The sequence below is a fragment of the Lactuca virosa genome, chromosome 2 (assembly GCF_052849685.1).
Source record: "Lactuca virosa cultivar CGN04683 chromosome 2, Lactuca_virosa_CGN04683_v6, whole genome shotgun sequence".
Classification (NCBI taxonomy): Eukaryota; Viridiplantae; Streptophyta; class Magnoliopsida; order Asterales; family Asteraceae; genus Lactuca; species Lactuca virosa.
The window spans coordinates 181,118,160-181,406,517 of NC_136427.1; positions in this window are offsets into that span (position 1 = coordinate 181,118,160).

The window sequence follows — 288,358 nt, forward strand, 5'->3', positions numbered from 1 at the left end:
GATTCTTAATATCTTACCATCTTTTATCTTTTAACTTATATAGAAAAGATGCCTCCTCGTAGAAATCCAAGACATGACAATGAAGCACCGATGCCACCACCACCACCTCCTCAATTCGACCCCACTATGTTCCAAGCGGCGGTCACGGTGGCTGTAGCGGCTGCCATGTCTCATATCAATGCTCCTGGTGCTAGTGGGTCGGGAGCTGGTGCACGTCCTTCTAACCATGGCGAGGGTCATGAGCACTCGCGAGAGTGCACTTATAAAGACTTCTCGAATGCCAAACCCAGGACCTTTAATGGGACTGGAGGTGTGATGGTTTTAAGGCAATGGATTGAAAAGACAGAAGCAATCTTTGAAATTTTCTCCTGTTCGGAAAGTAGCAAAGTTAAATTTGCTGCTTGTACTTTCTTAGATAGGGCCCTTAACATGGTGGAACGGCCATGTTAAGTCACTAACTTTAGTAGTGACTAATTCGATGAACTGGGAGAACTTAAAAGCCATGCTGATGCGGGAATACTGTCCGCGCGGCGAAATTCAAAAACTAAAGTAGGAGTTCTGGGGTCTTATCATGGCCGGTGTAGACATAACAACTTACACGAATCGGTTTTGTGACTTGGAGATTCTGTGTCCTGAAATGGTTGCTCTGGAGAGAAAAAAGATCGAAAGGTATATTTGGGGACTGTCGCCCCAGATACAGGCAAGTGTCATTGCCTCTAGACCTATTACCTTTGACAGTGCCAAGAAATTGGCATAGTCACTTATTGACCACGGAAATCGTCAAAATTATGTGGTTACTGCTCCAAAACAACCTAAGGAGAACAACAACAACAACAAGAAGAATGTTTGGAACAAGAGGAAGGGCAAATCTCCTCTGGAACCTTCAAAGAAGCAACAAGTAGTGGCAGTCCATGCTACTACTATACCTGCTACCATACCTACTACCGTACCTGCCGCTGTCCCTAATAACCTTGCACCAACTAAGCCATATGTTGGTACCCTCCCTAAATGCAACAAGTGCAATTTTCACCACAACGGAAATTGCCAAGAAATGCAGTGTCGTAACTGCAACAGGAAAGGGCATACTGCCCGATTCTGTAGAATACCACCCCAACCACTTAACCAAGTACTTGCCGCTGGAGTAGGCCGAGCATGCTACCAATGCGGTGATGTGGGGCATTTCAAGAAAGATTGTCCAAAAGCTGGAAATGCCAGTGGAGTTGGGAGAATTTTAGCACTGGGTCATGAAGAAGCGGTGGCAGACCCTGCAGTGGTCACGAGTACGTTCCTTCTCAACAATACTTATGCATGCATTTTATTTGATTGTGGTGCTGAGAGGATCTTCGTGAGCCATAATTTTAAACATCTACTAAATCAAAACTCCCAACCCCTAAATGAAACGTTCACAGTAGAAATGGCTAACAGGAAGTCCGAATCCACCAACGATATATACATAGGATGTACCCTTACCTTGAATGACTTGTCTTTTCCAATAGACCTTATGCCGGTCTCTATCAAAAGTTTTGACATCATAATAAGTATGGATTGGTTGTGCCCCAACCATGCCGACATCCTATGTTATGAAAGAGCTATTCGTTTGAACTTGCCAACTAATGAAACTCTTGTTATCTATGGCGACAAACCCGGAACGAACCTTCAGATCATTTCTTGCATCAAAGCACATAAATACCTTCGCAAGGAGTACTGTGCTTTCTTAGCCCACTTGGCAGACAAAAAGCAAGAAGTGGAAGATATCGCGAGCATTCCAGAGGTCTGCAACTTTCCTGAGATTTTTCCTGATGATCTTCCAGGAGTACCTCCCGAACGACAAGTCGAATTCCGAATCGACTTAATCCCTGGAGCTACCCCTGTAGCCAAATCCCCCTATCGTCTTGCACCTTCTGAAATGCAAGAATTGTCCAGCCAGCTTAACGAACTCCTTAACAAAGGTTTCATAAGACCAGGCTTCTCACCTTGGGGAGCACCGGTTTTGTTCGTAAAGAAGAAGGATGGATCATTCCGCATGTGCATAGACTACCGCGAGCTGAATAAACTTACCATCAAGAATCGATATCCTCTGCCTCGCATTGACGATTTTTTCGACCAACTTCAAGGTGCGAACTACTTCTCGAAGATAGACTTAAGATCCGGGTATCACATGTTACGAATTTTGGAGGAAGACATTCCCAAGACCGCGTTTAGAACTGGTTATGGTTATTACGAGTTTATAGTGATGTCATTCGGATTGACGAATGCACCTGCTGTGTTCATGGACCAAATGAACAGAGTGTGTCGTCCATTCCTGGACAAATTCGTCATAGTCTTCATTGATGACATCCTTATCTATTCAAGAAGCAAAGAGGAACATGGCCAACATCTTCTTCAAGTATTACAAACCCTTAGGACAGAAAAACGCTATGCGAAATTTTCAAAGTGCGAGTTTTGGATTAGGAAGGTTGAATTCCTAGGTCACGTGGTCAGTTCAGAAGAAATACACGTGGACCCTTCCAAAATCAAAGCAATTGAAAACTGGCCAGCACCCACAACACATACAGCAATCCGACAATTCTTAGGTCTTGCTGGCTACTATCGCAGATTCATCCAAAATTTCTCCCGAATAGCTAAGCCTCTTATCACCCTGACGCAAAAGGGTGTAACCTTTAACTGGGGAGAGAAGCAAGAAACATCATTCCAAACGCTTAAACAAGCCTTGTGCAGTGCACCGATCTTGTCTCTACCCTAAGGTACAGAGGACTTTGTAGTGTACTGTGATGCGTCAAATCAAGGGCTTGGGTGTGTACTTATGCAAAGTGGAAAGGTTATCTCCTACGCCTCCATACAACTTAAGACGCATGAAGTCAACTATACAACACACGACCTTGAGCTAGGAGCGGTGGTGTTTGCTCTGAAGATCTGGAGACACTACTTATATGGCACGAAATACACAATATTCACGGACCATAAAAGTCTCCAACATATCGTCGATCAAAAAGAGTTGAACATGAGACAACGACGATGGGTGGAGCTACTGAACGACTACGAATGTGAAATTCTTTATCACCCTAAAGCAAACGTAGTAGCTGATGCCCTTAGCAGAAAAGAATACTCGGGACGCCAAGTAAAGTCGTTGACCATGACAATCCATTCACATCTGTCCACACAAATCAAAGAAGCTCAACTTGAAGCCTTAAAACCCGAAAACGTGGCAGGTGAAACCCTGAGAGGCATGGATAAAAACTTCGAAGTCAGGGATGATGGAGTCTATTATTTCATGAAGCGGATCTGGACGCCAAAGTTCGGTGGTTACAGAGACGTGGTTATGAATGAAGCGCACAAAACCCGATACTCCATTCATCTAGGTTCAGACAAAATGTATCTGGACCTTAAGAAACTATATTGGTGGCCTAACATGAAGGCCGAAATCGCTACCTTTGTGGGCAAGTGCCTTACTAGTGCCAAAGTCAAGGTAGAGTACCAAAAACCTTCAGGTTTATTACAACAACCTGAAATTCCTAAATGGAAGTGGGAGCGGATTACAATGGATTTCATAACCAAATTACCCAAGACTTCGGGTGGTTATGATACTATTTGGGTAATCGTCGACAGATTAACCAAATCCGCACACTTCTTGCCGATAAAAGAAGCCGACAAGATGGAGAAACTAACCAGAACTTACCTCAGGGATATTGTTAGACTGCATGGTGTACCAATATCTATTATTTCGGACCGAGAAAGTAGATTCACCTCTCGTTTCTGGCAGTCTTTACAAAACACTTTGGGAACTAGGCTGGACATGAGTACAGCCTACCATCCACAAACCGACGGACAAAGTGAGAGGACGATTCAAACATTGGAATACATGTTGCGAGCTTGCGTGATAGACTTTGGAAAGGCATGGGATATTCATTTACCCCTTGTTGAATTCTCTTATAACAATAGTTATCACACTAGCATAAAGGTTGCTCCATTCGAAGCCCTCTATGGCCGCAAGTGCAGATCCCCTCTGTGTTGGGCTGAAGTGGGTGACACGCAGCTAGCTAGAGGTCAAACTCCTGACAGTGCTCTCACTGGTCCGAAAATTATTTGAATAACCACCGAGAAAATCGCACAAATTCGGGAGCGACTTAAAGCTTCCAGAGATAGACAGAAAAGCTACGCTGACAAAAGGAGAAAACCCTTGGAATTCCAGGTTGGTGACCGCGTCTTGTTAAAGGTCTCACCCTGGAAGGGCATGATATGCTTTGGAAAGCGTGACAAATTAAATCCAAGGTACATAGGACCATTCGAAATTCTTGCTAGAATTGGTCCGGTACCTTACAAACTTCGACTACCCCAAGAACTAAATAACATTCATCCTACCTTCCACGTTTCGAACTTGAAAAAGTGTCTATCCGACGAGAATCTTGTGATCCCACTCGAGGAAATCGAGTTAAATAAGAGCCTCAACTTTATGGAATAACCCGTAGAGATTCAAGACAGGGAAGTTAAGAAAACCAAACAAAGCCGTATCCCGATAGTGAAGGTTCGCTGGAATGCAAAACGAGGACCTAAACTCACTTGGGAGCGGGAGCATCAAATGCAACAGAAATATCCACATCTTTTTCCCTAGTCTATCTGTAATGCAAATTTCAGGATGAAATTCTCTATAACGGGGGGATAATGTAACAAACCGTTATTTCAAACCTATGTAATAATGTAGGTCAATTTGTAGTTCTTTTTAAAATAATAAAGAGAAATTTTAGCACACTGTGTATATTTACATAATTGAACCTCAAAAATAAATTATTAAACAATCTCGATTGGGTTGAACCAAGTGATAGAGATTGTAACAAGGTTTCTAAAAACATAAAGAACACTAAAATCTGAGTTATAACGAAGAAGTTATGACCAATCGAAGATCCGCGACAAAACCGGCAAAACACTGTTCAGTGTAAAAACTGAATTTTTAATAAAAGGCTTTTTAGCCTTAACAATCTAAATGAAAGTTGTAGTTTATGTTAAACTGAGAACTTTCATAAAAATAACGGAAAAATCTGACTTCATATGAGGAAGTTATGATTTTTCTAAGTTTCAGTATAGTAGTGTACAACTAAAAAATCGAAATAAAGATCGAGTGATTTTTAGCCGACACAACCTAAACCTAAAGATCGAGTGATTTTTACCTACGCGTGCATATAAAGAACGTCAAAAACGGAGCTCGTATGCGAATGTTATGATTTTCGCAAGTGTTTTTGGCACAAAAATCAAGAAAAATGGAAAATCGGGCAATTTCGCATGCATGACCTTCGGACACGTCATCCTTGCATGCGATCCTCCACATGTCACCCTCTGATTGGACCACAGTTCACCGTGTCGCATCCAGATTGGACTGCAACCGAGGTCCACTAAGCCGTCGACACCCTCGCATCGGACACCCCTCGGACGCCCCTCGGACCTTCGTGGCGCCGTCCCATTGGATCGAAGTTGGGTCCAGTCCGAAGCTACCACCTGCGAGCGACCTGTCCGAAGCAGCCCCTCCCTTCGCCACCTGTCCGACCACGTGTCAGTCTTGCATAGCCTCGGATCCGAGGCTTCGGTGTATATAAGAGGTGCGAGACCCTCCAGATTTTTCACATTTTTACACCAATTTTCACACACTTTCACCCCTTTCACTTCCATAAGCTCACATACAACCCCTAAAGCCCCGATATCTTATTTCAAACCCTAAGCAAGCCTCGAAGTCCCGAGATTCCCGAGAAGTTAACCTCTCTCCAGTCGAAACTCTGCCCAATTTCATCCGGTTTCTCATCAAACAAACTCCTTTCTGGGAAACGAAACGCTGTCCAAATCACCACTTATCAAGTGAGTTCATACCCCCGTATTTTCATAATTTCTACTGTTTTAAGGGGGGGGGGGGGGAATACAAGCATAACACAAGAACTTTGTGTTATAAAATCATGATTTCAAATCATGATAAAACAACATTAAATCATAAAAAATACTCAAAACATTAAACTCTTTTATAATCTTATATTTTTCCCCAAAATTCATATATATATATATATATATATATATATATATATATATATATATATATATATATATATATATATATAAGATTTAAAAGGCTTAGGACTGATAACTCATTCTGGGTCATTTTCCTTGTTTGGATGCGGGCTTATAGTACCAGTTATTTGTCCGAATGTCGTTTAAATTTTACTTATATATAAAATTCTGTATGTATATAAATATAAAATTTATTTCATCAGTTCAAATACCTTTGTAACATGTTGAGCAAGGGATTACATGTTAAAAACAGTTAAATACAGATTCAGAAAGTACATATAAATTTTAATAGGTATAATTTATGATACATAGAACAATAATTCATGATTCAAGCATACTAGAATACACTGTTTTACAAGAAACAATGGTTTTGATTCAGAACAAATCAAGGGTTTACACTTGTCAAATACATGTTCAGAATACTAATTCAAGAACATATTATCAATCATTTATTTCAGAATGATTGGGTTTTCATGAATAATATAAATGTAACGTTTATATGCTTTTTATGAGACATTCAATTCAGGTTGTTTAATTCATTTTAGACAACCAAGGTAAAGTCCTGACATTATAACCAGAATCTCCAGCCCGGGGATCGAAACAAGTTGTGTGTAGATCTATATCGGGATTGACAACCCCGCACTCAGGCTGCTAGCTACAGTCAGACATACACGCCAATGAGTGGCAATTGTTATCAACAGTTTAAATGCCCACAAAGCGTTTGTTTCAGGCCATCCTGTCATAGTATGGTTATAATAACTCATTAAAAAGATATTAACAATACGTTAATTTATAAACAACTAAACGAAAGTACACTTCAAAGTACTAGTTTACAGAATACAAAGTACAATGGTTCAATACAGTTTTCAATAACAGCTGGTGGAGCCAAGCACACTCTCAGTTACAAGTTTTTCATAAAGGAATACAAATACAAAACATTGATACAAAGAGAACGGTTTTATGGGAAGAAAACTACTTTTCATATACAACAGAAAATATAGGATTTTTGGAACAGTTTACATATACAAGATACAGAGACATCCTTTTAGACATAAACACTTATGCACTCACTCAACTTTATGTTGATACTCTCTTTTCAAATTACTTGTATTCTCAGGGAAATAATACATAAGTACTCCCCGAGGTTTTTGAGAAGATGGAGCTATATTGAGTAATATCTTCTTTTGTATAACTATATTTTGGTTCAATATACAATGATTGAGCACATGTAAATACTTATACTTTCTAAATACAATGGTTGTTTGTACTTTGATTACTATGATGCATGTGTTGTGATACTACAATTAAAGTCCTCCACCCCCGGACGTTTCCGCCATCTGGTTTGGGGGTGTGACAATTGTTTATTGTGAACTAAGTATATCAAACCACACAAGATATACAACTATAAATACAATGGAGCTGAAAGGCTCTGACTAAAATTATTATTTTAAATTACAAGTACTTTTACAAAAGTATACGAACATGCATACATACTAGAAATAGTATCACAGTAAGAACCATATAAAAGCTTTTAGATAAGTTGGATACTATGGTTAAGCCTAGATAGTTATGTAATCATATCAACTATATTTACTTGAGATACGACCAACATGTATCTAGAAATGATCGTGTTGCTGCAACAAGTCTAAAACTTTCCAACTCTATATACAAGAGGAACTCAAGAACCAAACACGAATTTAAAATACTATAAGGGTGTTTTATGGCAGTATAACACTAGAACAACAACATTTAGGACTCAATATTATATAAACTAATAGTCGGGAAAGGCCTTCATACCAAAATCAATCATGTGAAAAGAAAGGACCATTTCTGTTAGATCTATAATTGATAAGTGTATACGTTATGGTTATATATAATTAAGATTTTATAGACTTAGAATTTGTGATTTCGCTTTACTTCCTATTTCTTGTTTAGTTGTCGACTTAGAGTAGGATCACTTATTCGAAGGTCTTTTTGATCTTGGTTATATATAATTTGTATACACCAGGTGATTATAGGGGGACCCGGTATGAGTCACACTATACAAATTCATTAGAAGTGTTGCTATAAATTTCGTAAATTGCGATTGTTTACTTATATTAGTAGACTTTTATTGTAAATCGCTTTATAGAACACTATAAAAGTCATGTAGTGATGCATTTAGAATTAAGCTATATCGTGTTCAATATCACCTGACTCATGACCACTATAGAGGACTTATCATCACTTGCTCTTTAAACATTATAGAGAAAGATGCCACCAAAGAAGACAAATAGGAACAAAAAACAACGCACCACAAACACCACCACCACCAACTCCATAGTATAACATGCTATTTTTCAAGTAGTAGTAACAGCCGTCATGACTCAAATCAACGCAAGTGGTGCTAGTGGGGCGGGTAGTGTTGCCAACAACTTCAATCACGGAGAAAGCCATGGACACCCAAGAGAGTGTTCCTATAAGGACTTCACGAATACCAAACCCAAATCCCTTGATGGCACTAGAGGTTTCATTTCTCTAACAGACTGGTTCGAGATGACAAAATTGGTGTTTGGAATCTGTGTGTGCCCTGAAGCTAGCAAAGTCAAATTTGCAGCATGCACTTTCATGGACAGAGCCCTCTCTTAGTGGAACGGCTATATCAAATTAGTGACTCTCCCTACAGCCAACTCCATGGGCTGGGAAGATTTAAAAATTCTGATGTTAGCAGAATACTGCCCGAGGGGCGAAGTGCAAAAGTTAGAGCAAGAAATCTGGGGTCTGACAATGAAGGACTCTGACATTTCAGCTTACACTACCATATTTAGTGACCTGGCTATTCTATGTCCCGGGATGGTCACCATAGAAAGTAAGAAAGTGGAAAGGTACATCTGGGGACTATCTCCTCAGATCCAAGGAAACGTGATAACTACAAACGCACTTAGTTTCAATAGTCCCAAGCGTCTGGCACAAACACTCGTGGATCATGGAGTTCACCAAGGCTTCATGACAGCCATCCCTGAGCAACCCAAAGAAGGTGGTAACAAAAAGAAATTTTGGAACAAAAGAAAGGGCCAATCGTGACAAGAGTCCTCAAATAAGCAACAAATTGTGGCAGTCTACGCTGCTACTGTTCCTGTTGTTGTTCTTGCTACTCCAGCACCCCTAATCGAAATGCTGGAAACCTTCCAAAGTGTAACAAGTGCAACTTCCATCACACGGGAGTTTGTCGGGAAATGCAATGCAAAAACTACAACAGGAAGGGGTACACCGCCCGTTTCTATAGGACACCTGTAAGGTCCTTGAATTGTAGGATCTATACCAATGATCAATCAAGCTTAAGAAAACAAAGAAGAAATGGAGTAGAAGTGGAATAAAACTGAGCTTGCATACAATTCACACTTGGAAATGTCGGATACAACTCAGGAGACCGAAAACTCTAAGATCGACTGTGGATCAGCAACTTTCAACAACCCTGACAAATGACCTAACAAGAGCTATATATACTAACTGGACCGAAAACAGGTTTCGGTCAGGCTGACCGAAAGCCTGTTTTCGGTCACTCTCAACCGAGAACAATGCCTAGACCGAAAACGACAAACACACACAAAAGACTCCAAATTACATTGTCAAATGCCCTAACTCATCTATACATTGTTGCCTAGCCCAAACCATATATATTGGCCCTGCAGTCTCCCCCTTGGTTTGCGGCTAGCATGATTTAGTCTTTATCAACCAGCATCACATTGGTCCCCTCCATCGATCCACTCCACATTCCCTTTTGGATAATTTCTCCCACCATCGAAGGGAACTCCTTTGCAGCAGGCTCGTAGATATCCTCAGCAACTCTAATTTGAAACATAGACAAGTGATGGATATCCCACTTTCCAAACTGAAGCAGGTCATTTTTGTCATAGAGACGAAGACTGTCATTTGGAAGTTTGATGATAGCGGTAGCTGTTGTTTCATCATAAATCCAGTAGAGCATGTTTTCAAGTGACCTGTCTCCGAAGTTTTGTAGCATAGGAACTAGCCTCACTTGGTTAGTGGGAGGCCACATCACAGTTCTGAAAGGTTTGTCTGTCTTTGGATCGATAACTTTTGGTATAGCTTGGTGATAGAATTGGCAGTCTTCATAGTAGGAAATCCCTTCTTTGTCTTATTTTCCAAAAATAACCTAAATTGAGTTGCTTGAGGATTGCCTGACGGATTCGCAAACGGAGCATTAACAAGTTCAGTGAGACCAACTCTTGTCCAAGATTCGAAATCATGAACATTCTTGTAGTTTTCAACATTATTGCTCTTCCGTCTCACTACCGACATGTTCAAACGGTCGTGGAATCCCCATGATCTAATCCCAGATCGGTCACCATAAGTATGAACGAATTTCTTCTTTTCAAGATCAGTACGAGTGATTTTTGGTTGACCTGGAGGCGCGTTGTCATCTGAACTTCTCTTGAACATGATTTGACGTTTCTTGGAGGATTCATTCAACTTTGCTTTCTTGATGGCTATTATATGAGGAGCTTGGACAGGTTGTGTGGGAAATTTATCATAGATCATAGTTTTCATGGATGAGGAGGAGTAACCAGGATGGGTTCCAGATGGAGGGTCAACTCGAAGGATTTCCACTGAGGACTTGAATTTGTCACCAAGTTCCTCTGTCAGTTTTTGTTTCATGTTAAAGTAGCATGCTGACAGAGCACCAAGGTGAGTCTCAAGAGTTGTAAGTTTCTCAGTCTTCAGTGCCTTGTCTGCTTCGAGATCATCGATACGAATGATGAGCTGAGCATTGGTGGCCTCAAGATCAGCAATACGAGACTCGTGCTGACTGATCATGAGGTCTTTCTCAATGAGTTTCTGGTTCAGCACACCATTCTCCTTTCTCAGCTCAGGCACTGAGGCATCATCATCTCCAGATATACCTTCCTTAAAGGATATTCCTTTTCCGTGTGAGGAGTGAGTTGGACTTAATTTCTGGGCCAAATGTATGGCTAGTCTCTCAGAGACAGCATCATGATAAGGCCTTGGAGGAGACGATCTCAGGCCAGCAGGCGAACCACCAGCTTCATGGATAGAGCTGGGACTCTCTGGAATGGGCACAGATAAGGAAGAAGCAAATGTTGTAGTTGGAGGAGTCTCTGTGGTTTGAGTTTGATCAGGAAAAATTACTCCCACCCTTTGGATCAATTATGCGTCTCTTTACCGGGGGTTGGGTGGTCAGGACTGTCTGGGAATCACTTGTAACTGGCTCGGATGTAGGAACCACATTATCAAGGGGAGGAATCCCTGATGATGTGTCCATTTCAGTTAAAGAATCAGCCACTTGAACGGTAACCGGAGGCTCAACTTCTCGATCGTCAGCTTTCTCCCTTATCTCCGGTGTTGAATTGGCACCGTCATCGATATCTTTGAGGAAGTCATCGAGGTCTTCATTTGACAATGGGTGCTCAGGTCCAGTAAAATGCACCGAAACATAATCTCTGTCGAAACCGGACAGATCAAGATTCTTATACTCATCCTCTTATTCTCCTTCGGTCTCAGTAAATTCTTATGTAGTTCCCTCACTAAAGTCACTCTGAACCGCCACGTTTGTGAGATCATGCTCTTTAGCAACAATGGCAGTTGGAGCAACATTTTCAATCTCATGGTCTGAAACGGTGATGACATCATCATTTACATTTGCATGATCTGATGATGCTTGATCTGTAGACTCTTGTTCCGGGGACCCATGAGATTCTGATGAGTCGGCCAGTTCCACAAACTTTCCAAATTTCACGAGAGGATACTTCCCTTGGAACATGATTTTCCCTTTACGGTTCTATTTGATTAGGCTCACAGTGTTTGGTCCGAAGGCTTTCATGTCAAGAATCTCTCTTGTCTTGACCAAATCGGGAAATAGGTTGTTGATGAAGATCTGTATAAATCTTGGATAGAGTAGGAATTGATCCTTTGACTTCTTTTTGAGATTTGTAACCATTTCCTCCAAGATGAACTTAGAAAAATTGAAGTCAATCCCTGTAGCCAATGCGACTATTGCCTGAGTATTCTCGAGGATATTTCGTCCGAACCACCCTTTCGTCCAGATATGCAGTTCACGAACACGTGAGCTAGAAACCTCCAGTAAGGAGGTAACAGCTTCTTTAGGGTTGGTGGAAAGACTCCTTCGTATCCCATCTTCTCGAGATACTCATCAACAATTCTCAGATCGATGTCAGTCGGGTAAGCAGCTTTGTCATCAATCTTCAAGATATCTCTGATGAATTGCTCAGAGATAACAATTTTGCATCCCCTGACAGAAGCTTCAATTGTCATTGATCCATTGTCTCCATTCTTGACACTTGCAGATCTCCAGAATTCGTTGATCAGGTTCAGATAAACAATGGGGCTCCAGGTAATTGCGGTTGAAATGCAACATTCCCTTAGCCTGTACATCATCGATTTGAACTCGTTATGTGCTACTGGAGGATCGTCAAGAAGGATGGACACATTATGACTGTCTCCAATTTTTAGACTTGCCATTTTACCTGCACAAAACTGGCCAGGTGAGAAAACATTTGATAATAACAAATTAAAGATTATTTTCTCAATTAATTCCATTTATTTTGGCCATTTAAAATAACTTTCATTTGTCAAAAATTTGGTTCTCGGTCAAGACAGTTAGACCGAAAACTCATGGACCGAACACTAATGTTGACCGAAAGCCTTTAGAACCGAAAAGGCTTAAATATTATCCGGTTAAGCTTATGAGCCGGGTGATCGAATACGGCTCGACCGAAAGGCGGTTAGCCGGTGAACCGAAAACGGCTCGACTCGACCGAAAGCTCCGACAGTCCCCTTTTTCACGAATTAGCCTCGATTTCTTGGTCGATTCATGGCAATAAACACATAGGCATGGTCGGAATCTTCATACCTGTAAGATTTGAGTATTAATTTCAAGAAATCACACAAAAAGTTTTTCGAGAGAAGAGAGAGATTCTGGGAGTTTTCGGTCAGAATGAGGAAAATGAGGGGAGGAACAGATTTCGGTGATGTCATTTCCCTTATATACCCGATCCATATCCGGATCCATAACCGGTGGGCTGCATCCCTTTTTAAAATTATGAGGCCCAATACCCAATTTTTTTTTTAAACTCTTTGAGGATTAATTACAAATAAAAATAAAAATAAGAAATAAAATAAAATAAAACATTTTCTAAAAATTTATCAAACCTAAAAATGAAAATGAAATAAAAAAAATAAAAAATACTAAAATTTTAATTCAAACTAAATTTAATCCTCAAATCTGCTTGTGTATCAATCAGATCCGTTTGATGGTGCGGAATCCCAATCAAACGGATGATTTCAGATCTAATAGAATAGAAGGAGAAGAAGAAGATGAATCTATGATGTATTCAAGATTGGAATGATGAACAATACACAAGATTCACACACACTTTCTTCTCTCTCTATATTCTCTCACACCTTAGAATACACACACTTAAGCTCCTTGGCTCTTACCCTCACATGTGTTGGATTAGTGTCTAAGTCCATAACTATAATTGGTATGTACTTGACCCGACTCGGCATGGTCCATTTGGGTTGCATGGCATCGGAACATTTGGATAGACCGTTTATGAGGAAAAGACATTTTATGACATATTAATATATTTTAAGTTCTAATATATTAATATGAAATCATGTTATTTAATTAGTATTGATCAAGAATTAATTTGGACTTAATTTAGTGATCAAAAAGAGACTAATTAAATATATGAGGATTGATTATGTAAATCATTCATTCTTATATATGTGGGCTTATGATCCAAGATTCCTTATGTTGGGTTTAACCCATGTGGTGATCCATGGATACTCCATGGAGGTTAAAACCCATGGAGCATAAGGAATGGGTAAAGTCATGAGTTACATGGTGTAACCCTAATAGCCACACTATATAAGAACCCCTTTAGTTCATGAAATTGGCACTAGTGATATATTTGTGAGGGCTAGTCAATTTGATCTTGGAGTGTCTTCTTCTCATGGTTATTCCAAGTGTTCATGATGTTGTGTGAACCATTTGAGGTGTCACACTTGGGGCACTAGGCTCTCAAGCTACATGGAGTCAAGCAACAACAACAAGGTATGTATTTTATCTATTTTATTATCTTAGTATCGGTGTTTTGGTATGCTAGTTAGGATAATACCTTGGATATTCATATTTGCATGTATAATAGAGAAAACATAGATCCAAGGTATTTAGGGTTGCATGTACACTTAGGAGTGTTAGAATGCTCAAAACCCAACAGTGGTATCAGAGCCTAGGCTTGTTTTCAATTATACTTGATGCAAATTGTTGAAAAATGCTGAAAAAGTCGAATTTTGGGCATTCTGGGTACTGGACTCGCCGAGTCCACTGATGAACTCGCCGAGTCCATGAAGAAAATCATCCTACTCGTTGAGTAGGTTCATACACTCGACGAGTAGGAGCCCCTGACAACATATCTTCGAGTTTTTTGGCTAGAAATGGACTAGGAACATTACCATAAGCTGTTTTTGAACCTATAAACCTGTTTTTGATGTGGTAATGTTCATTCTAATCCAATTTCAAAGATAATTGTCAATAGATTCATGTTTTGTATTAGTTTAATGGTTAGTCTAATTACATAAAAAAGTTTGATTAAATTATCTTGTTCTTATGAGTTGCTTAGATTAATAGAAAAATTATTAGAAATTGTTGTTTTCAATCTATTTTAATCTAAGAGATGATTCTAAAATGTGTTTGTGTAACTTGTCCTCAAGTTACATGAAAAGTCACATTAAAGTTTCTTAAAACTCATAAAAGTTGGCAAAGGTTACAAAATGAAGAGTCTTGTCTTCATTGAATGGTTTTATGACTCCATAACTTGTCCTCAAGTTATGGAGGTTCAAGAGTCACTTCATTAAGTAATAAAATGTGTAACCTTAATTAGTTCCATAAGTTATAAAAATAAAGAAAAGTTACATTCTTTCATTAGTTTAAAGTCTTTCATAACTTGTCCTCAAGTTATGGAACTTGAAGAGTTTTTTAATTAAAACTACTTTAAACACATAAGTTATGGAATTAATTAGTTTTGAATAGTTTCAAAACTTGCCCTCAAGTTTTGGAATTTGAAAATTTTTCTCTTATGAATACTTTAATTCCAAGTTAATCCCTTAGAATTTTAAAAGTTAAAATTCAACCCTTATATTTTATAATATTATAAGTTAATAATATATATATATATATATGTATAAGAGCAAGTCAGTCTTACCGTTAGTAGGCCTCATTCACGAAGCCGGTCTATAAGGGGGGTATAAGGTTACTGCCTATAAAATGGCAGTTTAATGGGTGTCCACTCTCACCCACCGCTTCCTTGACTGGTGGAGGGTCGTTAGCCGAACGGGTAGGACAAAGACTATAAGTTCTCCCTTCATTAAAAGTATTAATGATAAATACTAAGTTACTAAACCTTTTATATATTCCCAATCTTAGTTACTTAAAATGTGAATAAGGTGTTAATCCATGAAATTACACTTTGCACCTTGTTTAAGTCATTGGTGGAGCGTGTGTGGTTTACCGGCACACTAACTTGGACCTAACAAGGTAGGCAAATGGTTTCTTAAAGTTTATCATAGGCCGGTGGAGCGTGTGTGGTTTACCGGCACATCGGTTGGGTGATAAACATTTAAGAGTATCAAGTAATTTGCATGGTTACTTCACACCTTGTTTTGTGATCTTCGGCATCCCAGTCACAAAACATGAAGGGCACACTCGAGATTGAAACATGCCATTAAAAAGTTCAATGAATCTCAAAAGAATCTAGGAGTTTCAAAACCAATTATAACCTAATAATACATTTCGTTTATCTTGGTGGAAATTGGTGAATCGTCATTCACCTACCTTCAAATATTTTATAGCTTGGATTACGGCATCCCTCTTCTAAGTTATAAAAGTATTGTGTTTTGTCCTAGCCTTAATATTTCATATTGGGTGTTATATTAAGGACTTTAAATCAACTATCTTGAATATCTCCCAAAAGATGTCTGGTTTAGACATTTATGATCTTCCCAAATCTCTTGAAACAAGCTTTTCTAAATGAAGATGATGTCCCATGGAAATCATACTTCTTTCACCTCCTCCAATTATTCTCCCTAACCCACAAGTTCTTGAAAAATTTAAGGTCACTCAAGCCCTATTGGCAAGCAAAGGTCTATGTGTGATCACATCTTGGAGATGTAGTCACATCTTGACCAGCCGGGAGAGTTGGGTGTGAAAGTCTTGAGAAAGTTGGTGGCTCAACTACTTTCTAAGTCACATAATGAGTTCCTTTGGGACTCCTATGAAACAGACTATGACAAGACCCTTAATGATCTTATATATTTGCTAAGATCAACTTCCTAAAACTTTATGGACATTGACAATGATGACATTGAATATCCAGTAAAGCTCTCTCTTCCCAACGGAAATGGATTGGCCATAGTCAACTCGGTTGATCAAATGGTAAAGAGAGAGGTTAAGTCTGAGATAGTCCTATTATCAAGAGCCCATAGGTATCTATTGCCAAAGGAAGGGGCATTGGTTGCAAAGCTGTCAAATTTACCTAAGGATGTTAAAGTCAATAAGTTTGACTCTACTTCAGGTAAAGTCCATTGTCTAACTCTGTTAAGCTCCTATTTGGAGATTCTATTACATAATGTGACTGGGTCACATGGTGATGTTATAAGAATCAAAGAAAAGAGAGAAAGCTTAAAGGAAGTATATGCTGCTTCTGATCGCGAAGATGGATTTCGATCGCATCAGAATTTTGAAGCTGTTACTTAGGAGTTATGACACATTGCTTAGGAATAGATAACAACAAGGTTTTCATATGGATGGTAAGGATAAGTTTTTCCGCAAAGTTTTAAAATAAAAGGAAATTTTTGATTTTATTTATTTTAAGTATCCTTACAATGGCATTTGTGAACATTGTTGTTTGTATGATTCCATTGCTAGCAAAATTGGAAAGTGAATTTGATTCTTTCATTTGTGGTAATGTCTAAATTTACCAAATAAGGAAAGATTCTCATCACCCAAGTTTCAGTTGGATAGAAACTTGGAATCATGCAACTTGTATAGCATGATGAATGAGAACTTTCAAGCATTGGAAAAATTAAGACTAACTACTAGTTCTCATGGATGTGTGAGTCAAGTAAAGGACTAAGGGATCGAGTACACATTCTTGTGCACTAGTTAAGTCCACCACAAAAGATCGATAAGACTATTCGTCATAATTTACTATAGCTCAGTAAATATGGTTATACTTACAAGCTTAAGTGTAATTCTGAGACATTGGAAAAGGTTCCAATGTATGGCAGAGCGAATAAGAAGAATCAACTTAGGCAGAAAGATAAAAGTTTCTCAAATCTGAAAAGATGGGAGAGTACTTTAGTATCATGTTTTAAGACCATCTTAATGATTTTGAGACCTTATCACAATTCATCCTCTAAGTGCATTCTGATAGTTAAGAAGAGGAGTTATGAATTGTTGAAGTGGTTAAATCAAGAAGATGATTCATACTTCGTTCCAAAAACAATTCTTAGAGTTATACTCTAAGATTGTTACTTGAGTGACATGTCTTAAAGAAGGTTTAAAACACTTGTCAAATGTAAGAGTAAAAGTTTTCTACTCTTGTACATTTGAAATTGGTAAGTTGTGATGTTTTGGACAAAACAAAGACCAACTAAGGCCAATTGTGTGAAATATTTGTCTTGATAAAGAATCCGCACTATATCTTGAATATTTGACAAGATAGTCTTATATGTCAAGAGGAAAATGGGAGTCTTAAAGATCCTGAAAAGAATTTCAAGATCTAATCAAGAATAAAAACCTGTAGTTTAACACTAGCACACGACGTGAGGTTTATAACCTATCGTATTGACATACTTTATTTCTGTGCCCATTCCAGTTAAAGTTGTCTTCGCATATGAGTTCTTAGAGTTCTCAATTGGTTGCATAAGAACTTGGAAGCAATGGTAGGCCCTTGAGTTGCCAGATGGCAAGAAATTAAGATTGAGTTCAGTCCATATGAGTTTGGATTTGTCATTATCTTTGTCTTGTGACTATGTCTTTGACAATTCACATGGATAAGAACACATACACCATAAAATCTAAGGGTCATAAGGTTTCTCTCCGATTCATGAAAATGATGGTGAGGAAACACTTCCACCAAGTAGATTTGAAGCAGTGTCAAAGGTCTAAACAATCGAGACTATGATTACGGCATCCCTTTTCATAGTTCTTAAAATTGTTTAGAAATACCGGTGAGCTATCTAAGATAAGGTGTATGATATTGATAAAGTTTTATCAAAGCAATGTAGTATCAGAAATCTGAACTTTGGTAAGAAAGTTAATAAAGTATTGTTTTTCTAGAAGTTTAGCTGATTTCTGAGTACATGTCAAAGCTAGTGGGAGCATAAGTGTTATGCTAATAATCATCATGTTAGTGGGAGCATGATAATTATGATAAAGGTTGCAAGTTAGCAATGTTAATTATAGAAAAACAAAGTTTCAATTGGGAAAAAGTTGTTTTGCTATAATTAAGGGAGAGGAAAATATACTTAATTTCAGTTCTAAAAGCTTAGATTGAGGTTTTAATCATATTTAGTCAAAGATATATATATATATATATATATATATATATATATATATATATATATATATATATATATATAAATTTCATGTTTGAATGGCTCAACATAAGGAAATTCTATATATGCATCTATTATTTGCGTTCTAAAATTCGATTATGATTACGGCATCCCTTTTCATAATCTGAATTATGAGAACTTGGCAAATTGAAATAGAGATATTATAGCAAAAGACTGGTTTATTCTTTATGTGAGACATCATGAATCGTGTCCCATATGCTTCGGATATAGGATCGATTGCATGTGCTATAATATACATCCTTTCTAAATTTTCCAAATGCCCAGAGGCATTAAGAAGGGAAAAGGTCTAGAATTGGACATGACTAAGTAATTGTCGAGAACAATCTGAGGATTACCAAAGATTGGTTGCTCGGGGACAGTTGGAAGTATAGTGTTAAATTTTTGGAAGGACCATATTGACATATTTTGAAAAGAGGCAACTCTTGTTCAGAAATGATAGTCAAAATGGGAACATGGAAATGCTTCCATAGGTGGAAGTTATTCAATTTGTGTAAAGATAGAAAAACTTAATACAAGAAGGATGTTTCCTTGGAGTTGATCTCCATTGGAATACTCTGTAATGTATGTTGACAAGTCTTTGTGACTGTGTGCATAAACATTACAAGAGGATCATGCATATAAGTTTAAAAATCTATTAGATTTCGGTAAATGATAGGAATTTGGAATTCTTACATTTTCGATAAGGATTTGGGAGTGTGAAAAGAGAATCATTGAAATTATGTTCAATCGATCTAGGTCACAAAGTAAAGATCATAGACAAACTTAGTATGCATACTTGATGTATGGCATGACTAGTGTTTAGAAAAACATAGTGTACATGCTTGGAGCATGGGACAACTAGTGTTTTAGTTCAAGTATAAAGTTGATAAAAACCGAAACAATGAATAATGAGTAATCAATATGGTGATAAATAAAAAGTGTTCTATTGATATTCATAGGTTTTGATACCATACTAGATTCAATTATTCTTGTGTTTCATTTTGCATGTTTTGACTTCCAGAATAAACTAGGTCATTTTTCCGAATGACTAAGTTATTCAAACCATCCACATTCGGTCGTATGTTGGAAGTAGATATGAATCAAGACTTTGATGAGTTGGCTTGTAGAGGTCTAAGGTGTTGGACAAAGCGGTGCTACAAACACTCATGAGTGCTCATAAGTTCTGAGTATTGGATTCAACCCGCGCTCATTTGAATCACTTCATGGATTTTATCACGAGTGATCATGAGACGATAATATCTTATTTTCTTCAAACCTAGAGATATGAGTTGTTACTATAAGTTGGTTGTACATTGATTGCGCGAAAACGCATTGGTAACTCGATGTTATAAAACGTGCTTTTGTGTACGATTCAACAAGTACTAGAACAAGCCATATGAGTCAAAGTTTATCCATTCCTTTTACCTTCAGGATAACATCGATATCTGTGGGCCCCTCGATGATTTGGTGATGACAAATGTAAGTGCTCGGCCGGGCCCTGGACTGATTTGATTTGTTCAATTAGTCAGTCGTCATAAATCAAAAATCGGGAAACAACAAATGGACAGAGAGAATGATTTATAATCCATGTCTCAATCCATATGATATCTAGAATGGAGGAATATATTATCCCTTATCTAATGGACAAGTCATTGACAAAGGTCAGAGTTCATCTACAAGGTCAGAGTTCGACAGCGGCTTTTGAGAGCTACGATTGCCAGTTGGTTCCTGAAGTCATACGCAATAATAGTTTTAGACTTATCCAAGTGGGAGACTGTTGGATTAGTGTCTAAGTCCATAACTATAATTGGTATGTACTTGACGCGACTCGGCATGGTCCATTTGGGTTGCATGGCATCGGAACATTTGGATAGACCGTTTATGAGGAAAAGACATTTTGTGACATATTAATATATTATAAGTTCTAATATATTAATATGAAATCATGTTATTTAATTAGTATTGATCAAGAATTAATTTGGACTTAATTTAGTGATCAAAAAGAGACTAATTAAATATATGGGGATTGATTGTGTAAATCATTCATTCTTATATATGTGGGCTTATGATCCAAGATTCCTTATGTTGGGTTTAACCCATGTGGTGATCCATGGATACTCCATGGAGGTTAAAACCCATGGAGCATAAGGAATGGGTAAAGTCATGAGTTACATGGTGTAACCCTAATAGCCACACTATATAAGAACGCCTTTAGTTCATGAAATTGGCACTAGTGATACATATGTGAGGGCTAGTCAATTTGAGCTTGGAGTGTCTTCTTTTCATGGTTATTCCAAGTGTTCATGATGTTGTGTGAACCATTTGAGGTGTCACACTTGGGGCACTAGGCTCTCGAGCTACATGGAGTCAAGCAACAACAACAAGGTATGTATTCTATCTATTTTATTATCCTAGTATCGGTGTTTTGGGATGCTAGTTAGGATAATACCTTGGATATTCATATTTGCATGTATAATAGAGAAAACGTAGATCCAAGTATTTAGGTTTGCATGTACACTTAGGAGTGTTAGAATGCTCAAAACCCAACAACATGCACTCCTCACCCTATATATATATGGACCTAAGGGCAAGCCCAAAATACAAATAATCCAATGCTAGACCGAAAACACATGGGTTTTCGGTCCAAGCTACAATTAATCCTATACTATTTTCGGCCCAAATAATAAAAACAATAAATGCTTAGAAAAGCAAAGTATAAACCATATTTTTGACCCAAACACAACCAATCAGCCAAGTCCCCAGTGTGGGAGTAAGCCAGACTTATTACGGGTGTGGTGTAACAAGACACTTCAAGAGAGATTGTCCTAAGGAAAAGAATGTTGGCGGTGTAGGAAGAATTTTGGCAATAGGTCACGAAGAACCAGTAGTAGATCCTACCTTGGTTACCGGTACGTTTCTCCTTAACAATTCACACGCATTCATTCTTTTCGATGGTTTGTGCGGAGAAAAGTTTCGTGCGCCATAAATTTAAGCCCCCATTTAAACAAACTCCCCTATCACTAAAAGACACATTCACCGGAGAAATGGCAAACGGAAAGACCGAGAGCACTAATGACAAATACATAGGATGTACCATCACTCTAAACAACTATCTTTCCAAATCGACCATATGCTGGTCTCAATAAAAAGCTTCGACGTTATCATCGGCATGGATTAGTTAAGTCCTCATCGTGTTGATATCCTATGTTACGAAAAATCCATTCTTCTTAATCCGCCAAGTAACGAAACCTTCGTTATTTATGGCGACAAAACCGGCATGAAACTTCGAATCATTTTGTGCGTCAAGGCCCAGAAGTGTCTTCGCAAAGAATACTGCGCCTTATTAGATCACATGGTAGATAAAAAACAAAAAGTAAAAGATATCAAAGATGTCCCCGAAGTTTGTAACTTCCCCGACGTATTCCCCAAAGATCTCCCAGGAGTTCCTCCTGAACACTAAGTCGAGTTCTGAATCGACTTGATTCCCGGAGCTACCTCCGTAGCCAAATCCCCGTACCGTTTAGCAACGACAGAAATACAAGAACTATCCAGTCAACTAAACAAATTTCTAAGCAAAGGATTCATAAGACCGAGCTTCTCGCCTTGGGGTGAGAATTCTACTCTCAAAGCAAGGAAGAACACAACCAACACTTACGACAAGTCTTGGAAACATTAAGGGCAGAGAAATTGTATGTGAAGTTCTCAAAGTGCGAATTCTAGATTCGAAAGGTGGACTTCCTAGGTCACATGGTCAGCAAGGAAGGGATACATGTATATCCCTCCAAAATCAAAGCTATCGAAAACTCCACGACCCCTAGAACCCCAACAGATATTCATCAGTTTCAAGGCCTCGCTAGCTACTACAGAAGGTTCATTCAAAACTTCTCAAAGATCGTGAAGCCACTTACCACCTTGACTCAGAAGAGTGTAACCTTTAGCTGGGAGGAGAAACAAGAAACTACTTTCTAGACACTAAAGCGAGCCCTATGCAGCGCCCCGATCTTGTCCCTCCCAGAAGGGACAAAATATCTTGTAATTTGCGGTGATGCGTCGAAGCAAGGGCTAGGTTGCGTTCTTATGCTGCGAGGAAAGGTCATATCCTATGCCTCGAGGCAACTTAAAAACCACGAGGTCAATTATACCATGCACGACCTCGAACTGGGAGCAATGGTTTATGATCTGAAAATCTGGAGGCGTTACCTTTATGGTACGAAGTGCACAGTCTTCACAGAGCACAAAAGCCTCCAACACATCTTCGATAAAAAAGCACTGAACATGAGGCAACGACGATGGGTAGAACTACTCAATGATTACGAAAATGAGATTCGTTATCATCCTGAGAAAGCCAATGTAGTAGCTAGGGACGGTCGAATGAGTTTTAATGGCCAGGGCGAGATACCAAAATAATTCCCTTTTGGCTTAGTTATATATATATATATATATATATATATATATATATATATATATATATATATATATATATAATTTTAAGGGCATCATTAACAAAACATTAGTCATGTTTTTAACACTACAATTGATATAAAAATGATGGATTTTCCCTTATTTTATTAATCTTTCATCACATTCCACTCTGTTAAAAAAATCAAACCTTAGAATAAAACATATAACCAATCAAAACCCAATTTAAATTTTAAATAGTCCAAATCAAACTCAATCAAATAAACAAATCACTGCCACCATCGACCTTCTTCATGCTAAGAATCCCAATCCACCTCCCTATTCCTGATAAACCATCAGGTGCACCAGTTTTTTCAAGAAAATATTAAAAATTTGGTATCATTTTCTTCTTTTAATTAAGAAAAAACAAGACTTCATGGCTCCACACCTTCAATTATTTAACAAACACAAAAGGCATGGGTGTTAGAAATGGGAGTTGCTATAGGTTTTTTTTTACTCATTTCAAGTTACAGATGTTCAAATTCTTCATTAACTTTGAGCTTTTAAAAGAAACATATTGCCTTTTAAGCATAATTAAAGCAGATGCTAATAGACAAATGTTTTATTTTTTAAAATAGTCATTCTATAACTAATGAGCAAATATGTAAAGTAACTAAAAGATAACATTTTCAAAATTGGAAATAAAACGAATGTATACTCAGATAGAAAGAAACTATATCTCAAACAAAATCTTCGTTGTTGCAATAAAATGTTCAAATACCATGTATGCTGCTGTGGGTTGATTCCGACCACCAGATTCTTCAGCATTGCACAATCTCCTTCTGCAAATGAAAAAATGAAATCTATTAGTCATTTGAAAACTCAAAGGGGCATCGTGAAAAAAGAAGAATCACTGCAATTGATGGGTTTGAGCCATAAGAACTTTCCTATGTGCACATGCAAACCCTAATTGCTTGGATATAGGTTTCTCTAATTGAACATGCATTGAATCCAAGACTTGCAATACTAGATCTAATGTAATATATTGAATCTAATCATATGAAATCAGATCTGAAAGAATACCTTGAATTACTTGCTTCATACTTCTTCTTCTTGGAGCTTAGAGTCACAATTGTCACTCATCTAATGGCTTACAAACACCAACTAGCAAGAAGATGATCTTGAGAGAGAGGGAGGAGGGATAGAAATCGGCCCTAGGGTTCCTTGGCTTGCAAGAGTGCCGATTTCTCCACCCCAAGGGTTCTATTTATACTATGAGCTATTAGGGTTTCTCCTTTAACCCTAATTGAATGACTTAGGCCCTAAGCAATCCAAGATCCTTCTAGATACAAGGCTTGGACGAATTTAAGGTTCCCAAACCCTAAATTTCGTCCACCCCAATATCCATAAGGATACATAGCCCAAAAAATACAACTATCATACATTTGATAGTTTATGCCCTTTATTCAATTAACCTCTTTAAGTCACCAAATTAATTCTCAATTAATATATGACTTATATTAATCAAATGATATTATTATTCCTTAAATATATTATTCTCATAATATATTAATAATATCTCTTCTCTCTTAACAAATCATCCTGTCAAGTTGCTATGGTGAAGGCAACCCAAACGGACCAGGCATAACCGGGTCAAGTACTTACCAAATATAGTTACAGCCTTAGACAGTAATCCAACAGTCTCCCACTTGGATAAGTCTAGTAACTATACATGCAAACACAATCCGATTAGCAATCGTAGCTCTCAAAGACGCTGTCAACTCTGATCTTATCAGTATCCTGTCCTTTAGATAAGGGATCGTATAATCCTCTGTTCTAGATATCGTGCGGACAATTACATGGAACATGGTCATACTTATTGTCCTGCAATTTGTTTCTCGATCTCAGATTCATTTGACATAGAACTTTAATCGAACACATCAATTTAGTTCTGACCGGGCCCGACACATAAGTCAAATCAAATCATCGAGGGGCCCTGATATCGCTTTTACCCTCTTAGGATAAAAGGAACAGATAAACTTCGACTTATATGCATTTACTATCCACTAATCAAATTACACACAAAAATACGTTTTATAACATCAAGTTACTGATGCGTTTGCGCATTATCAATGCATAACCAATTAACAAACAATAAACCATATATCTAGGTTTTAAGACTATATGATATTACCATCTTGTGATCACTCGTGATAAATTCCATGAAGTGATTCCAACAAGTGCGGGTTTATTCCAATGCTCAAATCAAGTTCATAAGCACTCATGAACGTTGTAGCAAACCTTTGCTATGTCTAATACACTTTAGACAATCTACACACCAACTCATGACAGTCTTCATTCATACCTACTTCCAACATACGAACGACTGTGGACTATTCGAATAATTCGATTATTATCAAATAATTAATTACTCAGGAAGTCAAAACATGCAAAATGAAACAATAGTTAAACAATTAACATAAGACAGTAGCTTTACTTATAAATAATACTCCTTTATTTAATCATCAAATGTCAATTACATTTATCTATTACACGTTTCCAAACTATCTAATCTAAACTAATATCGTCCTTTAGCCCAATGCTCCTAGCGTGCTGCAAATGCATAACCCTGCTAAGTCCTTTCGTAAGCGGATCTGCTGGGTTATCCTCTGACGATACCCTCTTTACCACGAGGTGTCCTTCTTCTACTCGATGTCTAATAAAATGATATTTTCTGTCGATATGTCGAGATCTACCATGATCCCTCGGTTCCTTGGTCAAGGCAACCGCTCCTTCATTATCACAGAAAATTTCCATAGGCTCCTTTATGGTAGGCACAACTCCAAGATCACCAATGAAGTTCTTCAACCACATAGCCTCCTTTGATGCTTCGCTCGCTGCAATGTACTCTGATTCGCACGTTGAATCAGCTACTGTTTCTTGCTTGGAACTTTTCCAAGTCACCGCTCCCCCATTAAGGGTAAAGACCCAGCCCGACTGCGAACGGTGGTTGTCCCTGTCGGTCTGAAAGCTGGCGTCACTATACCCTCGTACCTTTAAGTCATCACTCCCTCCGAGGACTAAAAACCATTCCTTGGTCCTCCGAAGGTACTTAAGTATATTCTTGACTGCAATCCAATGAGCTCTACCGGGGTTCCCCTGATATCTACTGACCATGCTCAAAACAAAGGCCACATCAGGGCGAGTACAAGTCATAGCGTACATGATTGAGCCAACTGCGGAAGCATAGGGTATTCGGCTCATCTCAGCTATCTCGGCTTCTGTACTCGGGCTTTGAGTCTTACTCAATTTGGCATTACTCTGTATCGGTAGTTCTCCCTTTTTCGAGTTTTCCATACTAAAACGTTTTAGTACCTTATCCAAGTAAGTATTCTGACTAAGTCCTATTAGTCTCTTACTTCGTTCTCTCACTATCCTTATTCCTAAAATATAGGAAGCCTCTACGACGTCCTTCATAGCGAAACACTTCCCGAGCCAGGACTTAACCTCCTGCAGAGTCGGGACGTTGTTTCCTATGAGCAGTATGTCATCGACATACAAAACGAGAAAGCTAACTATACTCCCACTGGCCTTGACATATACACATGATTCATCTTCACTTCGTACAAATCCAAAATCTTTGACTTTCTCATCGAAACAAAGATTCCATCTGCGAGACGCTTGCTTAAGCCCATAAATGGACTTCTGAAGCTTACACACTCTATTGGGATGCTTTGGATCGACAAAACCCTCTGGCTGAGCCATGTAAACATCCTCAGCCAACTTCCCATTAAGGAAAGCGGTTTTTACATCCATTTGCCATATTTCATTTCATGAAATGCAGCAATGGCTAGCATCACCCTAATAGACTTTATCTTCGCAACTGGTGAGAAGGTTTCGTCGTAGTCAACTCCAGGAGTCTGAGTGAAACCCTTCGCAACCAATCGCGCCTTATAAGTGTGCACGTTCCCATCCACGTCGGTCTTCTTCTTGAAGATCCACTTGCACCCGACCGTCTTACGACCTGGTACATTGTCAACCAAATTCCAAACTTGGTTGTCATACATGGACTGAATCTCGCTGTCCATCGCCTCTTTCCATTTTACAGACTCTGGGCCTGCCATGGCTTCCTTATAGCTATTAGGTTCATCTAGATTTATTAGTGTACCATCACTAATATACGTGTCCCCTTCGGTAGTAATATGAAAACCATAAAACTGGGGATGAACTCTAACTCTTTCGGAACGTCTAAGAGGTAAGGACTCGTCAATTGGTTCAACCGGAGTTTCTTCCTCGGGTTGAGTGCCAGTGTTAGAGGTTCCTTCATCGCTAGATTCTTGAATCTCTTCAAGATCGACTTGCCTCCCACTGTCTCCTTGGCTTATGAGTTCTCGCTCTCGGAAAACCCTTCTCCTCGGAACGAAGACAACATTGTCACTCGGCCTATAGAAGAGATATCCAAAGGATTTCTTTGGGTAGCCGATGAATATACATCGCTCACTACGAGGTTCGAGCTTGTCGTGAGTTTCTTGTCTTACGAAAACTTCACAGCCCCAAACCTTGATATGTGCCAACGAGGGAGCTTTCCCTGTCCACATCTCGTGAGGTGTTTTGGCAACCTTCTTTGTGGGTACTAAATTAAGGATATGGGCGGCAGTCTCTAAGGCATACCCCCATAATGAGATAGGTAGTGAAGCACGACTCATCATGGAACGAACCCTGTCTAGCAAGGTTCGATTACGCCTCTCAGCTACACCATTCAATTGTGGTGTCCTAGGTGGCGTCAATTGTGAAACTATTCCACATTCCTTGAGGTAGTCGTGGAATTCAAGACTTAGGTACTCTCCACCTCGATCAGATCGAAGCATCTTGATTTTCCTGCCCAATTGATTCTCCACTTCTTGTTTAAACTCTTTGAACTTTTCAAAGGTTTCTAACTTGTGCTTGATTAAGTAGATATATCCATATCTGCTATAATCATCTGTGAAAGTCACATAGAAGCGATTTGCATCCCTTGTGGTGGATCTAAAGGGTCCACATACATCTGTATGTATGAGATCCAATAAACCCTCACCCCTCGCACAAGTGCCAGTGAAGGGTGACTTGGTCATCTTTCCAAGTAAACAAGATTCGCACGTGTCATCTTCCCTAAGGTCGAACGACTCCAACACTCCATCCTTTTTGAGTTGGGCTATGCGCTTCTTGTTGACATGTCCAAGACGACAATGTCACAAGGATGCTTTATCCATACCATTGGAAGAATCCATACACCTAGGTTATCTATAACCATAACAGTTTCATAAATTCCATTACAAGGCATTGCTTCAAAATATAAAACACCATTTAGATAAGCATAAATCGAACCATTCTCATTATTAAAAGAATATCTAAATCCTTGTCTAAATAAACCATGAAAAGAAATGATGTTTCTTGCCATATCTGGCGAGTAGCAACAATTATTTAATTCTAAATTCAAACCATTCCTAAGCTCTAAAGAATACACTCCAATCTTGGTGACAGGCGACGTTCTTCTGTTTCCCATGATCAGATTTATTCTTCCAAGCTCCACATCCCTATTTCTTCCTACTCCCTGTAAATCAGAACAAATGTGGTAACCACACCCTGTATCAAGAACCCAAGAAATAGCATGAGATGAATCATTAGATTTAATTGTGTAAATACGTGCGAAAGATGGCTTGATCTTCCCATCCTTGATGGCTTGCAGATATTCCGGGCAGCTTCTCTTCCAATGCTCTATTTTGTGGCAATGGTGGCACTCTGCCTCCTTTGGGTTTGGGTTGGGCTTAGAAGGATCAACCTTGGTCCCACTAGAAGAGGAACCATTTTGGGACTTTCCTTTGTGGTGGTTCTTTGAAAAAGCCTTCCTCTTCTTGCCCCTTCCCTGTCCAATAGCCAAAACAGGAGCAACAGGTGGATTGGGAGTTGGTGCAACAGACTTGTCCTTGAGGTTGCTCTCAGCAGTCCTCAGAAGCCCTTGGAGTTTGCTTAGGGTGACCTCTTCCTTGTTCATGTGGTAGGTCATCCTAAATTGGTTGTAGCATGAGGGCAAGGAGTGAAGAACAATGTCGATAGCCAAATCTTCCCCAAAGTTGACATTCAACTTGCGAAGACGATCAACATACCTTTGCATCTTTTGCAAGTGCACAGTAAGAGACTCTCCACTTCCCATTTTGGCAGTAATCATATTCGTTATGATTTCATAGCGCTTTTGCCTCGCGCTTTGGTGATACCTCTCCATCAAGTCCAGATGCATCTCATAAGGATAGATGTACTCATAGGACTTTTGGAATTCTGAGTTCATTGTGGCTATCATGATGCAATGGACCTTCGTTGCATCACGCTCATGGTTCTCAAAGACAGCCATTTCTTCAGGAGTAGCAGTTTCTGGATTGATCTTTTCGAGCTTCTCATCGATAACATACTCTTTGTCCTCGTAACGCGCGATTGTGCAAATGTATCTTATCCATTCGCTAAAGTTCGTTCCATCGAATGTCACTTTTTGACAAAGGCTCATCAGAGGAAATGAGCTAGCAGTTGTGTTGTTTGCGTTAGACATCTACAAATAGAAAGAACAAAGTTTGATCAGATTAAGTCCCTAATTAACACCCAAAAAGAAAATTAGGGCTAGGACCCAACAATATTATTTACACATTAGAAAAGGGATGCCGTAATCCAACATGCAAATAATTTGGAGGTAAGTGAATGACGATTCACTAATTCTTCACCATGAAAAACATAAGCTTTAAGTTTTAAATGTATTGAGAATTCCTAGATTTCATTGAGATTCATTGAACCTTTCAATGACATGTTTAAATCTCGATATGCCCCTCTCGTTTGTGACTGGGATGCCGAGGATCACAAAGTGGGTGTGAATAACCATGCAAATGTACAAGGTGCCCCCACTGTTACAGTTACCTATTCAATGTGCTGGTTAACCACACACGCTCCATTGAACTATAACAAACAATGAGTCACCCTTTGCCACCTTTGCTTAGAACCCAATTAATGTGCCGGTTAACCACACGCGCTCCATTAATGTCTTAGTGAGGGTACAAAGTGTAATTTCATGGGATTGCATCAATTCACTTTTCCTAAAGTAACTAAGATTGGGAATTTTATAAAACATGTTTAGTTACTTTATATAGATTCATTATACTTATTAATGAGAGGAGGTTTGCCCTATCCTACCCGTTCGGCTAACGACCCTCCACCAGTCAAGCAAGCGGTGGGTGTGAATGTACACCCATTAAGCGCCATTTTATAGGCAGCAACCTTATACCCACCTTATAGACCGGCTTCGTGAATGAGGCCTACTAACGGTAAGACTAGCATTGTAAATCATATATATATATATATATATATATATATATATATATATATATATATATATATATATATATATATATATATATATTAAGCTTGTAATAATATAATAGTATAGGGTTGAATTTTAAACTTGTAAAATTGTAGGGATTTGAAATTTAAAATTATCCAAATTAAACTTTTAATCACAAAATTTAAAATTTCAAAGCTTGAGGACAAGTCTTGAACCTTTTCAAAGCATAAGGATCAAATAGCAAATAATATAAATCATCTAATTAGATTATCTCAATTTGATCTTATTTAATGTTACTTGCAAAACAATTTACCAATTTAATTCAAATAATCAACAATTATCACATAAGGAAATTATTATTCAACTAATTGGTAATTATCTTTTGTTAGGTCAAGAATATACTCGTATATATGATTAAAATCGGATTTTAATGACCCAAAACAGTTAAGGCAAGTATCATCAAGTAAAACAGCAAGAAATCCCGAAACTTCCTCCTTCTGACGCTCGAACTCGCCGAGTACCTCTATGGACTCGCCGAGTTGGAGCTACTCGTCGAGTCCACAGTGGAAGTCGCCGAGTACAGCAGTCAGAATCACAAAATCGAATTTTTTTCAAGCAACAAGCAATCAACCAATGCATCAATTCAATAGAAATCAATCAAAGCTCTGATACCACTGATGGGTTTGAGCCATAAGAACTTTCCTATGTGCACATGCAAACCCTAATTGCTTGGATCTAGGGTTCTCTAATTGAACATGCATTGAATCCAAGACTTGCAATACTAGATCTAATGTAATATATTGAATCTAATCATATGAAATCAGATCTGAAAGAATACCTTGAATTACTTGCTTGATACTTCTTCTTCTTGGAGCTTAGAGTCACAATTGTCACTCCTCTAATGGCTTACAAACACCAACTAGCAAGAAGATGATCTTGAGAGAGAGGGAGGAGGGATAGAAATCGGCCCTAGGGTTCCTTGGCTTGCAAGAGTGCCGATTTCTCCACCCCAAGGGTTCTATTTATACTATGAGCTATTAGGGTTTCTCCTTTAACCCTAATTGAATGACTTAGGCCCTAAGCAATCCAAGATCCTTCTAGATACAAGGCTTGGACGAATTTAAGGTTCCCAAACCCTAAATTTCGTCCACCCCAATATCCATAAGGATACATAGCCCAAAAAATACAACTATCATACATTTGACAGTTTATGCCCTTTATTCAATTAACCTCTTTAAGTCACCAAATTAATTCTCAATTAATATATGACTTATATTAATCAAATAATATTATTATTCCTTAAATATATTATTCTCATAATATATTAATAATATCTCTTCTCTCTTAACAAATCATCCTGTCAAGTTGCTATGGTAAAGGCAACCCAAAAAGACCATGCATAACCGGGTCAAGTACTTACCAAATATAGTTACAGCCTTAGACACTAATCCAACAGCAATATCATAAAAGCTTCAGAAAATTTGAATCTACTGAAATAAAAAATCAGAAGAATCAGAAACTGAGAAAAGATTAAGAATTTAATTCTATTGAAATCAAAAATCCAATTATCAAAAATCAAGCAACTCAGTTCTCCAAATGAAATCAGAATTGCAGTTTAGGGTTTAAGCGATTAACATCTCCAATGGAAATAAGATATCAGAAATCAATTACCATTGTTATATTCGTGTATTGTTGATATACCGCCCTTGTCTCCTCATTTTCTCCAGTTTTTCCCGACTCTCGAAAACCCTACTAGGCGTGCCATGACAGTTGCCAAGTCAAATAAAAGGCAGTCTTTTTTTTTTTCAGCCGCTGGAAATGAATCTCCGCTTCTTGGCTTATATCACCTGCTGGACTCGAGTGGTGGACATGTCATCTGGACCCATTATTGGGCCCTAATTAAAATATACCCATGAGAACTGTACATATTATGATGCCCCCTGCCACATTGCTGCCCTGGGCTTTAGCCCAGCTCCCCCTGCCCTTGGGCCGGGCCTGGTAGTAGCAGATGCCCTTAGTCGAAAAGAGTACTCGGACCGCCGAGTAAAGTCTTTAACTATGACCATCCATTCACACCTGTCCACGCAGATTAAATAGACTCATCTCGAAGCTTTGAAACCTGAGAATGTGACAAGTGAAGGCTTAAGGGGAATGGATAAAAACTTAGAAGTTAAGGGTGGCAGAGTTCGTTATCTCATGAACCGAATCTAGACACCAAAGTTCGGTGGGTATAGAGATGTTTTCGTGAGCGAAGCACACAAGAATCAATACTCTGTTCATCCCCGTTCAGATAAGATGTATCTGGATCTCAAGAAACTTTATTGGTGGTCAAACATGAAAGCTGAAATTGCTACCTATGTGGGCAAGTGCTTGACTTGCACCAAAGTCAAGGTAAAATACCAGAAGCCTTCGGGTTTATTACAAAAATCACAAATACCCGAATGCAAGTGGGAACGGATAATGATGGATTTCATATCCAAGTTACCCAAGACGAAGGGTGGTAATGACACCATTTGGGTAAGCGTAGATAGACTAACCAAATCTGCTCACTTCCTGCCAGTAAAAGAAACCGACAAGAAGGAGAAGTTAACCAGAACATACATTAAAGAGATAGTATGACTGCATGGTATGCCAATATCCATTATCTTTTAACTGAGATAGTAGATTTACCTCGTGGTTTTGGAAATCACTGCAAAAGTCCTTGGGAACCAAGCTCGACATGAGTACAACGTACCATCCCCAGACTGATGGGCAAAGCGAGAGAACCATTCAGACGCTGGAAGACATGTTGAGAGATTGGGTGATAGATTTTGGTAAAGCTTGGGATGCCCATTTACCACTCATCGAATTCTCGTACAATAACAGCTATCATACTAGCATCAAAGTTGCTCCATTTGAAGCCCTATATGGCCGTAAGTGTAGATCCCCTCTGTGCTAGGCTGAAGTGGGTGATACACAACTAGCCAAGAATCAAGTACCCAACAGCACTCTCACCGGTCCTGAGATCATTCGAGAAACAACTGAAAAGATCGTCTAAATCTGAGAACGAATGAAAGCTTCTAGATACATACAAAAGAGTTATGCGGACAAACGACAAAAACCCTTGGAGTTCCAGGTTGGTGACCGCGTCCTGTTAAAGGTCTCACCCTAGAAGGGAATGATACATCTCGGCAAACATGGAACTAAATCCAAGGTACATTGGACCATTTGAGATTCTTGGTAGAATCGGTTCGGTACCTTACAAACTCAAACTATCACATGAACTCAATAACATACATCCCACTTTTCACGTATCTAATCTAAAGAAGTGTCTGTTTGACGAAACTCTTGTAATCCCACTCGATGAAATCGAGAAAAATGAAAGTCTACACTTCATAGAAGAATCGGTGGAAATCATAGATAGTGAAATAAAGAGAACATAAGAAAGTCGTATACCAATACTGAAGGTTCGCTGGAATGCCAAGTGGGGACCTGAATTGACTTGGGAACGGGTAGAGGAAACGAAACAAAAGTACCCACATCTTTTCCCTAGTTCATGAGTACCACTTTAGAAACAATTTTGGGATGAAATTCCCTCTAATTGGGGGATAATGTAACAACTAGTTATTTCAAGTCAATGAAAGTCAATAAATATCAAACAAATTAAACGAAAGTCAAAAGCAAGTCAATTATATCTAATATAAGTCAAATAATTCAATAGCTAAGAAATTTATTCAATAAAAAATGAGTTTATACCACACCATAGGAGTATTCTGTTTTCGGAAATCAAAATTTCTCGCCACCGAGCACCCTCCCCACCGAGTGCACTCCTCGGCCGAGAACCCATGAAATCGAGAACTTGCGAAGACCGAAGACCTTGAGTTCTCGGTTGCTTTTTTGGAACGAAATCATACTTCTCGGTTGAATGGATCATCCGAAAACTCCATTTTCAAGCGGTGACACACATTCCAGTTAGATAATTACACTTCCTAATGCACCTATCAAATCAATTCGATTTATATATATATATATATATATATATATATATATATATATATATATATATATATATATATATATACAGAGAGAGAGAGAGAGAGAGAGAGCTAGGTTCAAACGTTTCCTACAAGTATTGTATGGATGTATGACCAATGTAAATTTAGCAATAATTTAATAATTAAATAAATTAACAAGGGTAAATTAGTAAATCATGACTCTAGATTTATGGTAATTGAGATAAATGGGGGATTGATTTAAAATCACCAAAATAAATATGTTGACCTAATAATCAAACCTTCAGATTTCTTCCAATTCATTCGTCCTTCAGAAACATTCTTCCCCCTGATTAACCCTCCAACGATCAAAGAAGAGAGGAGGGTTGGACCTTTTCCATAACCCTCCTGTGATTGAAAAAGAGAGGACGTCGTAGTTGGAATTCTTTGTCGGCAGTCGATTCTTTTCCCATCATAGGTTGCATCACCATCGATCAATACCATTACCGCCTCCACATTTTCTCTTGTCGCTGATTATGAAAATATTGTTACTGGTCGGTTGAAGATGATGATTTGCATTCCGTTCTTGCCTACCATTCTTGATTTCCAAGTCTCGGCTTTTTGGAGATATTTCACTCACGTAAGTATTTTTTTTCCAAGTCTTAGTGTTGAAAAACTTAAACTTTGATGTTCTCTAAAGAATTTATGTTTTTTTTTATTTTGCTTCCGATCACACTAAGCCTTTCACAGAATTTTGGCTTATTTGATGATAATGCCTAACAAGTGTTTGTTGAAATGCCTGAAAGAGAATCTACAGAATTTAACCTTGTGGTATGCATTATGTAAGTCCTTTATACCTCTCTCTCCTTTTGAAATTTTGATTCTTATGATTGGATAATCACTGCAAATTTTTGGTTATGGGTGTATCCTTTATACCTCTCTCTCCTTTTGCAATTTTGATTGGATAATTTTGATTGAAGAATGTTAAATTTCGGATGTATATTAAGAATAAAATCATAGACCCAAGTTGGATGTATATGAATAATATATGTAACACCAGTCAAATTTAGGTGAAAAATAAATTGTTCAAAAAAATTAATTGGGATAAATAAAGTGGTAGAGATTGTCAGTAGGTTTCCGTACATATAAGGAACGCCGAAATCCGAGTTATAACGAAGAAGTTATGACCAATCGAAGATTCACGACAGAACCGACACATAAAAAGTGAGTTTACAATCGAATGCTTTTTACCCTTAACAATCAAAATGAAAGTCGTAGAATACGTTAAACCGAGAGTTTACATAAAAAGAACGTCGAAATCTGACTTCATATGAGGAAGTTGTGATTTTTCTAAGAATCAGCATAGCAGTACACAGCCTGAAACTCGAAATAATGATCGAGTGATTTTTAGCCGAAACAGGCTAAACGAGAATCGAAGATCTTGTCATTTGTAGTTCAACGGTAAAAAGACAAACGAAAACGGATGTCAGATGAAGAAGCTTTGAATTTTTAACAGACTTTTCCTGTCCCGGCCTGTTAAAAATATAACAATAAAAATAAAGTCAAAATTTGCCAACAGAGTCTAAACGAAAGTTGTAGAGCATAATCTCACCTACGTATGGATATAAAGAATGTCAAAACGAAGGTCGTGGGAGAAAGTTATGAATTTTTGAAGTTTGAAAAACCATTCTCGAAGGAGTACGCCCCGTGTACTCGGTTACACCCAGCGTACTCGGAAGCTAGGCCTCGGATGGTCCACGTCGCCCCTCCGTTGCATGCATCCACGTATCAGACACGTATGAAGATCGAATTACGAACATAGGCCACGTCTCTTACTATGCGCCGCGTACGAACGTACGCCCAGCGTACCGAGGTACACCCAGCGTACCGAGGTACGCCCAGCATAGTGCGAGGTCTCCAGGTTTGGTTTACATTTTTGGATTCTCCTTTCATTATAAACACCTTTCCATCCACTCTAAACCACCCCGAAGCCCTGGTAACACCCCTATCACCTGAAACAAGCCCCGACGCCCCGAAGTCATCGAGAAAATAATCTTTTCCCGTCGAAACTCTGCCCACGTGAAACCCAGTTTTTCATCAGAAACTCGCGGTTATGTCAAGAAAGCTCATTCCTAGAAGCGAAACGCTGCCTGACTCACCACTTATCAAGTGAGTTCATACACCTATAACCTACCTTTTTTATGGTTTTAAATGTTTTTTAGGGGGGAGGGATACAAGTTGAACACATACTAATTGTGTTAATAATTACATGTGATATCAATCACATAAATGATTTCATTATTCTTTTAATTAATGTTTTTACAATAAAAGATTACCAAATGCTTCCATGATGACTTAAAGTCATGTATACTCTTTTCAAAATCACATAGACTCTTTTTTAAAATACCGATAAACTCTTTTAAATGTGTTTATAACTCTTTAAACTTATAATTGTCAAAAGCATGTTCATATATCTATAACTATATAAATAAGACTTAAAAGGCTTAGGACTAATGAGTTGCCTTATTTCCTTTTCCTTGTTTGGATGTGGGCTTAAGGTGGGGCTATTTGTCCGAAAGCCATTTCTTTCTTAAATTATATTTATTATGCACATTGTAATATAAAAGGTTACTTCAATCGGTATCATTACCTTTGTAGCACGTTGAGGAAATGGGTACACTAATGAGAAATCATGCTAATCAGATAGAACATATAAATTATAATAGGTATAATTTATGAAACCAACGAGAAATCTATTTTCTAGATAAGTATACGAGATATAAATTACTTTGTCAAGAAAAGGGTATAATTCAATCTTTACTCAAACTAAAATGTGATGGCACGTCTTCAGGACATAGCAATACTTGCTATGTTACATCTTTGTAACCAGAGTCTCCACAAGGGAGAGCGAGAATTGTGTGTATAGATCTATACGGGACTGACAATCCCACATCCCGACTACTAGCTACAGTCTGGCAGACCAGCCATGGGGTGACAAATGTCACATATTCAGTTTCGACGTCAGTAGGTCGTCTTGTTCATTCTAGTCCAGCATGGTTACAACTTTATCACATTATAACCCTAATTAACCAGGTTAATACTAGAGTAGTTATTCACAAGTAGTTTATTCTTTTTAAGAATTACTACTGTAGTAATCACTTTCCATAATCAAAACGGAATAGTTTTTATCAAGATTTAAAACTACGTATCAGCACGGTTTTATGGGGATTTAAAACTACTTATCAGAACCGTTTTATGGGGATTTAAAAGTACTTGTCAGTTGTAAAGCAGAAAATACAGGATTTTCTGGAATGTAGTCATTCACTTTCTTTGAACTTGTATAACATAAAGGACCTTTAGTGGTAAATTCTATAATTCCTTACTTTATACATCAGAGTTATATATAAATAATATCTGATAGGCAGCGGAATGTGTAACTTCCGCCTTACTTCCTGTTCCTTGTTTGGTTGTAGGCTTAGGGCATATTCACACATTTAACTGTCCATTCGATATTAGGTTATATATAACAAGTATAAACTAAGCAATTGCAGAAAGAACTATTGTGGTCATCATATTATCACATCAGAAAATATAGGATTTTCTGGAGGAACCGGTGAACTTTTCCATGAACTTAGAGTATACTTTATATAACTAAAATACTTATGAACTCACCAGCTTAAATGCTGATCCTCTCTTTGAAAATAACTTGTTTTCTAAGGAATCCAGTAGACAGGTAGACTCCCGAAGCTTTTGAGAAGACTGCGTAGTACTATGTTGCGTCTTTTGTCTTTTACCACATCTACTTTGATGTTTGAATATGTAATGTTTAAACACGTATGTAAAACTTATACCTATTAATGCAATGGTTGTTTGTACTTTGATTACTATGATGCATGTGTTGTGATACTTACATTACGTCCTCCGCCCCTAAACGTTTCCGCCGTTCTGGTTTGGGGGTGTGACAGATTGGTATCAGAGCATTGTTTATAGTGAAATCGGTATATCAGTCATAAAAGATATACAACTATAAACACATTGGGATAAAAACATCTGACCAAGAATTATAGTTTAAGATATAACAATATTTTATATAAGTATAAGTACATGCAAAATATATATACTAGAACGAGTATCACAAAAAGAACAAAACAAAAGTATTTGGATGTTGGACATTGCAGTTAAACCTGGACAGTTATGTAATCATATATGGGATCAATATGGCCTGATTAACTATATTTATTTGAGATATGACCAACATGTGTCTGGGAGTGATTCTAGTGTTGCAAAAAGTCTAAAACTTACCTATTTACCAGAAGAATTGTAGAACCAAACTTAAAGGTTAAAATACTATAGGATTATTTTAGGATGTTATAACAGCGAAACTGGAAACTTATCAACTGCTTATGTCTAGAAGTCCAAGAATCAAATATATACTTAAAATACTATAGGAGTATTTTAGATACCATAACTAACTATTAAGAAATGTTAAAAAAGACCTTTTGTGGTAGGTCTATAATTACTAAGTGTATACTTTAAGATCATATATAGTTGAGATTTTATAGACTTAGAATAGGTGATTTTTACTCTACTTCCTGTTTCTTCTTTGGTTGTCGTTTTAGAGTAGAATCACTTATTCGAGGGTCTATTTGATCTAAATTATATATAATCTGTACACACTTTGTGATTATAGAAAGACCAGAAAGGATCATCTTCATAAAAATTTAATTTTTATTAATCTCATAGATTGTTTAGACATTCCCATTCTCGTGTTAAACACTTAGATAGATGTAACCACCTCACCACAATAACCAATAGAGGAATCAACGAGGATCCAGCAGAGTTTCATTAGGAGAATTCCGGGAAAGAAACAGATGGGGAGTAAAGAAACTATAGAAACCACCAAATGCCTTTACCTTATTAAGGGCACCGATGAGAGGTTCGCATGAACTTCCGGGATTCGAACTCTCCATTATGAAGTAATGGGGATCAGTGTTAGAATCGGAAGAAAGACGGCATAGAAATTCAATATTCCTACGGAGGAGAAGGACAACATATAGATACCAGGAGAGAACAAATCATTACCGCCTAGAATATAGTTGAGAACAGAAGAAAACCATGTGTGTTACATGCGAAGTGTTTGAGTGTCTTTTCATGACAGTAATAACTAATAAATTTATGCAACCTAGTGAGTTAGTGATTACATTACTCACATTAGGTTTCAAGATTATCGTCTTTTCATTTCACGGCTAATAACAATAAATCGGATCACAAAATCTCAATCGAGAGTGATTACTTCTCAAATTCATAAGCCTATTTTATTTAGACTTTATTATGAATTACTTTCAAATCTTTTAGAGAGTTGGAACATGATATACACCAACTAAAGATAACTTAATTCAGATGACACTCGTCTTATAATCATTCTAGAAATTTACTTCTACTCTTTACCAGGACTGCATCATAGGGATGTAGGTCGAATCATTGAGAACAGTATAACAAAACAAAAAGTTTAGATGTAGATATAAATGATTAGAATACATCTAGAGCCAACCATTTTTGCTCACGAGCTTGTTTTCCGATCTTATAATAGAATCATGCCTACGAAGAAATGTAACCAATCCTCCGATAAAACACCAATCCTTCAGATAGATGCGGCTACGTTTCAAGCTGCAGTCACAGCAGCCGTAGCAGCTGTCATGGCTCACCTTAATGCTAACAACACAAATGTTAGTGGAAATGTAATAGGCAATCTCGATCGTGGTGATAACCAAATTAAGAAACAAGTGCCTACTTGTAAAGACACTCCAGACCTCAAATAAAATAACCTGAAACGAAAGTTCGAGAACGCGAAAGGGAGTTGTTCAAATCAAGGACCTACTAAAGGGCAACAATGTTGGGCAGTCAATACCCCTATCAGCCCTGCTATCCCAACACCGACCACACCGTACTTAGGAAACCTCCCACACTACAACAAGTGCAAGTACCATCACCATGGAGTCTGTCGAGTGCTGTATTGCAATTGATGCAACATGAAGCGGCACATCGCCCGCTTCTGTAGGACTCCGGTCGAGTTCATCACATCAACTACCAATGTTGGAACCAGTCCAATATGTCATCTTTGTGGTGAAATAGGACATTACTAGAGGGACTGCCCAACAGAGAAGACTGACGGGGGAGTAGGAGGAGTTTGACCCCAGAGAATGGGGAAGTATCAAAGAACCCTGCTATAATTTTGGTACGCTTCCAAACCCCAATAATTTATTTATAATTATAATTACTCTCTCGTTCGAACCGAATCACAACACTCATATAAAACTCGGAACCCTAACAGGTAAGCTATGATAGCTTAGTATATGCATTAGGGTCATTTATAATTAAGATTTGTAGATTTAGAGTGAGTGATCCCGCCTCATTTAATGTTCCTTGTTTGGTTGTGGATTTAGGGCAGGGTTGCTGAGACAATCTGAAATTTTCAAGCTTGTTTAGTCAATTAAACATATCAGTGTTAGACTCATTTTGCTTCCAGTTTTCATTGTCTGGAACCTGTTTTGAGTATCCTAACCCTAGTACATCAAAGGAATAGGAGGTTGGAAATAGCAGCTTAAGTTCTTAACTGCCTGCAACCGTACACCTCCTCAAAAAGGGAGTTTACGGTCAAGACCAATGAGTTTACGGTCATGGTGACCATAAACCCATCCCTATATATATGGCACTTAGCCATTTTTCAATCACTTTTCACCATTTCAAGCCTAGAAATCGGATTCTCTCTCAAGGATCATAAACTTTTGCCTCCAAATCTTCAAGAACGAGTAAGTGATTCCTTCTTTGGGTGTTAGATCCTTCCTAAATCCATGTTTCACTCTTTATTCATCCAAGGATTTCATATTTTGTCTAGATCATCAAAGATCCTCAAGAACACGGTTGTGTTTTGGACCGAAAACACCTTTTTTGCCTTCAAAAACGTAAGTATCATCTTCCTTTTCATGAATCTAGTTACGATCCTTCATTTTGGACTTAAGATCATCACTCTTTTCTTAACAAAAGAGTTTACGGTCTATGAATCTTCATAGACCGTAAACCCCAATAAAGGGTGTTCTTATAGCCTTTACCCTTCCTAAGGCTATGTATGGTCCCTAGAACCCTACGCCTTTGATTGAAGCCCTTGAAAACCATCATTTGTGAAAGATTGGTGAATTTGCAGTTGAATCTCCTTAGATCGTGAACTCCATGACCGTAAGGTCATTAGACCGTAAGGTCATAAGACCGTAAACACATGGGACAGTAAACCCATTTGAACCGTGAACACTTGGACTGTAAACTCTATAGGGTGGCCATACACCCTTGGTATGCAATTACATGTGATTGTAGCACTTTAATCTAAGTGTATCCCATGTCCTAGGGTGTTTCCTTTCATGATTAGTTGTATAAACACTACTTATATACTTATATGTATCATTATATGATAAATAGGATCCGTGTGTGTGCTCAAGTCTTCACTTGGCACTTAACATCCTATACCACTCGTTCATCCAAACCACTCACTACAGGTGAGTTCATACCCCTTAATCAACCTTTGAAATGATTTTAAATGCTTTTATGGGGGGGGGGGGAATAACTAGAACGTGATTAATAAATAGAACAAACAGAAAGATTTTCTATTACTTTCAAATTGTTATCAAACTTATGGATTTCAAATACTTCAAAACATTTTATTAAACTCTTTTAAATGCTAAATACTTTATCAAACTCTTTTTAAACTGATATTATTGTCAAACTCATGTCTATACAGATATATTTATATAAGTAAGATTTGAAGGACTTAGGACTGATAGCTCACTTTATTTCCTGTTCCTTGTTTGGTTGTGGACCTATAGTACCCTGTTATTTGTCTGAATATCGTTGAAATCTTAGTTATATATCATATATATGTGTTTAGACATAAAAAGCTTTTACTTCAGTTCAATACCTTTGGGTAGCAAAGGCATACAAACAACATTACTAGTAAACTATAATAGGTATAGTTTAAGAGATTACTACTCTATACGATTAGTACAATGAAACCTACAAGAGTCAGTCCATTGATGAGTCGATACAAACCTACTATTATGAGAAACAATACACACTATACATGAGAACGGACTATACACCATACAAGAGAATATACTATACAGTAGTACAGAGAGAAAATCACTACGCTATGACTTACTATACAAACATTAGAATACGATAACTAAAATGTGACATACTATTTCCGGATACAACAAGACATTGTTGTATCATATTGTAATCAGAGTCTCCTGGAGGGAGAGCGGGCATCGTGTGTATAGATCTATACGGGACAGACACTCCTACACCCCGACTGCTAGCTACAGTCCCAGCCGATAAGGCCAAGGGGTGACAAAATGTCACCTCACTACATATGACACCGGAGGGTCATCAGTTATTCAGTCGTCGATCAGCATGGTTACAAACGAGTTCACATTTAAACCTTTAATTAACCGACTAAGGATTAAAGGCAAAAAGACTCCCCGAGGGGTATTGTACATTTAATACTACCCGGAGTCTGTATTTTATCACTTTATAGCCAGCAGTGTCACTGCTGAGATAAAACATTATTTTCCCTATTACATTTACTTGGTGATCATCTCACTATATTTTTATAATGATGGTTTCACTTTGGAGAAACTCTTACATTTACAAAAGAACAAACATACAAATAGTCAGGTCTTGGTAGAAGACTACATTTCAGTAGAAAATACAGGATTTTCTAAGAAGTAAAAACATTTACAAACATTTACAAACATTTACAAACAATTACGAACACTCACTCTACACTGTTAAAAACATTTTCATACAAACAATGACACTAAATACTTATGAACTCACTAAGTTTAATGCTCATAAACTCTTTCAAAATAACTTTTATTCTCAGGTCATCAGTAGACAGGTACCGAGGCCAACTTTTGAGAAGATGGAGCACATTCAAGACTCATCTTTTATTTTGATTGTACATTTTTTGTGTCATTTAAACCCTATAAAAGAACACACATGTATTTAACTATTCTATTAATGCAATGGATGTTGTTGCTTGTTTATACTATTATGCATTGTTATGATACTATAGATGAAGTCCTCCGCCCCAGAACGTTTCCGCTGTTCCGTTTTTGGGGTGCGACAGATTTGTATCAGAGCATTGTTTATAGTGAATCGAGTATATCAGCCCATAAAAGATATACGAACTATAAACACAACGGGATTAAAATACTCTGACCAAGAGTGTATACTTTTAAATAATAAAATATTTAACTAAGTATACATACCTCCATTCATACTAAAATCAGTGTCACTAGGACAGAACAAAAGTATTACGATCGTTGAACAATACAATTAGGCTTAGAGACATATAGTCAAATCTGGAGGGATATAGCCTGATCAACTATATTTTCCGAGGAGTGACTAGCATGTGCCTAAGAATGGTTGTGAGGTTGCAACAAGTCTAAAAACTTACCAACACTACTACAATGAGAGCATTAGAAGAGAACATGAAACTAAAATACTATAGGAGTATTCTGTGCTACTATAATTACTTATTTGAGAACTAAAGAGGTCTTTACTAGTAGGTCAATAGTTGCTGAGTGGATACGCTAAGGTTCCATGTGACTAGGGTGTTATAGACTCAGAATCTGTGACCTTTGCTTTACTTCCTGTTCCTTGTTTGGTTGTGGGCTTAGAGTTAGGGTCACTTATTCGAAGGTCTATCATGTCTTTGTTACATATGACTGGTATGCACTACGCAAATGTTGGAGTAACTAGTAAAGATCATCCTATAATTATCTTAATTAGTATGTCTATTATTATAAGATTCTTATACCCCTTTTCTCGCGTAGATATCATGGCTGGATTCCATCCTCCTGGCGAACCGTACTTCCCAAACGAAGGAAATGTTGGATGGCTTGAAGAGGAGCCAGAAGATGATCATCCAATCCCTTTGGATGATCACCATGCTGCAGGCTTTTCTTATAGTTCTGACTCCGAGCCAAAAGTCAACAACCTACCCCAAGGGGGTCAAGTACCAAATCACAACCCCCAACCAACATTTCAAGGTCCCACACCCTTGTGGGCAACAAACTTGAACCGTTGGAGTGACGAACAGGGTCAGCCTTTACCCTTCAACGGAGACCGAAGCTTTTACAACCTAAGCGAGGGAGGCTCCGCTAACCGAGTCCTACCCATTATGGTCCGCAGGATTGCTCGTAATGTGGAGCAAGGTCGAGAAGCTATCGATCGAATCATGGAAATTGACGCCAACTCTGGCGTTAACACGGTCCGCATTCGCCAACTTGAAGAAGCTATGGAAAGGACTAGGAGGACCAATGAGGCTCTGCAACAACAACTAGCTACATCCCGAGCTGAAGTCATGGAACTCCGAGTGCGTCAAAGGGTGCATGAGCAACATCTTCAAGATGTTGTACGTCAACTGGCAGAGATGAGGGTTCGCCCGAGGGTTACCCGTCGCCGGTAGAAGATATCGACTCATCTTTTCTTTTGGGATAAGGAATAGCCTTTCTTTTTTTGTGCACTATGAAGCACTTGTCTGTAAAATATTCCTATTTTTCAAGTACTTTAACAGGATTTCTAAGCTGTCAACATTTTCCCTTATGCTTTGATGTAAGACCTACTGTTAGGTCATTTTTCCCGAACTCATTTACATCATTAATACCAGTAATATTGGCAGTTATCTAATCTATTGGAAGTCTTTACTCTGGTGCTTCCCTACTCTATTGTTATGTCTCTATCTGATGGTTGGACTATGACAATTTAGTCCATGAATCACTCTCATCATACTTACAATTGATTCTTACTATTATCAACAACTTTATAAACTTTCAGTAAAAGATGCCGCCTCGCAAGCATCCGACCAGAGGCACGCCTGTAAATCGAACTCCACCACCCCCTCCGCAGTTCGATGCGGTGATGTTTCAGGCTGCTGTGACCGCAGCCATGACTCAAGTAAATTCTGGTGGTACCAGTGGAGCTGGAACAGGCACCAACTCTAACCATGGTGAAAGCCAATCCCGTACACGGGAGTGTACCTATAAAGACTTCATCAGCTGCAAACCGGTGTACTTCAACGGAACCGGAGGCATCATTGCGCTTTCCCAAAGGATCGAAAGAACAGAAGCAATCTTTGAGATGTGCTCTTGTCCTGAAGGAAGCAAGATAAAATTTGCTACCTGCACCATCACTGAAAGGGCCCTGACATGGTGGAATGGCCATGTCAAATCACTATCACTGGTTGCAGCTAACGCTATGGGCTTGGAGACGCTAAAGGACCTAATGGAAAAGGAGTACTGCCCGAGGGGCGAAGTTCAGAAACTCGAGGAAGAACTGTGGAACCTTAAAATGAAGGGTTCTGACATAGTGGCTTATACAGCTAGATTCAGTGACCTAGTGACTCTATGTCCCAACATGGTCCCCACCGAAAGCAAGAAAATCGAGAGATACATCTGCGGTTTAGTACCCCCGTGTCGAGGAAACATTCTAGCATCGAACCCTGCAACCTTTGATAGTGCCAAGCAATTGGCCCAAAGGCTTATCGATCACGAGGTTCCTTCTCCTCCAACAACAATTGCAACTGCTATCTCACCACCAACCAAAGCGGCCGACAACAAGAGAAAGCGTTGGTACCGAAAGAAGGGCAAATCAGCTCATCCCTCTTCCAAGAACCAACAGGTTGTGGCTGTTCGTACTGCCACAACTCCTGTTGCCCATGTACCAGCAAAGCCATATGCAGGAAGCCTACCCAAGTGCTCTAAGTGCAATTTCCATCACAATGGCCCCTGCCGAGAAATGCACTGCACCAACTGCGACCGGAAGGGCCATACTGTCCGGTTTTGCAAAGCACCACCAAAACGCATCAACCAGGTCCCTGGTACAGGAGTAAGCCAGGCCTGCTACGGGTGTGGCGAGACAGGGCACTTCAAAAGAAACTGTCCTAAAGCTGGGAATACGGGAGGAGCAGGGAGACTAATTGCTATCGGCCACAATGAAGCTGTGGCAGACCCCACAGTAGTGATGGGTACGTTCCTCCTCTATAACTCATATGCATGTATCCTATTTGATAGTAGGGCAGAGAGGAGCTTCGTGAACCAAAAATTTAAACACTTACTTAATCAAGCACCACATGCACTAAAAGAAACCTTCGTCGTAGAAATGGCTAATGGAAAGACAGAGAGTTCTAACGAGATTTACATAGGTTGTACCCTCAAACTAGATAATTATTCATTCCCAATCGACCTCATACCAGTAGAAATAAAGAGTTTCGATGTCATTGTGGGCATAGACTGGTTAAGTCTCCATCGTACCGATATTCTGTGCTTCGAGAAGGTAGTCCGTCTAAACCTACCGAATAACGAGATCTTGATGATCTATGGAGACAAACCTAGTACGGGCCTTAGTATCATCTCAAGTATTCAAGCCCAAAAGTACTTGCGTAAGGAATATCGTGCATTCCTTGAACATGTTGTCGATACAAGCCAAGAAACAAAAGACCTAAAAGACCTCCCCATAGTACGCGACTTCCCCGATGTTTTTCCCGAATAACTACCGGGTTTACCTCCCCAACGTCAAGTCGAATTCAGGATTGACTTAGTTCCAGGGGCTACCCCCGTAGCCAAATCGCCCTATCGTCTAGCACCTGCAGAGATGCAAGAACTATCCGATCAACTTAACGAAATGTTCAACAAGGGCTTTATAAGACCAAGCTTCTCACCCTGGGGAGCACCGGTCTTATTCGTGAAGAAGAAAGACGGATCGTTCCGTATGTGCATTGACTATAGGGAACTCAACAGGCTTACGGTAAAAAATCGTTACCCTCTTCCTCGCATAGGCGATTTATTCGACCAGTTGCAAGGGGCGAGCTACTTTTCTATGATTGATCTGAGATCCGGGTATCACCAGTTACGAGTGCTTGAGGAGGATGTTCCGAAGACGGCCTTCCGAACTCGATATGGACACTACGAGTTTGTAGTGATGCCATTCGGATTGACTAATGCGCCCGCAGTATTCATGGACTTAATGAATAGGGTATGACGTCCTTACTTGGATCAGTTCGCCCGAAGTAAGGAGGAACATAGAAATCATCTTCGACAAGTCCTAGGAACCTTACGATCGGAGAAGCTCTATGCGAAGTTCTCTAAATGTGAATTTTGGATCCGCAGAGTCGAATTCTTAGGTCACATGGTTAGCGAAGAAGTAATCCACATGGACCCTTCCAAAATTAAAGCCATCGAGAACTGGTCAGCACCGAAGACGCCTACAGAAATTCGTCAATTTCTAGGCCTCGCTGGCTACTACCGCAGGTTCATACAGAACTTCTCGCGAATTTCGAAACCTCTTACAACATTGATCCAGAAAGGCATGGCCTTTGACTGGTAAGAGAAACAAGAGAAGGTGTTTCAAACGCTGAAGCGAGCCTTATGCACCGCACCGATACTATCCCTCCCAGAAGGAATAGAAGACTTCGTGGTCTATTGTGATGCATCCAACCAAGGACTCGGCTGTGTCCTCATGCAACGAGGTAAGGTCATCGCCTATGCCTCAAGGCAGATGAAAACGCACGAGGTCAACTACACCACACACGATCTCGAATTAGGAGAAGTTGTGTTTGCTCTGAAGATGTGGAGACACTACCTGTATGGTACGAAAAGCACTATCTTTACAGACCACAAAAGCCTACAACACATATTCAACCAGAAGGAGCTCAGTATGAGACAATGACGGTGGGTCGAACTACTCAATGACTACGAATGCGAAATTTGTTATCATCCGGGTAAAGCCAACGTAGTAGCAGACGCCCTAAGTCGGAAAGGATATTCTGGTCGGAGAGTCAAATCATTGACTATGACTATCCATTCGCATCTGTCCACACAAATTAAGGAGGCTCAGCTTGAAGCTTTGAAACCTAAAAATGTGGCGGATGAATCCCTACGAGGAATGGATAAGAACTTGGAAGTCAAGGGTGGCGGAGCCTTATATCTGTCACACCCCAAAACCGGAACGGCGGAAACGTTCGGGGGTGGAGGACGTTATGTTCAGTATCACAACAATCCAAAGTAGTAAACAAGCAACAACATCATCCATTGCATTAATAATATAATTTCATACAAATGTGTTCTGTCAAGTTATATAGACACCAAAAATATACATCAAAATAAAAGATGAGTCTGGAACGAGCTCCATCTTCTCAAAAACCTGGCACCGGTACCTGTCTACTGGTGACCTGAGAATACAGGTTATTTTGAAAGAGTTTATCAGCTTTAAAGCTGGTGAGATCTTAAGTATATTAGTGTTTGTATTTATTATGAAAGTGTTTGTAAGTCTTGTAATGTATAAGTTTTGTAAAAGTTTGTAATTGTTTGAACTCTCCTAGAAAAACCTATGTTTCCTACTAAAAGCAGCCTTCTACCAAGGCATCTAGTATCTGTGTGTGTGTCTCTTGTAAGAGTGTGTATTTTCCCAAATCTGACTATCATTAACCAAAAATATAGTTTTTACATTATTGTTTATTGTGTGAATGTCACAAAGTAAATGTAAAGGGAAAATGAAATAGTACTGTAGTGTTGAATTAAGTAACTACTGCTGTACTAATTACTTTAAACTATTTGTTATTTAAAGTACCATGTGATCGGCCTGTATCCTGCTACCGACTCTATAGTAAAACGACGATGTAAGACGTCGTAAGAAATGACGTTTGGCACCCGTAGACTTGCAAGTCCCACTGTAGCGAGCAGCAAGGTGTAGGATAGTCAATCCAGTATAGATCTATACACAAACTCATACGCTCCCCACTTAAGGAGATTCTGGATACAAAACGGGTCATGACAGGTAGTGCCATGCCCCCGTTAAGTGGCTCACATAACTGTAAGTAATGTATATGTATATGTATATGTATGTGCTAGGTGTATTGTGTGTTCTTTCTCTGTCTAGCCTGAATGTTTTGTTTCTCATCACTGTGTATTATGTTTGTTTCTCATCACTATGTATTATGTTTGTTTCTCATCACTATGTATTATGTTTGTTTCTCATCACTATGTATTATGTTTGTTTCTCATCACTATGTATTATGTTTGTTTCTCATCACTACATATTATGTTTGTTTCTCATCACTATGTATTACTCATGAATGGACAGACTCATTGTATGTTTCATTGTTCAAGTAATAGTATCTTCCTAAACTATACTTATTATAGCTTACTAGTAATGTTGTTTGTGTATATGAACATGTTTGTATACCTTTGCTACCCAAAGGCATTAAACTGAATGAAAGAAGTAACCTTTTATATCTATACACATATACATGATATATAACTAGGATTCAAACGACCTTCGGACAAATAACCCGAATACCCTAAGTCCACAACCAAACAAGGAACAGGAAGTAAGGTGAGCTATCAGTCCTAAGTCCTTTCAATCCTACTTATATAACTATATCCATATAGATACACAAAATATAAGTTAAAAGAGTTTAATTAAAAGTATTTAACATGTAAAAGAGTTTGATAAAAGCATTTGGTATGTAAAAGAGTTTGTAAGACAGTTTGAAGTAAAACAGTTTGGTAACACAGTTTGAAAAGTAAGAAATCCACTTGTTTGGTAGTTATTAATCACATGTGATTGATACAATAACTATAATTGTTCAACTTGTATTCCCCCCCATAAAAGCATTTAAAAACATTTAAAAGGTTGATTAAGGGGTATGAACTCACCTGTAGTGAGTGGTTTGGATGAACGGAATGTATAGGATGCTAGGTGTCAAGTGAAGACTTGTACAGACACAATGATCCTAGTTAACATATAATAACACATATATGTATCCAATTAGTCTTTAAACAACTAATTAACAAAGTTACGACATCCTAGGACATGTATAACACCTTAATTAAGTGCTATAAGTCCCAAGGATTGAATCTAAGTGTTGTAGGACATTGCTATTGAGTTTAGGGTTCAAGGGGACCCTTTATTGGAGTTTACGATTTTGTGACCATAACTCATTGAGTTTATGGCCGTAAACTCATGTTTCTTGACCATCTTGTGTTTTGAAGCCTTAAAGATCACAAGAAACATTCCTACTTCATGTTTAAGCCTTAGGAAGAGATTAGGGCACCATTTCACTCCTTTTAGGAGTTTACGGTCCTTGGACCATTTCCCTTTGGTTTTACGGCCGTAAACCTAAATGGTTTATGGTTTTATGATGTTTACAAGTACTAAGCACATCAAGGAAGGGATCTAGGCTAGTTTCCAAGGCTTAGAAGGGACTAGGGCACACTTTGGCACCCTTTTTAGTGTTTATGGTCCAAGAACATCTTGGACCCTAAACACCTTTGATCCTTGGTTTCTTGGGTGTTTTCTTGATGTTTAGAAGTGTAACAAGCTCTATAATACTCTAGGATAGAGGTACTTACTAGGTAGAAGCTTGAAAAGGTGCTAAAAGTCCAAGAACACTAGTGTGTGTTCTTGGTGAAACTTGAAGATCTACACTTTTGGAATGATTTCACGGATGAAATCATGTTAGATCACTAGATTAAGTAAGATATCAACTTTTTAGGGCTAGAAACACTTACATAGTTGAAGATCAAGAAGAAAAGTCGATGATACTTGAGAGAGAATTGAGATTTGGATCTTGAAATTGTGAAAAGTGATAAATAATAACTAAGTGTCATATTTATACCCTCTTTTAGGGTTTACGGCCGTAAACACCTTTGTTTAGGCCGTAAACTCCAAACTCTTGGAGTTTTGGAATAATATTGTTGCATAATAAACCCTAGGGCATCCTCTCTCCTGATATCTCCTGAAGTACTAATCTTAAAATACTCAAACTTATTCCAAAAAGCTTGAAAATTAGCAGAAACAGTTTTGACTCCTATTGAAGTGAATGGTTGTACAGAATAGAACTTTCGGGTTGTCACATCATCCCCCCGTTAGAAGGAATTTCATCCCGAAATTAGAGTTTAAGCAAATAAGTAGTTACAAATAACTAAGTAAAAAGAAGAGGATATTTCAGTTTCATCTGATCCTCTCATTCCCAAGTGAATTCAGGTCCTCGCTTGGCGTTCCAGCGAACCTTCACTATCGGGATACGGCTTTGTTTCGTTTGCTTGACCTCCCGGTCCATGATCTCTACTGGTTCTTCGACGAAGTTGAGGCTCACGTTGATCTCGATCTCGTCGAGTGGGATTACAAGAGTCTCATCGTACAGACACTTTTTCAAGTTCGAGACGTGGAAAGTAGAATGTACGTTACTGAGTTCGCGCGGTAAGTTAAGTTTGTAAGCTACAGGGTCGATTCTTACGAGAATCTCGAAAGGCCCTATGTACCTTGGATTTAGCTTTCCACGCTTTCCGAAGCGTATCAAGCCCTTCCAGGGTGAGACCTTCAATAGAACACGGTCTCCCACCTAGAATTCCAACGGTTTCCTTCGTTTATCAGCGTAGCTTTTCTGTCGGTCTCTAGAGGCTTTCAATCGTTCATGAATATGAACGATCTTCTCTGTCGTTTCCCGTATGATCTTCGGGCCCGTGAGAGTGCTTTCAGGAACTCGTCCTTTAGCTAACTGGGTATCACCCACCTCAGCCCAACACAGAGGGTATCTGCACTTCCGGCCATAGAGGGCCTCGAATGGAGCAGCCTTTATGCTCGTGTGATAACTGTTGTTATAGGAAAATTAGACAAGGGGTAAATGAGTATCCCATGCTTTCCCAAAGTCCATCACACAGGCTCGCAACATATCTTCCAAGGTTTGGATAGTCCTCTCACTTTGCCCGTCTATCTGTGGATGGTAGGCTGTACTCATGTCCAGCCTAGTTCCTAGGGAACTTTGTAACGACTGCCAGAACCTCGAAGTGAATCTACTATCTCTGTCTGAAATAATGGATATGGGAACACCGTGCAGTCGAACAATCTCCCTAATGTAAGTTCTTATAAACTTCTCCATCTTGTCTGTTTCCTTGGTAGGCAGGAAGTGTGCATACTTGGTCAATCTGTCAACGATGACCCATATGGTATCAAGTCCACCCGTTGTCTTGGGCAACTTGGTTATGAAATCCATAGTGATCCACTCCCACTTCCATTCCGATATCTCTAGCTGTTGTAGTAGACCGGAGGGTTTCTGGTATTCGACCTTGACCTTGGCACAAGTAAGTCATTTACTCACGAAGGTAGCAATCTCTGTTTTCATGTTAGGCCACCAGTATAGCTTTTTAAGATCCAGATACATCTTATCTAAACCTGGGTGGACGGAATAATGAGTGTTGTACGCCTCGTTCATGACCAAGTCTCTGAAACCACTAAGTTTTGGGGTCCAGATCCGATCCATGAAATAATAAGCTCTGCCACCCTTAACCTCCAAGTTCTTATCCATCCCTCTCAAGGATTCACCCGTCACATTTTCAGGTTTCAAAGCGTCGAGCTGAGCCTCCTTAATTTGTGTGGACAAGTGTGAATGGATAGTCAGAGTCAATGATTTGACTCTACGACTAGAATATTCTTTCCGACTTAGGACGTCAGCTACTACGTTGGCTTTACCAGGATCATAACGAATTTCGCATTCGTAATCACTGAGTAGCTCGACCCACCGTCGTTGTCTCATGTTGAGCTCTTTCTGGTCGAATATATGTTGTAGGCTCTTGTGGTCTGTAAAGATTGTTCTCTTTGTACCGTACAGGTAGTGTCTCCAGATCTTCAGAGCAAACACAATTGCTCCTAGTTCAAGATCGTTTGTGGTGTAGTTGACCTCGTGTGTCTTCAGCTGTCGCGAGGCATAGGAGATGACCTTACCTCGCTGCATCAGAACACATCCGAGTCCTTGATTCGACGCATCGCAATAGACAACGAAGTCTTCTCTCCTTTCGGGAAGGGATAGTATTGGTGCGGTGCACAAGGCTCTTTTGAGCGTTTGGAACGCTCTCTCCTGCTTCTCTTCCCAGTCAAAGGCCACGCCCTTCTGGGTTACTGTTGTAAGAGGTTTCGCAATGCGGGAGAAGTTCTGAATGAACCTGCGATAGTAGCCAGCGAGGCCTAGAAATTGACGAATTTCTGTATGCATCTTCGGTGCTGACCAGCTCTCAATGGCTTTGATTTTGGAAGGGTCCACGTGTATTCCCTCTTCGCTAACCACGTGCCCTAAGAATTCGACTCTTCGAATCCAAAATTCGCATTTCGAGAACTTCGCATAAAGCTTCTCCACACACAGGGTTTCTAAGACTAGTCGCAGATGTTGACTATGTTCTTCCTTACTACGAGAGTAGATAAGTATGTCATCGATGAAGATGATGACGAACTGATCCATGTAAGGACCACATACCCTATTCATTAAGTCCATGAATACTGCGGGCGCGTTGTCAATCCGAACGGCATCACTACGAATTCGTAGTGCCCATAACGAGTTCGGAAGGCTGTCTTCAGAACATCCTCCCCTAGCACTCGTAGTTGGTGATATCCGGATCTTAAGTCGATTTTTGAAACAAAGTTCGCCCCTTGAAGTTGATCGAATAAATCGTCAATCTGAGGCAAACGATAACGATTTTTTATGGTCAGTTTGTTGAGCTCCCTGTAGTCGATGCACATACGAAACGATCCGTCTTTCTTCTTGACGAACAAGACTGGAGCTCCCCAGGGTGAGAAGCTTGGTCTTATAAAGCCCTTGCTGAGCAGTTCGTTAAGTTGACAGGACAGTTCTTGCATCTCTGCAGGTGCTAGACGATAGGGCGATTTGGCTACGGGGGTAGTCCCTGGGACTAAGTCGATTCTGAACTCAACTTGACGTTGCGGAGGTAATCCTGGGAGTTCTTCTGGAAAGATGTCGGGAAAGTCGCGTACTACTGGAATGTTCTGAATGTCTTTGGTTTCTTGGCTCACATCGACCACATGAGCAAGGAATGCACGACATTCCCTTCGCAAGAATTTCTGAGCTTGAATGCTCGAGATAATACGAAGGTTCGTGCCGGGTTTGTGGCCATATACTACTAGAGTTTCGCCAAACGACAGATTAAGGCGTACAGCCTTCTCGTAACACATGATGTCGGCACGATGAAGACTCAACCAATCCATGCCGATAATGACGTCGAAACTTTTAATTAAGACCTGCATGTGATCGATTGAAAAAGAATGGCCATCTAAAGTTAGGGTGCACCCTATGTATATACTGCTAGTGCTCCCTGTCTCTCCATTAGCCATTTCTACAGTGAACGGTTCTTTAAGTGCTCGTGATTTTTGCTTAAGTAAATGAGCAAATTATTGGTTCACGAAGCTCCTCTCCGCTCCACTATCAAATAGAATGCATGCATAAGAGTTATCGAGGAGAAACGTACCAGTGACCACTGTGGGGTCGGCAACCGCTTCCTCGTGACCTATGGCCAGATTTCTTCCCACTCCACCGACATTCCCTGCCTTCGGGCAGTTCCTTTTGTAGTGGCCCACCTCGCCACAACCATAACAAGTTTGGCTCACACCAGCGTCGGGGACTTGGGTGATTGGCCTCGCCGGAGCTTTGCAGAAACGAGCAGTGTGCCCCTTCCTGTTGCAGTTCAAACACTGCATTTCTCGGCAGGCTCCTACGTGGTGGAAGTTGCACTTGTTGAACTTGGGCAAACTTCCAGCGTACTACTTTACCGGAGCAGCGGCAGCAGGTGCTATCGCAGCATGAACTGCCACGACCTGCTGCTTTTTGGCAGCCTTCGTCTTTCTCTTGTCATCCCAAAACTTCCGCTTGGAATCAGCCATTCTGGCGGGTTCTGAGATGGCCAGGGTTGTTGTTGCGGCCAGGGTACGAATCCCGTGGTCTATAAGCTGTTGTGCCAATCGTTTGGCACTACCGAATGTAGTGGGGTTTGAAGCCAAAACATTGCCCTGGTATGGAGGCACCAGCCCCCATTTGTACCTTTCGATCTTCTTTCCCTCTGTGTGAACCATGTTGGGACAGAGGGCCACCAGTTCGCAGAACCTGGCGGTGTAGGAGACTATGTTGGAGCCCTTCATGGTTAGGCTCCACAGTTCTTCCTCTAGCTTTTGGATTTCGCCCCTCGGGCAGTACTCCTCAACCATTAGCTCTCTCAGAGCTTCCCAGCCCATAGCATTTGCCACTATAAGAGATAGTGACTTGACATGGCTATTCCACCATGTCAGGGCTTTTGACTCGAAGGTGCAAGCAGCAAACTTGACCTTGCTTCCCTCCGGGCATGAGCAGATCTCAAAGACCGACTCTGTCTTTTCGAACCATTGCGAGAGGGAAATGACTCCACCAGTCCCCTTAAAGGACAATGGCTTGCTATTTGTGAAGTCCTTGTAGGAGCACTCTCTCAAGCGCACATGAACTTCACCTTGAATAGACTGAACCGGAGTTCCTCCTCCAGTGGAACCAGAAGAATGATATTGTGCCATGGCTGTAGCCACAGCCGCAGCTACAACAGCATTCAGGGCTGCCGTGTCGAATTGAGGAGCAGGTGGTGTTGGTGCGGGAGGATCGCGTCTTGTTGATTTACGAGGAGGCATTTTTCAACTATAAGATTAGAAACATGAAGGTATTGATAAGAATTTAAAAGGAAATAGATAAGAATGACTCATGGACTAACTCTCCATAGTCCAAAATCACAAATGAATAACACGATTGATTGTAAACGAAAGCATTTAGATATAAATTCCATGAGATTAGATATCTGTCAATAATACTGGGATTACAGATGTAACGAGTTCGGGAAAATGACCTAGAAGTAGGTCTTACATCAACCAAGATGGAAAATTTTGACAGACAACTACCTAATCAAGACCTAATGGGTCTAAGATTTACAAGAATAGGAAATTAGACTAGAGTTTTTTTTACATAACTAGGTTATATCCAAAAGAGAAGTCGATGAGACTCTATCAGCGACGAGAACTACTAGAGTGAGTTCTTGAATCCGACAGTAGACGTTCTATGTCCCTCATACGCCTTTCAGACCTTGCCTCCTGAGCTCGAAGTTCCCTGACTTCAGCTTGGGTTTCAGCAAGTTCCCTCTGTAGAACTGCATTGCGGACCTGAGTCCTTTCATGAGCAGACTCTAGTTGGCGAATGCGGACAATGTTAATACCAGAGTTGGCGTCAATCTCCACTACTCGTTTAATAGCTGCTCGACCTTACTCGGTGTTCCGAGCAATCCTACGAACCATGACGGGTAGGACCCTGTCAGCTGAACCTCCCTCGGTGAGGTTGTAGAAGCTTCTGTATCCATTGTAGGTAATGGGTTGACCCTGTTCCTGACTCCATCTATTCAAGTTTGTGGCCCACAGAGGAGTGGGTCCTTGAAATGTTGGACGAGGGTTCAGGTTTGGGTCCTGCGCAGCTGGGGGTAGGTTGTCGACTTCAGGCTCTGAGTCAGAACCATCAGAAAAGCCTTCAACTTCGTGATCATCCAATGGGATTGGGTGATCATCTTCTGGCTCTTCTCCCAGCCATCCTGCATTGCCGTTGTTGGGGTAGTACGGGTCTCCAGGGATATGGAATCCAACCATGATATCTATGCGAGAAAAGGGATAAAGAAATAACTAAATAGACGCACTAATTAGATAATTATAAGATGATCTTTATTAGTTACTTCAACATTTGCATAGTGCATACCAGTCATATGTAACCAAGACAGGATAGACCTTCGAATAAGTGACCCTAACTCTAAGCCCACAACCAAACAAGGAACAGGAAGTAAAGCAAAGATCACAGATTCTAAGTCTATGTATCCTAGACACATATAACCTTAGCGTATCCACTAATCAACTATTGATATACTAATAAAGACCTTTAGTTCTCAGATAAATAATTAAAGTAACACAAAATACTCCTATAGTATTTTAAGTTTATGTTCTGTTCTACTATTCTCATTGTAGTAGTGTTGGTAAGTTTTTAGACTTGTTGCAACCTCACAACCATACTTACGCACATGCTAATCACTCCTCGGATAATGTAGTTGATCAGGCTACATCTTCGCAGGGTTGACCATATGTCTCTAAGTCTACTTGTGTTGTCCAACAATCGTAATACTTTTGTTCTGTCCTAGTGACACTGATTTTAGTATGAATGTAGGTATGTATACTTAGTTAAATATTTTATTATTTAAAAGTATAAACTCTTTATCAGAGTATTTTAATCCCGCTGTGTTTATAGTTCGTATATCTTTTATGGGTTGATACACTCGATTCACTATAAACAATGCTCTGATACCAATCTGTCACACCCCAAAACCGGAACGGCAGAAACGTTCGGGGGTGGAGGACGTCATGTTCAGTATCACAACAATGTAAAGTAGTAAACAAGCAACAACATCATTCATTGCATTAATAATATAATTTCATACAAATGTGTTCTATCAAGTTATATAGACACCAAAAATATACATCACAATAAAAGATGAGTCTTGAACGAGCTCCATCTTCTCAAAAACCTGGCACCGGTACCTGTCTACTGGTGACCTGAGAATACAAGTTATTTTGAAAGAGTTTATCAGCTTTAAAGCTGGTGAGATCATAAGTATATTAGTTTTTGTATTTGTTATGAAAGTGTTTGTAAGTCTTGTAATGTATAAGTTTTGTAAAAGTTTGTAATTGTTTGAACTCTCCTAGAAAACCCTATGTTTCCTACTAAAAATAGCCTTCTACCCAGGCATCTAGTATCTGTGTGTATGTCTCTTGTAAGAGTGTGTATTTTCCCAAATCTGACTATCATTAACTAAAAATATAGTTTTTACATTATTGTTTATTGTGTGAATGTCACAAAGTAAATGTAAAGGGAAAATAAAATAGTACTGTAGTGTTGTATTAAGTAACTACTGCTGTACTAATTACTTTAAACTATTTGTTATTTAAAGTACCATGTGATCGGCCTGTATCCTGCTACCGACTCTATAGTAAAACGACGATGTAAGACGTCGTAAGAAATAACGTTCGGCACCCGTAGACTTGCAAGTCCCACTGTAGCGAGCAGCAAGGTGTAGGATAGTCAATCCAGTATAGATCTATAGACAAACTCATACGCTCCCCACTTAAGGAGATTCTGGATACAAAACGGGTCATGACAGGTAGTGCCATGCCCCTGTTAAGTGGCTCACATAACTGTAAGTAATGTATATGTATATGTATATGTATGTGCTAGCTGTATTGTGTGTTCTTTCTCTGTCTAGCCTGTATGTTTTGTTTCTCATCACTGTGTATTATGTTGTTTCTCATCACTATGTATTATGTTGGTTTCTCATCACTATGTATTATGTTTGTTTCTCATCACTATGTATTATCTTTGTTTCTCATCATTATGTATTACTCATGAATGAACTGACTCATTGTATGTTTCATTGTTCTAGTAATAGTATCTTCCTAAACTATACCTATTATAGCTTACTAGTAATGTTGTTTGTGTATATTCACATGTTTGTATACCTTTGCTACCCAAAGGCATTGAACTGAATGAAAGAAGTAACCTTTTATATCTATACACATATACATGATATATAACTAGGATTCAAATGACCTTCAGACAAATAACCCGAATACCCTAAGTCCACAACCAAACAAGGAACATGAAGTAAGGTGAGCTATCAGTCCTAAGTCCTTTCAATCCTACTTATATAACTATATCCATATAGATACACAGAATATAAGTTAAAATAGTTTAAGTAAAAGTATTTAACATGTAAAAGAGTTTGATAAAAGCATTTTGTATGTAAAAGAGTTTGTAAGACAGTTTGAAGTAAAACAGTTTGGTAACACAGTTTGAAAAGTAAGAAATCCACTTGTTTGGTAGTTATTAATCACATGTGATTGATATAATAACTATAATTGTTCAACTTGTATTCCCCCCCATAAAAGCATTTAAAAACATTTAAAAGGTTAATTAAGGGGTATGAACTCACCTGTAGTGAGTGGTTTGGATGAACGGAATGTATAGGATGCTAGGTGTCAAGTGAAGACTTGTACACACACAATGATCCTAGTTAACATATAATAACACATATATGTATCCAATTAGTCTTTAAACAACTAATTAACAAAGCTACGACATCCTAGGACATGTATAACACCTTAATTAAGTGCTATAAGTCCCAAGGATTGAATCCAAGTGTTGTAGGACATTGCAATTGAGTTTAGGGTTCAAGGGGACCCTTTATTGGAGTTTACAGTTTTGTGACCATAACTCATTGAGTTTACGGTCGTAAACCCATGAGTTTACAACCGTAAACTCATGTTTCTTGACCATCTTGTGTTTTGAAGCCTTAAAGATCACAAGAAACATTCCTACTTCATGTTTAAGCCTTAGAAAGAGATTAGGGCACCATTTCACTCCTTTTAGGAGTTTACGGTCCTTGGACCATTTCCCTTTGGGTTTACGGCCGTAAACCCAAATGGTTTATGGTTTTATGATGTTTTCAAGTACTAAGCACATCAATGAAGGGATCTAATCTAGTTTCCAAGGCTTAGAAGGGACTAGGGCACACTTTGGCACCCTTTTTAGGGTTTACGGTCCAAGAACATCTTGGACCGTAAACACCTTTGATAATTGGTTTCTTGGGTGTTTTCTTGATGTTTAGAAGTGTAACAAGCTCTATAATACTCTAGGATAGAAGTACTTACTAGGTAGAAGCTTGAAAAGGTGCTAAAAGTCCAAGAACACTAGTGTGTGTTCTTGGTGTTCTTGGTGAAACTAGAAGATCTACACTTTTGGAATGATTTCACGGATGGAATCATGTTAGATCACTAGATTAAGTAAGATATCAACTTTTTAGGGCTAGAAACACTTACATAGTTGAAGATCAAGAAGAAAAGTCGATGATACTTGAGAGAGAATTGAGATTTGGATCTTGAAATTGTGAAAAGTGATAAATAATGACTAAGTGTCATATTTATACCCTCTTTTAGGGTTTACGGCCGTAAATAGTTTTGTTTAGGCCGTAAACTCCAAACTCTTGGAGTTTTGGAATAATATTGTTGCACAATAAACCCTAGGGCATCCTCTCTCCTGATATCTCCTGAAGTACTAATCTTAAAATACTCAAACTTATTCCAAAAAGCTTGAAAATTAGCAGAAACAGTTTTGACTCCTATTGAAGTGAATGGTTGTACAAAATGGAAATTTCTGGTTGTCACAATATCTCATGGACCGAATCTGTACACCAAAACTCGGTGGCTTCAGAGACTTAGTTATGACCGAAGCGCACAACACTCGATATTCCGTCCACCCAGGTTCAGATAAGATGTATCTGGATCTTAAAAAGTTATACTGGTGGCCTAACATGAAAGCAGAGATTGCTACCTTCGTAAGTAAATGCCTTACTTGCGCCAAGGTTAAGGTCGAATACCAGAAACCATCAGGTCTACTTCAACAACAGGAGATACCGGAATGGAAGTGGGAGCGGATCACAATGGACTTCATAACCAAGTTGCCCAAGACAACGAGTGGACTTGATACTATTTGGGTCATCGTCGACAAATTGACCAAGTCCGCACACTTCCTACCCATCAGAGAGACCGACAAGATGAAAAAGCTCACAAGAACATACATTCGGGAGATTGTACGACTGCATGGTGTCCCTGTATCCATTATCTCTGATAGAGATAATAGATTCACTTCAAGGTTCTGGCAGTCGCTACAAAGTTCCCTTGGAACGAGGCTGGACATGAGTACAGCCTACCATCCACAGACCGACGGACAAAGTGAGAGAACTATCCAAAGCTTGGAGGATATGTTGCGAGCTTGTGTGATCGACTTTGGGAAGGAATGGGATACTCATTTGCCCCTTGTCGAGTTTTCCTACAACAATAGTTATCACACAAGCATAAAAAGGGTGCTCCATCCGAAGCCTTCTATGGCCGGAAGTGCAGATCCCATCTGTGCTGGGGTGAGGTGGGTGACACCCAGTTAGCTAAAGGACGAGTTACTGACAGCACTCTCATAGGTCCGGATATCATTCGGGAAACGACAGAGAAGATTGTTCAGATTCGTGAACGATTGAAAGCCTCTAGAGACCGACAGAAAAGCTACGCTAACAAGAGAAGGAAAGCTTTGGAATTCCAGGTGGGAGACCACGTTCTTTTGAAAGTCTCACCCCGGAAGGGCTTGATACGCTTCAGAAAGCGTGGGAAGCTCAATCCAAGATACATAGGGCCTTTCGAGATTCTCGCTAGAATCGGTCATGTAGCTTATAAATGTTGGATTAATGTCTAAGTCCATAACTATATTTGGTATGTACTTGACCCAACCCGGCATGGTCCATTTGGGTTGCACTTCACCGGCACAATTTATATGGATAGTCTTTTGAGAATAGTATATTTATGATTTATATTAATATATTATAAGCTCTAATATATTAATATGGAATCATATTATTTAATTAGTATTGATCAAGAATTAATTTAGAATTAATTAAGTGATCAAAAAGAACTAATTAAATATGGAATCTTATATATATGGAATGGGCCAAGTTCATTTAGGTTGGGCTAAGCTTTCATGGATGGTCCATGGAGCTTTTAACCCATGGATCCTATGTAAATGAAAGGTCATGGGTATTAGGGTTTACATGGATGTAAACCTAATCCTCCATAATATATAAAGGGGTCCTTGGCTCACAAAATTGGCACAAGTGTGTGAAAATAAGAGTGAGCCGATTTTAGTGTGCATACATATTCTCTCAAGTTCTTCCAATGTGTTTTGGTGATTTTTGATTCCATTTGAGGCTTCCACACTATTGGGGCTAAGCTCTTAAAGCTTGAAGACATCAAGCTACATCAAAAGGTATGTCATCTAACTAGAACTTTGTAGTATAGGTGCTTCATAATATGCTAGTTAGGATGAAACCTTGGAATAGTTAATATTTGCATGTATAATAGAGAAAACATAGATCCAAGGTTTATAGGGTTACATGTACACCATAGGAGTGTTAGAATGCTCAAAACCCAACAGTGGTATCAGAGCCATGGGTTGTTTTCTGTTATATTGATGCTAATGTTTTATTTTCAAGTTGAAAAAAAAAGGAAAAAAAACATGACGTTTGTCAAATTTTAAGATAATTACTTGTTTTGTGAAAAACGAATTATTTGTAAAATTTGAATAATTTGTTATATGAGTTGAATTATGTCAAATTTAGTAAAAGATAAAATGATATGATTATTTTATTAGTTTTAAAAGTTTGATCTAAATGTTTTAAGGAGTTACATATTTTGTCATAAAATTTTGGAGCTCAAAAGTTTTTTTAAAGTTGTGATCTTAAGGGTTTTTGAAACTTCCATAAGTTATGGATATTAAAGTTTTTTTTTTAAAAAAAAAATTTGATTCAAAGTTTTTATGGAGTTACAAAATTTGGTATTAATGTTTTAAAGAATTCAATAACTTGTTCTTAAGTTATGGAACATGGAAAGTTTCATCATAAAACACCATTAATTCCATAAGTTATGGAATCCAAAGGTTTTCAAGAATTACAAAACTTGCCCTCAAGTTTTGGATTTTTTGAGAAAAGTTTTTTATGAAAAAAAAGAATTGAATTCTAAAACTCTTGGGTTCAGAACTTAAACAATTAATTAAATGGTTTTAATTTTGAGTTTAATAATTGGAATTATGATGTTTTGTTGAATAGTTCAAATTAATTATTATGGACTTTATTAATAGTTAATTAAAGTTTTTAATTAAAAGAGTATTATTAAATCCATAAATATATGGTTTGAGTTTAATTAAATTAAAAGTCTAGTTTAATTAATAGATTAAACCACCAAGTATTTTACATGTCTAAAATACACCCTTATACTATTATAATATTAAAAGTTTAATATATTATATGTATAAGAGCAAGTCGTCTTACCATTAGTAGGCCTCATTCACGAAGCCGGTCTATAAGGGGGGTATAAGGTTACTGCCTATAAAATGGCAGTTTAATGGGTGTCCACTCTCACTCACCGCTTCCTTGACCGGTGGAGGGTCGTTAGCCGAACAGGTAGGACAAGGACTATAATTCTCCCTTCATTATAAGTAGAATGATAAATACTAAGTAACTAAACACTTATAAATTCCCAATCTTAGTTACTTAGGAAAATGGAATAAGGTGCTAATCCATGAAATTACACTTTGCACTTTGTTTAAGCTGTTAGTGGAGCGTGTGTGGTTAACCGGCACACTAACCTGGACTTAACAAGGTAGGCAAAGGGTAACTTAATGTTTATCATACTATCGTTGGAGCGTGTGTGGTTAACCGGCACATCGATTGAGGGGTAAATAATAAGGGTACCAAGTATATTTGCATGGTTACTTTACACCTTGTTTTGTGATCCTCGGCATCCCAGTCACAAAACCTGAAGGGCACACTTGAGATTGAAACATGCCATTGAAAATTTCAATAAATCTCAAAAGAATCTAGGAGTTTCAAAAAGCAAGTAAAACCTAATAATACATTTCGTTTATCTTGGTGGAAATTGGTGAATCGTCATTCACCTACCTTCAAATATTTTATAGCTTGGATTACGGCATCCCTTTTCCAAGTTGTAAAATAGTTTGTTGGGTCCTAGCCTTAATATATCATATTGGGTGTTATATTAAGGACTTAAATCAACTTTACGTGAATTTCTCCCATTGTTGATGTCTGGTTTAGACAACAATGATCTTCCTAAACCAAGCTTTCCTAATGAATATGACTTCTCGAGTTTGGCTCATGGAAGTCATACTTCTCTTCCTCCACCTCCTCCAATTATTCTCCCTAACCCACAGGTTCAAGGTCACTCAAGCCCTAATGGCAAGCAAGGTCTATGTGTGATCACATCTTAGAGATGAAGTCACATATTGACAAGCCGGGAGAGTTGGGTGTCAAAGTCTTGAGAAAGTTGAATGTTCAATCACTTTCTAAGTCACATAGTGAGTTCCTTTGGGACTACTATGAAACAGCTTATGACATGAACCTTAATGATCATATTTATTTGTTTGGTGCTGCTGAATCAACAATGATTTGGAACGATAGTAAAGCAAATTTGATTAGAAGATCAACTTCCCAAAAACTTTATGGATAGTGACAATGGTGACACTGGAAATCCAGAAAAAGCATTCTCTTCCCAATGGAAACGGATTGTCCATAGTCAACCTGGTTGACCAAATGGTAAAGAGAAAGGCTAAGTCTGAGATAGTCCCATTACCAAAGGGTCCATATGTTTATTTTGCCAAAGGAAGGGGCGTTGATTGCAAAGCTGCCAAATTTACCTAAGGATGTTAAAGTCAATAAGTTTGACTCTACATCAGGTAGAGCCCATTATCTAACTTTGTTAAGTTCTATTCTGAGATCCTCATTACATGATGTGACTGGGTCACATGTTGATGTTTTAAGAATCAAAGAATAGAGAGAAATCTTAAAGGAAGTATATGCTGATTCTGATCGCGAAGGTGGATTTCGATCGCATCAGAATTTTGAGCAGTTGCTTAAGAAGTTATGATATATTGCTAAGGAATAGATAACAACAATTTTCCATGTGGATTGTAAGGATAAGTTTTTCCGCAAAGTTTTAAAATAAAAGAAAATTGTTTAATTTTATTTATTTGAAGTATCCTTACAATGGCATGTGTGGAAAATTGTTGCTTATATGATTCCACTGAGGGCAATATTGGAAAATGGATTTGATTCTTTCATTTGTGGTAGTGTCTAAATTTACCAAATCAGGAAAGTTCCTCATCGCCCAAGTTTCAATTGGACCGAAACTTGGAATCATGCAAGTTGAATAGTATGATGAATGAGAACTTTCAAGCATTGGGAAATCAAGACTAATTACTTGTTTACATGGATGTGTGAGTCAAGTGAAGGACTAAAGGGATCGAGTACACATTCGTGTGCACTGGTCATGTCCACCACAAAGCTCGTTAAGACTATTTGATTTACTAAAGTTTAGTAAATATGGTTATACTTACAAGTTTAAGTATAATTCTGAAACATTGGAAAAGTCTCAATGTATGGCAGAACGAATGGGACGAATCAAATTAGGCAGAAAGATAAAAGTTTCTCAAATCTGAAAAGATGGGAGAGTACTTTAGTATCATGTTTGTGATCATCTTAATGATTTAGAAATCATATCACAATTAGTCCTCTAAAGGTCATCTTAGTGCATTCTTATGACTAAGAAGAGGAGTCATGAATTGTCGAAATGGTTAGATCAGGAAGATGAGTCATACTTCGTTCCAAATCAATTTTTAGAGTCATACTCCAAGATTGTAACTTGAGTGACATATCTTAAAGAAAGGTTTAAAACACTTGTAAAATGTAAGAGTAAAAGTTTCCTACTCTTGTACATTTGAAATTGGTAAGTTGTGATGTTTTGGATAAAACAAAGACCAACTAAGGCCAATTGTGTGAAGTGTTTGTCTTGATAAAGAATCCGCACTATCTCTTGAATATTTGGCAAGATAGTCTTATATGTCAAGAGGATAGTGGGAGTCTTAAAGATCCTAAAAAGAATTTCAAGAACTAATCAAGAATAAAACCTGAGGTTCTTCACTAGCACACGACTTGAGGTTTATATTCTATCGTGTTGACATATTATGTGCCCATTCCAGTTAAAGTTGGCTTTGCATAGGAGTTCTGAAAGTTCTCAATTGGTTGCATAGCAACTTGGAAGCAATGGCAGGCCCTGTACTGCCAGGTGGCAAGAAGTTAAGATTGCATAAGTTCAGTCCATATGAGTTTGGATTTGTCATTATCCTTGTCTTGTGACTATGGTTTTGACGATTCACGTGGATAAGAACACATACACCATAAAACCTAAGGGTCATAAGGTTTCTCTCCGATTCATGAAAATGATGGTGAGGAAACACTTCCACCAAGTAGATTTGAAGCAGATGGAAAAAGGTATAAACAATTGAGACTATGATTACGGCATCCCTTTTCATAGTTCTGAAATTGTTTAGACACATGCATGCTATCTAAGGAAAGGTGTATGATTTTGATAAAGTTTTATCAAAGCATCGCGTATCAGAAATCTGAACTTTGGTAAGAAAGTCAATAAAGTATTGATTTCTAGAAGTCCAGCTGATTTCTGAGTACATGTCAAAGCTAGTGGGAGCATAAGTGTTATGCTAATAATCATCATGTTAGTGGGAGCATGATAATTATTGTTAGTGTTGCAAGTTAGCAATGTTAATTATAGAAAACAAAAGTTTCAATTCGTAAGGCTGCAGGGATTGAAAAAGTTGTTTTGCTATAATTAAGGGAGAGGATATACTTCATTTCAGTTCTAAAGGCTTAGATTGAGACCTTAATCGTCTTTAGTCAAGAATATATATATGAATTTCATGTTGGATTGGTTCAACTTAAGGAAATTCTATATATTGTGTTCTCAAAATTCTATTATGATTACGGCATCCCTCTTCATAGTCAAATTTTGAAAACATGGCAAATAAAAATATTGTAGCAAAAGACTGGTCTAGAATCATGTCTTTATGTGAAACATCATGAATCGTGTACCATTTGCTTTGGGTACAGGATCGATTGCATGTGCTATAATATTTGTCATTTCTAAATTTTTCCAAATGCCCAGAGGCATTATGAAGGGAAAAGGTCTAGAATTGGATATGACTAAAATGATTAAGCAATTGTCGAGGACAATCTGAGGTTTACCAAAGATTGGTTGCTCATGGACAATTGGAAGTATAGTGCTAATTTTGGAAGGACCATATTGACATATTCTGAAAAGAGTCATCTCTTATTCAGAAGTAATAGTCAAAATGAGAATATGGAGTTGTCTCCATAGGTGGAAGTTAACTGTGTAAGATTAGAAAACTTAATGCAAGAACCATGTCCAAAGCAATGTACTTTGAATATGAGACTTAGTTTCCATGGAGTTGATCTCCATTGGAATACCTTATAATGACTGTTGACAAGTCTTTGTGACTTTGTACATATTCATTACAGGAGTGTCAGTGCATATAAGTTTAAAATCTAAACAGATTTCGATAAATGATAGGAATTTGAAATTCTCACATTTTTCGATAAGGATTTGTGAGTGTGAAATTAGAATCATTGAAATTATGTTCAATTGGTTTATTTCACAAAGTAAGGATCATAGACAAACATAGAGTGCATACTTGGTGTATGGCAAAGCTATTGTTTAAGAAAAACATAGTGTACATGCTTGGAGCATGGGAAAACTAGTGTGTTTAATTCAAGTATAAAGTTGATAAAACCGAAACAATGAATAATGAGTAATCAGTATGGTGATAAATAAAAGTGTTTATTTATATTCATAGGGTTTGATACCATATTTGATTCATTTATTCTTGTGTTTCACTTTGCATGTTTTGACTTCCAGAATAACTAAGTCACTCTTCATGAATGATTAAGTTATTCAAACCATCCACAGTCGGTCATATGTTGGAAGTAGATATGAATCAAGACTGTCATAGGTTGGTTTGTAGAGGTCCAAGTTGGTGGACAAAGTGGTGCTAGAACACTCATGAGTGCTCATAAGTTCTGAGTATTGGATTCAACCCGCGCTCATTTGAATCACTTCATGGATTTTATCACGAGTGATCATGAGACGATAATATCTTATATTCTTCAAACCTAGAGATATGAGTTGTTACTATGAGTTGGTTATACATTGATTGCACGAAAACGCATTTGGTAACTCAATGTTATAAAACGTGCCTTTGTGTATGATTCAACAAGTAGTAGAACAAGCCATATGAGTCGAAGTTTATCCATTCCTTTTACCTTCGGGATAAAAGCGATATCTATGGGCCCCTCGATGATTTAGCGATGACACATGTGAGTGCTTGGCCAAGCCAGGACTGATTTGATTTGTTCAATCAGTCAGTCATCATGAATCGAAAATCAGGAAACAACAAATGGACAGAGAGAATGATTATAATCCATGTCTCAGTCCATATGATATCTAGAATGGAGGAATATATGATCCCTTATCTAATAGACAAGTCATTGACAAGGTCAGAGTTCGATAGCTGCTTTAAGAGCTACGATTGCCAGTTAGGTTTTGAAGTCATACTCAATAATAGTTTTAGACTTATCCAAGTGGGAGACTGTTGGATTAATGTGTAAGTCCATAACTATATTTGGTATGTACTTGACCCGACCCGGCATGGTCCATTTGGGTTGCACTTCACCGGCACAATTTATATGGATAGTCTTTTGAGAATAGTATATTTATGATTTATATTAATATATTATAAGTTCTAATATATTAATATGGAATCATATTATTTAATTAGTATTGATCAAGAATTAATTTAGAATTAATTAAGTGATCAAAAAGAACTAATTAAATATGGACTCTTATATATATGGAATTGGCCAAGTTCATTTAGGTTGGGCTAAGCTTTCATGGATGGTCCATGGAGCTTTTAACCCATGGATCCTATGTAAATGAAAGGTCATGGGTATTAGGGTTTACATGGATGTAACCCTAATCCACCATAATATATAAAGGGGTCCTTGGCTCACAAAATTGGCACAAGTGTGTGAAAATAAGAGTAGGCCGAGTTTAGTGTGCATACATATTCTCTCAAGTTCTTCCAAGGTGCTTTGGTGATTTGTGATTCCATTTGAGGCTTCCACACTATTGGGGCTAAGCTCTTAAAGCTTGAAGACATCAAGTGTCACACCCCCAAACGAGGATGGCGGAAACATTCGGGGGTGGGTGACTTCACGTAGTATCATAACAGTTGAATATTGTAAAGAAAGTAAACACAACCATCATAAATATAATAAAAACTTACATTGTTGCGTGTATTACATGTTTCAAAAGAATATTACAAATATGATGATTTAAAATTTTTTGAAAAGTGATTCCCTGAGAAATACAAGTAGTTTTGAAAAGTGTCAACAATTAAGTTGGTAAGTTCATAAGCGTTTTTGTACTGAAATTTGTATGTCGTTTAGTAAAAATAATTGAACGTGTTTTCCAGAAAATCCAATATTTTCTACATATAGTTTGAAAAAGTTCCAAGGACTAGAGTACAATAGTGTCTTTCGTGCTCAAAATAATGAAAGTGTATTTATACTCAAATAATGTATTTACTGAATGCATTCAAAAGTCTCGTAAATCAAACTTATTTTAATACTTCCGTGTGAGTTTTATAACCGTGCTCTTGACCTAGACTGCCAGTAACAACGTTCTTCAGGCGTTGTAGTGTTATGACGTTTGTCACCCCAGACCTGCCGGTCTAACTGTAGCTAACAGTTTAGGTGCGAGATTGTCAATCCCGTATAGATCTATACACAAGTATCACGCTCTCCCTCCAAGAGATTACGGTTTATAATACAGGACTTGAAATGCGTACTTGTAAGTACGTTGAAGTTGAATGCCTCACAACACTTAGTATTAATAGATTTACGAAAAGAAAGTCTATAATTCATGTAGATGACAGTATTTCATTTTCACAATGTTTACGTAAAGATGTTATGAATAACCCGCAAACTATACCCATTATAGTTTTTCCAAAAGTGTGTTCCGTTCGGTGATAGAAACTCGATGTAATACTAACTTTGCATGTAAAGTATAACGTTGATATAAAAGTTGTTTTAACATTTATAAAATGTAGGTGGTGTATTTGAATCCGTATAAAATGATAAGTTTTTCCCGTATTGCACTTGTATTTCCCCCCTTAAAATGTGAAAAGACGTAAAAAGTAGGGGTATGAACTCACCTGATAGATTGAAGAAAGTGAGACGAAAACCGGGCAGAACTTTGACAGGAGAAAGCGGATTTCTCGGGATTCTCGAAAATCTCGGGGGCGTAAAACTTCCTTCGGGGCTTGGGTATGAAAACCGGGGCTTCGGGATATTTCTTGCACGCAAAACGGAGTGAAAACGCAAGACAAGGAGAGAAATTAAGCACAAATGCCCGGAACCCTCGCATCCGTTTTATAGTGGCTGGAGGCCCTCGGTACGCTGGGCGTACGAGGGTACGCAGGGCGTACTCGTGCGTCATGCATGACCGCGTCTTCGACTGAAGGACTTCGGACGGGACGGCGTAGAGGCGTAGGGGGGCGACGTGGACGATCCAGAGCCTAGCATCCGAGTACGCTGGGCGTACGAGGGTACGCTGGGCGTAAATCGTCTCGTTTTGTGCACCTCGAACTTGTAAAATCCGTAACTTTCGCATACGAGCTCCGATTTTGACATTCTTTATATCCACTCGAAGGTGAGAAAATACTCTACAACTTTCATTTAGACTTCGTTGGCAAATTTTGATTTTATTTTTAGTTATATTTTATTTAATAGGCCGGGACACGATAATTCCGTTAAAAATCCATAACTTCTTTATCAGGTGTCTGTTTTCGTCTGTCTTTTTGCCATTGTACTACTATTGTAGAGACCTTGAACTCTCGTTTAGGTTGCGTCGGCTAAAAATCGCTCGATCTATATTTCGAGTTTTTAGCTGTCTACCGCTGTTCCGAAATTTAGAAAAATCATAACTTCCTCATACGAAGTCAGATTTGGGCGTTCTTTTTTTGTATGTTCACGGTTTAATGTAATCTACGATTTTTGTTTAGATACCTAAGGCTGAAAAACATTTTATTGAAGTTTCACTTTTTACGTTTAGCAGTGTTTTACCGGGTGTGTCGTGGATTTTTGATTGGTCATAATTCCTTCGTTATAACTCGGATTTGAGTGTTCTTTATGTTTTTGGAAACCTTGGCACGATATCTAACACTTTATGCATCCCAATTAAGATTTTTGAACACTTCATTTTTGACGCTAATTTCGCTGGTTCCAAATAGTTCATTATATTTGACTATTTGAATGTTACATTGATTTGAAAAATATCGGGTTGTTACATCATCCCCCTGTTAGAGGGAATTTCGTCCCGAAATTTAATCTAAGACAAAGTTTATGGATTAGGAAAAAGATGTGGGTACTTTTATTTCATCTGATCCTCGCGTTCCCAGGTGTATTCAGGTCCTCGCTTGGCGTTCCAACGGACCTTCACAATGGGTATGCGGCTTTGTTTAGTTCTTTTAATTTCCCGATCCATGATCTCTACTGGCTCTTCCATGAATTGGAGACTCTCTTTGATTTCAATTTCGTCCAGAGGGATAACGAGGGTCTCATCGGACAATCACTTCTTTAAGTTTGATACGTGAAAGGTAGGGTGTACGTTATTGAGTTCTTGCGGTAATCGAATTTTGTACGCCACTGGGCCGATCCTGGCAAGGATCTCGAATGGTCCGATATACCTTGGGTTTAGTTTCCCACGCTTTCCAAAACGTATTAATCCTTTCCAGGGTGAGACTTTTAGTAGAACTCAGTCTCCAACCTAGAATTCCAAGGGTTTCCGTCTTTTATCCGCATAACTCTTTTGTCTGTCTCATGAAGCTTTCAGTCGTTCTCGGATTTGAACAATCTTCTCTGTAGTTTCCCTTATGATCTCCGGTCCAATGAGAGTGTTGTCGGGTATCTGACCTCTTGCTAGTTGCGTGTCATCCACTTCAGCCCAACACAGAGGTGATCTGCACTTACGGCCGTAGAGGGCTTCGAATGGGGCAACCTTGATGCTAGTGTGATAGCTATTGTTGTACGAGAACTCGACCAATGGTAAATGGGTGTCCCATGCTTTACCAAAGTCGATCACACAAGCTCTTAGCATATCTTCCAAGGTTTGAATGGTTCTCTCACTCTGGCCGTCGGTCTGTGGGTGGTAAGTGGTACTCATGTCTAGTCTCGTTCCTAGAGATTTCTGTAGTGACTTCCAGAACCTCGAGGTGAATCTACTATCTCGGTCCGAGATAATGGATATTGGCACACCATGCAGTCGTACAATCTCCCTGATGTATGTTCTGGTTAGTTTCTCTAGCTTATCCGTTTCTTTGATTGGTAGGAAGTGCGCGGATTTGGTTAACCTGTCGACGATCAACCAGATGGTGTCGAGTCTGTTTTCCGTCTTGGGTAACTTGATTATGAAGTCCATGGTTATCCGCTCCCACTTCCACTCGGGTATTTTCGGTTGTTGTAACAATCCCGAGGGCTTTTGGTATTCCACCTTGACCTTGGCGCAAGTCAAACATTTTCCTACATAGGTAGCTATTTCGGCCTTCATGTTCGGCCACCAATACAACTTCTTGAGGTCTAAGTACATCTTGTCTGAGCCGGGATGTACGGAGTAACGAGTTTTATGAGCTTCGTTCATGACAACATCCCTGAATCCACCAAATTTTGGTGTCCAGATCCGGTTCATGAGACAACGAACTCCGTCATCCCTGACTTCAAGGTTTTTGTCCATTCCTCTCAATGCTTCACCTGTCACGTTCTCTGGCCTCAAGGCTTCTTCCTGTGCTTCTTTGATTTGTGCGGACAAGTGTGAGTGGATGGTTATTGTTAAGGATTTCACTCGGCGGCCCGAGTATTCCTTCCGGTTGAGTGCATCGGCCACTACATTAGCTTTCCCGGGATGATAACGAATTTCGCATTCGTAATCGTTTAATAGTTCTACCCACCGTCTTTGTCTCATGTTGAGTTCCTTTTGACTGAGGATGTGTTGAAGGATTTTATGATCGGTGAAGATTGTACATTTCGTGCCGTAGAGGTAGTGCCTCCAGATCTTTAGGGCGAAAACGACGGCTCCTAGTTCGAGATCGTGTGTGGTGTAGTTTACCTCATGCGTCTTCAGTTGTCTTGAGGCGTATGTGATGACCTTCCCTCGTTGCATCAGGACACATCCAAGTCCCTGGTTTGACGCGTCACAGTAGACCACGAAGTCTTCTGTTCCTTCTGGCAAGGATAATATAAGTGCACTACATAGGGCTCGCTTTAATGTTTGGAATGCAACGTCTTGTTTCTCTCCCTAGCTGAAGGTTACACCCTTCTGAGTCAGGGTGGTAAGTGGCTTAGCAATCTTTGAGAAGTTTTGTATGAACCTTCGGTAATACCCGACGAGGCCCAAGAATTGCCGGATTTCCGTTGGAGTCCTTGGAGTTGTCCAGTTCTCGATTGCCTTGATTTTGGAAGGGTCCACGTGTATCCCCTCCTCGCTGACTACGTGACCTAGGAAATCTACCTTCCGAATCCAAAACTCGCACTTTGAGAATTTTGCGTAAAGCTTCTCCGTCCTTAACGTTTCTAAGACTTGTCGGAGATGTTGGCTATGTTCATCCTTGCTCCTTGAATAGATGAGTATATCGTCTATGAACACGATTAAAGTTTTTTCCAGGAACGGACGACATACTCGGTTCATCAAATCCATGAACACCGTCGGTACATTTGTTAAGGCAAAGGGCATCACCACAAACTCGTAGTGACCATAGCGAGTTCGGAATGCTGTTTTGGGAATGTCTCCTTCCAGGACTCGCAGCTGGTGATACCCAGACCGTAAATCGATCTTTGAGAAGTAGCTCGCTCCTTCTAGTTGGTTGAATAGATCGTCTATGCGTGGTAAGGGATATCAGTTCTTGATCGTGAGTTTGTTCAGCTCTCGGTAATCAATGCACATGCGGAAGGATCCGTCCTTCTTTTTTACGAACAGGACCGGTGCTCCCCATGGTGAGAAGCTCGGTCTAATGAATCCTTTGCTTAGAAGTTCGTTTAGTTGGCTAGATAACTCCTGCATTTCAGCCGGTGCTAGACGGTATGGCGCTTTTGCTACTGGGGTAGCTCCGGGAATCAAATCGATCCTGAACTCGACTTGACGTTCTGGGGGGATTCTTGGAAGGTCTTCAGGGAAAATGTCGGGGAAATTGCAGACTTCCGGAATTTCTTTAATGTCCTTCACTTCTCGTTTCTTGTCTACTATGTGGGCTAGAAAGGCATGATATTCCTTGCGAAGGTATTTTTGGGCTTTGACGAATGAGATGATTTTTAAATTTGCACTGGGCTTGTCACCATAGATGACAAGAGTTTTGCCGCTTGGCAGATTGAGGCGAACGACCCTTTCGTGACAAAGTATATCGGCATGGTGAAGGCTTAACCAGTCCATACCGATGATGACATCAAAACTTCTTATAATAATCGGCATAAGATCGATTTGGAACGAGTGTTCATTTAAATTTAACGTACAGCCTATGTACATATCGTTTGTGTTTTCCATTTTTCCGTTTGCCATTTCTACCGTGAATATTTTACCGAGTGTTTGGGGTTTTTGATTAAGTAAGTGTTTGAATTTATGACTCACGAAACTTCTCTCCGCACCACAGTCAAAGAGTATGCATGCATAAATGTCGTTGAGGAGAAACGTACCCGTAACCACCGTGGGATCGACTATTGCTTCATTTTGTCCTATTGCCAACACTCTTCCTACACCGCCAGCATTCCTTGCCTTAGGGCAATCCCTCTTGAAGTGCCCAGTTTCCCCACACCCATAACATGCCTGGCTTACTCCAGTACCAGGAACTTGGGTGATTGGTCGCGCTGGTGCCTTACAGAAACGGGCAGTGTGCCCTTTTCTGTCGCAGTTTTTATAGTGCATCTCCCGGCAATTACCGTGGTGATGGTAATTGCATTTGTTGCACTTTGGCAGATTCCCCGCATATTGTTTTGTCGGCGCGGGGGTAGCGGGAACAGCGGTGGGGGTAGTAGCGGCATGGACCGCCACTATTTGTTTCTTTGATGGTTCTTGCGAAGTTTGACCTTTCCTCTTGTTCCAAAACTTCTTCTTGTTGTTGTTGTTGGCATTGCTGTCATTGTTGTTGCTTCCTTTGGTTGGTTCCGGGACGACGGTCGTGATACCTTGGTAGACCCCATGATCAACGAGAGATTGTGCCAGTTCCTTGGCGCTGTCGAATGTCGTGGGTTTGGAAGCTAGCACACTTCCTCGAAGTTGGGGCGACAGCCCCCAGATATACCTTTCCACCTTTTGGCTTTCCAGAGTCATCATTCCTGGGCAAAGTATCATCAAATCACTGAACCTATTTATATAGCTTGTGATGTCCGAGCCTACCATCGTAAGACCCCAAAGCTCCTGCTCGAGCTTCTAAATCTCGCCCCTTGGGCAGTACTCTCGTAGTAGCATCCGTTTCAGGTTCTCCCAACCCATTGAGTTTGCCACCACCAGAGTTAGTGACTTGACGTGGCCATTCAACCACGTTAGGGCTCGCTCGAAGAAAGTACAGGCAGCAAATTTTAATTTGCTTTCTTCGGGGCATGAGCATATATCGAACACAGCTTCCGTTTTCTCTATCCATTGGGATAGAGCCATCACTCCCCCAGTTCCATTAAATGGGATGGGTTTGCCGTTGGAGAAGTCTTTGTAAGTACATTCCCCGGAGCGACCTTCGTTTTGGCCATTAGTAGAGCTATTTATTCCTCCTCCTGATCCATTGTTACTCACTTGGGCCATTGTTGCGGTTACGGCAACTGTTACAGCAGCCTGAAAGGTAGCAACATCCATTGATGGAGGGGGTGGTGGAGGTGGTGATGGTGCTCCGTTTGTATTGAAACGTCGGGGATTTCTCCTTAGTGGCATGATTCTGCCACAAGTTAAGAGACGAATTCTTGATAAGTCATTAGAAATGATTATGGAAGGTTTTAGTATTATCAGTTTTAGTTCTGAACATTTCTGGTTTTTGCATGTAAATGGAAACTTTCAAAAATAAGTGTATGCTTCTTTTAAGAATTTTAATGGAATACTCAAGGAAATAATAAACGTGTGTCAATTTCATTGATATTAGTATATGATACAACGATCAGGAAAATTTGACCTTATATAGGTCTAGGGTACACCAGTGAAAATGGGAAAATTTGACCGCATTCCGACCCCCGAACTGCGTTCTCACAATTCGTCGGGCTTACATTCTTAAAGAAAAGAGTAGCACCAACACTTATTTAATAGGTATATACATAGCGCCGGAAGTACGCGCTCTACTCTGAGCGGGTGGCACGCTGCGGACCATGGTATGTGGTTGTGGAAGCCTTAGCTCGGGCTACTTGACGTTCTGCCTCGATGACGCGCCTCTCCATTGCGACTTGGCTCCTATGGAGCTCCCTCACGTCGTTTCTTGTAGCAGTAATGTCCCTCTGCAGGGAAAAGGTGTGCTCTATTGTTCGCTCATGTTCTTCGTCCAGACGAAGAAGACGTACCGCGGTGACAGCAGCGGTGGCCCCAATGTCCAAAAGTTGGTTGGCATTTGCTCTTGCTTGCTCGCCTTGGTTGGCAATGCGTTGGACCATGACAGGGAGTGCCCTGTCAGCCGAACCCCCGTCGCGGAGGTTATAAAAGCCTCGCGCCATGCCGTAGGGTGGGCGTTGCCCTTGTTCCCTGCTCCATTGCTTCAGATCCACAGCCCAACGGGGCGCCGGGCCCTGAAAGTTCCTTGGGGGATTTGCTGCTCCTCGGGGAGGATTGTAGATCTCGGGCTCCGAGTCTGTGCTCCCAACATCTCCTTCCTCTTCTGTATCTTCGTCTGGGTCTTCCTCAGGATCCTCTTCGGATTCTTCTTCGGGTTCTTCTTTGGGAATTTCCTCTTCAGAATCCTCTTCGGATTCTTCTTCGGGGTCGTCCTCAATCCAGCCTCCACTACCCTGGATAGGGTAGTAGCGATCCTCGGGAATGTGAAAACCTGCCATTTCGTCTGATCGAGAATAGGAGCAAGAGAATAATATATAAAACTCGGGAGTAGGAAGGAAAATTTTCGATAAGGATAATTTTTATTCGACGATTTCTATTTATTTATTTATTTATTTTAGATACCGAGGCTCGTCTGATTATAACAGTTCTTTTAGTTTTTACAAAATACTCCTATAGTATTTCAAATTCGTGAGTTTGATTCTAGTATTTAATTTGGTAAGTTTTCGACTTGTTGCTTACTACGACCATTCCTCGATATACGTCGGTCACATCCAGGATAAATGTAGTTGATCAGGCTATATTTATTCTCGATTTGATTACATACCCCGAGGCCTAGTCGTAGTGTCGCAACTTGTCTTAATACTTCTTTATAAAACTTTGCTATGATACGAGACTGATGCATGCGTGTACTTATACTTTTTTAAAAAAAATTGTATAGCACTTTAATTTATTAAAAGTATTGTTTATGAAAAACGTTTTGTCAGAGGGTTTTTGGTCCCTTTGCATTTATAGTTTGTACATCTTATGTGGTTCGATATACTTAGTTCACTATAAACAATGCTCTGATACCAATCTGTCACACCCCCAAACAGGACGGTGGAAATATTCGGGGGTGGGTGACTTCACGTAGTATCATAACAGTTGAATATTGTAAAGAAAGTAAACACAACCATTATAAATATAATAAAAACTTACATTGTTGCGTGTATTACATGTTTCAAAAGAATATTACAAATATGATGATTTAAAATGTTTTGATAATAGACGCCTTAGCGTTTCTTCTCCAAAAGCTGATGGTTACCTGTATTACTGATTCCCTGAGAAATACAAGTAGTTTTGAAAAGTGTCAACAATTAAGTTGGTGAGTTCATAAACGTTTTTGTACTGAAATTTGTATGTCCTTTAGTAAAAATAACTAAACGTGTTTTCCAGAAAATCCAATATTTTCTACATATATTTTGAAAAAGTTCCAAGGACTAGAGTACAATAGTGTCTTTCGTGCTCAAAATAATGAAAGTGTATTTATACTCAAATAATGTATTTACTGAATGCATTCAAAAGTCTCGTAAATCAAACTTATTTTAATACTTCCGTGTGAGTTTTATAACCGTGCTATTGACCTAGACTGCCTGTAACAACGTTCTTCAGACGTTGTAGTGTTATGACGTTTGTCACCCCAGACCTGCCGGTCTAACTGTAGCTAACAGTTTAGGTGCGGGATTGTCAATCCCGTATAGATCTATACACAAGTATCACGCTCTCCCTCCAAGAGATTATGGTTTATAATACAGGACTTGAAATGCGTACTTGTGAGTACGTTGAAGTTGAATGCCTCACAACACTTAGTATTAATAGATTTACGAATAGAAAGTCTATAATTCATGTAGATGACAGTATTTCATTTTCACAATGTTTACGTAAAGATGTAATGAATAACCCGCAAACTATACCCATTATAGTTTTTCCAAAAGTGTGTTCCGTTTGGTGCTAGAAACTCGATGTAATACTAACTTTGCATGTAAAGTATAACGTTGATATAAAAGTTGTTTTAACATTTATAAAATGTAGGTGGTGTATTTGAATCCGTATAAAATGATAAGTTTTTCCCGTATTGCACTTGTATTTCCCCCCTTAAAATGTGAAAAGACGTAAAAAGTAGGGGTATGAACTCACCTGATAGATTGAAGAAAGTGAGACGAAAACTGGGCAGAACTTTGACAGGAGAAAGCGGATTTCCCGGGATTCTCGAAAATCTCGGGGGTGTAAAACTTCCTTCGGCGCTTGGGTATGAAAACCGTGGCTTCGGGATATTTCTTGCACGCAAAACGGAGTGAAAACGCAAGACAACGAGAGAAATTGAGCACAAATGCCCGAAACCCTCGCATCCTTTTTATAGTGGCTGGAGGCCCTCGGTACGCTGGGCGTACGAGGGTACGCGGGGCGTACTCGTGCGTCATGCATGACCGCGTCTTCGACTGTCGGACTTCGGACGGGACGGCGTAGAGGCGTAGGGGGGCGACGTGGACGATCCGGAGCCGAGCATCCGAGTACGTTGGGCGTACGAGGGTACGCTGGGCGTAAATCGTCTCGTTTTGTGCAGCTCGAACTTGTAAAATCCGTAACTTTCGCATACGAGCTCCGATTTTGATGTTCTTTATATCCACGCGAAGGTGAGAAAATACTCTACAACGTTTATTTAGACTTCGTCGGCTAATTTTGATTTATTTTTAGTTATATTTTATTTAATAGGCCGGGACATGATAATTCCGTTAAAAATCCATAACTTCTTTATCCGGTGTCTGTTTTCGTCTATCTTTTTGCCATTGTACTACTATTGTAGAGACCTTGAACTCTCGTTTAGGTTGCGTCGGCTAAAAATCGCTCGATCTATATTTCGAGTTTTTAGCTGTCTACCGCTGTTCCGAAATTTAGAAAAATCATAACTTCCTCATACGAAGTCAGATTTGGGCGTTCTTTTTATGTATGTTCACGGTTTAATGTAATCTACGATTTTCGTTTAGATACCTAAGGCTGAAAAACATTTTATTGAAGTTTCACTTTTTACGTTTAGCAGTGTTTTACCGGGTGTGTCATGGATTTTCGATTGGTCATAACTCCTTCGTTATAACTCGGATTTGAGTGTTCTTTATGTTTTTGGAAACCTTGGCACGATATCTAACACTTTATGCATCCCAATTAAGATTTTAGAACACTTCATTTTTGACGCTAATTTCGCTGGTTCCAAATAGTTCATTATATTTGACTTTTTGAATGTTACATTGATTTGAAAAATATCGGGTTGTTACATCAAGCTACATCAAAAGGTATGTCATCTAACTAGAACTTTGTAGTATAGGTGCTTCATAATATGCTAGTTAGGATGAAACCTTGGAATAGTTAATATTTGCATGTATAATAGAGAAAACATAGATACAAGGTTTATAGGGTTGCATGTACACCATAGGAGTGTTAGAATGCTCAAAACCCAACAATAAACTCAACCTACCTCGTGAACTTAGTAACGTACATTCTACTTTCCACGTCTCGAACTTGAAAAAGTGCCTATCCGAAGAGACTCTTGTAATCCCACTCGACGAGATCGAGATCAACGAGAGCCTCAACTTCGTGGTAGAACCTGCAGAGATCATGGACCGAGAGGTCAAACGAACCAAGCAAAGTCGTATCCCGATAGTGAAGGTTCGCTGGAATGCCAAGCGAGGACCTGAATTCACTTGGGAGCGCGAGGATCAAATGAAACTTAAATATCCTCATCTTTTTACTTAGCTATTTATAATAACTTATTTTCTTAAACTCTAATTTCGGGACGAAATTCCCTCTAACGGGGGGATGATGAGACAACCTAAAATTTTCAAGCTTGTTTAGTTAATTAAACCTATCAGTGCTAGACTCATTTTGCTTCCAGTTTTCACTGTTTGGAACCTGTTTTGAGTATCCTAACCCTAGTACATCAAAGGAATAGGAGGTTGAAAATAGCAGCTTAAGTTCTTCACTGCCTGCAACCGTAAACCTCCTCAAAAAGGGAGTTTACGGTCAAGACCAATGAGTTTACGGTCATGGTGACCGTAAACCCATCCCTATATATATGACACTTAGCCATTTCAATCACTTTTCACCATTTCAAGCCTAGAAATCGGATTTTCTCTTAAGGATCATAAACTTTTGCCTCCAAATCTTCAAGAACGAGTAAGTGATTCCTTATTTTGGTGTTAGATCCTTCCTAAATCCATGTTTCACTCTTGATTCATCCAAGTATTTCATCTTTTATCTAGATCATCAAAGATCCTCAAGAACACGGTTGTGTTTTGGACCGAAAACACCTTTTCTGCCTTCAAAACCGTAAGTATCATCTTCCCTTTCATGAATCTAGTTACGATCCTTCATTTTGGACTTAATATCATCACTCTTTTCTTGAACAAAAGAGTTTACAGTCTATGAATCTTCACAGACCGTAAACTGTTGGATTAATGTCTAAGTCCATAACTATAATTGGTAAGACTTGACCCGACCCGGCATGGTCCATTTGGGTTGCATGGCATCATGCATTTGGATAGACTATAATGAGAGAAATAACACTTAAGGTTTGTTAATATATTATAAGTTATAATATATTAATAAGATTATTTAATTAGTATTGATCAAGAATTAATCTAGAATTAATTAAGTGATCAAAAGAAGACTAATTAAATATATGGGTTGATTGTGTAAAACACCCATACTTGTATAGTGGGCTAATGCTCCATGGATTGTCAAGTTGGGCTAAAACCCATAAGATACTCCATGGATGCTCCATGGTGTATTTGTACCCATGGATCATGGAAATGAAAAGCCATGACAATTAGGGTTTACCCTAATTGTCACTAACTATATAATGATCTTATTCTTGGAGAAAATCGGCCATTATGTGTGATAGAAAGGGCTAGCCGATTTTTCATGAAGTGTGTATGTTCTCTCAAGTTAGTCCAAGTGTATTTGGTGTTGTGTGAACCATTTGAGGTGTCACACTTGGGGCACTAGGCACTCAAGCTTCATGAAGTCATTCTACATGAAAGAGGTATGTAATTCTAACTTGATATATTCATATGAATCAATGTTATTATGCTAGTTAGGATGAATACCTTGGAAAGTTCACATTTGCATGTATAATAGAGAAAACATAGATCCAAGGTATTTAGGGTTGCATGTACACTTAGGAGTGTTAGAATGCTCAAAACCCAACAGTGGTATCAGAGCCTAGGCTTGTTTTCTTGTTATACTTGCAAAATCTGCTTAAAAAATCAAAGTTGTTTGCTGTCTGAACAGCAGACTCACCGAGTCCATAAAGGGACTCGACGAGTCCATGCCTTAAAAGTGTTCAAAACGATCCAACTCGTCGAGTCGGTTCATGCACTCGACGAGTTGGACCCCCTGACAGCATATCTTCGAGTTTTTTGGCTAGAAATGGACTAGGAACATTACCATAAGCTGTTTTTGAACTTATAAACTTATTTTTGATGTGGTAATGTTCATACTAATCCAATTTCAAAGATAATTGTCAATAGATTCATGTTTTGTATTAGTTTAAGTGTTATGCTAATTACATGAAAAAGTTTGATTCCAATTATCTTGTTCATATGAGTTGCTTAGATTAGTAGAAAAGGTTGATTGATTATGTGTCTTTGATCTATTTTAATCTAAGAGTGGATTCTAAAATGTGTTTGTGTAACTTGTCCTCAAGTTACATGAAAAGTCACATTAAAGTTTCTTAAAACTCATAAAAGTTGGCAATGGTTACAAAATGAAGAGTCTTGTCCTCATTAAATGGTTTTATGACTCCATAACTTGTCCTCAAGTTATGCAGGTTCAAGAGTCACTTCATTAAATAATAAAAATGTGTAACCTTAATTAGTTCCATAAGTTACAAAAGAAGAAGAGTTACATTCTTTAATAGTTTAAAGTCTTCCATAACTTGTCCTCAAGTTATGGAACTTGAAGAGTTTTAATTAAAACTACTTTAAACTCATAAGTTATGGAATTAATTAGTTTTGAATATTTTCAAAACTTGCCCTCAAGTTTTGGAATTTGTAAAGTTTCCCTCAATAATACTTTAATTCCAAGTTAAGCCCTTAGAATTTTAAAAGATAAAATTCAAACCTTATACTTTATAATATTATAAGTTAATAATATATATATATATATATATATATATATATATATATATATATGTATAAGAGCAAGTCAGTCTTACCGTTAGTAGGCCTCATTCACGAAGCCAGTCTATAAGGGGGGTATAAGGTTGTTGCCTATAAAATGGCAGCTTAATGGGTGTCCACTCTCACCCACTGCTTCCTTGACTGGTGGAGGGTCGTTAGCCGAACGGCTAGGACAAGGACTATAATTCTCCCTTCATTAAAAGTATTAATGATAAATACTAAGTAACTAAACACTTATAAATTCCCAATCTTAGTTACTTAGGAAATGTGAATTAGGTGCTAGCCCATGAAATTACACTTTGCACTTTGCTTAAGTCAGTTAGTGGAGCGCGTGTGGTTTACCGGCACACTAGCTTGATTTAACAAGGTAGGCAAAGGGTTTCTTAAAGTTTATCATAGGCCGGTGGAGCGTGTGTGGTTTACCGGCACATCGGTTGGGTGATAAACGTTTAAGAGTACCAAGTAATTTGCATGGTTACTTCACACCTTGTTTTGTGATCCTCGGCATCCCAGTCACAAAACCTGAAGGGCACACTCGAGATTGAAACATGCCATTGAAAAGTTCAATGAATCTCAAAAGATCTATGAGTTTCAAATCCAATTAAAACTTAATAAATTATTTCGTTTTTTCATGGTGGAAATTGGTGAATCGTCATTCACCTACCTTCAAATATTTTATAGCTTGGATTACGGCATCCCTCTTCCAAGTTATGAAATAGTTTTTTGGGTCCTAGCCTTTATATTTCATATTGGGTGCTATATTAAGGACTTTGAATCAACTTTCTTGAATATCTCCCAAAGAGATGTCTAGCTCAGACATCTATGATCTTCCCAAATCTCTTGGAACTTTACTTCCTCCACCTCCTCCAATTATTCTCCCTAACCCACAAGTTCAAGGTCACTCAAGCCCTATTGGCAAGGCAAGGTCTTGGTGTGATCACATCTTGGAGATGAAGTCACATATTGACAAGCCGGGAGAGTTGGGTGTCAAAGTCTTGAGAAAGTTGGTGGTTCAATCACTTTCTAAGTCACATAGTGAGTTCCTTTGGGACTCCTATGAAACAGACTATGACAAGACCCTTAATGATCTTATCTATTTGCTTGGTACTGCTGAATCAGCAATGATTTGGAAGGCTAGTAAAGCAAATTTGATTAGAAGATCGAATTCCCAAAACTTTATGGACATTTACAATGATGACACTGGAAATCCAGAAAAAGCATTCTCTTCCCAATGGAAAGGGATCGGCCATAGTCAACTCGGTTGACCAAATGGTAAAGAGAAAAGCTAAGTCTGTGATAGTCCCATGTACCATTACCAAAGGGTCCATTTGTTAAAATTGCCAAAGGAAGGGGCACTGTTTGCGAAGCTGCCAAATTTACCTAAGGATGTTAAAGTCAAGAAGATTGACTCTAGTACAGGTAAAGTCCACTATCTAACTCTGTTAAGTTTCTATTTTGAGATTCTTGTTACATGATGTGACTGGGTCACATGTTGATGTTTTAAGAATCAAAGAAATGTGAAGAAACTTAAAGGAAGTATATGTTGATTCTGATCGCGAAGATAGATTTCAATCGCATGGTTCGACGATCAGAATTTTTGAGCTACTGCTTAAGAGTTGTGATAGATTGCTTAGGAATAGATAACAACATAGTTTTCATATGCATTGTAAGGATTAGTTTTTCCGCAAGTTTTAAGTAAAATAAAATTTTGTTTTATTTATTTATATATAACCTTACAGTGGCATTTGTGGAAAATTGTTGTTTATATGATTCCATTGATAGCAACATCGGAATATGAAATTGATTCTTTCATTTGTGGTACTGTCTAAATTTACCAAATCAAGAAAGTTCCTCATCGCCCAAGTTTCAATTGGACCGAAACTTGGAATCATGCAAGTTGAATAGTATGATGAATGAGAACTTTCAAGCATTGGAAAATAGAGACTAATTACTTGTTCACATGGATGTGCGAGTCAAGTGAAGGACTAAAGGGATTGAGTACACATTCTTGTGCACTGGTCATGTCCACCACAAAGCTCGTTAAGACTATTTGATTTACTAAAGTTTAGTAAATATGGTTATACTTACAAGTTTAAGTATAATTCTGAAACATTGGAAAAGTCTCAATGTATGGCAGAACGAATGGGAAGAATCAAATTAGGCAGAAAGAAAAAAGTTTCTCAAATCTGAAAAGATGGGAGAGTACTTTAGTATCACGTTTGTGATCATCTTAATAATTTAGAAATCATATCACAATTAGTCCTCTAAATGTCATCTTAGTGCATTCTTATGACTAAGAAGAGGAGTCATGAATTGTTGAAATGGTTAGATCAGGAAGATGAGTCATACTTCGTTCCAAAACAATTCGTAGAGTCATAGTCCAAGATTGTAACTTGAGTGACATATCTTAAAGAAAGGTTTAAAACACTTGTCAAATGTATGAGTAAACGTGTCCTACTCTTGTACATTTGAAATTGGTAAGTTGTGATGTTTTGGATAAAACAAAGACCAACTAAGGCCAATTGTGTGAAGTGTTTGTCTTGATAAAGAATCTGCACTATCTCTTGAATATTTGGCAAGATAGTCTTATATGTCAAGAGGACAGTGGGAGTCTTAAAGATCCTAAAAAGAATTTCAAGAACTAATCAAGAGTAAAACCTAAGGTTCTTCACTAGCACACGACTTGAGGTTTATAACCTATCGTGTTGACATATTTCTATTTCTGTGCCCATTCCAGTTAAAGTTGGTTTTGCGTATGAGTTCTTAGAGTTCTCAAATGGTTGCATAACAACTTGGAAGAAATGGCAGGCCCCTGTACTGCCAGGTAGCACGAAGTTAAGATTGCATAAGTTCAGTCCATATGAGTTTGGATTTGTCATTATCCTTGTCTTGTGACTATGGTTTTGACGATTCACATGGATAAGAACATAAAATCTAAGGGTCATAAGGTTTCTCTCCGATTCATGAAAATGATGGTGATGAAAAACTTCCACCAAGTAGATTTGAAGCAGATGGCAAAAGGTCTAAACAATTGAGACTATGATTACGACATCCCTTTTCATAGTTCTGAAATTGTTTAGACACACATGCATGCTATCTAAGGAAAGGTGTATGATTTTGATAAAGTTTTATCAAAGCATCTCGTATCAGAAATCTGAACTTTGGTAAGAAAGTCAATAAAGTATTGATTTCTAGAAGTCCAGCTGATTTCTGAGTACATGTCAAAGCTAGTGGGAGCATAAGTGTTATGCTAATAATCATCATGTTAGTGGGAGCATGATAATTATTTTTAGTGTTGCAAGTTAGCAATGTTAATTCTAGAAAACAAAAGTTTCAATTCGTGAGGCTGCAGGGATTGAAAAAGTTGTTTTGCTATAATTAAGGAGAGGATATACTTCATTTCATTCTAAAGAGCTTATATTGAGATTTTAATCACCTTTAGTCAAGAATTTATATATGAATTTCATGTTGGATTGGTTCAACTTAAGAAAATTCTATATATTGCGTTCTCAAAATTCGATTATGATTACGGCATCCCTTTTCATAGTCAAATTTTGAGAATATAGCAAACAAAAAATTATTATGGCAAAAGACTCGTCTAGAACCATGTCTTTATGTGAAACATCATGAATCATGTCACATTTACTTTGGGTACAAGATCGATTACATGTGCTATAATATTTATTCTTTCTGAATTTTCCAAATGCCTTGGGGCATTAAGGTGGAAAATGTATAGAATTGGATATGACTAAAGTGATTAAGCAATTGTCGAGGACAGTCTAAGGTTTACCAAAGATTGGTTGCTCAAGGACAGTTGGAAGTATACTGTTAATATTGGAAGGACCATATTGACATAGTCTGAATAGAGGCAACTCTTGTTCAGAAGTGGTAGTCAAAATGGGAATATAGAGTTGTCTTCATAGGTGGAAGCAATCTGTGTAAGGTTAAAGAAACTTAACGCAAGAAGCACGTTCAAAGCAATGTGCTTTGAATTTGAGACATCGTTTCCATGGAATTGCTCTCTATTGGAATACTCTGTAATGACTGTTGCCAAGTCTTTGTGGCTTTGTGCATAATCATTACAAGAGGAACAGTGCATATAAGTTTAAAATCTAAATAGATTTCAATAAATGATAGGAATTTGGAATGCTTACATTTAAGACAAGGATTTGGGAGTGTGAAAAGAGAATCATTGAAATTATCGTCAATTGATCTATTTCACAAAGAAAAGGATCATAGACAAACATAGAGTGCATACTTGGTGTATGGCAAAGCTATTGTTTAGAAAAACATAGTGTACATGCTTGGAGCATGGGACAACTAGTGTTTTTAATTCAGGTATAAAGTTGATAAAATCGAAACAATGAAATAATGAGTAATCGGTATGGTGATAAATAAAAGTGGTCTATTTATATTCATAGGGTTTGATACCATATTTGATTCATTTATTCTTGTGTTTCATTTTGCATGTTTTGACTTCCAGAATAAACTACGTCATTCTTCCTGAATGACTAAGTTATTCAAACTATCCACAGTCGGTCATATGTTGGAAGTAGATATAAATCAAGACTGTCATGCGTTGGATTGTAGAGGTCTAAGATATTTTACAAAGTGGTGCTACAACACTCATGAGTGCTCGTAAGTTCTGAGTATTGGATTCAACCCACGCTCATTTGAATCACTTCATGGATTTTATCACGAGTGATCATGAGACAATAATATCTTATATTCTTAAAACCTAGAGATATGAGTTGTTACTATAAGTTGGTTATACATTGATTGCACGAAAACACATTGGTAACTCGATGTTATAAAACGTGCCTTTGTGTATGATTCAACAAGTAGTAGAACAAGCCATATGAGTCGAAGTTTATCCATTCCTTTTACATTCGGGATAAAAGCGATATCTGTGGGCCCCTCGATGATTTAGCGATGACACATGTGAGTGCTTGGCCAAGCCAGGACTGATTTGATCTGTTCAATCAGCCAGTCATCATAAATCGGAAATCGGGAAACAACATATAGACAGAGAGAATGATTTATAATCCATGTCTCGGTCCATATGATATCTAGAATGGAGGAATATATGATCACTTATCTAATGGACAAGTCATTGACAAAGGTCAGAGATCATCGCCAAGTTCAGAGTTCGACGGAAGCTTTTGAGAGCTACGATTGCCAGTCGGTTCTTGAAGTCATACGCAATAATAGTTTTAGACTTACCCAAGTGGGAGACTATTGGATTAATGTCTAAGTCCATAACTATAATTGGTAAGACTTGACCCGACCCGGCATGGTCCATTTGGGTTGCATGGCATCATGCATTTGGATAGACTATAATGAGAGAAATAACACTTAAGGTTTGTTAATATATTATAAGTTATAATATATTAATAAGATTATTTAATTAGTATTGATCAAGAATTAATCTAGAATTAATTAAGTGATCAATAGAAGACTAATTAAATATATGGGTTGATTGTGTAAATCACCCATACTTGTATAGTGGGCTAATGCTCCATGGATTGTCAAGTTGGGCTAAAACCCTAAGATACTCCATGGATGCTCCATGGTGTATTTGTACCCATGGATCATGGAAATGAAAAGCCATGACAATTAGGGTTTACCCTAATTGTCACTAACTATATAATGATCTTATTCTTGGAGAAAATCGGCCATTATGTGTGATAGAAAGGGCTAGCCGATTTTTCATGAAGTGTGTATGTTCTCTCAAGTTATTCCAAGTGTATTTGGTGTTGTGTGAACCATTTGAGGTGTCACACTTGGGGCACTAGGCACTCAAGCTTCATGAAGTCATTCTACATCAAAGAGGTATGTAATTCTAACTTGATATATTCATATGAATCAATGTTATTATGCTAGTTAGGATGAATACCTTGGAAAGTTCACATTTGCATGTATAATAGAGAAAACATAGATCCAAGGTATTTAGGGTTGCATGTACACTTAGGAGTGTTAGAATGCTCAAAACCCAACATAAACCCCTATAAATTGTGTTCTTATAGCCTTTACCCTTTCTAAGGCTATGTATGGTCCCTAGAACCCTACGCCTTTGATTGAAGCCCTTGAAAACCATCATTTGTGAAAGATTGGTTAATTTGCGGTTGAATCTCCTTAGACCGTGAACCCCATGACCGTAAGGTCATTAGACCGTAAACCTTATGACCGTAAGGTCATAAGACCGTAAACACATGGGACCGTAAACCCATTTGAACCGTGAACACTTGGACTGTGAACTCTATAGGGTGGACATACACCCTTGGTATGCAATCACATGTGATTGTAGCACTTAAATCTGAGTGTATCGCATGTCCTAGGGTGTTTCCTTTCATGATTAGTTGTATAAACGCTAATTATACACTTATATGTATCATTATATGATAAATAGGATTCGTGTGTGTGCTCAAGTCTTCACTTGGCACTTAGCATCCTATACCACTCGTTCATCCAAACCACTCACTATAGGTGAGTTCATACCCCTTAATCAACCTTTGAAATGATTTTAAATGCTTTTATGGGGGCGAATACAAGTTGAAACATTCTAGTTATTATGTTAATCGCACGTGATTTTTAACTAGAACAAACATAAAGACTTTCTATTACTTTCAAATTGTTATCAAACTTATGGATTTCAAATACTTCAAAACATTTTATTAAACTGTTTTTAAATGCTAAATCCTTTATCAAACTCTTTTTAAACTAATATTATTGTCAAACTCATGTCTATACAGATATATTTATATAAGTAAGATTTGAAGGACTTAGGACTGATAGCTCACTTTATTTCCTGTTCCTTGTTTGGTTGTGGACCTAGAGTACCCTGTTATTTGTCCGAATGTCGTTGAAATCTTAGTTATATATCATATATATGTGTTTAGATATAAAAAGCTTTTACTGCAGTTCAATACCTTTGGGTAGCAAAGGCATACAAACAACATTACTAGTAAACTATAATAGGTATAGTTTAAGAGATTACTACTCTCTATGATTAGTACAATGAAACATACAAGAGTCAGTCCATTGATGAGTCGATACTAACCTACTATTATGAGAAACAATACACACTATACATGAGAACGGGCTATACACCATACAAGAGAATATACTATACACTAGTACAGAGAGAACATCACTATGCTATGACTTACTATACAAACATTAGAATATGATAACTAAAATGTGACATACTATTTTCGGATACAGCAAGACATTGTTGTAACATATTGTAACCAGAGTATGCTGGAGGGAGAGCGGACATCGTGTGTATAGATCTATACGGGACAGACACTCCCACACCATGACTGCTAGCTACAGTCCCAGCCGATAAGGCCAAGGGGTGACAAAATGTCACCTCACTACATATGACACCGTAGGGTCATCAGTTATTCATTCGTCGATCAGCATAGTTACAAACAAGTTCAGATTTAAACCTTTAATTAACCGACTAAGGATTAAAGGCAAAAAGACTCCCCAAGGGATTGTACATTTAATACTACCTGGAGTCTGTATTTTATCACTTTATAGCCAACAGTGTCACTGCTGAGATAAAACATTATTTACCCTATTACATTTACTTGGTGATCATCTCACTATATTTTTATAATGATGGTTTCACTTGGTAAAACTCTTACATTTACAAAAGAACAAACATACAAATAGTCAGGTCTTGGTTGAAGACTACATTTCAGTAGAAAATACAGGATTTTCTAGGAAGTACAAACATTTACAAACATTTACAAACATTTACAAACATTTGCAAACAATTACGAACACTCACTCTATACTATTACAAACATTTTCATACAAACAATGACACTAAATACTTATGAACTCACCAGCTTTAATGCTGATAAACTCTTTCAAAATAACTTGTATTCTCAGGTCATCAATAGACAGGTACCGAGGCCAACTTTTGTGAAGATGGAGCACATTCAAGACTCATCTTTTATTTTGATTGTACATTTTTGTTGTCATTTGAACCCTACAAAAGAACACACATCTATTTAACTATTCTATTAATGCAATGGATGTTGTTGCTTGTTTCTACTATTATGCATTGTTATGATACTATACATGAAGTCCTCCGCCCCAGAACGTTTCCGCCGTTCCGGTTTTGGGGTGCGACGGTTGCTCAGTCAACGGTCTTACCAATCTTAATTATACATGACTTGTGTACACCAAACAATGATAGAGAGACCTAGTAGGTATCCTTCCATAAAAATTCATAATTTCAAATTATTAGAACCCTTGCATTGTTAGTACCCTCCAATTTCGAATCAAAAAGGGGTTCATAATGATAATAACAGCATAGAACCGAAAGCACTGAAAACTTATGTACGTAGGATTGTTCATCATCCTAGTAATCATTTATTCAAGATCGACTTAATATCCATTTCGTCGAGGATTTCTGAAATCCTCATCCGACATGGTTTGGCCTGGTCCTTACCATGCAAAATTCTTATGCTGTATAAAAAGAACTTTTTCCTTAATCAGCGGTAAGATGAAATTCTTCTAATCCATAACGCAAACCTTTATATCATCTCTCACTTCAAGACCTCAGAAGTACCCATACGAGGGGTACCACACCTTCTAGCCTGCTCAGTAGATAGAAAACTTGAAACGAAAAGCACCAAAGAAGTCTCAGAAGTCAGTAACCACCCGTAGTATACACAATAGATCTCAGAGAAAGACCACTTGTACCGCAAGACAAGTTCAAAATTAGAGTATAAGAACTCATTAGGTTAATCTATCGCTGCTAACTGTTTCCGCGAGAGTGACATATAATTTAGACTCAATAAGATTTAGGATGTGTGATTCGGCCCTATTTCCCGTTCCTTGTCTGGTTGTGGACTTGGGGCAGAGCCACCTAATCGAACGTTTTGTCAATCTGAAATATATACGACTCGTATACACGAGGTTATGCTAGATGAGACAAGTATGAGTCTTATCATGAACTTCAGAGCAAAATCCTGCAGGCTTACTACAATAATCGGAGATACCTTAGTGGAAATAGTAGCGGATTACAATGGGCTTCATAATCAAGTTACACAAGGCAACATGTAGACTTGATACCATTTTGGGTGATCGTCGACAGATTAGCCAAGTCCTCGCACTTCCTACAATTTAAAAGAAACAGACAAATAGAGAAGATAACTAGAACGTGTGTTAGAGATAGTTAGACTGCATGGTGTTCCAATATCTGTTATCTCTGTTTGAGATAATAGAATCATCTTCCTGTTCAGGAAATCACTTTAGAAATCTCTGGGAACTAGGCTAGTCATGGGCATAGCCTACCATCCTTAATCCATCAGACAAAATGAGAGAACAATTCAATCATTAGAAGTCGTACTGAAAGCAAATGTGATCGACTTTGGTAAAGCATTGGATACCATTGGATACCCATTTACCAACTAGTTGAGTCCTTTACCATACTAGCATTATATGTTGCTCCATTCGAAACCTCTTATGGTCGCAAGTGCAGACCCTTTTTGCATTGGACTAAAGTAGGTGCCACGCAACTAGCTAAAGGTCCAATTTCCAGACAGCACCTTCGCTGGACCGGAAATCGTCTGAGAGACTACTAAGAAGAGAGTACAAATCCAGGAGTGACGTGAAGCTCCCAGAGTCAGAAAAAAAAGCTACGCCTTTAATAAGAGAAAACCCTTGGAATTCTAGGTTGTTGATCACGCCATGTGAAGGTCTCACCCGGAAGGGCAAGATACGCTTCTGAAAGCGTGGAATACTAAATCCAAAGTAAATAACACCATTCGAGATTCTTACTAGATTTGATTCAGTAACGTATAGACCCCGACTACCTCGAGAATTCAATAACATACACCCTACCTTCCACGTCGTTATCTTTCAACCTGTTTTCCCGACGAGACTCTTGTTATCCCACTCGATTAGATCGAGGTAAACGAGAACGTCAACTTTCTAGAAGAATCTGTGGAAATCCTAGACAGCAATGTCATTAGGACAAATTAGATCCTTACCCCCATTGGTGAAGGTCCACTAAGATGCATAGCGAGGTCCTGAATTCACTTGGGAGCGTGAGGATCATCAGAAACATAAGTATCTACCTCTTTTCCCTTCGTCCGTGAGTATGCCTTAGACTTAATTTCAGAACGAAATTCCCTCTAACGGGGGGATAATGTAACACCAGTCAAATTTAGGTCAAAAATAAATTGTTCAAAAATCTTAATTCGGATAAATAAAGTGATAGAGATCGGAACTAGGTTTTCGTACATATAAAGAACGCCGAAATCTGAGTTATAACGAAGAAGTTATGACTAGTTGAAGATTTGCGACAGACCCGGCACAACGCTGTGTGACGTAAAAAGTGAGTTTACAATCGAATGCTTTTTAGCCTTAACAATCAAATTGAAAGTCGTAGAATACGTTAAACCGAGAGTTTACATAAAAAGAACTTCTAAATCTGACTTCGTATGAAGAAGTTATGATTTTTCTAAGAATCGGCATAGCAGTACACAACCCGAAACTCGAAATAAAGATCGAATGATTTTTAGCCGAAACAACCTAAACGAGAATAGAAGATCTTGTAATTTGTAGTTCAACCGTAAAAAGACAGCCGAAAACAGATTTTAGATGAAGAAGCTATGAATTTTTAACGGACTTTTCCTGTCCCGGCCTGTTAAAAATATAACAATAAAAATAAAGTCAAAATTTTCCAACAGATTCTAAACGAAAGTTGTAGAGCATAATCTCAAATACGCGTGGATATAAAGAACGTCAAAAACGGAGGTCGTGCGCGAAAGTTATGAATTTCTGAAGTTTGAAAAATCATTCTCGAAGGAGTACGCCTCGCGTACTCGGTTACGCCCAGCATACTCGGAAGTTAGGCCTTGCATGGTCCACGTCGCCCCTTCATCGCATCAATACACGTATCGGACACGTACGAAGCTCAAATTACAAACACATGCCACGTCTCTTACTACGCACAACGTACGAAGGTACGCCCAGCGTACCGAGGTACGCCCAGTGTACCGAGGGTTCAGCCAAGTATAAAAGGAGTTCGAGGTCTCCGGGTTTGGTTTACATTCTTGGATTCTCCTTTCATTCTAAACACCTTTCTAGCCACTCTAAACCACCTCGAAGCCCCGATAACACCCCTATCACCTGAAGCAAGTCCCGACGCCCCGAAGTCATCGAGAAAATAATCTTTTCCAGTCGAAACTTGTCACACCCCCAAACCAAGGATGGCGGAAACGTCCGGGGGTGGAGGACTTCATGTATAGTATTACAACAACGAATATAATAGTGCTCAAAGTAAATACAACCATCATAAATATAATTGAAAAGGTTACACCATGGAATAAGTTTAAATGTTCAAAATCAATTACATTATGATGACAAAATGAAACGTTTGACGATTTAACGTCCCATCCTCAAAATGTTGTTGTTTTCCTGTTTCACCGATTTCCTGAGAATACAAGTAGTTTTGAAAAGTGTCAACAATTAAGTTGGTGAGTTCATAAGAGTTTTGTTGGAGAAAGAAACCGTTTTCCTTGAAAAAGCGACAAAGTATGTTTCCAGAAAATCCAATATTTTCTTTATTAAGTGAAATGAATGCTTCTAAGTTATGCGATAATGAACCCTAGAGGGACCCATAGATTCCTTCTATAATCGCCCAGAGTATATAAGTTATATAAGATTTAAGTTAAATAAACCGTTGAATATAATGGGTCTGCCCTAGGTCCACAACCAAACAAGGAACATGAGATGAGGCGGGCCCACCAATTCTAAGTCGACTGTGACTAGATTCTTATATAACTCTAGTATATACACTTAGCAATTTTAGCTGGAGCCTAACAATTCTAAACGTAATGTAGTTTTAATAGAGATATATTTCCAAAGAAAATCCGATATTTTCCTTAAAGAGTGAATCGTAAGTTTCTATATTTAATAAATAGTGCATCCTAGAATTTCCTATTGCTTCCTTCTATAATCTCTAAGTGTATATAAGTTATATACAATTTAAGTTAAATAAACCGTTGAATATAATGGGTCTGCCCTAGGTCCACAACCAAACAAGGAACAAGAGATGAGGCGGGCCCACCAATTCTAAGTCGATCATGACTAAATTCTATACAACTTTAGCATATACCCTTAGTAATTATGGTTGAAAACTAACAATGCTAGATAGAGTGTAGTGGTAGTGGACATAAACTATACATATCATAATTCACCAAATAGTGGTAGTGATAGTGCTCATGAATTATACATATTATAGTTTATCATCTAGTGGTAGTGGTAGTGAACCTAAACTATACCTATTATAGTTCTAGCGTGTTTGTTTGTGATGTATAAGGACCCTTTTATATGTAAGTCGAACGTATAGCAAAAGATAACTATGTGTTATCATGCCTTATTTTGGTACTAATGGTAATAACGGAGGATTCTTACAATTTAGTGAGTATTTGCTGTTATATAAATATACCACAACAAGAAACACATGTAAAATATGAAATCCTCAAAGATTAACACTTTGCTCAACAAGTTACAAAGTGTGATGAAAGTTATAAACTGTTATCTAGATTTTTACCTTCCTATACCGTTTACAAAATCATAGAAAAATCATACGAAATCGAAAACTAAATCTGTAAATTCTGAGAGTTTACAAAATGTGTCTGGTTTATTCATAATTTTTGTTATGATTTTTGGAAGTCTTTAACTTGTGTTAAAATGTTCATATTCACAGACTGGTCCGGATTTGTTTCTGAAATGATAGACAGTTTTGTAAAAATCACCATAAATCGTAGAAATATCGTATGGTGATGTGCAAGTAGTCATTTTAAAGGTATGAACCTAAACCATTTGCACCTAATACAGTTTTGAAAACTAAAATGTTTAAGTTTACCAAAACAGTCCGTGAATGGAGTTGAACTTTTCTGATGAAGGCTGTTAAATGAGTTTAGTTTTGTTCTTGGTGTTTTAACTTGTATTCCCCCCCCCCCCCTTAAAACTTAAGAAAAACATGAAAAAATAGGGGTATAAACTCACCTTGAGTGATTTCAGTAGATGGATGATGGAGAAAGGTAGTGTTCAACTCAAGAACACTTGGAAGATGCTTGAAGATTCGAAGATCAAAAGTAGAAGGAAAGTCTTGGAAAATGCCTTGGAAATCTCGAAATTGAGAGAGAAGAGTTGAGATAAAAGTGTTTGATCTTTTGGTGGAAATGAGAGAAAATGAGTGAAGTGAGGAGAGAGGGTGGATGTTCCAGCTCTAAGAACGTGGGAAATGGCTGGAAAATGATGGAAAAGTACATTGACATGACTTAGGTATGGTGGAAGGAGTGTGGTTGGTCATGGAGTGGGTATGGGTGGTTGCTTGTGTCATAAACCTAAGAAAAGTCAACACTCCACCTCTTGTACTTCACCCACTCTTCTTGGATAAGATTTATCCCCAAAAACGTGATTAATTAATAAATATGACTTGGCCAAAAATTGACGGTTGTCACATCATCCCCCCGTTAGAAAGAATTTCGTCCCGAAATTAGTGTTTCGACTGGGACTTCAAGAATTTGGAGGAAAAGATGGGGGAACTTTTCGTAGTATAAGACATTGATTATGGTGAGGAACAACCCGCTTGATGTTAAATGACGACCTTTGAATTTATATTGTAACTTGAGTTGAGTCGATTTAAAAGGAGTTATTGTTTTGGAATGATAGTGTATTCAATGTGTGCCTTTATGCTCTCCGCTCTATCCTTGGTATTACTACTTCGAATATTTTATAATGAAGTTAGTGAGTTCTAGCATTACGAATGTTTCAACAAATTGTGATGAAACTTGCATTATAAGTCTTACCAGTTCTTTTATAATCGCTTGATGTAAACTAGTCGTATATCATTAAGATTACAAGGGCATTCGGATGGGTGACCCCGCCTTAAGCCCACAACCAAACAAGGAACAGGGAATGAGGCGGAATCACACATCCTAAGTCCATAGTATCTTAATGAGACATGACCATAATGTTTACACTAGCCATCATAGATTCACTAGTAAAAACCCTGTGTTTTTAAATATAAGATAAGGCTTATTCGGGTTTTGTCGTGTTCTCGAGGTGTTTTCAGCCTTTCTCGAACTTGCACTAAGCCATAAATGATAATTTCTCCTCGGAGCGCTGCATAGGGTATGCTTTAGTGTTTCTCATTTGATTAGATCGGTAGGGAACATATGGGTTCGGTTTACACGACTAGGATTATTCGGATGATAGGGCGTTCACTTGCACTCCTGGGTACCTGGTCCCGAAGTTAATGGTAGGACTCGTACCTGGTCCATCTATCATCAACTTGCGCATATAGGTCGTATGTAATTAAGGTTGGTGAGACAGTTGGATGGGTGACTCTGCCCCAAGTCCACAACCAGACAAGGAACAGGAAATAGGGCGGAAGCACACATCCAATGTCCGTAGAATCTTAATTATACATTATCCTCGCGTATACACGTAGTAGTGGTAGACTAACCGTACTCGTCCCAAGCTTCTGTGCTTGAACCTTATCTGCTGCATGCGTGACATTCCCTAAGGGTCTTCTTGTAAATACCGGTGGTAAGGTTTCAGAAGGTATAATACTCCTCTGGTGAGTGTTTTTGGGGTTTCGCAGCGAGAGATGGCCCGGAGGTCCGTGTTGGATTTGTGTTTATGAAAGACGAAGGTTTTTCGAGATTAGGTGAAAGGTCTTTTCGCAGCCGTTTAGTCAGGAAGGTGAGGACTATATCAATTGAAATCGAATGACGACAACAATATCTTTTTAGTGTGTCCCGTTTTACAGCATCGGTAGCACATTCGGCCCACCTTGGTGTTGGTGATTGAAGGGAGGTGTTGGGTTGGGTTCCTGCAGAAATGGACAGTATGTCCGTTCTTGTTGCAGTTTTTATAGTGCATCACCCGGCAAACCCCATTGTGATGGAAGTTACACTTTTTACACTTTGGGAGTGTTCCCATATATGGTCTGACCGGTGCTGGGGTGACAGGCCCTGTGGCTAGTGTCGAGGCATGTGTCGTGACTGGTGTTGTAATGGCAGGGGTGGCCATGGGCTGCTGTCTTCTAGCAAATTTTTGAGGTAGGTTACACTCCTTTTCGTTCCAAAACTCTCGTTTCTTGTTCGTAGGTTTGTGGCCTGAGGCGCCTTCATTAGCATACACCTGCCGGTGTTCCTGATTGTTACAACAATTTGTATTGTCGGTACCGCTTCCATCTCTGCCGGCGTTGTTAGCATTGAGTTGCGCCATGACGGCTGTCACGGCTGCCGTGACTGCAGCTTGAAAGGTAGCAGGATCTATCTGCAGGGTTGCTGCCTTGCTTGTCGGCTGGTTACCTTCTTGTGAAGACATAATCCTGTTTCACGATGAAAAAACGACTTCGTGAGTGGGGGTAATTATCTCAAGTGCATTCTTACAATTTATATTCACATATATAAATTTTTGCACATTGCTGTACTATTCTTAGTGTTTCTACTAAGTTCCTGAGACGGAGTTATGATAGTGGGTAGAAGTAGGTTTCGTACAGGCGTTAAGCTTTACTCAACTTAGGATCATGTTTGTCCAAACACACTTAGCTGGGGAGCTTTGATGGGATCCGGTGTATTAGTGCTGGTATGATCGCACCCTATAGGTCTACAAAGAAGGCACCTTTCAACCAAAATGTTTAAAGGTGAGACGAAAATGAGTCTTTAGAAGGGCTATACGTCGCGAGAATAGGAGTGGAAGAGATAATTAATAGGCGTCTAACCCTATAATTAATTACTTATAGGGGGTGATCCTTATCAGTCACATCTATAATCACATAGTGCATACCAGTTATACATAATCTGAGATAGAATAGACCTTCGAATAAATGACTCTACTCTAAGTCCACAACCAATCAAGGAACAGAAAATAGAGCAATAGTCATAGATTCTGAGTCTATAATATCTTTAATTATGTATAACCTTAGCGTATGCACTCAGGCATTATAGACCTACTAATAGGGGTCTTTAGTTTGCACATAAGTTAGTTATAATATCACAAAATACTCCTATAGTATTTTAATATTATGTTTGGTTCTTAACGATTTTCTTGTATGGGCGTTGGTAAGTTGATAGACTTGTTGTCCACCATGACTATCCCCTGGCACATGTTAGTCATTTCTGGGACGAATATAATTGATCAGGCTATATCCCTCCCAGACTTGATTGCATATCCCAGGGCATATTCACATTGCACAACTTCTCTATTTTTAACTTTTGTGTTTTCCATAGACATGACACTAAATCGGTATGCATGTATGTACTTTTAACAAGAAATTATTTATTTCTAAAAGTATAGTTATTTGAAAATGTTACATCAGAGACCTTAGTCCCAATGCATTTATAGTTTGTATATCTTATGTGGTTCGATATACTTAGTTCACTATAAACAATGCTCTGATAACAATCTGTCACACCCCCAAACCAAGGATGGCGGAAACGACCGGGGGTGGAGGACTTCATGTATAGTATCACAACAACGAATATAATAGTGCTCAAACTAATACAGCCATCATAAATATAATTAAAAAGGTTACACCATGGAATAAGTTTACATGTTTCAAAATCAATTACATTATGATGACAAAATGAAACGTTTGACGATTTAACGTCCCATCCTCAAAATGCTGCTGTTTTCCGGTTTCACTGATTTCCTGAGAATACAAGTAGTTTTGAAAAGTGTCAACAATTAAGTTGGTGAGTTCATAAGAGTTTTGTTGGAGAAAGAAATCGTTTTCCTTGAAAAAACGACAAAGTATGTTTCCATAAAACCCAATATTCTCTTTATTAAGTGAAATGAATGCTTCTAAGTTATGCGATAATGAACCCTAGAGGGACCCATAGATTCCTTCAATAATCGTCCGGAGTATATAAGTTATACAAGATTTAAGTTAAATAAACCGTTAAATATAATGGGTCTGCCCTAGGTCTACAACCAAACAAGGAAAAGGAGATGAGGCGGGCCCACCAATTCTAAGTCGACTGTGACTAGATTCTTATATAACTATAGTATATACACTTAGCAATTTTAGCTGGAGCCTAACAGTTCTAGACGTAATGTAGTTTTAATAGAGATATATTTCCAAAGAAAATCCGATATTTTCCTTAAAGAGTGAATCGTAAGTTTCTATATTTAATAAATAGTGCATCCTAGAATTTCCTATTGTTTCCTTCTATAATCTCTAAGTGTATATAAGTTATATACAATTTAAGTTAAATAAACCGTTGAATAGAATGGGTCTGCCTTAGGTCCACAACCAAACAAGGAACAGGAGATGAGGTGGGCCCACCAATTCTAAGTCGATCATGACTAAATTCTATACAACTTTAGCATATACCCTTAGTAATTATGGTTCAAAACTAACAATGCTAGATAGAGTGTAGTGGTAGTGGACATAAACTATACATATCATAATTCACCAAATAGTGGTAGTGATAGTGCTCATGAATTATACATATTATAGTTTATCAACTAGTGGTAGTGGTAGTGAACCTAAACTATACCTATTATAGTTCTAGCGTGTTTGTTTGTGATGTATAAGGACCCTTTTCTATGTAAGTCGAACGTATAGCAAAAGATAACTATGTGTTATCATGCCTTATTTTGGTACTAATGGTAATAATGGAGGATTCTTACAATTTAGTGAGTATTTGCTGTTATATAAATATACCACAATAAGAAACACATGTAAAATATGAAATCCTCAAAGATTTACACTTTGCTCAACAAGTTACAAAGTGTGATGAAAGTTATAAACTATTATCTAGATTTTTACCTTCCTATACCGTTTAGAAAAATCATAGAAAAATCATACGAAATCGAAAACTAAATCCGTAAATTCTGAGAGTTTACAAAATGTGTCTAGTTTATTCATAATTTTTGTTATGATTTTTGGAAGTCTTTAACTTGTGTTAAAATGTTCATATTCACAGACTGGTCCGGATTTGTTTCTGAAATGATAGACAGTTTTGTAAAAATCACCATAAATCGTAGAAAAATCGTATGGTGATGTGCAAGTAGTCATTTTAAAGGTATGAACCTAAATCATTTGCACCTAATACAGTTTTGAAAACTAAAATGTTTAAGTTTACCAAAACAGTCCGTGAATGGAGTTGAACTTTTCTGATGAAGGCTGTTAAATGAGTTTAGTTGTATTCTTGGTGTTTTAACTTGTATTCCCCCCCCCCCTTAAAACTTAAGAAAAACATGAAAAACTAGGGGTATAAACTCACCTTGAGTGATTTCAGTAGATGGATGATGGAGAAAGGTAGTGTTCAACTCAAGAACACTTGGAAGATGCTTGAATATTCGAAGATCAAAAGTACAAGGAAAGCCTTGGAAAATGCCTTGGAAATCTCGAAATTGAGAGAAAAGAGTTGAGAGAAAAGTGTTTGATCTTTTGGTGGAATTGAGAGAAAATGAGTGAAGTGAGGAGAGAGGGTGGATGTTCTAGCTCTAAGAACGTGGGAAATGGCTGGAAAATGATGGAAAAGTACATTGACATGACTTAGGTATGGTGGAAGGAGTATGGCTGGTCATGGAGTGGGTATGGGTGGTTGCGTGTGTCATAAACCTAAGAAAAGTCAACACTCCACCTCTTGTACTTCACCCACTCTTCTTGGATAAGATTTATCCCCAAAAACGTGATTAATTAATAAATATGGGGCCTTATATGTTAAAATAAAGTTTTGGGTGAAAATCCCGCGTTAAAATAATTAAAAACGGGCCTAAAATGCAAAACTAGTCGAAAACCAGGAAGAAATGGCCTACCTGCGAGACCTCTCGGTTCTGGGCCGAGGTTCGGTTGCTGGAGAGGAATCCGAGAGAAGGGGGAAGAGGAACCGAGAGTGCGAGGAGAAGGGACAGAAGGCGAGGCTCGGTCTCGGCTGTGCAGGGTCGCCTCTCGGACCGAAGTGTAGTCCTCTCGGACCGAACATGGAGTCTCCTCGGACCGAAGGTGAGAAGGAGAGCCGAAAGTCAGTTTCGGTTCAGCAAGGTCAGGTCTCGGTTCAGCATGATCAGTGAACCGAAATAGACAGAGCACTCGGTCTATTTCGGTTGAGAGGGTCTCGGCTCCTAAGAGGGTTTCGGTTCCTGAGAGGGTTTCGGTTCCTTGAGAGGGTTTCGGTTCCTTGAGAGGGGTTTCGGTTCCTAAGAGGAGCTTCGGCTCCTTAAGTCCGTTTTTCGCGTAGACTTCCGTTTTTGGGATGTTTTCGCCAAATTCGAGGGTCGGGATGCCCCGAGTGATTATAAAAAGTTGAGAGAGATTTTGAGAGAGGGTCTCGGCTCCTAAGAGGGTTTCGGTTCCTGAGAGGGTTTCGGTTCCTGAGAGGGTTTCGGTTCCTTGAGAGGGTTTCCGTTCCTTGAGAGGGGTTTCGGTTCCTAAGAGGAGTTTCGGCTCCTTAAGTCCGTTTTTCGCGTAGACTTCCGTTTTTGGGCTGTTTTCGCCAAATTCGAGGGTCGGGATGCCCCCAGTGATTATAAAAAGTTGAGAGAGATTTTGAGAGAGATTTGGGAGAGATTTGTCATACTTAGAGAGATTTGGGAGAGATTTGACATACTTGGAGAGATTTGGCATTCGGAGAGATATTTGGGAGTGATTTCACATACTTGGAGAGATTTCTCATTCAGAGAGATATTTGGGAGAGATTTCACATACCTGGAGAGATTTCTCATTCAGAGAGATATTTGGGAGAGATTTGACATTCTTGGAGAGATTTCTCATACAGAGAGAGATTTGGGAGAGATTTGACATTCTTGGAGGGATTTCACATACTTAGAGAGTTTTGGGAGAGTTAGAGTCAAAGAGATTGGGAGAGACTTCTTTTGTGACCTTTTTGAGTGTTTGGCTTCGCAACGCAAGGTTCTTACACTCTGTTAAGCCTTGTTATGAATGTTATACGCTCTCGAGGGGTATGGAATAACGTTTTATCAAGTATATTCATCACTTACCCTAATTAGGGTTTAGAATTTCCGAACACGTGAAAACTCTAAGTGATACTTTATTTTAAGATTGCGAGTAGTACAATAAGGATCATGATGGAAACCCTAATATACAATGGTTAGATGAGTTGACCGGTTTGACTTGCTGACTTTGGTTGACTTTGACTTGGCCAAAAATTGACGGTTGTCACAAAACTCTGCCCACGTGAAGCCCGGTTTCTCATCAGAAACTCATGGTTACGTCAAGAAAGCTCATTCCCAGAAACGAAACGCTGCCTAACTCACCACTTATCAAGTGAGTTCATATCCCTATAATTTACCTTTTAAATGGTTATAAATGCTTTTTAGAGGGGGATACAAGTTGAACACAAACTAATTGTGTTAATAATTGCATGTGATATCAATCACATAAATGATTTCCTTATGCTTTTAATTATTGTTTTTACAATAAAATATTACTAAATGCTTCCATGATGACGTAAAGTCATGTATACTCGTTTCAAAATCACATAGACTCTTTTCAAAATACCGATAAACTCTTTTAAATGTGTTTATAACTCTTTAAATTTATCATTGTCAAAGGCATGTTCATATATCTATAACTATATAAATAAGACTTAAAAGGCTTAGGACTAATGAGTTTCCTTATTTCCTTTTCCTTGTTTGGATGTGGGCTTAAGGTGGGGTTTTTTGTCCGAAAGTCGTTTCTTTCTTAAATTATATATATTATACATATGGGAATACAAAAGGTTACTTCAATCGGTATCATTACCTTTATATCACGTTGAAGAAAGGGGTACACTCATGAGAAATCATGCTAATCAGATAGAACGTATAAATTATAATAGGTATAATTTATGAAACCAACAAGAAATCAATTTTCTAGATAAGTATACGAGGTCTAAGTTAATTTGTCAAGAAAAGCGTATAATTCAATCTTTACTGAAACTAAAATGTGATGGTACATCTTCAGGACATAGCAATATTTGCTATGTTACATCTTTGTAACCAGAGTCTCCTGGAGGGAGAGCGGGTATTCTGTGTATAGATCTATACGGGAGTGACAATCCCACATCCCGACTACTAGCTACAGTCCGGTAGACCAGCCATGGGGTGACAAATATCACATATTCAATTTCGACGCCAGTAGGTTGTTGTGTTCATTCTAGTCCAGCATGGTTACAACTTTATCACATTATAACCCTAATTAACCAGGTTAATACTAGGGTAGTTATTCACCAGTGGTGTATTCTTTTTAAGAATTACTACTGTAGTAATCACTTTCCATAATCAAAACGGAATAGTTTTTATGGAGATTTAAAACTACTTATCAGAACGGTTTTATGGGGATTTAAAACTACTTATCATAATGGTTTTATGGGGATTTAAAACTACTTATAAGTTGTAAAGCAGAAAATACAGGATTTTCTGGAACGTAGTCATTCACTTTCTTTAAACTAGTATAACATAAAGGACCTTTAGTGGTAAATTCTATAATTCCTTAGTTTATACATCAGAGTTATATATAAATAATATCTGATAGGCAGTGGAATGTGTGATTTCCACCTTACTTCCTATTCCTTGTTTGGTTGTGGGCTTAGGGCAGATTCACACATTTAACTGACCGTTCGATATTAGGTTATATATAACAAGTATAAACTAAGTAATTGCAGAAAGAACTATTGTGGTCATCATATTATCACATCAGAAAATGTAGGATTTTTTGGAGGAACCGATGAACTTTTCCAAGAACTTAGAGTATACTTTATATAACTAAAACACTTATGAACTCACCAGCTTAAATGTTGATCCTCTCTTTCAAAATAACTTGTATTCTCAGGAATCCAGTAGACAGGTACACTCCCGAAGCTTTTGAGAACACTGCCTAGTACTGAGCTGCGTCTTTTGTCTTCTACCACATCGATTTTGATGTTTGAATATGTAATGTTTAAACACTTATGTAAAACTTATACTTATTAATGCAATGGTTGTTTGTACTTTGATTACTATAATGCATGTAGTGTGATACTTACATGACATCCTCCACCCCCAAACATTTCCGCCATTCTGGTTTAGGATGTGACAATATATCAGGTCAATTATCAAATATTAATGCATTGGAAATGTATTCTGCAATAATAAAATTGAAAATATTCTGTCATTCTCAGTATAAAATCAGATTTTTAAATTTGAGTTAATTTAAAATATTCAGATTAAAAAAAATAAAGGAATTAATTATCCCTTAAAATCCGGAAATTTTCTTTTTTAATATAGGTAAATTGACCAAAATACCCTTATGCTGAAAATTATGTGATTATATGGTGCATGTTACCCTATTGTAATATCATAGACTCTCAGATCATGACCTCTGATTTTATTCCATCCGGTGGTCCAGATCTGTGCATTCTGACACACAATAGTTACTAAAAACAAAATAACCTAACCATATATATATATATATATATATATATATATATATATATATATATATATATATATATATACAAACCGAAATCCTCTCCTCATTCTCACATTTTCACTACGAAAACTCCCCACTTTTCTCTCAAAACTCATAGGCAAATCTTCATATCTTCAAGCAGTTTCCCAGATTATCATGAATTCTTCATATTTCATTCAAGAACACTTCAAACATTCATCCAATTTCCCAGGAAGAACCAACCTATTAATTAATTCTTAGGAATTAATTTGGTAAGTTTTCTTACAAAACTAGTCTTATTTAACACTTAAAATTTAAATTACTAGATATCTAATTTGCATCTATATTACGTATGCAAAACAAATTAGGATTTCGACCAGATTCGCGTGTTCTAACCCGAGAATCATCGCCACCACGCCGTAACCAACCAAGAGCACACACTCAAGGTGAGTTCATACCCCTACGTTTTCACGTTTTTTTCATTGTTTTAGGGGGGGGGGGGATGTCACACCCCCAAACCAGACGGCGGAAACATTCGGGGGTGGAGCACTTCATTTGTAATATCACAACACATGCATTATAGTAATCAAAGTACAAACAAGCATTGTATTTAGAAAGTATAAATATTTACATGTGTTTCAACATTGTATACTGAAACTAAATAGTTGTTCAAAAGAAGAAGACAAGACATAAATAGCTCCATCTTCTCAAAAGCTCGGGGTGTACCTGTCTACTGGTTCCATGAGAATACAAGTAATTTGAAAAGAGAGTATCAACATAAAGTTGAATGAGTGCATAAGTATTTATGTTTGAAAGAATGTTTTCTGTTTCTTGGATATGTAAACTGTTTCCAGAAAATCCTGTATTTTCTGTTGTATATGAAATGTATTTTTAGTTGCATAAAACTGTTCTATTTGTAAATCAGTATTCTATATTTGTAATCCTTTTGTAAACTTGTATCTGAGAGTATGTCTGAATTTATCAACTATTATTGTAAACTTTAATGTAATCCTGTAAATTGTATCTTGTAAACTAGTACTTTGAAATAGTACATAAGTTTAGTTAATTATACACTAACGTATTGATAATATCTTTTAATGAGTTATTATAACCATACTTACTAGATGGCCTGACCCAACGCTATGAATACGCTGAAAGCTGTTGATAACAATTGTCACTCACAGGCGTGTATGCCTGACTGTAGCTAGGAGTCCGAGTGTAGGGTTGTCAATCCCAATATAGATTAATACACACATTGTTTCGATCCCCGGTTGGAGATTCTGGTTATAATGTCAGGACTTTAACTGTGTTGTTTAAAATGAATTAAAAAACCTGTACTACTTGACTCATAAAAGCATATAAACGTTACTTGTATAATAATTATGAAAACCCAATCATTCTGAAATAAATGACTGACTGAATGTTCTTGAAATAGTATTATTAACATGTATCTGAAAGAATGTATACCCTTGAATAGTTTTGAATCAAACTTTTGTTTTTTTAAAACAATGTACTCTAGTATACTTGAATTGTGAATTAATGTTCTGTGAATCTTAAATTATACCTATTATAATTTATATGTACTTTTTGATTTGATAACGAGTATTCTTGAATGTAACCCTTTGCTCAACATGTTACAAAGGGTAATTGAACTTAATGAACTAACTTTTATACTTGTATACATATACAAATATATATAAGTAACATTTAAATGATATTCGGACAAATAACTGATACTTGTAATCCCACATCCAAACAAGGAAAAGGAAGCAAAGTGGGTTATCAGTCCTAAGCCTTTCAAATCTTATTTATATAAGTATATATATATATATATATATATATATATATATATATATATATATATATATATATATATATATATATATACTAGTATGATTTTTTGGGGAAAATATAAGTTTGTAAAAACATTTAAAAGAAGTTTAATATTTTGAAATCCATTTTTGGTGACTTGATGTCATTTTGAATCTATCATTTTAAACCAATTGATTTGATAATATCTGAAATCCACTTTTATAAGATATTTGAAAATCACTTGTTTATAACACAAAAACTTTGTGTTAGACTTGTATCCCCCCCCCCCCCCTTAAAACAGTAAAAGCTATGAAAATACGGGGTTATGAACTCACATGTTGTAAGTTATTCAAATGTAAGATCGATGTAGGATGCTAAGTCTCAAGTGAAGTCTTGAACACAACGGATCCTATTGAGCATATAATGATACATATATGAATATAGTTAGTGTACATAACAACTAATTTTATAGGAAACCACTTTAGGGACTAGGAAACACTTGAATTTAAGTGTTACAATCACATGTGATTGTTCTAAAGGAGTTTACGGCCATACAATGTGTTCACGGCCATAGAGTTTACGACCAATGGTGTTTACGGCCTAAGGAGATCTTGAGTTTACGTTCAAGTGAGATGCTCATGGCCGTAAACTCTTATGTTCTTGGGAAATGGTTGTTTTCAAAGGTGTATGTTATGAGATTCTATAGAATAACTAGTATACGGAAGGATACTTACGTTTTGAAGCTTGAATGAGGTGTTCACGGTTTAAAGAACTAGTGTGTGGTCTTGGTGTTCTTCAAGATCTAAGCAAAAGAGATGATTTCATGGATGAAATCATAGGGTTTCACTACATTAAGCAAGGTATCAACAAATGAATGGAAGAAACACTTACTTATTTGAAGATCAAGGTATAAATCTTGATGATAGTAGAGAGAAAATTCGAGTTTCTTAGGTTGAAAGTGTGATAAATGGTGAAAAATGAAGGAATTCTACATATAGGTTAGAGGATTTACGGCCGAGGAGTTTGCGCCCTAAAGTCGGTTTGACGTTTTCTGCCGAAGCCTTGTGTATGGCATGCGAGGGGTTTACGGTCCGAAGAGTGTATGGCCGTAAACTCTTTGCAGCCCGAAATGTTTGCGGTCTGAGGAGTGAATAGTATGCGAAGTTTCTCGGTTTTCAAACATTTTCCTTCAAAATTCACTATAGATATTATAAGGATTTTAAGAAATAAAGGTTATTATCATAACCTAAATAAAAACCCAAACAATAAAAAGAACTTTAGTTGACCTTTGTTTGACTTTGGTTGACTAGAGTTGACTTTCACTAACAGAAAATCATGGGATGTTAAATTATCCCCTCGTTAGAGAGAATTTCGTCCCGAAATTAGAGTTTAAGCAATTAAGCAAATACAATTAAGTAAGCAAAAAGATGAGGATATTTTAGTTTCATTTGATCCTCGCGCTCCTAAGTGAATTCAGGTCCCCACTTGGCATTCCAGCGAACCTTCACTATAGGAATACGACTTTGCTTTGTTTTCTTGACTTCTCGGTCATTGATTTCTACCGGTTCTTCCACGAAGTTGAGGCTCTCGTCGATCTCGATTTCGTCGAGTGGAATAGCAAGAGTCTCGTCGGACAGACACTTTTTCAAGTTCGAGACGTGGAAAACAGGATGTATGTTACTTAGACCGATCCTAGAAAGAATATCGAATGGTCCTATATACCTTGGATTCAACTTGTCACGCTTTCCAAAGCGTATCATGCCCTTCCAGGGTGAGACCTTCAACATGACGCGGTCACCAACCTGGAACTCCAAAGGTTTTCTTCTTTTGTCAGCGTAGCTTTTCTGTCTATCTCTGGAAGCTTTAAGTCGCTCCCGGATTTGTACGATTTTCTCAGTGGTTTCACGAATGATTTCCGGACCAGTGAGAGTACTGTCAGGAACTTGACTTCTAGCTAGCTGCGTGTCACCTACTTCAGCCCATTGCAGAGGTGATCTGCACTTGCGGCCATCGAGAGTTTCGAAAGGAGCAGCCTTTATCCCAGTGTGATAACTACTGTTGTAAGAGAATTCGGCAAGGGGTAAATGAGTATCCCATACCTTACCAAAGTCTATCACGCAAGCTTGCAACATGTCTTCTAAAGTTTGAATCGTTCTCTCACTTTGTCCGTCAGTTTGTGGATGGTAGGCTGTACTCATGTCCAGCCTAGTTCCAAAAGATTTTTGTAAAGACTGCCAGAAACGAGAAGTAAATCCACTATCTCGGTCAGAAATAATAGATATTGGTACACCATGCAGCCTACTACTTTCCTTGAGGTAAGTTCCTGTTAACTTCTCCATCTTGTCGGTCTCTTTGATTGATAAGAAGTGTGCGGATTTGGTTAATCTATCGACGATTACCCAAATAGTACCATAACCACTCGATGTCTTGGGTAACTTGGTTATGAAATCAATTGTAATCCGCTCCCACTTCCATTCAAGGATTTCATGTTGTTGTAGTAAACCTGAAGGTTTCTGGTATTCTACGTTGACTTTGGCACAAGTAAGGCACTTGCCCACAAAGGTAGCAATTTCGGCTTTCATGTTTGGCCACCAGTATATTTTCTTGAGGTCCAGGTACATCTTGTCTGAACCTGGATGAATGGAGTATCGGGTTTTGTGTGCTTCATTCATGACTACGTCTGTGTAATCATTGAACTTTGGTGTCCAGATCCGGTTCATGAAACAATAGACCCCATCATCCCTGACTTTGAAGTTTTTATCCATTCCACTTAAGGCTTCACCTGCCACGTTTTCAGGTTTTAAGGCCTCAAGTTGAGCCTCTCTGATTTGTGTGGACAGATGTGAATGGATTGTCATGGTCAACGACATTACTTGGCGTCCCGAGTATTCTTTTCTGCTAAGAGCGTCAGCTACTACGTTAGCTTTACCAGAGTAATAAAGTATTTCACAATCGTAGTCGTTCAGTAGCTCCACCCATCGTCGTTGTCTCATGTTTAGCTCTTTCTGATTGAAGATATGTTGGAGAATTTTCTGACAACCCGGAAAATTTTTTATTTTAAAGCCCAGTCAATCAACTCAAATGAGTGTGAAACTCATTAGTAATGAGTTCTAGCCTTGTTAAAGGGCTTTCTGAGGAGTTTTAGCCTAGTACACTTAAGGAATAAGTGTTGGAATTTATCTGCTAAAGGCCACAGTACAAGAATCAAGCCCTAAACTCCATCTTGTGGAGTTTACGACCGTAAACATGGAGTTTATGGCCGTAAACTCCTCCACATAAGTTCATTTCCTTCACTTTTCTTCATTCTTTCACTTTCTCCTCAAGAACACATGAGTTTTCTCTCAAGTATCATCCCGATCATCATACTTGATCTTCAAAAATCGTAAGTGTTCTTTCTCTAGTTTGTTGATAATCCTTCTTAACTAGCTTAACCCTCATGATTCATCCATGGAAATCATGTTTTCTTAGATCTTCAAGTTTCACCAAGAACACATACTAGTGTTCTTGGACTTTTAGCACCCTTACAAGCTACTATACAGTAAGTACTCTTACCTTGGCTTGTTATAAAGCTTGTTATACTTCTTAATCATCTAGAAAACACAAAGAAACACAAGATCAAAGGTGTTTACGGTCCAAACATGTTCTTGGACCGTAAACCCTAATGCAAGGGCCATTGGGTGCCCTAGTCCCTTACCAATTCTTGGATACTAGTCTAGATCCCATCCTTGAAGTGCTTAGGACCTTAAACATCAAAAATACCATGAACCATTAGAGTTTACGGCTGTAAACACATGGAGAAATGGTCCATGGCCGTAAACTCCATAAAGGGGGGAAATGATGCCACAATCACTTCCTAAGGTTTAGACTTGAAGTAGGATGCTTCTTTATGGCTTAAGAAACTTCAAAACACAAAATGGTAGAAGTATCATGGGTTTACGGTCGTAAATTCATTGGTTTACGACCGTAAACTCCATGAGAGTTGGTCCCTAAACCGTAAACTCATGTTAGTGCCATTTCACTTTCCTTTGTTGAATCACATGTGATTCCAACACTTGACCAAGGTGTTTCCTAGTCCCGGAAGGTGTTTCCTTTCATATAGTTGTCTATAAACACTATATTCATGTCAATATGTGTCCTTATATGTCATTTAGGACTTATTGTGTCTCGGGACTTCATTCGTGGAACTTCTCATCCTTACACACATACCTGTTGAATCACCCACATCAGGTGAGTTCATACCCCATAATGAATCTTCTAACTGTTTTAACTGTTTTAAGGGGGGGAATAGAAGTTGAACACAATGATAATTGTGTAAATGTTTATTATAAACATCTTTCAAAATGTTACTTATGTCATTTATAAGTCGTGAAAACATTTCAAAACTCTTTTAAAGTTATGTTACTTTCTAGTTATACAAAACTTTGTTTTTAAAGTACAAACATAACTTAGTAGATAAACGAGTCTTTCCAGTAACAGTCCAAGTAGAACATTAGTAAGCTATAATAGGTATAGTTTAGGAGAATGCTATTCATTACTTCTAGTACAATGAAGCACAGAAACAAACAATACCATACATAACAGATAGTGAAGAGAATCAAAGAATACCATACAGAGAGACAAACAGAACGTACAAGATACAGTACAAAACAAACAAGTTAGGTTGCTATAGCATGAGAACACACATACAGGATCTAATTATACCAATGAATCACTAACTCATTGTTTTAAACAAAAGGTGATAGTTATATTGGGTATACATGATCATATACTTTAATGTGAATTACATGGCTTGCAAGAATTTGCAGAGGTCGTGTTTAGTTCCCCTAATCTCCTGACAGGGAGAGCGTATAGTAAGGGTTCTAGCCTTCACATTATAACCGTAATAAAAAAAAATATGTTTTTAGGTTATTAGTACATCCGCATGTCATTATAAACGACAACTGTGTACTTACTTTTCCCATTTCTTTCATAAAGTGACGGTACCACTTGAAAGTCCAATTCAAACTATTTTCGAGTCAAGATAGTTATAAACTAGGGAAAACATACATTCTTACAAACGACAAATGGAACAGTCGAGTCTAGCACATAACAGAAGATGCCTTGGTAGAAGGATACGATTAAAAGATAGGGCCATAATGCTAGCCTTATGATTTCTTAATGTATACACCACAGGATATATATATACTAATAGGGTCCGACAGGTAATAGGATGTGTGCTCTCCACTTCATTTCCTGTTCCTTGTTTGCTTGTGGGCTTGGAACGAATTCACCCAATCTATTTGTTAGATTAGGTGTCTAAGCCCATAACTATTATTGGTATGTATTCGACCCGAGAGTAGCATGGTCCATTTAGGTTGCATATCATCAGGACAATTTGTTAGGATGGACTTTTGAGAGAAGAGGTTATATATGATTTATTAATATATTATAAGTTCTAATATATTAATATGAAATCATATGTTTTAATTAGTATTGATCAAGAATTAATTTGGAATTAATTTAGTGATCAAAAGAGACTAATTAAAAATATGGGGACTGATTATGGTAATTAGTTATATTTATATGTGTTGGGCTTATGATCCATGTTGGACCAAGTTTATGTATGGATACATAAAGAGTTGGGCCACATGAACCATGGATCATAAAATCCATGGATATGGGTTTGGGTTATACCCATGACTCTTAGAATTCAACACATATAAATACATATGTTATGACCTAAAACCGCCCAACCTAGTCACCCTAGAGAGTGTGTGCATGTTCTTGGAGTTCATGAAGGTTTTAGAGTGCATGGAGATTCTTTCTCAAGTCCTACCTTTGTCTTTGATGTGTTGTGACTTCATTTGAGGCTTCCACACTATTGGGGCTAAGTTCTTAAGTCTAAATACATCAAGACTTCCAGCCACACAAAAAGGTATGTTACAATATCTAGTATTTTATGTAGTTTGTATGACAATTGCATGCTAGCTATAGGTTCAATACCTTGGAAACCATTTGCATGTATAATTAGTGAAAACATAGATCCAAGGTATTTACGGTTGTATGTGCACCATAGGATGTTGTATTATACCAAAACCCAACAGTGGTATCAGAGCCAAGGCTTGTTTTCATGTTGTACTTGCTGAAATGGCTGAAAAATCAAAAATTTTGGCTGTCTGGGCACTGGACTCACCGAGTCCACTGATGAACTCGCCGAGTCCATGAATAAATTCATCCAACTCGTCGAGTTGGTTCATGCACTCGACGAGTAGGACCCCCTGACAGCATATTTTCGACTTTTAAGGCTAGAATTGGACTAGAAACATTACCCTAAGCTGTTTTTGGTCTTGTAAACCTGTTTTTGATGTGGTAATGTTCATGCTAAACCAATTTCATAGATAGTTGTCAATAGATTCATGTTTTGTATTAGTTTAATGGTTAGGCTAATTTCATGAAAAAGTTTGATTTGAATTGTCTTGTTCTTATGAGTTAGTCTAGATTAATAGAAAAGTTATGTGATAATTTGTTTTCAATCCATATTAATCTTAAAGTTGCTCATAAAATGTGTTTTGTAACTTGTCCTCAAGTTATATGAAAAGTCACATTTATGATTCTTTAAAACTCATAATATTTCCATAAGTTAGGAAAAATGAAGAGTCTTATTTTCTTGAATGATTTTAAAGTCTTCCATAACTTGTCCTCAAGTTATGGAACTTGAAGAGTTTATTCATTAAACTACTTTAAACTCATAGGTTATGAAAATGAAGAGTTTATTTTTCCTTAAATGTTTCTTAAAGTCTTCCATAACTTGTCCTCAAGTTATGGAACTTGAAGAGTTTTCATTAAAACTACTTTAAATTCATAAGGTATGGAATTGAAAAAGGTTTTTGAATTGTTCAAAACTTGCCCTCAAGTTTTGGAATTTGTAAAGTTTCCCCCCATGAATACTTTAGTTCCAAGTTAAACCCTTAGAATTTTAATAGTTTAAAATTCAACCCTTATACTATTATAATATTATAGGTTTAATATTTATATATATGTATAAGAGTAAAAGTCAGTCTTACCGTTAGTAGGCCTCATTCACGAAGTCGGTCTATAAGGGGGGTATAAGGTTACTACCTATAAAATGGCAGTTTAATGGGTGTCCACTCTCACCACCCGCTTCATTGACTGGTGGAGGGTCATTAGCCGAACGGGTTTGACAGGACTATAATTCTCCCTTCATTAAAAGTATTAATGATAAATACTAAGTAACTAAACACTTTTAAATTCCCAATCTTAGTTACTTAGGAAAATGTGAATTTGGTGCTAACCCATTAAATTTACACTTTGTACCTTACCAAGTCGTTAGTGGAGCGTATGTGGTTAGCCGGCACACTAACATGGACTAGTAAGAGTGGCGAAGGGTAACTTAATGTTTATCATAGATCGGTGGAGCGTGTGTGGTTAACCGACACATAGATTAGGTGATAATATTAAGGGTACCAAGTGAATTTGCATGGTTATTCACACCTTGTTTTGTGATCCTCGGCATCCCATTCACAAAATCTGAGAGGGCACAATCGAGATTGAAACATGCCATTGAAAAGTTCAATGAATCTCAAAAGATCTAGGAGTTTCAAAACCAATTAAAACCTAATAAATTATTTCGTTTTACGTGGTGGAAATTGGTGAATCGTCATTCGCCTACCTTCAAATATTTTATAGCTTGGATTACAGCATCCCTCTTCCAAGTTGTAAAATATTGTGTTGGGTCCTAGCCTTAATATTTCATATTGGGTGTTATATTAAGGACGTAAAAATCAACTAACTTGAAGATCTCCCATTGTAGATGTCTAGTTTATACAACTATGATCTTCCCAAATCTGTTTCCCCACCTCCTCCAATTATTCTCCCTAACCCACAAGTTCAAGGTCACTCAAGCCCTATTGGCAAGCAAGGTCTATGTGTGATCATATCTTGGAGATGAAGTCACGTATTGACAACCCGGGAGAGTTGGGTGTCAAGGTCTTGAGGAAGTTGATTGTTAACTTGTTTCTTCAATCACTTTCTAAGTCACATAGTGAGTTCCTTTGGGACTACTATGTGACAGACCATGACTTGACCCTTAATGATCTTACCTATTTGCTTGGTGCTGCTGAGTCAGCAATGATTTTGAGCACTGGTAAAAGCAAATTTGATTAGAAGATCGATTTCCCAAACCTTCTATTGCCAAAGGAAGGGGCATTGGTTGCGAAGCAGGCCAAAATTACCTGATAGTCTGTAAGGACGGTAAAGTCAAAAGTTTTGACTCTACTTCAGGTAAAGTCCATTATCTAACTCTATTAAGTTCCTATTTGGAGATTCTTATTACATGTTGTGACTAGATCACATTTTGATGTTTTAAGAATCAAAGTGAAGAGGAAGCTTAAAGGAAGAATTTTGAGTTGTTACTTAAAGAGTTGTGATAGATTGCTTAGGAATACATAACAACATAGTTTTTCACATGCATTTGCATTGTAAGGATAAGTATTTCCGCAAAGTTCTAAAATAAAAGAAATTTTTTTATTTTAAAATATCCTTACAGTGGCATTTGTGAGAAATTGTTGTCTATATGTTTCCATTGATAGCAATATTGGAAATGGATTTGATTCTTTTGACTGTGGTAGTGTCATAATTTACCAAATAAGGAAAGATCCTCATCACCCAAGTTTCAGTTGGGTAGAAACTTGGAATCATGCAAGTTGTATGATGAATGAGAATATTCATCTTTGGGAAATTAAGACTAATTCATTGTTCACATGTATATGTGAGTCAAGTGAAAGGATCAGGGGATCGGGTACACTTGAGTGTGCACTGGTCAGGTCCACCACAAAGAATGATAAGACTATTCGTCATGATTTACTAAAGCTTAGTAAATATGGTTATACTTACATGTTTAAGTATAATTCTGAAACATTGGAAAAGTATCAATGTTAGGCCGAACGAATAAGAAGAATCAAATAAGGCAGGAAGATAAAAGTTTCTCCAATCTGAAAAGATGGGAGAGTACTTGAGTATCTTGTTTTATGAATATCTTAGTGATTATGAAACCATATCACAATTGATTCTCTAAGGACATCTTAGTGCATTTGTTTGGCTAAGAAGAGAAATCGTGGATTGTTGAAATGGTTAAAATAAAAAAGATGAATCATACTTCGTTCCAAAACAAGTCTTAGAGTCATACTCCAAGATTGTAACTTGAGTGACACATCTTAAAGAAGGTTTATTAACACTAGTCAAATGTAAGAGTAAAAGGTGTCCTACTCTTGTACATTTGAAATTGGTAAGTTGTGATGTTTTGGATAAAACAAACACCAACTAAGGCCAATTGTGTGAAGTGTTAGTCTTGATAAGAATCTGCACTGACCCTTGACAAGAAATGGTTCTTGACAAGAGAGTCTTATATGTCAAGAGGACAGTGGAAGTCTTAAAGCTCTTGAAAGTTCCAAGAACTAATCAAGAATAAAAAAACCTGAAGTTCTTCACTAGCACACGACATGAGGTTTATAACCTATCGTGTTGACATTTCTGTGCCTATTCTAGTTAAAGTTGGCTTTGCATAGGAGTTCTGAGAGTTCTCAATTGGTTGCATAACAACTTGGAAGCAATGGCAGGCCCTTGTGCTGCCAGTTGGCAAGAAGTTAAGATTGCACAAGTTCAATCCATATGAGGTTGGATTTGTCACTAACCTTGTCTTGTGATTATGGTTTTGACAAATTCACATGGATAGGAACTCATTCACCATAAAATATAAGTGCCATAAGGTTTCTCTCCGATTCATGAAAATGATGGTGAGGAAACGCTTTCACTAAGTAGATTTTAAGTAGATAGCAATTGTGTTATTTGCATTCTCAAAGTCGTTAGTGGAGCGTATGTGGTTAACCGGCACACTACCATGGACTTGTGAGAAGTGGCAAAGGTCTAAACAATTGAGACTATGATTACGGCATCCCTTTTCATAGTTCTAAAATTGTTTAGACACACATATGAGCTATCTAAGGAAAGGTGTATGAATTTGATAAATTCTTATCAAAGCATCTTGTATCAGAAAACTGAACTTTGTTAAGAAAGTCAATAAAGTATTGATTTCTAGAAGTCCAGCTGATTTCTGAGTACATGTCAAAGCTAGTGGGAGCATAAGTGTTGTGCTGATAATTATCATGTTAGTGGGAGCATGATTATTATGTTCAGTATTTCAAGCTAGCAATGTTAATTATAGAAAACAAAAGTTTCAATTCGTGAAGTTCCAGGGGTTGAAAAGTTTTTTTGCTATAATTAAGGGAGAGGAAATTATACTTCATTTCAATTATAAAAGCTTAGATTGAGATTTTGATCATCTTTAGTCAAGGATATATATATGAATTTTATGTTGGAATGGCCAAACATAAGGAAACTCTATATATATTGCGTTCTCAAACTTCGATTATGATTACGGCATCCCTCTTCATAGTCAAATTTTGAAAACATGGCAAATAAAAAATATTGTAGCAAAAGACTGGTCTATGATCACGTCTTTATGTGAGACATCATGAATCGTGTCCCATATGCTTCAGATATAGGATCGATTGCATGTGCTGTAATATTTACACTTTCTAAATTTTCCGAATGCCTAAGGCATTAAGAGGAGAGAAGATCTAGACTTGGATATGACTAAAATGATTAAGCAATTGTCGAGGACAATCTAAGGTTTACCAAAGATTGGTTGCTCACGGACAATTGGAAGTATATTGTTAATTCTGGTAGGACCATATTAACATATTCTGAAAAGAGGTAACTTTTGTTCAGAAGTGATAGTCAAAATGGGAATCTGGAAAGGTTTCCATAGGTGGAAGTTGTTCTTCAAATCTTTGTAAGATTAGAAAACTTAATGCAAGAAGGATGTTCAAAGGAATGTACTTTGAATGTGAGACTTCGTTTCCATGGAATTGATCTCCATTGGAATACTCTGTAATGTCTGTTGACAAGTCTTTGTGACTTTGTGCATAGTCATTACAAGAGGATCAATGCATGTAAGTTTAGAATCTGACAGATTTCGTTAAATGGTAGGAATTTGCCATTATTACATTTACGATAAAGATTTGGGATAGTGAAATGAACATCATTGGAATCATGTTCAATTGATCTATTTCACAAAGTAAAGATCATAGATAAACATAGTGTGCATACTTGGTGTATGGCATGACTAGTGTTTAGAAAACATAGTTTACATGCTTGGAGCATTGGACAACTATTGTTTTAATTCAAGTATAAAGTTGATTATTTGAAACATTATACAATTAATAATGAGTAATCAATATGGTGTTTAAATAAAAGGTGTTTTATTTACTCTCAAAGGTGCTTGGGACCATAGAGTGATTAGTATTATTCTTGTGTTTCACTTTGCATGTTTTGACTTCCAGAATTGCTAAGTTATTCTTTCCGAATGACTAAGTTATTTAAACCATCCACAGTCGATAATACGTTGGAAGTAGGTATTAAGGCAAGACTGTCATGAATCGGGTTTGTAGATGTCCAAGGTAGTGGACATAGTAAGAGTTACTACAACATTCATGAGTACTCCTGGAATAAGGATTCGAGTATTGGATTAAACCCACGCTCATTTGACTCACTTCATGGATTTTATCACGAGTGATCATGAGACGATAATATATTATATTCTTCAAACCTAGAGATATGACTTGATGCCTATGAGTTGGTCATACATTGATTGCACGTAAACGCATTTGGTAACTCGATGTTATAAAACATGCCTTTGTGTATGATTCAACAAGTAGTAGAACAAGCATATGAGTCAAAGTTTATCCATTCCTTTTACCCTTGGAGGGATAAAAGCGATATCTATGGGCCCCTCGATGATTTGGTGATGACAAACGTAAGTGCTCGGCCGGGCCTGGACTGATTTGATTTGTTCAATTAGTCAGTCGTCATAAATCAGATATCGGGAAACAGCAAATGGACAGTGAGAATGATTATAATCCATGTCTCAGTCCATATGATATCTAGAATGGAGGAATATATGATCCCTTATCTAATGGACGTGTCATTGATTTGTTCAGAGTTCGACAGCGGCTTTAAGAGCTACGATTGCTAGTCGGGTCTTGGAGTCATACGCAATAATAGTTTTAGACTTATCCAAGTGGGAGACTGTTGGATTAGGTTTCTAAGCCCATAACTATTATTGGTATATATTCGACCCGAGAGTAGCATGGTCCATTTGGGTTGCATATCATCAGGACAATTTGGTAGGATGGACTTTTGAGAGAAGAGGTTATATATGATTTATTAATATATTATAAGTTCTAATATATTAATATGAAATCATATGTTTTAATTAGTATTGATCAAGAATTAATTTGGAATTAATTTAGTGATCAAAAGAGACTAATTAAAAATATGGGGACTGATTATGGTAATTAGTTATATTTATATGTGTTGGGCTTATGATCCATGTTGGACCAAGTTTATGTATGGATACATAAAGAGTTGGGCCACATGAACCATGGATCATAAAATCCATGGATATGGGTTTGGGTTATACCCATGACTCTTAGAATTCATCACATATAAATACATATGTTATGTCCTAAAACCGCCCACCCTAGTCACCCTAGGAGTGTGTGCATGTTCTTGTAGTTCATGAAGGTTTTAGAGTGCATGGAGATTCTCTCTCAAGTCCTACCTTTGTCCTTGATGTGTTGTGACTTCATTTGAGGCTTCCACACTATTGGGGCTAAGTTCTTAAGGCCAAATACATCAAGACTTCCAGCCACACAAAAAGGTATGTTACAATATCTAGTATTTTATGTAGTTTGTATGACAATTGCATGCTAGCTATAGGCTCAATACCTTGGAAACCATTTGCATGTATAATTAGTGAAAACATAGATCCAAGGTATTTACGGTTGTATGTGCACCATAGGATGTTGTATTATACCAAAACCCAACACTATTCTCTACCCGATTATATATATATATATATATATATATATATATATATATATATATATATATATATATATATATATATATATATATATATATATATGTATGCTTAGTATACATCAAGTCATCATAAGGGTACCAGGTATGGGTCAGGTTATAGGACACAGAGTCAAAGCACAGTTTTTCTAGTATAAAACATACTTTCAGTACTTTTGGTATACAAAACTAGAAACTTCCCGGTAAAGGGTTTAATCCATTTTATTAAAACCAGTACAATTTAAAAGACCTTAGGTGAGTAACTCTATAATACCTTAGTTTATAGATCATGTTTATATATAAAACTAATACCCAGTAGGTAGTTGGATGTGTGCTTTCCGCCTTACTTCCTGTTCCTTGTTTGGTTGTGGGCTTAGGGCAGATTCACTCAATTAACTTTCTATCCGATATTAGGTTATGTATTTCAGTATAAACTAAGCCATTATAAAAGTAGTCACTGTGGTCACCATTTTATTATTAGAAATAAGGGTTTTCTTAAAGAACTTTTCATTAGATACAAAGGAACCATCACAACTAACTCCATGAGTAACAAGTGAATACACCAGGGTTATATATGACGACGATCTAACAAACAATGGGATGTGTGCTATCCGCCTTAATTTCTGTTCCTCGTTTGGTTTTGAGCTTGAGGCAGATGCGCACAATCGATTGTTTGTTTACTCTGAGTTTTATATACCTTGTACCCACTTAGTACCCATAGAATGGGTTGTAGTGTCATTTTACTTAAACTTCCGTCAAAGTAGGAAATATATGATTTTCTAGAGGAACAGGCGAACTTTTCAAAACAGAACTTACAACCTACACCATTTTTACATATACATTTTCAACAACACTTTACAACTTACTCACATCACTAAAATCTTATGAACTCACCAGCTTAATTGCTGATCATCTCTTTCAAATAACTTGTATTCTCAGGAGACTATTAGACAGGTGCTCGTTCTGGGGATTCAGAAGATGAAGCATTATAGCTTCAAGTCTTGTTTTGTTATTTGTTTATGAATTCTATGTTTTGTGAACACACGCATTGTAAACACTTTCTTTCGAAATGAAATGGTTGTTCATTACTTGCTTACCATATACATATCTCGTGATACTAAACATGATGTCCTCCACACCCGAACGATTCCGCCGTTCCGGTTTTGGGGTGTGACAGATTGGTATCAGAGCATTGTTTATAGTGAACTAATTATATCAACCGATAAAAGATATACAACTATAAATACAGTGGGGCTTAAGTGCTCTGGATAATGATATATTTTTAAAATATAACTATAAGTTATAAAAATATACCTACTTGCTCATACATGTACATAATAGAACTAGTGTCACGAGGAGAACAGAACTAAAAGTATTTAAAGGTTGGGCACTGTTGTCAACCTGAACAGTTATGTAATCATAGCTAGGATCAATATAGCCTGATAAACTATATTCATTCGAGATGTGACCGACATGTGTTTGGGAATGATGTGGTGTTGCAACAGTGTTAAAACTTACCTGAACACCAGAACAAGTACATCCAGAGTTAGAATACTATAGGAGTATTTTAGTCCATATAAATAACTTAAGTGATAACCTAAAAAGACCCTCACGGGTAAGTCTATAATCTTGCAAGGCATATTCCTAAAGTTTTATATATAATCAAGATCTTATAGACTTAGAATCTGTGGTCTACGTCTTGATATCCATTCCTCTTAAGGGTGTAGCGATGGAGTGGGATCACTTATTCGAAGGTCTATTTAATCTTCAATTATATACAAACTTGTGTACCTTGTACAATTATAGGAGGACTCCGTACAGATCACCCCATACAGTTACCTTAAAACTCATAGATTCTTTAGTCCCTTTCATTCTCGCACGACAAGCCCAGATAGATGTAACCACTTCCTCATAGTAGACAACAGAAGAGTCCAGGAGGAACAAGAACAAGTTCATGAGAAGTTTGCAAACAGGGATCAGCCGAAGTAACCAAAACGTCTTACACGTCACACTAATAAATTATAATCTGGTTAATTAAATGAGCGAGTGGAAACACTGCTCACATTATTTGTTAAGATTAGTTTCTTACATGCAGCTGGTAACAGTTATTCAGGAAACATATATTCATTCGAGGATAGTTATTTCAAATTCATAGAGTTTATTAGGTATAGACTCTTTTATGAATTGTTTCTAGAACCCTGTGGAAGTCAGGACCCGATACATCCAGAACTAGGATAACCTTGTCTTTTCAGCTTTCGGCTTGTGTCCATTGCTTTAGACTTATTCCGTCTCATCTTTGTATTCTTTTAGCAAAGATGCATCCTCGCATATCTAAAAGATGCACTACTCCGATAACTCCAATACCGCCTCCTTCGCAAATCGATATGGCAGCTATAAACGCTGTAGTGGCCGCGGCTGTGGCAACAGCCATGGCTCACTATCATTCCATCAGTACCAGCGGGGGTGGAACACCTACTGATTCTACTCGAGGTGAGGTCCTCATGCGCTCAAGAGAGTTCTCCTACAAGGACTTCACCAAATGCCAACCATTGTCCTTTAATGGGACCGAAGGAGGCATTGCCCTCATGCAATGGTTCGAGAAGACAGAGTCGATCTTCGAAATCTGTTTATGCCCAGAAGGAAGCAAAGTGAAGTTTGCTGCCTACACCTTCTCTGGCAAGGCCCTAACATGGTGGAACAACCATGTTAAGTCACTGACCCTATCATTGGCTAACTCAATAGGTTGGGAAAACCTAAAAGAGTTAGTGCGGGAGGAATACTGCCCGTTAGGCGAAATTCAAAAGCTGGAACAAGAGCTGTGGGATCTCACTATGGTCGGCTCAGACATAGTGACCTACACTGACCGGTTCAGCGAACTAGCAGCTCTATGCCCCGGGATGATTACCTCGGAGAGCAAGAAGATAGAAAGATACAATTGGGGTCTGACTCCTCCGACCCAAGGAAATATGTTGTCTTCTAACCCAGCCACGTTCGATAGTGCTAAACGCCTGGCTTAGCGACTCATCGACCATGGAGTCCGCCATAGTGTAAAAGTCCCTATTCCCGAGCCATCGAGGGAAGAGGACTGTAATCAGAAGTCGGGGAACAAGAGAAAGAAGAAGCGAACAACAAAAGACACCCCGCAAGAGCAACGAGCGAGTACTATGTACGCCGCTACGACGCCTACTGTTTCAGTTGATATGCTGGAAACCTTCCGAAGTGTGAGAAGTGCAACTTTAACCACACCGGAGTATGCCGGGAAATGCAGTGTCTGAACTGCCACAGAAAGGGACACACAGTCCGTTTCTGCAAGGCACCGGCTCAACCGATCTCCCAAGTCCTCGGAGCTAAAGAAAACCAAGCCTGTTATGGTTGTGGTGAGGCTGGACATTTTCAGAGGGACTGCCCGATAAAAAGGAACTCAGGCGCGGATGGACGCATTCTGATGATCACCGCAGGAGAATCTACCCTGGAGTCGTCGACGAGTAGCGGTACGTTTTCAAAATAGTAATTACTTTTAAAATTTATTTTATATTCATATAAGATTAAAATTTGGGGATAACACTTAAAAGTAACTATAACAACTCACATGTTGAAATAGGTCACAGTATTCAAGAGAACTAAAGGATCCCTTAGAGAAGCTATTATGGCTTACCATATACATCAGGGTTGTGTACAACTAAGATGTTGCAGACTTAGAGTGAGTGACTCCGCATAGGTTCCTATTCCTTGATTGGTTGAGGATTTGAGGCAGAGTTACTCAGACGACTGCCTGGTTCATCTTAAATATTCATAACTTGTATATGGCAGGCGATTGTAGTGGTACCAAGGAGAATTATGATATAAAGTATCCCCACCAGTTAGTAGAGTGCTTTTGTTTGTATGTATTCGCACATAGCGGTACGATACGTAGGAGTGTTAACTTCAAGAAGAAAACAGGAAACACGGGAACATTTACAAGAGTACATTGTCGAACATACTAGGAGTACAGTATCGAGCATACAAGGAATACATCGTCGTATATTAGACGTTTCTTTCATTTGACCAAAACTTTGTTCAGTAAGGAGTCCGTTGTTTTCATTCGTCATGAGTTGGCGTGGTCCTCACCATACTGAGTTCATATGTTTCTATCGCCTCGATCGGCAAGTTGTCGAAACTTTCGTCATTCGTATCGAAGGTCCGACCTAAACCTAAATTTTATCTTTCATATTCTAAACCCCTGAAGTACTCGTGCGAAGAGTACTTTTCCCTCTGAAGCCTTATCGTTAGATATCCGCAGACCGTCACGAAATACCGCTCGTCCAACAGACCAAGTTCAAGCACAGAGCCTATGGACGAATACAGCCCACCTATTACTATTATGTGTATACGCGAGGGTGGTATATGATTATGATTACACAGATTTAGTATGTGTGTTTCCGCCCTATCTCCTGTTCCTTGTTTGGTTGTGGACCTGGGGCAGAGTCGCACATCCGACCGTCTTACTAATCCTAATTATATACGACTTGTATACACGAGGTAATGATAGATGGACAAAGTACAAATCCTATCATGAACAGAAGGGCAAAGTTGCCAAGTCTACGAGTGGGTATTCTGCCAATCAGAGGAGCGCAACCCCAGTAGTAATGCTAAGAAAGCTAATTTCGGGACGAAATTCTATCTAACGGGGGGATGATGTGACAACCCGGAAAATTTTTTATTTTAAATCTCGTTCAATCAACTCAAATGAGTGTCAAACTCATTAGTAATGAGTTCTAGCCTTGTTAAAGGGCTTTTTGAGGGGTTTTAGCCTAGTACACTTAAGGAATAAGTGTTGGAATTTATCTGCTAAAGGCCACAGTACACGAATCAAGCCCTAAACTCCATCTTGTGGAGTTTACAACCGTAAACATGGAGTTTACGGCTGTAAACTCATGTGGGCCGTAAACTCCTCCACATAAGTTTATTTCCTTCACTTTTCTTCATTCTTTCACTTTCTCCTCAAGAACACATGAGTTTTCTCTCAAGTATCATCCCAATCTTCATACTTGATCTTCAAAAACCGTAAGTGTTCTTTCTCTAGTTTATTGATAATCCTTCTTAACTAGCTTAACCCTCATGATTCATCCATGGAAATCATGTTTTCTTAGATCTTCAAGTTTCACGAAGAACACCAAGAACACATACTAGTGTTCTTGGACTTTTAACACCCTTACAAGCTTCTATATAGTAAGTACTCTTACCTTGGCTTGTTATAAGGCTTGTTACACTTCTTAATCATCTAGAAAACACAAAGAAACACAAGATCAAAGGTGTTTACAGTCCAAACATGTTCTTGGACCGTAAACCCTAATGCAAGGGCCATTGGGTGCCCTAGTCCCTTACCAAGCCTTGGATACTAGTCTAGATCCCATCCTTGAAATGCTTAAGACCTTAAACATCAAAAAGACCATGAACCATTAGAGTTTACGGCCGTAAACACATGGAGAAATGGTCCATGGGCCATAAACTCCATAAAGGGGTGAAATGATGCCACAATCACTTCCTAAGGCTTAGACTTGAAATAGGATGCTTCTTTATGGCTTAAGAAACTTCAAAACACAAAATGGTAGAAGTACCACGGGTTTACGGCCGTAAACTCATGGGTTTACGACCATAAACTCCATGAGAGTTTGTCCCTAAACCGTAAACTCATGTTAGTGCCATTTCATTTTCCTTTGTTGAATCACATGTGATTCCAACACTTGACCAAGGTGTTTCCTAGTCCCGGAAGGTCTTTCCTTTCATATAGTTGTCTATAAACACTATATTAATGTCAATATGTGTCCTTATATATCATTTAGGACTTATTGTGTCTCGGGACTTCATTCGTGGAACTTCTCATCCTTACACACATACCCGTTTGAATCACCCACATCAGGTGAGTTCATACCCCGTAATGAATCTTCTAACTGTTTTAAGGGGGGGGGGGGGGGGAATACAAGTTGAACACAATGATAATTGTGTAAATGTTTGTTATAAACATCTTTCAAAATGTTACTTATGTCATTTATAAGTCGTGAAAACATTTCAAAACTCTTTTAAAGTTATGTTACTTTCTAGTTATACAAAACTTTGTTTTTAAAGTAAAAACATAACTTAGTAGATAAACGAGTCTTTCCAGTAACAGTCCAAGTAGAACATTAGTAAGCTATAATAGGTATAGTTTAGGAGAATGCTATTCATTACTTCTAGTACAATGAAGCACAGAAACAAACAATACCATACAGAACAGATAGTGAAGAGAACCAAACAATACCATATAGAGAGACAAACAGAACGTACAAGATACAGTACAAAACAAACAAGTTAGGTTGCTATAGCATGAGAACACACATACAGGATCTAATTATACCAATGAATCACTAACTCATTGTTTTAAACAAAAGGTGATAGTTATATTGGGTATACATGATCATATACTTTAATGTGAATTACATGGCTTGCAAGAATTTGCAGAGGTCGTGTTTAGTTTCCCTAATCTCCTGACAGGGAGAGCGTATAGTAAGGGTTCTAGCCTTCACATTATAACCGTAATAAAACAAATATGTTTTTAGGTTATTAGTACATCCGCATGTCATTATAAACGACAATTGTGTACTTACTTTTCCCATTTCTTTCATAAAGTGACGGTACCACTTGAAAGTCCAATTCAAACTATTTTCGAGTCAAGATAGTTATAAACTAGGGAAAACATACATTCTTACAAACGACAAATGGAACAGTCGAGTCTAGCATATAACAGAAGATGCCTTGGTAGAAGGATACGATTAAAAGATAGGACCATAATGCTAGCCTTATGATTCCTTAATGTATACACCACAGGATATATATATATATATATATATATATATATATATATATATATATATACTAATAGGGTCTGATAGGTAATAGGATGTGTGCTCTCCGCGTCATTTCCTGTTCCTTGTTTGGTTGTGGGCTTGGAACGAATTCACCCAATCTATTCTCTACCCAATTCTATATATATGTATGCTTAGTATACATCAAGTCATCATAAGGGTACCAGGTATGGGTCAGGTTATAGGACACATAATCAAAGCACAGTTTTTCTAGTACAAAACATACTTTCAGTACTTTTGGTATACAAAACTAGAAACTTCCCGGTAAAGGGTTTAATCCATTTTATTAAACCAGTACAATTTAAAAGACCTTAGGTGAGTAAATCTATAATATCTTAGTTTATACATCATGTTTATATATAAAACTAATACCCAGTAGGTAGTTGGATGTGTGCTTTCCGCCTTACTTCCTGTTCCTTGTTTGGTTGTGGGCTTAGGGCAGATTCACTCAATTAACTTTCTATCCGATATTAGGTTATGTATATCAGTATAAACTAAGCTATTATAAAAGTAGTCACTGTGGTCACCATTTTATTATAAGAAATAAGGGTTTTCTTAAAGAACTTTTCATTAGATACAAAGGAACCATCACAACTAACTCCATGAGTAACAAGTGAATACACCAGGGTTATATATGACGACGATCTAACAAACAATGGGATGTGTGCTATCCGCCTTAATTTTTGTTCCTCGTTTGGTTTTGAGCTTGAGGCAGATGCGCACAATCGATTGTTTGTTTACTCTGAGTTTTATATAGCTTGTACCCACTTAATACCCATAGAATGGGTTGTAGTGTCATTTTACTTAAACTTCCATCAAAGTAGGAAATATATTATTTTCTAGAGGAACAGGCGAACTTTTCAAAACAGAACTTACAACCTACACCATTTTTACATATACATTTTCAACAACACTTTAAAACTTACTCACATCACTAAAATCTTATGAACTCACCAGCTTAATTGCTGATCAACTCTTTCAAATAACTTGTATTCTCAGGAGACTATTAGACAGGTGCTCGTGCTGGGGATTCAGAAGATGAAGCATTATAGCTTCAAGTCTTGTTTTGTTATTTGCTTATGAATTCTATGTTTTGTGAACACACGCATTGTAAACACTTTCTTTCGAAATGAAATGGTTGTTCATTACTTGCTTACCATATACATATCTCATGATACTAAACATGATGTCCTCCACCCCCGAACGATTCCGCCGTTCCGGTTTTGGGGTGTGACAAATGTTATGGTCCGTGAATACTGTGCATTTCGTGCCATATAAGTAACGTCTCCAGATCTTCAGAGCAAATATCACTGCTCCTAGTTCAAGGTCTTTAGCTGTCTTGAGGCATAAGATATAACATTTCCTCTTTGCATAAGAACACATCCAAGCCCTTGATTAGAAGCATCACAGTACACTATGAAATCCTATGTCCATTCAGGAAGAGACAGGATTGGTGCACTACACAAGACTCGTTTCAGCGTTTGAAACGTTGTTTTTGTTTTTCTCCCCAGCTAATAGTTACACCCTTTTGTGTCAGGGTGGTAATAAGTTTAGCTATTCCAGAGAAATTCTGGATGAACCTGCGATAATAGCCAGCAAGACCTAAGAATTGACGAATTTCTGTAGGTGTGTTGGGTGCTGACAAGTTTTCAATTGCCTTAATTTTAGAAGGGTCAACGTGTATTCCTTCAGAACTAACCACTTGACCTAGGAATTCAACCTTCCTGATCCAAAATTCACACTTTGAAAACTTCGCATAGAGTTTCTCTGTTCTAAGAGTTTGCAATACTTGACGAAGATGTTGGTCATGTTCCTCTTCACTTCTTGAGTAGATAAGGATGTCGTCGATAAAGACTATGACGAATTTATCTAGAAATGGACGACACACTCTGTTCATTAGATCCATGAATACAGTAGGTGCATTCGTCAATCTGAATAGAATCACTACGAACTCATAATGACCATAACTAGTTCTGAACGCGGTTTTGGGAATGTCATCCTCCAAAATCCATAACTGGTGATACCCGGATCTTAAGTCTATTATGGAGAAGTAGCTCGCACCTTGAAGTTGACCGAACAGATCGTCAATGCGAGGCATAGGGTATCGATTCTTAGTGGTAAGTTTATTCAGCTCGCGGTAATCTATGCACATACGAAATGATCCATCCTTCTTCTTCACAAACAAGACAGGTGCTCCCCAGGGTGAGAAGCTTGGTCTTATGAAACCTTTTTTAAGGAGTTCGTTAAGCTGGCTGCATAATTCATGTATTTCAGAAGGTGCAAGACGATAGGGAGATTTGGCTACAGGGGTATCCCCTGGAATCAAGTCAATTCTGAACTCGACTTGTCGTTCAGGAGGCACTCTTGGAAGATCATTAGGAAAAATGTCAGGAAAGTTGTAGACCTCAGGAATGCTCCATATGTCTTTCACTTCTTGCTTTTTGTCTACCACGTGAGCTAAGAAAGCACAGTACTCTTTGCGAAGGTACTTATGTGCCTTGATACAAGAAATGATCTGGAGGTTCGTTCCAGGTTGGTCGCCATAAATAACAAGAGTTTTATTAGTTGGCAAGTTCAGACGAATGGCTCTTTCATAGCATAGGATGTCAACATTGTTAGAACACAACCAATCCATACCTATGATGACGTCAAAACTTTTGATAGAGACCGGCATAAGGTCTATTGGGAACGAAAAGTTATTCAAGGTAAGAGTACATCCTATGTATATATCGTTGGTGGATTCGGATTTTCCATTAGCCATTTCAACTGTGAATGTTTCTTTTAATGGTTGGGAGTTTTGATTTAGCAAGTGTTTGAAATTATGGCTCACAAAGCTCTTCTCAGCACCACAGTCAAATAGAATGCATGCATAAGTGTTATTGAAAAGGAACGTACCCGTGACTACAACTGGGTTTTCCACTGCTTCTTCATGACCCATGACTAAAATTCTCCCAACTCCACCAGCATTTCCATCTTTAGTACAATCTTTCTTGATATGCCCCACTTCACCACAATTGTAGCACACTTGACCTACTCCAGCAGTAGGTACTTGGTTAAGTCGTTGAGGTGGTGTTCTACAGAATCGAGCGATATGCCCTTTTCTGTTGCAGTTATTACAACGCATTTCTCTGCAATTTCCATTATGGTGAAAATTGCGCTTGTTGCACTTCGGGAGATTACCAGCATAAGGCTTAGCTGGTGCAGGGTTAACAGGAACAGCAGCAGGTACAGTAGCAGCATTAACCGTAAGTAGTTGTTGCTTCTTTGAGGAATCATGTGGGAACTTGCCCTTCCTCTTGTTCCTAGTCTTCTTCTTGCTGTTGTTGTTGTCATTGTTGTTGTTGTTGTTTCCCTTTTGTTGTTCTGGTGCAACAACCACAGTGTTTTTACGAGCTCCATCGTCGATAAGAGATTGTTCCAGTTCCTTGGTACTGTCAAAACTAACAGGCCTCGAAGCTAAGACACTTGACTGAATCTGGGGTGACAGTCCCCAAATATATCTCTCAATCTTCTTGCTCTCCAGAGCAACCATATACGGGCAAAGAACTTCCAGATCACAGAATCTACTAGTATAGGTTGATATATCAGAACCAACAATTGCAAAACCCCAGAGTTCCTGCTCGAGTTTCTGAACTTCTCCTTGCGGACAATATTCCCGCATTAGCATGGCTTTAAAGTTCTCCCAACTTATCGAATTAGCCACTACCAGATTAAGTGACTTAGCATGGCCATTCCACCATGTTAAAGCTCTATCTGAAAAAGTACAAGCAGCGAACTTGACCTTGCTGCCCTCAGGACAGGAGCAGATTTCGAAAATTGCTTCTGTCTTTTCTATCCACTGTCTTAATGCCATAACTCCTCCAGTTCCATTAATGGTCTTGGTTTTGGCATTGGAAAAATCTTTATAAGTGCACTCTCGCGAGTGCCCATGACTCTCGCCACGGTTAGAAGGATGTGTACCAGCTCCCGACCCACTAGCACCAGGAGTATTGATATGAGACATGGCAGCAGCTACAGCCGCCATGACCACCGCTTGGAACATAGCGGGGTCGAACTGAGGAGGTGGTGGCGGAGGTGGTACCGGCGTTTCATTAACATTGTAACGTCTTGGATTTCTACGAGGAGGCACCTTTTTCTATAAAAGTCAAAATATACAAGGATGGTAAGATATCAAGAATGAATATGAATTTTGATATCTCTGAACTAAAACATATGGTTCAACATGAATCTTGTAATGAATTGGAAATAGAAGTCTACGACAAGTACAACTTGTAAAAGAATGGTATGAAATTGAATGGTTATTTTTCAAAGACTATGAAATGCATGTCGATTAAATTGGTGTACTCAATACACCAGATTCTAGGAAAATATCGACATCATACAGACCTACCGAAAATAAGTTTTTCATGGTCTTACTGAAAAACATGAAAAATAACGCTAAAACCTATCCGTAGACTTAATTATAACCAAAAGAGTGAATAGGAAACGAGTAGAACATTTTCTACAAGCGACGCGTATCTCTTCGATGAAACCTCAACTGAGCCAGTTGATACTCCACAGCAAGCAGATGTCTTTCATACACTGTTAGACGTGTTGGGAGTTCTATGACTTCAGCTCGAGTTGCAGCTAGCTCTCGCTGCAGAGTTTCATTGTCTCTCATAGTTGTCCCATGAGAAACTTCGAGATTGCGAATGCGGTTTGTGTTGGCATCCGAGTCTGCCTCAAGCTCCACAGTTCGCTGAATGGCCGCCACGTTTAGTTCAATATTGCGGACCACTCGGCGGACTATGATTGGAAGAGCTCTATCTGCGGAGCCTCCCTCGTTCACATTGTAGAAACGGCGTTCCCCATTATACAGACGGGTTGGCCTTGTTCATGACTCCACCTATCCAGGCTTCCGACCCACATAGGCGTTGGGCCTTCGAATACAAGATGGAGGTTGGGATTTGGTATCGGGGCCACTTGAGGTAGGTTCTCGACTTCAGGTTCTGAGTCGGAATCATTTTCTTCAGGAAAATTTTCTGCAAAATCATAATCTAAGGGAATTTCGTGATTTTCTTTTGGCTCTGCATCTTTTTCTTGACCGGGGAAGTAAGGGTCTCCGGGTAAGTGAAATCCAACCATTGTTATCTAAGTGAGAATAGGGATAAGAGATATAGAAGTTAGTAACGATTGATTAAGAATACAAGTTTCTACGAGAGAGATCTATAATTAACAAGTAATATATTATGTATACTTTTTCTAGGTATCACCATAACTATAAAGTGTATACTAATTATATATAACTTGGATATAATCGACCTTTGATTAAATGACCTGGCTCTAAATCCACAACCAAACAAGGAGCAGGAAATGAAGCTAGATCACCTATTCAAAGTCTATATAACTTTAATTATATATAATTGTAATATACCCTTAATATTTACAGTTCTACCCTTAATTGCTCTATTGTTTTCATATGTTTGTTATTAGTATATAGTGCCTCAAATACCCTTATAGTATTTTAATCTTTATGTTTTGTTCTAGAGTTCTTCTGAATAGGTATGGTAAGTTTTAGACATGTCACAACACCACTATCACTCCCAAACACATGTTGGTCATATCTCAAATCAATATAGTTGATCAAGCTATATTAATCCTAAATATGATTATATAAGTACCCAGGTTTGACTGTAATGTTCAACATCCAAATACTTTTAAGTTCTTATGATTGTGATACTGTACTTGTAAGTATGAGTGTTAGTATACTTTTTATAAAAATACTTAAATTTTTAAAAGTATACTTGTAGTCAGAGTTCTAGCCCCAAATGTATTTATAGTTTGTATATCTTTTATGGATTGATATACTTAGTTCACTATAAACAACACTCTGATACCAATCTGTCACACCCCCAAACCAGACGGCGGAAACGTCCGGGGGTGGACGACTTCATTTTTAGTATCACAACACATGCATTATAGTAATCAAAGTACAAACAACCATTGTATTTAGAAAGTATAAATATTTACATGTGTTTTAACATTGTATACTGAAACTAAATAGTTGTTCAAAAGAAGAAGACAAGACATAAATAGCTCCATCTTCTCAAAAGCTCGGGGTGTACCTGTCTACTGGTTTCCTGAGAATACAAGTAATTTGAAAAGAGAGTATCAACATAAAGTTGAGTGAGTGCATAAGTATTTATGTTTGAAAGACTGTTTTCTGTTTCTTGAATATGTAAATTATTTCCAGAAAATCCTGTATTTTCTGTTGTATATGAAATGTAGTTTTAGTTGCTTAAAACTGTTCTATTTGTAAATCAGTATTTTGTATTTTGTAATCCTTTTGTAAACTTGTATCTGAGAGTATGTCTGAATTCACCAACTGTTATTGTAAACTTTAATGTAATCCTGTAAACTGTATATTGTAAACTAGTACTTTGAAATAGTACATAAGTTTAGTTAATTATACACTAACGTATTGATAATATCTTTTAATGAGTTATTATAACCATAGTGACTAGATGGCCTAACCCAACGCTATGAATACGCTGAAAGCTGTTGATAACAATTGTCACTCACAGGCGTGTATGTCTGACCGTAGCTAGCAATCCGAGTGCGGGGTTGTCAATCCTAATATAGATCTATACACACATTGTTTCGATCCCCGGATGGAGATTCTGGTTATAATGTCAGGATTTTAACTGTGTTGTTTAAAATGAATTAAACAACCTGTACTACTTGACTCATAAAAGCATATAAACGTTACTTGTATAATAATTATGAAAACTCAATCATTCTGAAATAAATGACTGACTATATGTTCTTGAAATAGTATTCTTAACATGTATCTGAAAGAATGTATACCCTTGAATAGTTTTGAATCAAACCTTTGTTTTTGCAAAACAATGTACTCTAGTATACTTGAATTGTGAATTAATGTTCTGTGAATCATAAATTATACCTATTATAATTTATATGTACTTTTTGATTTGATAATGAGTATTCTTGAATGTAACCCTTTGCTCAACATGTTACAAAGGGTAATTGAACTTAATGAACTAACTTTTATACTTGTATACATATACAAATATATATAAGTAACATTAAATGATATTCGGACAAATAACCAATACTTGTAATCCCACATCCAAACAAGGAAAAGGAACCAAAGTGGGTTATCAGTCCTAAACCTTTCAAATCTTATTTATATAAGTATATATATACTAGTATGATTTTTGGGGAAAAATATATGTTTGTAAAAACATTTAAAAGAAGTTTAATATTTTGAAATCCATTTTTGGTGACTTGATGTCATTTTGAAACTATCATTTTAAACCAATTGATTTGATAATATCTGAAATCCACTTTGATAAGATATTTGAAAATCACTTGTTTATAACACAAAAACTTTGTGTTAGACTTGTATTCCCCCCTTAAAACAGTAAAAACTATTAAAATACGGCGGTATGAACTCACCTGTTGTAAGTTATTCAAATGTAAGATCGATGTAGGATGCTAAGTGTCAAGTGAAGTCTTGAACACAACGGATCCTATTAAGCATATAATGATAGATATATGAATATAACTAGTGTATATAACAACTAATTTTATAGGAAACCACTTTAGGGACTAGGAAACATTTGAATTTAAGTGTTATAATCACATGTGATTGTTTTAAAGGAGTTTACGGCCATACAATGTGTTCACGACCATAGAGTTTACGGCCAATGGTGTTTACGGCCTAAGGAGATCTTGAGTTTACGGCCAAGGGAAATTCTCATGGCCGTAAACTCTTATGTTCTTGGGAAATGGTTGTTTTCAAAGGTGTATGTTATGAGCTTCTATAGAATAACTAGTATACGGAAGGATACTTACGTTTCGAAGGTTGAATGAGGTGCTCACGGTTTAAAGAACTACTGTGTGTTCTTGGTGTTCTTGAAGATCTAAGCAAAAGAGATGATTTCATGGATGAAATCATAGGGTTTCACTAGATTAAGCGAGGTATCGACAAATGAATGGAAGAAACACTTACTTATTTGAAGATCAAGGTATAAATCTTGATGATAGTTGAGAGAAAATTCGAGTTTCTTAGGTTGAAAGTGTGATAAATGGTGAAAAATGAAGGAATTCTATATATAGGTGCGAGGGGTTACGACCGAGGAGTTTGCGGTCCGAAGTCGGTTTGACGTTTACGGCCGAAGCCTCGTTTACGGCATGCGAGGGGTTTACGATCCGAAGAGTGTACGACCGTAAACTCTTTGCGGCCCGAAATGTTTGCGGTCTAAGGAGTGAATAGTATGCGAAGTTTCTCGGTTTTCAAACATTTTCCTTCAAAATTCAATATAGATATTATAAGGATTTTAACAAATAAAGGTTATTATCATAACCTAAATAAAAACCCAAACAATAAAAAGAACTTTAGTTGACCTTTGTTTGACTTTGGTTGACTAGAGTTGACTTTCACTAACAGAAAATGACGGGATGTTACAGGGGATACAAGTAAAACACAAGAAATCTTATGTTAATATCTAAACTATTTCAAATTTATTTCAACTGTTGTTTTTACCAATATATATATATATATATATATATATATATATATATATATATATATATATATATATATATATAGCCAGGTTCAAATGTTTGCTACAAGTATTGTATATATGTATGGACCAATGAGAATTTAGCAATAATTTAATAATTAAATAAATTAATAAGGGTAAATGAGTAAATCGTGACTCTAATTTTATGGTAATTGAGATAAATGGGGGATTTGATTTAAATCACCAAAATAAATATGTTGACCTAATATTCAAACCTTCATATTTCTTCCAATTCGTTCGTCCTTCAGAAACCTTCTCCCCCCTGATTAACCCTCCGACGATCGAAGAAGAGAGGAGGGTCAGACCTTATCCATAACCCTACTGCGATTGAAAAAAAGAGGACGTTGGAGTTGGAATTCTTTTTTGGCTGTCGATTCTTTTCCCATTATAGGTTGCATCACCATCGATCAATACCATTACCGCCTCTACATATTCTCTTGTCGCTGATTATCAAAATATTGTTGTTAGTCGGTTGAAGATGATGATTTATATTCCGTTCTTTCCTAGCATTCTCAATTTCCTAGTCTCGGCTTTTTGGACATATTTCATTCACATAAGTATTTTTTTTCCAAGTCTCAGTATTGAAAAACTTAAACTTTAATGTTCTCTATAGAATTTATGTTTTTTTTTGCTTCCGATCACACTAAGCCTTTCACAGAATTTTGGCTTGTTTGATGATAATGCCTAACAAGTGTTTGTTGAAATGCCTGAAAGAGAATCTAAAGAATTTAACCTTGTGCTATGCATTATGTAAGTCCTTTATACCTCTCTCTCCTTTTGCAATTTTTATTCTTATAATTGGATAATTACCACAAAAGTTTTACTATGGGTGTATCCTTTATACCTCTCTCTACTTTAGCAATTTTTGATTGGATACTTTTTATTGAAGAGTGTTAAATTTCAGATGTATATTAAGAATAAAATCATAGACCCAAGTTGGATGTATATGAATAATATATCACGTCAATTATCAAATATTAATGCATTGGAAATGTATTCTGCAATAATAAAATCGAAAATATTCTGTCATTCTGACAGAATAAAATCGGATTTTTAAATTTGAATTAATTTAAAATATTCAGATTTTTAAAAATAAAGTAATTAATTATCCCTTAAAATCCGGAAATTTCCTTTTTTAATATAGGTAAATTGACCAAAATACCCTTATGCTGAAAATTATGTGATTATATGGTCTACGTTACCCTATTGTAATATCATAGACTCTCAGATCATGACCTTTGATTCTATTCCATCCGGTGGTCCAGATCATGTGTTCATTCTGACACACAATAGTTAGTAAAAACAAAATAACCTAACCTTATATATATATATATATATATATATATATATATATATATATATATATATATATATATATATATATATATATATATATATATATATGTACAAACCGAAATCCTCTCCTCATTCTCACATTTTCACTACGAAAACTCCCCACTTTTCTCTCAAAACTCATAGGCAAATCTTCATATCTTCAAGCAATTTCCCACATTATCTTGAAATCTTCTTATTTCATTCAAGAACACTTCAAACATTCATCAAATTTCCTAGGAAGAACCAACCTATTAATTAATTCTTAGGAATTAATTTGGTAAGTTTTCTTACAAAAACTAGTGTTATTTAACACTTAAAATTTAAATTACTAGATATCTAATTTGCACCTATATTACATATGTAAAACAAATTAGGATTTCGACCATATTCACGTGTTCTAACCGAGGATCATCGCAACCACGTCGTAACTAACCAAGAACACACACTCGAGGTGAGTTGATACCCCTAAGTTTTCATGTTTTTTCATTGTTTTAGGGGGGGGGGGGGGAATACAAGTAAAACACAAGAAATCTTATGTTAATATCTAAACTATTTCAAATTTATTTCAACTGTTGTTTTTACCTATACATACATATATATATATATATATATATATATATATATATATATATATATATATATATATATATATATATATATATATATATATATATATATATATATAATTAAGATTCTATAGGCTTAGAATTGGTGATTTCATCTTATTTCATGTTCGTTGTTTGGTTGTTGGCTTAGGGTAGAATCATTTATTCGACTGTCTTTTTAATCTAATTTATACATGCCTTATATATAAGTATAAAAATTATTTCAACATGTTAAACAAAAAGAATATTTCCGCAACTTATTCTATTACCATTTGTACAAAAACGTCTAAATTTTATGGATTTACGTTATCACGGATTTACGATTGTAAGGGTTAAAAATGTAAAGGTTTTCATTTCAACAGAACATACAAGTTAAAGTATAATAGGTATAATTTATGAAACATACGTACAATTTCACTAAGTTCGAGATTTAATACGGAAACAAACATATAAACTATAATAGGTATAGTTTATGAGACATACATACAATTATTCACTTCAAAAGGGCTTTCATTATTCTACATGTAACCGTTAATATAGCTTTGTGAGACACACTTCAAGTACTTATCTAAGTACCAACGAAAGACCTGAATCTATAACCAGAGTCTCCTGGAGGGAGAGTGTGACGCTTGTGTATAGATCTATACGGGAGTGACAATCCCACACCTAAATTGTTAGCTACAGTTAGGTCGGCAGGCATGGGGTAACAAATGTAGTACAAATTCTGACGCATGAAGAAAGTCGTATTCAGGTCATCTTAGGTTATCAAACATGGTTATAATAACTCACAATTTGGTATTAACAATAAGATTAGTGTACGAATACATAAACAACTTCATATAGTTTTATTTAATAATAAAACTACAATACAATATCTTATAGTATAGCTGGTGGATCCAGGCATACACATTTACAGAGTTTCATACAAGTACAACTACAGTATACTATTATTTTCCAATACAAGATAAACTTACATTTCTGGAAACGTTCATTTTATGGTTTTATGTGAATTAAAAATACATCATATTATTTCAGAGTACAACAACATTTACATGTTTTTGTCTTAGTGTATTAAGACCATAATTCATATACGATAGAAAATATAGGACTTTCTGGAAGAACACACTAACGTTTTTAAGGAACAAATCACAGAGTTCTAATACCAACATGCATATGAATTCACCAACTTAATTGTTGACACTCTTTTTAAAACCACTTGTATTCTTAGGAAATTAGTAAACAGGTATCTGTACAGGTTTTTAGAAGACGGAACTTCATACAGTCACATCTTTAGTTTTTGTTATACATTTTGGTGTCAAGTATACATTGATTTGAACGTAGATGTAAAAACTATACATTATCAATATCTTGGTTTTTGTACTTTGATTCCTATTATACAATTGTTTTGATATTGTACATGACGTCATCCACCCCCGGACGTTTCCGCCGTTCCGGTTTGGGGGTGTGACAAAATAAAACATGTACATCATTAAAAGGAACCCTTGAGTAATTTCTCATTGGACAATCTCCATGGCAACTTTAAGCCTTGTACCCTCACCACTTGAAGAATCATCAACCAGTGTCAACTCTTTTTCTACATGTTAGATGAACTTGTAGATATAAAATGAGTTATGTAGTTAAAAAAAATAATTTTTTTTCAAGTCAAATCAATTAAGTATGCTACTATTTCTTGCTATTTCCTGCATATGCCCAATGTGATAGGAATTGGCCCTGAAATGATATTTTATATGTTTATTATAATTATAAATCAGTAGATTAAATAATAATAGCGTTTTAAAGATGCATAGGGTCCAACTCAATCTGACAAGAATTGGCCCTGAAATCAATAAATTAAATAATAATAGCATTTTTACTTTTGTTTTTGTTAAATTTGTTCATATTTTCTTATATGCACAAATTTATGGGGAGAATTAACAAAAACCAAAAACAAACAAAAAACAAAAAACAAAAAATTTATAAAATCAAAAAATTCCAAAAATAATTTTTTCTTCTTATGTATTGTTGGGAAATGATATGAGATTTAGTGATAAAGGGCAAATTAAATTGCTTGACAAGTTTTATCCCAAAAGTTTTTGTATTTTTACTTTTGTTTTTCTTAAATTTGTTCATAGTTTTCCTCTATGCACAAATTTAGCGGGAGAATTAAAAAAAAAATCAAACAAAAATAAAAAAAAATTCAAAATTCAAAATTAGTGTTATTTCTATTTTATTTTTTCAAAAAATATGAAAATTCCAAAAATATTGTGTGCTAAGTTTTCTTTTACTTTGTTTTTATCTCAAAATTTTCTTTGTCTTGAAAAGTGAATTCAGATGTAGATGAGACTCAAGGAGACTGTATCGAGATTTTCTGAGCCAAAAGCTTCATCCGTAATTGTCGAAGAATATTCATTCGAAGGAACAAGAAATGAAGATTATTCTTTCGACATTCAATCTTTCAACCCTAGAAGCAAGGTGAAGCTGCACTTGAAGTGATCCAGAAGATTTGTTCTCTCTGTTATTCTTTATGAAGATTGCCAAGCTGAAAGTGCTATTTTTCAAGAATCTTTTCAAGAAGCCTCCACACCCAACGTGCATTCAAAGTCAAATTTTGAAGAAAAGCCCAACTGTTCAAGATGAAGTCATTCACATAGAAGATAAACACTAAAGCCAAGCTCTTATTGAAGATTGACAAGAAAAGTAAGCTACAAACCTAGGGGAGTTTGTTAGGTCAAAAGAAAATAAAGCTATAAACCAATGGGGAGATTTTTCTTCTTGTTCTTCATAAAAATGAGCTTTTGATCGAGTTATGGAGCTAAAAAGGTGAAAAATCGTGTTTTGGTCGTAATCAGCGAGTTCCGGCGGCCATTTTCAAACAGCAGGTTGCGTGTCCGAGGTGTTTTCGGGCGGAAATGATTTGAGGTTAGCGGTGTTTTCGGTTCGAAGTTCGTTTACAGCCGAAATCCAAGTTTGCGGTGGAGCGTCCGAGTTTGCGGTCAAGCGGGGTCCAAAGTGTTTTCGGTGGAGTGTGGCCTCGTTATTTTCGGTCCTCAGACTCGCGTGTTCGGTTCTCGCACGTGTTCGGTTCGCAGGTGTTCGTCTCGCACGTGATTTGCCTCAAAAGGTTTTCAGTGCGCAGGAGTTTGCGATCAACAGTGCTTTTGGTCAGCAGGTGTGAGTTCTCGGTCAGCGAGTATATAAAAATCTTTGGGTGGAGCAAGGATCGAACTCAGGTCTCCCACACACACAACCCACCGTCTTACCAATCCGTCTAGTATACCACATTGTTAACATCCTTCCGGTTTAGTTCAAGTAGTCTCGAAATTTCGACCCTATTTTCGGATTTTTGATAATTTTAGCCCAAAAATCAATTTTTCGAATTTTGAAATTCTATTTTCTACCCAAAACTTTGACTTTTGATTTTTGACTTCCTAAAATGAATTTTGACCCTAAAAATTGACTTTGACTTTCAAGTTTGGCATTTGGCTTTAAACTTTTACTTTCTTGTTTAACTTTCAAATTTTCAAGTTTAGCCTTCCGGTTTGACTTTTAAGTTTGATTTTTTAAACTTCATTTTTAAGGTTGACTTTCTTGGTTTAAAGTCAAAGGGCATTTTTGGTAAACAATGAGTTCCTCAACAATCCCAGTCAATGAAGTTTCATGCTCTCAATCTTGTGAAGCTACGATCAAGTTTTTACGTGAACAAATTGATTTATTGCGTAGAGAAAATAAGGACCTTAAGTACAAAGGCTATACCCTTAGGAAAGGTCAGAAACCCCTAAAAGAACAATTAGAGGCCAAAACCAAGGACTTTAGGAAACATTAGGAAGAATACAGTAATAAATGTGTGAATTATGATTATGTTAAGGAACAACTTGCCAGTTTGAATGCTGAACTTGACACATTGAAAAACAAATTCGAAAATGCAAATTTTAATTTCGAAAAATTTGATGTCTCAAGTAAGAAAGTTGAGTCCATGATTGCAAATAGTTTGAAATTAACAGATAATCAAAACATGTGTTTAAGGTATCACAGTGTACCACCTCCTTTTAATGACAACTATAACCCACCCCTTGAGACCAATGAGGAAGAAATGTCTACTGAGTATGGCCAAACCCATGTACCAGCTTCAGTTAAGACTAATCAATCTGGGCCAACTGAGGTTATTGAGGTGAACTTTTCTGATGCTTCTACTTCGAGCGCAGGTAAAGTAGCGGAAGATGAGAACAAGAAGAACACTACTGAACAAACAAATGACTTCTTGAACTCTGAATCTTTTGCTTCTAACTAAGTTACTTCTAAACCTACTGTTGGTAAATACAGACCACCAAAACAAGCTAAACAGAGTGCCTACTGTAGATGCGCTTGTGGGAACAATCAGAGACAATGTAAGGGCACGCCACCAGGGGCAGGAAGAAACAACTCCTACATCAAGAAAAAGACATGTTTTCACTGTGGAACACCTGGACACATTGCCAGAAATTGTCCAAATCGCGCATATGTTCCCTACTATGCACAAGATTGGTAGAATGCGCCAAGAGGGAGATATTTCAAAAGAAATCCTTCGAGGCCACGTTCAAATAATGATAACTGGAATGCCAAGAAGGACAAGAATCAAACTCCTAAGGGCAAGAAGGGATTGTCGGCCAAGAAGCCAAGCTCAAGAGATGCTCCAGTGAAACCAAGATCGGTTAGGTCAAAGTCATCTCAGCGGCCGACTTCAAGTTCAAAAGCAAGTACTGAGGTACCCATCCGATCCTACAAGAAATGTGTTAAACCTAACTACAGATGGGTTCCGAAGGTTCACTCTCCTAAATCTTTTAATAGTTCCAATATTTCTTCATCTTCTGTTTGTGATAAGCAGGATATGTCATTGGAGAGAGTATCGTGTGTTGATGACAAAGGTCAACCCAGTTTCAAAATGGACTGGGTTCCAAAGACCAACTGATCCTGCTCTGTGTCGGAGCAGCTATGGAGGCATATCATCGGACTTCAGTTTGTTGATAGTGGTTGTTCCAAGCACATGATAGGAGGCATCTCTCAACTGTAAAACACTCAGAACTTTGTTGGAGTGTATGCGTCTGTTGTGGGAATGAAAGGAAGAAAGGAGAGGATCACAAATAGGGTTTGTCCTTAACGATGTGAAGATTTTTCGGATCTGTTCCGAGATTGAAACACAGCTAAGGCTGAATTCGTTGCTGCTTGCGTATTCAATTGCTGACATTCGGTTTGAATTCTTTCGATGCTCCTAAGATTTCTTAAAAAGATTCGTTTCAAAGACAAATTTCCTTTTTGATTTTGTGCATTTATTTTTATTTCTTCCCTATGCTCAAATTAAGGGGTAGAAATCAGAATACAAAAAAATTAAGAAAAATCAAAAACAGAAAAATATGTTCTCATGATTGTTAGTTTGTAGGTGCTTATTTGCGAAGTGATATGAAGCCTAGTGCTAAATGGCAATTTGAGATTCGTGCAATGCACTGAAGCTAAATTGATTAGACTATGTGCTCAATGCGCTGGTAGGCACGAAGGATTCAAAAGGACTAGACTAGACGTACATTGACAATGAAAGGACTTGACATTGTGGACTTAGATAGTTATGTCTGAACTGACAATACGATGCTCTGGTAGATTGAGCAGTTAGATAAACATGGGAACCTGCAGGATACACTAAAGTAATATGTATCTAGAATCGTGGTTTAACATTTCCTTGATGTATGGAATCATGTCCTTAATTCTGGTACTGATAGTGTGACTGGGGGATTCTGATAAAGTAGGTCTGTAGGAAATCGTTTTCTTGCTTTCTATCTGTCAGTCATATGTTGCCTCCTCTGTGCGATTGGGACATATCCGACCTGGAATGCAACATATGCAACCCTGTCTCTATCCATCCATTTATCTATGCAATTCTTTCTATCTGTTAGTCATATGTTGTCTCCTCTGCGTGATTGAAATAATCCGACCTGGAACACGTCATATGCAACATTCTACCTATCAATCTCTCTATCAGTGTTAGTCACATGTTGTCCCCTTTGCGTGATCGAAGGATCCGACCTGGGGCACAACATATGCATTCTAAATCTGACTTCTCTCTTAATGATTGTCTACTCACCTAAAGTAAAGAGTTTTTTTGGAAGTTCTTGATTACCGGGGTATATTAGGAAGTGGGAAACACAATCTAGGGCATCTAAAATTGATCAATTTAAAAGGTTGTTTGTAGATCTCGCTGCTGAATTTAAGTGGAGAACAATATCCTTGGTCGTCGTCAGCTAAATGGTCATTTTAGGAATATTATTTAGGAATATAGGTGCAAAAGTCTTGTCACTTATAATCTGTCCAATTTGTCACTATCCTTCGTGTTTAAGTGGACAACAATACGGGCGATTGACCATATCTAAACATGCAGGTATGTGTGCTAATAAACAATATTTAATTTCGTGACAACTTTGATCCCAAATTAGTCTTAAATTTAGTTATCATTTTTGTTTTTATTTTATTTGTTCATACGTTCCTCTATGCACAAATTTAGGGGGGGGGATTAAAAAAAATCATAAAAATTCAAGAAAATACAAAAATATGTTTATTTCTGTTTTATTTCCTTTTCATAAAATAATGAAAAATATAAAAATATTTTGAGTATTTTACTTTCTATATTTATTTCTTTGTTATCTTTAATGTGTGCTAAGTTTGTTTTTGTCTTATTTCTATTTTTAGTTTTTTTTTGTCTAGAAACGAGAATTCAAAGGAGGTAGAGACTTAAGAAGAAATTCGAGTTTGCGGTGGAGCGGGGTCCAAAGTGTTTTTAGTGGAGCGTAGCCTCGTTATTTTCGGTCCTCGGACGTTTTCGGCTTCACACAATTTTCGGTTGCACACGTGTTCGGTCAGCAGCCTCGCGTGTTCGGTTCTCGCACGTGTTCGGTTCTCAGGTTTTCGTCTCGCACGTGTTCGGCCTCGGAAGGTTTTCGGTGCGTAGGAGTTTGCAGTCAGCAGTCCTTTGGTCAGCGGGTGCGAGTTCTCGTTCGGCAAGTATATAAATTTTTTTGGGTGGAGCAAGGATCGAACTCGGGTCTCCTATACATACATCCCACCGTCTTACCAATTCGTCTAGTATACCACATTGTTAACATCCTTCCAATTTAGTTCAAGTAGTCTCGAAATTTTGACCCTATTTTCGGATTTTTGACAATTTTAGCCCAAAATAAATTTTTCGAATTTTAAAATTCTATTTTCTACCCAAAACTTTGACTTTTGATTTTTGACTTCCTAAATTGACTTTTGACCCTAAATAATTGAATTTGACTTTCAAGTTTGACCTTTGACGTAAAACTTTGACTTTCTCGTTTAACTTTCAAATTTTCAAGTTTAGCTTTTCGGTTAGACTTTTAAGTTTGATTTTTGAAACTTGATTTTTAAGGTTGAATTTCTTGGTTTTAAGTCAAAGGGAATTTTTGGTAAACAATGAGTTCCTCAAACATCCCGGTCAATGAAGTTTCATGCTCTCAATCTTGTGAAGCTACGATCAAGTTTTTGCGTGATCAAATTGATTTATTGAGAAGAGAAAATGAGGACCTTAAGTACGAAAGCTATACCCTTAGGAAAGGTCAAAAACCCCTGAAAGAACAATTATAGGCCAAAACAAAGGACTTTAGTGTAACGACGAAGATTTTCAAACCAAAATTTTCATTTTCAAACACAAATAAACACATGTCAGCGGCCATGCAGGCATCGTGGATGCGCAACCCCTAAGCTGCGCATACTGGGATTACGCCCAGCGTACGCCCTAGTTTCACTCTTCTCACTCATTTGGTCTTAACCAGTTAAGTCCTTGACTTATATCACAGATCTGGACTCCCTAATAGCTCTTACTCCATAAAGTCAGTGACTTTAAGCCTTTGCATGGCTGATATGATCACAAACACACAAAACACTCACTCTTTTATCTCAAGAATCTAATAACTCATGCATGGCTTGATTCCAACGACCAAGATTGGATTTTTATGACATTACACCACTAACACACTCAAAGGGGGTTGGTCATAGTCTCTGGAGCTCAAGATCTCATAAAGTCTCCACCTTTTGGGACAAAACCCTAAAATACTCTACTATGATGCACAAAACAAAAGAGTGGGAAAGTTTGAAGCTTTATCTCGTCAACCAGGATGGGATTTTGGTCGATCCGGCCAAGATTGAGGCAGTGATGAGTTGGGAGGTGCCGAGATCTCCCACCGTGATCAGCAGTTTTCTAGGATTGGCCGGTTACTATCGGAGATTTATCAGAGATTTCTCCAAGATCGTCGTGCCTCTCACCAGGTTGACCCGGAAGGGTGTTGCTTTTTCATGGGGTCCGGAGCAGCAGACCTCGTTTGAGACACTTCGCCAGAAGTTATGCGAAGCCCCTGTGTTAGCCCTCCCGGAAGGGATGGAGGATTTTGTGGCGTATTGTGACGCATCGATATCAGGGTTGGGTGCGGTGCTTACGCAGAGAGGGCATGTGATAGCGTATGCATCGAGGCAGCTGAAGCCTCATGAGACGAGGTATCCCACCCACGATCTGGAGTTAGGGGCAGTGGTGTTTCCCCTCAAAATATGGCGTCATTATTTATATGGGGTTCGGTGTACCATATACACGGACCACAAGAGCTTGAAGTATTTGATGGATCAGCCCAATCTGAATATGCGCCAGAGGAGATGGTTGGACGTGGTAAAGGATTACGATTGTGAGATCCTGTACCACCCGGGCAAAGCTAATGTCGTAGCTAATGCCCTGAGCCGTAGGTCGGAGAGTGCCCCAATTCGAGACATTTGCATGCGACTGATAGTGATGACTCCGGTGTTGGACACCATTCGGGAGGCCCAGGCAAAGGTCGTGATACCGGAGAACTGCAAGAGGGAGCGGGTGATCGGGCAGGTGTCCGAGTTCGTTACCGATAGTCGAGGGCTGATGACCTTTCAAGGTCGGATTTGGGTGCTGTATGCAGGCGGGGCACGTACCATTCTGATGGAGGAGGCGCATAGATCGAGGTTCTCGATCCATCCCGAGGCCACTAAGATGTATTTGGACCTGAAGAAAGATTATTGGTGGCCCTGTATGAAAAGGGATGTCGCGTGGTTTGTCGAGAGGTGCTTGACCTGTCGCAAGGTTAAGGCCGAGCACCAGCATCCGCATGGCAAGTTGCACCCGCTTGAGGTTCCCCAGTGGAAGTGGGAACAGATTTCCATGGATTTCATCACCAAATTGCCGAGGACCGCGAGGGGTGTCGATGCAATTTGGGTGATCGTCGACCGGCTGACGAAGAGCGCGCATTTTCTTGCTATCAGTGAGAGATCTTCTGCTGAGAGGATGGCAGAGTTGTATATGAGGGAGGTGGTATCGCGTTATGGAGTACCAATCTCGATTGTATCAGATCGAGATGTACGTTTCACTTCTAGGTTCTGGAAGAAGTTCCACGAGGAGTTGGGTACGAGGTTGCATTTCGGTACCGCCTACCACCCCCAGACGGACGGACAGAGTGAGCGGACGATTCAGACACTCGAGGACATGCTTCGAGCATGTGTGTTGGACTTCGGAGGAAGTTGGGACACGTACTTGTCGTTGGCTGAGTTTTCCTACAACAACAGCCACCATTCGAGTATTGGTATGCCTCCCTTCGAGTTGTTGTATGGTAGGAGGTGTCGGACTCCCATTTGCTGGGGAGAAGTAGGACAGCGTGTGATGGGTAGCACTGAGATAGAGCTTCAGACGATAGAGCAGATACAGCAGGTTAGACAGAGGTTATTGACGGCTCAGAGTCGTCAGAAAATTTATGCGGATAGGCGACGATCCGAGCATGAGTTCCAAGTGTGAGACTTCGTACTCCTGAAAGTGTCTCCTTGGAAAGGAGTGATCCGATTCAGGAAGAGGGGCAAGCTGGGGCCCTGGTATATCAGGCCATTTAGGGTGACCGCGAGGGTGGGCAGGGTAGCTTATCGGTTGGAGCTACCTGAGGAGCTGAGGCAGATTCATGATACCTTTCACGTGTCTCAGTTGAGGAAGTGTATAGCCGACGAATCGGCGGTGGTACCGCTGGAGGATATTCAGGTGGATGCGAGCCTGAATTATGCTGAGAGACCAATCGCGATCCGGGATCGGAAGATCAAGGTTCTGAGGAACAAGGAAGTATCCCTGGTGCAGGTCCAGTGGCAACATCGGAAAGGGTCCGAGCTGACCTGGGAGCCGGAGTTGGAGATGCGGGAGCAGCATCCAGAGTTGTTTGCCGAGCAGGAGTTCGAGGGCGATGTCTGATTCTAGTGGGGGAGAATTGTAACATCCGGATTCCCAGGTATCTTATTTTAAGTATTTATATTGAATTTTAGAGAGGGACTCGGCGAGTAGGCGCTCAGACTCGCCGAGTGGGATCGCGCATTTCTGGTCTGATTTAATGAAGGACTCGACGAGTCGATACGTGGACTCAGCGAGTCCGCGCTGTTAAGTGAAACCCTAATTCTCGGGGCCTATGCCCTATTTAAAGGCCTTTATAGCCTCCATTGCGGCCACTTCACCCCTGAGAAACCCTAGAGAGAGAGAGAGAATTTTTGTGGTGCAAGAGGAAGGCTAATTCACCATTTCTTGTGTGTTTTAGCAAAAGAGAAGTAGTTTCCAACAAGAGGAGGTCAAGGGAGCTGTGGATCCAGGGTTTTCAAGTTCAGATCTACACTATTGAGGTATCAAATCGAATTTCCTTCTGTTTTGGGTTAAGATCTATGATTTAGGGTTTTCTATAAACCTTTTAAGGCTTGAAAGGTTCAGGTTATGGTCCCTTGATGGGTTAGACCTCAGATCTGGACCCATAGAGGTCCAGAGAACCTTTCCCATTCTGCTTTATGCTTGTTCATGGAGGATTGGAGACTATGTTGCCATTTTTAGAGTTATTTCTCCATTTATGACTTGATGTGGGTTGCATGCACGTAAAGGTTGCACCTTTACGTGACCTTTGAGCACTTGAAGGCCAGATCTATAGTTTAGAAAAGCAGATCTGACCTCAGAAGGTCATTTGAGAGTTGTTATGGGAGCAACTCGCCGAGTCCATAAGTGGACTCGACGAGTCGAGTCGGGGTTGCCCCGCGATTCGTGACAGGTGTAACCCGTCGAGTGGACGGATGACTCGACGAGCCAAGAGAGGCTGAAAGGAGTCAGAGGACCCGCATGGACTCGCCGAGTCGCTCTTGTGCACTCGACGAGTCGGGTCAAAGTTTGACCGTTGACTTACGTTGACTTTAGGGTTCTGGTCAAGACTGATTCAGAAGAGTTCAGGGAAGGGTAGAATGGCCTTCTACCCAATCTGTAGAGATGAGATCATGAGATAATATTGATCGGGGATGCTATTTGAATAATAGGAGGAGGCTAAGTCGGGACGTTGAGCACGAGAGTTTATCCGACTTCGTTGAGGTGAGTCTTCTCACTATATTGTACCTGGAAGGGTACCTATGTGTGACCGAAAGGTCTTCTATGCTATGATGTATGTGCTATATGCGGTTATGTGATATGTATGTGCTATGTATGTTATGTATGATAAGGACCGGAAGGTCAGATTGTTATGGACCGGAAGGTCAAGAGGTTACGGACCGGAAGGTCGATACGGGTTGGACCGAAAGGTCTACCGGGATTCGGGACGGAAGTCCCCTGAGACACATGGATCGGAAGATCCTACAGAGTTATGGCCTGGAAAGGCGTATGTGTTGTATGTGGTATCTTGGGGAACTCCCTAAGCATTTATGCTTACAGTTGTTATGTTATGTGTTTCAGGTACTAGTGATGATCGCGGGAAGGCGCCGGCATGATCCGTATACACTTATAGAGTTTATGTTATTGAGATTCTGGGACATGTTTTATTATGACACAGTGGATACATTATGTTTTGTGATTATCGTGTGATTGAAAGTATGATTTAAAAATGAAAAATTGTTTTGAAAATCACGTTGTTACACAATGTATTCTATTAAATAAATGTTTTAAAGATGAAAATTTTTGGGTGAAAAATCACAGTGTTACATGGGTCTTCCACATCGCCGACCAAATACATCCATCGAACTGTGGTTAAATATCCTGGTGAATACCACACACAAAACTTTTGATTCTTATTATTATTTGTTTCCGATTCTCCCTTCTCTCATCGGAAACTGATTTGCAGGTTTAATTTTCCCCTAATCCATGCTCAAGCAAGGTCAATTCATCATTAATTACCTCCGACAGCCACTTCCGGAGGTTGTTTAATCATCTAGGGAATAATTTAAATACCCCCCCCCACACATAAATTGATACCTTGATCTTCATCTACTGTTTGTTTGGAATTATTGGGTTTTTGATTTGCTTTTGGGTATTTGATCTTCTTTTAGGTTTTCTTAGTTAATAAATGGCAGTGGAGCTCAGGTGAGCTTTGGAATCGATCGTATGATGAAGAGAACAAGTTTCAGATTTCTAGTCAAAGATTTGATGGGTGGTTTGTGTGTGTGTGTGTGAGGGGGGGGGGTGGTGGGACCCTTTCCATATTAAATTTTACTTTTTATTTTTTTAAAAAAAAAGTAAGAGAAAACTTTAGAAATGGTCCTTGGGGTAGGGAAATGACGCAAATGCCCTTCATTTAACAAACAAAATATGACGGAGTGAGGCTTAAGGACCAAACGTAAAAAGTTTTAAAACCACAGGACCATTTATGAAGTTTTGTCTTTATTTTTCAATTAATCTAATATTATTTATTATTATTTATAATTTTAAAAAGGAAACGGGCCCACTCCTATCCACCCCTACCCCTACCTCTACCCCACCTTAGTGACCTCACCCCGCCACCCCACTTTCTCTTGAAGCTGGAAGGTGAACTTCTCCCCCTTCGTCTCTTCTTTCATCTATCTATGCAAAACCCGACGTCATTTTTGGTGGTTATAGGAGAGATCGATTATGTAACACTTGATTCCTGGTATGCATTAAATTCAAGTATTTCTTATGTTTTTCTCTAGGACTCGACGAGTTGGAGGCCCAACTCGTCGAGTAGAGTCGTGATCCGCGGGAAGTTTAAGTGATCTACTCGACGAGTCGGGAGACCGACTCGGCGAGTAGATGCTGTTGAGTGAAACCCTAAATTGAGGGTTTGCACCCTATTTAAACACATTATAACACCCCAACTCAGCCCCCATCGTCCAGAGCGAACCCTAACTCGAAACCCTAGCCATTATTGTGTGTTCTTGAGCCTTGTGGTGTTATTTTGTGTGATTGAAGCTTGAAGAGAAGAAGGAGGCTTGTGAGATCAAGGGAAAACAAGAAGATCCAGAGTTTTGAGCATATTTCCAACTTATTAGAGGTATAAAGCTGAAACCTTGGTTATTCATTGCTTAGCTCTTGATTTTGGACCATTTTCTACATTTTCTAATCCCTAGTGAGGATGTATTCGGGATTGAGTATAAGAAGTGAGTTTGTGCTTCAGATCTAGGGCTATTGGGGTCTTTATGGCATAAAGGTGCCCACTTTGTTGCTATAAACACCCTATGCATCTTATAGACCATATTTTATGGCTTTTTGAGCCAAAGACCCAATGCATGTGCACAAAGTTTGAAGCTTTACGTGTAAAATGGACACTAGGAGGCCAGATCTATGGTTTTGATGTGTTAAGACCCATTCAAATCGACTGTATAGTAATGGTCAAGGATGGACTCGACGAGTCGTTCTTGGGACTCGGCGAGTCAGGGTGTATTGACCACCAAATCCTTTCTGTTGATGGACCATATGATAGGAGTAAAGGTCCCGCAGTTGTTTAAGCTCATAAGGGACCTGGGAATCATGGGACTCGACGAGTGTTTGAGCAAACTCGACGAGTCCAAGAAAATCTCCTAATATTTGTGTTGAGTCCATTTGTGTTGCGTCATGGGCCTTACGTTTTGCATCCGGATTGGGCCTGTCCTTCCGTTATTATCTAGATTAGCTAGTAGGGTTATACTATATATATGCATGCATGTATGCATTATATAATTTTTATTTTGATTATCACGTTCATAACTTCTGTAACCCTAAACACCTCTACAGTAGCAGTTCTTAATCGAGCTATTCGTTTTTACATTCTTGATTGTTTGCTTGCTCAGAATCTAACGATCCTAATAGAACTTTGTTCTAACAATTGGTATCAGAGCAGGAGACTGTCTAATCGATACACATTCCTTCTGTATTCCGAATTCCTTAGGGTTTCTGCTTTTATCGTATAAATAGAAGCCGTCTTCTTCATATCGACGGTAACTCTGTTTCTGATAAAACCCTAATCTCAAGTTTACAGGTTTGATTCTAGCAGCTCACCATGTCTCACGAAGATTCGCAGACAAATCCCATCAACATCTCAAACAACATTGGATCTACAACCAGGATACCCATTCTCTACACTCAAGACTACGAAGTATGGGCTCATCACTTCGAAGACTACGTGGTTGGATCTGAAGACAATGGCTATCTCATCTGGGAAGCTATCACACTTAGGCCGTTTGTTCACTCAGGAACGAACACTACTGTCAAGTCCCAAAAGGAATATAATAAGCTGGTGGCGGATGTAGACAAGATGCCATAGGACAAGAAAGACAAATTGCTATGTAATGTGAAGGCCATGAGGATGATCAGATTCGCCTTCCAATCTAACACCTTTCGGTTGGTTGGCTCATGCACGACGGCCAAAGAAATCTGGGATAGGTTGAAAGAACTCTATTCGACCGATGAAGATCTAGAACACTCCATTCAAACCTTGCTGCTGTCAGAATTTGGAGTTTTCGAACAGAAACCTGAGGAGAAGCTCATACAGACTTTCGATCGGTTCAATCATCTCCTAAGTAAGATGATCAAGCATGGAATAGAGAGGAAGTTGATCGAGCAGAAAGTAACTTTCATGAACGGGCTAAGACCGGAATGGATGGCTGTGGTTTCTACTGTGAAAGCGCATGAACAGTTTAAGTCTTACTCGCTAGCGAAACTTGTGGGAATACTTAAGTCCCATGAAAGTGTAGTAACCAAAGAAGCAAAAGTAGTTTCTGGTGTGGGATCGCTAGCACTTGTCTCAAAAGCGAAAAGCATTGCAGAAGAAGAAAAAGAGTATGATATATCTGAGTGTGACCTTACAAGCGAGGAGTATGCATTGATGGTCACCAATCCTAAGAAGTTTGCACGAAGAAAATTTCCTGTCAACAAGAACCGAAACTGGCAGGGAAGTTACAGCTCTGAGAAAGTGAAGGATGAAGCGAAAGTCCCTTCTCAAAAGGATGGAGACAAGAAGGAAAGCAAGCTTACAGGAGACTCTGGGTTCGACTGCAACTACTGTCACGGCAAGAACCATTTTGCCAAAGACTGCATGCTAAGGAAAATGGCTGAGAAAAGAGATGGTGAAGATGATGAGGCGTACTACATGCGCAAATTGGAAGAAATCAAGAAAAAGAAGACGACTAACAGCTCTATGAATGGCTTGATCGTGCAGGAGGATGCAGGTGAAGATGAGTTCGGTGGCGTCGAAGTTTGGTCAACCGATTCTGAAGATGAAGAGGTAAGAAAGCCCACTCATGGAAGGGCGTATGTGGCAAAGGAAGTAGGTTCGGCTGGTAGATGTTTAATTGTAATAGCCGGTTCATCAACCGAAAGTGCAAATGAGGAACCGAACTTGACTGAGAACAAGTGTTTTGCAGCCAAGCCTGTTAGTGAGAAGATCAACGACTGCGATCGGCTGATCAAAAAGGTACAATCCATCCTTGAATCACTTAAAGTTCCAATAACAGATTATGAAGAAGAATTAAATGAATTAAAATTTAAATTTTCTAACTTAAGTGGTAGTCTCATGCAAAATCGCTTAGCGAATTCTAACCTAACTGACCAACTCAGCAGGGTTTCTTCAAAAAGTGAGGAGAGAAGGATGTGGATTGAGCTGAAGGAGGCGGAGTTAATTAGGGCTAGAGATGAAAGTATTTATTTACAAAGAGATAATTTAAAGTTTTTAAAACAAATGAATGTTTTTTGTTTAATAGCTAAGCGTCTATACTTTAATATTTCTCAATTGCATTTAAGTTGTGAGATAGGAAAGAAGATTCATAAGATGATTTTACCCTTCCTTGAATTTAAGGAGGATGAGATCATAGCAGAATGTGAATTAGAAGTATCTTCAGAAGAAACATCTATTCATTACAAAAATGGATTGTACAAAATAGAATCCTTCATTGACTCTAAGGAACATAAATGTATGCTCAAAGATATTTTAGATGAAAATGATAGGTTAAAATTAAAGCCTGAAACCATTGAATCATTTGACTCGTCTAATGCAAAATTGCTTTCTGAAAATAAAATAAACTTAGAAAATACGTCTGAATTTGATGAGGAGAGTGAGATGAGCGAAATCTCAGTGGAAGATGTGATTGATTGCTTAGAGTTTATGAAAAGTGAAACCGAGAATGAGAAACCACTCGTATTCTAAAATTCGGTTGAGTTCACTCGCTTATCAAAAGACAAGACAAAGAAACTCAAGGAAAAATCAATGGTCTACCAAAAGGTTCAAACGGTGCCGAATCATGTGTATACAGTTACAGGAATCACTACTAAACAAACAGCAGAGTTGCAAATCCTGTTCGACAAAGACAATGCTGAAGGATGCGACGATTACTTCTGGTCTGCCCCTATCGACAACGCAGACGAAACTGTAGGCTCATCTGAGCAGACTTCATGGAGGGTTAAAGGAAGATATGTTGCTGAAGCCATCAACAAACCCTTGAGCTTTGACAAACCAAGCACAAGTGGAACCAAAGAAATCCCTGAAGAACCAATGGTAGAACCGAAAGTTCCAACCAAGACTATGACAGAACCACATGTTCCAACAAAGACACCCGAAAGTCAAAAAGGGAAGCCAAAGTCTAGCTTCAATATCCACAAATCACAGAAGGAGTTAGCTGAACAGAAACGTTTAAGAAATCAGAGATATGTCAAAAATCTGAATGAACGAAAAAGGCACTGGAATTCTCAAAATTCCAACTATGAGCCTCCCAAGAAAGAATCAACAGACAAAGGCAAGGAAAAACTAAAGGAAAATTTCAGTCCAAATTCCTACTATTCCAAAACCCAGAACCGAAAGTCTAGTTTCGCTCCCAAGACCAGTTTCGGTCCTAAGACCAGTTTCGGTCCCAAGACCAGTTTCGGTCCTAAGACTAGGTTCGGTCCTAAGGTTGGTTTCGGTCCTTCTAATTCTCAAAGCAAAACAAATTCCTTGAAGGAACTCAAAGGAAAGGGAAAGCTAACATCAGATTATGAGTTTTATAATAGGAAAAAGTCAGCTAACCCTAGGATTCATAAGAAAAATTCTAAACCATCAAACAACACACCAACTATTGCACCAAAAATTAAACAAGATAAAAATAAAATCAAGGTGTATACCATTAAAAGAAAAGATCAAACCACTCTAGTAAAACGAACATATATGGTTGATATTTCTTCTGTAATTCCTTTTTCTATGAAAGACTCACCAGGACCCAAGAAACTTTGGGTTCCTAAATCCGCTTCAATTTGCAGGTAATAAGTGACGAGCAGTTCGATGATGAATGGTATATAGACAGTGGCGCTCGCGTCACATGACAGTAAGGAAGGAAGAGCTTAGGGAGTTTAGATCCCTAAAAGATGGTGGGAGTGTAAAGTATGGTAATAATTCTTATGGAACAATTAAGGGATATGGAATGATAACCAATGGAGATTTCTCAATTCGCAAAGTGGCATATGTGGAAGGATTGCAGCACAACCTCATTAGTGTGTCACAACTAGTTGTGGGCACAAGTTTGAAAGTGTCCTTTGATGATGAGGGTTCTGAAATAATTGAAAAGCAATCGAAAAAGGTTCTGCTAAAGTATGAATGTAAGGGAGAGATGTATCCTTTGAATCTCAATCCAATACGAGGAAAACCAGCAATATGTCTGCTATCAAAGGCAAACACCGATGAAAGCTGGTTGTGGCATCGACGATTATCGCACCTGAACTTCAAAGACATTGATAAGTTGGTGCTTGGTGATCACGTTCGAGGCCTCCCTCTTCTCAAGTTTGACAAGGAGCATCTGTGTGCAGCATGTGAGATGGGCAAACAAAGCAGGAAGAGCCACCCTACATGAATCAATACAAAGATTGTTGAGGCTCTTGAACTTCTACATATTGACTTATGTGGACCTTCTGCTATTGAGAGCATCGGTGGTAGTAAGTACATTCTAGTTATTGTAGATGATTTTTCTCGTTTCACCTGGGTTTTCTTTCTTAAACAGAAGTCAGATGCAACTCCCAAGTTGAAGACATTCATCAAGCAAGTGGAGGTGCAGCTGAGAAAGACGGTAAGGAATATCAGAAATGACAATGGTCTGGAATTCAAGAATAACGAGTTTGAGGACTTTCTGGTTGACAAGGGGATAACTCACAATTTTTCGGCCCCTTATACACCTCAACAGAATGGGATTGTTGAAAGACGAAACCGTTCTTTGTGTGAGGCTGCCAGAACCATGCTTAGTTTCGCCTCTCTTCCTCTATACTTCTGGGCTGATGCAGTTGCAGCCACGTGCTACACTCAGAACCGATCATTGCTTAACAAGAGATTTTCAATTACTCCATATGAGATCATAAACAACCGAAAGCCCAACGTCAAATTTTTCCATGTGTTCGGTTCAAGGTGCTTCATATTCAATTCAAAGGAGAACCGAAACAAGTTTGACGTCAAAGCCGATGAGGGCATCTTTCTGGGTTATTCGCTATCATCAAAAGCATACAGAGTGTTGAATAAACGCTCTAAACGAATTGAAGAAACCTATTATGTCACCTTTGACGATAATTACATGAAGAAAGTTCAAAGAAGTGAATGTGACTTAGGTGAAATATTTCCAGAATCTGGACAAGTCTCGGTTTCCATATCCAACTTGTTTGAAGAGTACATTCGGCTGTTTGATGAACCAGAGAAAGCGACACACTCAGAGGCGAAAGCAGCAGATAACCAAATTGATAATCTCAAAAAGATCATAGATGAAGCTGCCAAAAATATGGAAACCGAACCTCCTGAAGCTGCAGCTGCTCAACCCTCAACTGACTCTCCAAGCAATGGCTCACAATTCAAGGGGGAGAGTTCAACAGCACCAAAAACAACCGGAGTATCTTTTGAGGGGGAGAATCCAAATCCTTCCCTGATTCATAAAGATCCAACCGAAGGGGATAATTCAGCTCCAACACCACCCAATAGTAGTCCAATTGAGGGGGAGAATCCAACTCCCACAGAGGATGCAAACTCTGATGCTGCCACCGGTTACACTTCGCCAGTCGAGGGGGAGAAAGAGAAAGCAACTGACGAAGGCGAGGATGATCAATCAGAATTTGAAGAAGAAGTTAATGCTGAATTGGATCCAGCATACGATCCAAACTATCCTCCGTTAGTAAAATGGACCAAGGACCATCCCAAAGCACAGATTATTGGTGAATCTTCTGAGAAAGTTCTTACTCGTTCTCAACTGAAAGCGAAACAAACAGCATTATTCTCTAAAGTTGAATTTTGTATGTTTAACTCGTTTATCTCCAAGATAGAACCGAAAACAGTTAATGCTGCTCTTGATCATTCTGATTGGGTGCAAGCAATGCAGGATGAGATCCATGAGTTTGAACGCAACCGGGTTTGGAGGTTGATTCCTACACCAAAAGATGCTTCTGTGGTAGGCTTGAAATGGGTATTTAGAAATAAATTGGACAAAGAAGGAAACGTCATTCGCAACAAGGCTCGGTTGGTGGTGAAAGGATATTGCCAAGAGGAAGGAATAGACTATGAGGAAACCTTCGCTCCGGTAGCTAGGTTCGAATCAGTTAGAATTTTCTTGGCATATGCTGCTCACAAAAATTCCGAAGTTTTTCAAACGGATGTCAAATGTGCTTTCTTGAATGGAGAACTAGAAGAGACAGTATATGTTGAGCAACCTCCCGGATTCGTAAACGAGAAATTTCCTGATCATTGCCATGTGCTGGATAAAGCGGTTTATGGGTTAAAGCAAGCACCAAGAGCCTGGTATGAAACTCTAACTCGCTTTCTGAAAATGTCGAAATTTAAGCAAGGTTCGGTTGACCCAACCTTCTTTTGAAAGAAGGAAGGAGAACATATTATGATAGTTCAGATTTATGTCGATAACATCATCTTCGGCTCCACCAATCCTAGCTTAACAGTTGAATTCAGGAAGTTGATGGAGACTAAATTTGAAATGAGCGCAATGGGTCCGATTAATTTTTTCCTTGGTTTGAATATTAGACAGGGACCAGAAGGTATCTTTATCAAGCAGGAGGCGTATACAAAGACCCTACTAACAAAATTTGGCATGACAGGAGACTCAAAAGTGAAGGTTTCTATGGCATTTGGCACCAAGTTAACACCATCTCTGGAAAAACCTATTGTTGATATAACACTTTATCGACAAATGATAGGGTGCCTCATGTATCTAATAGCTAGTAGACCAGACATTATGTTTTTTGTTTGTTATTGTGCCAGGTTTCAAGCTAATCCAAGAGAACCTCACATGGTGGCAGTGAAAAATATCTTACATTACTTGAAGCGAACCTCATCTCTCGGTCTCTGGTATCCTGCAAGATCTGGATTCTTCATTCAAGCCTTTTCTGATGCTGATCTAGGAGGATGTGGACTGGACAGAAAGAGCACTAACGGTGGATGCCAATTTCTTGATGGAAAACTTGTTAGCTGGCAGTCCAAGAAGCAAACCTACGTGTCACTATCCACAGCCGAAACTGAGTATATAGCTGCAGCATCTTGCACTTCTCAAGTAATTTGGATTCAAAGCCAACTAAGAGACTATAGGCTGAGTATGAAGAAGATTCCTCTCTACTGTGACTCAGAAAGTGCAATAAGGATTTGTCACAATCCGGTACAACACTCAAAACCTAAGCACATTGCACTTAGATATCACTTCATCAAGGATCACGTAGAAGATGGGAATGTGGAAGTGCATTTTGTTCGATCCTCTGATCAACTAGCCGACATATTCACCAAAGCCTTACCTGAAGCAAGTTTCAATAATATTCTTCAAGGCTTGGGAATGATGGAAGCAGAGTCGGTACCGAATCCTCAAATCTCTCACTAAAAATTAGACAAGCGAAATGGAGTGATCGCTCGGTCTATTTCGGCTCCATAATTTTAAGGAACCGAAATGAACCGACCGCTCGGTCTATTTCAGCTCTATAATTTTCGAGAACCGAAATGAACCGACTGCTCGATCTATTTCGGCTCTGGATTTTTAAGGAACCGAAATGAACCGACCGCTCGGTCTACTTCGCTTCACTCATTTAAGATAAGGTTTCGGTTGTAAAATATGTACATTCATTTCTCTCGTCTTTAATATGGTTTATGCTTATTTATTTTATTTTTCTGTTTTTATTCTTTTTCAGAAAATTTCAAAATCCAAAAATATTTTCTTTTTTTGTTTTTATTCTTTTTCAGAAAATTTCAAAAATCTAAAAATATTTTCTATTTCTGTTTTTATTATTTTTAGAAAAATTCAAATCTTCAAAAATATTTTTCGTTTTGTTTGTTTGTTTTGTTTGTGTGGTGTGTTTGTTGGTTTTTACTTTAATTAGGTCACAAGAGTACCAGTACAACTGAATTTGGAGCTAAGGCAGGTACAATTATTTCCATAAGAGAACTAGTTACCGGTCCCTAGAAGCATGCTGCTGCATGTTCACCAAAGCCTCTACGACTTTGAGTAGGCCTTAATGATTCGATCTATACCTATCGTTTCTTCCCAATTAGGCTGTTAACATCAACTCGGTCTAGAGCTACCTTACTCTTCTCATATGAGTTAAGAGTTTTTCTGCCTGTCACGTCTTTATAGCAGAAGGTACTTTCGGGTCTTTAGCCACCTTCCTTAAATTCTCCATCTACTTTCGGTTCACCATTGTAACCCTTGAGACTCGCGGTCCTTACCACTGAGGTTTATGGTTGCACAAAATCTGTGTTAGTGATCTTAGATACGTATACCACGTGCTGAGTGAAACCCAAAATCCAACACCTATAATGAATTGACGGTGAATTATTATATTCAAGAACTTATTGGTTACTCAATGAAATCTCTTTTTATTTTTTGCGTGGTCTTTTATGAAATTGTCTACAACCAAGGCTTTTCTTCCCAAAAAGATCCAGTTTGTTTTTGTTTTTGAGATTTCTATTACTTTATATGTCACTCCAACTTATATCCCACCTACTTGTTCAACAGACTACATTGGTCTCACAAGTACTTCTTCCAATGTTCGATCTTATATTAAGACTCGATATTCGGTTGAAGATAAGCTACCCTAAGTCTGATATTTAAAAGAAGCCTTTTAATGTTTATTAACAAACACTTGATCGTATTTTTCGGGACACCACAAAAGCACTTCAAGTCTCTCTTGATTCTGAAGGAAGCGATTCTTGCCCGGAATCACCCGCTTTCTGTCTTATAATGAGACATCACTCACATCCCATACACATTTGCTTTATTTCTTTATCTTTTGTCACCCATTTGCACGAAAATTTTATTTTCCAACATTCTGGTTGATTCGATCTTTGTTTATCTATTAAAGTCAAATGAGGGGTTACTCAGAATTTCAAACGACGATTGAGGATAAGATTTGGCCGCGTGAATCTGAACGGTTTCTATACCCATGCGTGCTGACGTATACCTAGGAGCAACCACACTGTCACATCACGCTTTTTCAGGCGACGTTTCAGTGATCGCGTCATTATCATCATGATTTTTTCTCTCTCCTGGCAATGGTATATAAAGGGTTTCTCGTTTTATTTGTCTTTTACCAGCAACAAATTCTCTCAAAATTACAAAACAAGAATCAACTGTTCATCTTCCTTCTTCGATCAACAATGGCGACTTCTTCCTCAGTTCACCATCAGACTGTGTCGTCTACATTGCTTTCAATCAAGCCAAATCAAAATATGATCATCGAACTTAACCCGTTTTTGTATGATTCATATATGTTGCACGTCGTTGAATGTTTGAAGTACTCACCGCTAGTTTTAGCCCTAACGCAGGTTGAAGCTGTCCCGATGTCGCTCTTATCGCAAGTTTATTCTACTGCGACATATGACAAGAACAAAGAACGCATCTACTTTCAAATACACAATAAAAAAGCTTCTATTTCCAAGGGAAGATATTGTGCGTTAATGCATCTTGTCGTAGATTCCTCTGTCATCTCGCCAGATTTTATCACGATGACTCAATTATTCTCGATGCTCTACGAGATGGGTATACGGATGTGCTCACCACCATTACAAAAGTTAAGAAGTCCTGTTTACCATCTCAGTGCAATGGTTTGCTTACTCTACTTATTAAGGGTTTGGCAGAAAGAAGTGGTGGATCAGATGGCACCAGCAAGGGTTTCCTGACCCTTCTTTATGGTATTTACAACGGTATTAATCTTGATTATGGGACGATTATCTGGTCTCAGGTGGTGCAGAGCCTCAATACTTCAACGAGGCATTATGAAGTATCATGTGGACGATTTTGGACTCTAATTACGAGAAGGGCGATCGATTCATTGGAAATTCTGGTTATGAAAGATGCTCTGCTTGCTTCTATTGCTACCTTTCACACAAAGAAGATCATTCTTTCTGATCCACTAAAGTTCCCTCACTATGGATCTATTCCTGAGACTATGTATCAGTGTGTCACAGCCGAGAGTCACATTATGGCTGACTATCGCAAACTTACTCCTACTGGACCGAGAGTTCTTTCTCTAGAACAGCAGGCTGTCCTGGATGCTGTGGATAAGCCTAACAACCAAGAGAAAAGGATTTCCAAGAAAGCGCCGACAGAGGAGGGAAAGTCTAAGTCTTCTAAGTCAACAAAGCGAAAGTCTGATGCTGGGGATTGTTCCAAGCCCAAGAAGATCAAAAAGATGGCAAAAAGATCAATGAGTCCTACTCCTCCAAGCTTAGACAATGACGAGGAAAATGAAGAAGAGGAAATTCTTCAAGACTCCCTGAGAGGTAACACTCCTCCCAGATCTCCTACTCCAATCGAATCTCCTCATAACAAGGTTCCAACCCCACCTCAATCACCGAAACAGACAGTACCTGTCTCTGTTCCTATTATTCCTCCACCTATCACTTCTTAAGAAACAACTTCTTTACCACCACCACCACCAATTACTTCCATTCCTCTTTCTACAACTCCTTTATCACCTCCCATAATTTCACAATCGACCACTACTACTATTCCTGACCCAACAGTGGGAGTCAACGTATCTGATACGGGGGCAACTACTGCAACTGAAACTCCAGTCATCACTAAACCTCTTTCACCTACCAACTCAACCGATTCTGGTGACACTCTCGGTGGAGAGAATGATGAGTATCACTCTACCTACTTCAGTCCATATCGGCTTCCAACTGGTGAAGATAATGATGTCCCTATCAACAGCCAACACTTGCAGGGAATTCATGAAAAGCTGGATCGATTGCTTGAAGACAGCAAGGCTTATAGTGGTGTGGTTCTCAAAGCTTTCCTGGAGACTGCCATTGAACAATACACATCGTCAATTGAAAAATCTACTAAAGCCATTGATGAGTCTACTTCTTCCTGTAAACAGGCAACCAATGATGTTACTGAGATTGTTCATACAACTCAGATTTTTCTTGAATCTTTGAAAGGTCATGCTGATACAAGTGCAGCGAAAGTACAAGCGTCTGTGGAATCATTTTCTAAGTCCCTTCAGGAAGAAAGCACCAAGTTTGAAGCTGTGCGTTCATCTATCCAAACCGAGAACACTTCCTTTTTAAGTTCAGTGAATTCTGGTTTTGACTCTCTTCACGCTGACCTGGCAACCGAAAGTGCTCTGAAGGCAGATCTTGCCAAACAAGCATCTACTATTGAAGTCCAGAAGGTGCAGCTAGCCCAAGCTGAAAAAGAAATTTCTTTATTAAAGACACAACGGGCTGTATTTCAAAGCTGTGCAGGAGATGTAAAGGACATGTTGACCAATCTCCTTGGTGCTCATGATCCCATTCTAACTCTCACCATTAGAAATCATCTCACAACCACATTGCTTCCTGCCCTTGCAATGCTCCATGAAATGAAGGGTGTTTCTGAGAGGTTCATACCTCCGAAACAAGGGGGAGAAGGTGCTCGTGTTGTTCAACCGAAAGTGATTGTAAAGACAGAAGGTGCTCAACCGAAAGTCTCAACCGAAATGAAGGATAATGTAGCTTCAGGTTCTGGTTCACAAACTAAGCGAAAGGAGATCAATGATGACAGTGAAAGTGATGTGGAAGAAACAATTGCTGAAGCTCTCCAAAGAAAGAAGAGAGACCGAGAGCTGGATGAAAATTTGAAAGTTGCGAAGGAAGCAGAGGAGAGGGAAAGGAGAAACAAGGAAGTAGAAGAAGCCTTGAATTGTAAAAAGGCCTTGTTTCCCTTATGGATGAAAGAAATGCTTATCAATCAAGCTATAGAGTTTCCATCAGTTTATTGGTTGGAACCTGTTGCTTCATTTGATTGTGATAACTCTAAGGACTCGCAGTTGAACATGCCAATTACAAGAAAGGCATTCACGTTCCATTGTTTTGATTCAACTGCTGAGGTTCCTTTTCCTCATCCGAAGGTTGACCGAGAGCTTATTGACTTCTATTTGAAGTATGGGCAACCGCAGTACTTGACTTGGAGTGCATAGAAGATCATTACAGTCAAAGGTACTGAAACCGACACTTGCTGGGAGATTTATCAATGTCAATTTCAAGATCACTCGTGGTACAGCAAACACGGTGTCGACTATCTCTCTAGCAGACCTTCCTAATCTCAATCCCCATGATTGGATTTTGCTATATAACATTATGCTCACTAATCCGAAGAAATATGAGCCCATTCTAGAACACTTGAAGAGAATGTTGGCCTCCTATATCCATGAAGTTGCAGCTATGCATCAGGAGATAGCAAAAGTTATGAACAAGAAGCCAACAGTCAAGCCCACACCAAAGCCAGGGGATGTGAACAAGATGAAGATGGGCCAAATAGATTCAACACATCTCACTGTGATGTTTACTAAAGGTGAAGCTCACATATTTTTGTTTGCTCTGGTTGATAAGCACTTATTTTCTACTGACTGCTTGGAGCACATCATCAACATAATACATCGGTGCAAGCAGAACTCAGAGGCTGACAAGAAGAATTTTACAGACATGCTTCGGTGGTACATTACATTTCGCTATCATCTTTTGGCCATCATACCGAATGTGTTTAAGACTGTCAAGAAGACTTCCGTTGTTCAACAGAATTGAGGTTTCGGCTCCAAAGACACAAAGGGGGAGATTGTTGAGTCCATTTGTGTTGCGTCATGGGCCTTACGTTTTGCATCCGGATTGGGCCTGTCCTTCCGTGATTATCCAGATTAGCTAGTAGGGTTATACTATATATATGCATGCATGCATGTATGCATTATATAATTTTTATTTTGATTATCACGTTCATAACTTCTGTAACCCTAAACACCTCTACAGTAGCAGTTCTTAATCGAGCTCTTCTGAGGTGTTAAAGTTTTAATCATTCGACACATTCAAAGTCATTCTTGTATTCATTTTTACATTCTTGATTGTTTGCTTGCTCAGAATCTAACGATCCTAATAGAACTTTGTTCTAACAATTTGAAGATGGACTCGACGAGTTGTTCATACAACTCGGCGAATCATAGACTGGACACATTCTTATGAGGGAGATGAACTCCACGAGTTCAAGGATGAACTCGGCGAGTCGGATGAAGATGGTCCCGATGGTATGATTGAAGGAGAACCCGTCGAGTTCTTGTTAGACTCGATGAGTAGAGTCGGGGATCGTATTGGGTTAGAGGAGTATGGACTCGACAAGTTGGTAGACCAACTCGGCAAGTCAGGGCAACTGGATGTTGACTTTGACCAAAGTTGACTTTGACTGAATTGAGTTGACCCTGGTTAGGGTTGCATATTCAAATTGGTAACTTATAAGGGTTGTCGTGTAGGGATTGAGGAGTTGAGGAGAGTCGATTTGCACGCCGAGGACAGTTAAGACACTACACGACATCGAGGTGAGTTACCTTCAAGTAGAAGTGGGTCTAAGGCACCAAGGCCGACCCACTAGTAGTTGTTTAGTTGAGATGATTGTCTTTGTGATAATTGTCCGGTTTGCTAGTGCTTGATATGTGTGTATGCTAGTATGCTATGTTATGTGAGATAGTATCAGTAGGAGGGGACTAGTCCCCGATTCGATCGCTAGGACCAATGGGTAGGTCGGACACCCAAGATATGTCTGATAGCATGATTATGATATGTTATTATTTGATAGCAGTAGGGGTGAAATAGTCCCCGTGTTCGGTTGAGATAGACCGGAGGGTAGGTCGGCACCCCAGAATAGCCTGACATGGGTAGGTCAGCACCCCAGAACGGCTTGACATGGGTAGGTCAGCACCCCATAATGGCTTGACATGGGTAGGTCGGGCGCCCCAGAATTGCCCTGCAATATGTATGTTGATTGGTATGTGGTATGATGGGGGAACTCACTAAGCTTTGTGCTTACAGTTTCAGTTTTGCTTTCAGGTACCTCTTCGTCGAAGGGGAAGGAGTCGGCGGTGTAGCAGCGCATCACACACACACACATGGTTTCCGCATGGAGTTTTCTGGGATTATACTCTGGTTTTTATTACTTCTCACAATACGGTTTTGAGACACGACATTATGGTTTTTATAATTTGATGTAATATTGTCAAGGTTTGGGTAAACTTTTTTATGAATTACTAAATTAAAAATGAAATTTTTGGCCTCGAAAATTAGGATGTTACAAGTTGGTATCAGAGCCTTGGTTTGAGGGATTCGGACACACCCTCGGGGGTGTCTGGACTCAAACTGAGGGATTAAAAGAGTTTCACAAGAAAACAGTTTTCTAAAACTTAAGTTAAAGAATTTTGAGAAAGAACAAGGTGTGTGATGCGTACGACCGGCCGAGCTCAAGTAAGTTTTCCCCAAGATACCCATATTTGTTAGGTTATGTTATATGATTTATGATTCTGAGAACTACATGCTAGATTAGGGCTAAGGATCTAGGAGGATGCCTTGTATGCATGATATATGATTCTGAGAACTGTATGCTAGAATAGGGCTAAGGATCTAGGAAGGATGCCTTGTATGCCTGTCGTATGAGCTGTATGCTAGGGCCGTCTAGTCAGCAGTAGGATAGCCTGATTAGGTTATGCTTGATTTGGTTACTCAATGCACGAATGCTACTTGCTTTATGCTATAGGAGTTCTGGCCAACTTTGACTAACTAGTGAGTGGATATGTAGCAGTATTCGCAAGCTAGTTAGGGGAGGGTAGTAGGCACCCCTAGTGCAGCTGATGGCGGAGAGTAGGTCGGAGAGTGCCCTAGGAAAGCCTACGATGAGATTATTTGGAAAGGGGTATTGGTAAAGGGACTTGGTAAGTTGAAGCAATCCTTGAGGAAAGTATGGATAAATGTGGAAGGTAGTATGGGCCCGTACTACTGGAAGCAGAGGATCCATACTCGAGTCAAGGAGGGCCGAGATGGAACCATGAAACTTGGAGAGTGTGTGAGACCTCTCATGAGTATGTATGATCCTGACGTTTATGTGTTTATTTTCAGTATGGTGGTCACACGACATGGAGCAGGAGGCTCAGGATCTTGGTCAGGATCAGGATCAGGCTCGGGTGCAGGATCCGAGCAGGTTGATGACGGGCTATGCGAGTTCATCGCGTCTGAGATCACGAGAGGTATCCTTGAGGCGACCCCGATCATTTTCGGGTTGATCAAGGAGGGGATTATTGAGCTGATGGAGGATAGCCTCCGGACATTCAGGAGTGATTTGGCGTCTAGCCAGGAGGGTATGCGCACATTGTCCTTCAAGGAATTTAGGGGGAGTGGTGCGCCGGACTTTCACAGGGTGAAGGACCCCATTGCTCCCAGGAGATGGATCGCAGACATTGAGTCTGCACAGTTGACGAGCTTCTGCCCGGAGGGGTCGAAGGTCCGCTTTGCTGCAGGGTGTTTGAGGGATAGAGTTAGGGATTGGTGGGAGTCAGTTGGTGACTCGCTGGGAGCCCCAACCATTGAGGCTATGTCTCGGTCAGATTTTGTGAAAAAATTCAAGGCTGAGTTCGCGCCAGCTGTGGAGCTTCAGTAGCTGGCCAGGGAGTTTCTGGATATGAGACAGACGACCGAGACGGTGGCGGAGATCACCACCAAGTTCAGGGAGAGGGCCTTGTTGGTACCTCAGTATGCGGGGGATGAAGAGATGCGGAAGACCCACTACCATGATATATTGAGGGCTGATATCCGGGACCATGTCAGCTATTTGGCTTGCCCGACCCTGGAGTCCATGATTGTCAGGGCGCGGGAGAGGGAGATTGATTTGGAGAACCTCAGGAAGAGGAAGGCAGAGATCGAGCAGGTTACGGGGGTTTCTGGGAAGAAACCCAAGGGATCCGACGTTAGGTCGAAGGGCCAGCCGGGCCAGAGCCGCTGCAGAAAATGCGGCAGGCCGCATGAGGGAGCTTATAGAGCAGGATCGTTGGGCTGCTACAAGTGCGGCAAGACAGGGCACTTTGGCAGGGATTGTACTGCCCCCGCCCCCACGGTTCAGACATCAGACCTGAATTGCTTCCATTACAATCAGAGGGGCCATAAAAAGGCCAACTGCCCTAGATTGACAGCAGCGACAGCAGCAGCGCCAGTGGTGGCGCCGACTCCAGCGACAGCACGGGTTGAGGATGGCCGGAAGGTCAAGACAGAGGCTCCAGTGGTGCAGATCCGAGCATTTCAGCTGACAGCCGAGGAGGCATGCACCGCACCCGATGTGGTGACGGGTATGATTTCTTTTCTTTAGTCTTTTATATTATGTCGTTGTGATTTTGATATGTTATATGCATGCCCTGTTTAGGATCGTTCCATGTGAACGGTATCCTAGTTTAGGTGTTGTTTCATTCGGGTGCTACCCGATCGTTTATCTCTCTTGCGCTTAGCAAGAAGTTTCCTGAGTCCTCGGGCATGTTGGATTGCCCTCTAGAGGTCGAGATTGCGGACGACCGGTCAGTGCGAGCATCAGAGGTATTCAGAGATTGTGTTTTGAGGTTGTTTGAGGAGCATTACCAGGTAGACTTGGTTCTCATGCCTTTGAGGGGGAACAAGGTTATTATAGGTATGGATTGGCTAAGCCCCAATGGGGCGGTGATCGACTGCGCGCATCAGTTGGTGCGGATCAGAACCCCAAGTGGGGGAGAGCTGGTGATACAGGGCGAGAGGCCATAGCGAGGACCATCTTTATGTTCAGCAGCGAGAGTTAGGCGCTAGCTCCAGCAGGGTTGCGCATGATATGTCGCCTGTGTTATGGATACCCGGGAGGCGGGTAAGGCGACGATGGGCGATGTGCCAGTGGTACGAGAGTTCGCGGATGTATTCCCAAGGAGTTGCCAGGGATACCTCCGGAGAGGTAGGTAGAGTTCAGGATCGACCTAGTCCCCGGTGCGGCTTCGATAGCCAAGGCACCGTATCGGTTGGCTCCTCCTGAGATGAAGGAGTTGTCTATACAGCTTTAGGAGCTGTTAGACAAGGGATTCATTAGACCAAGCAGTTCACCCTGGGGAGCCCCGATTTTATTTGTGAAGAAAAAGGACGAGTCGCATCGGATGTGTATAGATTATCGGGAGCTGAATAAGGTAACGGTGAAGAACCGTTACCCACTCCAGAGGATTGATGAGCTCTTTGACCAACTACAGGGAGCATCTTGGTTCTCCAAGATTGATTTGCGTTCAGGATATCATCACATGAGGGTCAGAGAGGAGGATGTGCATAAGACTGCTCTTCGGATGCGTTATGGCCACTATGAGTTCGTGGTGATGCCTTTCGGGCTCACCAATACTCCTGCCGCATTCATGGATCTCATGAACTGCAGGTGCAGATCGATGTTGGATCGGTCTGTGATAGTTTTCATCGATGACATCTTGGTTTATTCCAAGACGCGAGAGCAGCATGAGGAGCACTTGCGGGAGGTTCGGGATACTTTGAGGAAGGAGAGCTTGTATGCTAAGTTCTCCAAGTGTGAGTTTTGGTTGCAGGAGGTGTAGTTTCTTGGGCACCTTGTCAACCAGAACGGGATTTCGGTTGACCCGGCCAAGGTGGAGGCCGCGATGAGATGGGAGGTTCCGAGGTCTCCATCTGAGATTCGGAGCTTTCTGGGACTAGCGGGTTACTATCGGAGATTCATTCAAGACTTCTCCAAGATAGCCGTGCCCTGACCCGGTTGACGAGGAAAGTCGTGGTCTTTCGCTGGGGGCCTGAGCAGCAGGCCGCATTTGAGACATTGAGGCAGAGATTGTGCGACGCGCTAATCTTAGCCCTGCCGGAGGGCATGGAGGACTTTGTAGTTTATTGCGATGCGTCCATCTTAGGGTTGGGCGCGGTATTCATACAGATAGGGCATGTTATCGCTTACGCTTCGAGGCAGCTGAAGCCTCACGAGGCGAACTATCTGACGCATGATTTGGAGCTGGGGGCTGTTGTTTTCGCCCTCAATATTTGGCGTCATTACCTCTATGGGGTTCATTGTACCATTTACACGAACCATAAGAGCCTGAGGTATCTCATGGACCAGCCAAATCTGAATATGAGGCAGTGTCGGTGGCTTGATGTGGTAAAGGATTATGATTGTGAGATCCTCTACCACCCAGGGAAGGCCAATGTCGTGGCCGACGCGCTTAGCCGCAAGGCAGCACCGATCAGGGACATCTGTATGAGGATGAAAGTTGTGACTCCGCTGTTGGAGCAGATTCGGGAGGCCCAACAGGAGGCCATGAAAGAGGAACATCGGAAGAGCGAGAGAATTGTTGATCAGGTTTCCTCCTTCGACTATGAAAGCCAGGGATTGTTGACTCTTCACCGTAGGGTGTGAGTCCCATATCATGGAGGCGTGCGCCATGTATTGATGGAGGAGGCGCACAAATCCATGTTCTCTATCCATCCCGGGGCGACGAAGATGTATAGGGATCTTCGTCTCAATTATTGGTGGCCCTATATGAAGAGGGACGTAGCTTGGTTTGTGGAGAGGTGCCTGACCTGCAGGAATGTCAAGGTTGAGCACCAGAGACCTCACGACAAGGTCCAACTGTTGGATATCCCGCTGTGGAAGTGGGAGGATATTACTATGGATTTCATCACAAAGCTTCCCAGGACCGCGCGAGGAGTGGATTCGATTTGGTTTATCGTTGATTGATTAACCAAGAGCGCCCATTTTATTCCGATTCAGGAGAGCATTTCGGCCGAAAAGTTGGCCGACATCTATATCAGGGAGGTAGTGGCGCGACACGGAGTGCCAGTTCCAGTGATTTCCGATGGGGATGTGCGGTTCACTTCCAGGTTTTGGAAGAAGTTTCATGACGAGCTGGGTACTCGTCTGCACTTTAGCACCGCCTTTCACCCGCAGACGGATGGTCAGACCGAGCGGACCATCCAGACTTTAGAGGATATGTTGCGGGCGTGTGCTTTAGATTTCGGAGGTAGTTGGGATACTTACCTTCCTTTGGCGGAATTCTCCTATAATAATAGCTATCAGACGGGTATCGACCGTCCTCCTTTCGACATGTTGTATGGGAGGAAGTGCAGGACCCCGATATGCTGGGGTGAGGTTGGTCAGAGGGTCATGGGGTGTACCGAAGTGGTACTCAAGACCACAGAGAGGATCCAGCAGGTTCGGAGCAGGCTTCAAACTGCTCAGATTCGGTAGAAAAGTTATGCCGACAAGCGTCGATCGGACTTGGAATTCCAGGTCGGAGATATGGTGCTCCTGAAAGTGTTGCCTTGGAAGGGCGTCATTTGATTCAGGAAGCGGGGCAAGCTGGGCCCCAGGTATATCGGACCTTTCAGGGTTGTGGCCTGGGTGGGCAAGGTGGCATATAGACTGGATCTGCCAGCCGAATTCAGTCAGATTCATAGCACTTATTACGTCTCCCAGTTGCAGAAGTGTCTGGTGGACGATTCGTTAGTGGTGCCATTAGAGGATATTTAGGTGGATGACAGTCTGAATTACATCGAGCGGCCAGTGGCAATCCTTGACAGGAAGTCGAAGGATCTGGGGAACAAGAGAGTGGAGTTGGTAAAGGTGCAGTGGCAGCACCGCAAGGGCTCGGAATGGACCTGGGAGCCGGAGGACGAGATGAGGGAGCATTACCCCGAGCTTTTTCAGGAGCGAGCCTCAGACTTCGAGGACGAAGTCTAAGATAAGTGGGGGAGATTTGTAACACCTGATTCCTGGTATGCATTAAATTCAAGTATTTCTTATGTTTTTTTTCTAGGACTCGACGAGTTTGAGGCCCAACTCGTCGAGAAGAGTCGTGATCCGCGGGAAGTTTAAGTGATCTACTCGACGAGTCAGGAGACCGACTCGGCGAGTAGATGTTGTTGATTGAAACCCTAAATTGAGGGTTTGCATCCTATTTAAACATATTATAACACCCCACCTCAGCCCCCATCGTTCAGAGCAAACCCTAACTCGAAACCCTAGACATTATTGTGTGTTCTTGAGCCTTGTGGTGTTATTTTGTGTGATTGAAGCTTGAAGAGAAGAAGGAGGCTTGTGAGATCAAGGGGAAACAAGCAGATCCAGAGTTTTGAGCACATTTCCAGCTTATTAGAGGTATAAAGCTGAAACCTTGGTTATTCATTGCTTAGATCTTGATTTTGGACCATTTTCTACATTTTCTAAGCCCTAGTGAGGATGTATTCGGGATTGAGTATAAGAAGTGAGTTTGGGCTTCTGATCTAGGGCTATTGGGGGTCTTTATGGCATAAAGGTGCCCACTTTGTTGCTATAAACACCCCATGCATCTTGTAGACCATATTTTATGGCTTTTTGAGCCAAAGACCCCATGCATGTGCACAAAGTTTGAAGCTTTACGTGTAAAATGGACACTAGGAGGCCAGATCTATGGTTTTGATGTGTTAAGACCCATTCAAATTGACTGTATAGTAATGGTCAAGGATGGACTCGACGAGTCGTTCTTGGGACTCGGTGAGTCAGGGTGTATTGACCACCAAATCCTTTCTGTTGATGGACCAGATGATAGGAGGAAAGGTCGCTCAGTTGTTTAGGCTCATAAGGGACCTGGGAATCATGGGACTCGACGAGTGTTTGAGAAAACTCGACGAGTCCAAGGAAATCTCCCAATCTTTGACGATGGACTCGACGAGTTGTTCATACAACTCGGCGAGTCATAGACTGGACACATTCTTATGAGGGAGATGAACTCCACGAGTTCAAGGATGAACTCGGCGAGTCGAATGGAGATGGTCCCGATGGTATGATTGAAGGAGAACTCGTCGAGTTCTTGCTAGATTCGACGAGTAGAGTCGGGGATCGTATTGGGTTAGAGGAGTATGGACTCGACGAGTTGGTAGACCAACTCGGCAAGTCAGGTCAACTGGATGTTGACTTTGACCAAAGTTGACTTTGACTGAATTGAGTTGACCTTGGTTAGGGTTGCATATTCAAATTGGTAACTTAGAAGGGTTGTCGTGTAGGGATTGAGGAGTTGAGGAGAGTTAATTTGCACGCCGAGGACAGTTCAGACACTACACGACATCGAGGTGAGTTACCTTCCAGTAGAAGTGGGTCTAAGGCACCAAGGCCGGCCCACTAGTAGCTGTTTAGTAGAGATGATTGTCTTTGTGATAATTGTCTGGTTTGCTAGTGCTTGATATGTGTGTATGCTAGTATGCTATGTTATGTGAGATAGTATCAGTAGGAGGGGACTAGTCCCCGATTCGGTCGCTTGGACCAATGGGTAGGTCGGACACCCAAGATATGTCTGACAGCATGATTATGATATGTTATTATTTGATAGCGGTAGGGGTGAAATAGTCCCCGTGTTCGGTTGAGATAGACCGGAGGGTAGGTCGGCACCCCAGAATAGCCTGACATGGGTAGGTCAGCACCCCAGAACGCCTTGACATGGGTGGGTCAGCACTCCATAATGGCTTGACATGGGTAGGTCGGGCGCCCCAGAATTTCCCGCCAATATGTATGTTGATTGGTATGTGGTATGATGGGGGAACTCACTAAGCTTTGTGCTTACAGTTTCAGTTTTGGTTTCAGGTGTCACACCCCGCTAAAGCGGAAACACGAGGCATGGCAGTATAAAGGGTTTCATAGCAAAAGTTAGAAGACAACACCAACCATAGTATTAAAAATCTTTACAAATTTACAATGGTTTTGAACAAATTTTAAAAGAAATAACAATGTAAATTGAAATACAACACATGCGAATGCTCCTAACAATGATGTGTCCCTAAGTGCCACTTACTCGATGATTCCTGAAAAAGCATGTAAAACGAGCATCAACTATAAAAATAGTTGGTGAGTACTCACAAGTTTAAAAATAATATTGGTTTCATGAATCGAAATCAAAGTTTTGATAAAAGTTTCCAATAATAAAAGTATATTGTTAAAAGGAGTAAATAAGTTTGTAAAAAAAAAGTTCTTTGTCATCATGAGAGATAAAGTATGTTGCCCGAATAAGATGCAACATTCATATTCTCATGGAAGATAAAGTTCGTTACTCAAACGAGTAAACAAGTTTCATTTCTAAAATGAGCAATCAATTTTGTTGCTACAAGGAGCAAACAATTTCATTGCTAAAACATGTATATAAGTTTTCAGTAATAAAAGTTCGTTGTTGTAACGAGAAACAAAGTTCATTGCTATAATTAATAAACAAGTTTATTGCTATAATAAGTAACGAGTTTGTATGTGTATGAGCAAACAATGAGTTCTCAACCAAACCTATGACTGAAGCCCTATCAAGATCTATGCTTATCGTTTCATAGATTAATATGGTATCATGCACTCCAGCAATAGGGCGAGTGAGGAGTTGTCAATTCCTAATAGTGCTATCCATAATGACCATTGGCTCAAAGAGTTAATGGTTAGAGATAATGGAAGGGCCTTAATACGATAAGTTCTCATGTTCCGTGTTGCATAGACATACATAGAGAGATATAGCAATAAAATAGCAATCATGTTTGATACAAATCAATTTAAATACAACATTCAAATAATAGTTTTTCGGGACATGCTTTTCCACCCCAAAACATAAAAATTGAAAATAGGGGAGTGCGTGAATACTCACAATATGCAAAATATAGCAACCAAGTTTATACGAGTCAAATAAAATACAACGAATAATAAATGGTTTTTGGACATGCTTTTCCACCCCAAAACATAAAAACTGAAAATAAGGGGAGTCGTGAATACTCACAATATGCAAAATATAGCAACCAAGTTTATACGAGTCAAATAAAATACAACAAATAATAAACGGTTTTTGGACATGTTTTTCCACCCCCAAAACATAAAAACTGAAAATAAGGGGAGTCGTGAATACTCACTATGCATTGAGATGATGCAAATGATGCCTTGATCTACGCTCCACTCGTACCACTATCGATTCCTACACGATGTTACACACTAATGAGTCTCTAATAGAAAGCTAACACTAGTATACTTGCTACTACAATAGAATTATGCCAATATTGTGTCAAAATTTAATATTGATAAGTTACAAACATTTTTCTGTGAAAATTAAATTTCAATGAATCAATTGTTATATAACAATTTAATTGGAAAATTCACATTATTGAAATGCTAATATTGAACATTTTAAGAGGCGTTCTAATGATTTAATATTCAAAAACTAAATCAATTTAGTTCTAAAATTTCCCAAACTTTGCATTTCAGTTTTAATTGAAGTCAAAGACCTAAAGATAAATTTTCTTGAATTTTTGATTTGTCTAACTATTTTTCACGATTTTAGTTTCTTGAATAACCATAAAATCATGAAAAATACTAAACACTTAACAAAAATTACCAAACTTCATATTTTGGTTCTAACTACATTAAAAGACTATCAGATAAATTTTCATGGATTATAGATTTGTATAACCATTTTTCTTATATTTAATTCTCTAAATAGATAAAAATTCATGAAAAATATCAATAAGTTAAGAAAATTCCCCAAACTTTTTATATTACTGCCATTACACATACTTAAGTTGGGAAAAATATAAAAATGGATTTATAAACTGTTTAACCCAATTTTACGATTTTTGTGCATTTATTCTAATAAAAATGGAGATAAAGAGAAAACAGTTTCCAAAATTGTCCAAAATTTTTATAACACTGTTATTACATATATAGAAGCTGTGAAAAATATAAAAGATATTTTTCAATTAGTGTTGCTATTTTTCCTTGTTAAATCCTCTTAAATAATCATTAATTGAATAATAATTATTAAACAGTTAAATTAAATTACCAAAAATTTTGTACACTTTATTTATAGAGTAAATAATCTGGGAAGAATACCAAATGTGGTTTTTATATACTGAAATCCGATTTTGTGTATTTAAGTGTATTTAATCTTAGAAAATAGGAGAAAAATATTATACAGAAGAGAAAAATCATCACAATTTTTATGTAGCCTCCTAATGTACTACACGGTGTTCTGGTAAATTTTCATGAATTTTGGATGAGCAGAACTATTTTTTCTATTTTTAGGCCATTATAAATACAAAAATCGGGGACAAATAGGAATACATTACTAAAAATTCTGAAAATATTTTTCTGAGTCTTATACCTCTGGTAGCAACTGTGAAAATTGTTATATATCATTTTAAGATTTTGTAAAGTGCTTTTATGATTTATTGGAGCCAAACAAAAAGAAGAAAATTCAAAACCATATTAAACTATAACAAAAATCGATGAAACTTAATGAGGGATCATTATTTATCATAGGGGTCATCCACGAATTTAACTAGGATTTATAGACCTCAGAAAGTATTTTATATGATTTATTGCTCTATTTTATTGCATTAATTTTAATAATTCGAGAAAAATGAATTATTCTCTGGAAATTTACAGATCATCTTATCTTGTTGATGGGAATCTGGGAAAAATCGGATTTGGTCAGAAAAGGAGTTTTTGATATTTATTTGGAAATAAATCCTTCATGAACATATTTGAAAGCTTTTAACAACATACTTTGATGATCTAGCTTCCAAGATTGAAGATCATCACATGCATGTTTGTTTGAAGATCATTCATGAGTTTGAAATGTTCAAAAATCGTTTTTGATAGAAAACATAGGGTGCATGTGGTGTTTTTCCACCAAAACATATAGAAAAGTTCATTTCCATGGTTTTGACTTAGGTTTAGGTCATGGATCTTCACCATTTTGTAACATGCAAGATGTTTTTGGTGAAAATCTACCACCATCATCATCAAAACTGAAGTGAATGAATATTCACACAATTTTCTAAGAGAAAGGTGTAGAAGAAGAAGGAAATGCAAGAAAAACCTTGAAAACATGGAGGAAAATGAAAGGAAACTGTGTTCTACCTTAACGAACACCACTAGATGATGAAGATTTTGAGTTTGAGGTGTGTTCTTGGACTTATTCTCTGGAAAATTTCGTGGGTATAGAGAAATGAAGAGAGAAATGGAGTGGTGGTGATGAAGAGTGTGAGAGAGAATGAGGGGTAGAGTGAGAGAGAAGATGGAGTGTGAGGGTGAAGTGAATGATTAAAAATTTTGGGAATAGGGTGCCTAGGAAAGAGGGGGGACGAATTTTGATGAGGAGAGAGGTTCCCTCACTCTTCCATTTTTATAAAATTCTAATTATTTTATAAAAACACCAAATTTTTATAAAATATGCACCTTAATATAGTTTTTACTCATAAAATATTGATTTTTGACTTATAAATTAAGGGTAAATGTTAATGACTTAAATTTTTATTTCCTTGATTATATTTCCTTGAATTTAATTATTTTAAGATAATATTATAAGTTTCATAACTAATTTTATAAAATTCTTGATGTTAAACTTTATAAAATTTAGGTTTTAGGGCTTTTAGGGTTTTGGAGTTTAATAAACTTTGAATATCAAAATAAATTGAATATTTGAGACTTCAAATTATCTTATGGTATTATAACTCTTTTATAGTTATAAATAATGTTTGTAATTTATTTTTATCGGTTTATTGGCATTCTATGTAGTGATTCCGAGATTCAAGCGAAATTGAGGAATCAAGTATACTAGTCTTAGTCTTCAACTTTGACTTAAGTTTCTATGAGACTCTGACCTAATTTCTACCACTAGGTAAAGTGCATGATGTGTGTATATGATTCATGAAAAGGTGTTCGAGTCAAAGAGTGACCTAAATATGGATATTCACTACAGTTAAGTAGTTGTAGAATTCACATATCAATGTGAAATCTAAGTATACTATCCATTGATTCTAATTGTTTCCAAGCTTCTAGTAGGTTATAACTTAGTTTCTAGTTACTTAGTCTAGTATGTGTCGTGCCTATACGTGCAACTAAGTTTAGTCAAATCTAGAACCGAATCGAATTTTGACGGTTGTCACAGTCTCCCCCGGTTGAAAGAATTTCGTCCCGAAATTCAATTCGTGACGTATTCTATTAGAACTCAGTCGAATACAATTATATAGCTGGAGAGGTGGTGACTTGAAGTGTTCTTTGATTATTTTGGGTTTATTTCCTCAAAGGAGAACCCAATTCAGTAGCTATAGTCAAATTAATGTTTCCTTAATTCGAGTTCTTTCTTCTAGATTATGGAAAATTTGATTCATGGAATCATGATCCAACCACGGCGACGTAGTCGAAAAAAAGATCATCTAGTTATATATTATCTGAATTAAGAGAGCGGTACAAGTTATGCAGAAGCACGAACTACACTGAGCGTTAAATCCGCATTGATCCTTAAGTTGCATTCTAAATTAGCACTAAGTGTAAATTCGCCGCCTAATAAAGAAGAGATTATGAACAATTTGTTCACTTCCGGGTTGGCTACTAAATCTGGAAAAGATATATTTCAAAATAATAAGGGGTAGCACAAATAAAAGAGAAGCGATCGAGGGTAAGTTCCTAAATATACGTACTAAGGGTAGGCAACGAAGTTTTGGTACATCTCAAATGTGAAGGCTATTTAAGTGTCGTCTATAAAATAAATTAAGAAATTATTGATGATCTCCGAGGCTATAATTACTACTACAGTTACTCTTACAATAATAAAACCTTATTCGAAGAATAAATATATTTAGAGAGTCATTGTTGCAAATGGAAGCGATGAAAGTTTATGATATTTTAAATTACATTGTGTAGATAGCATTTTAAGTGTTTAGAAGTGAATAAAAAAATCTCACTGTTATTAAAATGTGTGTTTAGAAATGATAATTAATCTCACTATTATCAAAATATGTAATAATTCCAAGATAACGAAAATACATGTGTGGCGATCAAACGAAGTAGTAAAATAATATAAAGATTAATTAAGGTTACAGGTTTAAGTCATCAATAAGGGAATTTATACGAAAATATTTTGATTACTCTTTTGAGAAATTGTCTAATTCTCTAAGTTAGGACAAATTCAAGCTTATGAGTCAGAATATTTATAAAAACAAAGTTGAGAGTTTAGGAACTCAATGAAAATTACAAAGTAGAATGCTATTTTAAGAAACGTGTAAAAATATCGATAATTGAAAATAGTGGATTCTTAATTTAGTGTTTCTACAAAAACAATCATTTAGAGAATATGTAATAGTAAAATTCAAGACTTTTGATGTATTTAAAGAAAAGAAGAAGCATAAGAATACATATCCTCCACATATATTTTTCGGATATAGAAAAAAATGATAAGCATAAGAATATTCATCTTGTGTATTAATTATAAGGAAAAATACAATGAAAATTGCATTTTATATCAAGTTTCCGAACTTAGAACGAAAGAGCAAATGTAAATAAAGATCACTTGTTTATAGTAGATTTCAAAATAAAAACAAGATATATATGATAAAAGGCGTAATTGAATATATCCAAGTTGACTAAATCAAAGGTATGCCTCATGACTATACACGTATAAATCGCTCAAAACAAAAGGGTAGACTTCTAGTCTTTATGTATACGAACATGATACCAGGAGAAGCAAAATAGACAGAAACAAAGTTAGACGATGTATTATGTTAATATTATGGCGTGCGAGATCTAAAATCAGAAGGAGAGCGAGAAATCAAGTTCGGGGGGAAAGAAAAAGGAAGATAGCGGCGGCAATGATTGCTATTGTTAAAATTATAAGAACAATACCTATAGGTAGATTTAAAACCAGGTTGAGATATATTTCAAACTTAAATATTTGATGTATGTTGATGATTAAATAGACATGTGGGAGTTTTAAAGTGTTTGCTAAGGATTGCTAAAAATTCACGAGTTATCTATTAAGTTAAACTTCAATTGTGGAAAAAAAAAACCACTACAACTGGTAATTGAAAATCTGACAGTCTTGAACCTTTTAGGCTTGAGTCCATCAATGGTTAAAACGGATAAGGTAAAGACTTAACATATTTAAATGAATAATTGTGCATTGTCGAAAGTGCGTCACTGGAATTTTAAAAGTGAACACTAAGTTTTTCAATTCTTTAAATTTTAGAAACTTTACAAATTATAAAACTAATTTGAAAAAAAAAAAGAAAATGAGGTATGTTGAAAATGTAGGAATTAGAGATTTCCTATAAACATGTTTAAATTAGAAAGTTGTAAAAATACCGTGTTGGGTTTCAAGAAAACACCTTTAAGTAAAGTACAATGCCTAAATGATAAGGTAGTCAAGAGTCTTAAAACAAAAGTGGTTTGAAGATCCGATGAAGCTTTTACATATAATAGGACTTCAATGTTATATGTTTAAGTTTTATAGCATAGAGTTTAAACACTTTTATAAAAGAAAATGTTTCTAAGTTTTTCGAAAACGTGTCAAAATGGTAAGCAAGGTTTAAAATGGTTTATATGCCCTTAAAAACACATCTATCCATTGAAATGGATTTGAAATAAAATTGAAATAGCAAGGTTAAAACCAATAATGGTTAAATTGAGTTTTGAAGAAAAGTGTTAAGTTAAAGCAAGTTGTCAGAAGATTTTTAGCGAGAATATGGCTTACATTGTTAAGAAATGTCTACTAAGTTGATTGAAGTGGTTATGAAATATTTTATTGATGATAAATAAAACCGATGAAGCGAAATAATTTTTCGATGGAAGGTTAAGAAGTAAGGAATAAGTATGTTAGTGTAGCTGATCGTACCTAAATACTAAGGCGAGTCTAAGGCGAGTACCGGTGTCTTTTCCTCAAAATAAAGGACAAGAAAAATTGTTTGTAAAACGTTTTATGGTGTCAATGTAGTTTCGTGGCCTTTTATAGAGGTCAAAGGGGCATCCTATGTTAAGTTTTAAGCTCAAGGTGGAAACAACCTAAAGCTAAATTCGTAGTGTAGTAGAGAAGTCTCATGTATGGGTTAAACCTCCTTGTGTCTCCTCGTTAGTCGAATCCAGAATGCCCGCCAATGGTATCCAAGTGATTACTTAGTGGTGACTCATCTACCTTTTTACGCGATGCTCTGATTCTCATCCGTGTCGGTATCGAAACGCTTTTTCCTAGTTGTAACTCTAGTACGAAGACGATGAAGAGGTATTGAGGAATAATTGGCATATGTTTCGACTTAAGATTATTACTAGTGTATATCTAACTACTAACCTTACATCTAAAGTCAATAGCTACCGATGAATACTCATTCTCAGTACTAAGTGCATTGCTCCTAGAGTGGCTAGTGATATAACCTAAGTGGTTAACCTAGCACTTGATAAGGGGTAAGAATATTTCTAAATAAAGGCATTGTTATAAAAGTGCACTTAGTTTCTAAGTGTATCTAGATGAATGCCTATAATATGCAATGCCCGTACGCACACCGAAAAATTTTGTTTTTCAAAAGTTTAAGTTGAAAATCGTTTTGAACATAATTCTACTATAACCGTTTCAAGCCTCACATTAATTTTCCTTAATTAAGCATAGTTGGCCAGGCTATACTTAATTAAAGTCTGATAATGCGTACTCGAACTAGTTATACCAGTAGTATGTTCAGTATTTTAAAAACGTTTAGAAAATTTTTGGCTATAGTTGTGGTTTTCCAAAGGAAAACCGGTATTCTCTATAACCTTCGGCTCTAATACCATTTTCTGTCACACCCCGCTAAAGCGGAAACACGAGGCATGGCAGTATAAAGGGTTTCATAGCAAAAGTTAGAAGACAACACCAACCATAGTATTAAAAATCTTTACAAATTTACAATGGGTTTGAACAAATTTTAAAAGAAATAACAATGTAAATTGAAATACAACACATGTGAATGCTCCTAACAATGATGTGTCCCTAAGTGCCACTTACTCGATGATTCCTGAAAAAGCATGTAAAACGAGCGTCAACTATAAAAATAGTTGGTGAGTACTCACAAGTTTAAAAATAATATTGGTTTCATGAATCGAAATCAAAGTTTTGATAAAAGTTTCCAATAATAAAAGTATATTGTTAAAAGGAGTAAATAAGTTTGTAAAAAAAAGTTCTTTGTCATCATGAGAGATAAAGTATGTTGCCCGAATAAGATGCAACATTCATATTCTCATGGAAGATAAAGTTCGTTACTCAAACGAGTAAACAAGTTTCATTTCTAAAATGAGCAATCAATTTTGTTGCTACAAGGAGCAAACAATTTCATTGCTAAAACATGTATATAAGTTTTCAGTAATAAAAGTTCGTTGTTGTAACGAGAAACAAAGTTCATTGCTATAATTAATAAACAAGTTTATTGCTATAATAAGTAACGAGTTTGTATGTGTATGAGCAAACAATGAGTTCTCAACCAAACCTATGATTGAAGCCCTATCAAGATCTATGCTTATCGTTTCATAGATTAATATGGTATCATGCACTCCAGCAATAGGGCGAGTGAGGAGTTGTCAATTCCTAATAGCGCTATCCATAATGACCATTGGCTCAAAGAGTTAATGGTTAGAGATAAGGGAAGGGCCTTAATACGATAAGTTCTCATGTTCCGTGTTGCATAGACATACATAGAGAGATATAGCAATAAAATAGCAATCATGTTTGATACAAATCAATTTAAATACAACATTCAAATAATAGTTTTTCGGAACATGCTTTTCCACCCCAAAACATAAAAACTGAAAGTAGGGGAGTGCGTGAATACTCACAATATGCAAAATATAGCAACCAAGTTTATACGAGTCAAATAAAATACAACGAATAATAAATGGTTTTTGGACATGCTTTTCCACCCCAAAACATAAAAACCGAAAATAAGGGGAGTCGTGAATACTCACAATATGCAAAATATAGCAACCAAGTTTATACGAGTCAAATAAAATACAACGAATAATAAATGGTTTTTGGACATGCTTTTCCACCCCAAAACATAAAAACTGAAAATAAGGTGAGTCATGAATACTCACTATGCATTGAGATGATGCAAATGATGCATTGATCTACGCTCCACTCGTACCACTATCGATTCCTACACGATGTTACACATTAATGAGTCTCTAATAGAAAGCTAACACTAGTATACTTGCTACTACAATAGAATTATGCCAATATTGTGTCAAAATTTAATATTGATAAGTTACAAACATTTTTCTGTGAAAATTAAATTTCAATGAATCAATTGTTATATAACAATTTAATTGGAAAATTCACATTATTGAAATGCTAATATTGAACATTTTAAGAGGCGTTCTAATGATTTAATATTCAAAAACTAAATCAATTTAGTTCTAAAATTTCCCAAACTTTGCATTTCAGTTTTAATTGAAGTCAAAGACCTAAAGATAAACTTTCTTGAATTTTTGATTTGTCTATCTATTTTTCACGATTTTAGTTTCTTGAATAACCATAAAATCATGAAAAATACTAAACAAAAATTACCAAACTTCATATTTTGGTTCTAACTACATTAAAAGACTTTCAGATAAATTTTCATGGATTATAGATATGTATAACCATTTTTCTTATATTTAATTCTCTAAATAGATAAAAATTCATGAAAAATATCAATAAGTTAAGAAAATTCCCCAAACTTTTTATATTACTGCCATTACACATACTTAAGCTGGGAAAAATATAAAAATGGATTTATAAACTGTTTAACCCAATTTTATGATTTTTGTGCATTTATTCTAATAAAAATGGAGATAAATAGAAAACAGTTTCCAAAATTGTCCAAAATTTTTGTAACACTGTTATTACATATATAGAAGCTGTGAAAAATATAAAAGATATTTTTCAATTAGTGTTGCTATTTTTCCTTGTTTAATCCTCTTAAATAATCATTAATTGAATAATAATTATTAAACAGTTAAATTAAATTACCAAAAATTTTGTACACTTTATTTACAGAGTAAATAATCTGGGAAGAATACCAAATGTGGTTTTTATATACTGAAATCCGATTTTGTGTGTTTAAGTGTATTTAATCTTAGAAAATAGGAGAAAAATATTATACAGAAGAGAAAAATCATCAAAAATTTTATGTAGCCTCCTAATGTACTACCCGGTGTTCTGGTAAATACAAAAATCGGGGACAAATAGGAATACATTATTAAAAATTCTGAAAATATTTTTCTGAGTCTTATACCTCTGGTAGCAACTGCGAAAATTGTTATATATCATTTTAAGATTTTGTAAAGTGCTTTTATGATTTATTGGAGCCAAACAAAAAGAAGAAAATTCAAAACCATATTAAACTGTAACAAAAATCGATGAAACTTAATGAGGGATCATTATTTATCATAGGGGTCATCCACGAATTTAACTAGGATTTATAGACCTCAGAAAGTATTTTATATGATTTATTGCTCTATTTTATTGCATTAATTTTAATAATTCGAGAAAAATGAATTATTCTCTGGAAATTTACAGATCATCTTATCTTGTTGATGGGAATCTGGGAAAAATCGGATTTGGTCAGAAAAGGAGTTTTTGATATTTATTTGGAAATAAATCCTTCATGAACATATTTGAAAGCTTTTAACAACATACTTTGATGATCTTGCTTCCAAGATTGAAGATCATCACATGCATGTTTGTTTGAAGATCATTCATGAGTTTGAAATGTTCAAAAATCGTTTTTGATAGAAAACATAGGGTGCATGTGGTGTTTTTCCACCAAAACATATAGAAAAGTTCATTTCCATGGTTTTGACTTAGGTTTAGGTCATGGATCTTCACCATTTTGTAACATGCAAGATGTTTTTGGTGAAAATCTACCACCATCATCATCAAAACTGAAGTGAATGAATATTCACACAAATTTTCTAAGAGAAAGGTGTAGAAGAAGAAGGAAATGCAAGAAAAACCTTGAAAACATGGAGGAAAATGAAAGGAAACCGTGTTCTACCTTAACGAACACCACTAGATGATGAAGATTTTGAGTTTGAGGTGTGTTCTTGGACTTATTCTCTGGAAAATTTCGTGGGTATAGAGAAATGAAGAGAGAAATGGAGTGGTGGTGATGAAGAGTGTGAGAGAGAATGAGGGGTAGAGTGAGAGAGAAGATGGAGTGTGAGGGTGAAGTGAATGATTAAAAATTTTGGGAATAGGGTGCCTAGGAAAGAGGGGGGACGAATTTTGATGAGGAGAGAGGTTCCCTCACTCTTCCATTTTTATAAAATTCTAATTATTTTATAAAAACACCAAATTTTTATAAAATATGCACCTTAATATAGTTTTTACTCATAAAATATTGATTTTTGACTTATAAATTAAGGGTAAATGTTAATGACTTAAATTTTTATTTCCTTGATTAAATTTCCTTGAATTTAATTATTTAAGATAATATTATAAGTTTCATAACTAATTTTATAAAATTCTTGATGTTAAACTTTATAAAATTTAGGTTTTAGGGCTTTTAGGGTTTTGGAGTTTAATAAACTTTGAATATCAAAATAAATTGAATATTTGAGACTTCAAATTATCTTATGGTATTATAACTCTTTTATAGTTATAAATAATGTTTGTAATTTATTTTTATCGGTTTATTGGCATTCTATGTAGTGATTCCGAGATTCAAGCGAAATTAAGGAATCAAGTATACTAGTCTTAGTCTTCAACTTTGACTTAAGTTTCTATGAGACTCTGACCTAATTTCTACCACTAGGTAAAGTGCATGATGTGTGTATATGATTCATGAAAAGGTGTTCGAGTCAAAGAGTGACCTAAATATGGATATTCACTATAGTTAAGTAGTTGTAGAATTCACATATCAATGTGAAATCTAAGTATACTATCCATTGATTCTAATTGTTTCCAAGCTTCTAGTAGGTTATAACTTAGTTTCTAGTTACTTAGTCTAGTATGTGTCGTGCCTATACGTGCAACTAAGTTTAGTCAAATCTAGAACCGAATCGAATTTTGACGGTTGTCACATCAGGTACCTCTTCGTCGAAGGGGAAGGAGTCGGTGGTGTAGCAGCGCATCACACACACACATGGTTTTCGCATGGAGTTTTCTAGGATTGTACTCTGGTTTTTATTACTTCTCACAATACGGTTTTGAGACACGACATTATGGTTTTTATAATTTGATGTAATATTGGCAAGGTTTTGGTAAACTGTTTTATGAATTACTAAATTAAAAATGAAATTTTTGGCCTCGAAAATTGGGATGTTACAGATTATGGATTGTAGATCCAGTTACCCATCTCTCATTTCTTGATATTTGATTTTAGAATTTCTTAATCAGTCCACCATAACAGACCCATAATCGAACATAGAAATCAAACCCACAATCTTCATACAATCCACCACCACCATAATCAGTCCTCCATCACAAACCTCATGAGACAATCTTCATCTAATGTTTTTGAAAACCTGTAAAGATCAATTTTTCCGAAAATGGTTCCGGAAAAAACCCTGCAAAAACAGAAATCACCCACTTGTCGATTTCTTCAAACCAATTTCTTCATCTTGATGTTCAAGATCTTGTATAATGTTGACTTAAAGATTTAGGTTTCTTGAGTTGTCTTCACATATCTGAAATTTTCTAGCACTTTTACAACTCCTTAATAAGAGGATTTTAATCTGATATGGATCGGATGGTATAACATCCTGACGACGACGGTAGAATCATCGCCAATTCTCAAGTCTTCAACTTTAGTTGCATTTGCATGTTGTAAAGTATAGATGTTGTAGAGGAGAAGATAATGATAGTGAAATCCTTTCAACTCCATTGACACCTTCATCTTCATGTGTGACAACCCGAAACTTTCATCTTATACACCTAGTCAATTCAAAGAATGTTAAACATGTTCTGTTAACTTCTACCGCTTTTTATGAGTTTATTTAAGTGTTCTAAGCTTGAGAATGACCAAGGTTGAGTTCAGGAATGAGTCAGCAAGCCTTAGAGTGAGAAAACTAGGCCATACACACCCTTAGGGGGAGTGTACGGCCGTACACATGGGTGTGCGGCCGCACACTCACCTCTTGGCCGCACACTCACTTTTTGGCAGCACACTCTCCCCTATATAAAGGGTAAAGCCCCTTCCTTTCATTCCTTTCACTCCTTGGCCGGACACTACACCATTCTCTCAAGTTTCTTCAACCGTGAACCTTCCAAAGCTTCAAGAACGTGAGTACTTCATCCTCTAACTTGCAAACCATGGAAGACCATTCTATCTAAGCCTTAAATGTAAAATAATCGACATGTTCTTCATGTTGGAAGTGAGTGCGGCCGCACACCCCTTTAAGGTGGCCGCACACCCTTAAAACACCCTCCAAAGTAAGAGTTTGACTTCCATACTCGAGATAGACATGCCCCTAGCCTTGTTGCACCTTGGAATGGACAATTTGGACATCATCTTGTGGAGTGTATGAACGCACACACCTGTGTACGGCCGCACACACCCTTGTGCGGCTGCACACTCCTAGTGTGCGGCAACACACTCCTGTGTGCGACCACACACTCATCCTAGGGCCGCAAACCCACTTCTAGGACCCTTAACTTGCACTACAATCGAGTATAGACCTAGAACACTTCATGGATGCAAGAATGGATCTTGAAAACACCACAAAGGCATCACTCATCATGAGTGTGCAGCCACACACCCATTGGGCCGCACACCTATGGCCGCACACACCTTTAAGGTGGCCATACACTCCTCTCATACAATCCTACAAGGTCCTAACACTTAGTGCAAGTAGTTCCAAGTCCCTAGAGCGGTTATCCGTCACATCTAGTAGTGAAATACCCTCATTTGACTCATTTATGTGTCACTATGTGTTGTTTAGGATCAAATTGTGTTCAGGGTTTTACTTGAACATTATGTTTCATGTATCGATCCTTCAATCAAACCACTCGCTCTAGGTGAGTTCATACCCCTACATTTTTCCGTGTTTTTAATGTTTTCAGGGGGGGGGGAGGGAATACAAGCCAAACTCAAAGTATTTTATTAAGTTTTAAACTTATTAATACAATTAATGATTTCCATGTTTAATAACATATTCGGGTATTTTATCCCTTTTTGTAATATGTTGAGCATAAGGGAAACTATTAATTTGGAAATCTAACTTCATTGCTTTTAGAAAGGTTTTTACAAAGCATTTTCTATATCAACTCTAATAAACTATAATGGGTATAGTTTGGGATGACACTCTATGCAGTCTCTACCAAATCAGACTTCGTAAATGAATATGTATAAACTATGGCAGATTTAGTTTATGTTATATATTTTCTTAGGAGTATAAAGTACAATTATACAAGAATAATTACTGTTTTATACTGTTTCCCGCTAGTGAACTAGATTATACTGAATTGTGAGGCGCTACTTCAATACTGTTCCCTTAGGTGTACAGGGATAAATCCTTTTGGTATAACCAGAGTCTCCTGGAGGGAGAGCGTGAGATTTGTGAATAGATCTATTCGGGACTGGCAATCCCACACCTAAACTGCTAGCTACAGTTAGGCAGGCATGCCTGGGGTGAACAAATGTCATTTAACTTAACGCCTGAAGAGCGATATAAAGGTATCTCGGTCATATCAAGTATGGTTATACGACTCGCAAATAAGTATAAACTAACTTTGGTTTACGCACTCTACCCTTCATTGTTTTATTTTGAGTAATAAAACTACTTACATAATTACACTGATAGCAACCAAGGATTTCTAAACTTGCATCTCTACCTCTAGGGCGGATAACCTGTTTTTAGGGAAAATATGGGATTTTCCCAGGATAATACTGGCAACTCTAAAACTGATGGTTTATTTTCTACTAATGGATACTCTTTTCCATGCTACTTTTCATAAGAAAATATGGGATTTTCTTGAAGAACACTTTTCAAAGGAATCAAAGAACGTTTTTTTTCCATCAAAACTAAATGCTTATGAACTCACCAGCTTTATGCTGATATTCTTTCAAACTGCTTGTATTCTCAGGAAATCGATAGACAGGTACTTCTTGGATTTAGAGGAGCTGGAGCAATAAGAGTCATGTTTATTTATATTTTACATACTTTTGGTGTAATTAAAACAAGTTTGAGACTGATGTAAACATTTTTCATATATATTCATTGTAATGGTTGTGTTACTATCATTGCTATTGTATAATGGTTGTGATGCTAAACATGACGTCCTCCACCCCGGAACGATTCCACTATCCTGGTTTCGGGGTGTGACAGATTGGTATCAGAGCCCTTGTTTATAGCGAACTAAGTATACCGAACCTTACATGGTATACAACTATAAACACTAAGGGGCCTAAGTGCTCTAAACTAAAAGTATATTTTCAAAATATGAAGTATTTTGTAAAAAGTATACTAGTATGCATACGTAACAGAATCCGTGTCATAGGAAGAACAAACCAAAAGTATTTGGTTGTTGGGACACTGCGGTTAAAGCTGGGCAGTTATGTAATCATGTCTAGGGTCAATATAGCTTGATAAACTATATTCATTCGAGACATGACCAACATGTGTTTGTGAGTGACTGTAGTGTTACAGCAAGCCTAAAACTTACCAAGGACAAAAACATCCAACATAAAATACTATAGGAGTATTTTAGCTAGAGCCAAATTCAGTATAAAGATTCATTCCAAATGTTGCTAACTCTTCTTTCTTAAGCGATAACTTACTTGCGTTAGTAACCTTTCTGTGCTTATCGCTTGGTAGAATATTTTTATTATCAGGATGAGATATATCTTGTTTCATATATCTCGAGGACTTACCATCCTCTTCTTCCTGATTGTTTCTAGAACAAGATACCTCCCCGAAGAAGACACATCAGAAGGAACAACGACATCCCGCCACCACCACCACCCCCTCAGTTCGACCTCGTCATGTTCCAAGCAGCAGTTACATCCGCTGTGACTGCTGCAATGGCACAAGTGAACTCTGGTGGGGCTGGAGGTGGAACCAACCCCCAACAGCAAAATGGGAGTCAGGGACATCAAAAGGAGTGTTCCTACAAGGACTTCATGACCGCAAAACCCAAACCCTTCGACGGAAATGGAGGCGTTATCGCTCTAACTCGATGGTTCGAGAAGATCGAATTCATCTTCGAAATTTGCGCTTGTTCCGAAGCAAACAAGGTGAAGTTCGCCGCCTGCACCTTCACCGACAGAGCCTTGACTTGGTGGAATGGTCAAGTCAAAACCCTAACCCTGCCAGTGGCTAATGTCATGGGTTGGGAAAGACTGAACGAACTCATGCTTGTGGAATACTGCCCGAGGGGCGAAGTGCAAAAGTTGGAGCACGAACTCTAGAATTTGAAGATGAAGGGTTCCGACATCGATGCCTACACCGCTAGATTCTGTGATCTGGCTCTCCTCTGTCTGGGAATGGTCACCCCGGAAAACAAGAAAATCGAGAGGTACATTTGGGGACTGACACAACCAACCAAAGGAAATGTCTTGGCTACTAGACCGACTACATTTGAAAGCGCCAAGGATCTAGCGCAGACTCTGATCGATCATGGAGTCGATCTGGATGAGGCATCAGCGGTCGCCGAGCCATAGAAGGAGAGTGGTAAGAAGAAGAAGAAATTTTGGAACAAACGCAAGGGCCAGTCTCCTCAAGAGCCCTCCAAGAAGCAACAAACGGTGGCAGTCCATGCTGCTACTACTCCTGCTGTTGCTCCAACTGCTGCTCCAACCATCCAAGCTCCTACCGGTGGTTATTCAGGGAAATTACCTCTGTGCAACAAGTGTACCTTTCATCATCACAGACCCTGCCGTGATTTGAACTGCAACAACTGTGGAAGGAAGGGGCACACGACCCGATACTGTAGGGCACCAGCCCAACCAACTAATCCAACTCCTGCAGCGGGTGCCAGCCAACCCTGCTATGGTTGTGGGGAAGTTGGATACTTCAAAAGAAACTGCCCCAAGGCGACAACGGGCAGAAATACAAGAAGGGTGCTAGTGATGGGCCAGGAGGAAGCAGTCGCTGATCCTACCATTGTTGCGGGTACGTTCCTCCTTGACAACTCGTATGCATGCATTCTTTTCGATTCGGGTGCAGAGAGGAGTTTTGTTAGTCATACATTCAAACACCTAATCAAATGTAAATCTCAACCTTTAACTAAAACATTCACTGTCGAGATGGCTAACGGAAAGAAAGAAAGCACTAACGACATATTTATAGGCTGTACTCTTACTCTAGACAATCATTCCTTTCCCAACGACCTTATGCCAGTCTCCATAAAAAGCTTTGATGTCATAATCGGCATGGATTGGTTGAGCCCCAATCATGCAGATATCCTCTGCTACAAGAAAGCTATCCGTCTCAATCTTCCCTCTGGTGGAACCCTCATGATTTACGGAGATAAACTTAGCTCAATCCTTCGTATCATTTCATGCATCAAGGCCCAGAAGTATCTGCGGAAGGAATGCCATGCATTCCTAGCCCACGTCGTTGATGAGATGCAAAAAGTTAAAAACCTCGAGAATCTCCCCGAAGTCTGCAATTTTCCTGATGTCTTCCCCGAAGACCTCCCAGGAATTCCTCCCGAACGTCAAGTCGAGTTTCGTATCGACTTAATCCCTGGAGCTACTCCTGTAACTAAATCCCCTTATCGTTTAGCGCCAGCGGAAATGCAAGAGTTATCCAGCCAGCTCAATGAGCTAATCAGCAAAGGATTCATAAGGCCGAGTTCCTCACCCTGGGGAGCTCCAATCTTATTCGTAAAGAAGAAAGATTGATCAATTCGGATGTGCATTGATTACCGAGAGCTGAACAAGCTGACCATCAAAAACCGTTATCCCTTACCCAGAATCGACGATCTCTTCGATCAAGTTCAGGGAGCCAGTTACTTTTCGAAGATAGATCTAAGGTCAGGGTATCATCAGTTGCGGGTTCACGAGAATGATGTGCCCAAGACAGCATTCCGACCTCGCTACGGACACTACAAGTTTGTAGTAATGCCCTTTGGTCTAACCAACGCGCCGGCAGTATTAATGGACCTGATGAATCGAGTGTGCCGCCCTTTCCTAGACAAGTTCGTGATCGTGTTCATTGACGACATACTTGTCTATTCACGGAGTGAAGAAGATCACAAGTAGCACTTGAGACTAGTGCTAGAAACACTGAGGGCAGAGAAGCTGTATGCAAAATTCTCCAAGTGAGAATTTTGGATCAGGAGGGTAACGTTCCTCGATCACGTGGTTAGCGAGGAAGGCATACACGTGGACCCATCCAAAATAAAGGCGATTGAGAATTGGTCAGCACCGAAAACACCTACGGAAATCCGTCAATTCCTGGGTCTCGCTGCTATTATTGCAGGTTCATCCATAATTTCTCCAGGATCGCCAAGCCTTTAACCACCCTGAGACAGAAAGGTGTAACCTTTAGTTGGGGAGTGAAGCAGGACACTGCATTTCAAACATTGAAGCAGGCCCTATGCAGCGCACCTGTCTTGTCCTTACCCAAGGGGACAGAAGACTTCGTTGTCTATTATGATGCATCCAATCAGGGCTTAGGCTGTGTGCTCATGCAACGAGGAAAGGTTATCGCCTATGCCTCGAGATAGTTGAAAACGCACGAAGTCAACTACACAACCCACGATCTAGAGCTGGGAGCAGTGGTCTTCGCATTAAAGATCTGGAGACACTACCTCTACGGAACCAAGTGCACCATCTTCACCGATCATAAGAGCTTGCAACATATACTTGATCAGCAGGAGTTAACACATGAGACAGTGATGATGGGTATAGCTACTTAGTGACTACGAGTGCGAAATACGCTACCATCCCGACAAGGCCAATGTGGTAGCAGATGCCCTCAGCCAAAAGGAGTATTCAGGGCGTAAGGTGAAGGCACTGACTATGACCATCCATTCCCGATTATCCACACAAATCCTAGAGGCTCAACTAGAAGCCTTAAAACCATAGAACATGATGGATGAAGCCCTGCGAGGAATGGAGAAGAACTTAGAAATCAAGGGAGATGGAGTTTACTATTTCATGGACCGTATGTGGACCCCAAAGTATGGTGGTTACATAGAAGTTGTCATGAACGAGGCCCACAAGATGAGATACTCCGTTCACCCAGGTTCAGATAAAATGTATCTGGATCTCAAACAACTCTATTGGAGGCCGAACATGAAAGCAGAAATTGCTACCTTTGTGGGCAAGTGCTTGACTTGTGCCAAGGTGAAAGTAGAATATCAGAAGCCCTCAGGTTTGCTTCAGCAGCCAGAGATACCTGAGTGGAAGTGGGAAATGATCACCATGGATTTTATCACCAAGTTACCCAGATCTCCGAGTAGGCACGACGCCATCTGGGTAATTGTCGATCGGTTGACTAAATCCGCCCACTTCCTGCCAATCAAAGAAAACTTTAAGATGGAGAGACTCACGCGGATCTACATTCGAGAAATAGTTCGCCTTCATGGGGTACCTGTATCCATTATCTCCGACCGAGATAGCAGGTTCACCTCGAGATTTTGGCAATCGCTACAGAAGGCACTTGGAACTAAGTTGGATATGAGCACGGCTTATCATCCTCAGACAGATGGACAGAGTGAGAGAACAATTCAGATATTGGAAGATATGTTGAGAGCCTGTGTCGTCGACTTCGGAACGTCATAGGACACTCATCTTCCTTTGGTCGAATTTTCCTACAACAACAACTACCATACCAGCATCAAGGTCGCGCTGTTTGAAGCCCTCTAAGGCCGCAAGTGCAGACCCCTCTGTGCTGGGCTGGGGTGGGGGACACGCAGCTAGCCAAGGGTCAATCCCCCGATAGTACTCTCACAGCCCAGAGATTATCCGTGAAACCACCGAAAAGATCGTACAAATCCGTGAACGACTGAAAGCCTCGCGGGATAGACAAAAGAGTTACGCCGATAAGAGACGAAAACCCTTGGAATTCCAGGTTGGTGACCGCGTCCTCCTGAAGGTCTCACCCTGGAAAGGCATGATACGTTTTGGAAAACGTGGAAAGCTGAACCCAAGGTACATTGGACCATTCGAGATCCTTGCTAGGATCGGTCCCGTAGCATACAAACTCTAGTTACCACGAGAACTCAGTAGCATCCATCCTGTCTTCCACGTGTCAAACCTAAAGAAGTGTCTGTCCAATGAGACACTTGTGATTCCTCTCGACGAGATCGCTCTAGACGAGGGTCTGCACTTTGTGGAAGAACCTATCGAAATCATGGACCGGGAAGTCAAATGTACGAAACAGAGTCGCATCCCGATAGTGAAGGTCCGGTGGAATGCCAAGCGGGGACCCGAATTTACTTGGGAGCGCGAGGATTCAATGAAGCAGAAGTACCCTCATCTATTTCCTAGTTCATGATTTGTACTCTACTCTTGAATTTCGGGACGAAATTCCCTCTAACGGGGGGATGATGTGACAACCCGAAACTTTCATCTTGTACACCTAGTCAATTCAATGAATGTTAAACCTGTTCTGTTAACTTCTAGCGCTGTTTAAGAGTTTATTTAAGTGTTCTAAGCTTGAGAATGACCAAGGTTGAGTTAAGGAATGAGTCAGCAAGCCTTAGAGTGAGAAAACTGGGCCATACACACCCTTAGGGGGAGTGTACGGCCGTACACATGGGTGTGCGGCCGCACAATCACCTCTTGGCCGCACACTCACTTTTTGGCAGCACACTCTCCCCTATATAAAGGGTAGACCCCCTTCCTTTCATTCCTTTCACTCATTGGCCGCACACTACACCATTCTCTCAAGTTTCTTCAACCGTGAACCTTCCAAAGCTTCAAGAACGTGAGTACTTCATCCTCTAACTTTCAAATCATGGAAGACCACTCTATCTAAACCTTAAATGTAAGATAATCGACATGTTCTTCATGTTGGAAGTGAGTGCGGCCGCACACCCCTTTAAGGTGGCCGCACACCCTTAAAACACCCTCCAAAGTAAGAGTTTGACTTCCATACTCGAGATAGACATGCCCCTAGCCTTGTTGCACCTTGAAATGGACAATTTGGACATCATCTTGTGGAGTGTACGACCGCACACACCTGTGTACGGCCGTACACACCCTTGTGCGGCTGCACACTCCTAGTGTGCGGCAGCACACTCCTGTGTGAGACCACACACTCATCCTAGGACCGCAAACCCACTTCTAGGACCCTTAACTTGCACTACAATGGAGTATAGCCCTAGAACACTTCATGGATGCAAGAATGGATCTTGAAAACACCACAAAGGCATCACTCATCATGAGTGTGCGGCCGCACACCCATGGCCGCACACACCTTTAAGGTAACCATACACTCCCCTCATACAATCCTACAAGGTCCTAACACTTAGTGCATGTAGTTCCAAGTCCCTAGAGCGGTTATCCGTCACATCTAGTAGTGAAATACCCTCATTTGACTCATTTATGTGTCACTATGTGTTGTTTAGGATCAAATTGTGTTCAGGGTTTTACTTGAACATTATGTTTCCTGTATCGATCCTTCAATCAAACCACTCGCTCTAGGTGAGTTCATACCCCTACATTTTTCCGTGTTTTTAATGTTTTCAGGGGGGGGAGGGAATACAAGCCAAACTCAAAGTATTTTATTAATTTTTAAACTTATTAATACAATTAATGATTTCCATGTTTAATAACATATTCGAGTATTTTATCCCTTTTTGTAATATGTTGAGCATAAGGGAAACTATTAATTTGGAAATCTAACTTCATCGCTTTCAGAAAGGTTTTTACAAAGCATTTTCTATATCAACTCTAATAATCTATAATGGGTATAGTTTGGGATGACACTCTAGGCAGTCTCTACCAAATCAGACTTCATAAATGAATATGTATAAACTATGGCAGATTTAGTTTATGTTATATATTTTCTCAGGAGTATAAAGTACAATTATACAAGAATAATTACTGTTTTATACTGTTTCCCGCTAGTGAACTAGATTATACCGAATTGTGAGGCGCTACTTCAATACTGTACCCTTAGGTGTACAGGGATAAATCCTTTTGGTATAACTAGAGTCTCCTGGAGGGAGAGCGTGAGGTTTGTGAATAGATCTATTCGAGACTGACAATCCCACACCTAAACTACTAGCTACAGTTAGGCAGGCATGCCTGGGGTGAACAAATGTCATTTAACTTAACGCCTGAAGAACGTTATAAAGGTCTCTCGGTCATATCAAGTATGGTTATACGACTCGCAAATAAGTATAAACTAACTTTGGTTTACGGACTCTACCCTTCATTGTTTTATTTTGAGTAATAAAACTACTTACATAATTACATTGATAGCAACCAAGGATTTCTAAACTTGCATCTCTACCTCTAGGGCGGATAACTTGTTTTTAGGGAAAATATGGGATTTTCCCAGGATAATACTGGCAACTTTAAAACTGATGGTTTATTTTCTACTAATGGATACTCTTTTCCATGCTACTTTTCATAAGAAAATATGGGATTTTCTTGAAGAACACTTTTCAAAGGAATCAAAGAACGTTTTTTTTCCATCAAAACTAAATGCTTATGAACTCACCAGCTTTATGCTGATATTATTTCAAACTGCTTGTATTCTCAGGAAATCGGTAGACAGGTACTTCTTGGATTTAGAGGAGCCAGAGCAATAAGAGTCATATTTATTTATATTTTACATACTTTTGATGTAATTAAAACAAGTTTGAGACTGATGTAAACATTTTTCATATATATTCATTGTAATGGTTGTGTTACTATGATTGCTATTGTACAATGGTTGTGATGCTAAACATGACGTCCACCACCCCGGAACGATTCCGCCATCCTGGTTTCGGGGTGTGACATCATGTGATCGGTAAAGTGCAAGAAAAGGGGGCTAAAAAAGGGGCTAGAGAGAAAAGAATTGAAAGGTAGAACGATGAGGATAATGTATAAAAGTGTGTGGGCCTACTTCTAATTCGTATTTAATAAAACTCAGAAATAATAATAGATAAATTAGCATAAATAAAAATAAATGAAAAAATAAATTGGTAAGGATAATAGAGTCATTTCATGTTGATAGGGATGAAACATGCAAATTTTAAACAAATGAGGGATAGTCTGAGTTAATTTTTGAAAATAGGGACTGAACATGTCTTTTGGCAACTACATGAGGGACGATTCGTGTAACTTACTCTTTTTTTTGTTACACTTCGTATCCGTTAATTGTTTATACATTGGATTAAACTCCAACGGTGGTATCAAAGCAACCTTTAGAAATTAATATCACTAAATTAACGTATATTGGTTGCATGTTTTCCGTATTCTTGAAAATAGATCATAATTCTTTAACTGTTGAATTTTTAAACTTCACTCTTTAATGATTCTTATGCAATTTTATTATAGAAAATATCATTTTTATTATATTACATGAATAGATGAATTAACAAAAACTTTTCATTATGAATGAACGTGTTACCCAAGCTCAAGTTGTTTGTGCTTAAGTGTTCTTAATTGTTTATCATTAAAATCATAATGGTTTGAGTTGACAACTTTACAAAAGTGTTTGTAATAGATTAGGAAATGTAATCTCAATTTTGTGTGATTTTGTAAATATAAATTACAACATGAAATGAGAGACAAAAACTCGACCGACTTTAAAACAAGTTTAAGCAAACCTACAAGCATGTCACCTTTAGTCCATCCTAAGTCGGTGAGCTGTGATGGTGAGGAATAGGGATGATGCATATAAAGGTGACAATTTATGTACTGTGGCTACTGGCAGCACATAGTGTAATCCAACAAATTTCCCACAAACATTTTTTGAGGCGATAATTTATTCTACGTTTAGTCTTTCTAAAATTGTTTCATTTTTTAATTATTATATTAATCATTTTACGATGGCTCAATAAATAATTACCTATATCTAGGATCGGGTTGCGAAGATGTATTTTATTTTATTATATAATAACATTTATGACGTTTTATTTATTTTATTATGTTTCATTAAAGTAATTAAATAGGATCGAGTTGGGACAATGTATTTATTTTATTATATATTAACAATGTGATGCTTTTATTTATTTTAGTAACTATTAAATATCAAATTAAATTTTAAATTGTGTTGTATGATAAAATGGTTTATTTAAAATTTGAAATCAAATTGATTTAGTATATAACAAGTTGGGGCTACGGATCACTAAACAAACAATGTGTCTAACAAAGTGTTTCTAATAAAGAGCTCTTTGATTCTATCTCAAACATATACTAATTTTCCATTCAAAAAAATTGATTTAATATTGTTTTAAATTAAACATGTTATCACAAATATATTGTATGCATATAATTTAAGACAAACAAAATTTTGTGAGACCGTGAGACCAAATGTTTTTAGTGAAATATTCTAATATTTTATTGCTCGTAAAAAGAGAATATGCAATATATTCTAACATTATTTATTTTGAAATATTTCAATGTAAAATATGATAAATTATTGTTTTAAAATATTAGAATATTACATATATTTAATTTTTTTATGAATACTAGTATATTAGAACATTTAACTTGAAAAAAATCGTTTCACGGTCTCACAAAATTAGGCCGTCTCACATGAACCTAACCCTATATATATATATATATATATATATATATATATATATATATATATATATATATATATATATATATATATATATATATATATATATATATATATAAAGGAAGCATTTTCCTTTCACCACATTCATTTGAAACTACCATGACTTTTCAATTTCTTTATAATAATGATTATAAGTTGGTTAATAAGGTTAAATAAATATAAAATCTAAATAATCATATATAAACTAAATTTCAATATTAAAAGAATATATTTTCTTCTACTTTTAAAGTTATGTTTTTAACTTTTGACATATTATACTTAATTTATTAGGTCTAATATGTTGTTGTGTGTAAACCATTATCATTTTAAAGCTACAACTTTTAAACAATTTGTATAAAATACTTAAATTATTAATTTAAATATAACCTTAAAAGATCAACTTAAATTTAAATTTTAGTTCAACTAAAACAACCCAAATAATATTTTGTAAATATATAAAAGTGATAAATTGTAGTGTCTTTCTAATAATGATTATAAGTTGGTTACTAAAGTTAAATAAGTATAAAACCTAAAGTGCAATCATAAATAAACTAAATTTCAATATTAAAATAATATTTTTACTTCTACTTATAAAATTTTGTCTTAAACTTTTAACATATTATACTTAATTTAATAAATTTAATATGTTGTTGTATGTAATCATTATCAGTTTAAAGTTACAACTTTTCAACAGTTTGGACAAAATATTTAAATTGTTAATTTAAATATAACATTAAAGGATCAACTTCAATATAAATTTCAGTTCCACTTAAAAATCTAAAGAATATTTTGTAAATAGTTAAAAATGTTAAATTGTAGTGCTAAATGCAATAACTAAATTGTAATATCAATATAACTAAAATATTTTTTAAAGATATTTTTATAATCGTTAAAAGTTTTCAAATAAGTAGCTTAAAATAACTTACAATAACAATAGTTAAAAATAACTCTATATAAATGATTATATTGTTACCTTTAAAATAAAAAAAAATAAAATTTGTTTGATGTTTTATTTAATTACAATGATAGAAACTAAAACGTTAAGCAAATAAATTTAAAAAAATTAATTAACAATAATAAGAACTATAAATAACATTAAACCATATATTACATTTAATTTTATTCATCAGTAACCCACGGGTAGATGTCATTCAAAAGATTGAGATTATGCAGTTTTAATAAATGTATAAATTATCATATAATTCAAAATAATAATTATATTATATCAACTTACTATACGAATTATTATATATATATATATATATATATATATATATATATATATATATATATATATAACGAGGATTCTTTTAAGAATTTTCGAAAAATATTGGTCTTTAAATTTATTTTCATTCATGTATGATTACCCGATAATCATATATGAATAACGTTAATCATATATGAATATTTTTTTTTTCTATAAATTCTTTATTTTTTTATAAATCTCGACGCAACATATATATATATATATATATATATATATATATATATATATATATATATATATATATATATATATATATATATATATATATCCCTATTCTAATAAAAGAAAAGTTTTAATCTACATTTGATATTTGTCACTTTAATACAATTCATCATTAATACTATGCCACATGTCCAAGAGATATATTATTTAACACTTCAAAATTCAAATTTACTTTTTCTAATTATATGTTAAATTTGAAGTGATAATAACTTTAAAAATTTGGAATATCTCTTAATTAATGATTTATTTAAAATAATTGATAAATAATTTTTGAATTTTTACTATGAAAATTTAATTTATTTTGTAACCGTGGTTACCACGTGTTATATATATATATATATATATATATATATATATATATATATATATATATATATATATATATATATATATATATATATATATATATATATATATATATATATATATATATATATACACACACGCAAAACGCATGACAACATTTGTGCAAATCGCATTTCTTACGTGAAATAAATTTTGTGAAGCCTGTGAGCACTATATATTGTTTTTGTTTTCTTGTATAATTATCTAAAAATAGGTGTACTCTAAAACTAAAATTTTAATATGAAAATCCATCTGATTTGTGCATTTCTTCTTTTTCTTCTTCTTGCGACTCTAATGGTGAAAGGTAAACTTTTATATATATATATATATATATATATATATATATATATATATATATATATATATATGGATGAGCATATACGGTTACCTGTCCGAATTGTTTGGAAGTCGAAATGAAACTGGTACAAACAATTCTTGAGATATAGTAACCGAAACCGATTATCACGGTTCAATATAATTTGGAACCCGAACCGGAACAGCCAAAACCAGTTCTGGTACCTAGCACCCGATTTTACCCTTTTTGATATATTTATTTATTAAAATTCAACCTTTACAAACCATAATTATAAATCACATAAGATATATATGTTTGAAATTTTAGGCATTTAGTATTTTCATTATTATGAATCCCACCTTTACATCCTAATGTATTATTATTATTAATTGATAATAGAAAAAATGTACTCACCTCAAGAACCAAAGCACATAATCCCCTAAAGAACCATACATAGAATCACATCACCTGTTCCATCAATATATTTAAAAACAATTCATATATATATATATATATATATATATATATATATATATATATATATATATATATATATATATATATATACCCGAGGATCCCTACTACCCTAACCAGGACAATGGAGGCTGGGTTGAGGAGGATCCCGAAGAGATTCCTGAGGAAGAGGAGGAAGAGGAAGAAGAGGAAGAAGCTGATGGGGGCACTGACTCGGAACCGTCGGTCTACAATCCTCCCCAGGAAGCACCAAATCCCCGATGGAACTTTCAGGGCCCGACGCCCCGCTGGGCGGTAGATCTGAAATGATGGAGTCAGGAACAAGGACAACGCCCACCCTATGACATGGGACGAGGTTTTTATAACCTCAGTAGCGGAGGTTCGGCTGATAGGGCACTCCCTATCATGGTTCGTCGCATCGCCAACCAAGGCGAGCAAACAAGAGTGAACTTTAGCCCAATCATGGATGTTGGTGCCACCATCCAAGTCACTGCGGTACGTCTTCGTCGTCTGGACGAAGAACATGAGCAAACCGTAGAGAACACCTTTTCCCTTCAGAAAGACATTACCGCTACTAGAGCCGATGTGAGGGAGTTCCGGAAAAGCCAAGCCGCAATAGAGAGGCGCGTCATTGAGGCTGAATGTCAAGTAGCTCGAGCTCAGACTTCCACGACCACATACCATGGTCCGTAGCGTACCACCCGCTCGAAGTAGCGCGCGTACTACTTGCACTATGTTATAGACTAGACTTATCGAGTGAGTGTTGGTGCTACTGTTTCCTTTATGTATGTCAACCCGACGGATTGTGAGTACACAATTCGGGGGTCTGAATGCTGTCAAATTTTCCCATTTTCATTGATGTACTCTAGACCTGTGTTAAGGTCAAATTTTCCTGATCGATGTATCAAATATTAATATCAATGAGATTGACACGCATTTATTATTTCATTGGGTATTTCATTAAGTTCCTAAAATACTAAGAGATCATGTACTTATTTTTGTAAGTTTCCATTTTTGCAATTAACTTACAAATTTGATAATGTTCGGAACGTAAAGCATATAATACTAAAACCCTCCATAACCATTACTGAAGACTTGTCAACAATTCGTCTTTTAACTTATGGCAGAATCATGCCGCCAAGAAGGAATCCCCGACGCATCAATACTACAGGAACACCACCACCTCCTCCGTCCCCACCACCTCCATCAATGGACAATGCTGTTTTTCAGGCTGCTGTAACAGCTGACGTGACAGCAGCAATGGCACAAATGAGTAACAACGGGTCAGGAGGAAGGATAAATAGCTCTACTAATGGCCAACACTAGGTTCGTTCCAGGGAATGCACTTACAAGGACTTCACCAACATCAAACCCATATCCTTTAATGGGATTGGAGGAGTAATGGCTCTATCTCTATTGATAGAGAAAATGGAAGCAGTCTTCGAGATCTGCTCATGCCCAGAAGGGAGCAAGGTAAAATTTGCTGCCTGTAATTTCTCCGAATGAGCCCTAACATGGTGGAATGGCCATGTTAAGTCACTAACTCTGGAAGTGGCTAACTCCATGAGTTGGGAGAACCTGAAACGAATGCTAATGCAAGAGTACTGTCCGAGAGGCGAGGTACAGAAGCTCGAACAAGAGCTTTGGGGCCTTACTATGGTAGGCTCGTACATCACAACCTATACCAATAGGTTTAGTGACTTAGAAATACTTTTCCCGGGAATGGTTGCTCTGGAGAGTAAGAAGATCGAAAGGTATATCTGGGGGCTGTCACCCCAGATTCAAGGAAGTGTATTAGCTTCCAAACCAGTTACTTTCGATAGCGCCAAACAGTTGGCACAGGCTCTCGTTGACCATGCAGTCTGCCAAGGCTTCATGACTGTTGTTCCAGAACAACCCAGAGGAAGCAACAACAATAACAACAATACCAACAACAACAACAACAAAAAGAAGTTTTGGAACAAGAGGAAGGGTCAATTTTCGCAGGAACCTTCCAAGAAACAACAAATAGTGGCAGTCCATGCCGCTACTGCTCCTACTGCTGTTCCTGTTACACCAACACCAACAAAGCAATATGCTGGAAACCTACCGAAGTGCAGCAAATGCAATTTCCATCACAACGGAAATTTCCGGGAAATGCACTGTAATAACTGAAACAGGAAAGGGCACACAGGCCGTTTCTGTAAGGTACCGACACAACCAATCACCCAAGTTCCTGGAGTCGGAGTGGGCCAGTCATGTTATGGGTGTGGTGAGACTAGGCACTACAAGAGAGATTGCTCTAAGGCAAGGAATGCTGGCAGTGTAGGAAGAGTGCTGGCAATAGGACAGAACGAAGCAATAGCCGATCCCACGGTGGTTACGGGTACATTTCTCCGCAATAACACTTATGCATGCATACTCTTTGATTGTGGTATGGAGAGGAGTTTCGTGAGCCATGATTTCAAAAACTTACATAAACAAAACCCCCAATCACTCAATAAGTTATTTACAGTAGAAATGGAAAATGGTAAAACAGAAAGCACAAACGATATGTACGTAGGTTGCACCCTAGCTCTAAATGAACACTCTTTCCAAATCGATGTAATACCGATCACTATAAGAAGCTTTGATGTCATCATCGGTATAGATTGGTTAAGCTTTCACCATGCCGATATACTTTGTCACGAAAGCGCCGTTCGCCTTAATCTGCCAAATGGCGAAACTCTTGTCATTTATGGTGAGAAACCCGATACCAATTTACAAATCACCTCTTGCATCAAAGCCCAAAAATACATGCGCAAGGAATACCATGCTTTCCTAGCCCACGTGGTAGATAAGGAACAAGAAATGAAAGATATCAAAGACATTCCAGAAGTCTACAATTTCCCGGACGTCTTCCCTAAAGATCTTTCAGGAGTTCCACCAGAACGTCAAGTCGAGTTCAAAATCGACTTGATTCCCGGAGCTACCCTAGTAGCAAAATCACCATACCGTCTAGCACAAGCAGAGATGCAGGAATTATCCAGCCAACTAAACGAACTACTCAGCAAGGGATTCATCAGGCCGAGTTTCTCACCTTGGGGAGCACTGATTCTGTTCGTAAAGAAGAAGGATGGATCTTTCCGCATGTGCATCGATTACCAGGAACTAAACAAGCTCACAATCAAGAACCGATATCCCCTACCGCGCGTAGACGATCTGGTCGACCAACTCCAAGGAGCAAGCTACTTATCATAGATCGATTTAAGATCCGGGTATCACCAGCTGCGAGTCCTGGAAGGAGATGTTCCCAAGACAGCGTTCCGAACTCGTTATGGTCACTACGAGTTTGTAGTGATGCCCTTTGGATTAATAAATGCACCGGCAGTGTCATGGACTTAATGAACCGAGTATGTCATTCTTTCCTGGACGAATTTGTGATCGTGTTCATAGACGATATACTCATCTACTCTCGAAGTGAGGAAGAACATAGTCAACACCTCCGACAGATCTTGGAAACACTAAGGAAAGAGAAGTTATACGCAAAATTCTCAATGTGTGAATTTTGGATTAGGAAAGTAGATTTCTTAGGTCACGTGGTCAGCAAAGACGGGATACACGTGGACCCTTCCAAAATCAAGGCAATCGAGAATTGGTCAGCTCCAAGAACTCCAACGAAAATCCGACAATTCTTGGGCCTTGCAGGCTATTACCGAAGATTCATACAAAATTTCTCGAAGATTCCTAAGCCACTTACCACCCTGACTCAGAAGGGTGTAACCTTCAGCTGGGGAGAAAAACAAGACGCTGCGTTCCAAACACTGAAACAAGCCCTATGCAGCGCATCTATATTATATTTGCTAGAAGGAAAGGAAGATTTTGTGGTCTACAACGACGCGTCAAACCAGGGTCTTGGATGTGTTCTAATGCAACGAGGAAAGGTCATTGCATATGCCTCGAGACAGCTCAAGACGCACGAGGTCAACTACACTACACACGACCTCGAACTGGGAGCAGTCGTTTTCACTCTAAAGATATGGAGACACTATCTCTACGGCACACAATGCACAATCTTCACCGATCATAAGAGCCTTCAGCACATCCTCAACCAAAAAGAACTCAACATGAGGCAAAGACGATGGGTTGAACTACTAAACGATTACGAATGCAAAATTCGTTATCATCCCGGAAAAGCTAATGTAGTAGCTGATGCTCTCAGCCGAAAGGAATACTAGGGCCGCCGAGTGAAATCCTTAACCATGACGATCCATTCACACCTGTCCACGCAAATCAAGGAATCTCAAATGAAAGCCTTGAAAACCAAAAATGTGGCTGGCGAAGCCTTAAGAGGAATGGATAAGAATATTGAAGTCAAGGATGACGGAGTTCGTTACCTCATGAATCAGATATGGACACCGAAGTTTGGTGTATTCAGAGATGTTGTCATGAATGAGGCTCATAAGACTCGATACTCCGTGCATCCCGGTTCAGAAAAGATGTATCTGGACCTCAAGAAACTATATTGGTGGTCGAACATGAAAGCAGAAATCACTGCCTATTTAGGCAAGTGTCAAACTTGCACCAAAGTCAAGGTAGAGTACCAAAAGCCCTCGGGATTGTTACAACAGCCTGAAATACCTGAGTGGAAGTGGGAGCAGATAACCCTGGATTTCATAACCAAGTTACCCAAGACAGCAGGTGGACTTGACACCATCTGGGTGATCGTCGACAGGTTAACCAAATCCGCGCACTTCCTACCAATAAAGGAAATAGACAAGATGGAGAAGCTAACTAGAACATACGTCAGGGATATTGTGCGGCTGCATGGTGTACCAATATCCATTATCTCAGACAGAGATAGTAGATTCACCTCGCGGTTCTGGCAATCGCTACAAAAATCTCTAGGAACGAGACTAGAGATGAGTACCGCCTACCACCCATAAACCGACGTTCAGAGTCAGAGGACCATTCAAACCTTGGAAGATATGCTAAGAGCTTGTGTGATCGATTTTGGTAAGGCATGGGATACCCATTTGCCACTGGTCGAGTTCTCGTACAACAATAGCTATCACACTAGCATCAAGGTTGCTCCATTCGAAGCCCTCTATGGCCGCAAGTGCAGATCACCTCTGTGCTGGGCTGAAGTGGGTGACACGCAACTAGTTAGAGGACAAGTACCTAACAGCACTCTCACAGGCCCGTAAATCATAAGAGAAACGACCGAGAAGATAGTCCAAATTCGGGAACGACTAAAAGCTTCAAGAGACAGACAAAAGAGTTATGCGGACAAAAGACGGAAACCCTTGGAATTTCAGGTTGGGAACCGGGTACTATTGAAGGTCTCAACCTGGAAGGGATTAATACGTTTTGGAAAATGTGGGAAACTAAATCCAAGGTATATCAGACCATTCAAGATGCTTTCCAGGATTGGCCCGGTAGCATACAAGCTTCGATTACCGCATGAACTCAATAACGTACATCCTACCTTTCATGTGTCAAACTTAAAAAAGTGCTTGTCAGATGAGACCCTCGTCGTCCCTCTGGACGAAATTGAAATCAACGAGAGTTTCGACTTCGTAGAAGAACCAATAGAAATCATGGATAGGGAAATTAGAAGAACAAAAAAAAGTCGCATACCCATTGTGAAGGTTCGCTGGAATGCCAAGCGAGGACCTGAATACACCTGGGAGCGCGAAGATCAGATGAAACAAAAGTACCCGCATCTTTTCCCTAGTCCATAAATGCATATCTTAGAATAAATTTCGGGACAAAATTCCCTCTAAAGGGGGGATGACGTGACAACCCGATATTTCATGTAACACCGTAATTTTTCAAACAGATTTTTCATTTCAAAATCGCATACTTTTCATAACATATTGTGTAAAAATCTCGTTTATTCAAAATACAAGCACAACTTCATTAATAATCCAGGATCCTCAAAATAAAACTCTTTCTCTGGTGTGTAAAATCAAGCCGGTGCCGTCCCGCGATCCTGAGAAAACCTGAAACACATAACATATAACACTGTAAGCACAAAGCTTAGTGAGTTCCCCAAAATACCACATATCACACATATTAGCCACTTGAGGCTGTAACTCTGTGGACCCTCCGGTCCTAACTCTGTGAACCTTCCGGTTCTAACTCTGTAAACTCTGAACATACACGGCATGTATCACATAGAAATAATGCAGTGTATCACAATCACATAAATAACATACAAGATACTCTGTCACATAACTCTAATTACCACTCTAGGTAAAGTATAGTGAGAAGACTCACCTGACCAGCAGCAAGTAAAGACCCCGCTCCCGGATTTCGAACTAGCCTTCACCTAACACAAGGGATGAATATCTCTAAGTGATACTCTAATCACAATTCTAATGACCAAAGGCTATTCTTCCTCTCTTTAACTCTTTGAAGTGGATAAAAGACCATTTTACCCCTCCATGGTCTCTACTACTTATGTTGATCAAAGCCCCAAAGTCAACTGAAGTCAAACTCAAGTCAACAGTCCATGTTTGACCCGACTCGCCGAGTGCACCCTTGCGACTCGTCGAGTCCACTTACTTTCCTCAGAATCTGGTGACAGTCCAGCTCAGCTTGTCGAGTTGACCCCCAACTCGTCGAGCTATCGCCTGATTCGGTTCCTCGGGACAAACCCTAACCAACTTGTCGAGTCGGCTCATCGACTCGGCGAGTTCATTTAGACAAAATGTTCATTCAGACGATTTAAGGCAGATCCATCACCCCAAACACTAGATCTACCATCCTGAGGGTCGATTGTCACGTAAAGCTGCAAGCTTTACGTTTAAACATGGCATATAAGGCTGATAATGCCAATATAACTCTAACAAGGATGATTAACCACAATAACTATTCTATGGTTAACTAAAGCTATAATCTTTGGACTCTCTGGACCTCACAAGGTCCAGATCTGAAGTCTAGGCCTCATGAGAGACCTTATGCATGCAAAGTCCCAAAAATGGTGGAAGAAACCCTAATCTTCCATATCTACAAGATCTAAGCCAAATAACAAGAAAGGTGCAAGCTTTTACCTCTTACTCAAGCCCTTGCACGAAGTTACACCAGATCCACTAATTCTCTAGCTCCCTTGATGGGTGATCTCCTCTTCTCCTCAAGAGATGCACTAGTTTACTCCAAGTTTTAGCTTCTAAGACTCTCATGGCTCTCCATCCACGTTTAGGGTTTGCTCTGCAGGAAGGGTAGCCGCAAATGAGGCTATAAGTTCCTTTAAATAGGTCTCAAACCCGGGAAATTAGGGTTTCTCTGCCCATCACCTACTCGGCGAGTCCCTCCTCGGACTCGTCGAGTCCTTCATTAAATTCACGCGATCAACTCGACTCGACTCGGCGAGTTGGTCCCTCAACTCGTCGAGTCCCTCCTCAAATGTCAAGATTAACATATACGATAATGTCCCTGGAAATCCGGATGTTACAATTCTCCCCCACTTGAATTAGATTTCGCCCTCGAAATCACTCCTTAACCACTCTCATAATGAAATCATCAACCCAAAAGTGCAACACAGAAAGGATCTCATACTACACCGATATCTTTCTCTATGGACACCCGAAACCACACAAAACTCCCAAGACCATAACTGAACCAACTCTTCCGTCGCTAATATACTCCTTCCCACTATCCGGAGGCTCTAGTGGCCTGACCCGCCGCCAGACCGCCTACTCAAGCGATCACCATGATATTTGCTCCTCGAATATCAAACCCTGATAACTCACTGATCCCCTGATTCTCACAAGACCAAATCCAACAATCGGCCACCGCTCACTCATATCATCATGCTAATGATCCAAATCACGCTCCAAGAAACGGAAGGGTCCACACCCCACCAGGGGTCATACACTAGACTGCTATCAAAACCCATCCGAACAAAGAATCCTCAACACTCTGCCCTTCAGACACAAGAGAATAACCAGGCTCGCTCAGAAGTGTCCTCAGACATCACAATCACAAGTCCCAACTTCGTTCTTCATACCCCTTTTTAATACTGAGCACTAGGTCAACTTCTGACTGCACAGCTGAACCTCCCAAAGGTTACCCATTGCACACCTCAACATGTCTCACTCAATTCATTCCCACACTAGCTATCTCGGCCCAGTGTGACACACAAGTCACGAAGTTCGCTTTTCCTCAAGCGAATACGGAATTCGATTCAATCTCGACCTCTGTCTTCTGCTACTCATTAGTTCCATGCATTTCACAGTTTTCTCACACCAACGAATTGACCTACTCAGGTCTAAGGCACAAGATAGGAGCAATAACCCTTTCCAAATGAAATTCAGCTCTGAATCCGGAATCTCATTCTGCCTACTCAACGCACTGCCAAAGCCAAACTCAAACTCGTGAGTTCGATCTGACCCAGAGCTGAAACCACTCGCCCCAACGAAACACTCAGCTCATGACTCATGACCCGCAACCCATGCGAACCTCACTGGTCCACTTCTCTTTGGCCACGAAAACCACTACTCAATTCAGAATATAATGACTTTCGACAAACATGGAGACCCCAGGCTTCCACACACTCAAATATTTGGGCTACCCAAGCCTAAAACTCTTCTGTGTCAAGCTCTGATCAGAGAGCACTTCATCACAACATTCTCTTGCTGACTAAGGTGACTAATGGGTACTACGGCTCCCCACAGTATCACAACGACCTATCACTGAATAGTGAGTACTACGGCTCCCCGTAACATCACCACAACCTCTCACTGAATAGTGAGTACTACGGCTCCCTGTAGCATCACCACAACCTCTTACTGAATAGTGAGTACTACGGCTCCCCGTAGCATCACCACACCTCTCTACACTGACTCATTGAAACTGCAGCTCCACGCAGTCCTACCGCACTTACTCTTACCACTTCACCATCTCATCCTCAGGTTGACACCATACTGCGATCATTAACTCATGCTCTGCGGCCCAGCATAGATAGGTACACACACACCCATCCGGGCTAAGCATCACTACTTTGGACGACCATTGTCGTGACAAAACCTCTCTTTCTCGCTGCAATTCACATTCTCAAATAAATCCATTTGATGTCAATTAGCTGGAGGGCCCCCACCGGAACCATAGACACTTGATACACCACTCGACATCTCAACTCAAACTCAAAATAATCCGAGATTTTAGGACATTGAACTCGGATACCCCGGAATACCATCACAACACCTCGCAGTATCTTGACTCTACCACTGATCCCATACTCAGATATCGCATTGCTTCCTCATAATCTCGCAACCGGTCTTTCTCTCGTGTCTCTTATAACCCCGGAATACTCTATCTCCCAAATTAAAACACGGAGAATTTACCAACGACTCAGAACATGTAGATGACAATCCGAAACTTCCTCCTTTATTTCTCAAAACTTATGCAAGAATACTCATAACGACCCTGAAGTTGGTTGCCCACTCAACTTCTTCCCTTCCTATACTGCATATAATAACCCACACTCTAAACCAGAAATTCTCAACCGTCGAACTAACCTCACAAGCCAACCACCTCGAATTCACCATTTTAACCTTGAGGGATTCCTAACCACCACAAGGTCTCCGACCAACGGCCACTTGCCAAGGAGACACTCATTCTTTCTCAAACACGTACCACATGCACTATCTCACTCTGCACCTCTCCTTGACCACCAATAACCCTGGTCTCAGGAATCCGCACCGCAGGCCTGTTTATCCAGTTCTCTAACTGCCCTTGAACAAACCTCTAATCTCCTCAAAAGTACCCGGTTCTTCCCCATTCAGGGTTCGAACCATCACCAATTGGTCCGCCAACAATCTAACCCACATACTGTTTTTACTAACAACATCACACCTACTCTTAGAAGGTGATACGCAATGCTCGATAATCTCCCCGATGGAGGTCAAGCAATTCCAAATACCCTGAATCTCCGATGAAATCCTCAGAAACTTCTCATCATGACTACCTCTAGTCATTCAGAATCTCGCACCATCCCACTACCGGACATCTCAACTGTCCAGTCGTATCCCTGAATCTCAGTCTGAAAATAACGAACTATCATATTCCTCATCCTCGACTCTTCAACCAATGTTCCATCACGTGGGTTGTAATAAGAGTGGAGTCCTCATTACCACACTCGATACTCATCATAGACATAAAGAGCCATTGCCCCAATATCCTCTTCTTGATCATCGGCCGCTGCAGCTAATACATGCCCTATTATGCTCAATAAGGTGTATCCTAGTCCTTAACCTTCTCAGTCCCCGTTGACAACCTGCTCATGCTCTAGCATTACCTCTCGGCAGACCTACTGCCCAAATACTCTGATGAAAGATCGTAACCAAAGCTACCCCGCTAGGCTCTCCCCCAACCTTGGAAACTTAAAATCTCAATACCTCTCCTGTTTCCCACAGGAACAGAAATAGCACCGCTCAGGTCACAGAAAATGACATCTCCACCATCGGCTGATTGCTCAACTCATGCCATAATCCTCAATAACCGCCCTCTCTACTCATTCCTGAGTCTTGCGACTCCAATTGGCATGTCACCAACAATCCCTCGGAGCTAACTCGATTTCCTTTTTAAGGGATGCTCCACTAAAACTCGTTCATCATGGCCCTCTGGCCCCATACTCTTTCTCATCTGATCTCGGTCTAGCCAATCACCACGGTATAACTGGTAGAACCAATAACACTAACTGCCACGGGTCATGGTACTCGAACCATGTGGCCACCTCTCGATCTGCTATGAATCATGGTACCCGAACCATGTTATCTCTTCTCAATCCGCTACGAATCATGGCACTCGAACCGTGACATCACCTCTCGATCTGCTCCAAATCATGGTACTCGAACCATGGAATCACCTCTCGATCCGCTACAGATCATGGTACTCGAACCATGAAATCACTTCTAAATCTGCTACTTATCATGTTACTCGAACCATGAAATCACTTCTCAATCTGCTACTTAGAATCCTCCGGTATGCCCCCCTGCATCGAGTATGGGTCCTATGCTTTCAGTAGTACGGGCCCATACTACCTGCCACATCTACCCATACTTTCCACACGAACCATCCCAGAGTTCCTAAGTAGCTGCTCAACCTTCTCGATTATAAATCTCTTTTCGTGTGCTCGCGTTCCAGCAAAATGCTCTACTCTGTCAGCGCACTCATCCGACCATGATCACCCCCTAGGCTCTTCCTAGGTCCTCACACTTCTCCGCCATCAGCTGCTGAAAAAACTCATAATGATGCCAGCCATCTACCTCCTGAATATCATCATATTCACTTAGTAGCTGACTCCCATCATCGAGAGTCCCACAAATCACAAAGCAAGCAGCATTCGGGCATCGAATAGTCTCCACTAGCACATAAAACCTCTTCAGGTCATGATCCCACTTGCTCTCCTCATACTCGGAGGATATCACCAAACTCATGCAACTCCGCCCCATGCGGCCATCTGTCTACTCTCTCTGTAGACTCCAAACGTGCTCATCTAGGTATCTCTCCTAGATTACTCCCCTACTTAGATCCCTCTCTAAAAGGATTCATGCTGGATACTCATACTCAGCACATACTTTTAAGGCATATCGCATATAACAGCAACTCCTAGGCTAAGGCATCACAGATCAGGCCACTCTAGTCCTAAAATATGAAATACCTAGCCTATCTCTAGCATGCATAGCATATCACATAGTATCTCATAACACATAATGTAAGGGTATTTTAGGAAATCACCGTTCGGGCGCTGGCTGATCGTACACACTGCTCCTTTCTGATTTTCTCAAAAATCTTTTACTCTTTTTAGAAAAATTGTTTCTTTTATGAAAAACTTCCTCAAATCCTCAGTTTGAGTTCAGATACGCCCGAAGGTGCATCCGAATCCCTCAAACCAAGGCTCTGATACCAACTTGTAACACCGTAATTTTTCAAACAGATTTTTCATTTCAAAATCGCATACTTTTCATAACATATTGTGTAAAAATCTCGTTTATTCAAAATACAAGCACAACTTCATTAATAATCCAGGATCCTCAAAATAAAACTCTTTCTCTGGTGTGTACAATCAAGCCAGTGCCGTCCCGCGATCCTGAGAAAACCTGAAACACATAACATATAACACTGTAAGCACAAAGCTTAGTGAGTTCCCCAAAATACCACATATCACACATATTAGCCACTCGAGGCTGTAACTCTGTGGACCCTCCGGTCCTAACTCTGTGGACCCTCCGGTCCTAACTCTGTGAACCTTCCGGTTCTAACTGTGTAAACTCTGAACATACACGGCATGTATCACATAGAAATAATGCAGTGTATCACAATCACATAAATAACATACAAGATACTCTGTCACATAACTCTAATTACCACTCTAGGTAAAGTACAGTGAGAAGACTCACCTGACCAGCAGCAAGTAAAGACCCTCCTCCCGAATTTCGAACTAGCCTCCACCTAACACAAGGGATGAATATCTCTAAGTGATAATCTAATCACAACTCTAATGACCAAAGGCTATTCTTTCTCTCTTTAACTCTTTGAAGTGGATAAAAGACCATTTTACCCCTCCATGGTCTCTACTACTTATGTTGATCAAAGCCCCAAAGTCAACTGAAGTCAAACTCGAGTCAACAGTCCATGTTTGACCCGACTCGCCGAGTGCACCCTTGCGACTCGTCGAGTCCACTTACTTTCCTCAGAATCTCGTGACAGTCCAGCTCAACTCGTCTTGTTGACCCCCAACTCGTTGAGCTATCGCCTGATTTGGTTCCTCGGGACAAACCCTAACCAACTCGTCGAGTCGGCTCATCGACTCGACGAGTTCATTCAGGCAAAATTTTCATTCAGACGATTTAAGGCAGATCCATCACCCCAAACACTAGATCTACCATCCTGAGGGTCGATTGTCACGTAAAGCTGCAAGCTTTACGTTTAAACATGGCATATAAGGCTCATAATGCCAATATAACTCTAAAAAGGATGATTAACCACAATAACTCTTCTATGGTTAACTAAAGCTATAATATTTGGACTCTCTGGACCTCACAAGGTCCAGATCTTAAGTCTAGGCCTCATGAGAGACCTTATGCATGCAAAGTCCCAAAAATGGTGGAAGAAACCCTAATCTTCCATATCTACAAGATCTAAGCCAAATAACAAGAAAGGTGCAAGCTTTTACCTCTTACTCAAGCCCTTGCACGAAGTTACACCAGATCCACTAATTCTCTAGCTCCCTTGATGGGTGATCTCCTCTTCTCCTCAAGAGATGCACTAGTTTACTCTAAGTTTTAGCTTCTAAGACTCTCATGGCTCTCCATCCACGTTTAGGGTTTGCTCTCCAGGAAGGGTAGCCGCAAATGAGGCTATAAGTTCCTTTAAATAGGTCTAAAACTCGGGAAATTAGGGTTTTTCTGCCCAGCACCTACTCGGCGAGTCCCTCCTCGGACTCGTCGAGTCCTTCATTAAATTCACACGATCAACTCGACTCGACTCGGCGAGTTGGTCCCTCAACTCGTCGAGTCCCTCCTCAAATGTCAAGATTGACATATACGATAATGTCCCTGGAAATCCGGATGTTACATTTCAAGTCAATGTAATGATCTAAAAGTCAAGTATTGTAATCTATTTTTGATATAATAAAAATAGTGTCAAAAATGAAATGTTCAAAAGTCTCAATTGGGTTGCATAAAATGATAGATATCATGTCAAGGTTTTCAGAAATATAAAGAACACTCAAATCCGAGTTATAACGAAGAAGTTATGACCAATCAAAGATCCACGTCAAAACCGGTGAAACACTGTTAAGTGTAAAAAGCGAAATTTCAATAAAATACTTTTTAGCCTTAGGTATCCAAACGAAAGTCGTAGATTATGTTAAACTGGGAACGTGCATAAAAAGAACGTCCAAATCTGATTTCGTATGAAGAAGTTATGATTTTTCTAAGTTTCAGAATAACATTAGACGGCTAAAAACTCGAAACAACGATCGAGTGATTTGTAGCCGACGCAACCTAAACGAGAATCGAAGATCTCGAAAATAGTAGTACAAAGGTAAAAGGTCTGAAGAAAACGGGCGTCTGATGAAGAATTTATGAATTTTTAACAGACTTTTCCTGTCCCGGCCTAATAAAAATATGTAATATACAATAAAATCAAAATTTGCCGACGAAGTCTAAACAAAAGTTGTAGAGTATATTCTCACCTACACGTGGATATAAAGAACGTCAAAAACGGAGCTCGTATGCGAAAGTTACGGATTTTTAAAGATTTGGACACACATTGCAAGGCTGGTCCGAGGAGGAACGCCCCACGTTCGCAACACAGGGCCTCAGATTGACCACGTCGCCCCTAGTCGCATCACGAGTCATGCCCGAAGGCCGGTAAGCGATGACGCAAAAGGACTGCCAGAACGCGCTGCGTACGAGGGAGCGCCCTGCGCTCCGGAACGCCCAACGTTCTCAGTAGGAACGCCCCGCGTACGAGGTCAGTTCCCACCCTATAAATAAGATGAGAGGCTTCCGAGTTCAATTGCTAATTTAACTTCTCTCCCATATTTTCTCACTTTCAAGCCCCTCGAGACTACCCCGACGCCCCGATTACGTATCCAAGCTCCGACGAAGGCCCCAAGCTCCGAAACTCCCGAGTAATTAACCACTTTCCGGTCGAAGTGTTGCCCGAGTAAAGTATCGTTTTCTTCAAAGGTGAGTTCATACCCCTATATTTTCACGTCTTTACTGTATTTTAGGGGGAAAAATACAAGTGAAATGCAAGAAAAACTTATGTTAAAATGCAAATCGTTACATACAATTTATAATGCTTCATCTACATTTTGTGTATAAATGTTAAATACGTAAAATAACGTTACTACAAATGTTATACTTTACATGCAAAGTTGGTAATACACCAAGGTTTATCATTCTAATGAAACACACTTTTGAAAACTATAATATGTATAATTTACGAGATATTCATGATATTTTACATACTATAAACACTATAAAGAGGAAATACTTACATTTACAAGAAAAATGGACTTTTCATACATAAATCTATTGATACTAATTTTTGTGAGACATTTGACTTCACCGTACTTTTAAGTACGCATTTCAAGTCCTGTATTATAAACCATAATCTCTTCTAAGGCGATCGTGATATTTGTGTATAGATCTATCAGGGACTGACAATCCCGCACCTAAATTGTTAGCTACAGTTAGACCGGCAGGTCTGGGGTGTGTAACATCATAACACCTCAACGCCTGAAGAACGTTGTTACAGGCAGTCTGAGTCAATAGCACGGTTATAAAAACTCACATGGAGTATTAAAACATTTTGATTTACGGGGCTATCAAACGCCTTAGTGATTATATATACATATATAAATCTACTTACACTAATTTAGGTATGGAAAATACTTATGCATTTCGGTTTTTGCAACTTTTAAAACCACCATTCATTTATGGAAAATATTGGATTTTCTAGAAACAAACTCGATTACTTTATACCGAAAGGCATACAATTCTTATACAAAAGCTCTTATGAACTCACTAACTTAATTGTTGACACTTTTTCAAAACTACTTGTATTTCTCAGGGATTCAGTAATACAGGTAAACAACAACTTTTGGGGAAGGGACGTTAAGGCGTCAATTTCAAAACTCATTTTGTCATCATATTGTAATTTATTTTGAAACATGTATCACGTGCAACAATGTAACTTTTTAAATTATATATATGGTGGTTGTGTTTTCTTTCTTTACTATTACTCAACTGTTATGATACTACATGAAGTCATCCGCCCTCGAACGATTCCGCCGTTCTGGTTTGGGGGTGTGACAGATTGGTATCAAGGCATTGTTTATAGTGAACTAAGTATATCGAACCACATAAGATATACAAACTATAAATGCAAAGGGACTAAAACTCTTTGACTAAACGTTTTCACACAAACTATACTTTATTAAATTAAAATGTTAGTTTCATAAAAGTATAAGTACATGCATGCACAACGGTCTAGTGTCATAGTTAGAACTATACAAAAGTAATAAGACAAGGTGGACACTATGACTAGGCCTCAGAATATGTAATCAGATCTAGGATGAATATAGCCTGATCAACTATATTTATTCGAGATATGACGAACGTATGTTGGGGAATAGTCGTAGTGAGCAACAAGTCAAAAACTTACCTAAGTAATACTAGAATCAAACTTACGAATTTAAATACTATAGGAGTATTTTATGATACTATAAAAACTGTAATAGACGTGTAAACCTCGATATTTCGTTAGAACTCGGAATCGTCAAATAAATAGAATTATGCTTATGAAAACTAAAAACCTTCACTGGCAGGTCTATAATTGCAAAGTGCATACTTTAAGGTTACACATGATAGGCGCTTCATCATCACTTTGAGTCCGAATGTTAAAGGGAATGTAGGTGAATCCTCCAAAATCTTTGTTATCACCACCATAGACGGTATATGGATCGTCTTGGCCTAAAGGAGAGATGAGTGGAGTAGAATCGCCAACTATGAAACCTGAAGCACCTTCCCCCGCATCTGATGGGTTGACAGTGACTGGAGGTTCAACAGTGGAGGTAGTTGTGGCGGTGGTGGAATCTGTGCAGAGTGGCGTTTGGGCTTGCGAAACACCCAAATATACTGGCGGGCATGGAGCAATGGTGATAGGGGTAGAGATAGTCGAGGTGGGTGAAGGAACAAAAAAGTCTTGAAAAAATTCATCTATGATTGGAGTGGAGGTAGGAATCTCAAAATTTACTTCTGGATTCCTAGTTGCAGGCTCCGAAACCTTTGCTTGAGAAGTAGCATCATCTTCGTTGTGAACCTCTTTCTGAATAGGAATCTCCGAAACTGTGTGCGACTGCGAATCTTCGTGGTCGCTCGGTGTTGGAGATCATGGTCTGCGAGCCACTTTCTTGACCCTCTTCATTTTAGGAGCTTGAGGAGGTTCAGATGGACCTGCTTTCGCACTCCTTTTCTTTCCTCCCTTCTTGGGTTTGTCCGCCTTGTCGAGGACCTTTTTCTTTTCATCAGACAAGAGGCGAAAGCCAGAGACAAGGCAGACTACGATATGTTCGCAGTACATCACTCGCAGCGGGAACATCTCGAAGCATAACTTCAGGAATTGAACCGATGAAGCTGAACTTTGAATTATCTACGAGTATGGTGTTGGTGGTGTGGAATATTGAGATTGAAGCCATACAAGAATCTTCAAGGATGGAGATGTTGAGCTTGCTAATCGATCGTTGAACTACGATGGTCCAGAAACGAGCATAGGAGATTTCACTATGTCGTGTTGTAGAGAGGGTACTTTTGACCAATTGAGCCCAGAGTACTAAACCATAATCCAGATTGATGCCAGAGAATATGGCGTACATCATCATCATAAACAATTTGCTCACACATTCGGAGCCTATAACTCTCTCTGAGAAGCTCTTGAATAGAAGTGTGAAGAGGCTGTTCCACTTTGGCGGCAATTTGGGCTTCTTGAACTTGGAAACTGCAGTCAACACTTCCTTGTAGCCCATCTGGTAGAACATCTCCTAGATGGCTGAGTTGGAGACGCTCTCAGGGTTAACTAGGTCACGACCCAGTGGAAGCCCTAGGAGGTTATAGAACCTCGACTTGGTGATTTGGGTTTTCTGGTTGAAGATTTCAAACGTGATTAACTCTTCTCCCTTTTGGTAGCTAGTAGTGGAATAGGCTTTTGACAGATGCACCACAGGAACAATTTCAGACTTGGTAAGAGCAATAACCAATGGAGAATACCTCAAACATTCGACGATTGGTTGAAGGAATATGTCGTATTTTGCTGGGCTAAGACCGAAAATCAAGTTTTGATTGGCCTTAAGGTTGAGGATTGAGAATTGGGCCATTTGTTCTGCAACTGAAGGAGTCTCTGAAGAAGCAGCCATTGAAGCTCGAGGAAGGAGATCATGAACAGTACAGAGTATAATTTCCGGAGGATTTTGTTTGCTTTTTGAAAGTGGTTAATAATAATTGAATCGTTAAAATCCTTATATACCGTACAGTAGGTGAGAGAAATTCGGCGGTTGGCTGCATCGGTTACTGAAAAGTCGCCTAAAAAGGCATGAATGACAGCTGTGACGTGTATCAGGCGGCGTCAAATCACCGGCCGTTCAAATTCTCGCGCCCAAATCTTACCCTTTAAGATGTCGTTTCAGTTACGCCCTTTCGCAGTTAATCCAGATTCGAACTTTCGCAGTTAATAGCCATCAAATATTCTGCGAAACTGAAAGTAAACATGAGTACCACGAACCAGATTTTGGAAAATCACAAGGATCTTCATGCGAGAGTGTGCCAAAGATAAAGAAATAAATTGATACAATACTAAGGGATTCTAGTGATGTCTATTAGGACATGAAGCAGATGGATCCTAGGCAACGATCTCTTCCTTCGGAGTCAAGAGAGACTCTAAAGTGTCTGTGTGATTTCTCGTTGATTTACGATCACCTGTCTTTTGAGAAACATTGAAAGGCATCTTTTCATTAGGATTTAAGGATGACTTTATCTTCAACCAAACTACGAAACTTGATATAAGTCCGAACGTTCGGATGAAGTACTTGTCTGACCGGTGTAGCCATAAAAACAAGTACGCTTTGGAATTATTTTGAGTGACTGGGATAAGCATAGAAATCTCAAGAAAAAATAAAAACTGGATTTATTAGGTAGAAACGTCTTGTTTGCGATCATGGATAAGCATAGAAATCTGAAGTACGCTTTGGAATTATTTTGAGTAGCTTGATGTTAATCATGGATCAATGGAGCGTGTGTGGTTAATCGGCACATTGATTGGATGATTTGTAACATTAAGTGTACCAAGCTAAATTGCATGGTTATGCACACCTTGTTTGCGATCCTCGACATCCCACTCACAAACTTGAAGGGCATAATCGAAATTTAAACATGCCATTGAAAAGTTCAATGAATCTCAAAGGAATCTAGGAATTTCAAGCCATTTAGAACTTAATAATCAATTTTGTTTTTCATGGTGGAAATTGGTAAATCTTCATTTACCTACCTTCAAATATTTTGCAATTGGATTACAACATCCCTTTTCCGAATTGTAAAATATTGTGTTGGGTCCTAGCCTTAATATTTCATTTGGGTGATATATTAAAGATCATTATCTAATCTAATCTTTGTCTTTCTTTTCAGATGTCTTCCAATACTGCTTCAAACCCAAACTCTTCAGGCTCTTTCTCCCTCATGAACTTATGTGGGAGGGTCATATTTGATGAATCGAACTTCAATGATTGGATTCGAAACATCTGAATGGCCATTCGCTATGAGGACAAAGAATATGTCCTAGATAAATAGCTTAAGGAAATTGATGAATCTACCGCTACTCCCGAACAGATTGCTGAATACAAGGCTCGTGAGAGGGACGCGACCAATTTGTTGTGTATTATGATTTCTACCATGACTGCTGAGCTTCAGAAGTCCTATAAGGACTTTTGGCCTTATGAAATGCACCAAGAATTGATGGAAAGTTACCATCAAAGTGCAAGGCAGGAAAGGTATGAAATCATAGCCTCTATGATTACTACCAAAATGAAGGATGGAGAGTCCATGTATGCTGCCCCTGTCCTGGAAATTAGACATGGGAGAGGAAAGAAGAGGAAGACTCCTTCCAGGAGCCACAAGGTAAAGTCCCATGATGGATCCTCTTCTAGTGGGACCAAAGTTGGTTATGCTAAACCCTCTTCCAATCTAAAGGAAGCCGAGTGCTTCCATTGTCATGAAAAAGGGCACTGGAGATGAATCAGCCCTAAATACTTGCAGGACATAAAGGATGGGAAGATCAAACACTCCTTTGAAGGTATTTATACTATTCTGTCTAATAACTCATCACATGCTAATTCATGGTTCCTTGATATAGGATGTGGTTTACACATATGTTTTGACTTGCAGGGACTAAAAAGAAGTAGGGATGTGGAGCAATGGAAGATGTACTTGATCATGGGTATTAGGAAAAAGTCACCTATCACCAAGATTGGAGTTTATATTTTATTGCTTAGTAGTGGGTTAAAATTAGATTTGCATAATTGTTGCTACTCGTCTGATATGGCGAGAAATATTATTTCCTTTCACAATTTATATGAACAAGGTTTTACCTTTTCTTTTAATAATGAGATTGGTTCAATAAATGCTTATTTTAATGGTGTATTTTGTTTTGAAGCATTACCTTGCAATGACATATATTAAACTGTGATGGTTGTAGATAACTTAGGAAATATTGTATTGCATATTGATTCATCCAATGATTTGGATAAAGAATGCTTATAGCATTGTCGTCTTGGACATGTTAACAAGAAGCACATAGCCCAACTCCAAAAGGATGGAGTTTTGGAGTCATTTGACTTAAAGTCAAATGACACTTGTGAATCTTGTTTGCTTGGAAATATGACCAAGTCACGCTTCACTGTCACTTGAAAGGGGTGAGGGTTTGTTGGATCTCATGCACACTGATGTGTGTGGACCCTTCAAAACCGCCACAGGGGATGATTTACATAATCAACCATGGAGCATCCATGGAGCATCTTATGGACCTTAGCCCAACTTGATAATCCATGGAGCATTTAGCCCACTATACAAGTTATGGATGATTTACATAATCAACCCATATATTTAATTAGTCATCTTATGATCACTTAATTAATTCTAAATTAACTCTTGATCAATACTAATTAAATAATATTATTAATATATTAGAACTTATAATATATTAATAAACCATAAGTGTTATTTCTCTCATTTTAGTTAATCCAAATGCATGATACCATGCAACCCAAATGGACCATGTCGGGTCGGGTCAAGTACATACCAAATATAGTTATGGACTTAGACACCTTATCCAACACAAACCGCTTCTATGTGACTTTTACTAATGATTATAGTAGATATGGGTATGTCTACTTAATCAAGCATAAGTCAAAAACTTTTGAAAAGTTCAAAGAGTTTAAGCAAGAAGTGGAGAATCAATTGGGCAGGAAGATAAAGATGCTCTGATCTGATCGAGGAGGAGAGTATCTTAGTATCGAGTTCCACGACTATCTTAAGGAATGTGGAATTGTTTCACAATTGACACCACCTATGACACCACAGCTTAATGGTGTGGCTGAGAGGCGCAATCGAACCTTGCTATACATGGTTCGTTCTATGATGAGTCGAGCTTCGTTACCTATCTCATTCTGGGGGTATGCCTTAGAAACTGCCGCCCATATCCTTAATCTAGTCCCAACTAAAAAGGTTTCCAAAACACCTCACGAGATGTGGACAGGGAAGGTTCCCTTGTTAGCACACATCAAGGTTTGGGGTTGCGAGGCTTTTGTGAGAAAAGAAACTCACGAAAAGCTCGAACCTTGTAGTGAGAGATGTAGTTTCATTGGCTACCCACAAAAATCCTTTGGATATCTCTTCTATAGATAGAATGACAATGTTGTCTTCGTTGCAAGGAGAGGAGTCATTCACGAGAGAGAACTCATATGCCCAGAGGACAGTGGGAGGCAAATTGACCTTGAAGAGCTTCAAGAGTTACGCGATGAAGGAACCTCAAACACTAGCACTCAAACTGAGGATGAAACTCCTGTTGAACCGATTGACGAATCCTTACCTCTGAGGCGTTCCAGTAGAGTTAGGCAGGCACCTGAGTTTTATGGTTTCCATATTACTACTAAAGGTGACACATTTATCAGTGGTAGGACACTGGTAAACTTGGATGAACCTAACAACTACAGGGAAGCCATGGCAGGCCCTGAGTTTGCTAAATGGAAAGAGGCGATGGACAGCGAGATTCAGTCCATGTATGACAATCAAGTTTGGAACTTGGTTGACAATGTACCGGGTCGTAAGACAGTCGGATGCAAATGGATCTTCAAGAAGAAGACCGACACGGATGGGAAAGTACACACTTATAAACTGTGATTGGTTGCGAAGGACTTTACTAAAACTCTTGGACTTTACTTAAGCGTGATTGGTTGATAAGACCTTCTCACTAGTGGCTAAGATTAAATCTATAAGGGTTATGCTAGCCGTAGCTGCATTTCATGATTATGAAATATGGAAAATTGATGTCAAAACCGCTTTCCTTAATGGGAAGTTGGCTGAAGATGTTTACATGAACCAGCCAGAGGGTTTTGTCAATGCAAATTACCCTAATAGAGTGTGTAAGGTTGAGAAATCCATTTATGGAATGAAACAAGCATCATGCAGATGGAATTTTTGTTTCGATGAGAGAGTCAAAGAGTTTGGTTTTTCGAGAAGTGAGGATGAGAACTGTGTATATGTCAAAGCTAGTGGGAGTATAGTTATCTTTCTCGTGTTGTATGTGCATGACATACTGCTCATAGGAAACGACATTCCAACCTTGCAGGTAGTTAAGTCCTGGCTTCGGAAGTGTTTCGCTATGAAGGACCTCAGAGAAGCTGCTTATATTCTAGGGATAAGGATATTGAGAAACAAGAGTAAAAGACTAATAGGACTTAGTCAAAGTACCTACTTAGACAAAGTGTTGAAGCGTTTCAGCATGGAGAATTCCATGAGAGGAGACTTACCAATCCAGAGCAATACCAAACCGAGTATGACTCAGAGTCCGAGTACAGAGGCTGAGATAGTAGAGATGAGTCGAGTACCATATGCTTCCGCAGTTGGCTCGATCATGTATGCTATGAAATGTACTCGCCCTGATGTGGCCTTTGCTTTGAGCATGGTTAGCAGATATCAAGGGAAACCTGGTAAAGCTCACTGGACAGCGGTAAAGAACATTCTTAATTACCTGCGGAGGACTAACGACTGGGTCCTTACCCTCGGTGGGAGTGATGACTTGAGAGTGAAAGGGTACAGTGACACCAGCTTTTAGACCGACATAGATAATTTCCACTCTCAGTCGGGCTGGGTATTTACCCTTAATGGAGGAGCAATAACATGGAAAAGTTCCAAACAAGAAACTGTGGCTAATTCAACGTGCGAATCAGAGTACATAGCAGCAAGCGAAGCATTTAAGGAGGCAATATGGCTGAAGAACTTCATTCGAGACCTTGGATTTGTACCAGCTGAACTACGATGGTCCAAAAACGAGCATAAGAGATTTCACTGTGTCGTGTTGTAGAGAGGGTACTTTGGACCAATTGAGCCCAGAGTACTGAACCATAATCCAGATTGATGCCGGAGAAGATGTCGTACATTATCATCATAAACAATTTGCTCACACAGTCGGAGCCTATAACTCTCTCCGAGAAGCTCTTGAATAGAAGTGTGAAGAGGCCGTTCCACATCGGTGGCAATTTGGGCTTCTTGAACTTGGAAACTGTAGTCAACACTTCCTTGTAGCCCATCTGGTAGAAAATCTCCAAAATGGCTGAGTTGGAGTCGCTCTCAGGGTTAACTAGGTCACGACCTATTGGAAGCCCTAGGAGGTTACAGAACCTCGACTTGGTGATCTGGGTTTTCTGGTTGAAGATTTCAAACAAGATTAACTCTTCACCCTTTTGGTAGCTAGCAGTTGAATAGGATTTTGACAGATGCACCACGAGAACAATTTCATACTTGGTAAGAGCAATAACCAGTGGAGAATACCTCAAACATTCGACGAGTGGTGAAGGAATTCGTTGTATTTTACTGGGTCAAGATCGAGAATCAAGTTTTGATTGGCCTTAATGTTGAGGATTGAGGATTGGGCCATTTGTTCTGCAACTGCAGGAGTCTCTGAAGAAGCAGCCATTGAAGCTCGAGGAAGGATATGATGAACAGTAAAGAGTATAATTTCCGGAGGATTTTGTTTGCTTTTTGAAAGTGGTAATTAATAATTGAATCGTCAAAATGGTTATATATCGTATAGTAGGTGAGAGAAATCAGTTGGTTGGCTGCATCGGTTACTGAAAAGTCTCCTAAAAAGGTGTGAATGACAGCTGTGACGTGTGTCAGGCGGCGTAAAATCACCGACCGTTCAAATTCTCGTGTCCAAATCTTATCCTTTAAGATGCCATTTTCGTTACGCCCTGTCGCAGTTAATCCAGATTCGAACTTTCGCAGTTAATAGCCATCAAATGTTCTGTGAAACTGAAAGTAAACATGAGTACCATGAACTAGATTTTGGAAAATCACAAGGATCTTCGTGCGAGAGTGTGCCAAAGATAAAGAAATAAATCGATACAATACTAAGGGATTCTAGTGATGTCTATTAAGACATGAAGCAGACAGATCCCGGGCAACGATCTCTTCCTTCGGAGTCAAGAGAGACTCTAAAGTGTCTGTGTGATTTCCTGTTGATTTACGATCACCTGTCATTTGATAATCATTAAAAGGCATCTTTTCATTAGGCTTTAAGGGTGTCTTTATCTTCAACCAAACTACGAAACTTGATATAAGTCCGAACGTTCGGATGAAGTACTTGTCTGACCGGTGTAGCCATAAAAACAAGTACACTTTGGAATTATTTTGAGTGACTGGGATAAGCATAGAAATCTCAAGAAAAAATAAAAACTGGATTTATTAGGTAGAAACGTCTTGTTTGCGATCATGGATAAGCATATAAATCTCAAGTACGCTTTGGAATTATTTTGAGTAGCTTGATGTTAATCATGGATCAATTGAGCGTGTGTGGTTAATGGGCACATTGATTGGATGATTTGTAACATTAAGTGTACCAAGCTAATTTGCATGGTTATTTACACCTTGTTTGCGATCCTCGACACCCCAGTCACAAACTTGAAGGGCATAATCGAAATTTAAACATGCCATTGAAAAGTTCAATGAATCTCAAAGGAATCTAGGAATTTCAAGCCATTTAAAACTTAATAATCAATTTTGTTTTTCGTAGTGGAAATTCGTAAATCTTCATTTACCTACCTTCAAATATTTTGCAATTGGATTACAGCATCCCTCTTCCGAATTGTAAAATATTGTGTTGGGTCCTAGCCTTAATATTTCATTTGGGTGATATATTAAAGATCATTATCTAATCTAATCTTTGTCTTTCTTTTCAGATGTCTTCCAATACTGCTTCAAACCCAAACTCTTCATGCTCTTTCTCTTCATGAACTTATGTGGGAGGGTCATATTTGATGAATCGAACTTCAATGATTGGATTCGAAACATCTGAATGGCCATTCGCTATGAGGACAAAGAATATGTCCTAGATAAAGAGCTTAAGGAAATTGATGAATCTACCGCTACTCCCGAACAGATTGCTGAATACAAGGCTCGTGAGAGGGATGCGACCAATTTGTTGTGTATTATGATTTCTACCATGACTGCTGAGCTTCAGAAGTCCTATAAGGACTTTTGGCCTTATGAAATACACCAAGAATTGATGGAAAGTTACCATCAAAGTGCAAGGCAGGAAAGGTATGAAATCATAGCCTCCATGATTACTACCAAAATGAAGGATGGAGAGTCCATGTATGCTGCCCCTGTCCTGGCAATTAGACATGGGAAGGGAAAGAAGAGGAAGACTCCTTCCAGGAGCCACAAGGTAAAGTCCCATGATGGATCCTCTTCTAGCGGGACCAAAGTTGGTTATGTTAAACCCTCTTCCAATCTAAAGGAAGCCGAGTGCTTCCATTGTCATGAAAAAGGGCACTAGAGATGAAGCTGCCCTAAATACTTGCAGGACATAAAGGATGGGAAGATCAAACACTCCTTTGAAGGATGGGAAGATCAAACACTCATCACATGCTAATTCTTGGGTCCTTGATATAGGATGTGGTTTTCACATATGTTCTGACTTGTAGGGACTTAAAAGAAGTAGGGATGTGCAGCAATGGAAGATGTACTTGATCATGGGTATTAGGAAAAAGTCACCTATCACCAAGATTGGAGTTTATACTTTATTGCTTAGTAGTGGGTTAAAATTAGATTTGCATAATTGTTGCTACTCGTCTGATATGGTGAGAAATATTATTTCCTTTCACAATTTATATGAACAAGGTTTTACCTTTTCTTTTAATAATGAGATTGGTTCAATAAATGCTTATTTTAATGGTGTATTTTGTTTTGAAGCATTACCTTGCAATGACATATATGAAACTGTGATGGTTGTTGATAACTTAGGAAATATTGTATTGCATATTGATTCATCTAATGATTTGGATAAAGCATGCTTATAACATTGTCGTCTTGGACATGTTAACAAGAAGCACATAGCCCAACTCCAAAAGGATGGAGTTTTGGAGTCATTTGACTTAAAGTCAAATGACACTTGTGAATCTTGTTTGCTTGGAAATATGACCAAGTTACGCTTCAGTGTCACTTGAAAGGGGTGAGGGTTTGTTGGATCTCATGCACACTGATGTGTGTGGACCCTTCAAAACCACCACAGGGGATGCTAACTGATGAGTTTTGAGCATTCTAACACTTCCTAAGTGTACATGCAACCCTAGAAAACCTTGGATCTATGTTTGTCTAAAGTACAAGCAAAATTGATTTCCAAGGTTCATAATCCTATCTAGCATACATGGGGAACTTTTAACATAAAAAGATGGCTAGAATTACACACCTTGTAGTTGATTTGATTCCTTGAAAACCTTGTGAGCCTAGCACCCCAAGTGTGATGCCTCAAATGTATCACACAACACCAAGTGCTTTGGAATAACTTTGAGAGAATGTAGAACACTTCAAAATCGGCCTTGCCCTCTACTTATCTTAGTGTAGCCGGTTTTGGTGAGTATGATGCTCTTTATATAGAGTGTTGCATTAGGGTTACACTATGTAAACCCTAATGTAACATGACTGTTCATTTCCATGACCCATGGGTTTGTAACTCCCATGGAGCATCCATGGAGCATCCTATGGACCTTAGCCCAACTTGATAATCCATGGAGCATTTAGCCCACTATACAAGTTATGGATGATTTACATAATCAACCCATATATTTAATTAGTCATCTTGTGATCACTTAATTAATTCTAAATTAACTCTTGATCAATACTAATTAAATAATATTATTAATATATTAGAACTTATAATATATTAATAAATCATAAGTGTTATTTCTCTCATTTTAGTTAATCCAATTGCATGATACCATGCAACCCAAATGGACCATGTCGGGTCGGGTCAAGTACATACCAAATATAGTTATGGACTTAGACACCTTATCCAACACAAACCGCTTCTATGTGACTTTTACTAATGATTATAGTAGATATGGGTATGTCTACTTAATCAAGCATAAGTCAGAAACTTTTGAAAAGTTTAAAGAGTTTAAGAAAGAAGTGGAGAATCAATTGGGCAGGAAGATAAAGATGCTCTGATCCGATCGAGGAGGAGAGTATCTTAGTATCGAGTTCCACGACTATCTTAAGGAATGTGGAATTGTTTCACAATTGACACCACCTATGACACCACAGCTTAATGGTGTGGCTGAGAGGTGCAATCGAACCTTGCTATACATGGTTCGTTCTATGATGAGTCGAGCTTCGTTACCTATCTCATTCTGGGGGTATGCCTTAGAAACTGCCGCCCATATCCTTAATCTAGTCCCAACTAAAAAGGTTTCCAAAACACCTCATGAGATGTGGACATGGAAGGTTCCCTCGTTAGCACACATCAAGGTTTGGGGTTGCGAGGCTTTTGTGAGAAAAGAAACTCACGAAAAGCTCGAACCTTGTAGTGAGAGATGTAGTTTCATTGGCTACCCACAAAAATCCTTCGGATATCTCTTCTATAGATCGAGTGACAATGTTGTCTTCGTTGCAAGGAGAGGAGTCATTCACGAGAGATAACTCATATGCCCAGAGGACAGTGGGAGGCAAATTGACCTTGAAAAGCTTCAAGAGTTACGCGATGAAGGAACCTCAAACACTAGCACTCAAACCGAGGAGGAAACTCCTGTTGAACCGATTGACGAATCCTTACCTCTGAGGCGTTCCAGTAGAGTTAGGCAGGCACCTGAGTTTTATGGTTTCCATATTACTACTAAAGGTCACACATTTATCAGTGATAGTACACTGGTAAACTTGGATGAACCTAACAACTACAGGGAAGCCATGGCAGGCCCTGAGTTTGCTAAATGGAAAGAGGCGATGGACAGCGAGATTCAGTCCATGTATGACAATCAAGTTTGGAAATTGGTTGACAATGTACCGGGCCGTAAGACAGTCGGATGCAAATGGATCTTCAAGAAGAAGACCGACACGGATGGGAAAGTACACACTTATAAAGTGTGAATGGTTGCGAAGGACTTTACTAAAACTCTTGGACTTTACTTAAGCGTGATTGGTTGATAAGACCTTCTCACTAGTGGCTAAGATTAAATCTATAAGGGTTATGCTAGCCATAGCTGCATTTCATGATTATGAAATATGGAAAATTGATGTCAAAACCGCTTTCCTTAATGGGAAGTTGGCTGAAGATGTTTACATGAATCAGCCAGAGGGTTTTGTCAATGCAAATTACCCTAATAGAGTGTGTAAGGTTGAGAAATCCATTTATGGATTGAAACAAGCATCACGCAGATGGAATTTTTGTTTCGATGAGAGAGTCAAAGAGTTTGGTTTTTTGAGAAGTGAGGATGAGAACTGTGTATATGTCAAAGCTAGTGGGAGTATAGTTATCTTTCTTGTGTTGCATGTGCATGACATACTACTCATAGGAAACGACATTCCAACCTTGCAGGTAGTTAAGTCCTGGCTTCGGAAGTGTTTCGCTATGAAGGACCTCAGAGAAGCTGCTTATATTCTAGGGATAAGGATATTGAGAAATAAGAGTAAAAGACTAATAGGACTTAGTCAAAGTACCTACTTAGACAAAGTGTTGAAGCGTTTCAGCATGGAGAATTCCATGAGAGGAGACTTACCAATCCATAGCAATACCAAACCGAGTATGACTCAGAGTCCGAGTACAGAGGCTGAGATAGTAGAGATGAGTCGAGTACCATATGCTTCCGCAGTTGGCTCGATCATGTATGCTATGAAATGTACTCGCCCTGATGTGGCCTTTGCTTTGAGCATGGTTAGCAGATATCAAGGGAAACCTGGTAAAGCTCACTGGACAGCGGTAAAGAACATTCTTAATTACCTGCGGAGGACTAACGACTGGGTCCTTACCCTCGGTGGGAGTGATGACTTGAGAGTGACAGGGTACAGTGACACCAGCTTTTAGACCGACATAGATAATTTCCACTCTCAGTCGGGCTGGGTATTTACCCTTAATGGAGGAGCAATAACATGGAAAAGTTCCAAACAAGAAACTGTGGCTAATTCAACGTGCGAATCAGAGTACATAGTAGCAAGCGAAGCATTTAAGGAGGCAATATGGCTGAAGAACTTCATTCGAGACCTTGGATTTGTACCAGCTGAACTACGATGGTCCAGAAACGAGCATAAGAGATTTCACTGTGTCGTGTTGTAGAGAGGGTACTTTGGACCAATTGAGCCCAGAGTACTGAACCATAATCCAGATTGATGCCGGAGAAGATGTCGTACATTATCATCATAAACAATTTGCTCACACAGTCGGAGCCTATAACTTTCTCCGAGAAGCTCTTGAATAGAAGTGTGAAGAGGCCGTTCCACATCGGTGGCAATTTGGGCTTCTTGAACTTGGAAACTGTAGTCAACACTTCCTTGTAGCCCATCTGGTAGAAAATCTCCAAGATGGCTGAGTTGGAGTCGCTCTCAGGGTTAACTAGGTCACGACCTATTGGAAGCCCTAAGAGGTTACAGAACCTCGACTTGGTGATCTGGGTTTTCTGGTTGAAGATTTCAAACAAGATTAACTCTTCACCCTTTTGGTAGCTAGAAGTTGAATAGGATTTTAACAGATGCACCACGAGAACAATTTCATACTTGGTAAGAGCAATAACCAGTGGAGAATACCTCAAACATTTGACGAGTGGTTGAAGGAATTCGTCGTATTTTACTGGGTCAAGATCGAGAATCAAGTTTTGATTGGCCTTAATGTTGAGGATTGAGGATTGGGCCATTTGTTCTGCAACTGCAGGAGTCTCTGAAGAAGCAGCCATTGAAGCTCGAGGAAGGATATGATGAACAGTAAAGAGTATAATTTCCGGAGGATTTTGTTTGCTTTTTGAAAGTGGTAATTAATAATTGAATCGTCAAAATGGTTATATATCGTATAGTAGGTGAGAGAAATCAGTTGGTTGGCTGCATCGGTTACTGAAAAGTCTCCTAAAAAGGTGTGAATGACAGCTGTGACGTGTGTCAGGCGGCGTAAAATCACCGGCCGTTCAAATTCTCGTGTCCAAATCTTATCCTTTAAGATGCCATTTTAGTTACGCCCTGTCGCAGTTAATCCAGATTCGAACTTTCGCAGTTAATAGCCATCAAATGTTCTGTGAAACTGAAAGTAAACATGAGTACCATGAACCAGATTTTGGAAAATCACAAGGATCTTCGTGCGAGAGTGTGCCAAAGATAAAGAAATAAATCGATACAATACTAAGGGATTCTAGTGATGTCTATTAAGACATGAAGCAGACAGATCCCGGGCAACGATCTCTTCCTTCGGAGTCAAGAGAGACTCTAAAGTGTCTGTGTGATTTCCTGTTGATTTACGATCACCTGTCATTTGATAATCATTAAAAGGCATCTTTTCATTAGGCTTTAAGGGTGTCTTTATCTTCAACCAAACTACGAAACTTGATATAAGTCCGAACGTTCGGATGAAGTACTTGTCTGACCGGTGTAGCCATAAAAACAAGTACGCTTTGGAATTATTTTGAGTGACTGGGATAAGCATAGAAATCTCAAGAAAAAATAAAAACTGGATTTATTAGGTAGAAACGTCTTGTTTGCGATCATGGATAAGCATAGAAATCTCAAGTACGCTTTGGAATTATTTTGAGTAGCTTGATGTTAATCATGGATCAATTGAGCGTGTGTGGTTAATGGGCACATTGATTGGATGATTTGTAACATTAAGTGTACCAAGCTAATTTGCATGGTTATTCACACCTTGTTTGCGATCCTCGACACCCCAGTCACAAACTTGAAGGGCATAATCGAAATTTAAACATGCCATTGAAAAGTTCAATGAATCTCAAAGGAATCTAGGAATTTCAAGCCATTTAAAACTTAATAATCAATTTTGTTTTTCGTAGTGAAATTGGTAAATCTTCATTTACCTACCTTCAAATATTTTGCAATTGGATTACAGCATCCCTCTTCCGAATTGTAAAATATTGTGTTGGGTCCTAGCCTTAATATTTCATTTGGGTGATATATTAAAGATCATTATCTAATCTAATCTTTGTCTTTCTTTTCAGATGTCTTCCAATACTGCTTCAAACCCAAACTCTTCATGCTCTTTCTCCTCATGAACTTATGTGGGAGGGTCATATTTGATGAATCGAACTTCAATGATTGGATTCGAAACATCTGAATGGCCATTCGCTATAAGGACAAAGAATATGTCCTAGATAAAGAGCTTAAGGAAATTGATGAATCTACCGCTACTCCCGAACAGATTGCTGAATACAAGGCTCGTGAGAGGGACGCGACCAATTTGTTGTGTATTATGATTTCTACCATGACTGCTGAGCTTCAGAAGTCCTATAAGGACTTTTGGCCTTATGAAATGCACCAAGAATTGATGGAAAGTTACCATCAAAGTGCAAGGCAGGAAAGGTATGAAATCATAGCCTCCATGATTACTACCAAAATGAAGGATGGAGAGTCCATGTATGCTGCCCCTGTCCTGGCAATTAGACATGGGAAGGGAAAGAAGAGGAAGACTCCTTCCAGGAGCCACAAGGTAAAGTCCCATGATGGATCCTCTTCTAGCGGGACCAAAGTTGGTTATGCTAAACCCTCTTCCAATCTAAAGGAAGCCGAGTGCTTCCATTGTCATGAAAAAGGGCACTAGAGATGAAGCTGCCCTAAATACTTGCAGGACATAAAGGATGGGAAGATCAAACACTCCTTTGAAGGATGGGAAGATCAAACACTCATCACATGCTAATTCTTGGGTCCTTGATATAGGATGTGGTTTTCACATATGTTCTGACTTGTAGGGACTTAAAAGAATTAGGGATGTGCAGCAATGGAAGATGTACTTGATCATGGGTATTAGGAAAAAGTCACCTATCACCAAGATTGGAGTTTATACTTTATTGCTTAGTAGTGGGTTAAAATTAGATTTGCATAATTGTTGCTACTCGTCTGATATGGTGAGAAATATTATTTCCTTTCACAATTTATATGAACAAGGTTTTACCTTTTCTTTTAATAATGAGATTGGTTCAATAAATGCTTATTTTAATGGTGTATTTTGTTTTGAAGCATTACCTTGCAATGACATATATGAAACTGTGATGGTTGTAGATAACTTAGGAAATATTGTATTGCATATTGATTCATCTAATGATTTGGATAAAGCATGCTTATAACATTGTCGTCTTGGACATGTTAACAAGAAGCACATAGCCCAACTCCAAAAGGATGGAGTTTTGGAGTCATTTGACTTAAAGTCAAATGACACTTGTGAATCTTGTTTGCTTGGAAATATGACCAAGTTACGCTTCAGTGTCACTTGAAAGGGTGAGGGTTTGTTGGATCTCATGCACACTGATGTGTGTGGACCCTTCAAAACCACCACAGGGGATGCTAACTTATGAGTTTTGAGCATTCTAACACTTCCTAAGTGTACATGCAACCCTAGAAAACCTTGGATCTATGTTTGTCTAAAATACATGCAAAATTGATTTCCAAGGTTCATAATCCTATCTAGCATACATGGGGAACTTTTAACATAAAAAGATGGCTAGAATTACACACCTTGTAGTTGATTTGATTCCTTGAAAACCTTGTGAGCCTAGCACCCCAAGTGTGATGCCTCAAATGTATCACACAACACCAAGTGCTTTGGAATAACTTTGAGAGAATGTAGAACACTTCAAAATCGGCCTTGCCCTCTACTTATCTTAGTGTAGCCGATTTTGGTGAGTATGATGCTCTTTATATAGAGTGTTGCATTAGGGTTACACTATGTAAACCCTAATGTAACATGACTGTTCATTTCCATGACCCATGGGTTTGTAACTCCCATGGAGCATCCATGGAGCATCCTATGGACCTTAGCCCAACTTGATAATCCATGGAGCATTTAGCCCACTATACAAGTTATGGATGATTTACATAATCAACCCATATATTTAATTAGTCATCTTGTGATCACTTAATTAATTCTAAATTAACTCTTGATCAATACTAATTAAATAATATTATTAATATATTAGAACTTATAATATATTAATAAATCATAAGTGTTATTTCTCTCATTTTAGTTAATCCAATTGCATGATACCATGCAACCCAAATGGACCATGTCGGGTCGGGTCAAGTACATACCAAATATAGTTATGGACTTAGACACCTTATCCAACACAAACCGCTTCTATGTGACTTTTACTAATGATTATAGTAGATATGGGTATGTCTACTTAATCAAGCATAAGTCAGAAACTTTTGAAAAGTTTAAAGAGTTTAAGAAAGAAGTGGAGAATCAATTGGGCAGGAAGATAAAGATGCTCTGATCCGATCGAGGAGGAGAGTATCTTAGTATCGAGTTCCACGACTATCTTAAGGAATGTGGAATTGTTTCACAATTGACACCACCTATGACACCACAGCTTAATGGTGTGGCTGAGAGGTGCAATCGAACCTTGCTATACATGGTTCGTTCTATGATGAGTCGAGCTTCGTTACCTATCTCATTCTGGGGGTATGCCTTAGAAACTGCCGCCCATATCCTTAATCTAGTCCCAACTAAAAAGGTTTCCAAAACACCTCATGAGATGTGGACATGGAAGGTTCCCTCGTTAGCACACATCAAGGTTTGGGGTTGCGAGGCTTTTGTGAGAAAAGAAACTCACGAAAAGCTTGAACCTTGTAGTGAGAGATGTAGTTTCATTGGCTACCCACAAAAATCCTTCGGATATCTCTTCTATAGATCGAGTGACAATGTTGTCTTCGTTGCAAGGAGAGGAGTCATTCACGAGAGATAACTCATATGCCCAGAGGACAGTGGGAGGCAAATTGACCTTGAAAAGCTTCAAGAGTTACGCGATGAAGGAACCTCAAACACTAGCACTCAAACCGAGGAGGAAACTCCTGTTGAACCGATTGACGAATCCTTACCTCTGAGGCGTTCCAGTAGAGTTAGGCAGGCACCTGAGTTTTATGGTTTCCATATTACTACTAAAGGTCACACATTTATCAGTGATAGTACACTGGTAAACTTGGATGAACCTAACAACTACAGGGAAGCCATGGCAGGCCCTGAGTTTGCTAAATGGAAAGAGGCGATGGACAGCGAGATTCAGTCCATGTATGACAATCAAGTTTGGAAATTGGTTGACAATGTACCGGGCCGTAAGACAGTCGGATGCAAATGGATCTTCAAGAAGAAGACCGATACGGATGGGAAAGTACACACTTATAAAGTGTGAATGGTTGCGAAGGACTTTACTAAAACTCAAGGACTTTACTTAAGCGTGATTGGTTGATAAGACCTTCTCACTAGTGGCTAAGATTAAATCTATAAGGGTTATGCTAGCCATAGCTGCATTTCATGATTATGAAATATGGAAAATTGATGTCAAAACCGCTTTCCTTAATGGGAAGTTGGCTGAAGATGTTTACATGAATCAGCCAGAGGGTTTTGTCAATGCAAATTACCCTAATAGAGTGTGTAAGGTTGAGAAATCCATTTATGGATTGAAACAAGCATCACGCAGATGGAATTTTTGTTTCGATGAGAGAGTCAAAGAGTTTGGTTTTTTGAGAAGTGAGGATGAGAACTGTGTATATGTTAAAGCTAGTGGGAGTATAGTTATCTTTCTCGTGTTGCATGTGCATGACATACTGCTCATAGGAAACGACATTCCAACCTTGCAGGTAGTTAAGTCCTGGCTTCGGAAGTGTTTCGCTATGAAGGACCTCAGAGAAGCTGCTTATATTCTAGGGATAAGGATATTGAGAAATAAGAGTAAAAGACTAATAGGACTTAGTCAAAGTACCTACATAGACAAAGTGTTGAAGCGTTTCAGCATGGAGAATTCCATGAGAGGAGACTTACCAATCCATAGCAATACCAAACCGAGTATGACTCAGAGTCCGAGTATAGAGGCTGAGATAGTAGAGATGAGTCGAGTACCATATGCTTCCGTAGTTGGCTCGATCATGTATGCTATGAAATGTACTCGCCCTGATGTGGCCTTTGCTTTGAGCATGGTTAGCAGATATCAAGGGAACCCTGGTAAAGCTCACTGGACAGCGGTAAAGAACATTCTTAATTACCTACGGAGGACTAACGACTGGGTCCTTACCCTCGGTGGGAGTGATGACTTGAGAGTGACAGGGTACAGTGACACCAGCTTTTAGACCGACATAGATAATTTCCACTCTCAGTCGGGCTGGGTATTTACCCTTAATGGAGGAGCAATAACATGGAAAAGTTCCAAACAAGAAACTGTGGCTAATTCAACGTGCGAATCAGAGTACATAGCAGCAAGCGAAGCATTTAAGGAGGCAATATGGCTGAAGAACTTCATTCGAGACCTTGGATTTGTACCAGCTGAACTACGATGGTCCAGAAACGAGCATAAGAGATTTCACTGTGTCGTGTTGTAGAGAGGGTACTTTGGACCAATTGAGCCCAGAGTACTGAACCATAATCCAGATTGATGCCGGAGAAGATGTCGTACATCATCATCATAAACAATTTGCTCACACAGTCGGAGCCTATAACTCTCTCCGAGAACCTCTTGAATAGAAGTGTGAAGAGGCCGTTCCACATCGGTGGCAATTTGGGCTTCTTGAACTTGGAAACTGCAGTCAACACTTCCTTGTAGCCCATCTGGTAGAAAATCTCCAAGATGGCTGAGTTGGGGTCGCTCTCAAGGTTAACTAGGTCACGACCTATTGGAAGCCCTAGGAGGTTACAGAACCTCGACTTGGTGATCTGGGTTTTCTGGTTGAAGATTTCAAACAAGATTAACTCTTCACCCTTTTGGTAGCTAGCAGTTGAATAGGATTTTGACAGATGCACCACGAGAACAATTTCATACTTGGTAAGAGGAATAACCAGTGGAGAATACCTCAAACATTCGACGATTGGTTGAAGGAATTCGTCGTATTTTACTGGGTCAAGATCGAGAATCAAGTTTTGATTGGCCTTAATGTTGAGGATTGAGGATTGGGCCATCTGTTCTGCAACTGCAGGAGTCTCTGAAGAAGCAGCCATTGAAGCTCGAGGAAGGATATGATGAACAGTAAAGAGTATAATTTCCGGAGGATTTTGTTTGCTTTTTGAAAGTGGTAATTAATAATTGAATCGTCAAAATGGTTATATATCGTATAGTAGGTGAGAGAAATCAGTTGGTTGGCTGCATCGGTTACTGAAAAGTCTCCTAAAAAGGTGTGAATGACAGCTGTGACGTGTGTCAGGCGGCGTAAAATCATCGGCCGTTCAAATTCTCGCGTCCAAATCTTATCCTTTAAGATGCCATTTCAGTTACGCCCTGTCGCAGTTAATACAGATTCGAACTTTCGCAGTTAATAGCCATCAAATGTTCTGTGAAACTGAAAGTAAACATGAGTACCATGAACCAGATTTTTAGAAAATCACAAGGATCTTCGTGCGAGAGTGTGCCAAAGATAAAGAAATAAATCGATACAATACTAAGGGATTCTAGTGATGTCTATTAAGACATGAAGCAGACGGATCCCGGGCAACGATCTCTTCCTTCGGAGTCAAGAGAGACTCTAAAGTGTCTGTGTGATTTCCTGTTGATTTACGATCACCTGTCATTTGAGAAACATTGAAAGGCATCTTTTCATTAGGCTTTAAGGGTGGCTTTATCTTCAACCAAACTACGAAACTTGATATAAGCCCGAACGTTCGGATGAAGTACTTGTCTGACCGGTGTAGCCATTAAAACAAGGACGCTTTGGAATTATTTTGAGTGACTGGGATAAGCATAGAAATCTCAAGAAAAAATAAAAACTGGATTTATTAGGTAGAAACGTCTTAGGTCTAGAACGTCTCATTAAGATCCCACAAAAAGAAAAAGAATTTCATGGTACTGACCACGAAAGTGGACATTCGTTAATTCCATGGTGAAATATCTAGAACATGTATATTGTTCACCGTCAATTCGTATATATGTGTTGGATTTTGGGTTTCACTCAATTCGTGGTGATAACAAATTTAAGATCATAAACATAGAATTGGTTATAACCATAAACCTCAGTGGTAATATCTGACAGTCTCAAGGGTTACATTTGTGAATGCTAAAGTGACGGAGAAATGGTATGAGGATGTTCAAAAGAAATAATGTACCTCTGCTATGCGAAAGTGACTAAGAACTTAACTCTTAACTCAATGTGAGAAGAGTCAGGTAGCTCTTGACTTATGTGAATGAACAACCTTATTGGGAAGAAACGATTGGTGTTGTCGATTCATTAAGGCTTCAACATAGAAATTCTTTGAGGCTTTTGACGACATGTAGCAGCATGCTTCTAGGGACACTTAACTAGTGCATAGATTAGAAAATTTATACATGCCCATCATTCGTAATTGAGATCACTAAGATGTTTGCCTTGAAACCTGCTCAATTATCCAATATTTTTGGTATTTTTGTGTTATTATTTAAAAATGATGAAAATAAAGAATATATTGTTGTATTTTTTTTCTGAAAAAAATAAAAACAGAAAGAAATAAAATATTTTTGAATTTTCAATATTCTGAAAAAGAAAGAAAAACAAAATAAATTATTTTTGGATTTTCGATTTTCTGAAAAAGGAAAAAAGAAAAACAGAAATAAGTAAAAGAAAATAAAGAAAATGTACAAAGGATACATGAAGTTCCTAACCACGAATGAACAGTAGACCACGAGTCACTACAAACATTTGCACCAGTGTGTAGCGTGAAGAATTGACTACGAGTTACTGCGATCGTTCGCACCAATTCGCAGTGTGAACAGTTGACTGCGAGTCACTGCGAGCGTTCGCACCAATTCGCATGTCTATCAAAAACTTATGACTGCGAAGGTGGTTTCTGAACAGATTCATCCTCTATCATTCCTAACCTTGAACAATGCGATTGAAGGTTTGCTCAGATAAGGCTTTCGTGAAGATGTCGGCTAGCTGATCAGCGGATCTAATAAAGTGTATCTCGACATTTCCGTCTTCCACATGATCCTTGATGAAGTGATGCCTCAGTACGATGTGTTTGGTCTTTGAGTGTTGCACAGGGTTGTGACAAATGAGAGTGGCGCTCTCAGAATTGCAATACAAAGGGATTCGCTTCATGTTAACGCCATAGTCATGAAGCTGACTTTGAATCCAGATTACTTGTGAGGTACAAGAGGCATCGACTATGTACTCTGCTTCAGTAGTTGATAGGGAGACACAACCTTGGTTTTTAGATTGTCAACTTATGAGTTTGCCATCAAGGCATTGGAATCCTCCCATTGTACTCTTTCGATCTAGACCACAACCTCCAAGATCAACATCCGAAAACGCTTGCACAAAGAAACATTGTAACAACGTAATTTTCAAAACAATTTTTCATTTTTAAAACATACTTTTATTCACACGATAATCATGAAAACATAATGTGTACACTGTATCATAACAAAACATGTCACAAGATCTCAATATCATAACTTCATAAGTGTGTACGGATCATGCCGGCGCCCTCTCGCGATCCTCGCTAGTACCTGAAACACATCACACAACAACTGTAAGCATAAATGCTTAGTGAGTTTCCCCAAAATACCCCATACAACACATACGCCACTCGAGGCTACAGTACGACCCTCCGGTCGATGTGTTCCAGCGGAACCCTCCAGTCCCGTAGCTCGTTGGACCCTTCGGTCCGGTCTGTATCGTTGGACCCTTCGGTACGGTCTATATCGTTGGACCCCTCGGTCCGGTCTATATCGTTGGACCCTCCGGTCCGGTCTATACAACACATAGCATACATATATCACAATGCACATAATCTCATACATACACATAGCACACAATACCCTCTGGTCTACACATAAATACCACTCTAGGTAGTGTATAGTGAGAAGACTCACCTCAATGAAGTCAGATGAAGTCTCATGCTCGACGTCCCGACCTAGCCTCGTCCTATTATTCAAATAACATTCCCAATCAATACTCTCTCATGATCGCACCTCTATAGACTGGGTGGAAGGCCATTCTACCCTTCCCTGAACTCTCCTGAATCAGTCCTGACAAGAACCCTAAAGTCAACGAAAGTCCACGGTCAACTTTGACCCGACTCGTCGAGTGCACAAAGGCGACTCGGCGAGTCCACGCGGGTCCACTGAATCCTTTCAGCCTCTCTTGGCTCGTCGAGTCATCCTTCCACTCGACGAGTTACACCTGACACGAATCGCGGGGCAACCCCGACTCGACTCGTCCAGTCCGCTCATGGACTCGGCGAGTTCATTCCATGCTTACACTCAAATGACCTTCTGAGGTCAGATCTGTTCCTCTAATCCATAGATCTGACCTTCCCAAGCTCAATAAACACGTAAAGGTTCGAACATGATACTCATGCAACGTCCAAATGACTATACTTGATGATTTAGCCCCAAATACAACATCCTAAGACCATTTCTTCCATAACTCCTCATAAAGCAAGATGGAATAAGTTCTCTGGACCACTATGGATCCAGATCTGATATCTAAACATGATAAGGGACCATATTCCCAACAAATCATCCCAATAAAGGGTATAGAAAACCCTAGATCCATGGATTCTTTAACAAAACAGAAAGAGGATAGATATGCTACCTCACAGATGATGTCATTTTCTTGAAATCCACAAATAAGCAACCTCCTTGGCCTCCTCTAAGTTGGAATCAACTTCTTCTTGCAAAACCAATTCACAAAGGTTAAATATTGGCTTCTTCTCTCTCACAAACGCTCAAGCACTATTAGGGTTTCTCTCAAGGGTCTGGTAGCCGCAAATGGTGGCTATAAGGGTCCTTAAATAGGTCCCAAACCCGAGAAATTAGGGTTTCATTAAACAGCGTGGACTCGCCGAGTCCACGTATGGACTCGACGAGTCCTTCATTAAATCAGACCAAAACATGCGCGATCCCACTCGACGAGTCTGACCGCCTACTCGCCGAGTCCCTCTCTAAAACTCAATATAATACTTAAAAATGAGATACCTGGGAATCCGGATATTACAATTCTCCCCCACTAGAATCAGACTTCGCCCTCGATGTCCTGCTCGGCAAACAACTATGGATGCTGCTCCTGCATCTCTAACTCTGGCTCCCAGGTCAGCTCGGACCCTTTCCGATGTTGCCACTGAACCTACACCAGAGGCACTTCCTTGTTCCTCAGGACCTTGATCTTCTGATCCCGGATCGCGATTGGTCTCTCAGCATAATTCAGGCTCGTATCTACCTGAATATCCTCCAGCGGTACCACTGCCGACTCGTCGGCTATACACTTCCTCAACTGAGACACGTGGAAGGTATCATGAATCTGGCTCAACTCTGCAGGTAGCTCTAACCGATATGCTACCTTGCCCACCCTCACGGTCACCCTGAACAGATCGATGTATCGGGGCCCCAGCTTGCCCCTCTTCCTGAATCGGATCACTCCTTTCCAAGGAGACACCTTCAGGAGTACAAAGTCTCCCACCTGGAACTCAAGCTCGGATCGTCGTCTATCCGCATAATTCTTCTGACGACTCTGAGCCGTCAATAACCTCTGTCTAACCTGCTGTATCTGCTTTGTCGTCTGAAGCACTATCTCAGTGCTACCCATCATACGCTGCCCTACCTCTCCCCAGGAAATGGGAGTCCGACACCTCCTCCCGTACAACAACTATCTCGGCCCAGTGACACTCAAGTCACGAAGTTCACTTCACCCAAGCGAATGCTACCTTCCCAACTGGAGATCGGCTCAACCCTGACCTCTACCATCTAATACTCATCGTTCCATGCAACTTGCGGTACCGCCCGTACCCGAGTACTGACCGATACATGTCTAAGACATCATATAACAAACAATATTCCTCGACATGGAACCCACCTCAGAATCCAGAATCTCATCTTATCTATCCTACGCGTCACCAGAGCCAAACTCAGCTCGAGAGTTTCGTCCGACCAAGAGTTGGAACCACTCATCCCAACGAAGCACTCAACTCAGAACTTATTTCCCCCGTAGCATCATATCAACTTTTCACTGAATGGTGAGTACTACGGCTTCCCGTAGCATCACAACAACCTCTGACTAGTGAGTACTACGGCTTCCCGTAGCATCACAATAACCTCTGACTAGTGAGTACTACAGTTTCCCGTAGCATCACAACAACCTCTGACTAGTGAGTACTACGGCTTCCCGTAGCATCATAACAACCTCTGACTAGTGAGTACTACGGCTTCCCGTAGCATCACAACAACCTCTGACTAGTGAGTACTACAACTTCCCGTAGCATCACAACAACCTCTGACAAGTGAGTACTACGGCTTCCCGTAGCGTCACTATATCTGGCGACAACTGACATAACAAAACACCCTCCCCCAACAGCTCCTGAAGCTACGCGGATAACTCCTACATCTCTGGTGGCGCAAGGCGATAAGGCGCCTTGGCGATAGGCGCTGCCCCCGGAATCAATCAATGCGAAACTCCACCTGCCTCTCGGGAGGCACACCCGGCAACTCCTCCGGAAAACACACCCGGGAACTCACGCACTATCGGTAGATCATCAATCGCACTTGGCCCCTTGGCGGCCCCTCGTGAATCCATCACATGTGCCACAAACCCGCTACAGCCCTGCTGTAGACTCCGCCTCGCTCTAGCAGCCGAACAAAATGCTGACCCAGAACGGGTACCCTCGCCGTACACCATCAGAACTCCCCCACTAGGGTCTCGTATCGTCACCAACTGTCGTTCGCAGTCTATAACAGCCCCAACACGGCTCAACCAATCCATGCTCGCTATAACACACACATCCCTCATCGCAATCGGAATCAGGTCTATTGTGAATCCAACACCGAAGATCTCGAGTACACAACTTCGAATCACATCAGGAACATATATCACTCGTTCGTCAGCTATGGAAACCCGTAGCGGTCGACTCAACGCCTCCCACTGGATACTGATGTGCTGACTAAACGTTAAAGACACAAACGACCGACTCGCACCCGAGTCAAATAACACCAAAGCAGGTACAGAACTCACAAGAAAAGTACCAACCACGACATCGGGCGATGCGCGGACCTCCTCCGCTGTCAACTGGAAGGCTCTCCCGCGAGCCCTTGGTGCCTCGGCCCTCGCTGGCCTGGTCTCGGTAGCTCTAGCAGTAGGTGCGGATCCCCTCACATAAAATACCCGGTTCTCCCCCACTTAGAGTTCGAACCATCCCCAATTGGCGTACCAGCAATCTATCACACCGCCTGTTTCCACCAGTACTCATCGCACCTATTCTTGGAAGGTGTTACGCAACGCTCGATGATCTCCTGACAGAGACCGAGCAGCTCCAAATGCCCTGAAACTCAGATGAAATCCTCAGAACTTCCCACCATGACTGCCTCTTAGTCATTCGAAATCTCGCATCAACCAATCATCGGACCTCCCAACTGTCTATCATTAACCCTGACTCTTAGTCTGGAAGTAATGATTTACCGTAATCCTCATCAACGACTCCTCGATCAACGTTCCGTCACGTCACTTATCATAAGAGCAGAAACCATATTTCCACTCTTAATACCCATCACAGACAATAAGGGTCACCGCCCTGATATACTCCTCTTGATCATCCGACGCTGCAGCTAACACATGCCCTACTATACTCAATTAGGGTGTATCCTGGTCCTTGACCATCTCAGTCCCCACTGACGACCTGTTCAAGCTATATCTTTACCTCGCGACAGACCTACTGCCATATACTCTGGTCGGAGATCACCATCCGTGAAATCCCACAGGGCTCACCCCCAAACTCAAAAACCAAAATCTCATCACCTTTTACGTCTCTCCCAGGAAACGGAAATAGCACCACTCGGGTCACAGAAAGTGACATCTCCACTATTGGCCGGTCGCCCAGCCCAGACCGTATTCTCCCATAATGCACCATCCCTGAGTCTCGCAACTCCAACTGGCATATCACCCATAATCCCTCGAAGCTCACTCGATTTCCATTTTCAAGGGATGCTCCACTAAAACTTTCTCATCAAGGCCTTCCGGCCCCATACTCATTCACCTCTGATCTCAGTCTAGACAATCCCCATGGAATAACCGATAAAAACCAGGAATACAAACCGCCACATGCCATGGTACTCAAACCGCATGGCTACCTCTCGATCTGCTATGAATCATGGTACATGCACCATGTTATCCCCTCTTAACCTTCTACGAATCATGGTACTCGAACCATGTTCCCCCTTCTCATTCCACCTCTCATCATGGCACTCGAATCACGACAACACCTCTCGATCCGCTACTTATCATGGTACTCAAACCATGACATCACTCCTCAATCTGCTACTTATCATGGTACTCGAACCATGACATCACTCCTCAATCCGCTACTTATCATGGTACTCGAACCATGACATCACTCCTCAATCCGCTACTTATCATGGTACTCGAACCATGACATCACTCCTCAATCCGCTACTTATCATGGTACTCGAACCATGACATCACTCCCCAATCCGCTACTTATCATGGTACTCGAACCATGACATCACTCCTCAATCCGTTACTTATCATGGTACTCGAACCATGACATCACTCCTCAATCCGCTACTTATCATGGTACTCGAACCATGCAATCACTCCCCAATCCGCTACTTATCATGGTACTCGAACCATGACATCACTCCTCAATCCGCTACTCGAAATCCTCCGGATAGCCTTCCGGATCGCCGCGGTCATCTCGTCATAATCATACGGCGAACCTCATCATCGCTAACACCGCTGCTCTTCGGCATGTGTGGTGTACCAATCATGATGTCTCTGAAACACAACACAAAGATACCAGAGACTCGATCGAGTATACTCGCACTCGATCGCCCAACCCCACTTGTTCCATGGTACCCAAAAGATTCTTACTTAGAGTGCGCACTGCTGCGGTGTCTTCAGTAGTACGGGCCCTATACTACCGTCCACACTGCATCAACATTCACTCTAAGTCCTCCTCCTTGTATCCCAGATCACAAGCACTCAACATCTCGCTAGCATAGGCTACCCTTCGGTAGACCTCTAATAAGCTCCTCACTGCTACCTACTCACTCTCAAGCATCTCATGGCAGCAACAACCTTCCTAGGCTAAGGCATCACAAATCAGGCCACTCTAGTCCTAATATGAATACCTAGCCTACTCTAGCATGCATAACATATCATAACATATCTCATAACACATAATGTAAGGGTATTTTTGGGAAATCACCGTTCGGGCGCTGGCTGATCGTACACACTTCTTCCTTCTTCCTTTCTCAAAATCTTTTACTCTTTTAGAAAAATTGTTTATTTTATGAAAACTTTCTCAATCCCTCAGTTTGAGTTCAGATCCATCCGAAGATGCACCCGAATCCCTCAAACCAAGGCTCTGATACCAACTTGTAACAACGTAATTTTCAAAACAATTTTTCATTTTTAAAACAAACTTTTATTCACACGATAATCATAAAAACATAATGTGTACATTGTATCATAACAAAACATATCCCAAGATCTCAATATCATAACTTCATAAGTGTGTACGGATCAGGCCGACGCCTTCCCGCGATCCTCGCTAGTACCTGAAACACATCACACAACAACTGTAAGCATAAATGCTTAGTGAGTTTCCCCAAAATATCCCATACAACACATACGCCACTCGAGGCTACAGTACGACCCTCCGGTCGATGTGTTCCAGCGGAACCCTCCAGTCCCGTAGCTCGTTGGACCCTTCGGTCCGGTGTGTATCGTTGGACCCTTCGGTCCGGTCTATATCGTTGGACCCTCCGGTCCGGTCTATACAACACATAGCATACATATACCATAATGCACATAATCTCATACATACACCTAGCACACAAGACCCTCTGGTCTACACATAAATACCACTCTAGGTAGTGTATAGTGAGAAGACTCACGTCAATGAAGTTGGACGAACTCTCGTGATCGACGTCCCGACCTAGCCTCCTCCTATTATTTAAATAACATTCCCGATCAATACTCTCTCATGATTGCACCTGTACAGACTGGGTGGAGGGCCATTCTATCCTTCCCTGAACTCTCCTGAATCAGTCCTGACCAGAACCCTAAAGTCAACGAAAGTCCACGGTCAACTTTGACCCGACTCGTCGAGTGCACAAAGGCGACTCAGCGAGTCCACGCGGGTCCACTGAATCCTTTCAGCCTCTCTTGGCTCGTCGAGTCATCCTTCCACTCGACGAGTTACACCTGACACGAATTGTGGGGCAACCCCAAGTCGAGTCCGCTCATGGACTCGGCGAGTTCATTCCATGCTTACACTCAAATGACCTTCTGAGGTCAGATCTGTTCCTCTAATCCATAGATCTTACCTTCCCAAGCTCAATAAACACGTAAAGGTTCGAACTTGATACTCATGCAACGTCCAAATGACTCTACTTGATGATTTAGCCCCAAATACAACATCCTAAGTCCATTTCTTCCATAACTCCTCATAAAGCAAGATGGAATAAGTTCTCTGGACCACTATGGATCCAGATCTGATATCTAAACATGACAAGGGACCATATTCCCAACAAATCGTCCCAATAAAGGGTATAGAAAACCCTGGATCCATGGATTCTTTAACAAAACAGAAAGAGGATAGATATGATACCTCAAAGATGATGTCCTTTTCTTGAAATCCACAAATAAGCAACCTCCTTGGCCTCCTCTAAGCTGGAATCAACTTCTTCTTGCAAAACCAATTCACAAAGGTTAAATAATGGCTTCTTCTCTCTCACAAACGCTCAAGCACTATTAGGGTTTCTCTCAAGGGTCTGGTAGCCGCAAATGGTGGCTATAAGGGTCCTTAAATAGGTCCCAAACCCGAGAAATTAGGGTTTCATTAAACATCGTGGACTCGCCGAGTCCACGTATGGACTCGCCGAGTCCTTCATTAAATCAGACCAAAACATGCGCGATCCCACTCGGCGAGTCTGACCGCCTACTCGCCGAGTCCCTCTCTAAAACTCAATATAATACTTAAAAATGAGATACCTGGGAATCCGGATGTTACAAACCTGAACTTGAAGGGTACCATATTCCTAGTGAGGATGTTCTCTTGAGATACCTGAGGATATTCTTAACAACGGTCATGTGGAGTTTTCGAGGATTCTCTTGAAACCTGGCACAATAGTAAACAGGAAACATGATATCTGAACGACTAGCAGTCGGATACATCAACGAACCTATCATTTTGTTGGATTAGGTGTCTAGGCCCATAACTATAATTGATATGTACTTGACCCGATAATAGCATGGTCTATTTGGGTTGTAACACTCTGGAACAATTTGATAGAATGGATACTTGAGGAAGAGGTTATTGTGGTTTATTAATATATTATAAGTATAATATATTAATTGAGAAATCACATTATTTAATTAGTATTGATCAAGAATTAATTTGATATTAATTTAGTGATCAAAAGAAACTAATTTAAGATACAATGACTGATTAAGTAAATCAGTAAAACTTCTAGATGGACATATGACTCATGTTGATTAGAGTTGGACTAAACCTATGTGAAAGTCCACGAAGGTTTAGCCTAAAAGACTAAGAAATATGAAGAATCATTAGGGTTTGCATGGTTGTAATCCTAAGCTATAAAAGAAGTCCCTGTAAGTCCCCAAAATGCCTGTGTATCAATCAGATCCGTTTAATGGTGCAGAATCCCAATCAAACGGATGATGCCAGATCAAAATAGAAGAGAATGAGAAGAAGAAGATGATGAATCTTGTATTATTTGATGATTAGAATGTAGATCCAAATACAAGATTCACACACCACACACTCTCTTTTCTCTCTCTCTAGAACTCCTTCAAATACACACACATAAGCTCCTCTAGTATTTCACTCATCACTCTACTCCTCACCCCTTACACCTATATTTATACATGAGAAACACGGGCTTGGTGAACATGGGCCGTGAATGGGTTTACGGCCGTAAACCTATTCACGGCCGTAAACACAACCGTAAACACGTATACGGCCGTAAACACCAAGTTGTTTACGGTCCAAGATACAGAAATACATTTTCCTAGAAAAGTAAAGTATAAACCATATTTTTGACCCAACAATCTCCCCCTTGGTTTATAACTTTCTTTTCTAAATGACCGAACAAGCTCCCCCTTAATTTTCAGAGCTATATCCAAAAACGCAAAAATATTTCGAAAATAAGATTAAATGTTCTCCGGCCCATGTTCCCCTTGTATATATATAGGTGTTAGGGGTGAGGAGTAGGGATTGATGAACAGAGGAGACTAGAGGAGCTTATGTGTGTGTATTTGAAGGTGTTCTAGAGAGAGAGAAAAGAGTGTGTGTTAGTGTGTGTGAATCTTGTATCCGGATCTTCATTCATATCAATACATACAAGATTCATCATCTTCTTCTTCTCCTTCTCTTCTATTTTGATCTAGCATCATCCGTTTGATTGGGATTCCGCACCATCAAATGGATCTGATTGATACACAGGCATTTTGGGGACTTACAATTGGTACCAGAGCTTGGATTGTATCAGTCAATTTTGTCAGATCTGGAGCTTATTTAATCTTATTTTTGAAATATTTTTGCGTTTTTGGATAGATCTCTGAAAATTAAGGGGGTTTGTTCTTCGCGTTTTTCATAAAAACGGGTTTTTGATCGAGTTTTGGAGCAAAAGAGGGCAAAAATCGTTGTTTTTGGTCGTAACCTGCGAGGGGGTGGCGGAGTTTGCGGCCAGCAGCTAGGGTTTCCGGAGTTTACAGCCCGAGTTTGCGGTCCTCGGAGCTTGCGGTCCGAGATTACGGCCCTTCGGTTTACAATCCGAGCTTGCGGTCCTCGGAGTTTGCGGTCTAGCAGCGTGTTCGAGCCTTGTTCAGCATGTCCGAAGTTCGCGGCCAGCAGGAGTCCTCGCCTCGTAGGAGCCTCGCCTCGCAGTAGCTTCCTTGCCTCGCCTTCGCATATAAAAAATAGGAAGTGGATTTGGAGGTGCCTGAGATCGAACCCGGGACCTCTGGTTCATAAACCCAGCGCCCTAACCAACTCCTCTAACAACGCCTTTGTTCCTTTCCTTCGCAATTTTTATTCAAAAACAGTCCTTCTCGGTTCTCAGTTTCGCAAAATTGTCATTTTTAGCCCAAAATTCAAATTATTTTAGTTTTAAAATCTTTTTTCATCCAAAATATAAAATAATAATAATAATAATAATAATAATAATAATAATAGTAATAATAATTAAATAAATAAATAAAATAATAAAAAACTAATAATAAAATAATAAAATAATAAAATAATAAAATAATAAAATAAATAAAATAAAATAAAATATAGTTTTTTTTATTTTTTTTATTTTATTTTTGATTTTTTTTCTTAAAATTTTTACTTTAACTTTCATGTTTGACCTTTGACTTTAAACCGTGACTTTTTCGTTTGATTTTTTAAATTTTCAAATTTAGCTTTTCGGTTTGACTTTTAAATTTGACTTTTAAGGTTGACTTTTGAGGTTTATAGTCAAAGGGCATTTTTAAATTTTAGTTTGACGTTTAAGTTTTATTTTAGCTTCGAGTTGTGCTTTTAATGGCTTTTGAGGTTAACAAGGGAATTGAAGACATGAAAGAGAATCGTCAGGATATGTTAAGAAAAAATTTCAACATGTTCAACTACATTCCCGGAGAAACCCTGGAAGCTCAGTTGCAGCGATTTACCACACTCACTACTGAGATGAATATAGCTGCGATCTTCTTGACCAAATATGAGATAAACAAAAAGCTACTGAATGCACTTCCGAAATCGTGGGATATGAACGTAGCTGTCATCAAGAAGACAAAAGATCTCAATCGTCTTAGTATTGTTGATGTAATTGAAGAGCTTGACGCTTTGAAGTGTGGAAAAACAATGAGTTCCGCAAACACTCCGGTCAATGAAGTTTCATGCTCTCAATCATGTGAAGATTCGATTAAAATTCTTCGTGAACATAATGATTTGCTAAAAAGGGAAGCCGAGGACCTAAAATACGAAGGATATCAACTTAGGAAAGGACAGAAACCCCTGAAGGCTGAATTAGAAGCAAAAGCCAAAGACTTTAGGAAGCTTCAGGAAGAGTATAGCAACAAGTGTGAAAATTATGACTATATTAAGAGACAACTTGCTGCTGTAACTGAAGAACTTGACACTTTGAAAATTAAGTGTGGAAAAACAGATGTTAGTTTCAAAAATTATACTGCGTCAAGTCAGACAGTCGAGTCCTTATTTGAAACCCAATTAAAATTCAAAGATAATCAAAACAAGGGTCGTGGGTATGATAGTGTTCCTCCACCTTTCAATCATAACTACACATCCATCCCTATGACATAGGAAGAAATTGACAAGGAGGCACATCTTCAATATGGCAAACCAGCTGGATTTGTGTCAGGAGGTATTCAGGTTGAAAATACTAATGTTTCTACTTCATGTGAAGGTAAAGTAGCAGAAGATGAGAACAAGGAGAACACTACTGAACAAACCAATGACTCCTTGAACTCAGAATCTGTTGCTTCGAATTCTGTTACTCCTAACAAACTTGCCGTTGAGAAATACAGGCCTCCAATTCCAGCGCAACAAAGTGCTTGTTGCAAGTGTGCATGTGGTATCAATAAGAGACAAGGCATGGATACGCCACCAGGGGCAGGAAGAGACAACTTCCCAGTGAAGAAAAAGAAATCTTTTCACTGTGGAACACCTAGACACATTGTCAGAAGTTGTCCTAATCGCGCATACGTTCCCTACTACGCACAAGGATGGCAAAACGCGCCAAGTGGGAGATACTTCAAAAGAAACCCTTCCAGGTCACGTTCAGACAATGGTGACTGGAACGCGCAGAAGGCCAAGAATCAAACCCACAAAGCCAAAAATCTGAATCCCAAAGGCAAGAAGGGAATGTCGGCCGAGAAGCCCAATCCAAGAGATGCTCCAGTAAAACAAAGACCGGTTAGGTCAAAGTCATCTCAACGGCCGCTATCAAGATCAAAAGCAAGTATTGAGCCACCCATCAAATCGAAAAAGAAATGGGTTAAACCCAACTACAAATGGGTTCCGAAGGCTTAATCTCCCAAATCTTCTAACGATTCTAATATTTCTACATCTTCTGTTTGTGATAAACATGATATGTCGTGGGAGAGAGTACCGTGCAAGGATGAAAAAGGTCGACCCGGTTTCAAAATGGACTGGGTTCCAAAGACCAACTGATCTCGCTCTGTATCGGAGCAGCTATGGAGGCATATCATCAAACTTCGGTTTGTTGGTAGTGGTTGTTCCTGGCACATGATAGGGGACATCTCTCAACTATGCAACATTCATAATTTTGTTTGAGAGTATGTGTTCTTTGCGGGAAGGGAAGAAAGGATGGGATCACAAATGGGGTTAGTGCTTAATGACATGAAGAATTTTCGGATCTGTTCTGAGATTATGCGTGCTGTTCTCAGACCTTCTGGATGCAAATTCAATCGGTGAATTACAGTTTGCGTTTTCTTCTCTATACTCCTGAGTTTATCAAACTCTGATTCATTTTAAAGACAAATTTTTCATTTTATTAATAATTTTTGTTAGTATTTATTATTGGGAAGTGATATCAAGAATGTGATAACGGGCAGTCTAAAACATGTGTAAAAGACTAAATCTGAATTGTCTAGACTCTGTGATCAATGTGTTGGTAGGCACGAAGGATTTGAAAGTGTGGATTTAGATAGGATTGTTTGGACTGACCATACGATGCTCGGGTATATTGAGCAGTGAGATAAACACGGGAACCTACAGGATACACTAAATTAATACGCATCTAGAACAGTGGTTCAAATTTTGCTTGATGTACGGACTTATGTCCTTAATTCTGGTTCTGATAGGGCGACCGGGGGGTTCTGATAAAGTAGGTCTGTAGGAAATTATTTTCTTGCTTTCTATCTGTCAGTCATATGTTGGCTCCTCTGCGTGATCGGAAGATCCGACCTAGAATGCAACATATGCAACTCTATTTCTACACACCTTCTAATCTATGAAACTATTTCTATCTGTTAGCCATATGTTGTCCCCTCTGCGTGATCGGAAGATCCGACCTGGGACACAACATATGCAACATTCTACCTCTTAATCCATTTATCTCTGTTAGTCATATGTTGTCCCCTCTGCGTGATTGAAATAGATCCGACCTGGGACACAACATATGCACCTATCTCTAAATCTGACTTCCTCCTTAATAATTTTTTACTCACCTAAAGTAAGGAGTTCTTTGGGAGTTCTTGATAACCAGGGTATATCGGGAAGTGGGGAACATGTTCTAGTGCAACTAAAATCGAACCATTTAGAGGTTGTCTGTAGATCTCGCTGCTTAATTTAAGTGGACAACAATACACGTGGTCGTCGTCAGCTAAATGGTTTATTTAGAAAAGTTTGTCGATACTCTTCGTGTTTAAGTGGACCACAATGCCAGCAATTGACCAGATCTATTTATAAAGGTGAAGGTACTGATAAACAAGTTAAGGCTGTCTCACAACTTTGATCCCAAATATTTTTCTTTTTGTTAAATTTTTTCATAGTTTTCCTCTATGCACAAATTTAGGGGGAGAATTAAAAAAAAAAGAGAGAGAAATTCAAAAATTAAACAAAAATCAGAAAAATTCAAAAATCTAACAAAAATCAGAAAATTCAAAATCAAAAAAATAGTGTTATATACTGTTTTGTTTCTTGTTCAAGAATATCAAAAATCCAAAAATATTTTTGTTTCTGTTTTATTTTTTTTCAGAAAATATGAAAAACCCAAAAATATTGTGTGCTAAATTTTCTTTTAGTTTTGTTTTGTCTTGAAAAGTAAATTCAGGTGAAGATGAAACTCACGGAGTTTGTGTCGCAGATTTCTGAGCCAAGGCTTCATCCGTGATCATCGAAGAATTCTCATTCGAAGGAGCAAGAAATGAAGACTATTCTTTCGACATTCAATCTTTCAACCCCAGAAGCAAGGTGAAGCTGAAATTGAAGATTATGTGACAGATTGCATTGAAGCCTCCTCAATCAGTCTTCTGCTATCTTGAACCTGCTGAAGTGATCCAGAAGAATATTTCTCTTTGTTGTTCTCTCTAAATATTCTCAAGCTGAAAGCGGTATCTTTCAAGAATCGGTACGTCAAGCCTCCTCACTCAATGTGCGTTCAATGTCAAATTCTGAAGAAAAGCCCAACTGCTCCAGATGAAGTCATTTATTGAAGATTCATCAAGTTCATCTTGAAGCTATGAAGTCATCGAAGATAAACGTTGAAGCCAATCTCCAACCGAAGATTAACAAGAAAAGCTAGCTACTTTTTAGGGGGAGCTTGTTGGGTCAATTAAGAAAAGAAAGATATAAACCAAGGGGGAGATTGTTGGGTCAATATTATGGTTTATACTTTACTTTTCTAGGAAAATGTATTTTTATGTAAAGGACTGTAAACAGGTCAGTGTTTACGGCCGTAAACGGGTTTACGGCCGTACACCCATTTATGGCCCATGTTCTCCGGCCCATGTTCCCCTTGTATATATATATATATATATATATATATATATATATATATATATATATATATATATATATATATATATATATATATATATATATATATATATATATATATATATATATATATATATATATATATATATATATATATATATATATATATATATATATATAGGTGTTAGGGGTGAGGAGTTGGGATTGATGAACAGAGGAGACTAGAGGAGATTATGTGTGTGTATTTGAAGGTGTTCTAGAGAGAGAGAAAAGAGTATGTGTTAGAGTGTGTGAATCTTGTATCCGGATCTTCATTCATATCAATACATACAAGATTCATCATCTTCTTCTTCTCCTTCTCTTCTATTTGATCTGACATCATCCGTTTGATTGGGATTCCGCACCATCAAACGGATCTGATTGATACACAGGCAGATTGGGGACTTACAGTCCCTAACACCTAAAATTGGCACTCATGCAGAATATAGTGGTGGCTAGCCGATTTTGATCTCCCAAATCTCTCTCTCAACTCCATTCTCTTGTTCTTGGTTTGTTATAAGACACTTGAGGCATCACACTTGAGGCGCTAGGCTCCTAAAGGTCAAAGACAAGCAAGCTACTACACAAGGTACTCTTCTAACTGTTTTATGATTTAAATGTTACCTTGCATGCTAGTTTAGGATTCATGCTTTGGAAAGTTGTTTAGTGCATGTATAATTAGAGAAAACTTAGATCCAAATCATTAGGGTTGTATGTGCACCATAGGAATGTTAGAGTACATAAAGCCTATCACATTTGACGATAGAGAGTCATATCAGCAGCTGGGTTGTCCAGAGATGGTGTTAGTTTCGTTCTGAATGCCATTGGAACCTTCACTTTTGAATCTCCCACCATTCCAAACTTGGAGAGTAAGGTCTTTGTATAAGCCTCCTGATTGAGAAAGATACCTTCCTGAATCTGTGTTATATTTTAGCCAAGGAAAAAGTTAATCGGACCCATGGAGCTCATCTCAAACTTAGTTTCCATGAATTATCGGAAGTCAGCTATTAAGCTGGGGTTAGTTGATCCAAAGATGATGTCATCAATGTCAATTTGGACGATCATCAATTCGTCACCATATTTCTTACGAAAGAAGGTTGGGTCGATCGATCCCTATTTAAATTTAGACTATTTTAAAAAGAGAGTTAGAGTTTCGTACCAGGCTATTGGAGCTTGCTTTAGACCGTAAACTGCCTTGTCCAAAATGTAACAGTGGTTTGGATAGTTTTCGTTTATGAACCATGATGGTTTTTCCATATAGACTGTTTATTCTAGTTCCCCATTTAGAAATGCACACTTGACATCCATCTGATATACTTCAAAGTTCTTGTGTGCTACGTATGCCAGAAAGATGCGAACAGATTCTAACCTTGCAACTGGTGCGAAAGTTTCTTCGTAGTCAATGCCTTCTTCCTGAAAATATTCCGTAACAACGAGTCGCTCCTTTTTCCTTATCACATTTCCCTCTTTATCCAGCTTGTTGCGAAATACCCATTTTAGACCAACAACAGATGCATCCTTTGGAGAGGGAATAAGTCCCCATACCTTTTTTTGTTCAAATTCATTGATCTCCTCCTACGGTCCTTACACCCAATCAGAATGATCAAGAGTAATTTGAACATTTTTAGGTTCAATCTTGGAGATAAACGAATTGAACATGCAAAATTCCACTATAGAGAATAGTGCAGTTCGCTTCGCCTTTTGTTGAGCTCTCGTAAGAACTCCTGAAGAAAAATCTCCTATAACCTATGTTTTTGGATGATCTCTGGTCCATTTGGTCAACAGAGAGTAGTTAGGATCATATGTTGGATCCAATTCAGCAATCACTTCTTCAAACTCTGGCTTCACATCCGAATCGTCATTCACATTTTCATTATCCCCCTCGAATGATGTATGTATATCTTAGTCTGGATTCGAGTTCTCCCCCTGGAAAGGTGGTTCTAAGATGACTTCAGGGTTTTCGTTTTCCCCTTGAAAAGGTGTTTGAGGAGAGGAGGTTGAAGTCGAACCCTCCCCCTGTGTTGTAGCATTCGCACCTTTAGATTGAGATGGGACTTCAAGGTCATTCGAAGTGGGGAGCTCGTGTTCCATATATTTTGCAGCACCGTCAATGATTTTCTTTAGCTCATCTTTGTTGTTGTCTGCTGCTTTGGACTATGAGGAGATTGCCTTTTCTGGCTCATCGAATATGTTCATGAACTCCTCGTAGAGATTGGAGAGTGGAATGGTAGCAGGATTCGGTTTGGGAAAGATCTCCTGTGATGGACTGTCATTCTTCTGAAACTTCTTCAAGTAATTGTCATCGAAAGTGACATAGTAGGTTTCTTCTATCCTTTTGGACTTTTTGTTGAGAACCCTATATGCTTTAGAAGTCAAAGAATACCCCAATAAAATATCTTCATCAGCCTTCACATCGAATTTGTTCCTTTGCTCCTTTGAGTTGAAGATAAAGCACCTGGAACCAAAGACATGAAAAAACTTGACATTAGGTTTTCGATTATTTATGATCTCATGTGGAGTAATAGAGAATCGCTTATTGAGGTTGGATCGATTTTGGGTAAAGTAGGCAGTTCCTATCGCATCCGCCCAGAAGTAAAGCGCCAGATTCGCGAATGATAGCATGGTTCTCGCAGCTTCGCACAACGAGCGGTTTCTTCTTTTGACTACCCCATTTTGTTGAGTAGTATAAGGAGCCAAAAAATTATGAGTTACTCCTTTCGTAGTCAGGAATTCTTCAAACGCTTGGTTTTTGAATTCCAAACCGTTGTCACTGCAAATGTTACGAACCAGCATTCGCAGCTGTATCTCGATTTGCTTTATAAAATCCTTGAACTTTGGAGTAGCTTCTGATTTCTACTTAAGAAAATGCACCCAAGTGAATCTGGAAAAATAATTTACAATTACGAGTATATATCTGTTACCACTAATGCTTTCAATTGCTAAAGGACCACCAAAATCTGTATGCAAAAGTTCAAGTGGTTCTGTGACTTTCGTATTCATAATTGTTCGATGATTCTTCCTGCTATGTTTCCCCATTTTTAGGCTACACATAGATGATCTTTGTCATACTTCAGGATAGGAAGCCCTCGCACATGATCACCAAGAACAAGCTTGTTGATGTCTTTAAAGTTAAGATGCGAGAGTTGTCGGTGCTATAGCCAACTATCATCAGTAGAAGCTTTCGTAAGAAAACAAATTGCAGGCTTCCCTTTGATGGGATTAGGATTGAGTGGATACATTTCGCCTTTGCGTTTTGACTTTAGGAGCACCGTTTTGGTCTCCTTTTTAATGATCTCAGATCCCTCATTGTCAAACGAAACTTTTAATCCTGTACCAACCACCAACTGCGAAACACTTATGAGGTTGTGTTGCAGTCCTTCCACATACGCGACCTTGCGAATTGAAAATTCTCCATTTGTTATCATCCCATAACCCTTGATTTCTCCTAGTGAATTGTTGTCGTACTTCACTCTTCCTCCATCCTTTAACGCTTGAAATTCTCTCAGTTCTTCCTTTCTCGCTATCATGTGACGCGAGCAACCATTGTCTAGGTACTATTCGGAGTCAAACTACTAATGACGAATCAGCTACAAAAATCAAAGAGATTTAGGAACAGAAAGTTGTTTGGGTCCACGCGAGGCTTTCACAAGAAAAGTAATAGCAACATCAACTAGATAAATCTTTTAACCAAGGTGGTAATTTGAAACATTGTGATCCTATTATCTTTTAGGTTCTTATCCTTAGAGGATATTTTCCTTTGCTTATTTTGGATCTGTTGTTTGACAGCTTTCTTCTCAACCTTCTTTGGGTTAGTTTCGGATCTTTTGAGAGGAACTTTAGGCTCCGAAACTATCTTTCCTTTGCCTTTAACATCTTGCGATGTCTTGGCTGAATGTGAGCCATTCGTGTTAGGAGAGAAGTGAGACTTGGTTTTCTCTAAAAGTTTCACATGATTTGAAAAGGATGCTTTTTCAAAAACTTTTTGTTTCGAAACCTGTGGAGACCGAGTTTGTTGAAAATTATTAGGTTTCGTAGGTGAAGGTACTTTCGCATTTGGATTGACTAATTTTTCCTTATAGACAAAGTTGGGATTTTTGGATCTCCAGAAATGCTTTCTTTCCCTAAGATTTTTGTTATATCTAGCATTTCTTTGAAGTTTTTGAGCTGCGAATTGCTCAACTGATTTGTGAACATTTGCCCTAGATTTTGGCTTTCTAAGAGGAGTTTCGGTCTGAACTGACGAAGTATCGCTTGGAACATTCTTTGTTCCACTGGGACTCCCCTTTTCGTAACTCGAGTTAACTTTATTCAGCGGTTCTGCTATGTATTTGCTCTTCTTTTTCCATGAGGTCATTTCAGATAGACCTTTGGTTTCTTCTACATTATTGATCGGAGCTGACCAGAAAAACTCATCCCAGCCATCTTTATTGTCGTCTTCGACCATGGACATTACTTCTGTTGTTTGATTTTTATTCAGTCCCTTAGTTGCGAAAACTTGATTGGGAACAGTTTGAACTTTTGGAAAAACAGTTGCTTTTTCTCTTAAAATTTTAGATTTAACTTCAGAAAAACGTACGAACTCAACTGAATTTTCAGAAAATAAGACTTTCACAGGTTCAGGTTCGTTTTTAACACATTCAGAGCAATCAAACTCATCCTCCACATAGATTTCACTCATATCACTATCATCGTGGAATTCAGATGTATTTTCAACATTAAGCTTGTTTTCTGAACTCAACTTAGTGTTTACTGAGTCAAACTTGTGTACAGTTTCAGATTTGATTTTCTCTTTTTCATTTTCATCCAAAAGTTGTCTCAACATGTTTTTATGAACTTTGGACTTTATGAAAGATTCAATTTTGTCTAGTCCTATTTTGTAAGCATCCGAGACTTCGTCAGATGAGACGATATATTCGAACTTATAACACTCTGCGTCGATTTCGTCCTCTTTCAATTCGAGAAAGAGCAAAATCATCTTATGAATTTTCTTTCCAATCTCACAATCAATATGTAACTGAGTAATATTGAAATAAAGTCTTTTGGCAATCAAAAAAAATATTACGCTGTTTTCAAAGTCCTAAATTATCTCTCTGCAAATAATACTCATCCCTAGACTTAGACAAATCTGCTCCAACTTTTTAATCCACATGCGTCTCTCTTCACTTTTGTTTGAAAACCCTGATGTGTTGATCGATTAAGTTAGAATTGTTCAAACGAGTACTTTTTAAACTGTCATTGAAACTAGATACTGTATATTTATTATAATCTAATTCAGTTTCATATTTAGTCACAGGAATATTTAGAGAATTAAGAATGGTGTGTACCTTGTGTATCACCCTCTCGCATTCGCTAATCTGCTCTGGGACGGGTTTCGTTGTGAAACAACTGTCGGAGATACGACCGCATTTAGTAGCGTATCCTCTTAGCTCCGAATCTTTCTTCGTCACCACAAAGCACCTTCCATTAAACTGCGAATCTTCACCTTTCGCCATGAAGCTTCTTTCATGAGTTGGTATACGAACCTCTTTGTCTTCCGAGTCATTCGACCATACTTCAACCCTGCCAAACTCATCATCATTTTCCAGCACAATTAAAGCAGGTTTAGCATCATCAGAACTTTTCTTCTTCTTGGCTTCCTCCAACTTTCTAAGGAAATAGGCCTCATCATCCTCTTCTTCTTTCTTCTCATTCATTCTTCGCAGCATGCACTCCTTTGCTAAATGATTTTTGCCATGACAATAGTTACAGTCATAGCCGGAGTCACCTACGAGCTTCTTCTCTTTCTTCATTTCTTCCTTTTGAGATTTATTCGCACTCTCATCTTTCACCTTTTTAAAAGTATAGCTCCCCTACCAATTGCGGTTTTTATTGCGACCAACATTCTTCTTTGCAAACCTCCTTGGGTTGGACACCATTAATGCATAAGCTTCCTTGGAGATTTCACAATCGAAGAGGTCTGACTTTGAAACATCATCAACAACCTTCTTTCCGTTTGCCACAAGTGCTAAAGAAACCATGCTCGAAACAATTTTCCCTTCACTGGTCACTTCGTCTTCATGTGACCTTAGAATACCGATGAGCTTTGCCAATGAGTAAATTTTGAATTGCTCGTGTGCTTTCACTGTTGACACCACAGCTTTCCATTCGGACCTCAACCCGTTCATAAAAGTCATCTTCTGCTCAATCAGTTCCCTCTTGATCTTGTGCTTGTAACAACGTAAATTTTCAAAACAATTTTTTTCATTTCAAATATAATAAAAATTCATATGTAATATCAAAATCCATGTATCAACATCATCTCGATAAACAAATCCCAAGATCTCAATGTAAATAAAACTCCATCTGTATGTACGGTCATGCCGGCGCCTTCCCACGATCCTCACTAGTACCTGAAACACATAACACACAACACGGTAAGCATAAATGCCTAGTGAGTTCCCCAAAATACCACATACAACATATACGCCACTCGAGGCTACAATGCGACCCTCCGGTCGATGTGTCTCAGCGGGACCCTCCAGTTCCGTAGCTCGTTGGACCCTCTGGTCCGGTCATAGCTCGTTGGACCCTTCGGTCCGGTCTGTATCGTTGGACCCTTTGGTCCGGTCTATATCGTTGGACCCTCCGGTCCGGTCTATACAACACATAGCATACATATATCACAATGCACATAATATCATACATACACATAGCACACAAGACCCTCCAGTCTACACATAGATACCACTCTAGGTAATGTATAGTGAGAAGACTCACCTCGGGTAACTCGGATAATCTCGCACACGAATATACTGATCTAGCCCCCGCCTAATCACATAAACAATTTCCTCAATTAAATAATGGCTCTCAAAGGCTAGATTAAATCCCTTCCAATAATCCCACAGAAGGGTAAAAAACCATTTTACCCCTCCTTGACCCAAAAGTCCAAATGTTGACTAAAACCCTAAAAGTCAACGAAAGTTAACAGGGGGCAGTACGCGGCGCGTACCAGCTCTAGTACGCGGCGCGTACTCCGGCGATCCAGAATCGGGGTCTCAAACCCTTACGCTGCGCGTACTGAGATTTACGCACAACGTAAGTCTCAGTTTCATGCTCTTATGGATTTTTGGTCTTAAACGGTTAAGACATAAAATCAAACTCCAGATCTGACTTTTCTAAGGTCACTTAATCCATGAAGTTGAAACCTTTAAGCCTTTGCATGGCTGTAAAGGTCACCAATCGCTCTAAACACCTTTCCTCTTTCCACATTAAGCCAATATCTCATGCATGACTTAATATTCACGTTCAAGATGGGATTTTTATGAACCTACAACTTATATTACTCTGAAATATGGCAGATCTAAGCTTATGGAGACCATTTGCTCATAAAGTCTCCACCTTGGGACCAAAAACCCTAAAAATTGGTCCATGAAGCACAAATCAAAAATGACAAGGAAAGCTTTGAGATTTTTACCACCAAGTGAAGCTCCTTCCTCTGTAGAACTCAGATCCAAGCTTGTACTCTAACTTCTAGCCTCCACAAGAACCTCCTCTTCTTCTTCTCTAACACACAAAGGCACTTTCTACCTCAAGAACACTCACACACTAGCTTTAGAATGATAATATTGCTCTCCTAGGGTTTCTCTCTGTGGAATGGTGGCTGGGGACAATACCATGTCATTCCTTTTATAGTCCACATGCCACAATTAGGGTTTGCATCTGGGCCAGCTACGCCCAGCGTACCTAGGCGAGTCCGCGTCCAAATTAAGTGCATAAGTACGCGCATCGTACTCTTCAGTACGCCCAGCGTACTCAATGGCCATAGTTTTCCTTTAGGGGCTAAACTTGACAACTTGGAAAGGAAGAAGGGTTAAAGAGATATACCTGAATTTTGGGATGTTACAATTCTCCCCTACTAGAACCAGACTTCGCCCTCGAAGTCTCATGCCGAAAACAACCCCGGATGCTTCTCCCGCATCTCTGACTCCGGCTCCCAAGTCAGCTCGGACCCTCTCCGATGTTGCCACTGGACCTGAACCAGGGGTACCTCCTTGTTCTTCAAAACCTTGATCTTTCGATCCACAATCGTGATTGGCCTCTCAACATAATTCAGGCTCGCATCCACCTGAATGTCCTCTAGCGGTACAACTGCCGTCTCGTCAGCAATACACTTCCTCAGCTGAGATACGTGGAAGGTATCATGTATCTAGCTCAACTCCGCAGGTAGCTCCAAACGGTATGTTACCCTGCCCACCCTAGTGGTCACCCTGAAAGGACCAATGTACCGGGGTCGCAGCTTGCCCCTCTTCCGAAATCGGATCACTCCCTTCCAAGGAGAGACCTTCAGGAGTACGAAGTCTCCCACCTGGAACTCGAGCTCGGACCATCGCCTATCCGCATAACTCTTCTGGCGACTCTGAGCAGTTAACAACCTCTGTCTGACCTGTTGTATCTGCTCTGTGGTCTGAAGCACTATCTCAGTGCTGTCCATCACTCGCTGCCCTACCTCTCCCCAGCAGATGGGAGTCCGACACCTCCTCCCATACAACAACTCGTAGGGAGGCATACCAATGCTCGAATGGTGGCTGTTGTTATAGGATAACTCAGCCAACGGAAAATACATGTCCCAACTTCCTCCGAAGTCCAACACACATGCTCGAAGCATGTCCCCGAGCGTCTGAATCGTCCGCTCACTCTGTCCGTCCGTCTGTGGGTGGTAAGCGGTACTGAAATGCAGCCTCGTGCCCACCTCCTCATGGAACTTCTTCCAGAACCTGGAAGTGAAACGTACATCTCGATCTGACACAATCGAGATCGCTACTCCATGCCGCGATACCACCTCCCTCACATACAACTCTGCCAGTCTCTCTGCAGAAGAGCTCTCACTGATAGCAAGGAAGTGAGCGCTCTTCGTCAGCCGGTCGACGATCACCCAAATTGCATCGACACCCCTCGCGGTCCTTGGCAATTTGGTGATAAAATCCATAGAAATCTGTTCCCACTTCCACTGGGGAACCTCAAGTGGCTGCAACTTGCCATGCGGACACTGGTGCTCGGCTTTGACCCTGCGACAGGTCAAGAACCTCTCAACAAACCACACAACATCCCTCTTCATATAGGGCCACCAATAGTCTCTCTTCAGGTCCAAATACATCTTAGTGGCCCTGGGATGGATCGAGAACCTCGACCTGTGCGCCTCCTCCATCAGAATGGTACGTGCCCCGCCCGCAAACGGTACCCAAATCCGACCCTGAAAGGTCATAAGCCCTCGGCTATCGGTAACGAACTCAGATACCTGCCCGATCACCCGCTCTCTCTTGCGGTTCTCAGGCCTCACAGCCTCTGCCTGGGCCTCCCGAATGGTATCCAACACCGGAGTCATCACCGACAACCTCATACAAACGTCTCGTATTGGGGCACTCTCCGCCCTACGGCTCAGGGCATCGGCTACAACTTTAGCCTTGCCCGGGTGGTACAGGATCTCACAATCATAATCCTTTACCACATCCAACCATCTCCTCTGGTGCATATTCAGGTTGGACTGATCCATCAAATACTTTAAGCTCTTGTGGTCCGTGTATATGGTACACCGAACCCCATACAAATAGTGACGCCAGATCTTGAGGGCGAACATTGTTGGATTAATGTCTAAGTCCATAACTATATTTGGTATGTACTTGACCCGACCCGGCATGGTCCATTTGGGTTGCACTTCACCGGAACAATTTATATGGATAGTCTTTTGAGAATAGTATATTTATGATTTATATTAATATATTATAAGTTCTAATATATTAATATGGAATCATATTATTTAATTAGTATTGATCAAGAATTAATTTAGAATTAATTAAGTGATCAAAAAGAACTAATTAAATATGGACTCTTATATATATGGAATGGGCCAAGTTCATTTAGGTTGGGCTAGGCTTTCATGGATGGTCCATGGAGCTTTTAACCCATGGATCCTATGTAAATGAAAGGTCATGGGTATTAGGGTTTACATGGATGTAACCCTAATCCTCCATAATATATAAAAGGGTCCTTGGCTCACAAAATTGGCACAAGTGTGTGAAAATAAGAGTGGGCCGATTTTAGTGTGCATACATATTCTCTCAAGTTCTTCCAAGGTGTTTTGGTGATTTGTGATTCCATTTGAGGCTTCCACACTATTGGGGCTAAGCTCTTAAAGCTTGAAGACATCAAGCTACATCAAAAGGTATGTCATCTAACTAGAACTTTGTAGTATAGGTGCTTCATAATATGCTAGTTAGGATGAAACCTTGGAATAGTTAATATTTGCATGTATAATAGAGAAAACATAGATCCAAGGTTTATAGGGTTGCATGTACACCATAGGAGTGTTAGAATGCTCAAAACCCAACAGTGGTATCAGAGTCTGGTTGTTTTCTGTTATATTGATGCAAATGTTTTATTTTCAAGTTGGAAAAAAAAGGAAAAAAAAAACATGACGTTTGTCAAATTTTAAGATAATTACTTGTTTTGTGAAAAACGAATTATTTGTAAAATTTGAATCATTTGTTATATGAGTTGAATTAGGTCAAATTTAGTAAAAGATAAAATGATATGATTATTTTATTAGTTTTAAAAGTTTGATCTAAATGTTTTAAGGAGTTACATATTTTGTCATAAAATTTTGGAGCTCAAAAGTTTTTTTTAAAGTTGTGATCTTAAGGGTTTTTGAAACTTCCATAAGTTATGGATATGAAAGTTTTTTTTTAAAAAAAAAAATTTGATTCAAAGTTTTTATGGAGTGACAATATTTGGTGTTAATGTTTTAAAGAATTCCATAACTTGTTCTTAAGTTATGGAACATGGAAAGTTTCATCATAAAACACCATTAATTCCATAAGTTATGGAATCCAAAGGTTTTCAAGAATTACAAAACTTGCCCTCAAGTTTTGGAATTTAAGAAAAGTTTTTTTTTGAAAAAAAGAATTGAATTCTAAAACTCTTGGGTTCATAACTTAAACAATTAATTAAATGGTTTTAATTTTGAGTTTAATAATTAGAATTGTGATGTTTTGTTGAATAGTTCAAATTAACTCTTATGGACTTTATTAATAGTTAATTAAAGCGTTTAATTAAAAGAGTATTATTAATCCATAAATATATGGTTTGAGTTTAATTAAATTAAAAGTCTAGTTTAATTAATAGATTAAACCACCAAGTATTTTAAATGTCTAAAATACACCCTTATACTATTATAATATTAAAAGTTTAATATATTATATGTATAAGAGCAAGTCGTCTTACCATTAGTAGGCCTCATTCACGAAGTCGGTCTATAAGGGGGGTATAAGGTTACTGCCTATAAAATGGCAGTTTAATGGGTGTCCACTCTCACTCACCGCTTCCTTGACCGGTGGAGGGTCGTTAGCCGAACAGGTAGGACAAGGACTATAATTCTCCCTTCATTATAAGTATAATAATAAATACTAAGTAACTAAACACTTATAAATTCCCAATCTTAATTACTTAGGAAAATGTGAATAAGGTGCTAATCCATGAAATTACACTTTGCACTTTGTTTAAGCTGTTAGTGGAGCGTGTGTGGTTAACCGGCAAACTAACCTGGACTTAACAAGGTAGGAAAAGCGTAACTTAATGTTTATCATAGTATCGTTGGAGCGTGTGTGGTTAACCGGCACATCGATTGAGGGGTAAATATTAAGGGTACCAAGTATATTTGCATGGTTACTTCACACCTTGTTTTGTGATCCTCGGCATCCCAGTCACAAAACCTGAAGGGCACACTCGAGATTGAAACATGCCATTGAAAAGTTCAATGAATCTCAAAAGAATCTAGGAGTTTCAAAACCAATTAAAACCTAATAATATATTTCGTTTATCTTGGCGGAAATTGGTGAATCGTCATTCACCTACCTTCAAATATTTTATAGCTTGGATTACGGCATCCCTCTTCCAAGTTATAAAATAGTTTGTTGGGTCCTAGCCTTAATATATCATATTGGGTGTTATATTAAGGACTTAAATCAACTGTACATGAATTTCTCCCATTGTTGATGTCTAATTTAGACAACAATGATCTTCCCAAACCAAGCTTTCCTAATGAATATGACTTCCCGAGTTTGGCTCATGGAAGTTATACTTCTCTTCCTCCACCTCCTCCAATTATTCTCCCTAACCCACAAGTTCAAGGTCACTCAAGCCCTAATGGCAAGCAAGGTCTATGTGTGATCACATCTTAGAGATGAAGTCACATATTGACAAGCCGGGTGAGTTGGGTGTCAAAGTCTTGAGAAAGTTGGATGTTCAATCACTTTCTAAGTCACATAGTGAGTTCCTTTGGGACTACTATGAAACAGACTATGACATGAACCTTAATGAACATATCTATTTGCTTGGTGCTGCTGAATCAGCAATGATTTGGAACGATAGTAAAGAAAATTTGATTAGAAGATCAACTTCCCAAAAACTTTATGCACAATGACAATGGTGACACTGGAAATCCAGAAAAAGCATTCTCTTCCCAATGGAAAGGGATTGGCCATAGTCAACCCGGTTGACCAAATGATAAGAGAAAGGCTAAGTCTGAGATAGTCCCATTACCAAAGGGTCCATATGTTTATTTTGCCAAAGGAAGGGGCGTTGATTGCAAAGCTGCCAAATTTACCTAAGGATGTTAAAGTCAATAAGTTTGACTCTACATCAGGTAGAGCCCATTATCTAACTTTGTTAAGTTCTATTCTGAGATCCTCATTACATGATGTGACTGGGTCACATGTTGATGTTTTAAGAATCAAAGAATAGAGAGAAATCTTAAAGGAAGTATATGCTGATTCTGATCGCGAAGGTGGATTTCAATCGCATCAGAATTTTGAGCAGTTGCTTAAGAAGTTATGATATATTGCTAAGGAATAGATAACAACAATTTTCCATGTGGATTGTAAGGATAAGTTTTTCCGCAAAGTTTTAAAATAAAAGAAAATTGTTTAATTTTATTTATTTGAAGTATCCTTACAATGGTATTTGTGGAAAATTGTTGCTTATATAATTCCACTGACAGCAATATTGGAAAATGGATTTGATTCTTTCATTTGTGGTAGTGTCTAAATTTACCAAATCAGGAAAGTTCCTCATCGACCAAGTTTCAATTGGACCGAAACTTGGAATCATGCAAGTTGAATAGTATGATGAATGAGAACTTTCAAGCATTCGAAAATCAAGACTAATTACTTGTTCACATGGATGTGTGAGTCAAGTGAAGGACTAAAGAGATCGAGTACACATTCTTGTGCACTGGTCATGTCCACCACAAAGCTCGTTAAGACTATTTGATTTACTAAAGTTTAGTAAATATGGTTATACTTACAAGTTTAAGTATAATTCTGAAACATTGGAAAAGTCTCAATGTATGGCAGAACGAATGGGAAGAATCAAATTAGGCAGAAAGATAAAAGTTTCTCAAATCTGAAAAGATGGGAGAGTACTTTAGTATCATGTTTGTGATCATCTTAATGATTTAGATATCATATCACAATTAGTCCTCTAAAGGTCATCTTAGTGCATTCTTATGACTAAGAAGAGGAGTCATGAATTGTTGAAATGGTTAGATCAGGAAGATGAGTCATACTTCGTTCCAAAACAATTCTTAGAGTCATACTCCAAGACTGTAACTTGAGTGACATATCTTAAAGAAAGGTTTAAAACACTTGTCAAATGTAAGAGTAAAAGTGTTCTACTCTTGTACATTTGAAATTGGTAAGTTGTGATGTTTTGGATAAAACAAAGACCAACTAAGGCCAATTGTGTGAAGTGTTTGTCTTGATAAAGAATCCGCACTTTCTCTTGAATATTTGGCAAGATAGTCTTATATGTCAAGAGGACAGTGGGAGTCTTAAAGATCCTAAAAAGAATTTCAAGAACTAATCAAGAATAAAACCTGAGGTTCTTTACTAGCACACGACTTGAGGTTTATAACCTATCGTGTTGACATATTCTGTGCCCATTCCAGTTAAAGTTGGCTTTGCATAGGAGTTCTAAAAGTTCTCAATTGGTTGCATAACAACTTGGAAGCAATGGCAGGCCCTGTACTGCCAGGTGGCAAGAAGTTAAGATTGCATAAGTTCAGTCCATATGAGTTTGGATTTGTCATTATCCTTGTCTTGTGACTATGGTTTTGACGATTCACATGGATAAGAACACATACACCATAAAATCTAAGGGTCATAAGGTTTCTCTCCGATTCATGAAAATGATGGTGAGGAAACACTTCCACCAAGTAGATTTGAAGCAGATGGCAAAAGGTCTAAACAATTGAGGCTATGATTACGGCATCCCTTTTCATAGTTCTGAAATTGCTTAGACACACATGCATGCTACCTAAGGAAAGGTGTATGATTTTGATAAAGTTTTATCAAAGCATCTCGTATCAAAAATCTGAACTTTGGTAAGAAAGTCAATAAAGTATTGATTTCTAGATGTCCAGCTGATTTCTGAGTACATGTCAAAGCTAGTGGGAGCATAAGTGTTATGCTAATAATCATCATGTTAGTGGGAGCATGATAATTATTGTTAGTGTTGCAAGTTAGCAATGTTAATTATAGAAAACAAAAGTTTCAATTCGTGAGGCTGCAGGGATTGAAAAAGTTGTTTTGCTATAATTAAGGGAGAGGATATACTTCATTTCAGTTCTAAAGGCTTAGATTGAGACCTTAATCATCTTTAGTCAAGAATATATATATGAATTTCATGTTGGATTGGTTCAACTTAAGGAAATTCTATATATTGCGTTCTCAAAATTCGATTATGATTACGGCATCCCTCTTCACAGTCAAATTTTGAAAACATGGCAAATAAAAATATTGTAGCAAAAGACTGGTCTAGAATCATGTCTTTATGTGAGACATCATGAATCGTGTACCATTTGCTTTGGGTACAGGATCGATTGCATGTGCTATAATATTTGTCATTTCTAAATTTTTCCAAATGCCCAGAGGCATTAAGAAGGGAAAAGGTCTAGAATTGGATATGACTAAAATGATTAAGCAATTGTCGAGGACAATCTGAGGTTTACCAAAGATTGGTTGCTCAGGGACAGTTGGAAGTATAGTGCTAATTTTGGAAGGACCATATTGACATATTCTGAAAAGAGGCATCTCTTATTCAAAAGTGATAGTCAAACTGAGAATATGGAGTTGTCTCCATAGGTGGAAGTTATCTGTGTAAGATTAGAAAACTTAATGCAAGAAGCATGTCCAAAGCAATGTACTTTGAATATGAGACTTAGTTTCCATGGAGTTGATCTCCATGGGAATACCTTATAATGACTGTTGACAAGTCTTTGTGACTTTGTACATATTCATTACAGGAGGGTCAATGCATATAAGTTTAAAATCTAAACAGATTTCGATAAATGATAGGAATTTGAAATTCTCACATTTTTCGATAAGGATTTGGGAGTGTGAAATTAGAATCATTGAAATTATGTTCAATTGGTTTATTTCACAAAGTAAGGATCATAGACAAACATAGAGTGCATACTTGGTGTATGGCAAAGCTATTGTATAAGAAAAACATAGTGTACATGCTTGGAGCATGGGACAACTAGTGTTTTTAATTCAAGTATAAAGTTGATAAAACCGAAACAATGAATAATGAGTAATCAGTATGGTGATAAATAAAAGTGTTTATTTATATTCATAGGGTTTGATACCATATTTGATTCATTTATTCTTGTGTTTCACTTTGCATGTTTTGACTTCCAGAATAACTAAGTCGCTCTTCCTGAATGATTAAGTTATTCAAACCATCCATAGTCGGTCATATGTTGGAAGTAGATATGAATCAAGACTGTCATGGGTTGGTTTGTAGAGGTCCAAGTTGGTGGACAAAGTGGTGCTACAACACTCATGAGTGCTCATAAGTTATGAGTATTGGATTCAACCCGCGCTCATTTGAATCACTTCATGGATTTTATCACGAGTGATCATGAGACGATAATATCTTATATTCTTCAAACCTAGAGATATGAGTTGTTACTATGAGTTGGTTATACATTGATTGCACGAAAACGCATTTGGTAACTCGATGTTATAAAACGTGCCTTTGTGTATGATTCAACAAGTAGTAGAACAAGCCATATGAGTCGAAATTTATCCATTCCTTTTACCTTCGGGATAAAAGCGATATCTGTGGGCCCCTCGATGATTTAGCGATGACACATGTGAGTGCTTGGCCAAGCCAGGACTGATTTGATTTGGTCAATCAGTCAGTCATCATATATCGAAAATCGGGAAACAACAAATGGACAGAGAGAATGATTATAATCCATGTCTCAGTCCATATGATATATAGAATGGAGGAATATATGATCCCTTATCTAGGGGATAAGTCATTGACAAGGTCAGAGTTCGATAGCGGCTTTAAGAGCTACGATTGCCAGTTAGGTTTTGAAGTCATACTCAATAATAGTTTTAGACTTATCCAAGTGGGAGACTGTTGGATTAATGTCTAAGTCCATAACTATATTTGGTATGTACTTGACCCGACTCGGCATGGTCCATTTGGGTTGCACTTCACCGGCACAATTTATATGGATAGTCTTTTGAGAATAGTATATTTATGATTTATATTAATATATTATAAGTTCTAATATATTAATATGGAATCATATTATTTAATTAGTATTGATCAAGAATTAATTTAGAATTAATTAAGTGATCAAAAAGAACTAATTAAATATGGACTCTTATATATATGGAATGGGCCAAGTTCATTTAGGTTGGGCTAAGCTTTCATGGATGGTCCATGGAGCTTTTAACCCATGGATCCTATGTAAATGAAAGGTCATGGGTATTAGGGTTTACATGGATGTAACCCTAATCCTCCATAATATATAAAGGGGTCCTTGGCTCACAAAATTGGCACAAGTGTGTGAAAATAAGAGTGGGCCGATTTTAGTGTGCATACATATTCTCTCAAGTTCTTCCAAGGTGTTTTGGTGATTTGTGATTCCATTTGAGGCTTCCACACTATTGGAGCTAAGCTCTTAAAGCTTGAAGACATCAAGTTACATCAAAAGGTATGTCATCTAACTAGAACTTTGTAGTATAGGTGCTTTATAATATGCTAGTTAGGATGAAACCTTGGAATAGTTAATATTTGCATGTATAATATAGAAAACATAGATCCAAGGTTTATAGGGTTGCATGTACACCATAGGAGTGTTAGAATGCTCAAAACCCAACAAACATCACTTCCCCCAACTCCAGATCGTGGGTGGGATACCTCGTCTCATGAGGCTTCAGCTGCCTCGATGCGTATGCTATCACGTGCCCTCTCTGCATCAGCACCGCACCCAACCCCCGATATCGAGGTGTCACAATACACCACAAAATCCTCCATCCCCTCCGGAAGGGCTAACACCGGGGCTTTGCATAATCTCTGGCGAAGTGTGTCGAATAAGGTCTGCTGCTCAGGACCCCAACTTAAACCCATGCCCTTTCGGGTCAACCTGGTGAGAGGAACGACAATCTTGGAGAAATCCTTGATAAATCTCCGATAATAGCCGGCCAACCCCAGAAAACTCCTGATCTCGGTGGGGGATCTCGGCACCTCCCAACTCATCACAGCCTCAATCTTGGCCGGATCGACCAATATCTCATTCTGGTTGGAGAATTTGGCGTAAAGCCTCTCCGATCTCAGAACTCCGAGGATCTCCCTCAAATGCTCCTCATGCTGCTCTCTGAATCTCGAATACACCAATATATCATCGATGAACACGATCACCGAACGATCCAACATCGGCCTGCACACCCTGTTCATGAGATCCATGAACGCCGCCGGTGCATTGGTGAGCCCAAAAGGCATCACCACGAACTCGTAATGCCCATAACGAGTCCTGAACGCCGTCTTCTGGATATCCTCATCCCACACTCTCATCTGATGATATCTAGACCTCAAATCAATCTTGGAGAACCAAGACGCTCCATGCAACTGATCGAACAGATCAGCGATCCTCGGTAAGGGGTAACGGTTCTTGACCATCAACTTATTCAACTCCCAGTAATCAATGCACATCCGGTGTGAACCATCCTTTTTCTTGACAAAAAGGATCGGCGCTCCCCACGGTGAGCTACTCGGTCGAATAAACCCCTTCCCCAGCAGCTCCTGAAGTTGTAAGGATAACTCCTGCATCTCTGGCGGTGCAAGGCGATAGGGTGCCTTGGAAATAGGCGCTGCTCCCGGAACTAAATCGATGTGAAACTCCACTTGCCTCACGAGAGGCACACCCGACAACTCATCGGGGAAAACGTCCGGGACTCTCGCACAATTGGTACATCATCAACCGAACTCGGCCTCTCCGTGGCCACTCGGGTGTCCATCACATAGGCCACAAACCCACTACAGCCCTGCTGTAGACTTTGCCTCGCTCTAGCAGCCGAACAGAACGCTGACCCAGAATGGGTACCCTCGCCGTACACCGTAAGAACTCCCCCATTAGGGTCTCGTATGGTCACCAGCTGACGCTCACAGTCGATAACCGCTCCAAATCTGCTCAACCACTCCATGCCCACGATGACACAGACATCCCCCATTGCAATCAGGACCAGATCAATCGGGAACTCAACACCGAAGATCTCGAGTACACATCCTCGATTCACATCAGTGGCATACACCACTCGCTCGTCAGCTGTGGAAACTCGTAGAGGTCGACTCAACGCCTCTCGACGGATACTGATGTGCTGACTAAATGCTAACGACACAAAAGATCGACTCGTACCCGAGTCAAATAACACCAAAGTAGGTACAGAACTCACAAGAAAAGTACGTACACATATCATAATATAAGCACAATATCTCAAACTCAAAATAAATAGATGAAAGAATACATACCAGCCACAACATCGGGCGCTGTGCGGACCTCCTCCGCTGTCAACTGGAAGGCTCTCCCGTGAGCCTTTGGTGCCTCGGTCTTCACTGGCCGGGTCTCGGTAGCTCTGGCAGCAGGTGCAGATCCCTGCGCTGATCCCTACAGCAGCTGTGGGCACTCGGCCTTCCGATGGCCGGTCTGGTTGCAATGAAAGCAAACCGAGAATCCCTTGGGGCAATCCCTCGCAAAATGCCCCTCCTTCCCACACTTGTAACATAACCCAACTCTGCACACCCCCTCCTGGCTCTTGCCGCACTTCCCACAAATGCGGCCCTTCGGAACCCCAGATCTCGAATCAGCGGGCTTTGCCCGCTTGGCTGCCGGCTGAGCCTGCGCCGGTCGCCTGTCCCTCTTCTGAGACTTGGCCTCCTCCATGACTCGAGTCTCCAACTAAATCTCCCTCTTCCGGGCATTTGCCTGGAGCTCAGCAAATGTCTGGTATGATGAGTTTGCCACGAACTCACGAATATCCCTCCTCGGTATGCTCAAGTACCGGCTCATACGTGCCTGCTCAGTAGACACGTGCTCAGGGAAAAACAACGCCCTCTCATGAAACATCCTCGTAATCACTGTCACAGACTCAGCTCCCTGCTTGAGGGACAAGAACTCCTGGGCTAGACGTTCCCTCTCCACAAGGGGAACATACTCATCTCGAAACATCGCGGTGAACCTCTCCCAGGTCACCGCGGTAAGCTTTGCAGTAGTGAAGTCCACCGTCACAAACTTCCACCGGTCCTTCGCCCCCAAGCGAAGCTGGTTCAGTGCAAACTGAACCCTCAGATGCTCCGGACACGAGCAGGTGCAGAAGCATCCCTCGATATCAGAAATCCATCTCATCACAGCAATCGGATCCTGCGTCCCATCAAACTCTGGTGGCTTCGTGTTGCCGAACTCCCGGTACAGCAACGAATCGCCCCCCTGAGGTCTAGCAGTAGCCACAGCCGCAGTAGCTGCAGCAGCCGCAGCCTCAGTAACCGCTGCGTATCTCTCATCAAACGTCTCAATCAAGGTGGTCTTGATAGACCCAAACATCTCCGGTATCTCTGCGCGGATAGTCGCAGCCACCTCATCGTGGATCATCTGACGAAGCTCCTCGTCACTCACGTCGCTCATCTCTGGTCTGTGGCGTGTCCCAACCATGATGTCTCTAAAATACAACATAAAAATATCAGAGACTCGCTCGAGTATACTCGCACCCGATAACTCAACCCTACTTGTTCCTTAGTACCCTAAGGATTCTTACTTGGATTGTGCACTGATCCGGTGTCTTCAGTAGTACGGGCCCTATACTACCGTCCACACCGCATCAGTATTCACCCCAAGTCCTCCTCCTAGGATCCCAAATCACAAGTACTCTAATCTCACTATGCATAGGCTACTCTCCAGTAGACCTCTCGTAAGCTCCTCGCTGCTACCTACTCACTCTCAAGCATCTCATAGTAGCAGTAATCTCCTAGGCTAAGGCATCAAAAATCAGGCCACTCTAGTCGTAATATGAATACCTAGCCTACTCTAGCATGCATAACATATCATATCATATGTCATAACACATAATTTAAGGGTATTTTGGGAAATCACCGTTCAGGCGCTGGCTGATCGTACACACTACTCTGTTCTGCTCGTTTCAAAACCTTTTACTCTTTTAGAAAAATTGTTTTATTGTGAAAAATTTCTCAAATCCTCAGTTTGAGTTCAGATACGCCCGGAGGTGCATCCGAATCCCTCAAATCAAGGCTCTGATACCAATTTGTAACAATGTAAATTTTCAAAACAATTTTTCCATTTCAAATATAATAAAAATTCATAAGTAATATCAAAATCCATGTATCAACATCATCTCCATAAACAAATCCCAAGATCTCAATGTAAATAAAACTCCATCTGTGTGTACGGTCATGCCGGCGCCTTCCCGCGATCCTCACTGGTACCTGAAACACATAACACACAACACGGTAAGCATAAATGCTTAGTGAGTTCCCCAAAATACCACATACAACACATACGTCACTTGAGGCTACAGTGCGACCCTCCGGTTGATGTGTCTCAGCGGGACCCTCCAGTCCCGTAGCTCGTTGGACCCTCTGGTCCGGTCATAGCTCGTTGGACCCTTCGGTCCGGTCTGTATCGTTGGACCCTTTGGTCTGGTCTATATCGTTGGACCCTCCGGTCCGGTCTATACAACACATAACATACATATATCACAATGCACATAATCTCATACATACACATAACACACAAGACCCTCCGGTCTACACATAGATACCACTCTAGGTAATGTATAGTGAGAAAACTCACCTCGGGTAACTCGGATAATCTCGCACACGAATATACTGTTCTAGCTCCCGCCTAATCACATAAACAATTTCCTCAATTAAATAATGGCTCTCAAAGGCTAGATTAAATCCCTTCCAACAATCCCACAGAAGGGTAAAATACCATTTTACCCCTCCTTGACCCAAAAGTCCAAATGTTGACTAAAACCCTAAAAGTCAACGAAAGTTAACAGGGGGCAGTACGCGGCGCGTACCAGCTCTAGTACGCGGCACGTACTCCGGCGATCCGGAATTGGGGTCTCAAACCCTTACGCTGCGCGTACTGAGATTTACGCCCAACGTATGTCTCAGTTTCATGCTCTTATGGAGTTTTGGTCTTAAACGGTTAAGACATAAACTCAAACTCCAGATCTGACTTTTCTAAGGTCACTTAATCCATAAAGTTGAAACCTTTAAGCCTTTGCATGGCTGTAAAGGTCACCAATCACTCTAAACACCTTCCCTCTTTCCACATTAAGCCAATATCTCATGCATGACTTAATATTCACGTCCAAGATGGGATTTTTATGAACCTACAACTCATATTACTCTGAAATATGGCAGATCTAAGCTTATGGAGACCAATTGCTCATAAAGTCTGCACTTTGGGACCATAAACCCTAAAAATTAGTCCATGAAGCACAAATCAAAAATGATAAGGAAAGCTTTGAGCTTTTTACCTCCAAGTGAAGCTCCTCCCTCTGTAGAACTCAGATCCAAGCTTGTACTCCAACTTCTAGCCTCCACAAGAACCTCCTCTTCTTCTTCTCTAACACACAAAGGCACTTTCTAGCTCAAGAACACTCACACAGTAGCTTTAGAATGATAATATTGCTATCCTGGGGTTTCTCTCTATGGAATGGTGGTTGGGGACAAAACCATATCATTCCTTTTATAGTCCACAAGCCACAATTAGGGTTTGCATCTGGGCCAGCTACGCCCAGCGTAACCCTGGGTACGCCCAGCGTACCTAGGCGAGTCCGCGTCCAAACTAAGTGCATGAGTACACGCAACGTACTCTTCAGTACGCCCAGCGTACTCAATGGCCATAGTTTTCCTTTAGGGGCTAAACTTGACAACTTGGAAATGAATAAGGGTTAAATAGATATACCTGAATTTCAGGATGTTACAGTGCTTCACCATCCTGCTCAAAAGATGGTTTTAGCGGTTGAATGTTTGCTCAAGCTTTTCCTCATCCAAACTCCAAAAGCAACAACGTTTGGATTGAGTGCTCAAGATCAGCGTCGCTTGAATATAGTTCCCTTAGCCTGTTACATATCTCTTTCGCAGTTTCTCAGGAGCTTACTAAGCGAAACGTATATGCTGGTAAAGCAAAGTGAATAATCCTCATCGCCTTGACGTTGTTGAGAAGCTTGTTCCTTTCATCTTTAGGCACATCAGTAACTTAAGGAAGAAGATCGTTGTACTCCACTTGAATCTTGATCACTCTCTTTGTATCTGTGTGGGCAAACGTTTCCTTGGTTATTGCGTCCCATATCAATGAATAATTGTCTTCCAACCCTAGGACGTATTCTTCAAAGTGCAGTGCCCACACTTCATAATCGTTTGGAAACAGAATAGGGATCCTTGTGGTAGATCTAATGCCGCTTGAGAGATTGATTGAACTAGCGTGAGAATCGTCAAACTGCATGCTGTCGAATTGAGAAAAAACTGTATGAACCAGATGTGTAAACCTAAAATTGAGTTTAGGGTAGAATAAAGTTCAAGATTCAACGTCTGTAATCGATGAACTCGAAGAAGACGGCAAACTCAGATCCTATTGTAGCAAAAACCCTAATAGCTCTTTAACAGAAGAGATGTGTATGGATTACACAGCCTCCTTCTCTAATACCAATTGTTGAGATTGAAACTCTAATGATTGATAAATTCAAATAGTTAAACAGATTCAAAACAAGGAATGAATATCAAATATGTCGTATGATTGAATATCACGGCCTTAGAAGAGCTCGATTAAGAACTGCTACTGTAAAGGCGTGTAGGGTTTACAATGCAATTAGACGATTACAAAAGCTAGTGCATGCATGCACCTTAAATAGCTAAACCCTATTTAATAATTAAGGGGTGGATAGGCCTATCTCGGATACACAAAATAGACTAAGTAAAAAGCCCACAATGACGCAACACAATAAACCCAACATAATTTGTGGATTGTGTATCCTGTGTGTGTTTGTGGGAGGAATTTATCGATAGGGGTGAATGAGGGAGTTTATTGTGAGCGTGATTTCTTTCATAAGGATTAAATCCTAGAATTGAAACCCAGTTCTATAACCGTTAATCCATGAGGGATCATATACTGTAGGTCTATGTACACGACATAGATTTATAATAAAGAACGTTTGTATATATCAATTTCTTATGGAATGATTTATGCGGGATGACGTAGTTTCCCGTCTGTGGTTGCTAGCTACAACTTCGTCTAACAAGACAACAAGCGTCAGGTGTTTTTTTCTTCGTTACTATACGACAATGACCTCGATTCCTCCATCTTTATTTATATTGCGCCTGTGTGGCTAGTTTATTTTGCCTGTGTGGCTTGTTATATTGTGCCTGAATGGCTTGTGGAGGAGCGACAAATAGTGTTGGTTATAGACAAATTGTTATATTGAAGATTTTTACTCGAAGTAGTATAGGTCTAGATTGAGTCAATCCTCCCAATTTGGGCCGAGTGTGTAAGAGTGTTTAGGTTGATAACTACATCTCCCCACGACAAATTCTTCGTAAGTAGAGACGTTTCAAATAACAGAATTGTAAAGAGAATGATTAATAATTGTCATTGAAATTATACAAGTGGTAAAAATACGCGTTTATAATTTACCGGTTGTTGTAAAGTATTTTGGGATGAGTTTGCCCCACTGGTTAAGTGTTGATTTCCAAATTAAGTAAGATAATGCTTAATTAATAATACGACACATATTTACAAAGTTTATAAAATTCGAAAATTATGAGTTTCACATATAAACTATACAAATGCTTGTACAAGGTTTCAAGAGTAAACTTAGCTACTTTATGTTTTCACAAAGTGTGATATGACTTTATTTTATATAAATTTGTATTCAAAATCTTTATATAAAAATCATTTTGGAAATGGGAACCGTAAGAATTTGTTATAAGTTTGGTTTACTTATATATTTTATAAAAGGTGCATTTTTGGATTTGAGCAAATGACATTTCTAAATGAGTTTAAATATACTTTTATGACTAAATTATTTTATACTTTTGATAGAAAAGAACGTGTTTATAAAAGATAGTCAACCAGATAAATTTTATAAAACATTTTGGAGTATAAATTTACTTTGTGTCAAAACCTATAGAACTCACCAACAATTTTGTTGACGTATTTTAATGCATGTTTTCTCAGGTTATTTATAAGGTCGGAAGTGTTCGTATAGAAGATCCCCCGATATTTTTATCATACAATTGTGAATGTCGGATTGTTAGGCATGTGTAGCGTTGCAACAATAACATTTCGATAATAATAAAAGATTATATTTGTTCTGTTCAATGTATGATCAATAACTGTGATTACTGCTTTACGTCACGCACCTCGGCGTTTCCGCCGTTGGCCGAGGGTGTGACAAGTTGCATCTGCATGTTGTAAAGTGGAGATGTTGTAGAGTAGAAGATAATGATAGTGAAAGCCTTTCAACTCCATTGATACCATCATCTTCGTGTGATCGGTCAACTGCAAGAAAAGGGGGCTAAGAAAAAGGGTCTAGAGAGAAAGGAATTGAAAGGTGGAACGATGAGGAGTAAGGTATAAAGGGGTGTGTGCCTACTTCTATTTCTTATTTAATAAAACTCAGAAATAATAATAGATAAATTATCATAAATAAAAAATAAATGAAAAAAGAAATTGGTAAGGATAATAGAATAATTTCAAGTTGATAGGGATGAAACATGCAAATTTTAAACAAATGAGGGATAGTCCGAATTAATTTTTGAAAATAGGGACTGAACATGTCTTTTAGAAACTACATGAGGGACGATTCGTGTAATTTACTTTTTTTTTTGTTACACTTCGTATCCGTTAATTGTTTATCCATTCGATCAAACCCCAACGGTGGTATCAAAGCAACATTTAGAAATTAATATAACTAAATTAACGTATATTGGTTGCATTTTTTCCATATTCATGAAAATCGATCATAATTCTTTAAGTGTTGAAATATTAACCTTCACGCTTTAATGATTCTTATACAATTTTGTTATAGAACATATCATTTTTATTATATTACATCATTAGTTGAATAAACAAAAACTTTTCATTATGAATGAACGTGTTAGCCTAGCTCAAATTGTTTGTGTTTAAGTGTTCTTAATTGTTTATAATTAAAAGCGTAATGGTTCGAGTTGGCGACTTTACAAAAGTGTTTGTAATAGATTAGGATATGTAATTTCAATTTTATGTGATTTTGTAAATATAAATTACAACATGAAATGAGAGACAAAAACCCTACCGACTTTAAACCAAGTTTAACCAAACCTACAAGTATAACACCCTCAATTCATCCTAAGCCGGTGAGCTGCGATGGTTAGGAATAGGGATGGTGCATAAGAAGGTGACAATTTATCTACTGTGGCTACTGTGGCACAGTGTAATCCAACAAATTTCCCACGAACATTTTTTGAGGCGATAATTTATTCTACATTTAGTCTTTTTGAAATTGTTTCATTTTTTATTTAATATTTTAATCATTTAACGATGGCTCAACAAGTAATTATCTATATCTAGGATCGGGTTGGGACAATGTATTTTATTTTATTATACAATAACATTTATGACGTTTTTATTTATTTTATTATGTTTCATTAAAGTAATTATCTACGATCGAGTTGGGACGATGCATTTTATTTTATTAAATATTAACAATATGATGTTTTTATTTATTTTAATAAATACTAAATAAAAAATTAAATTTAAATTTGTGTCGTAAGATAAAATGGTTTATTTAAAATTTGAAATCAAATTGATTTAGTATATAACAAGTTGGGGCTACGGAGCACTTCGCAAACAATGTGTCTAACAAAGTGTTTCTAACAAACAGGTCATTGATTCTATCTCAAACATATACTCATTTGTAGTTTAAAAAAATTGATTTAATATTGTTTTAAATTAAACATGTTATCACAAATATGTTATATGCATATAATTTGAGACAAACATAATTTTGTGAGAGCGTGAGACCAAATGTTTTAGTGAAATATTCTAATATTCTATTGTTCGTAAAAAGAGAATATGCAATATATTCTAACATTATATGTTTTGGAATATTTCAATATAAAATATGTTAAAATTATTGTTTCAAAATATTAGAAAATTACACATATATAATTTTTTATGAATACTTGAATATTAGAATATTTGACTAGAAAAAAAAATGGTTTCACGGTCTCACAAAATTAGGTCATATCACATGAACCTAACCCTATATATATATATATATATATATATATATATATATATATATATATATATATATATATAGACACACACACACAAAACACATGACAACATTTGTGCAAATATTACATGTCTGTAACAGACAATTCTTGAGATTTAGGATCTAAAACCGATTATCACGGTTCAATATACTTTGGAACAAGAACCGCCATGACAACATTTGTGCAAATATTATCTGTCTGTAACAGACAATTCTTGAGATTTAGGATCCAAAACCGATTATCACGGTTCAATATACTTTGGAACAAGAACCGCCAAATCCAGTTCTGATACCTTGTAAGGTCCCTATAACTGAGAATCCGAATAGTGATCAAACAGATATCAATCGACCAAACAGAGAATTGAGTAGAAGACAGAATAATCCAAGCATGCACAAGTTTTATATCAAATAAACGTCAAATACACCTTGGTTACACTTGGGCCGTAAACTATAAGAGACACTGTTGTTCGTCAACAACTCTGACAGACTCTGACAAGCCCTATATATAGGGTAGTTGACCGTAAGCAGGTTTACGACTGTAAACCCGTTTACGACCGTTCACACAAACACAACCGTAAACATAGAAAAAATACGCAAAACATGACCATGAACTTATTAAGACCTATACATATGATTGCCTAGCCTAAACCATTAATATAAGACCTTTCAATCTCCCATTGGTTTGAGGCTAGCATTGACTCAGTCTTTTTCAATGATGAGCACATTAGAACCCCCCATGGCACCAAGCTACATCTCCTTCTTGATGATCTCTACAACCATAGCAGTGTACTCTTTAGCTGGAATCTCAAAAATTTCTTCAGTTACCTTGATTTGATGTTGAGCCAGCTGGTGTATATCCCACCTTCCAAATTGAAGAAGATCTCTCTTGTCAAGCAAGCGAAAGCAACCATCTGGAAATTTGAGGACAGCAGAAGCTGTGGAGCATTTTGATCTGAATTCTTCTTGAATAGCAGCTGCGGTTTCTTAGATGATGCTGCCAATTTGGCGCGTTTTAATGAAACAACGTGAGGATCTTGAACTGGTTCCTTTTCAAATCGATTAACGATTCAAGATGTTCTCATAGTCGGTGGGACAACAGGGGGATCTTGAGAAGACTGGCCAGTTCTAAATTCTTCAACAGATGATTTGAACTTGTCTCCAAGGTCCTCTGCCAATTTCTTTTTCAAATCATAGTAACATGACGTTAGAAATCCAAAGTGAGTCTGTAGGTCAGAAATCTGCGTAAGCATTGAAACTTTATCTGCTTCTAACTCAGCGATTCGATCATCATGCTTGTTGAGTAAGATGTCCTTCTCTATGTTTTGCTGATTAAGAAAACCAATTTCTTTTCGAAGCATGGATACTTAAGAATCATCATCCCTTGAATGGCCTTCCTCAATAGATATTCCTTTGGCACGAGAGGGAGGCACTGAACTTTGTTCCTGTGCCAAGTGCATTGCAAGCCTCTTAGAGGCAGCATCATGCGAAGGCCTTGGTGGAGACAATCCTTGAGCACCTGATGAGCCTCCAGTTTCGAATACGGTGCTTGGGCCTTCTTGGACTGGCTCGGGTGAAGCAGCAACAAATGTGGTGGTTGTAGATTGTGTTGGCGGAGCTTGTTGCAGATTAATCACTCCCGGCCTTGGATCACGTCTTCTCCTTTTTAATGGAGGCTGGGAAGTTTGAGTTGTCAGAGGATCTCTTTGAATCGTCAGAGGATCACTCATAGATGGCACAACAGATGCAATAGCACCATCAAGGGGAGGAATCCCTAAAGTTGCATCCATATGACTTGAGGTATCAATCATATATTTTGAAGTAGGAGGCATCGTTTCTAGAATATCTTCAGCTTCCCCTATCTTCGTTGCTTGTTGAGCAACATCATTGATATTGTCAAAGAAAGTGTCAAGGTCTTCATTTGATAGAAAACCTTCATTGCTTGCCAAATTTAAAGGAATGTCGACCTTATCAAAACCTGAGAAATCAATATCATCATAAGAATAATCCTTGTCTCTTTCACCATCACTCACAGCTACATCTTCCGTCATGCTCTCACTAAAATCACTTTGAACTTGCACAGTGGTTAAATCATGTTCCTCGGCCACGATTGCAACCGGAGAAACTCTGCTTTCTTCATGATCCGAAACAGTTATCACATCATCTTCTGATGTCATACGGTCAGAAGATGTCACACATTCAGAAGACTCTTCACTTGATTCGACAAACATACCAAACTTCACCAAGGGATATTTGCCTCGAAATTGAACTTTACCCCTACGGTTTTGTTTAATTAACCCAATGGTGTTTGGTCCAAGAGACTTCATGTCCAAAGTTTCTCCTTCTTTTAAAATCTCCGGAAATTGCTCATTCATAATCACTTGGATAAACCTAGGATACAGCAGAAACATATCTCTGGTCGTTCCTTTCATGTTCACAACAATCTCGTCTAGAATGAACTTGGAGAAGTTATAGTCCAATCCCGCAGCAAGAGCAGCTATAGCTCCTGTGTTTCGCAAAGAAATTTCATCCGCACCCGATCTTCTTCCTGAGATACAACTCACAAAAACATGAGCTAAAAATCTCCAATATGGCGGTAAAAGCTTCTTTAGGGTTAGAGGAAATTCGCCTTCATAACCCATCTTATTGAGAAGTTCCCGAGCTTGGTCTATCTCGATCTCAGTTGGGAAACTTGGTTGATTGTCAATCTTCAGAACATCCCTGATGATTTGCTTTGTTACAATAACCTTGAATCCTTTAACAAGAGCTTCAATTGACACAGAGCCATCATTTCCTTTCTTCATTTCTGCAGACTTCCAGAACTCTTTAATTAGATTCTGATAAATTGTTCGATTCAGGGTTAAGGCTGTAGCCAAGCAACGTTCTTTCAAGCCATGAATCATGGACTTGAATTCACTATGAGCAACAGGAGGATCAGCCAATAATATCGACAGATTGTGACTATCAGCAAATTTTAGTTCAGCCATTTTGACCTACACAAACTGAGCCGAGTGAGAAAACAGATTACTTGCATAATAAGGCATATGTTTTGATCAAAAGGATTTAATTTTGGCTTTAATTTAAAATTGAGTTTTCGGTTTGAAGAGGGTTTACGGACGTAAACGGGTTTACAGCCGTAAACGAGTTTACGGCCGTAAGCCCTTCATTGGCCGTAAACGCCGATAATCCCATTTTTCGATTTGAGCTTCGATCTAACGTCGGTTTTTTGTTAGAACACCTTTGTGATGGTCGGAATGCACATACCTACACGTTCGAACTGTTAATTTTGAGATTTAGCACGAATTTTTGTGTGTCGATGAACACTGAATTGAGAGAAAGAGGGGTTTACGGCCGTAAATTCAAAGGAAGGCATAGAAGAGTTTACAGCCGTGTACTATGCTATATATACCGGACCCATGACCCGGTCCAAAAACCCAAGGGCTGCACCACTTTTAATTTCAAGTCCAAAACCACAAACTATTAAAAATAATACATTTTGAGGAATATTTTAAAAAATGAAAAAATAAAAATTTAAAATTAAAATAATAATTTTTGAATTTAATTAAAAATAAAAATAAAAATGAAAATTAAAATTAAAATTAAAAATAAAATAAAAAAGAGCAAAAGAATTAATACTAATTTTAATTTTGATTTTTTTTATTAATATTTTATGATTATGGGATCAAAGATATTGGACAGCCTGAATCTATTTATTAGTACCTCCACCTTCATGTCTAGATCTGGTCGATCACCGGTATTGTGGTCGACTTAAGCACAAGAGAATATGACAGATTTAGGGCATACTACCAGTGACAAGACTTGTGACCCTATGTGCCTAGCTAATATTCCTAAGGGACCATTTATCTGACGACGACTAAGGATATTGTTGTCCACCTAAATTGAGCAGCGAGATCTACAGACAAACATTTAATTGTTTGATTTTAGATGTACTAGAACATGTTTTCCGCTTCCTGATATACCCCAATAATCAAGAACATCCAAGATACTCCTTACTTTAGATGAGCAGACAATTATTATGGAAGAAGACAGATTTAGAATGCATATGGTGTACACCCAGGTCGGATCTTCCGATCACGCAGAGGGTGAAACATATGACGGACCAGATGTAAAGGGATGGAGAAGTAGAATGGTGCATATGATGTGTACCAGGTCGGATTATCAGTCACGCAAATGAGACAACATATGGCTAACAGATAGGAAGAATTGCATAGATAGAAGATGCAGAAAGATAGACTTGCATATGTTGCAATCCAGGTCGGATGTATTCCAATCTCGCAAAGGAGGCAACATATGACTAACAGAAAGAAAGCAAGAAAATAACCTTCTACAGAAGTAATTTATCGGAATTCCCCGGTCGCCCCGTCAATATCGGAATTAAGGACATAGTCCGTATATCAAGGAAAAGTTAAACCATAGTTCTAGATACAGATTAGTTTAATGTGACCGATAGATTCTCATGTATATCTCCCTGCTCAATCTACCTAAGCGTCGTATTATCAGGCTAAACGGAACTATCTAAGTTAAGGTTCATTAAGTCTTTATATGCCTTAAGCTCATCTAAAACCTAGTCAGGTCCATTTAAATCTTTTATGCCTACCAGCGCATCGTATACAGAGCCTAGACAATTCAATCTTGGTACATTACACAAATTTAGATTGCCTGTTATCACCACATGACAACATCTGCAGAAGAAAAGCTACTGAAAGAACACTATTTTTGGATTTTTGAATTTTATATATATATTTTTATTTGGTTTTTGTTTATTTCTCCCCCTAAATTTGTGCATGGGAGAGAATGGAAACTAATTGCGCAAATTTAAACAAACCTAACAAAATTAGTTCTCAAAGCGTATCATTTTCAAAAACCCGACAAGCACATCTAATCGAGCTTTGTTAAACGGTTTTGTGAACAAGTCTGCCACATTATTAGCAGTGGGAACTTGTTCCATCCAAATGAGCGAATGCTCATAACAGTCTCTGATAAAATGCACTTTGATATCGATGTGCTTGGTTTTCGAGTGTTGGACAGGAATTTTAGCAATTTGAATTGCAGCCTCATTATCGCAAAAAATAGGGGTTTCTAGAAAATTCAAACCGTAATCCATGAGTTGATGTTGTATCTAGATAACTTGAGAACAACAAGCAGAAGCGGCTACGTATTCTGCCTCTGTTGTTGAGGTAGAGACGTTATGTTGTTTCTTGCAGTGCCATGACACCAGCTGATCACCAAGAAATCGACATCCTCCAGACGTTGATTTCCTGTCAAGCTCATAGCCTCCATAATCACTTTCAACAAAAGCATACAAATCAAAATCAGAATTTTTCAGATACCAAAGTCCCAATTTTGGGGTGCCTTTGAGATACCGAAAAATTCTTTTGACAACAATTAGATGTGAAACTTTAGGATTAGCCTAATATCGTGCGCATTGACAAACCGCGAACATGATGCCTGGCCTTCTTGCGGTTAAATACATCAACGATCCGATCATTGATCTGTTGTCGGTCTGATCTACAGATTCGCCTTCAACATCTGGAGTTAGCAGTGGTCTTTCAGCCGTTGGCGTTAGTGCAGGTTTTGCATCTCGAAACCCGAACTTCTCTAGCATATCTTCAATATACTTGGCTTCATGTAGTAGGATTCCGGTTGGTTCTTGTTTGACCTGAAGCCCCAAAAACATGGACATCTCCCCCAAGGAACTCATCTTGAACCTCTTCTTCATAATGTTTTCGAACTCTTTGCACAGTTTTGAACTTGTCGACCCGAAAATAATATCATCGACATAGATTTGAACAAGAATTTGATCGGAACCAACATGCTTAATGAATAAGGTTTGATCAATTGTCCCCTGCAAATAGCCATGCTCGAGCAAATGCTTCGTAAGAGTAGCATACCATGCCCTTGGAGCTTGGTGTAACCCATATAAAGCTTTGTCCAACTTATAGACGGTGTTTGGAAACATTGAATTGACAAACCCAGGTGTGACAACCCGAAATTTCTATCTTGTACAAACCCTACATTCAATCAAAGTCAAACTTACTTCTGCGAACGTTTAGCACTTTTGGAGTCCGTTTGGGTGTTTTAATCTTAAATATATCAAAGGAATAAGTGAAATGGAGTGTCAGTTGAACTTGTAAACTGTCAAGCAAGCCCTAAGCCCTCAAAAGAGGAGTTTACGGCCAAAACCTTAGAGTTTACGGCCGTAAACTCAAGGTGGCCGTAAACCCCTTAGTATATATATGATCCTTGGTCATTTTAATCACTTTTCACCCTTCAAACCCAAGAACACGGAATTCTCTCTCAAGGATCTTGAGACTTTTGCTTCCAAATCTTCCAAAAATGTAAGTAAATCACTTCATCTATGTGTTATACATCACTTCTTCTTGATTCACTCATGATTTCATCCATGAAATCCTTTCATTTTCATAGATCTTCAAGTGTTCTTTATTTCACCAAGAACACCAAGAACACACACTAGTGTTCTTGGACTTTAAACACCCTTACAAGCTTCTATATTGTAAGTACTCTTACCCTATCTTGTTATATGACTAAATCACTTAGTTTACACCTTGAAAACAACACAAAATCAAGATCAAAAGGGAGTTTACGGCCAAGGCAATCTCCTTGGGCCGTAAACTCTATTGATGGGTGCATATGAGCCCTAATTTCCTTCCTTAGCCTTACAACTAAGTCTATAACACCTCCAAAGTTAGTTAAGGACCTTAAACTCCAAAATGGTACAACTTGCAAATGAGTTTACGGCCGTAAACTCATTAGGGCCGCAAACGCTTGGCCGTGAACTCATGGGGAGTTTACTCTTGGGTCGTAAACTTTAAGGTGAAGCCCTACAACCCTTAGATGCAACCTTTTTGTACTTATAACACTTAAATCAAAGTGTTTTCCATGTTCTAGGGTGTCTATACTTGCTTAATTAGTTGTTTAATCACTAATTAGATACATATATGTTTCATTATATGTTAACTAGGATCCGTGTGTGTGTTCAAGTCTACACTTGGCACTTAGCATCCTATACAGAAGTTTCATCCAAACCACTCACTACAGGTGAGTTCATACCTCTTAATTAACCTTTTAAAATGATTCTAAATGCTTTTATGGGGGGGGGGGGAATACAAGTTGAATAATTATAGTTATAATATCAATCACATGTGATTTATAACTATCAAACAAATGGATTTACTATACTTTTAACTGTTTTGTCAACAAAACTACTTCAAAATGATTATCAAAACTCTTTTACATGTTAAACTCTTTATAAAACTTGATCTTAGTTACCAAAACCTTAGTTATATATCATGTATATATGTGTAGATATAAAGCTTTTACCATCAGTTCCAACACCTTTGGGTAGCAATGGTGTATAAACTTCTATATCATTCAAACAACATTACTAGTAAACTATAATAGGTATAGTTTAGAGGTATACTACTTACTATTTCTAGTACAATGAAACATACAAAGAGTCAGTTCATACATGAGTCAATACATACTATAATAAGAGTCAGAGAGAACATACTACACACTAGACAGAGAGAACATACACTAGTACATACTATTCATACACACTATATACTATACAACATAACATACTATGATGAGAATCAGGGAGGACATACACTACACTCGTACATAAAATACATACACATTATAACATAAATGTGAGGCACTACTTCGGGGCATGGCATCTCTATCATGGCTCGTCTTGTAACCAGAGTCTTTTGAAGGGAGAGCGTGAATTCATGTATAGATTTATACTGGACTGACCGTTCTACACCTTGCTGCTAGCTACAGTGGGACCTGCTAGCTACAACTTATAGACGGGGTTTGGAAACATTGAATTGACAAACCCAGGTGTGACAACCCGAAATTTCTATCTTGTACAAACCCTACATTCAATCAAATTCAAACTTACTTCTGCGAACTTTTAGCACTTTTGGAGTCCGTTTGGGTGTTTTAATCTTAAATACATCAAATGAACAAGTGAAATGGAGTGTCAGTTGAACTTGTAAACTGTCAAGCAAGATCTAAGCCCTCAAAAGAGGAGTTTACGGCCAAAACCTTAGAGTTTACGGCCGTAAACTCAAGGTGGCCGTAAACCCCTTAGTATATATATGATCCTTGGTCATTTTAATCACTTTTCACCCTTCAAACCCAAGAACACGGAATTCTCTCTCAAGGATCTTGAGACTTTTGCTTCCAAATCTTCCAAAAACGTAAGTAAATCACTTCATCTATGTGTTATACATCACTTCTTCTTGATTCACTCATGATTTCATCCATGAAATCCTTCCATTTTCATAGATCTTCAAGTGTTCTTCATTTCACCAAGAACACCAAGAACACACACTAGTGTTCTTGGACTTTAAACACCCTTACAAGCTTCTATATTGTAAGTACTCTTACCCTAGCTTGTTATATGACTAAATCACTTAGTTTACACCTTGAAAACAACACAAAGTCAAGATCAAAAGGAAGTTTACGGCCAAGGCAATCTCCTTGGGCCGTAAACTCTATTGATTGGTGCATATGAGCCCTAATTTCCTTCCTTAGCCTTAGAACTAAGTCTAGAACACCTCCGAATTGAGTTAAGGACCTTAAACTTCAAAATGGTACAACTTGCCATGAGTTTACGGCCGTAAACTCATTAGGGCCGCAAACCCTTGGCCGTGAACTCATGGGGAGTTTACTCTTGGGCCGTAAACTCCATGGTGAAGCCCTACAACCCTTAGATGCAACCATTTTGTACTTATAACACTTGAATCAAAGTGTTTTCCATGTTCTAGGGTGTCTATACTTGCTTAATTAGTTGTTTAATCACTAATTAGATACATATATGTGTCATTATATGTTAACTAGGATCTGTGTGTGTGTTCAAGTCTGCACTTGGCACTTAGCATCCTATACAGAAGTTTCATCCAAACCACTCACTACAGGTGAGTTCATACCCCTTAATTCACCTTTTAAAATGTTTTTAAATGCTTTTAGGGGGGGGGGAATACAAGTTGAATCATTATAGTTATAATATCAATCACATGT